Raw genomic sequence first — 257,634 nt, 5'->3', positions numbered from 1 at the left:
GGGAAGGGGAGCTAAGAGGGTAGTAGAGGCAGAGAGAGGCAGAGAGAGGGAAAGAGTAGAGAAGAAGAGGCTGGCCATGAGCACATGGAGAGAGAGAGTGAGGAAGGGACTACAGAGAGGGAGAGCAAGAGGGGGAGAAAGAGGCAAGAGTAAGAGAGGGAGGAGGGGGCAAGCAGCCCCTTTTATAATGGGCCAGGCCTACCTGGCTGTTGCCAGATAACTGTGAGGGTGGAGTCCAGACAAAATACCAGGGGCTTGGGGCTTGGGGCATTGCCCTAAGTGACTGATGGCCACAGAGTTATGGAGAGCTGAGGCCTTGTATCAGAAGCCTAGTGTCTGGGAGCTTGACAAATGCCTTCCATCCTTGCAGAAACACTTGGGTCTCCAGGGTTTAAACCTAACTCAACCAGAAAATGGGCTGCCTTTCAGGTCCCACCCACTATCTCTCACCAGGAAGTAACATCACTTACTTCTTCAAGGTTCCATTACCTAGTCAGTCTCCTTCCTTTTGTGAGACCTACAAAGCTCCTCACCTTCTTCCAGGGTCACTCCTTTAACTATACCTGGTCACTGTCATTGTGAAGATCTGGATGCTTCCGTGGCTGCAGGGTTGGGGGCTCCAGAATCTTAACAGTTCGTTGAGCCTCTCCCATCTCCAGACCGGCACAATGGGGTTTGTTCTAGAGTCTGCTTCCAAGGGCTAGCGCTAGGTGAATGTGAGTTGATAGAGAAGCTGTGGGGCGGAGTCATAAGCTGCACATGCGCAGACTCAGACTCAGAATGAGAGGCATAGTGAGAGTACGCCTCAAAACCTGCCCGGCTCCCACCCTGTGATACCGACGAGCCACTTCGCCTGTGGGTCTTGTTTTCCGTTCTGTGCTACGAGGGCATGGGAATGAAAGTTCGTATATTGCCATCCCGTGGCCCAGAGCCTTTTGATGGCTTCCCACTGTGCTCAGGATCAGACCATGTGCCCTTTCCAGACCGTGTGGGAAGCAGCAGCACACCATGGCTTCCTGTTCCTGGTGGGCTGGTCCTCACGTAACCACTGAGTGATCAGTGGTTCACTTCTGACCAATGTAATACGGCAAGATCAGCGGTATGCTATCCTGTCTCTCTGGGCACGAGCTCTCGAGCACATGGCTGTGCCCTATAGAACAGACCTTTGTTTCTCTCCGAGCTGGTGGCTGCAGGTCTGATATCAGGGTGTCAACACAGACCAGCTTTGATAAGGTCTGGCTACAATGTTTTAGAGCACCAACTTCTTGCTATTATGTCTCACGGGACTGAAAGAAGAGGAGAGCTCTCTGGGCTGTCTTTTAAAAGAGCACTTGTTCCTCTCCTGAAGACTCTACCCTCATAACTTAGTGACTTCCTTGAGGTTCCACCTCCCAGCGCCATCACTGTGGGGACTAGGGTTCGACTTACGACTCTGAGGTACCATAAACATTCATCATATTATAACTTCCAGGATCTAGCTAGTAAAGGCTCTGCTTTCTCACCTTCCCATGTGGGTCTTCCCTCCTTTCCCATCTCTCCCATCTGCCCTCTTCCTTTCCCTTCCCGAATTTAGCCTTGCCTCCCCCAACCTCCCAGAATCCTCTACTGGGAATTCAGGGGCACATATTCAGAATCACTCTATGTGAAAGGCCCAGGTTGAAAGAGCCAAGGAGAGAGCTCAGACCCAGCTGGCAGAGCCAGGGAGACCTCAGGCCACTGTCAGGAACTTGAACTTTCTGACACCCACAGACTCTCCCAACTCTAGCCTCGCCAGAGAGTGCATCACCAGCATCCAGAAGGACCTGAGGCTCCCAGAGAAGCCATATGCAGATTCCTGGTCCACAGAAGCTGTGAGAGATGAACTGTTAGCATGTTAACAGTGCCCGTGTGATGAGAAGAGCAGATAGCCAGGCCTCACAGGAGCTGACCCCTTACAGCCCCCTTAGGCACCCTTCCTGTATCCTGGCTGTCCTAACTTCCTATGCCTGGCTTGTTCCTGTCTGCACCTCTGTCTCAGCAGAGCTCTTTTGCTGGCACACAGCTCCCAGACTTGAGCTGCTCACAGTGTAAATGTCACTTCAGGGAGACCCCTGCCCCCTGCCCTGTTTATCCTCAGGCCTATCCTGTTTCCTCCATTTTCCCTCTTTTCCACCATGTGCATTTTCCAGCTCTGGGTTATGCATCGGTTCCACACTCTAGCCAAGGAGCCAGGACCCACTGGTGATTTTCTGCAACCTATGTTGAGCCTACCAGTGTGCCTGGTGTGGGTCTGTCCCAAGGGCATGGCTGTCAAACAAAAGGGAAGGCTGTGGAACCCTCCCTGCTTCCCATTCTGATCAGCTCAGACTCTTGGTGTGGCGATGGTAAGGATGGTGTGAAGATGCAAGGTTTACCTGAGGCAGGAGGATGGCCAGAATGATAGATGACAGCTGCAAGACTCTTCATGGCTTCATCATGACCCAGGACATCAATGATGCAGGAAAATGCCCACCCATGTTGGCCAATCCCACCTTTTCAGCCAGGTAGCTAGGCGGCCCATAACACATATCTCATGCTTTGTTTGTGTGATCTCAAGGGAATGGTTCTCCAAGGTCTCAAGACAGCAATGGAGGGACCATAGGAACCTCCCTTATCTACTTTTGCCAAACTCCCCCACCTCCTGCTTGGTGATCCAGTTCACGCACAAAGGCTTCCCAATTCAGCAGAGAGACATCGATTCACCCCACTGGCAAAGAAGTTTCCCTGGGATCCAACAAAAGCTGGCTTTGTTTCAGAACCAGGGTACGGTGCTCTGGAACCTTCTCTTCTAGTGAGAGCCCAAGACTCTCTCCACACTAAATAACCTGCATGGGGACAAAAGCATTCCCCTGAGCCCAGAGCACAGTGACTCACTGATGAAGAACTTAGGTTGAGCAATAACTCCTGAACATGTGGAACTACGGGGGTCACAATCTCTGAACCCACCAATTCATAAAGGAGAAAGCAGGGGCTTTCTTCCTTGAAGTGTCTACTCGTATTAACAGATACTATAGGGAAGGCTTATGGTAGTTCAGGACCACGGGGCTGTCTTCTTTTTGTTTGTTTGTTTGTTTTGTTTTGTTTCTGGTTTTTGTTTTTTGAGACAGGATTTCTCTGTACAGCCCTGGCTGCCCTGGAACTCACTTTGTAGACCAGGCTGGCCTTGAACTCAGAAATCTGCCTGCCTCTGCCTCCCAAGTGCTGGAATTAAAGGCGTGCGCCACCACTGCCCAGCTTGGGGCTGTCTTCTTGAGGCTTTCTAGAGACATTAAGGAGTCCTAGGTTTCCCGGTGCCCATGCTGTGGGCCCCACACGTTTCTAGAGGACCGGATGCCACTGCCATGTAGAGGAGGTACCTTCAACCTCTTCTTCCTGGGGCTGTGGAGCAGAACAGTGAATCATCCTCCAGATCTGCCCACCTCCTGTGATCTTGGAGAGTCTTGTCTTTCTGGGACTCAGTTTCCTAATTGTCCCATGTCAGGCTGGCTGCCAAGTAGCTGTGCCACCCACATCAGGATGGGTTGCTGGGGTGGAGAGGGTCAGGCGCACCTCAGTGCAAAGCGTTGCCAACTCAGGCAGATGCTAGGGGACATTAGTAGCCACTGCCAGGCTTAATTCCATAGCCAGTCATGCCCAAGGAGCTCTGTGCCAGGACTAGGAAGTGGTCATGCTGCTGAGTTCCTGCCCCGGTTTGCTTGTGAGAGCAGCAGCTCAAGGTGGAAGCTGATTCCCACGTCTGCTGATCCTGGTCAAATTCATATTGGAGCCATGAACGATGCTTTCTGGCTCAAGCACGACAATGGAAGACAGAGGAGGAATAGTTCCCCAAAGAAAACCTGAGGTGTTGTTCCCAACAGAAGAGAGCTTGGTCCTGGCCTGGCAAAGGTTCTAGATCTTGGGTCATACACACAGACTCATCTGCCACTAAGCACACGTGAATGTCCTAGAGAAGGAATGGTGCCTTGGCCAAGGCCACACTAACAAATCTCAGACTCTGGTTAGCCTTCACTGTGGCTGTACAGAGATGTATCACTGGACAGTGGGGACATGCTATCTCTTAGTGTTCGATTGCTGTGAAGAGACACCACGAGCATGGCAACTCTTATGAAAGAAAGCATTTCATCAGAGTTGACTTACAGATTCAGAGGTTCAGTCCTTTATCATGGTGGGGAGCATGGTGGCATGCAGGCAGACATGGTGCTGGAGAAGGAGCTGAGAGTTCTACATCCGGATCTGCAGGCTGTGGAAGAGAGAGCCACTAGGCCAGCTTAGGCTTTTGAAATCTCAAAGCCCATCTACTGTGACATACCTCCAGCAAGGCCACACCTCCTGATCCTTCTCAAGTAGTGCCACTCCCTGATGGCTAAATATAGGCTTAGATTTTTCAAACCCTACTTATTAAGGGTTCTCAAGCACTTTGACCCCCTTCTAGCTCACCATTCAAAGGTAGGAGGAAAATGATTGTAAATAGGACAAGCCGATGTGGGCCTGTTTAGAAGCAGTTCTTTGGAGGCAATTCCGATCTCTGTTGTCAGGGAACCAGCAGTCCAGCTCAGTAGTGTCAGGACACCAAACAGAAATCTGTAGCGGTGGCTGTAACCTCCCCCAGCCTGAAGCAAGATAAGCCAGACCTTGACCTTTTCTGCCACTAAGGAGATTACCTAAGATGGAGCCTTCCTAGATCACTCTATTGTTCAGCCACTGTCGCGGTTCCTCTTGAAGATACTGCTACCTACTAGGAGGCCACCAAGCTATTCCAGAGACTACACCCTATCCTGCACGTCATCACCTGCAGCTGGGCTCCAAGAATGAATTGGTGGGAATAGGCCTCCACTCCCCGCCCCTCTTTATAAGCGCATTTGCCATTAAACATTTGAGCCTTGATTAGGAACCTTGTCTTGGCTCCATTTTCCTCTCGACCGCCTAGTTCCCCTCTCTTTTCAGCCCCAGTTTGCCTCCCAGGTGAAACCCAGTTCATGTGAGCTGCAGGTCGGTTTCCAACAGGTGGAACAATCCAGAAGAAAGATTCTGTCTCTGCAGAATCAGCACAAGACAGTAGAAGTGACCAGAACCAGCAGCGACACCAGAAGTTCTCGGCTGTGCCTCTCTCAATGAAGTGAAGACCAAGGAAGACTCAAGACCAATGGAGCATTGCACAGCTAGCTATGCAAGGACACCATCACTGTCCATGTGAGTCCATTTACACTCTCTCCAAACGTCACATGTCCATCCTGGGGTCTTGCCTCAGCAATACAGCACATGAGTCTGCATCACATGACACAACCAGAAACTTCCACTTCAACTAAGCATTCAAATGTATTTGCCTATGGAGGACAATCTTATTCAAACCACTGCACATATTTTGAGACACATATCATGACTTTGTCATGTGAATACCAGGATGCAGACATGGTATAGGCAAGTCACTTGACATGACTTCTTGGCACAAACAGGAAGTTAAAAGAAACACAAAATGTAAGAGGTTGCTGTCTGCTACCACAGTTTTACAGTGAGTTTGCTTGCTTGCGTGTTTGTTTTTATAAGTGTATACTTCAAAATGATACAAGGTACAGTTCAATAAATGCATAAGCCAGTAGTAGTCATTTTGTATTAATATTAACCACTGTAGATAATTGCTCCTTTAAAATAGTTTATACCAGCAGCAGGGTGAGCAGGCTGAGCATGGGAGGAAGCATGACATGAGGGCAGTAATTATAACAGCTGTGCCATCCCTAGGAGACAGGACTCTTTCAGCTCCATATAAGCTTAAGGGACCTTATAGTCATATGTATGGTCCCTTACTGACCTAAACATCCTTACTCAGTGTGTGATTTTACTACAGTCCTTAAAACAGCAGTGACATAAAAGAGATTTCTTTCTCGGATTTAAAATAAATGTGAAGGCAGACAGTACATACCAATCTTGGACTGATGACTGTCTGAGTTCCCAGATCACCTGTCTTTCAGTCCTGACATGGAATGGGTTGGAGTTCCTTCAATGATGGAGAGTTATAAGACGAAATAAATTCTTTGCTCCCCAAGTTGCTTTTGGTCATGGTGTAACATCACAGCAATAGAAACCCTAACTAAGACATGCTAAGACTGTGTTTAGTTTTATTAAAAATTGCTCCTTCCAATCAATATAGTAAAAATGGCTATCTTGCCAAAAGCAATCTACAGATTCAATGCAACCCCCATCAAAATCCCAACTCAATTCTTCAACGAATTAGAAAGGGCAATCGGCAGATTCATCTGGAATAACAAAAAACCTAGGATAGCAAAAACTCTTCTCAAGGATAAAAGAACCTCTGGTGGAATCACCATGCCTGACCTAAAGCTGTACTACAGAGCAATTGTGATAAAAACTGCATGGTACTGGTATAGCGACAGACAAGTAGACCAATGGAATAGAATTGAAGACCCAGAGATGAACCCACACATCTATGGTCACTTGATCTTTGACAAGGGAGCTAAAACCATCCAGTGGAAAAAAGACAGCATTTTCAACAAATGGTGCTGGCACAACTGGCGGTTATCATGTAGAAGAATGCGAATTGATCCATTCCTATCTCCTTGTACTAAGGTCAAATCTAAGTGGATTAAGGAACTCCACATAAAACCAGAGACACTGAAACTTATAGAGGAGAAAGTAGGGAAAAGCCTCGAAGATATGGGTACAGGGGGAAAATTCCTGAATAGAACAGCAATGGCTTGTGATCGAGGATCAATAAATGGGACCTCATAAAGTTGCAAAGCTTCTGCAAGGCAAAAGATACCGTCAACAAGACAAAAAGACCACTAACAGATTGGGAAAGGATCCTTACCTATCCTAAATCAGATAGGGAACTAATATCCAATATATATAAAGAACTCAAGAAGGTGGACTCCAGAAAATCTAATAACCCCATTAAAAATGGGGCTCAGAACTGAACAAAGAATTCTCACCTGAGGAATATGAATAGCAGAGAAGCACCTGAAAAAATGTTCAACATCCTTAATCATCAGGGAAATGCAAATCAAAATAACCCTGAGATTCCACCTCACACCAGTCAGAATGGCTAAGATCAAAAATTCAGGTGACAGTAGATGCTGGCAAGGATGTGGAGAAAGAGGAACACTCCTCCATTGTTGGTGGGATTGCAAGCTTGTACAACCACTCTGGAAGTAAGTCTGGCGGTTCCTCAGAAAATTGGACATAGTACTACCAGAGGATCCTGCAATTCCTCTCCTGGGCATATATCCAGAGGATGTCCCAACCGGTAAGAAGGACACATGCTCCACTATGTTCATAGCAGCCTTATTTATAATAGCCAGAAGCTGGAAAGAACTCAGATGCCCCTCAACAGAGGAACGGATACAGAAAATGTGGTACATTTACACAATGGAGTACTACTCAGCTATTAAAAAGAACGGATTTATGAAATTCCTAGGCAAATGGATGGACCTGGAGGGCATCATCCTGAGTGAGGTAACCCAATCACAAAGGAACTCACACAATATGTACTCACTGATAAGTGGATATTAGCCCAGAAACTTAGGATACCCAAGATATAAGATACAATTTGCTAAATGCATGAAACTCAAGAAGAACGAAGACCAAAGTGTGGACACTTTGTCCCTTCTTAGAATTGGGAACAAAACACCCATGGAAGGAGTTACAGAGACAAAGTTTGGAGCTGTGACAAAAGGATGGACCATCTAGAGACTGCCATATCCGGGGATTCATCCCATAATCAGCTTCCAAACGTTGACACCATTGCATACACTAGCAAGATTTTGCTGAAAGGACCCAGATAGAGCTGTCTCTTGTGAGACTACATCGGGGCCTAGCAAACACAGAAGTGGATGCTCACAGTCAGCTATTGGATGGACCACAGGGCCCCCAATGGAGGAGCTAGAGAAGTACCCAAGGAGCTAAAGGGATCTGCAATCCTATAGGTGGAACAACAATATGAACTAACCAGTACTCCCCTGGAGCTTGTGTCTCTAGCTGCATATGTATCAGAAAATGGCCTAGTCGGCCATCAGTGGAAAGAGAGGCCCATTAGTCGTGCAAACTTTATATGCCTCAGTAAAGGGGAACGACAGGGCCAAGAAGTGGGAGTGGGTGGGTGGGGGAATGGGTGGGGGAGTGTGTGGGGGACTTTTGGGATAGCATTGGAAATGTAAATGAAATAAATTAAAAAAAAGTAAAAAAAAAAAAAGTTGCTCCTTCTGTCTTCTAAGATACCTACCAGTTTGTACTCCCAGCGGCAGTGTGGTCCACACAGTTGTCATTTTGTGGGACTCTCATTGTTATGTAAGTGGAGATGCCCCAACTACTTATGCTGTTGGACATCTCACATGTTTACTTGTCATCCATGTATCTCCTGTGACAGTCTCGGTGAAACACATGTTAGTGGGAGTCTGTTGAGCTTTTTCAGGTTTGTAGATTAATTTCATTCATTTGGAAAGTTTCCTGTTATTATTTCTTCTAATATCCTTTCTTTCTCTTCCTCTTGTCTTTCTGGAGTTCTCATAATGCATATGTTGGTCCACTTGCTATTTCAGAGTATCCTTAATCCCTGTTCACTTCTTCCCATTCCTTTTTCTCTCAGCTTGTCAGACTGGATAATATTGATTTTCTTCCCCCACTCCCCGAGTAACTCTTACTTATTCTCTGATTATTCCACAATTGCCATCATTAATTCTCTACAGCTGTGGCAAAACACCATGACCAAAGCAATTTATAAAAGAAATCATTTAATTTGAGAGCTCATGGATCCAGAGGATTAGAATTCATGACCAACATGGTGAGATGCATAGCAGCAGCAGGCATGTATGGTGCCAGAGCAGTGGGTGAGAGTTTACAGGCTAAGACAACAGTCACAAAGCAGAGAGAGAGAGAGAGAGAGAGAGAGAGAGAGAGAGAGAGAGAGAGAGAGAGAGACAGAGACAGAGACAGAGACAGAGACAGAGAGTCAGAGAGACAGAGAGACAGAGAGAGACAGAGACAGAGAAGAACAAGTATATACTAACTGGGAATAATATGGAACCTCAAAGCCTACTCACTCCCAGTAACACATCTTCTTCAACACGGTCATCACACCCCCTAATCCTTCACAAACAATTCCATTAGTCGTAGTTCTAGGCATTCAAATATATGAGCTGATGGGTGCCATTCTCATTTGAACTACCACAACAATGTATCTTGATCATTGAAGTGACCTCCAACTCTCTCACCCATCTTCCAAAATGTCCTCCTCCACTTTCTTTCTCCTCTTCCTTCACCTCTTCTTCCTCCTCTTCTTTTCCTCCTCCTCCTCCTCCTTCTTCCTCGCCTCCTCCTCTTGCTTCTCCTTCTGCTACTCCTCATCTTCTTCTTGATCCTAGTCAGTGTTACCTGCTAGAGTGTGGATGGGTCTTGTTGGCTTTGTACAGGTTTTGTGCAGGTAACGATAGCTGCACTGAGTTAAAGGGTGTTCATTGCTGTGCCGTGTCCAGAAACATTTCACAGAGCTTCTCTCTAGTCTCCCCTATCCACCCCTTGCTCTGTGATGTTCCCTGAGCCTTGGAGGATCTAATGCAAACATCTCATTTAGGGTTGTACACTCATTTGTCAGTTTTTTCTCAGCATTCTGACCAGTTATGAATTTCTATATGGCTGCCTAATTTCAATCTTCTTGTCTCTGTGTTCACAGATCTCTCCCATTTGCTCAAGTCTGCTGTTGAATGTCTCCAGGGAAATTTCCATTCCAGTAACTGTAGTTTTCAGGTTAGATTTTTCCATTTGGTTTTATGTGTTTCTACCTTTTTTATTGATGTCCTGATCTATTTGGTTGCACGCTATTTCAAGGTACTCCTTTAGTTCTAATTAATTACTAATTAATTTTAGTAATTGAGATTGGAGAAAACACAAAACAAAACAAAACAAAACAAAACAAAACAAAACAAAACAAAACAAAACAAACGAAGCAATGATTGCCAGAGCTAGCTCTTGAGGGATTTCAAGGAGGCTTGCTAAACTGAAGTCTATGGAACTGACATAGCTTGTGAAATGATTGTTATTCTATTAATTTTGATGCTGTGAAAACACAAAATCTGTCTGTCCATGTTTGGGCATGGTGGTAGTTACAACAAACACATAACTCCTTATTTGGAAGACAAAGTCCTTATTTCTTATTCTGCCTTCAGAAAGTCATGCTAGGGATGTGAGATGCTGCCCTGAGACTGCCAGCCCAGAACAGGAATAAAGGTAGGATAAAGGGTTGAGGCCATAGTGTGCAAAAGGCCCAGACTCACCAAAATATTTTTCATCAAGTCTCCCTATCCCCCCAGGATGCTGTAAACGTTGATTTAGGCTCCGGAAGTTGAAGGTGACTGTTTTGGATACTTGCTGTCAGTTCAATAGTTATTTAGGCCACCCTCTTCCATGATGCCATTAACAGTTTTTAAAAGATTTACTTTATTGTTCATGTGCATGTGTGTGAGCATGCACGTGTGTGTGTGTGTGTGTGTGTGTATGTGTATGTGTGTGTGTGTATGTATCCAGAAGGCCAGAAAAATATGTCAGATCCTCTAGAGCTGGAGTTATACATGGTTGTTAGCCATTGAGGTGGGTATTGTGAGCTGAACTCAGGTCTTCTGCAAGGGCAGCAAGAGCCCTTAACCACTGAGCCATCCAGCCAGCCCCTGTATTACCTTTACCACCAGCCTCATCATTACCTCCAAGGGCTGAGAATGAGTCCGTTGTATGGATATACTTTAGTTCATTCATCCACTCATCACTTGATGGACAGCTGATTGTTTATATTTTACATTGTTTACATCATGCTGCTATGAGCGTCCATATGCGAGTTTCAATGTGAAGATTTGGCTTGTCTCTAGCATAATATTACTTAAATACATACTCAAAATCCTACTGCTAATAGTCCATATACAAGCTTCAAGAATAAATTCACAAATTAAAAGTATGATTTTAGCCGGGCGTGGTGGCGCACGCCTTTAATCCCAGCACTCGGGAGGCAGAGGCAGGCGGATTTCTGAGTTCGAGGCCAGCCTGGTGAGCTCCAGGACAGCCAGAGCTATAAAGAGAAACCCTGTCTCGAAAAACCAAAAAAAAAAAAAAAAAAAAAAAAAAAAAAAAGTATGATTTTACTCATTGTGTGCTATCTAGTCCAAGTTCTCTGTTCCAGAGATTTCCCCATAATGCAAGGAATAGATGAGGAGTGTGGGTTCTCCTGGCTTGCCTCCCAGGGGTGATGTATGGAACAGAGAGAAAACGGTGGGTGAGAAGCTTTCGATGGTGATAAGCTAAGAGAAAACAAGTGAAATGTGGCAAAGACAGACGGGTGTGCATGTGAACATGGTGATACTCAAGGCTGAGGCTGAACCAGGATACTGAACTCCAGCAGCAGAGATAGGACTTGGTGTATTCCCCAAACCCAGACGGACTTACAAACCCAGAAAACTCAGATGTGTTTTACTTACCATCACCTGACTTGGCTTTGACTTTTCTGTACCATCCTGAGTTCCTGTTATTACAGCTGAGTGTTCTCCTTCAGCAATGCAAGCCTTTTAAACAAATAATTCATTTTTCTTAAAGGGTAAACAATGCCCAAACACATCACTGAGATGCTGCTAAATATTCTTTACTTATAAATGGTAGAGGACAGAATCTGTGTTACACAGTCACTTACAAGGATGAGAGTGGATTTACCACCACCTAGAATTTGAACTAGAATAGTCAGTGAACCATAGTATCAAAAGGTCACATGATTGCTTAATTTCTCACCATTTATCTTTATTCCAGGGACCTCACATTTTCATTTGCATCATAGGCCAGGCTATTATTTGAGTTCCACTTGGTGAAAATTTCATATTAATATATTAATATATTTTTAACAAGCAGGATTTGGGACTTAGCTCAGTAAAGGGGGAAAAAAGATAAAATGACAGAGAGAAAGACAGAAAGAGAGATAGAGACAGACAGACAGACAGACACACAGAGAGAGAGAGAGAGAGAGAGAGAGAGAGAGAGAGAGAGAGAGAGAGAGAGCATGCACTAAACAAACAGAAACAATAAAAACAAATTTTGAGCTGTCCTTGCCACTGAGCCTGAAAACTCAAGCTGGATTCCCAGACCCACATGGCGGATGAAGAAGCCAACTCCCACAAGTTGTCTTCTTATCTTCACACACGTTATAGCAGATGTGTGCGCATACACACAAAATAAATGCACAAATAAAATGTAATAAAAATGTTTGAGACAGGGTTTTTCTATCCTGGAATTTGCTATAAAGACCCAGCTGGCCTCAAACTCACAGAGATCTACCTATCTCTGCCTCCTGAGTGCTGGGGTTAAAAACATGCCATTCTGATCAACTTCACCAGTTTTTTTTTAAACTTTAAAAAAATATCTGCCAGTGTACATTTTAAATCTGAGCACTTGAAAAGCAGAGGTAGGTAGATCTCTGTGAGTTCCAGGATAGCTTGGTCTACATAGGGAGTTCCAGATTAGCTAGGGCTGTGTAGAGAAACTTTGTCTCAAAAACAATAACAACAAAATTTTGTGTGTGTGTGTGTCTTTGCGAGTTTATGCATGAGTGTGTGTGTGTGCATGAGAGAGAGAGAGAGAGAGAGAGAGAGAGAGAGAGAGAGAGAGAGAGAGAGAGAGAGAGAGAGTTCTGTGTTCTGCCTCTTCTAGGATGTTGGGTTATGCCTGCTCCAAAAGGGCTAGATGAAGTCTAGAACAGGTGGGGTCTGGGGAGGATAAAGCAGAGTCTATGATGAGCAGGATACTGGTCTGGTTGGGAGTGAGTGTCAGGGAGGTTAAGGGTGAAGACCTTCTCTGAGGATCTTAGTGTTATGGCCCTTTTAGATGAAGGCTTTCTCTGACAAACTTTAGTAAAGCAGCCCTCTGAGCCGGTCTTAGCTTGTTTGTATGTCTTAATTAGGTTTGAACGCATACCCTTTATTTGGGGTGAACCAAGGGTTTTATATATATAGTTTTGAGGAGAGATGTGAGAATATCCAGGGAGGAAAAAGATCATTGGCTGAAGGCTAAGGCTACTAAGATGCCTCATTTGCATGGGGAAGGATTCTAGGTGCTGTGCTATGTGACTGACCACTTGTGACCACCTGGTTGGGGGCGGGGGGGGGGTCTCTGGGTTATGTGTTCCTAGGCAGGCACAAAAACAGGGAGGCAGTTAGCCCTACTCCCACAGGTCTCAGAATGAGACTCTAATCTCAATTTTTGAGCTATCCAGGATTTGTGCATGTTCCACCTCACCAGTTCCATGCCAGTTCTGTACCCCACATGTGTGTGTGTGTGCGCGCACGCGCGCGTGTGTGTGTGCGCACGCACACATGTGTGTGTCTGTGTATAAATGTTATCTTTGTCATAAAGAATTACTGTATCATCTCCTTGTAGGTATCATTTGCTCATTTGTGGTATCTATAGTATTTAATAGATTAAATTGTTTAGATTTTCCCCCTGTGGATATGCCCCTTGATTATCAATATGAAGGGGAAATAGTCTCTTCATTCACAATCACAAACACTGATGCTAAGAGACTGTCATAATCCTAACATTAGGATGCAGTGAGCCTAGTGTATTAAAAGTGTAGTGTTAGCATTTCAGGGCAAAAGTAGTAATCTCACTATCAAAACTAGAAAAGCAAATTCGATGTGTTGATACTTTTTTATTATGTGGTCTTGGAGAAAATGCAAAATGTTTTTACTTACTCAGATACATTTACAATCCCATTGAGAACTCTAGGAGTCCTCAAACCAAGTCCCAGGGCTTCATGTGACTCCCAGAGGCCTGGCTTTCATATTGTTGGGACGGTACTCCTGACTAGCGCTGAGGGATGTGTGGACACGGCACGTGGATGGTAAAATCACCACTGATTTGTAATGATTGTCCGTGGGGCACACCAAAGCCTCTACCCACGCGTCTCAGGGTCTCCATGAAATGCAGTCTGGCCTTCTCCGACTCAGTATGGGGTCAGAATTGAGAAAGAGTGACTGAGTGCCACCGACAGTCATGTTCCTTTAGTCCTAAGGAAAGACCCCCAACAAAGCGTTACCAGTTTCTGTTTTGAACATCCAGCCATTGCCCAACGAGGAAATGAGGAGCTCTGAGTGTCATGCTCAAATAAACTGGGTAATCTGAGTTTGCAAGACCTTGTGCCCAAAGAAAACAGGAAGATTTGGAGGCATGCTCCAAACACTAAGTGACCTCCCTCCTCAAAGGGAGAGTTATATTTCTCCTCTAGCCTCTGAGTTAGGATCCAAAGAATATACTCTAAACAGGGGGGTTTTGTATAAATGGGACTGTGACATTCAGAGGTGCCTTTCCTGCAAGCACGGACTCACATGGGGACATTTTTGGCCACAGGCCAGATAGACTTCCTGGTTGACTCGGTTGACAACTGAGGCATCTAGAGTGGTCACATTCCTCAGTGATAAGTCACATTCCTCTGGTCTTGTTCTCTACCTCCACCTCACCATCTAGGATGTTCTGAGTGGCGATATGGACAGAGTGCCTGTCAGCTTCCCAAGGAAGAAGCAGCTCTGGAAGAAGCTGACAGACAGTCGGGAGACTTTCAGAAATCTAAAGAGAGAAACGGTGCAGCTATCGAGTGACAGAGTCAAGATCGAGGCCGTGTAAGAACAACTGTCCATTTCATGGGCTCTCTGTGTCCCTTCACCACAGTGAACAGGTTGGAATCCCACCCCTCAGTGTGATGCTGTTAGGAGGTGAGGCCTTTGGCAGTTGATGTAGGTCATGAGGGTGGAGTCTTCATGGATGGGTCCACTGCCTTTATAAAAAGAGATCTCCGTGAGGTGTGTCACACTTGTCGCTATGTGAGGAGGAGAGAGGAAGCCACTCGTGGATAAGATGAGGAGCCAGCAGTCTACAACACAGAGGAGGGTCCTCAGCAGAACCGGACCAAGCTGGCACCCGGATCCTGGACTTTCAGCCTCCAGAACCGTGAGAAATAAATTTCTGTCATTTGTAAGCCACTCAGTCTGTAGTGCTTTGTCATAGCAGCCCCAAATGGCTGAGGTGTCATCAGTCTGCCACTGGTACCCAGATTCGATACAAGATGTTTGCTAACTTGCAAGTGTGCAGCTCTTTGCAGATGTTTTTATAGTAGATAAAGGTTTGCTGTTTTGATGCTTTTAATGTATTGCCCTTTGTTTGAGGAGCACCCCCACCCCCCATTTAGAGTACAAAGAGATCAGGTCCCATAGCAGCACAGAAAGTGTTGGACTTGAGTCCTTCACTAATTCATTCATTGCAAATATTTGCTGTCAGCCTGTGTGTGCCAGGTGCTAGAGCATGCTGTTATCAATCGTGATCCCGGAACCACCTCTAATACACAAAAGGCTCTGTAAGGAGCAAGCTCCGGGGCGTTTACAAGCAGGTTTAGAGTCCAAGTTCTGGAGCATGCGCTGTAGGAGAAGGAGCGAACTTGGCAGTGCTGAGTAACAGCCAGCTTCCTGCAAGAGTCTCCCCTGAGTCCTACCCTGGCCTAAGCCCTGACCCCACCCCGGGTGTTAGAATGTTATAGCCTCAAATTACAAAGCATCCTGTTTTAAGGAAACTGCCATGGAGATTAAGGGCTCAGGCATTAAATGAATGAGGAAGTTGAAGGGAGAATTGGGAGATAAAATACTGGGTTACTAGACCTCTGGGGAGTCCCTTGAAAGGAATGGTTTCTTTACTACAAGTCCTCAAGTGGTTTAAGCTGTCCTGTAGTGGGTGATGGAGAAGTCCAATAACAGCATGCCTGTGAGTCCCGGGTCTATTGCTGTAACCAGAAATTTCTTGCCGTCCATGTTTCTGGGTGGGGTTGATTGTCAGGGAATTTCTAGTAGTATTTAAACCTTCAGGGCCCAGGAAACAGCTCCCAAACTTTATTTTATGATAATCATTTTAAAGCTTCCTCTACTCATTTACTTCTGACATAGAAGTCACAGCTCCCCCACTCCTGCCTCTGAAAAAAAAATCACCATAATATTCATCATAAAATTGTGGGGAAAGAAATCCATGCTCATACAGAAAAGAGGCCTTTTGTTATCTACACAAATAGCCGGCCAGACATTCATTCACACTTTAGTTGGAACAAGGGACATTTCTCGATAAGTGCACGAGACAACGAGCACCTAGGTAGGTACTGGCCCAGACTAAACTCCCCTGTCATTGTGACAACTAAAATTACCCTCCTGAGAATCTAGAATGCCCTGGGAGGGGGGCAGCTTCTCCACGGATGGACCACTGATTAATAGGAGTTGATCCGATGGCCCCGAGAGAAGCTCTTCTGCCTCTTAACTGGATTAGCTTTGTTGTGGAAAGGGGTTCAAGCTAGAACTGGAGCCAAAGGGCTTTGGAATTCAGTTCAGTGTAGCCCTGGACTTTGACTGTGGACACATCAACAAGTCAGGACTGTGCACTGCTGCCTAGGAGGCTCATTTCCTGAATCCTGGCTGTTCTTCCATTTCAGTCTGTGAGCCGTTGCCGAGTGTCCCACCCCTCAGGTTCCTGTGCCGTTTCTTGTCACTGCTGTCCCCTTTCTTCCCTCCCAGCAACTATTACAGCCTAATTTTTGTATCAGTAGGTTTATCCATGATTTCAGTGCCTTGTTTGAAGCACCAGTTAGCTAATCTCATGCCTTGCTAAATAGCTGCGCCTCTTTTCTCAGCTTCCTGATAGTGCTTAGTAGACACCATCTGTATTGCAAGTCCTGCCTAAGCTGTATGAATGATGCACAGTTTGAAGCAGGAAAGTGAAGATGGTCTCTTAGACAGCTGGCTCTACCCTATTGGTTCTCTACGCAGTGTTCAAGCAGTGGTTCTCAACTTATGGGTTCTCCACCCCTTTGTGGGGTCAAACAATCCTTTTCACAGGAGTCAGATATCCTGCATAACAGATATTTACATTATGACTAATAGTAGTAGCAAAATCACAGTTATGAAGTAGCAAGAAAAAAATAATTTTATGTCTGGGGGGTCACTACAACATGAGGAACTGTGTTAAAGCGGTTAAGCTTTAGGAAGGTTGAGAGACACTGTGTTAAAGCTTGCATTATCTCCTCTTTTCCACTGTTGGTGGCTCTGTGGCCTCTGAGGCGTCCCTGATCACCCTCCCGGGGATTAGGGCCTTTCAGCTGACTCACCTTGGAGGCCTTTGTGGAAAGCTTAGGGGGTTTTGCTTGCTCAGCATGCCCTGAGCTCCACCAGCCTAGGATTTCACCAGGGCTCTGGCCATCCCTCCCTTTTGTTTTGTGTTCTGATTTTGCTGCCCTCTCCCCCGCCCCCCTTTTTTTCCTTACTCAGTTAAAACAAGCATAGTTGTCTAGAAATTTCTCTCCATTTGTTCATGGAAGGGGGTAGCAGGATCGGGAGTGACCATGTCACTAATGATTAATCAGAGATCTCTCCAGAGATTCCTTTTGTCACGGATCTAATTCTCCTGACCTTGTGGAAGCAACCAGTGCCTGAGAAGCTGGGTTCCACCTGGATGCAAAAACAGCTCAGCACAATAGCTGAGTGGCAGGCAGGAATGCTGCAAAAGCCACTTGCAGCTTAGCAACTAGGAGAATAGGGACTCAGTTAAGCAGTACACGAGGGGGGGTTGGGGGGATGGAAAGCTTCACCCTCCTCGCACTGCTATTCTGTGAGAATCGTCAGAGGAACAAAGCACCATCTTGAAACTCAATTAAGAGAGCAATAGGTTTGGGGGGAGGGCTGTGAGGGAGGTTTCCAGAGAAGTACCACCCATGACACTGAATAATGTCACAAGCCAGTCCCTGAAGTTCACTGATGGGATGGAAAGTGACAGAAATCAGAGTCCTGTGGATGTGTTTGGGGTTTTCTTTTTGGAGACAATATAAAGAAGCGACAGATGTTCTGGATAGAAGGTGAGATAGCAGCGCTTGAAGTGTCTCCAAATGCCACTTGAGATGTGGAAGGGGGGATTTGCAACCCTTCCCAGTATTTGTGAGGTGGATAATGAAGAACGTGTGGATCTTGGGTTGTGTTATAGACCTGTCAGATAAGAGGGAAAGGGCTATAGACACATGCTTGAAACCAGGCCCTTCCTGGATCCTCCCCCCTTGGCCAAGTGTCCTGGGGCCTCCTGTATGGCTCTGTTTAAACAAGTAGGCTGGCAGGATGAACAACAGCAACAACAACAAAAATGCATGGAGGGCTTTTAATGGAGGGTGTTTGTTTGTTTGTTTTTAAGACAGAGCCTCTCTAGGTAGCCCTGGTTGCCCTGAAACTTGCTATGTAGACTAAGCTGGCTTGTGAACTCACAGAGATTTACCTGCCTCTGCCTCCTAAGTACTGAGTTAAAAGGTGTGTACAACCACACTTAACTTGGTGGAGGTTTTTATTGCTCCATCCTTTTAGCCTTGGCTGAGATGGCAGTGGGGTCATCTTTCTCCCTACACTTGGTCCTAGCTTTGTACCTTCTTTCCACGATAAATTCCCTCTGGTGAAGTCTCCAAAGGCCCAAATGATCTACCAGGAGGCTGTCCCTTTGCAAAAGCCACGTATTCAGGACTCTGGGTACCTCTCTGCAGCCTTGGAAATGAGAGATGTGTGTGCTTTTTTCTTGCATAGCAAGAGACCTGCCCATCTGCCTCTGCTCCTGGTGACCTAGGATGAGTTTGGTCTTTCGGTGGGGGAAGAATACCTTTGGACTGCATTCTATCTATTTTGAAATACTGATCTTTGACTCTGAGGTTCCCCCTAAGGGGATTTTTAATGTGTGGAACTTGACTCTGTAAAATCCTGTGTCTCTATGTTGCTCTCATATGTTCTGTCTTACTGTTCCATAAAAGGATAAGAACCCCGAGTCTAAAGCATAGCCAGTTTGAGCTGGGCATGGCAGCCAGTAATTCCAGCACTTGGGACAGTTCAATGTCAGTCTCAGCCACAAGACAGGCTCCTGTCTCAAAACAAAACAAAACAAACAAACAAACCCCTTCATTTTCCTGAATTCCAGCTATAAATCGAGCAACAAAACAAGATCATACAACTTCCTTGCTACAGTTCAGCTCCTGAGGAATCCTCCTGATACACCTCAGTGAAATCCACCTACAGAACAGGAGTTTTGTCCATTTCAGCTCCTGAGGAATCCTCCTGATACACCTCAGTGAAATCCACATACAGAACAGGAGTTTTGTCCATTGTTCGAGAACAAATACAAAAGCCACTGTGTACAGGAAAAGATGCTCCACGCCATCATGGAGAATGGCGAGTTAAAGCCTCAATATGAGACCCCTCAGTGCCACAGTGGCAATGTTCCACCCGTCCAGGGTCAAGCTCCATTTAAAAAGACTGGTGATGCCGCGTACTGAGAATGAGTGGACTCATGCTTTACAGGGGGCGGAGTCGTGGATAAAAATGGGAGTACAAAGAGATGTGGCCACTTAAGATTGCACTTTGACATTCACATGTAATTATGCATATAATTATACATTATCTATGGTTAAGTACACATACGCATATACTCATATCCATAAATATATACAATCAACTATACATTTCTCCTACATCCTGACATTAATTCTACTCTCTGGTATGTATGTGAGAAAACGATTTGACTTCACAATGGTTATTTATAGGTGCTTGGACCAGAACAGCCCCCAGACTAGAAACAACAAAAATGCACACTAAATTCTAGGAATAAACTAGTTGTGACATAGCCATACAGTGACAGCCATCAACAGGAAGTGATTATTGATAAGCTCAACAGGAATGAGTCACGAACACACTGCACTAAGTGAAAATCCAGGCACAAAGGCTACACATCCTGTGGTCCCCTACATATGGTACTCCTGAGAAAACAAGGCTCAGGGGACTGAACTCTCACCCAGCTGCCAGGAGTGATGGGAAGAGGGAGGGAACAGGGCTAGGTAGAAGGCTCAGGGGAACTTCTACAAATAAAACAGTTATGCATCTTGATTGTGATGGTTGTTGCGCAGCTGGATACATTTGTTAAAACTCATCAGACTGACGTACTTGAAAATATTTGCTTGTGGCAACTATTCGTAAATAAAGGTGGTTATGGAAAACTAGCTGCAGCACATGACTTTTCTTTGTGCATAGGATACTGCAAAAAGGGGGGCATATTTATAAGCATAAAGGACCTCAGACTTAGGGTTCATGCACATTGTTTCATGATTTATTTTATATACAGAATTCAGTATTGCCTACTTCCCTACCCCCACAGCCATCCTCTGAGTTCACTGATGCTGTTTTTACCCTTACCTCCATCAGAATGTGGAGCCAGGGCATGTCAGAGTATTACTACAGGGTCCAAATAGAGAGCTGGCTTTATTCTAGGTCTGTGGAAGTCACTGTCATGTTTAGTCTAGCGGACAGGGCAGGGAGAAAGACATCTGAAACAGACTGAAATAGAATCAAGGCAATGTAGAGAATTCTGTTTCAGAGACACTTCGGCAGCTTTAGGCAGGGACCAGATGTGAGATTATGAAAGAGAACAGTGTTCAAAGAACACCCCTGGTCAAAGCCTTAGGACAGAACCTACTGAGTACAGGATATCCGGCTTTTCACGCTCTCCTTCCAGTCTATTCATCCATCGCCTACTGCAGCTTCCCAATGAACGCAAAGCTCCTTAAGCACAAGGCTTATAGCCCCTCGGGACACTGTTGCTGTTTGACAGCAGGTATTGAGTCTGTAACAGTTAATTGTCTGCTCACCCACTGAAGGATGTTTATGCTATCTCTGTGTCTTTAAGTATTGCAAGCAAGGCTGATTTAAACATCCTTGTACGGGTCTGTGATGAATAAACCCTTTCCTTTCTCTTGGGTCAATACCTGGGAGTGGAAACTCAGGGAGCCAAGGTTATAAAGTACTAGTGTATGCAACTACACAGAAAAGTCTCAATAGAGTTCTGATGAGTGAAGAAAGCCAGACCCTCCCCCTTAATGACAATACATAGGAAATAATTATATTTATATAAAACTCCAGAAAAAGCAAGAGCTCTATAGTAAGTAAGTGGGCACTTACAGGACTAAACGGTAGGGCATGAGGCAAACATTATAGAAAGAGAGAGAACTTTGAGGGTGTGGCTATGTTCGTTATGTTACTATCTGTGATTGTTTCTCTGTTGTATGCATACCAAACACATGAAATTGTACATTTGAATCATGCAGCTTATAGTATGGCAAGTGTACCTCAAACTGTAAAAAAAAAAAAAAAAAATTGCTGGTTGAGTAAGCAGCAGGCTTTCAGCAAAAATATACAGAATGATGCCAAGTTTTCAAAACGGGTTAAAGCAATCCAGCATTAAATAAATGTTAGTGGAATTACCGTGGAGTGAATAAATAGCAGCTATTCAACATGTTTAGAATGAATTAAAGAATTTGATAAGTATTTATTTTATGCTTATTATATACTGGGCAGTGTTCTAGGATCTCTGCCCTCAAACAGCTTTAGTTTTAGAGCAGTGGATGAAAGCAGCGTTGCTATACAAGCGTGAAGGGTATGTGGCAAAGCATTTTAATATAGTCCCCCTCCTCCAAAGAGTGACTTAGAAGACAGTTAAAGACAGACTGTCTAGGAGAATGAAAAGAAGTATTGAGATGCTGAAGAGAACGAACTTTGTGGAAAGAGATAAATCCACACCCCGAGCGTCAGGACGGCGTGCGCACGCGCAGAAACCGCTAGGCGGCGTCGGTTTCCCCTCTCACACGCGGATCTCGAAGTGGGCAGCCGTGGCCGGAGCGCCTGCGTCTGCGCAGAGCTAAGCCGGCCGGCGAAGGGGCGGGGCGTGGTGCGACGGGGCGTGGCCCAGAGGGCGGAGCTTTAGGTGATTCCCAAGCCACGGCTCAGGCCGTGCGGGGAAACCGAAAGTGGGCGGCGGCCGCCCTGGCGGAGAGAGCGGAGGGAGCCGGGCCCAGAGGCGCGGGCGTGGGCCGCGGGCCCCCGGGACGAGGTGAGCTCGGTCGGGGCGCGACAGGTGCGGGCGACGCGGGGCGGGCTGCGGGACGGCAGGGCACGGGCAGGACAGCGGCTGGGCGCGGCGCCTCAGGCTGGGGCCTGGTCCCCGCCGCGGCGGGGTTCCAGAGCGTCGTGCGTGACGCCCCGGGACGTCCACCCAGCCGGCGGCGGTGCAGCAGGAGCTGCAGAGGGGGGCGTGGGCGGCGCGCAGCTCTGAGCAGGAAGTAGCTCCCGGTCAGGAGCAACCGGCCTCGGCCGCCCGTGCTGGGCAGCGGTACCCGAGCTCTGCGCAGTTGTGCCAGCCCCGCGGGCCACACTGCGGCGGCCTCCGCCCTCGAGACCGGCCGGTGCAGGCCGCGCACATCACACAGGACCTACACGTAGCCGTTCCTGTCAACCGTGAGCGCTGGGGAGGAAACAAGCATTCACGGAGAAGTTGTCTTGGAAGTCAAGTGGGAGCTGACAGCTTTTCTGCTCCTGTCCGCTTGAGGGTACATTTCTGTCAATATCTAGGGCTACCACTACCCAGTCATTTTGGGGAGCAGGGAAGAGAGGTGTGTATAGATGTTAAAGCCCAACCCCAAAGGATTCTGATGCCACCACCACAGACCAACCGAGAAAACCACGATACGTGTTGGTGGTGCCCACCTTTGCTCTGCAGGTGGACGTTTGCAGAGAAGTGTTCTTGGAACTAGAAACGCCTTTGGTGGCAGAAATGTAATTTAGAACTAAATCCCTGTCTTTTCCCGACTTCCATGATGTGGATGAAAATGTGGCATTCTACAGTGCGGCCTTTGCAGATAATGTATTGGAATCTGAGCTTCTAAAGCTTAAATGTGAGGTCGGGAATCAATTGCACCCCTGGTTCCTAAGTCTGCTCAGGAATAGGAATAGCTAACTGACCCTTCGAAGTATTCTCAAGACAAGATAAGTCTTTGGCTCATAATAATAATCTTCAAAAGAGGCTTTCTATTTCCCCAAACTGCCCATATTTTACAGGTTGGGATTTCAAGGTTTTTGATGACAGGGACACGCAAATTTTTAGGATAAGTTAGCACATAGTGTAGACTCAGCTGACATAGGCGAGCTTCAGTTACATGCAAAGGACTGTGCTGGCCATAGAGCCCGCAGCTCCTCAGCCCTTCTCTTTGGTAGATTTTCTCTTTGCTAAGACAGCGAGGCAGCACTTGGCAGTGCCCTAAGATTTTAGTCCCTGTGGATTGGAAGTGGAATGTAATCCCTGCTAATACCCTTTTAAATGCGCCACATGAGACTTGCTGGGTGAGCTATTGTGTTGCATCTGGAGTTTAAAGCTCCTAGAAGGATGGCTCTTTTTAAGTTTTCTAATATTTGTTGGGTGTTTAATAGAAATGTAAAGAAAATGCACTTTATAACTCAATTCTGGGTGCCTGTTTTATGTTTGTTGAAGTATAAATAGCAAAAACTAAGCTTTGATGTAGAGGAAAATATCTGGATGTTTTCATGAATCAGGAGTTTATCGTTGCTTGGAGTGAGTTTGACTTTCTTATTTCTATGAATTTGCTTTCTTTCTTTGTGCCAAACTTGCTGTGTCTTCTCTTCATCCCATCTTCAGAGTTCCCCCATGAGGCCAAAGATGTCTTTTCAAACAAACAAAAAGTTAATTTTGTCTTTTTTCTTTTTTTTTCTTTTTCTTTTTTTTTTTTTTCTTTTAGTTGAAGTATGTGTCAGTCAGATAACCCAGTGTGATTTCCAGGCAGACGTAGTATTTTAGTCTGTGCAGCTTTGTCACGAGCAAGCAAACCTATAATGTCCATCAGAACTTTGGAGCTCATTACCTCTTCAAAGGATTAGAAGAAAGCAGAGAATCAGTGTGTAGTGAGAATCTTGGTTTCTCTGGGGAAAAAAATACAAAAAACAACCAAACCAAACCAAACAAACAAACAAAACCCAACCAACACCCTCCCCTATCCACAGAAATATTATAGGAATAGGTTTTTGTTTTAATCCCAGGTGTGGCATGGGGGACTGCTTTAGATTGTCAGCAGCAGCTCATTTGTCTCATGCTCTAGCAGGGGTGTGATTTTGCCAGCCGCGGATAGTTTCTGCAAACATGTGACATTTGGAATTCTGGGGACTCTTGAAAGGGTATATAACTGTTAGAACCTGGAGGTAGGCAGGCATGGTTGCAGTGGCTGCTGTGGCTGCTGCTCCTCTTCTTCCTCCCATCCCTGCTGCTCCTCCTCCCCCCCTCCTCCTCCTCCTGCTCCTCCTTTCTCCTCCTGCTGCTGCTTGCTACTACTGGTTGGTGGTGGTTGTTGTTGCTCGTTGTTGCAGTTTGTCAAGTGGTCCTGTGCAAAGAGACCAGAAGAAGACATTAGAGATCCTGACAGCAAAGATTAATGCCCCAATCAGCAAGAAGTCTAATGACATCACCACCCCCTTTCCCCTCTAGCCTTCTTTCTCTCCTACCTGTTGTTGGGGAGTTGGGAGGGTGGAATAGGGGTGGAGAAGGGTGGAAGGAAAAGAAACCCACATATTAGTAGACGTGCAGCTACACCAGTGGCTCTTCCCTTATTCATTATCCTGCACATAAAAAAGGAGACCAAAATGAATTGCTCAAAGAGGCAAGGGTGCTCAGTAGTTAGAGGTAGGGTTGAGACCCAGATCCTTGACCAAACTACTTAATCATCATGATTTGTAGATTCATAAAACTAGTTAATGAGATACTATGTAGTGACCAAAATAAATAATATGAAATAACAAAAAAGAAAAAGAAAAACTGCTTCCTAAGTACTTGGAAGATGCTACTCTTCCTGTTAAAACTGGCTAGAGGTAGACTTATTTAGGTTTAACAAGTAGACTGTAATTAGAAGGAAAACACAGCACCATACGCTTTCGCACAGTGGGTGTGGTGGTGCATACCTATAATCCCAGCACTCTGGAGGCCAATGGAAGGCTGCATAGGGAGACTCTGTCTCTAAAATTAAACACTGAAAGCAACCCCACACACCTTGTAATATGGGAAATTGCTGGGTAAGGATCTTGGATAAATTCCTCTCCTCTCTGAGGCTGTTTATTGCTTTGTAAGATGAAAGGCTTGAGCTGGCCTAAGTGATGTCTAAAATTTTCAGCACACATCCTGAGGCTTTTAGATCCCGACTTGTAAAGCCCCAGAATGTGTCTTTCAAAGAGCGCAGCAGTCACCCGAAGTATACACTTAAAGCCGTGGTTCTCAGCCTTTCTAATGCAGTCCCTCATATTGTGCTGACCCCCAACCATAAAGTAACTTCCATTGCTACTTCATAATTGTCATTTTGTGACTGTTACGGAGTCAGGATGCACAGGCTGAGAGCCATGGCGGTAAGACAATGCTCAGATGTTTCAGCATTGATGGAGTAGCTGAGAAGCTAGGAGAGTTTACCCTAGTAACCTGCTGTGTTTATTTGGGAAATTCGAATTCATGCTGGGAAAACCTGAGTTGTGGGAAAGACAAGACAAGTGGTACAGTTAGAAATAGTTTAAAAAGAGAAACTTAACAGGAGAAAACCTACAGATGAGAGCCAGACTAATGTCACTGTGGTTAGCCGGTAGACCCCAGTCACCATAGGACACAAGAGGCATACAGATGCCTGCCTGTGGGATACTCAGTCCATGGTGGACAGCATCAGAAAACATCTGTTTCAGATGCCTCAAACTTCGGGCTGTGTGGTGGTGCCCATCTCAGCACTGAGAATGCAGAGGCCAGAGACTCTGAAGTTGGAGACCAGCCTGAACATCATAATGTGAGCTAGTCTCAAGCAAACAACAAAAAGTCCACAAATTCTTCAAAATAAGAATTTCTGAGTCATTTTCTAGTATATTAAAGAAAAGGGGCAATTTTATAGAATATAGTTTTGAAACATAGTGAGGATTGTTTTAAATCATGTAAATTGTTTAAATTTGTGTATGGCAATGTAGCTCAATGGTAGAAGGCCATGGACTCTGTGTCTGTCACCAGACACACACTTAAATTTGATTTCCTATACTTCTTACGCAGCATTAGTATCATGGGGGCTTGGCAGTGAAGTGTGCGGCAGAGAGGAAGAGAGAAGGATGATGGATCTGAGAGGCAGTCGGGCTCACCACTCAGGATCTGTAGCATGGAACATTCTCTTGGGTTTGTCACTAGGCATGTATCTAGATTGGTAGTGTTCTCAGAAAGAAAGGTCTAGACTGGAAGGCAGGAGCAGGAGAGTTTTATTCTGGCCGTGAGCTAGGTAAGAGGTAAAGACTTCACCGTGGGCCTCACTTTCCTCACTTTTCAGAGTCACACTTTTAGAGATTTATTTATTTTTATTTTATGTGTATGAGTGTTTTACTTGCATAATGTATGTATGTATGCATACCCGGTGCCTATGGAAGTGAAAAGACCATTAGTTTACCTGGAACTGGAGTTATAGGCAGGTATAAGTTGTCATGTGGGTGCTGAGAAAAAAAAATCCAGGTCCTCTGCAAGAGCAGAAAGTCCTCCTGACCTCTGAGCCATCTCTCTACTCCCAGTTTCTTCTTTTTTGATACGTGGTAGAAGATGTAGTGCTCATTTGTGTTAGTGCACAAATGTGCACGCAGGCATGAATGGGTATGGAGGCCAGAAGTCAACATTGGTCGTCTTTACTCAGTCGCTATCTTATTCTTTGAGACAGCCTCTCACACTGGTCCTGGAACATGCTGAGTTTGCTAGACTGGCTGTTCACTGAGCCCCAGGTCTCCACCCTCCTCCTCCATTGGGAATACAGAGGAAGCCAGTGCGCCCAGCTTTTACAGGGTGCTGGAGTTCTGAACTCTGGTGTTCATGTGCAGCAAGCACTTTACCAACTAAGCCACCTCCAAAGCTCCAGATTCATGTTTAAGCTTAATCGTTTGAAGGAGGTGATATTAAGGTGCCTTTGTTGTATGATAAACTTTTCCTGGGGAGATGCTACACACGTCTCCTCACCCCAGATAGGGGGCCAACGACAGACCAAAGTCCAGCTCTCACCAAAGTCCAGCTTGATGAACCAGTGAGTTTTATTGGGGTTACTTAGCAGGAGATACTGAACAGGAGCATAGAGCACTCACACAGCTGCGCACCAAGGCCTACCGGAGCAGTGACAGCTCACAAAACCTGGAAACCTGGAGCACACTGCACAGCTTGCAGGCAGCTCAACAACTTGAAGAGCATCCATCCCTTCTAGGTGGCTCAGTTGGTCTCTTCCTCTTGTAGGCAGCTTGGTTATCTGAGAGTCTACTTTGCTCATCTGAGAGGGACTTTCAGCTTTTATTGTGTACTGGGGTGGGAGGACTGAATGAATCTGTTCAGTTTTGGGGACTTCCTGAAGCTATATTGAATTGTTTACCTTCTTGCTTTAAGGAGCTTCCCTGTAGGATGAAATGCTTCAGTCTTGGAGAAACTGTTACAGAATGGCCTGCTACCATTCTGTGCTATTCCCAGGTCCTTTTTCTATGGTCAGGTCCATGGCCTCCACTGTCCTAAGACAGGTGGCTCTGGGGATATTGCATCTTGCTCCTAGACCATTTGCTGAAGCAGTTAGTGACCATTGCCTACTTGTAGGAGAGAAATCATGCCGATCCACTGGCTTGCTCACCAAACCTTTCAATTGATACATGTGTTTATTAGGCTCGTAAGAGAATCAAGATGACTCCTGATACTTTGAATTAAAAACAAAACTAGAAATTTCTCCAACTTGTTTCCTGTTTTCAACCAGTATATTTATCCATGGTCATTTCTCATACATAGCATTGAAGTGGAAACTTAAGGGTTCTTTGGAAAGTCAGTTGTATTGGATGCTGTTTTGCTGGGGCAGGCAGGTAAAGGAACATTTCACTGAAGCAGACCCAGGAGAAGGATGTTCTGCTAAAGCACGCGTGTAAACTGACATGTGATGAAGTTTTCTTCACAGCACACGTGTATTGGTCTACCTTACATTGCATACTTGAGCTCCATTTGTCGAGTTTCCATAGAGAGAAACTGGCCAAAAAATTTCTTGTGGTGTGCCAAGGCTTCTTGCTGATTGGCACAGTGATGTCAGCTGAGACAGACACACATGCTAAGGCAAGACCCATGGAGGAAACGTGATATTTGGCCTTTGCCAGCTGGCTCAATGACTAATAACTCCCATACCAATTCCTATTTTGCTTTTCTACTTAGGAGCCTTACTTAGCTCAGGTAGCCCATGTGTTGGTCAGGCAGCCCTCAAGAGTGTGGTGGCCCTCTGAGGGTCTGCCAACTCATCTCTCTCTGCCTAGTTTCATGGTACCTGGTCTTGTAGGATACTTAAGACTCACAAGGTAAAAGCCTTAAATTTCACTTAAAATTCAGTGAAACTCAAATTTGCATCTGCTACAACATTTTTAGAGACTGAAAATAAGGGACGGGCTTGAGACAGAATACCTAAAACTTTGCCTTTGGACTCTCAAAAGTTGAAATTTCCATGATAAATTTTAATGTTTTGCTTGCAATGGATGTCTCTCAAGATTTAAAAAACAAACAAACAAAAACATTTCATTTTTTTAGAGGAAGATATACATACCTGAAGAGTATACTTGCCATCTGTAAAAATTCTAAGCAGATAAATAAAAATGTCATGATAATCAAAGTCTCATGAATTGCAGCATCTTAAAGCACTATATACTGAAAATTACTATTTTAAAGTGTGCCTCTGTTTTTGATCAATACCTTAAGCAATTGAGATTTGCAACAGAGACTAGAAAAATTGTCATGCACAAGAACAGATACACAGGTGAGAAGCCTTTCTGCCTTCTCAGTATTGTAGTACTTAACTGTCTCTCAGGTCTTCCCATGATGATGGGGTGGGGGAGACACAAACACATCTTAATTTACAGACAGCAGCCATCTGCATAGGCATGACTTTCTACTCTTCCCAAATCTGAGCTGCTTTTTGTAGCTTAAAAAAAACAACAACAACTTTGTGTACTTATTGTACTTCCGGTATTTGTTAGTTGATTAAATAGATAACAATCAAAAGCTTAGGAAGAGTGCCAGTTTGTGTTGGTGAATCCCAGCACTCTGCATTGTTTGAAAACAGAACCATCTAAGTTTGCAGCATTTGAGCTCTGAAGCAACACTTACTAAGAGTGTGGAAGTCAGACAGTAATGCCATGGCAGTGGCCCTGACCAGTGCCTGCCTATTGTGAACTCAGTGTGGAATGCTCAGAAATAATCTAACCAAATGCTTTTCAGCTGGTGACAGAGTAGTTGTCTCCTTTAGTTTATAGCAATCAGTGTAACTTGAGGACAGTTTTATTAACAAATTGGCTTCATGCTTATTTATGCAGTAGCTCACATATGTTATATTTTATTTTACATGTGAGTAGAAGGAAGAAGGGGTGGATAGTTAGATGGAGATTTCTCCTTCATTCGACATAGTATTTATTGAGCTCTTGTGTACTAGATACTAGAGCATCTGTAGGGAACAGACACAAATCCTGCAGTAAGGAGAGAGCAACATAACGAATATTGGGGAACACACTAAGGTGACAGTAAGGCAGAGTAGTGGAAAGAAGTCACCATGCAGCTGGCATACTGGCTCTGACCTTGAGTATTGTGGTGGCCAGGGAAGGCATTGCTGAGAATGACATGTGAGGTATTTACCTGAAGAGAGCAGTATTGACCCTTGGGGCAAGGAGTTTACAGTTCTGGGACTAGCAAGCACAAAGGCCTCGAGGTGGGGATGTCCCAAACACAGTCCCGGAAAGCCAGGGATCCCAGGATGAGTGTGGAGGAAAACAGAATAGTGGAGGCCAGGGAAGTGGGGTAGCAAGTACAGTTGTGGTTTCTCGTCTGAATAAGACAGGGGGAGAAGAAGGTTGTGACTAGAAGAATGGCATGGTGGGATTTGATGTGGAACATCTGCTGTTTAATAGCTGTGGTCCTCCACATCAGATGAAATCAGAATATATAATCTGTTTGCTAGCAGCTTTGCTGTGGGAATAAAAACTAAAATATGTACTTTTTAAAAATAACCTGTATGTTAAAGAGAGAGGGCCAATAGCAGGTGTGTGTGTAGCATGAGACTTTACCAAAGCAACTTGGAAAAATTACACTTAGCTAAAATAGTTTCCCGGGAAGAGAATTTGACCATGCAGGTAGACAGGGTGGAAAAGGGAAAACTGAGGGTGTGATCTCTAGTCCACACAGATGGGCACTGTCATTGAAGCCTCAGCATGTCTGCATGAGTGATGCCTAAGTGTCCTAGTAGGAGGGCAGGCAGTGACTGTGTGGCACCTGCTGGGTCTGGGAAGTCAGTGGCTTGAGAACAGGGAGAACCTTGAAAAGGGTGGGATTTAGAGAAGGACACCTTGGACCCAGCTTTCCAGTGACAGTTAAGTCCTGAGTGGGGTGTGTAGCTTCCCTTCCCTCTTTTCTTCCCCCTTCCCTTCCCTCTTTTCTTTCCTCTTCCCTTACCCCTTCCCTTCCCTTCCCCAGGCCCTGGTTGGGAAACTGCAGAAAGAAAGGAAGGTGAAGAGGGCACCTTTCCTAGGAGAAAGGGGAAGCAGGTTTGTTTGGGGCAGCCACAAAACTCACTTCTGATGAGCTTGCAGAATCAAGGAGGCCTGGTCTTTCAAACTGTTTGCATCTGTGTTGGTAAAAGTCTTTCTGGTGGTGTTGAAATAGCTCTGTCAGAGGTTGCCCCATAAGGAAGGCTACCGTATACACGGATGTACATGCTGTATGCCATTTTTCTTGGTCAGTTACTTGTGAGATTGCTGAGTTCTGTGGCAAGTGCATGACTCCTGAGAAATTGCTAAACTATTTTCAGAGAATTGTTTTGAACACCCACCAAAAATGCATGTGAGTTCTGGTTTCAAAGTTCTAAGCATTTTGTGTGTCAGTTTTTAAAGAGTGTGTGTAGTGTATGTAATTGTAATTATCTGTGTATATGTGTATATTTGAGGTATGCATGCTTGTGTGGGTGTGCTCACCTGTGTGTGTATGTGTGTTGGAGGCCAGGGCTTGATGTTGGGTGTTTAGTGCTCTACACACACATATACCACACACACACACACTACATACTTTTTTGAGACCAAGTCTCACTAAGTTTGCTGTTCTTTTTGTACACTATCTGCTCCCTCCAGTGATGGTGTTATAAATATTTATTGTCTTAGCTTTTCATGTGGAAGATAGGAATCCAAATTCATGTCTTTATGTCTGTTTAGGAAGCTGTCTTAGTTAGGGTTTCACTGCTGTGAACAGACAACATGACCAAGTCAAGTCTTATAAGGACAACATTTAATTGGGGCTGGCTTACAGGTTCAGAGGGTCAGTCCATTATCATCAAGGCAGGAGCATGGCAGCATCCAGGCAGGCATGGCACAGGAGGAGCTGAAAGTTCTACATCTTGTTCTGAAGGTAAACAGGCTGCAGATCCTAATAGTGCCACTCCCTGGGCCAAGCATATACAAACCATCGAATCAGGATGTTACCCACTGAGTCTTCTCTCCAGTCCGTCAAGTAATTGTTGGGGTGGGGTATGTGCATGTATGCAGGCATCCATATGTTGTGCACACTTGGAGGAGGCAGAAGACAGCTCTGACTGTTGGTACTCACCTTCCACTTTGTTTGAGACAAACTCTCTTGTTTTTTCTGCTAAATATGTCAAGCTAGCTGGCCTGGGAACTCACAGGCATCCTTCTATCTTTTACCTCCTCTTTGACAATAGGACTGCTAGCGTTACAGGCCTTTTGAAGGTTCTGGAGGTTTGAACTAAGGTCTTCACATGACAAGTGTTTTGGTTTGGTTTTGGCTCTGTCTGCCATTTAAACTTTATTATTGATTTTGTTGCCTCTATGTTGGGAAGGTTTAGAGGAAGGGAGGGAAAAGAGGAATGATGTAATTATAATTTTAGAAAAGAAATGGTTTTTACAAAGTGTTTGTTTTTAATGAGCATCTCTACTGAAGTATGTTATCAGGTTGTTTGCATATTTCTTTCTTTTTTTTCCGATGCAAAAAGCAAGAGGAATTTATTGTTCCAGTCACTGGGGTCATCCCAGACCTGAAGGAGAGGCAGAGACCCCCTGCAGCCCAGTTGGCCCAAGTTTTTATATGGTTTCCAGGGGCGGAGCAGAGCATCAGCAACTAGGCACAATATGATTGGTGGAACAGTGCGCCCTTTAAACTGATTGCTCTTTAGGCAATGAGGTAGTAGGTGCTTACTCAGCCTCTCCCTTCTGGCCTACATGCTCTCTGACCTGTCTCTTCCAGGTGAGGTGAGGAGGGTGCAAGGGATAGTAGGGGGTGTCTAGTGGAATTTTCTAGCAGCTGAGCTGACCTCTTCACCAGGATTCCAGGAATGCTAGAATAGAGAATATGATGAGGTTTTAAGATGGGATGTTTGCATATTTCAAATGGATTCTTCATTGAGCTTTGAGTCTTTATATAAAATATCAGCTCACTTTTCTGTTTGTTGTATTGTTTTGTTTTGTTTTTCGAGACAGGGTTTCTCTGTATAGCCCTGGCTGTCCTGGAACTCACCCTGTAGACCAGGCTGGCCTCGAACTCAGAAATCCGCCTGCCTCTGCCTCCGGAGTGCTGGGATTAAAGGCATGCGCCACCATGCCCGGCTGTTTTGCTTTTGATTCAGGTTCTTTATATGAAACCCTGGATGTTCTGTAACTCACTATGTAGACTAGACTACTCATGAACTGACAGAGATCCTCTTGCTTCTACCTCCTGAGCACTGGGATTAAAGGTGTGGGCCACCACATTCAGCTGAGTACCTGCTTGTCTCTGGTTGCATTAAGAAAATATTTTCTTTTAGCCTGACATTGTCTTTTGGAAGAGCAGAAATTTATGTTTTTAATGTAATTCAATTTGTCAACTTATTCTACAGTCAAAAATAATAATCTTAGCAATATCCAAGGTCATAGATTTACTCTGGCGTTTGCCTTGTTCTGTTTTGTTTTCTGAATGTTTTATGACTTTTTCATTTCAGATGTAAATAATCTATTTCGAGTTAGTCTTCTCATGTGGTGTGAGCGTCCTCTTCTGTTTCACAGGATGACTGTTTCGTTTTCTCCATTGAATTTCCCTAACACCTTTGTTGAAGAACACTTGGCATGGGTGGATTATGTATTCTTGTGACAGTCTCAGGAGGTCATGTTGTACAGAGGAAAGTGTGTAAGGAAAACATAGGTGTCCATTTGCTGTGTAAGTTTAAGAGGCAAACACAATTGTAAGACCCACCCCAGGAGCTGACTTTTTTTAATGGTCAAATGAGGAAATTACTATTGAGTTTTGCTCTTCTGTTTTCTAAGCCAGAGAAAGGAAAAGGCTGCTTATGTAGAACTCTATCCAATGTGGTAACCACATTTAAATCAAATATTTACTTCCTCAGTCATCCTAGTACATTTTGGATGTATAAAGCTATATGTGGCTAGTGGCTCCCTTGTGGACAGCACATACATAAAATTTTTTTCCTCAGTGGAATGTGGTGGCACAGACCCTTAATCTCAGCTCTGAGGAGTCTAAGGCAGGCAGACCACAAGTTCAGGTATACTATGGACTATAATATGGTGAGTTCCAGAATAGCCTGGGATACATGATTGAAACCCTACCTTTTAAAAAAGTTAGTATTATTATTCATTACTTTTAGTTTTTACAGTCCAGTCTTTATCCCTCTCCCCGTCCATCCTCCAACAGTTCCTCATCCCCTTCCTCCTTCCCCCTGTCTCCGAGAGGATGCTCCCAAGCCCCCTACTTCACCTCCCTGCCAGGCCTCCCCATTCCCTGAGGCCTCAAGTCTCTCCAGGGTTAGGCGTGTCTTCTCTCACTGAGGCCAGACCAGGCAGTCCTCTGCTATATATGGTCGGGGCCTCAGACCAGCTCTTGTTTGCTGCCTGGTTGGTGGCTCAATGTCTGAGAGATCTTGGAGGTCCCGGTCTGTTGAGACTGCTGGTCTTCCTATGGGGTCACCCTCCTCTCTTCAGCTTCTTTTAGGCTTTCCCTAATTAAACCACAGGGGTCCCCAACTTCAGTATATTAGTTGGGTATAAGTATCTGTGTCTATCCAAGTCTGCTGCTTGTTGGGCCTCTCAGAGGGCAGCCATGCTAGGCTCCTGTTTGCAAGCACAGCATAGCATCAGTACTAGCGACAGTCCTTTGAGCCTCCCCTTAAGATGGATCCCAAGTTGGGCCAGTCACTGAACCTCCCTTCCCTCAGGCTCTTCCCTGCAGATCTTTTAGATAGGAACAATTCTGGATCAGAGCTTTTGACTGAGGGATGGCTTCATGCTTGGACCTGACCTAGAATGAATGCTTTTCCTTGATCACAGATCCGTCCCAAGTCTGTTTCTCTTATTAGTGTAATTTATGAAATCTCATTGTATTTCTTCTTATGCAGCCTTTTCTTAAATACTCTTCGAGGAGGAGGCGGCACATTCTATTCTTGGCTCTAACTTTATCACCTCTTTCTGGCAAGACAACTAAAACTATCTCCTTAAACTTTTCTTTTTCTAAAATCATTTGAATCAAATTAGGAATTCTGTAAGGCCTTTAGTTCACCTAAACAGCATTAATTCATGAAAGCTTATCTTCATGTTAATCTGCAGGAAATTTATACCATAGGCTATTACCCAATCACACCAGGTTATAGGCAGTGAGGGTCTCCTGGTGTCCACTCACGCCACAGCAAATAAATGAGGAGCATGGTAATGGCAAGCATGAGAAAGTACATCCATAGCAAGAAGCAGTTCTGGGACAACGTCTCTGGGCCGTAACTGGAAGCTGAACAAGACAGTGGGGCTGTCTCCAGGGAGCTCACTTGCTCACTGCAGCTCTTCCTGTGTGGCATCTGCTATACATAGGTATTTTTATATAGCTAGTTAATAGTGTGACTCCTTAGGACCTTTACAGACATCCTTACTGTGATTTCATCCTCTCCCCCTTCTGTAGCTCATTCCCTTTCTTAGAGCTCCCCATCCCCCATTCCCCCTCAGATCACTTGCACCGTGCTAAGCTAATGCTCCACTAATCACCTTTCCCAGCAGTGGCCCCTTCTTGCTTTCCTGGTTTCTGCAGTTGTTCCTGGATTTGCACTCACAGCTGATGTGGAGCTGGGAGTCTGAGATGAAAGAACGTTTGCTGTTCATCGTTCTGCGTCTGTGTTGCCTCTCTCAATGTGAACTTTTCCAGTTCTGACCATTTATTTCCTTGCAGAGGTCAGGGTTTTATTTTTCTTTACAACTCAGTACCATTCTATTATATGTATATGTACAACATTTTCATTATCTGTTCGTTGGTTGAAAGACATTTAGGGTGTTTCCATTTCTTGGCTATCATGGAATCGAGTGGCAGTGAACACGGCAGAGCCAGTACCTGTGGCGTAGGATGTCAAGTCCTTTGGGCATATCCAGGGGGTACTATAGCTGGGTATGGCAGATTTGCTTTAGTTCTCTAAGAGTTCTCCACCCTGATCTCCAGAGTGGCCGAACCAGTTCGTAGCCCCACCAGTAATAAGAGAAGGCTCCTTTTCCTCATGTCCTTTCAGCATTTGTTGCTGGCTGCTTTGTTGACCATGGCCATTCTGACTGGGGTGAGATGGAATCTCAAAGTTGTTTTGAGTAACGTTTCTCTCTTGCAGCAGTAGTGGGCTTTTCTGAGATAATTCTTAGCCATTTTTATTTCTCCTCTTGAGAACTTCCTGTTTAAATCCCAAACCCTTTTTTTTTTTTAAATGGGTTGTTTTTTAGACTTTTTTTTTTAAGTTCTTTATCTATTCTAGATGTGAATCTTCTGTGAGACTTATAGCTGGCAGATTCCCTCCATCCAATTGTGTTTTTAACCATGCAGCTCTTTACTTTTATGAAGTCACACTCATCCATTGTTGGTCCCAATTCTTGGGCAAAGGGTTCTGTTCACCCAGTCCTTTCTTGTACCTGTGTCTTGTTCAAACTGTGTAGGCTTTCTTGTAGTAGTTTCAGGGTTTTAGGCTTCAATCCATGTGGATTTATTCATTCATTCATTCATTTATGAGTACACTGTAGCCATCTTCAGACACACCAGAAGAGGGCATCAGATCCCATTACAGATGGTTGTGAGCCACCATGTGGTTGCTGGGAATTGAACTCAGGACCTCTGGAAGAGCAGTCAGTGCTCTTAATGCTGAGCCATCTCTCCAGCCTCTGGATCTAATTTCTTTCTTCTACATATGGACATCCAATCTTCCCAGCACCATTTGTTGGAAATGCTGTCTTGGTACAGTGTATTCTTTGGACATGTTTGTTGAATATTAGACAGCTGTAGTTCTGTGTGCTCACGTTTGGGCCTTTTTTGTTACTGCTTGTACCAGTCATGACACTTTTGAACATTCTGTTGATTCTCTTTTAGTCTGAAGGACATTGGGATACATCCCTCCTTTCCCCTTCTCTCTCCTTCCCCCTTCCTCACTTTTGTATCAGCCTTTTGTAGTTCTTTTTCTTACGCCTATCTCTTGTATGCCTACCTTCTACAGAAATCCACCTTTATCCTTGTTTTTTTCTACCTAGATCCTGAAGACCAGTGATTCTCTTACTAGCCTCTAATCTGCATTCTTAGTGACTATATCTGTGTGACTGGCCTGTGGACATCCAGCTTCCACCTGTCTAGAATGGATACAACTTCCTCCTCTCTTGTAAGCCTGCCTCTAACCCGTGACTGTGAGTGGTTACTACCCAGAATGCCTTAGCCAGACATTAGGAGCCCTCATCACTTGTGGTTTCTGCAGCTGACTACTTTAAGCTTGCTTTTTTATTTTTCATTTATTTTCAGGTTCTCCACATTTCCAAGCATTCTCACATCTGTGAAAGTCCTTCCAATTTAGCTTTCCCAAGGCTGCTGGGTAGTCTGCATCCTCTCTAACTTCAGAGCTGGACACTTTGTTTCCCTCATTTGTGATCTCCCTTCAGTGGTGCATTACTTTTGGCAGATGAAGTCATTAGCATACTGTGGTCATCTCAAAGTCTGCAGTCCTGTCAGTCACACGGCCCCCTAAAGTTCTCAGAGCACCCCCATCCCCATGCCCCTCTCCCCACCTCTGCCTCTGAATTCTCCCTAGCCCCACAGCCCCATCTTCCTCCTATTGTGTCCACCAGAAATCCACACAGGCTCTTCCTGCACCTTTCTGACTTCCCCACAGTCCCATAGTAGTCCCTACTTTGATGTCATGGTAGATAGTCCCTTGCATTGTTATCCCACAGGAGATCTCCAGCACTCATTTGTGGAATAATCTAAAAAGCTTCAGCTCTGAAATATATTCGTATTCACAGGCTGATGAGCCATAATAATGACCTTCTTTTGTGTTTTAATAGGCAAAGATGCTGGAGGCAGATCTGGTTTCAAAGATGCTAAGGGCTGTCCTGCAGTCTCATAAGAACGGGATCGTATTACCCCGCCTCCAAGGAGAGTATCGATCTTTGACTGGAGACTGGATTCCCTTCAAGCAGCTGGGCTACCCTACTCTGGAAGCCTACCTGAGAAGCGTGCCAGCAGTTGTCAGGATAGAGGCTAGTAGATCTGGAGAGGTAAGATGGCATCTGGTCTGTCAGAATTCTGACACTGAGTCAGAGTCACCTGCCTGGTGCTTCTGATCTCATACCTCTGGTGTAAGAAAAGCACGCACTGAATAGCTTAGATCCACAGTGACAGCACACCCAAGGTTCAGCCCACTCTCATGTCTTGTGTAATATATCCCCCAGAGTATTTGGGATATTTACCTAATGCCAGTGTCTGTGTATGTGGGGTAGGAGGGCTTGGTAGAGAAGAAAGGGGAGCAGATCAAGAGAACAGTCAGAGGACAAGCTCTTTTGTAAGAACATGTGTAAGGGAAGACGGTAGTTAATTACACGTGGGTGTCAGTCATAAGCATGTGCTGGCACCCCACAGCCTCCCAGGTCTAAGCCTTCAGCTCCTGCTCCTTACAGCACTCATCACAGAGTTTTCAACTTCTTTTCTCTCTTAAAAAAAGATTCTGAGGGGCTGGTGAGATGGTTCAGTGGGTAAGTGCACCGACTGCTCTTCCAAAGGTACTGAGTTCAAATCCCAGCAACCACATGGTGACTCACAACCACCCATAATGAGATCTGATACCCTCTTCTGGTGTGTTTGAAGACAGCTACAGTGAACTTATACTAATAAATAAATCTTTGGCCGGAGCAAGTGGGGTTGGCTAGAGCAAGCAGAGGTCCTAAGTTCAATTCCCAACAATCACATGAAGGATCACAACTATCTGTACAACTAAAGTGTGTACTCATATACATAAAATAAATAAATTAAAAAAAAAGATTCTGAGAATGAGAGATTTGCCTTTTCTCTCTTCATAATGAGCACCTCATAAATGTGCTGAATGCCTGAAAGATGATGTATGCAAATGAATGAATGAACTAATAGTGCTTCATACAGTTTTGAATTATGTTTTACTTTGAACTTTTTCCCACTAGTTTGAGCATTTAGAAATGTAGTTTTGACTATTACAATATCCCCTACTGAACATCCTGAGGCATGTAGCTTTTTTCTTTGAATTCTGAAGAATAGAAGCACTGGCCAAGAGTACTGTAAACTGTGGGTGTTGCATAAAGCTGTATTGTTCTTAATTTTAACTTAGAGTAACACATGCACAAACAAATGTAATTTTAAAAAACAACGTCCTTTAGCCTCAGAGAGACAGCCTCAGTGTGTGAGCCTGGAGCTTAGCTTTCTGAGCACTCGCTGTTTTTCCTGGGTAAGTGGCAGAAGGATGTACCACTCGCGCACGTGTGCGTGCGTGCATGTGTGTGCTTCTGAGCTAGTACACGTGCATGCACCTTTGAGCCGGTGTGTGCAGAGCACAGGATGCCTTTGGCTCGGTTGCTCATTCCCCAGTACCTACTTTACTGTAAATGCTTAATAAGTATCTGTTTAAAAAATAAATGAAACTCTCAACTTGAAGAAAGAGTACTGGACCACGCATGATTCCTTCTGTGTTAAATATAACTTTAGTTCTGGAAATTGGGAGAGAGGCACTGGGAGTTGTGTACCCCGTGCTCTGGGATGCGTTGGCTCACTGGGACCCAGCCCTTACAAACTGGCTCTCCAAATGTCCTGCTCTCACTCTGCTGCTCACAGATCATCTGCTATGCGGTAGCCTGCACAGAAACTGCAAGGATCGCTCAGCTTGTGGCTCGTCAGAGGACCTCTAAAAGGAAAATAGGGCGACAAATTAATTGTCAGATGAGAGTGAAGAAAGCCATGCCGTTCTTTCTAGAAGGTAAGTCTGTTCCTGAGTAGATTATCATAAGGACTTATGGAATTATTGCCCATGTTCCTTATAAACTGTTCATTGAGTACTTACTGATATCCACATGTCAGGAGAATATTCCTGCAACTGGGATTTCCATTGAAATGATGAAGATGAATGTGATTTACAAAATCCAGTGGTGACAGTGCAGAATAATGCAACTGATGGTGACTGTGGTGACAGCTAGGTGCAGTCTTACCATTTTAGGTTATTTGTCAAGAATCCTCATCCAGAATGTCGGATGAACCAAGAACCTGTGGTAGGCTTTTGTACTTAGCAGATTATGTCTTTTGGTTAAGACATTTATTTTTCAGAGAAATATGAATTACATGTCCTGACAACATGATAAACAGCTGTATTTCCTGAATGGGAAGTTATAATAGATTCTAAAACGAGATTCTCAAGCAGTGGTGTGGCAGTGATATGCAGTGTTAGGTGATTCATGGCAGAAGCATTTTGGCCAAGGCAGCCATCACTGTGAATGATGATGGGAGACTTGGGTGCAGGCAGAATGTGTGCACTGAGAAAGCAAGAGGGTCCTGCTGGCTTCACACCACCTGGTGGTGGCTTGGGAAGTGCTCCACAGTAGTGAGAGAGGGAAGAGAAGCACTGGCTAATGAGGCAGGCAAGACCCATCCATAGAACTCCCCAGTCTCTAGTGTCCCCTACTCACATCTCCTTGTGCTCTTTCGATTGTTCTGGGAAGTATGACCGGCAGAAACATCTGGAGCAACATAATGAAACTACAGTCTGAGGAAGCCAGCTGATTGTGTTGTATCTGCCTAATTTATAGGGAAGCCAAAGGCAACTCTCAGACAACCAGGATTTGCCTCGGATTATTCCATCAGCAGGAAACCTAATTCAGCGCTGTTAAGAGACAGAGGAAGCACCTTGGGAGTTAAGGCTGACATGGACATGCCGCCGTACCCAGACACTCCAGTGCAGAGGCACACGAGCATGTCTGCCAACAGCAGGTACCCTGGGCGCCATCTGGCTTAAAGGAGCCTTGCGGAGAGCTGGGTAACCGCTATTAGAAGTGTGTGTTCATAGGAGAAGCATTTTCTTCATGTTACCTGCATCACATGCATAACTGTTAATCCTCTTACTGCCTGGCGGCATCCCCTGAGTGACCCCCGTACTGTTTCCTCCTGCTGTTGCGATCTCTCCTTGTCCAGTCAGCTGTACACACTCTAATAATTTCTTCTAAGATGCTATTTTGTGTAATTTTCAAATTTTTCTACAAAATTGTTCTTACAGTTAGTAAGTTTCAGGTACAGTCTCATTTAGCTGTATATTCATTCACCTAATTGCCACAGTCAGGCAGTAGCATTTGATCTTGGTGCACTGGCACTCCTAGCCTCTGCTTGGGTGTGGCCATGCCTGCGCAGCCAACTGTAAGCTCATTGTTTTATGTTTTGTGGACCATTCCGCACTTGTCCAGTGAAAGCATGCAGGAAGCTGATCAAATGGATTCTTTCTATTTCTAAATGTTATGGTTCTGAGAAGTCACCCAGAGGTCAGCAAGCTACAATCAAAAACTCACTGTCTGCTTTTGTAAATAGAGTTTTATAGGAGCATGGCCACACTCTGTTCATGTATGGCCTGTGTTGTTTTCTACTGCAGTGGCAGAGTTGTGTGGTTGTGCAGAGCCTGAAGTCCGTCCTGTTGGCCTCCTGACAGGAAATACGTGCTGAGCCCTGATGGAGATAAATCAGTATCCATCTCCCTTCCAAGTTGAAAGTTGTGCCTTTCTGTAAATTTGTGATATCATATTCCTTTAAAGCTGTGTCTGCTTGGGGTAAAGATGAGTTTTTCCTCAGAAGCTTTCCATCCAGATGCTAAATAGTTAGGAAAAATTAATTTAAAAACAGCTTGGCAGACAGGTGTGCTTTGGCATTTTCTGTTGAGCACTTATATAGCTTAGTGCAGAGCAGTGGCATGTGCTAAGTAAATCCATTATTAGTAGTTGACAACCTGATTGCTTCTTTTAGAATTAAAATACCATTAGGAAATATGCTTCATTTGAAAGTTTAGGTTTTAAATCTTTTGTGCTGCTCAGAATTGTGACTGCTTCCCCTAATGAGAAAAATACGGTCACTGTCTCCTTTGATCATGGTTCTTTCAGCAAGTCTTATAACACTCACTCTCCCGTGCTAGTACTAAACAGTACTCAGGAGCCTGGGACACTACTGAAGGGAAAATGCACACACACGCACGCGCGCGCACACACACACACACACAGCGAGCGAGCGAGACAGACAGACAGACAGAGGAGTGAGAATGTGGGGAGTTGATGTGGGGTGCATGTGGAGGAGCATGTGGATGTGTGATGGGTGTATGTGTGCATGCATGTGTGTGGGTGTGGTTTGTTCATACTTATATCTGGAAACATCTTCCTGTGTGAGTCCAACAGTTGATAGTAAATTATGTTGGAAAGGATGTGAGGTAGGCAGGGGCCTATGTCTCTTTTCTCCATGTGGTTATTCGAGCAGCCTGTCTGCTGACTTTGAAACTTCACTTCCCCTACAGCCAAGCTAAAGCTAATGTTTGTACGGTCTGCTCCTGCTCTCCAGCACCTGGGTTAAAGGCCGTGACTGCAGCATGTCCCACTCTGTGCTGCAGCTAATCTTGTGCATGTGGTTATGTTCCAAAATAGTCCGTGTTTTAAGTGTTTATTCTTCATGTGCTTTTATGTATTAACCCTTTAAAGGTGATTAGTTGAAACTCTTACTCCAGGTTCTACGAGAGACTTCCAAAAACCTACTTTCAATTTAGCTTTTAATATACCTCTGAGTAAATATGAAATATGATGCCAAATTTATTTTCATATTTTGGGATATTAAGTTATTTTGTTGGTCAGTGACATGGGGATTTTAAATGAAAATTAGTGTCTAAAACTTGCTGTTTTCACACCTTAGGTTCAGTCCAAAGTCACCCTTGCCAGCATCTTTGCAGACACACATCTCAAGGACCTGCCCTAAGGAAGTAAATGGTATGTTTTCCAGATGTGCATGAGTCTTGGGCCCAACAGAAATCATCTAATGGTGGCTTTTGACATGCGCTCTCACTTCTCCTGCATGAGATTTATCTCCCTCACTCCATTTCTAACTGCAAACTCATGGATTGAAGTGATCTTTAGAGAAAATAATGCTTCCAGTGATAACGTCAGTGTGCATTGAGGCCTCCATCACACCAGACCCATTCTGCTCCATGGCCACGTGTCCCTGGAGTTACCTGTTTTCCTCACCCACTCCATAATTAGAGGGTGAACCCTCAAGATTTGACATGCAGAGGCCTCACTTTAAGGAAATACCCGCTCTGTTTCAAGGTCTAAGTGTGGGGCTTAAATTCATAAGAGATACTCGAGTTTCTGTACTAGTAAAAGTCGGCACTATGAACTGTGAGGTATGGGGCCTGGAGAAATAACTCACAAGTTAAGAGTAGTGGCTGCTCTTCCAAAGGATCTAGGTTTGATTCCCAAAGCCAACGTGGCTCCTGCCCCAGAGCCCTCTTCTTACTTCTGCATATATGTGGAGGTGCACAGACATACACGCAGTCAAAACATCCACTCACATAAAATGAAAACAATAAAGATTAAAATGATTTTAAATGGTGAGGTGACAGCTGGGTATAAGTAACTATTGATTATGAAGTGAAAAGGGCCTTTAAGAAACAATAGGCTAGTAAATGAAGCCAAGGAAGCTGCTGGTTAGACATGCACCACTCCTGGACTTGCCTTGTGCGAGCAGCGTGTGACTCCACTGAGTACTCTCACCAAGAGCAGCTTTCCGGAGGGCTGGCTCTGCTCCGTGAAATGACTGGGCAGGATTTGTTGCTTGCATTATGTCTCTTATTGAGTATAGATTCCTTTTACATAGGAGTATTCTTACAGTACTATGAAAATGAATAGTATGATTTTTGTACATAAGAACTATTTTTACATAGGATTTTCTAAATCATGACTACTCAGTGAAGTTGTATGCCTCTTTAGGAGTTTAAAATAGAATATGTTATTTCCTTAATAGGGAACAGTTATGGGTATCCTGGACCCTTCTCCTCTCTGTGCCAGTCTAAGGGTGGCAGAGGCACATCATTGTGTCTTCTAGTGAGAAGAGAGGAGTAATCTCTAAGGATCCTCAAGGAAAGCTCTTTTTGGTACCTGGTATCCTTAGATATCAGTATCCCCAGACTAGGCTATATATCTCTTATTAGTTAATGAAGAAGAAAATAAAAATGACTTTACTTAGCAGAAAAGGTATCTGATTAAATTGTAAATAAATTTTTCATGCAGGTGTTAGATTTTAATATGTTGATATATATCCTGATAGAATTCTATTTGGTTTGACATTATTTCCATAGTTAAAATACCAGAATGGTCACAGTAACACACAGGTTTCTCTTGATTAGTATGTAAACTCAGGCATTCTGAGTTTAAATAAAGAAATAAACAGGAGTGAAAGAAGCCAGCTAAAACTTTATGAAAGATAAATGTTGAAGAAGTAGAAACCAGACCTGTGGTTGATGTCCATAAACTAGCTGGAATCATTTTTTGTAGATGTCAGGCTCCTGTGGATTATTAAATTGTTTTTCTTAGTTCAAGAGAAAGTTCATCATAGTCAGAAAACCTGGACATCTTTTTATCTTTTATTAAAGCCCTCTTCCTACTTTTTGTGCCTCATAGATTATAGCTTCAGTTGAGCACTACACACATATTATCTAAAATGTTGTCTCCCTTCATTGCCATTAAATAGTAAAACACTATTTTTTACTCAGAACGATTGTCAGAATGTTCAAAGCAAACTGTAAAGTATCCTTGCAAAATGAAGGGATAAGTCCTCTCATTGAAGGTGTCTTAGCTCTGCTGCTAGAATTCAGGGATAGTAGATGAGGCGATGCTCAGTTTAGTCCACAGGTTTCTAAGTTCAGGATCCCAGAGCCCACAGCATAGCAGAGTCAGAGACACAGGTGCTAGGTAATGGAATAATCTATTAATTCTATCATTCTTTTAATTTAAAGATAATTTAAATCAGACTGTTGAGAAACCAAATATCACGCCTCCTGCCTCTTACACTAATAAGATGGATGAGGTTCAAAACCGCATAAAGGAAATATTAGACAAGCATAACAATGGCATTTGGATATCTAAGCTTCCACATTTTTACAAAGAGTTTTATAAAGAAGACCTTAACCAAGGAGTTTTACAGCAGTTTGAACACTGGCCTCACATTTGCACGGTACGTGTTTCCTTCTTCTTCCCCTCTACGCCCCCTCCCTGCCCAGCTTGCAGGTCCCAAGTTAGTAGTCAGAGAGCAGAGTGCTCCCATGGGCTTCTGACTGACTGTCTCTAAGATTAACACACGTGGCTTCTAACAAACGGCAAGGTTGGCAGTGCTGTTACCTATTTTGCTGAGTTTTAAGATGCGTTTAATATTTGGTAATATATGTACTGTGTACCATTTTGTGTTGATTGAACTTCTGCCGATAAACACTGGCTGCTGTGCCATTTTAGTGTATTGGTCACAGTTTGTATTAGTCCTAGTTTGTATATCCTTATCCTTATTTCAGCTGGAACATATTTATTTCATTTGTGCTAATTGTAATTGTTTTTACATGGAACCTGATTTGTTCTAGAACTGATACTATAATCATATAGTCATATTTGAGATCTGTGCAGGCTGTCCTCATGATAGAAGCTTTAGATTGAAAGCTCTTTGTAGCTGCCTCTGCTCAGAGTTCATGATTATAAGATGGGGGATCAGAATACTTTGTTAGAAGTTTTAGTCCGGCCAGAGGTAGAGACAGTGGGGTTCTTACACCCAAGTACTTTCCAGATGTTTCTTAACTATCAGTATAGAATCTATTTTTAAAATGTAGTTAGCCGGGCGTGGTGGTGCACACCTTTAATCCCAGCACTCGGGAGGCAGAGGCAGGCAGATTTCTGAGTTTGAGGCCAGCCTGGTCTACAAAGTGAGTTCCAGGACCGCCAGGGCTACACAGAGAAACCCTGTCTCTAAAAACCAAAACCAAACCAAACCAAAACAAAACAAAAACCCCAAAAAACTGTAGTTGTCCTAAATGACAGCATTAACACCTGCTTGGTGCTTCTGCATTTGTAGAATCAATTTCTTGGAGTCCGTGTGTTTTGAAAGAGGGCATTCTGTATCATACATTTTGCTTTCTATACCTATTGGGCAAAAGGACAGGTAGTCTCATCTTCTGGGCTCCTGGCCTAAGACAAGCATGTGTTTTGGCACTATTGCCCCATAGGCTAGAGTTCCCTCTGAGTCTCATGCTCAGTTCCAGGCAGAAGTCATCCTCCCACACTTCCATTCACATGACACTGCTCCTGCTCATCACTGCTCTGAGCACTGAAAGCATAGGAAATGAAGTCTAGTAAGGTAAAGAGCTATGAAAAAAAAAAAAAAGGGTTAGGGCAGTGTGGCCAGTGTTGGAATACTCTATATGAAGTAGGCAGACAAGAACTGCCAAACTCTGGAGACACTGCTCTGTTTCTGTAAGTGCAGAATAACAAATGTTCTGGAAAACGTTGTCTGTAGTGTTGAAAGTGTAAAGCCTTGTTCCTAAAGTGGGAATTCTGTCTCCCTTTATTTGGGGAAGAGTCCCTCCCGGATACAGTATGTTGATACTCCCTCTGACACCTTACTTCTAAGGAGCTTGTTAGGAGTTTGTTGGCCTGAGTTTCAGCTCATATTGGATGTATACCATCCTTTGATTTTAAAATTCCATTGACAATTGCAAACTTTAAAGTTTTAATGGCCCTGGAGCTTTTTATGGTGATGATACAAAGATAACAGGCTGCCAGGTTTGGATAAGAAATTCTTTAGCACCTAAGTTTAAAGAATAAACAGTGTGTTGTGTTTTTGTTGCTTTATATATACTTCATGATAATTACTAGCATTTGTGTAGCTCAATTTATTACTTCTAGAGGAATTTTCATCTTTGCTGCTCTAGATGGCTATAGGGTCCCAGAATACTTTATTGGCAAGAGTTAGCTATTCTGTTGATATTAGAATGTTACCTAAAATGGATGGTTTTCTCTTAAATTTTAGGTACTGAAGCAACCACCTTTTTTGTTACACTTTTAGCACTTCACTCCATCTACAACTCATGATTGTTGTCAGGAATGCTGAGCATGAGGCAGAACCACAGAAGTCACTCCTTACCAGTGTCCCTCTGGGCTTTGGGTAGGACCATCTAGACTGATTAGGACTGTTAGTGAGAGGTGCTGATGGGAGGCAGGGTGCCTAGGATACCACAAACTGCCAGTCATTTGGGTGTCTGTTGATAGTTCCCATACCTATTTTCTGACTTCTGAGTATTCTTAATAGTTTGAGTTTTTCCTTGGTCATTTCTCACTGGCTTTAAACAGCTGTGCCATGGTTATTGTCCTTCTTCCCCGTGTTCTCACCTCCATGAAGAGAAGAACTCTGATAGCATGCCTGGGGCTGTGTTAGCACAGCCAGCATCAGGCAGAGGGAAAGGTGGCACAGAGAATGTGGTATTAGAAATGGGCCCTTGTTCTGTGGCCTATCACAACAGAAGAAGAAATCTAAGGGCATTCTATTTATTTAAAAAAAATTCTCCAACTGTATATTCTATATACAGTTAAAAATTAAAAATCAAGTCATAAAAATTCAAATATCCTGTAGTCCTACCATTCAAAGACATGTGCTTGTAGAGCTCTCCCTTTGCCTGTCAGAAGGGCAGCTTCAGCTTCAGGGACAAAATAGCAGCTCTGAAGTTTTACCTTGATGGAGCTTCAGATCAATGGTGTGCAGTAAGCCATGTCACAAAATGCTAGATGACATTGTGAGGTTTTATTTGTAGACAGGATATTGCCATCATTTTGTAACCCAGGTTAACCTTGAGCTCACAGTAGTCCTTCTGCCTCAGCTCCTTGAGTGCTCGGATTACAGGTGTAACTCTGACACTGGGCTGCATGACATTTAACCTTTTGGATCACTCAGGCAGCAGAGGGTGTGCTAGAAAGCTGGGGAGACTGTCAGTCACAATAATGGCTAAGTTCATAGTTTTAGGCAGCTGTAAGAGAAATAGAAATGGTGGGGAACCTTGTTTTACCTATGGAGAGTCCCTGCTAGGGTCTAGTAGAAGGGCAGTAACTGTTTCTGGCTGTGATGATAGGAAGGATGCCCTCTTTAACAGCTGGACTTGACTGGGAGTTAAAAAATACTTGTGTGACAGGGCTGGAGAAATGGCTCAGTGGTTAAGAGCACTGACTGCTCTTTCAGAGATCCTGAGTTAAATTCCCAGCAACCACATGGTGGCTCACAACCATCTGTAATGGGATCTGATCCCCTCTTCTGGTGTGTCTGAAGATAGTGACAGTGTACTCATATACATAAAAATAAATAATAAAAAAAATTGTGTGCCAGCCACTGACCTAGGTGCTAAGGATAGAACAGAAAACAAGACAGACATGGTCTTGCCCTTGGGTAGAGAAAATCATCATTTGAACAACTGCTGCTAGGCCTCCAACTGTGCTGAGGGCCTTGCAGGTGGGAGATGAACAGGGCACCTTTGGGGCAGTAAGTGACTGTTAAATGGGAAGCTAACACTGCATGATATAGACCAGAGGAGCTGCTCATGCCCAAGTCAGGAACAAGAGACATTTCATGTTTAGGAAGTGTCAGGAGTGAAGGGTTCAGAAGGAAGCTAGCTTCATAAAGAGTCATCACTAGTGGACGTGCTGTGTCCCTGCTCTGAGGTTGCCATGATCCTGACCTCTGACTGACTTGCAGATCTTTCAGCAGGGACTGTTGAGTAGTGGATTGAACTGAAGCCTGCTGTGAGACCTGGGTGGAGAGAACAGTGGCTTCATTCATGTGTCAGCCGGCATGTCTGTCTCAGGGTCCTGCCCAAAGCTGTTTGGAGAGCAGAGAGCCTAAGCTTTTGAGCCAGGTCAGATGCATTTACAGCCACAAGATCTGCTGAAAGACAGCTATGGGACCACCAGAGAAGTATTCCATGTTTGTGGCCCAACAGGCCTGTGTTATAGAAAGTGATCCATTATGAATGGCAATACAATATTGCTGTATGTAAGATGCTCTTGGAAATGCCTGATGACATTAATTATTAATATTTTCCACAAAGATGATTTGCTGTTACATGCGTTTCTGTTGGGTATCATTTTGTAACCCATAGAAGTCACTGAGTTTTAAGTTGGTGTTGTAGTACCCAGACCCATTCCTACAATATGCACAACATCAGTAGAGCCCATCTGAAAAGGCAGAGGTACCAGCAGTTCCCTCATGTATATACAGCACCCTGGTCCCCAGCTTCTCATCATCAGAGTAAAGCCTGGTGAGCACATTGGTACAACATCGTCTCAGCAGACAGCTGAGTAGATGACAGACGAGCTGGTGCATGGCAGAATCAAGAGGAGGCGAGAGATAGTATGCCATCTGTGTGAGCTACCCACAACCTGGTGGATGCCGGACAGCTTAGATCACAATTGAGTTGGAATTTGATTTGAAGCCTCAATATAAAACTGCTATTCCATGGAAACAGCCCATACAGATGCTTTGGAAAGTCTCTTGATTTGATTGGATACTACTTTCTTACAGAATTTTAGAGAAAATTCTAACTCCATAGAGACAGTAAACTTAATCGCTGAGGCCTCCGCAGTGCCTTTAGGGGTGTCATTTATTAGCTGTGTAACTTTCAGCCTACACACCACTCTTTTAGAGCCCTAATCTACTCTATCAGATAACTAATCCTGCACATGTCATAGGGTTGTTGGGAGAATTAAATGAGATAATATACATAAAGCAGCTGCTAGCAGAACATCAGAAACCACAGCCCAGCCTTACAGCAGACAAAGTCTTTGCTCAAGTTGGGGTGCCTAAGTGAGTCCTCCAGAGGAAGTTACTTCAATGGAAACAGGAGATGCTACTAAGAGGAGAAGGTTCTAGGCAAAGAAGCAGTGACCTGCAGGGACTACAGCTCTAATATGCGCATAGGTGCCACCTGGGAAGATATCTCTCCTTTCCTCACCCCTGCTACAGGTAATGAGGACAAGGGGGAAGCCTAGTGCACAGTGCAAGCCCCAGCTCCCAGCCAGAAGTATCCCAGGAAGTTCTATAGATGTAACTGGAAGACAACATTATCTTCCAAATTTGTGAGCAAGTGGCTTCAGTTTGGGCAAAGATATGAAGTTTATCCGTGTTGAGGTGGTGTCAGTGTGTTTCTAGAGACAGCATCAGTGAGAAGGAAGGCATCAGGTAGACCAGCAGGTGAGTTGGTAGTGAAGGAGGCCCTGCACCTACAGCTACCTTCAGAGCCATGGAGAAAGATTCTCTGAGTAGATGACTTGTGAGTGGCCAGGGGTTACAGTAACAGAGAACTTCTTGCTTCATCTTTTAAGTCACTGTGGGATGTGTCACAAACCATGCTTCTTAAACAGAACCCACTGCAAAGGTGCTCCTTTGAGCACCTTGGTGGTGGCCATTAGTGTGGAGCGCTGCTGCAGAGCTGTGTGAGGTGGATGGTGTGTGGCTGCACTGTGCTGCTTTAGCTTCTTTGTCTTCCCGTGAACACAGTACGTCTGTCATTCTACAGCATGATGTGCCGCCAATTATACCAGGCTGGCTGTCTAACTGTGCATCTGTCTTCATCTCTCCCAGTTCTGACTTCCAGCCAGTCTCACCTTTAGCATGGAGTGGCTGTCTGTTAAGGAGCCGACTGACCAGTGTGAGCATAGCATACAGGCTGGAAACAGCGATAGACAGTGTCATTGCTGAGAGGCAGTATCTGGAGGTCTTTCCTCCACTGCTAAGGTTAAAGGTTAAGTTTTTAACATAGGTTTCTTTCTGTTAGTGTTGATTCATTTTGAGCCCATAACTGCCCATAACCATTGTTTGGAGGGCTAGGATGTATGTAGATCTGTAGGTGAATAAAGACATTTATTATACCATTTTGAATTTCAATTTAATGATAGCCATGTAAAATAAGATTTAAAACATTATTTAAAACCTTAACATAAAATTGCTACTCCATGGAAATAGAGCTGTGCTCCTATAGATAGTTTGGGAAGCCTCAATTTAATTGGATGTTACTGGATTCTTCTAGAACCCTAAAGAAAATTCTAATTCCATAGAAACAGTAAACATAACTTCAGAGGCCTCTGCTGTGCTCTTGGCAGGTGAGCAGTCAGAGCCCAAGTTCACAGGCAAAACTAGAACGAGAGAAGACCTCTCCTGGCTAAGGAGAAAACGGTGCAAAGGATGAATCCTTACGTGTATGAACACAGAGCTGTCCAAAGAAGTTGATGGTTTTTTCTTTGGACCTGTACCTACCAAACCTGATGTGTCTCCTGGAAGCTTACAGAAACCTGGTGAGGTGTGAGATTCCAAATGAGGCAGAGTCAATCCAAATCAAGCTAATTAGAGGAAATTTGTGAGCATAGCAAATTTAAGGTGTGTTTAACATAGAATCTGCTGATGGTCACTGTAGAAGGTGGGTTATGTCCATGGTATGCAGTGCTAATGGCGTACATTACTGGTCTCCAGTAGGAGGTGCAGGTTAGGCCATGACTGTGTCTGCCACTAGACTGATGATTTGAAGAGTAGATATCCAGATCTAAGCTACAAAGATGATGGGAGCATGGTTAGGATGCCGAGTCTGCCCACACTGCATGGGCAGCGGCAGGGGAGGGGTGCTGATCCTTTCCCACTGTGTGCATGAGTCAGGTGGGCTAGAGGAACTAGAAGTCATAAAAGTCTTCTCCTGGGAGATCTGGCAGAAGTGGCTTTCTGGCCGTCATGTGCAGGAAATATAAGAGCCTTGTTTCTGTGTTGGGAACTGAAACAGGAGCCCATGCATAAATCCTAAACCCTGTGAGATGGGCCAGAGCACAGAAAAGAGCAGAAGTCAGATACCCAATAATTTGAGCATGGTTCCTTAGCTTTGAGGAGACCTGGAGTGTAGCGGGAGAGAGAGAACTAGAGATGTCATGGTTTGTGGGAGCCAGCAGCCATGGGAGAGTTTTGGGAAAAGTGAGTTTCCATCCATAGGAAAATTTAAAACAAATGAGCTAAAAATTATATTTGTTTTAATTTTTAGGTCTAAATTATGCCTCCCATGTATATTTCCCTTTTGAACTAAGAAACCCTTAAGCCAGTAGTCCTCAACATATTGGTCTCTGCCCCTTTGCGGGTGGAGCAACCCTTTCACAGGGATCATTTAACACCATCAGAAAACAAGTATTTACATTATGGTTCATAACAGTAGAAAATTACAGTTATGAATAAGCAACAAAATTGCTTTTATGGTTGGGGTCACCACAACATGAGGAAGTGTATTAAAGGGTCATAGCATTAGGAAGGCTGAGAACCACTTCCTTAAATCATTCTCCACAGGTGAGTTAATGAAATATTTAGTCCAAACCTGTTTTCCATGTCACTAAACTTACCAGGGAATAAATTTGCCTGAAGTTTTGAATGCTTTCTGAATTAACTGCAGCTAGGCCAGGATCTGTTCCTAAAGTTAGGTGAGTGTTTAATTTTAGTCAGCAGGCAGAACTGACAAGTTCAGGCAGGCATTCAACCTCCATTTTGAAATATGGAAGCAGTCTACAGGCATAGCCCTGACACATCCAGTCTTATCTAAAATATAGAAGGAGCCACTACAGTTTCACTGGAGTTTACAGTTCAGAGAAGTTGTGGAGAAAGGAAGGATTGCCTTAAACAAAAGCCTAGTGCTGCTAAGGGAAGCCACCTTCTAGTTTAGGGCTTTGCGTGACTGTTGCTTGGACTTTGGGGAAATTCTTGCTGTTTATAGGCAAAGTTTGGCTTAGGTGCTGCAGCCAGATTTGTAAACACACTACTTCTGGATGACCATTAAGCTTATTCTAGAAGTAGCTGCACATAGAGGTGCACACCCGCGTCTCATCACCTGAGGAGGAGAGTTAGGAGTTCTAGATCCTCAGTCAGATGGATAAGTCTGAGGCCAGCCTGGGCTACACAAGGTCTTGTCTGAAAAGCAGAGATTATTGAATAAAGATTAGAAAAAAAATAGGATTATGCTTTTGCCTTAGACCAACTTCTACTAAGTGGACAAGTTGTCCATAACTCTGTTGAAAGCAGAGCTTCCTGCTCAAAAGAGCTCACTGCACTGCGTGGAGAGGAAGAGCTTTGCGGGAGCTAATGTGGCCAGCATGTCTCGTCATACTGACAAGCAGGAAGAAATGGCAGCTGGACACTGGGGTGGGTGGGACAAATAAACACTGAAGTACCCTATATTTTCAGGTAACTTCTTTAGAAAGGTATCAAAATCCTTTTGGGGTTAAAGGATGCATGCGGTTATGGCCCAAGGCTTATGGCCTCTTCTCTGCTGTGCTCCTGAGAAGAGGTTGAGAAAGGTTAGTAGGTGAAGGTGGAGAGAGTTTGAAGGTAAGCCCTACAGCCTCCTCTGGCTCTGGATGTGGAAGGCTGCCATGTCTCAGTATGAAGTTACTTCAGCTGGAGTCATACACACGGGAGCCACTCACAGCACTGGCTTTTATTTTTCCATTTTTCTGGGAAATATATTTTCCAGCCCTACTTGGAAGCCTGGCCTAAATTCTGAGGCCTTGTCCAGTATGCTAAAGCACAGCACAGGCTGGCATTTTAAATGGCAGATGTAAAGCCAGGCGTGACATGATCCTTACTTCAGAGGCTGAAGCAGGAAGATGGCTAATGAAAGACCAGCTCAGGCTACATAGCAAGCCCGACCTCAGACTAGAGAGGGGCTAGAAATGTGGCTTAGTGATAGAATCCTTGCTTTGAATCCTGTCCTAGCATTGGAGAGAAACTTTGAAAAATTAAAAATTTGGATTTGAGAAGCTGATGAGCCATGGAGAGAAGGAATAGCCAGATATTTATGTCACTGTGACTTAGCTGTGCTCTACATAGCACTTCCAAGTGATCGCAGGCTCTTCAGAGTCTGAAATGTTTCCTGAAACATTTCATTCCTTGAAACTTAAGACACATTCAGTAGTGGAAGAAGAAAGAAGAAAACCAAGGAAGATCCGTGTCTCCCGGTTCTTAAGTATCATGAAGAGTAAAAGGATTCTTGTTTTTGTTGTTGTTGTTGTTTGTTTGTTTGTTTTTGCTTTTGTTTTTTGAGATAAGATCTCCTGTAGCCTAGGCTGTCTTTATAAAGTATGTAGCTTAAGGTAACATTGGACTCTTGATCTTCCCACCACCACCTCCAAAGTGCTTGAGATTAGAAATGTATGCTCCAATGCCCAGCTCCAAATGGGACCTTTAGTGTCACAGTGATCTTTTCTTTCAATTTATTATTAATAAATTGAATAGTCTTCCCTTGAACATTTGCACCTGTGGTCTGTCTACCTGCATACTGTGTAAACAGTGAGGTAAATGAAGTGATGTTCTTTATTCGTCAGCCAGCCAATCAACAGAAGTATTCTGGTTGTGCCTGGCACTTGCCTGTGATACCAACTCATAAGAGACAGAGGGCCAGGAATGTGTGGTGGCTCACACCTTTAATCCCAGCACTAGAGAGGCAGAGGCAGGTAGATCTCTGTGAGTTTGAGGCCAGCCTGGTACAGAGTTCCAGTATAGCTGGAGAGACCCTGTCTCAAAAGAGAGGGTTGGGGAGATCAGGAGTTCAAAGCCAGTTTGTGTTAAATAGTGAGTTTAAGGCCAGCCTGGGCTACAGGCAACCCTGCCTAAAAACAAAATGCATGACTCAAACAGCAACAAAACAGGAAGCAGTCTGTTGTCTTTGGTAATTTCCTATTAAGCTTACCATCCTAGTAGATTCTCCTAAGAATTAAAATTGTAGCTGAGTAATAGCTGAATGGGACTAATAAAGGGGACCATTCCTGAAGGCAGACCGTGAAGTCTGACTCGGGCTAAGGGTGAAGCATCTGGTTTTGTAAAGACTGAATAGTGAAGGTCTAGGCTTTGGGAGTTCAGTAGTGTTGCAGAGCTGCATGACGGTCACCTGTCCTGTCCTGACTCACAGAGCAAAGCAGCCTTGGGTTGCTTATGCCAGGGAGGCTGGATGCACACCTAATCCCATAGGATGTTCACTGTGAAATGACTCTGCTGATTGGTCAGCCATTTAAGCTGTGAAAGTCAGTCTTAGCTCATAAGTATAAACTGCAGAGGGCCAGTCCTCTTCTGTCAGTAGAAAGGCTTAGCAATGGAGGACAGCAGTGTCACCAGTTCTCCGGGTTCCTCTCAGGCATGTACAGTCAGAGACTGGTTGCCATCTGACTCGGGTTATTTTCCCCACTAGCTCGTTAAGATGGCAGTGTTTTCGGTTATGTGTGTGCTGTGGTGATTGCTCACACTGCCTTACCTCTGGGGCATCATTTCTGAAGACTCCCACACTGAGAGCTGAGAGTTTCTCAGGACGCTGTAGGAAGGAAGGTGGCACCCCTATCCTACCTGTGGGTAACCACTCCACCGTTCCTCTCCGTGGTGTGTGTGCTCCTGACATAGATAGCTTCATCTCACCCTGGGTCCTGTGTATTTTGCAAACTTTGCTCTGGATTTAGCAGAGAAACATTGACAGGGCAGAAGCCTCATGATCCCCTGGGCTCTATGTTAACTATCTTCTAAGTGAAATGAATGCTTTTTCTTCCCTGATTGTCTCTGGACTCTTGCTCATGGCATCTGTCAGGTGATACACCTTTGTAGTTAAGAAGAATAACATGTACACGTTTTCACATTATGAAATTAAAAACAGTCCTCTGTCAAATATAAAATAATTTGTGTTTTTTAAGGTTTTCTTACCCACTGAAATGTTTGTCATTGGCTCTCTTTAAATATTTCAGGTGGAAAAACCTTGTGGTGGTGGTCAAGATTCACTTCTTTATCCTGCCAAGAGAGAGCAGCCCTTGAGAAGTGACCAGGACCCTGAGAAGGAGCTCCCACCTCCACCTCCTGCTCCCAAGCAGGAGGTTCCATCCCAAGGGAGCCCAGCAGTGATGCCAGATGTCAAGGAGAAAGTGGCAGAACTGCTGGGCAAGTACTCAAGTGGCCTTTGGGCAAGTGCGCTCCCCAAAGCATTTGAGGACATGTACAAAGTCAAGTTCCCTGAGGATGCCTTAAAAAATCTCACCTCACTCTCTGATGTGTGCACCATAAACTACATTTCTGGAAACACCCAGAAGGCAATTCTCTATGCGAAACTCCCATTGCCCACTGACAAGATCTTAAAGGATGAAGGGCAGGCACAAGGAGATTTTGACATCAAGTCGATGATTGAACAAGAGTATTTGCAGATAGAAAAAAACATGGCTGAAAGTGCTGATGAGTTTATGGAGGACATAACTGTGCCACCTCTGGTAATTCCTACCGAGGCCTCACCGTCTGTGTTGGTGGTTGAGCTGAGCAACACAAATGATGTGGTTATCAGGCAAGTTGGCCTTTCTAGTTGTTCTGAGCTGTGCAGTGTTGTCACGTGACCACTCCTGGCATGGATGCTGTGGAGGGAAGGAAGAGCAGCATCCTCAGGAGTGTGCTCACGTTTATAAAAGGCCCAGCGTTCTTAGGAGAAATAATGGCTAATAGTTTTAAATGGGAATGATAATATGAACTTGTTGAAAGTTGTGTCATAAGCATCATGGCAACTGTGTCAGAAACATCAGCCTGGCCCCTTCAGGCCAGGTGATGCCGTCAGATCTAGGACTGTGTGGCAGCCCTAAAAGGTCAGGGTAGCGAATTTCATCGTACACTCAGATTAGCCAGTGGACCTAGAGCTGCCCTGCTGCCCTGAGCCTTTGGATGCCATTCTAAGAGATGTGTAGCTGTCACCGATGTGGCTAATGACAGCCTGAATTGACACTGAAGCACTGGATTACCATCCAGTGTGGAGCTGTGGCTGGGGAGAGGGAGAGAACATTAAAACAGAAAGCATCCAGGTCCCTTCACCCCAAATGGCCCTCTGGTTTGTGCAGCCCAAGGCCTATAGATAAACTAGAAAAGCCCAGAGAATGCCCAAATTAGATCCTTCCAGAAGGAAGAGCTTGAGAGCATTAAAGCAAGTGGTGGCCCAGCTGACACTGAAGGGACTGTGAAGCCTGCCTAGTCTCCTGCTCTGCCACTAAGAAGGATCTTTAGAGGGACTTTGACTTACATGGGGTTTTAGATGCAGCTTTGTATCGGTCACATACTGAGCTGGTCTGTGCAAATTCTCGGTCCCTGTGCTCAGGTAATTTGGAGACAGTGTATGAGCCCATCCTGGGTACTGCCCACTCTCACCTAGCTGTAGCACCAGCCCTTGTCCTCACTTGTGAGTGGAGCCATCCTTCTCTACTGGCTGCTGCAACTCCTGGATGCCTCTCCACATTTACTCAGTTGTCACCTAAGTTCAAGCCCCCAAGCCCCATGTCTCAAAGACTGGAGCCCAATGCAAGAGTGACTCCAGCCTCTCCTGAACACTTGCAACACACAGCAAGTGTAGACGATGGATCTTGACAAAGTCTAACCCATTCAGGGATGAGGACTACACATCTTAAGTTAGCTAGTTTCCAAAGAGTCATTCTTTGCATTGTGTGTGAAACGTCTTCGTAGCTTCCCTTCCTCTCTAGTAACAGGTAGGCTGGCTGGGCCATCCTCTGTCCTGCAGATAGTCACCAAGACCATGTGGAGCAATTTCTTAGAGTCTTCTCAAATCACCAGAGGCTCTGAGTAAAAACTGGAGAAATGTAAGAACAAGGGCTCCTCTGCCTCCTCCCTCACCTTGGCCAGGTGATTTGAGGACTCTTCGAGCTGCAAGCTTCATCCTGTAGCAGAAGTGTTGTCATTTCATGAGATGCAGCCTCGCCAGGATAAAGCCATCTGCCAGATCAAAGCAGCCTCATTCAAACCTGGAAGGGCTCACGGGAGCCCCTGTGGTGTCTCCACACACCTTCAATCTCCTGTCCTGGGCTCTCTTGCACCCTGCTTCTTCCTGGGGCCTCCAATGCCTGTTTCACCTCTGCTGTTCTCAGGGCTGTCACACTGGGCAGTGGGCACCATAGTCCTATCTCCCTGTACTGAGAATGGTGTTCCCTGAGCACAGTTCCTTCCCCTGCTGGGGTGGGTTCACTCACCCTGACTGTTGCTCTTCTCACCATTACAGGTATGTAGGCAAAGACTACTCAGCTGCTCAGGAACTGATGGAGGACGAGATGAAGGAGTATTACAGTAAGAACCCCAGAGTCACACCAATCCAGACTGTGCGCGTGGGGCAGCTGCTGGCAGTCAATGCAGAGGAGGATGCCTGGTTGCGAGCACAGATCATTTCCACGGATGAGAACAAGATAAAGGCAAGCTCAGTTTTGTTAGCATGAGGTAGATACGTTACAAGTTTTCAGACGTGATTGTTGTTTATTGTTCTTTCAAATCCAGTGTGACTTTCACCAGAAATTCCAAGTAGTGCCTGTGAAAGACTATCCCTGTTAGCTCTTATATCAGTGGTAGTTAGTTCTCTGTGAGGGGCAGACTCAGATCTTATCAGAAGGGTGTTTCCCCACTCCTGGCACTGAGCAGCTCCATAAGCAGCTTCAAGCAGGCCTTCTCTGAAGAAGCAGCCACAGCAGAGAGCTGCCATTCTTCCTCCCTGTCTTAGCCTGAGCTGGGCTCATGCATCAGCAGGCTTTAGTACTTTTGGCAACATCCTGTCTTGGTGATCAGCCTCTGCCCCTTTGCGTTGTACCTTCCATGAGGAGCCCAAGGATCAAGACTGTCCACAGGCTCAGTTTCCTTGAGAGTTATGTCCTTTTAAGCCTTAGAGCTCCCCAGACAGGGAGAAAAGTTGCTGAGCCATGGTGGGCTGCTGGCTTGGTGGCCACCTGAATATGTCACTTCTGCCTTCCTTGTTGCAAGCATGCTGTGAATGACAGTCCTGTGTCTGGTGTCTCCCAGGCAGAGGGCTGCTGTTTTTTGACATGAAGGCAAAGGAGCATAGGCCAATCACCAGGACAGGATGTGGCCGGAAGTCTTGGGGCCTACAGATGGGGCAGGACCTAAGAGGATTGAGAGTAACCCTGGGCGCAGCCCAACTCAAGCTAAGACAATGAGAGGAAGAACGGCAGCTCTCTGCTGAGACTGCTTCCTCAGGGAAGGCCTGCTTGAAGCAGCTCAAGTCTTCTTAGTCTCTTATGATATCTCTGGCAGCTAGGAGAAGTATGCAGGCACTCAGGTGGCACAGAGACCTGTGGTCACTTCATGGTGCCAGAGAACCAGAAATGGAAGCCCCAAGTGCCTGTTCACCGATTGCTATGGTTGCCTGAGATGCTTGCTCTGCTCTCCTGCAGCAAGGCACACAGGGTGAGGTGGCTGAGGCATACAGGCACATCCAAGGATGAGGGGTTTGTGAATTGTAATTGTCATATGTATTATTAGCTGGGCCTGGTGTTACAGCTCTGTAATCCAGCTACTTGGGAGGCAGAGGCAGGAGAAGCACAATTTCAAGGCCAGCTTAGGCAACAACTTAGTAGGAACCTGTCTTAGAAAGTTACAGGATATAACTCAGTGGTTAAAGCACTTGTCTAGCATACATTTGGCCTTACGTCCAACCTCCAGTACCACAGAAGAAACAAAAATTTACCACTACTACCATAGCAATAGATGCAGCAGGCAAGTCAGTAAAGAAGCCAGCTGCAGACATAAACCCTATGAAGACTTCGGAGTGGTCCTGCCGTAGCCTCTTGCTGGGCTAACAGTATGGCCTCACCTGCTCTGGAGTCTGGGTCTTACACTGCTTCTCATCATCAGCATATATAACGTGGGTCCAGGAGGAGCACACCCGAGATTCAGGTGTAGGCTGCTGTTCATGAAATTGAAACGTTTGCCTGAGTCTTGAGGCCTGTGAGAGGGGAAGAAATTGTGTGGACATGATGGACTAGAACTCTGGCATGGCCAGTGGTCTGGGTCCAGGCAGCAGAGTCCAGTATTGTCTCCTAAGGTGAGTCTTTGCCTCAGCAACCAGGCACACGCACCACATAGTCAGGGGAGTTGGAGGGCTCTCTGCCTTTCTTCTTCCTCAGACTCTGCCATGGAGGAATTGATCTTTATTTCCTGCCTCTGTTGCCTGGTATTTTCCAGGCAGCGCTGCCTGTCTTCTGTTGTTTGTGTTGTATTTTAGGTTCCAATAGTACCCGATTCTTAGTTACTCTAAATCTAGGATAATAAAACGTAATGTTTCTAGTTACCAGGAAAATCAAGCTTTCATAGCTTGGGAGACAGGCAGGCAGATCTCCAACCTGCCTACATAAAGAGCCCCAGGCAAGGCAGGACTGCGTAGTGAGCCCTGTCTTAAGGAGAGGTGGGAGCGTTTGTGGTCTTTAGGTCTCGGTGTGCTGCAAAAGCCATCTCTGTGTTAATGGTGTGTGTTCAAGTCTCATTTCTGTAGCTATACTAAAGTATCCTGAAAAGAGGCGACTCAGGAGAAAGGGCTTACTCGGGATGCAGTTCTTCACTGCATGAGATTTAAGTCTGGAACTAAGAGCAGTCAGTCCCATCTGCAGCAAGAGCAGGGAGAGATGAATACACCGGTGCTTGGTGCTCAGTTTACAGTTTACAGTACTCGACTTTATAGCCCAGGGCCCCAAACCAGGACATGTTGTTGCCCACTTGGAGCCTAGGTCTTCCTGTATCAGTTGAGGCAGTTAAGCTGGTCCTCCACAGATATTATACAGCTGTAGCACTGATGCTGATCTAAACTCACTGTGACTTCCCAGATGATTCTGGGTTATGTCCAGCTAACAGACTAACCGTCACAGTTAAGAGTATACCTCAGAGCTGGGGCCTCGGCCAAACTGAATGAAGATATAATCTAGCTTTGTGAACTTGAAGAAAAAATTGGGTTTCTCCTCTTTTTTAAACAATAGAATGTATGTTGTCCAGACTGATGTCACTGTTGTCCCCGACCAAAGCATCTCATCCCCTAGTACCACAGTGGCCAAGAGAGCAGGCTGTCATAGGTGCTGTTTGGGGTTCTAACATCTGGCCAGTATCACAGGACTGATGAGCTCCTGGAAACAGCTGCTGCCCCTCAGAACAGGGAAGACTCCTAGCAGGAAGGATAAAGACCGGGAGAGGCCAGACAGCAGCAGAGGTGACCTTGGCAAGGCCTCAGAGCCTATTCTGCCTTGGTCTTATTATCTGGTTGACTAAGGTAGCAGACAAGGGCCTGAAATACGGGACCCTGAGGCGCCCAGCCTTTTGTCATCTTCTGGGGTGCACTGGGAACCTTTTCTTTAGCTGTGGGAGAGCTGAGGTGCCGCTTGATGACTATGGAACAAGACGAATCCAGTTGGATATATTAAGGTTTTAAACTAAGGCTAAGGACTTTGGAGTGTAGATGTGATAGGCTTTGCTCTCCCCTTAGGTGTGCTATGTTGACTATGGCTTTTGTGAAAACATTGAGAAGAGTAAAGCGTACCGACTGAACCCACGGTTCTGCTCGCTGTCCTTTCAAGCCACCAAGTGCAAGCTGGCAGGTAAGGGGCCGTCTTAGAAACCCTTTCAACACTGTACTCTTCGCTGTTGAATTTGGAAATGCTCTTGGTGCCTCAGGTGTTACACTTTCTTTCCCTCTGCCCTTCCGTTTGTTTCTTTGTTTGTCTGTTAGTTTTGTTCCATTTTGTTTTGCTTTAGGTGAAGTCATACTATGTAGAGCAGCCTGTCCTTGAACTTAAACTCCTCCTACCTCACTTCCTCAGTGCTGACTTCCAGGTGTGGGCTGTCACACCCAGCTCATAATGTGTTTTTCTTGAAAGGTTCTGTGAATAAATTCACACAGTGTTCTTCATAAAATGTAGTAATAATGAAAGTGTTTATTGTCACATTTATTATGTAAAACATAGCTCATTTTATTTTATTATAAAAAGTTTATCTAGCCATTTGAATGGCTTCAGTTTGTTTTGTTTTGTTGTAGTAAGAGCCTAAATGACTCTATAGCATGGGATTCACCCTGCTAGGTCCTGTCACTTCAGAGGTAGGACCCTCAGCCCTCTCCACGGAAACAGGTGTGCAGATACACTCTGGTAGCAAACCCTTGTGCACCCAGATGAGCTGCGCTGTGGGTTGTCTAGTTCTTGTGCCTTTCCTCTTTACAGAAGCATAGGAATATGTCCCTGTGCATGGCAGTAGGGGGAAGCTAACAGTGAGCCTGTGAGATGGATGGAAAAGGCTTACACTTAACTCTAAAGGGATCACACTTTTTCTAAATTTTATGTCTCTTTTATGTACACACACACACACACACACAATGTATGTATGCCCATGAATACATGCTCCTGTGGAGATCAGAGGCATCAGATACTCTGTAGCTGGAGTTTCAGGTGGTTGTGAGCCTCCTAAAGTGGGTTCTAGGAAGCAAACTCAGGTTCCCTGGAAGGGTGGAGAACATTGGTAACCACTAAGCCATCTCTCTAGCCCTGAGATTGTTACATGAAAATGAGCCCTCTGCAGAAATTCCCCTTAAGCTGAGTATGGCAAGCCACACCTGTGATGTGTCAGCATTTCAGAGTAGAAGATGACAAATTGGAGGCAAGCCTGGGCTACATAGTCAGTTCCAGGTCAATGTGGTTTATAGAATGAGCCTTTATCTCAATGAATGAAAGGGGGGGAGGAAAAGGAGGGGAGAGGGAGGGGAGAGGGAGACAGGCAGAGACAGACAGACAGAGAGACAGAGACAGAGACTAGTGTCCCCACCAGCAAGAATGAATCTTTGTCTCTGAAGGGCTTGACTCTGAAATAAGCCCAACAAGCTCTTAAGAACCAATCATAGATTGTGGAATTGGTTTGAAAGGAATATATCACAATTGCAGAACAGGAGTCCAGATGCTGAGGTAAAAGGTACGAGCAGAGTCCCAGCACTAATCTTGAGAATGGACAGGGCAGAGGTCTGCCTTATAGCTTACACTCAAAGAGAAAAGTAGACAGAGGCACTGAAGTCCCGTACAGAAATGGTGTTCTCATTTTAATTAGTGGATGGACTTAAGAGTTGCCATATGTGTAAAATATTGAATTCCAATTGTCAGAGAACTGAAAGAAAATAATAATACTGCGCCTGACACCTGTGGTGGCTGAAGCATCAGTCTCTTGGTGAATCTATCTGTGGTGTCCTCAGGGTCAGGGATGAATAAGGAGGAGAAGGCGGAGGAAAGGGAGTGTTTTGGTTTTCAGTTATATACAATAACATTATAAGAGAAAGCTGTACATGTTTAATTGAAAACAGAAACCCAGCATAGGAAAGGAATTGTAAGTGCATGATTTGTAAGAACAGGTTCTTGTTCGTGTCAGCCTCTTGGTTTACGTATGGATTTGCATATATCTCAAAGGCTGCCCCTTTTGTGGTAAAGCATCAGTCTCATTATGTTAAGAGTACCTGCTCTAATATGTCTTATATTTTTTGGTTGTGAGCAGCCTTTAATGGCTGAGCCATCTCTCCAGCTCTCTAATGTGTCTCTTAAAGAGGTACACATCATGCCATTCATCTACAGATGTGTAAGGTAAATATTTCAAAACAAAACTTCCATTAAAAGTGTTATAATGCTGAGATAGTATAACTCTGTGGTCTAAATAGACTGTGAACTCATGCATCCATGGTGCTTCTGAGTAAGTAGAAATGAAGGCAGTTGCTGCTTTTCAGGGTTAGAGGTTCTGAATGACGACCCTGACCTTGTGAAGGTGGTGGAATCACTAACATGTGGGAAGATCTTTGCTGTGGAGATCCTGGACAAGTCAGATGTCCCACTAGTGGTGCTGTACGACACGTCAGGAGAGGACGATATCAACATCAATGCCACCTGCCTCAAGGCCATATGTGACAGATCTCTACAAGTTCATCTCCAGGTAAGTGTGTGTGTGTGTGTGTGTGTGTGTGTGTGTGTGTTGGGTGGCCAGCAGAGTGTCCAGGGAGGCAAGAAAGAAATTCAGTTCAACACAACTAAGTAGCTCATATTGGTTCAAACTTCGAGATTTTGATATCATGTAGTTGATTTTTAGGCATATTTAAGCACAACACAATTTGGCAAAGTTTCCTGGTGATCCTTAACTCAGCCTCAGGTGTATGACAAAGCTTCCGACAAGATTACATTGAAACTCTTATAAAGTATAAGTGGTATCTTTCATAGGATGCGTTCTGTAGAATAACAAGGAAGCAGGCTCAAAGGAAGATACTCCTGATAAGGGTCTGGTGGAGGATAGCTCTATGGATTGACTGAGATAAATGGGCTCAAGATAAAGGTCTAAGGAAGCCCGTGTGGCCATACAGGTAGCTCGGAGTTCACCAAGCTATTATCCACCTCTGCTCCAAGCATTCTGAGCAGAAACTGGCTACATACATCTCTTCCTTTGAAGAGGCATCCTGTATGCTTAACACTCCTGTTTTCCCTAGTTCTCCTTTGTGAGCACAAGGGCCTATATGCCTCTTACAAAAGTAAATTGTCAGGGGCTGGAGACATGGCTCCTCAGTTAACATGTTTCCCATACAAGCAGGAGGACCTGATCCCATCCTGCCACCTACATACTACAAAATATAAAACAAAACAAAACCTCGGCTCCAGTGGCATGCATCTAGAATCCCAGCTCTTGGGGAGCAAAGACAAGAGTGGTGCCTAGGACTCAGCAGGCAAGTTGTGTGGGCAAGATAGTGACTTCTTTCAACAAGAGCCCTTGTCTCAACAGATACAACGCAAAGTGGTTAAGGAAAATACCTGTCATCAACCTCTGATCTCCATATGAATACATACATGCAGGAACCCATGTGTACACATGTGCACAGAAAAGAGGAAAAAGACGAGAATGAGAAGAAAATCATATGAAAAGAAAGTTATAGATTTTAGGCAAATAATTGTTATCACCTGACTCAGGAGAAACAAGGAGGGGATGCAGAGGGGAAATGGTGTCACCTTACTGTGGAAAAGCAAGCGAGCAAGTAAATGGGCAGTGACAAGCTAGTATTTATTTCTCAGGAATTAAATTTCTTTGCTTTCCATTTTCTTAACCACTGAGCCATCTCACTCATCCAGCCCACTGTTTTCCAGTTTCTTCAGTGAAAGTTTTTATATGAAATTTTCTTACAAAGATTAAAAAAACATGAGAAAAATTTCATCCATGAAAATATTGCTAGTCTGAACATTCTTTAAATCTTTAGGATATAACAAATTAAATTATAAAATATTCAACTGAAACAATTGGGTAAATGCTAAAGAACAGGCTTACCATTTTAAAAACTTGATAAAATCATTTAGGGAAAGAGGCTGTTAACAAATGGAACTATGATTTTTTTAAAAAAAAATACTGTAATTTGGCCCCCCAAAATGGCTGAGATTAAAATCTTTTATGTTGGTTAAAGTTTTTGAAAAGCATTAATACTCATGTAACATGCCCCCCCCCCTTGCCCCTACTGCCTTTAACAGGCAGGAGAGCTGGCCCAGCCACTCCTCTGCTCAAAAGATGGCATGAGCAGGGGGTGATGTTCTACCCCTTGCCACCTACAGTAGTTGAGAGAGCTGACCTGAGGTCATGAGAGTGGAATAGCCGGCCCTGCCTCTCACTGGCCGGAGCACTCAGGAGAGGGAATCTTTGACCCCACCTAGGCAGCACAGTAGAGTAGAGATGGCCCTAATGGTGAAGGCACAGGTGAGCCAGGCCCCAAGGATGTGAGAGCAAGGGAGCTGGCCCTCTACCAGCTGCAGCACTCAGGAGAGTGAAGCCCACACCTTGATTGGGCAGCACAGTAATAGTAGAGCTGGCTCTGGTGGTGTGGGTGAAGGTAAGCTGGCCCCAAGGGCTTGAGAGTAGAAGAGCTGATCCTGCCCCCTGTTGGCTGCAGCATTGGGTGAGCTAGCTGTGGCAAGGCTAGAAAGTTCACCCTGGTAGTGAGGGTATTGGAGAGCTGTTAGGTTGACCAACTCAGCTACCACCCAAGGCCAGATCCAGAACTTTGAATTGGCCCACCCTGAAATCTACCTCATCCGTGAACCACTGAAGCATGTGAAAGGCCTGGTCCTGCAGATCCAAAGCTGCATGATCTCCATGATACAGTGCAACAATAGGAGAACCCAGAGGAGTCCCAGTGAGGTTCCAGTATTAATGATGTAGCCGAAGCCAGAGGCCTGGAACCAGATCAATGACTCAGTGCAATGAACATTTGCAAGTAAAGCTGTGTGGACAAAGAGTATGTTGGGGGACACACCACAGCTTCCACAATGAGAATGCTTTGTTTGTTTTCTTTTGGAGGGTTTCCAGGGCAGAGGGTGGATATGAAGGGATTCGGAGATTAGTGCAACTTGGAGTATGATGCGGAACTCAAAAAGAATCAATAAAATGTTCAAAAATATTATCACCACCACTCCCCACTACGACTTACCACCAGCCCCCACCCACCACCACTTGCACATCACACCACAGACTGGCATTTAGTCTTGCAGTAGTTAGATTTTTCTGATGTGTTACTCCAAAGTTAAGTGCTTTGCAATTTTGCAAACTGCTACTCTGCCCTTACATGTATATCAACTGTACTACTCTTCTGGTAGAATTAATAGGGGCACTGATGCATACTATCATACAATCTGCAAATAAAGATACTTTGAATTTTAAAAAATCATGTAGTCCATAGTGCAGGACTCCAGCCCATTGGATGATATCAGCCGCATTGAGGCTAGGTAGTCATTCAGTTAAATCTTTCTAGAAACATCCTCCTACATACATGCCAAGGTATTGGATTCTCAAAGTCGTCAAGCTGCCAACATTAACCGTCACAAATGTGTAAGTGTGATGGGCTATTAGGGAAAGAGAAACATTTGGCGTCAAATGTCTCCATGTGCCTTTGCTTGTTCCAGGTGGATGCCATGTACACAAATGTCAAAGTGACCAACATTTGCTCTGATGGAACACTCTACTGTCAGGTGCCCTGCAAGGGTCTGAATAAACTCAGTGACCTTCTGCATAAAACAGAGGACTACTTCCACTGCAAGGTATGGGGGAGCACTGCCTCCTGAGATCAGCCTCAGACTACACGCAAGGGGCTCAGAGTGTGTTAGGGTAAATATTTGTTTAATACAGGTTGATTTTTCAAAATGGTGGGTAGAAAACCCATATTTTAGAGCTTTGGGGGAAAACTCGCACTTCTGCTTTATAAAATGAAGGTGTAGCAATTTGTTCCAGTGAAATATCACAGATAGTCTCAGTGTTCCTAGAGCAGTGCTTGGCATGGAGGAAGCACTCAGCAATGGAGTAGTTGGCTACTTAGGGCAGGCAACAGATGCGCCTTAAACAGGTGTCCACAGGAGCCAGCCTGTCAGGCATCACCCTCTAGCTCCCTTCTGAGGAGAGACAGCCCATAGACGTATTCCATGGTCAGCGGTGTGAGCTCCGTCCCTCCTGCTTTCCTTCCGCGCCCCCCCCCTTCCTTTCGTCTTGAGTCAGGACATGCAGAGGTGTGAAGTCACTAGTAATGACTTCCTAACCTCCAATGTGACATAATTATAATCCAGAATGTGCTGTGGTTTCCAGGTAAACAATCCTCTGCTTCAGCCCTGAGCTCTCAGCCCTGGAAGGAAACCCTTCCTTTACCTGCGAGGGATGTCTAGCACCTCAGGTTACTTGGTTCGGCTGTATAATATTTTGGCTACTTGACTACTCTCCTGCCTTAGGGTAGAGACAATTACTTTATTAGTTTTTATGTTCCTAACTTAGTTTCATTTGTAGAATATGTAGTCTAAAATATGTGTTGAATCTCTTATTCATATTGTCTGGAGTGGAAACATCAAATATATAGCTTTACTCCTTTTGGTTGCAGGTGTGTGTATATAATATATGTGTGTAAAGTCCCATTTGCTAGTTGAGTTTGGGGTAATAGACTCCCAGAGAGTCTAACTTGATGAGGATTCGTTTGCCTAATAACTAAGGATGCTGAAGAATACTCAACATTTCCTAGTGCTGTGCCTCCTAAGGGGAGTCATTGTGCATAGACACTAGCAACAGTCAGCAGAACAGCATGCCCTGGGCAGACCCTCAGTGCTGGCTGGGAAAAGGAGGGTCAGAGAAGAACACTGTCTTTGGTTAACATCTCACTGGTACTTCTGTCTTTGTTTGGAATTAAACCGTTAAATGCTAAAAGGTGGAAGAGGCCTTCATGGCTGACACAGCCTCCTGCCTTCTTCCATCTGCTCTCTGGTCTCATCAAACCCAGCAGCCTTGTCCTCTGGAACTGATAGAGTCAGAGCCCACTGAACCCCACTGACCCTGCTAACACTGTAGACATTGTAACAGGGTGGGTCTGTGCTGTATGTGCTGGGTGAGTGGATAAACTGGTTCTAGCCAGCATGACAGCAGAAGCACCATGGTAAGTAAGCTTGCTGTGTCTGCTGCAGCTGTTTCTGGGGAGGAAGGGTGAACAGTCCACGCCTCCATGTTGTTCCCAGTGCTGTATTAATGTTTGCCATTTCTTGCTTTTCTGTTTCATAGCACATGACCTCCGAGTACTTCATCTCGCTACCCTTTTGTGGGAAGATCTGCCTCTTCCATTGCAAAGGGAAATGGTTACGAGTGGAGGTAAAAACCAGCCTCTTGGCTTGTAGAGATAATTGCTAAGTATTTCATCTATATGAACAGATTTCTCAAAAGTACTGTAAGCATGCTTGGCCTCATCGCCAGTGTCTGACAGCCAAGCTCCCATTCTTATCTCCCTTCCTCTGCTCTGAGGAAACTAACAGCTACATTTCTTCATGGTCTTGGTATATTTATGACTATATGTATAGCTTTGCTATGTATTGTATATAAAAGAATCTTTAATCTAGAATTATAGAGATGAATATGATTTTAATATGCATAGTAGTTAAAAACACAGGACTAGGGAGATAGCTCAGTAACTAAAGTGCTTGCTACATACACAAGCATCAAGACCTAAAGATGAGTCCCCAGCACCACAAAAAGAGCCAGGCCCGGCAGCAGATGCTGTAAACTGAGCTCTGAGAGGAAGAGAAACTCTAGGTAGCCTTGCTGAGCTGATAGACTTGAATTGGTGAGCTTTGGGTTCATTGAAAGATCCTGTTTGAAAAATAAGGTAGAGAGTGATTGAAGAATATTCTCTTTGGCCTCTGGCCTCTACATGTATGTATGTATGTGTGTGTGTATGTGTGTAAAGTTTCATTTGCTAGGTGAGGTTAACTGGTGAGGATTCATTTGTCCTAATAACCCAGGATACTTAAGGGGACTCAACAGTCAAGTTTAATGTTAAGAGACAGAGTGTGTATTCATGTGCTCTTGGTCATATACATGTATACACACGAATGATTAAATGAGCAACTTCTTTACATTTTTATGTAAGTAAGTGTCAGTGCATTCTTGACAGAGAATGTCAAGGCAGCGGAAGCACACCTTCCACTCGTTGTGTGAGACTCGGCTCTGTTGCTGTGGCGTCTGTTTTTCACTGCTGTGTAATATGGCAGCCTAACACTGCACTCTTGTGATGAGTGGTCACAGGTTTTGTTGCCACTGTGACCCTTCCTGTGTCCAGTATTCCTAAGAACCGCAAGGAAACCAACCCTAGAAGACAAGAAACATCATTTGATTGCTTTCTGAAATGCTTTTACATATTAACTGTACTTACTTTTAGTAAGTCTCAGCTGTCCCTAACCAAATGAGAGCAGCAGTTGTGGAGTTGTCCTTCAATAGGACAGTTCTCAGAGGGCTGAGGGCTAGAGTGTGCCACATGCTCAGATGGTATTACTGAGCTCTTAATGCTCTGTTGTTTAGTTGATAGTATTTCAATGTACAGAACGGTTTTTAATTTAAAATGTAACTCAAGACTCTGAAAAGTTAAAGTAATATGAAGAGCCCCCATTTAGTATTTGTGTAACCAGTCTCTAATTACCAACCAGGAGATCAACATTAACACATGTAACTAATGTGCAGGGTTCTCTGTTGTTTCTCGGATTGTCCCACCATGGTCTTTTCTGCCCTGTGATCCAGTCTGGATGCCTCATTGGGTACCTGGACCTGACATGTCTCCTCTAAACCTTCCAAAATACTGCTAGTTGGCCTTCCTTTTTAAGACTCTAAAGTATAGGGCCATTTTGTAAATTTTCACTCAGTTTAAATCCAGATTTAAATTTCTGCTATGCGTTTTGGACAAAAGTGCTTCTTATTCTTAGTACATGTATAAATACTTAGAATAAGTGTATGATTTTATTTTATTGCTATTAAATTGTCTAAGTGATGTCTTTGTTCTTGACAGTTATACAAGCGTTGCTCATACAGTTCACCCATTGCTGAACATTACTCCAGACTTTATTTTACCCTGCTGACTTTTTGAGCTTCAGATTTTTTTCATTTGGCAGTAATAATAAAAGCGACTGGGTTTTATAGTAAAACTGTAAAGTATGTTATGATTTCAAAAAAGTTTATCTTGAATTATTGATGTTCTTTATTTTCTTACTAGGACATAAGAATTTTTTCCACATTTTAATATTTTAAAAAGCACACTATCTAATTAGCATATTTTGAGAATTAGAGAACTAGTAGCCACTGCTGTTCTCACAGTGGGCAGGCTTGCCGCATAGTGCTTGTTTTCTCACTGTCGAGTGACAGGAGAAAGGTCCGTGTTGTAGTCCAGAAGTGTTTGATAAATACCTTTACACAGAAAAGCCAGTAGCTGACTGTGCTGCAGGCAGTGTGTCTGTCTCCTGCTGTGACAGGAAGCCACTGCTCATCTCCTTGCAGATCACGAACGTTCACAGCAGCCGTGCACTCGACGTTCAGTTCCTGGACTCTGGCAATTCAACATCCGTGAAAGTGTCAGAACTCCGAGAAATCCCACCGCGGTTCCTGCAGGAAATGCTTGCCATACCCCCTCAGGTACGACCTGCCCAGGCCTGGAGATCTCAGTTCATAAGGAGACTGGAGAGTGTCCAAGTGTCGCTGTTGACTGGTTTTCAGAAGTCAGTTTGGCTGACTTACACAAGAAGTAGTCACATTTGCAGAGAACTGTTTAGTGAATGTTTGTTTTCAAGTACAGTGAGTCATTAGACTGTCACCTAAGTAGAAGCTCCATTATAGTAATCACAGCGCTGACACTGACTAGCCAGCTTCCACACTCTTCCAAGATGTTTCACATACATACGTGTTTCTTTCCAGGATCTGTGTTATTCGGCTCACCATTCTTTTGGGAATGTGTGTACATGTACTCATCCTTCTGTAGTACTTTCTCCCATATATGAAATGGGAGTGATAACATTAACCATAACTGTCCTCTTAAGGAGGATTCAGATGACAGTTGGGAGTCACTATAAACCTTTTGGTATTGTTGTTAAAAGCACTTACTACCTTTAAAGGAAATAGAGGATTATTTTTACAGGAATATATATATGTGTATGTATATATATATATGTGTGTATATATATACATACATATATACATATAGATATATATGTGTGTATATGTATATACACATATAATTTAATTGGTATACTCTATTAAATATTTATATCTAAATAATGTATACTATTTAGACAATATATCATTATTATATTCTATTAAATATGTATACTATTTTATTAACATATAAGGAATATATAATTAATTATTATGTTCTATTAAATAGTCATTTATACCAGGCATGGTGGCATATTTCTATAACACCAGTACTGGGTGGGTAGAGGCAGAAGTCTCAAGGGTTCATGGTCATCCTTTGCTCTGTAGTGAGTTTAAGGTTAGCCTGGATTCCATGAGACCTGGTCTCAAAAACATAGCACACAAAAATGGATTGCATGATGTCCCTTGACTGTTTTCCAGAAGACACCTGTCACCAACAGGGCTAACATATAAAGCATGGGTTGCTGTGACTAGCATGGCTTTCAACATTTCTCTCCATTGCTTTATTCTGACAGACAATTATAGGAAGAATTTAGCTCTCATGTAAGCCTGCTTTCATAATGTCTCTTACCCTGTTGATATGCATCCATAATACTGGAAGCCCATGGCCCTTTAAGTGCTACAGTTCTGTGACTCTGCTCTGGCCTCCATGTCTCCTCATGGCCATGGCCATAGGGCCTGTATCATATTAACAAGGTTCCCTGGCTGGGAAAAGGGGCTTCGGGACTACTGTTACCTCTCTGAAAGTCACATAGTAGTCCCTTTATGCTGCAGTGTTGTATGTAACAGACATTAAACACCTTTTATTTCCTGTTAACCTTGACTAGATTCCTTATTGGATAAGTGTGATCACTATTTACTATAGGCCCCTAAAGGCCAGCCTGCCCACCTCTAGTTCACATCTCCCCAAGAGCTCTAAGTAACAGAAGCAAACCCATAAAGGTTGACTATGGCAGCTCTTGATTTTAAGTTATTTTAAACATGTGAATCGACTGCCAGGATTTAAAAACAAAAAGAAAAACAAGCAGTATTTGTCTCTCACTAAAGTGCTTATTTTAGCATTTCTTTTAATCATTTAGAAAATCTGATTATATTAAATGCTCTCTTTTGGTAGAAGAGCTGTTGAGCAGTCTATGGCCTTTCCTGCTATCAGGGCCTGTACTTACCTGTGTACCAGCTCATAGGGCTGCCTACTGCCATCTTGTCTCTGCCCATGGGTCCTGCAAAGTGTTCTCTCCGCTCTGAGTGGCCTAGCCATCACCTGCAGCTTTTCCAGGGAAAGAGAGACTCCAAGCCTAGGGGGAGGGGGAGCATGACAGGGCCCTTAGCACAGAGAAGGATGTGGGGAAGCTTTCACGAAGGTCACAAATGTCCTCCCTTAGTTCAAGACTCACACATGGCTGAAGGAATGGCAGACGACACTGTCCCTCTTGTGGCATTCTGCAGCAGCTTGGGCGTAAGAGAGCACTGGGTGGGGGAGGGGGCAGGCATTTGGGTACCCGAGGATTTGAGGGGTTTTGCCCTTGCTAGTTCTTCTCATCAGGAGGTGAGCACAATTGCTCCGCACCCTTGGTTTCTTGGGAGATGTTGGGTGAAGTAGATAAGCTTCCTTTGAGGCTCGAAGCAAAGCCAGGTTGTCCCAGGTGTCCCATCTGTTCAGTTCTGTGACCTGTCACAGGCTGCTCTCTCAACTCCTTTCACCATCTATAAAATGGTGCACAGCGTATGTTGGACCTGTGAGGTGATAATAGTGTCTGGTATAAACCCCTTGGCTCCTGGGAGGATTAAAAAAAAAAAAAAGTAGTGACATAAATAGATAACATACAGCAGACCCTCAGACCAAGGGCTGTGACTGCTGTTATCTGTTGCAGAATCTGGCTTTAGGGAAACAGATGTTAGACCTATCTTAAGACAGTGTGTTCGATCCATACCATGTTACGGTTTTTGTTTGTTTTTCCAGGCTATAAAGTGCTGTTTGGCTGATCTTCCGCAGTCCATTGGCATGTGGACACCCGACGCTGTTCTTTGGTTGAGAGATTCTGTTTTGAATTGCTCAGACTGTAGTATTAAGGTTAGTTATCTTGCTGGTCCTGAGATGTCTGCAAAGAGCTGGAACTCAGGGTTTACAGTGATGAATGTCACCTCACTATCATAAATGGACACGTTTTTACTTCTAAGAGATGAGTTATACATGTAGCTGTAGATATTTCATGGTTTATTTCTATTTAAAGAGTTAGCTTCCATCTCCTTCCTATATTATTCAAAACCCCTTTTCCTGTTATTAATAAAGTAGCAAGGAAGCTTAGCTCTCCAGTTTTGCTAAGAGATAAATTGTGATCATATCTCTGGATAAATATTTTAAGACAGTTTTTTTGCTAATTTGGAGTGGATTATGAACAAGTCATCCACTGCTAACCTGGTATTTGCCCGTGTTTTCCTGAAGTTCCTTAGCTTGTTGCTCACATTTCTAGAGTGAAGAACATTCAGACACCCCTGTTAGCTCTCATGAACAGTGTTATTACATCTAAACACAGAGGTGAAATCCCTCAAACAGTACCTTCCCAAAGCTATAAGTCATTTCCCCTGCCCTGCCTCCCCTGCAGTAATCCTCCTGCCTTGAGCTCTGAGGTGTTGCTATTACAGGCTCAGTTCATAGTTCTCAGCTTTAAAAGTATTTTTTAGTGGTTAATTTTAATGATACTCTGTATCATAAATCTCAAGACAATCACAGTATCTCAGTAGACACCAAAGAATGGATTTAAATGGTCACTGAGGGAGCATAGTTTTCAGAGTAAATTGTTCTCCACAGGCTGTCTTGCAGGTGTCCATCACTCTTCCTGCCCACGTCCCTGTCTCCCATTTGTGTCCCCGTTGATAGATGATAGATGGACACAGCCTGAAGTGTCTCATTCCTGTCATCCTTAAGACACACTGGAGGAGTTGATGAGAATCACCGAGTTGCCCGGCCCTCAGCCGTGCACCCACGCAGCCAGAATGACCCTGTTCCCCATGGATGGGGTGGGAGGTCAGAAGGGCTCTCTCTTGCTGGAGTTGCCCTCCCCTCTTCTTCCCGGGCTCCTCTGTGTAACTGGGGAAGGAGATTCAGACAAGGGCCAAGCAAAGAATTGGGCCCAGAGGTCCCACTAGCTACCATCCTGGGGTCCTCCGCTGCCTGCATTGGGTGCTTGTCATCATCCTGGCTGTTTGATTGTTGAGGCTGGGTGGCAGGTGTGTGCAGGCTTCCTGTGTTCCTCTTGCTCTGCATTGGGTGTCACTGAGACTTGATGATGCTACATTACGGCTCTTCTTCCCTCAGTGTCAGTAGCCACTTCTTACACAGTACAGCATTTTTTTTCCAGTTTTTGTTGGTGTTCTGGGACCTATTAGGCTGTGATAATCCATCTTACCACGAATAGTGTTTTTGCAAAATACTCTGCTTTGGTATTTAAGGTTAATATAGATTCTGCTTCTCAGAATTGTCAATGTGGATTTTGTAAGTTGCTTCTTTCCATCTCCCAAAGGTTACAAAAGTGGATGAGACCAAGGGGGTTGCCTATGTGTACTTATTCACTCCCAATAACTTCCCGGATCCCCATCGCAGTATTAACCGGCAGATCACAAACGCAGACCTGTGGAAACATCAGAAGGATGTGTTTCTGAGCGCGGTGTCTACTGCGGCCAGTTCCCCTGGCAACAGGAATGGTGGCACACCTGCTCCAGGCAGCCCTGCAGAGAGTCTCAGAAAGAGCCACCCAGAGGTTATCAAGAAGTCTGTCCTGGACCATACCAGCTCTTTCTCCTTGGAGGAACTGCCCCCTCCTGTCCACCTGTCAAGGTCAGGGGAACACATGGATGTGTATGTGCCTGTGGCCTGTCACCCAGGCCATTTTGTCATCCAGCCCTGGCAGGAGATCCATAAGCTAGAAGTGCTGATGGAAGAGATGATCCTGTACTACAGCGTGTCCGAGGAGCGCCACATAGCGGTGGAGCGAGACCAAGTGTACGCAGCCAAAGTGGAGAATAAGTATGTCCTGGGCAGAGCTTGTTCTTCTAAGAGTATAGAGCTCATGAGGATCCTTAATGTGTCCAGCGAGATTTGGCCTGAACAAATGAGAATTTTGAATGAAAAATGGATTTAGTAAATTGTGCAAATCTTCTGATGTTTAAAGTAATACATGTAAAAATGTACTAAACATTTTCATGTTAAAAGTTAGTGTTGCATTCATAAAATGAAGTTTTTTAAAATTAAATGTTTATTGTGGGAAACTTAGAGGAGAAAAAAAGCATTAGAAACTAAAACTAGCTCCCAAACATAGCATTCTTAGCCACTTCTGTAATCTTTCCAGGCTGGTCTGTGTCTCTGTATCATTGATCGCTGTTATAAAGTGGTACTTGCTTTTCCAAAACTCTAGTAGTCTGTGCTAAAAATTCCTCAGAAGCAGTTTGTGCTGAGTGATATCTGTCTTACGGGGAAAGCAAAATTAGCAAGTTCTTTACTTAGGTAGGTTCTCCCAGGTCTTTGAGCATTATAAATAATAATAGTCAATATTATAAATAATGAACCATTGCTTCCACCTCTGATTATTCAGTAAGAGGCTTTGGAAAGAAACTGTGAGTTGAAAGATGCAGATTCCCAGCACACACCGGGGTTGCTCCTGGCAATTGTGAGCACCATTTTAGGGAGTGGCGGCATGCATTGATTGTTTCCCACACCTGTGCCCTGGTACAGGATCTGCCCCAGTGGAGCACAAGCCCCCCACTTCACCCTACACATGCCACTGGGGCTTAGGAAATAAAGAGCCAGCCGAGAGAAGATGAGCTTCTTAATGCTGAACTCAAAACCCCCACCCTGTTTTCCCTCCATCACTCTCCCCCACACACACACGCAGAGTTTAAAAAAGGTCACAGTGTTAATTTTTTTTACCCAAAATACTTCTTTTCTTTCTTAAGATAGTCAACATATGCATATATAAAAATGTCATTTTTATGAGAGAAAAAAACAATTTTTAACTCTTAAAATGTGAAAAAGAATAATAGTGCTCATTTTGAAAATCATGAGCCTGTGTCATAAGCTTTTCACTGTAAAATTCATTGTGTCACTTCATTCATTACAAGTAAGCGTAAGCGGGGTTGGCACTCAGTTTGTATACGTCTGTCTTAATCAGTCTTCTCTGGTAACTTAGTTCTCAGTTACCAGATGTCATCAGAGGGTGGATGAGTGATGCTGGTGTTGGGCCGGCCAGCCAGGAGAGGAAGGGTTGCCCAGCCGGGGCAGCTCTGCACCCGCACCCCGGAGCTTTAACCAGCTAGCTGTTCATGGATATTGGATATTTTATAGATAAGATAATATTAATGATTTTTTTAATTTTTATGCGTTAACCAGTGTTAAGTGTTTAAAGAGCTTCTATCTTACTTAAGACTCTCAACTGTTGAACTTTATTCCCAGCTATGGCAAGCTAATACATAGGAATTCGATAGGGTTTTTAAATTGTCATGGTCTCCAAATCTCTTAATGAGAAGCACTTGGAAACACATTAAAGCCCCATCCTCCTTTCTTACCCAGCCCCTGAGTCTAACCCTCAGGAAAAGGCCCAACATCTGCGTTTTTTAACACTCTGGGTCATGATTGCTCTGGAGTTGATATCTAGTCCAGTCTGAGCCTCTGTGTAATAATCACTGGGCTTCAGAAGTTGAGCTGTGCAGAAATGCACCCGTTTTCTGCAGTACTCTTTTTATTCCTCTGCACTCAGCGGACTGGAGACAGCGCCATCACTGGCCCCCTGTAGCTCACTGATGATGCTGTGGGTAGAGACCAAGTGTATTTACTGTACCCCTTTGAGCAGCCTGCAGCCTGGCATCTCTACCAGGAAAACTCCCCTCCAGTCTGGCTGCAGCTTTCACTGAGTTACCTGCTAATGGTGGCTGGCACTCTCAAATGCCTATTGTAACGCCAAGTATCGAGCTAGACACTTGGAAACAAAAAGTAAACTGTTACACAGGAGACAGCTGAGGCTCAGGGCAGTGTGACACCACAGGGCTATGGGCCAGGGCGATTTCCGTTCCTGTGTGCTTGGCTCCCAACCCCCAGCTGTTTGTCCTGAATCCTTTCTGTGTCCCAGTTGTCTGTGAGACACATACGTTCTCGCTTACTGCATCTTAGACCAAGGTTCCTGTGTTCCCTTAGAAGCCCTCAGTCACATACAGGGATTAAAACTGGCCTCGTTGTAAGCTACTAGCTGTTTCACCCTGGGCTTGCTGCAGGTTTCTGGCTGATAAACTCATTGCAGAGAATGCTTGGTCCTGCCACCTGAGGTCCAGTCCATGTTAAACAGAGAGAAAACACATTTGTTAAGGAGAAGAGAGAACTGAGAATGGGAGGGGCTCCAAAGGAGGATACCCAAAAATAATGTTTTGTTCAGAACTTTTGATCTCTTCCCCAAACAGCCACCGAGTCCTCTGCCTTCACGAGTCCTCACTCTGGCCTCCCTGACATATCTGCCCCTGCAACCATCATGTCCCCTCAGCTTTTCCCTGCTCTTAAGCAACTCTCTGGCTTCCCCTCATCCTACCTGCGACTCTCTTTCCATATACCAGATGTGGCCATCTTGTATCTCCACAGGGTGAGGGATCCCTTGCCTTGTCCTGACCACCCCCATGGCATCTGTTTCAGCCTAAAGAGGGTGACAGTGCAAGAGCCACTGCCTTTTGCATAGCCCCATGAGGCCTGTAAAACTCCAGCCTGTATCAGAGAGGATCCAGGGCCACAGCAGGCAGTGGTAACCTCTGGGGAGAAGCAGCCACAGTTGCTTCCAAACTTCCATGGCTCATTTGTGTGTGTGCGTGTGTGTGTGTGTGTGTGTGTGTGTGTGTGTATGTGTGTGTGTGTGTGTGTGTAGCATATAGTGCGTGTTTCCCTTTGGAAAGGGTGCTGACTTGGCCTGTTTTTTCTCTTTGTAATCCAATGTGTCCATAGGTGGTACAGGGTACTTTTAAAAGGAATCCTGACCAATGGGCTGGTGTCTGTGTATGAGCTGGACTACGGCAAGCATGAGCTCGTCAACATAAGGAAAGTGCAGCCCCTAGTGGACGTGTTCCGAAAGCTGCCCTTCCAGGCTGTCACTGCTCAACTCGCAGGTAATTTCTGCAGCGGGGGCTCAGCTGCAGTGGGGCTTGCACTCTGCTTGGTGCTAGGTTTTTAGTGAGTGCGGGGTCACTAGTTAGCCTGCTGCATGTTGCTTCAGCTTTTTAATGCTAGCAGCATCCTGTCCTCGGTGATCATTTTCATGGCCAGTCGGTTCTCCCCTCTGCTTTTGACTTGGTTTGCATTGCCTGATAAATTCCTAAAGCTGCAATCCTGGGATAGATAGCGATGTTGCTTGGTTTTCCTCACTCACAGTCTCCCTGTTCGGAGGAAATATATTATCCTATGGGCTAGTTGTCATTTCCCCACCCCCACCCCCAGATCTGCAGATTGAACCGCACATCTCCGAATCGCATCTCCTTTGTGGGAATGCTAAGTACTGGCTGAGCTATACCCCTACCTCCTGCAGCTTATTTTGATGAACGTAAAGCATTCCATTGACCCAGTATTTCCCTGGTTTGAACAGTAATAAAAACAAGCAAAAGGTAACAGAAACTTTCAGCCTAAATAACCAATAAGCACAAATTAATTATTTTCAATTCTCAACTTAGTAACTGCTACACAATCACAAGCCCTTACAAGATTGTGTAAGGGCTAGTGAGTTTCTTGTTTGCATCACAGCACAGCTTATAAATGTGTAACTTCACCACGCATTGACATTTGGCATGCTTATTTAATGGCTCTACACTGGACACTGCTTTGTAGTGTTGCCTCATGAGGTCTTCCTCTGCCCTTTGAGAGACAGTTCAGATATGGCTCCCCTATGAGTGACCACTGGGTCCCCTCAGTTTGAACAGAAGGCATGGAGGCCAGCAGAACACCTGTGCTTCTGGGCCCTCAGTGTCCTGCCATGCTGGGACAGTGTGGCCTTGTAGCCTCCTTGAGTCACTTGACGCCTTCGCTGCTGCCTGAGGCCTTGGCCTTTTGTACTCCATACGTGGGACAGTTGGGGGACGAGGTGCAGACAAGGGCGGATATGAATTCTCTGCTGGTTGCCCAACCTCTAGTGGGAGATCATTCTGAGATCCTTGCCCTTCGCCCTGTGCCTGACTGCTAGGATTCAAAGCAGCTTTCCATGACGGTTGTACGTAAAACACAAACATGACTTACACAGCACTTTGTCTGTGCCATGGCCACTAGTCAGTCTGGGCTTGCAGTAGTTTCTTCAGATTCAATACTAGCTTTTCCTTCATTTCCACTTTGAATGCCCAAGTTTACCCAATATTCTGTCAAATATGGCATCTCACTGTCAAGAGGGTTCTCTGAGGGATGAGTGCCTAGTGTCCCTGCTGTTTGACAGGGCCTTCAGAGTGTGCACATGCACACACACACACACACAGAGCTTTCTTGTGTCCTAACCCACACTGCTGTAGATCTCCCCCTGAGCACCCTTTTGCAGTACACCACACTGTCTGATGTGCATGCTGTGTGTTCATTTTCATTCAGCTCAAATATTTTGAAATCCCTTTGGGGTCTCTTATTGGCCTGTGAGTTAGAATTGTGTTATTTCTTCTTGATGTCCTGTGATTTTTTCTGCTAGCTTTCTGTTAACCTCCAGTGTAACTCCATTGTGATTTGACCAGACATTGTGTGGTTTTTGTTGTTTTTGAATTTGTTCAGGTGCGTTTTATGTCCCAGAATATGAGTCCATGAAAACTTGAGAAAAATTATAATCTGCTGTTAGTGGATGAGACCTGTAGATGTAACAAGTGTTGAGTTTAGTGTGTCCTGCTGGAGCTATACCCCTACCCTGTGTGTGTGTGTGTGTGTGTGTGTGTGTGTAGCTATACCCCTACCCTCTGTGTGTGTGTGTGTAGCTATACCCCTACCCTGTGTGTGTGTGTGTGTGTGTGTGTGTGTGTGTGTAGCTATACCCCTACCCTCTGTGTGTGTGTGTGTGTGTGTGTGTGTGTGTGTACAGGTAGAGCCGCTGCTGGTGCCCATACCTGTTTTTGTTCCTGTTGAAAACAGAGTTCAATGCCAGGCATCCTCCTGTTTTGCTCTGGACCTGGTATCTGGAGACAAGGTCCTCTCACTGAATGTGTGTATTGTATGTGTTGATGAGAGGACAATGTCAGCTGTCTTCCTCAACCACTGCCCACCTTATTTTTCTTAAGATGAGCTCTCACTGAACCTGGGCCTGAGTTCCTAGGCTGGCTAGCCAGCAAGTTCCAGGGCTCCATCTACCTGCCTGTGCCTCCCCAGGGTGCAGTTGTGAGAGTACAGCACACCTGCCTTTCACTTGTGTGCTGGGAGTGCACACCCTGGTAGGTTCTTTACAACTAAGCTGGGTCCTAGCCCTCCAGGCTAATGGTAAGTAGTGTTATTCTCCGTTGCAGTTAGTGGCACTACCTCATGGACTTTATAAAACTACTTCATCCTTAGGGAAAACAGTTACGTCCTCCTCCCCTCCACAACGACTCTGACTGCAGCCATTGGTTTACTTATATATTACTAATTTGCATAATCAGCTACTTTGATGCTAATAATATGAATGCACTGTTTTCTACTGCTAGATCAGTTACAAATAAGAATGGCTGGGCACTTGCCTGTAACTCCAGCACTAGGGAGACTGAGGCAGGAACATTGTGAGTCTGAAGCCAACTTGGGCTACATAGTGAGACATAATCAAGCCTCAGAAGCGAACAGTGTGACTTGCCCTCATCACTCTGTCACTCTTTCTCTGATGCGTTCGCTCTCTTCCTCTCCTCAGACCCGGGTTTGCTTTTTCCTCTGAAGGTCTTCCTCATTCCTTCTGAGGCAGCCTATCCGCAGACTCCACCCAGTTTTCACTTATCCACAGTCTGTTCCTCCTCCTCCTCTTTTGTTTTTCTTTTCTTCTGCCCCTCCACATCCTGCCTCTCTAGATGAGCCCAGTGCCTGCAAAGAACTGGGCCCTGCACTGTGAGGGCTTCTTGGGCAGGGTAGAGTTTGAGCTGTGAGCCTGTTCCTTCTCCACTGCCACACTTTATTTCTGGGCTCTCCGGTGTGGTGCGGTGCGGTGCGGTTCGGCTGCAAGTCTTCTGAGAGTCTGTCCCACTGCACCCGAGCTGCTTCCCCTCCTTCGGCTTCTTCCCCAGCTTTCACTGATTTTAGGTTTTCTGACGTTGGGTGTGATGTGCAGAGCCGTGTGTGTGTGTGTGTGTGTGTGTGTGTGTGTGTGTAGTATGACTCGGACCTGAGGTCCCCAGCTCACTGGCAGTGTTTGTCCTCTTGCCTCCTTCCCCCTCTCCCTTCCCCATTCCCACTACACTGACCCTCACACTGTCCTAGTTGTCACAGTTCTGACTCCGTCCCACCACTCCAGCCTTCTCTCTGCTTCAGTCTTAGAAGCTTCTCCTGTCACATGCGATCAGAGACTCTTTTCTGGCCCCATCTGCCTGGCCAGTGAGCTTAGCAGACTTCTTTTTTCAGTGGCTTTGTTGGTTTTGTTCCCAGCGTTTTAATTTTTTTCTTTCCACTTTTCTAAAAATTTCCATATTTCTATTAATCATAATTTTCCTCTTTGGTGTGCCAAGCATGGGCACACAGGCTAAGCAAACCCTTTCCCACTGGATGGCACCCCACCCTCCCTCTGTTCTCATGTGCAGCCTGTCTCCTCCATTGAAGCCCTCAGTTGTCACTCAGGGTTACTTTAAATTCCTGCCTGGTCACTCCAGCATTCCTGCCTTATCTGCTGATTCCGATGGTTGCTCAGTCTCTTCAGACTGTGGGCGTGGCCTTTAGAGTCACTTGGTGGAGGTGAACATGATGCACTGGTAAAAGGCATTTCTGAACAGGCCCTCAGTGGTGAGCGTGTAAGGGGGTTGGGACTGGGGCGTCTATAGTCCCATAACCAGGTACCACCATGAGTCCTGGGTGAGCCTGTGCCCCCAGACTGTGAGCTTCACTTCCTCCCAGGAGCCCCTCTTATGGGGAGCAGGATAGCTGTAGGCAAGAGGGAGCCTGCGTAAGACCTGCCTGAGTATTCCTCAGATCCATGGGCTCAGATGAAACAGTGCGCTTTTCTCTATGGCTCTCTGTTGTTGTAAGAAATGACAGTGTGGGGCTGGAGACATGGCTCAGTGGGTAAGAGCACTGACTGCTCTTCTAGAGGTCCTGAGTTCAAATCCCAGCAACCATATGGTGGCTCACAACCATCTATAAGGGGATCTGATGCCCTCCTCTGGTGTGTCCGAGGTCAGGTACAGTGTACTCATATAGCTAAAATAAATAAAATTTTTTAAAAAGAAAAGAAAGAAATGACAGTGTACATAGATCATATAGCCAAGCTTTTCTGTTAATTCAGTGTTGGTTCTGACCTTTTCCCCTAGCTATCTCAGTTCTAAAACTTTACAATTTAGGTATAGGAAATGGGTGTGGTCATCACTGCCCTCCTTTATACACAGCATGGTCGTCTCAAAGGGAAGGTGTGTCTGCAGGTAGTCTCACCTTTATTCACGATAGACAAGCTGTGAGCCGAGGAGCATTGAGCTGCTATTCTCTGGCGTAGGCAGGTCTAACCTGGAATACTTGAAGTACTTTGTAACTCACTAAACAGTTCTCCCTCCCAGTGGCTCAGAGAAAGGCAGGAGTGGCCACTCACTGCCCCCCTCACTCCCTGTCTTTCTCCTAGGCGTGAAGTGCAGCCAGTGGTCGGAGGAGGCTTCAATGGTGTTCCGAAATCACGTGGAGAAGAAACCCCTGGTGGCGTTGGTACAGACAGTTATTGAGCACACTAACCCTTGGGACCGGAAAGTAGTGCTGTATCTAGTAGACACGTCGCTGCCCGACACTGACACCTGGATCCATGACTTTATGTCACAGTATCTGGTAGAGCTTTCAAAAATTAATTAATCACTGCTTGAGACTGTGACCGCTAATGCAGATTGTTCTCAAAGCAATAATACAAAATGTGCAGGAGGGTCTTAAAACATCTTATTTTTACTACATGGCTCTGACTGTTGTGGAGGATTGAAAAGAATATGCTTTGTTTGATGAAAGATATTTAACAAGTTTTGTTTAATGCAGTTGACTTTTCAAAGAAAAATTGCACTTGAATTATTAATATAATATTAGAATAAAATGTTTAGCAATATAAAACCTGACGTCTTAGTTTGCTTTCTATTCTGTTTTGTACACCGTGGCCAATAAGAAACTTCCCAGGAAAAACCCTCTCCAGAGGAAAGCAAGGCAGGAACCGAAGCACAGGCCACGGAGAATCGCTGCTTCCTGGCTGTTCCCCAGGGCTTGCTTAGCCTGCTTTCTTATAGAACCCAGGACCACAGACCGAGGGGTGTCCCTGCCCACAGTGGGCTGGGCCCGTCTGCATCAGGCAATACTCAAGATTACAGGCCAGTCTGATGCAGACATTTTTTAACTTGAGGCTCCTTCTCAGATGACCATAATTGTGCCAAGTTGATGTGTTAGCTTTGTAGTCTCGAGGCATTCTGATCCTAAGTTGAAAGCATTCATTTTCACTGATGTCTGTGTTGCAATGTTGGGGTCATTTCCAACAAATCGAGAATGTAATGATTTCACTTTGATCCACTCTGGTGTAGTGATGTAGCAAATGTCCCCAAAGGAGAATATTTATTCTTAGTGTCTGGTACCTCAGTGTTGCTAAAGGAGGAGCCACTCATAGCACTGGGCTCCTTGTCTCAAATTTAAAAAAAAAAAAAAAATTGTTAGTGTGTATGTGTGTTTCTTATTTCATGTCAAATGGATCAATGTAGAAGTCAGGGAAACATTGGGAGCTAATTGGTTCTTGATCCTTTCATCGTCTTCAAGAATTGAACCCAAGCCATCAGTTTGGCAACAAGTGCTTTTATCTGCTCAGTCGTCTCATCCACCCTCACCCCAAACCTTGTGTGGCTTATCATTGTCCAGACTCGAGAGCCAGGTGTTCTACACCCTCCCTCCCCGGCCCTGTCTTCTCCACTTGTGTCCTTTACCTGGACTTTACCGGTGTCCTTTACCGGGCCCTTCCCCTGGAGCCTGGACCCGCTTGCCACCATCCAGAACTACTGACATTGCAATAGTTGCAGTGATGTGATTGTTCCCCTCTGAGCTGGTCCTGGTCCTTTTTTTTAAAGGTCTTGCTATATAGTCCAGACTGGAGATCCTCCTGCTTCCAGAGTGCTGGGATTATCCCAGGCGTAGCTCTCCAGTGCAATGTGAGCATGCCTCTCCAGGTCCTGGTGTCACTGCACCTTAAGAGTAGACAGCCAGCTAGTTGTCTGTCTTAGTCATCTCAAGTATGACGGCCCCTTGGGACAACTCCTAGCCATCTCTTTATCCAGTAGCACACCATGGATACCTGCTCATGGACAGATGACTCTTGAATTGTACTGCCTAACAGCATGTATACAGTCTATACTCCCACCCTTGCCAATTGCTGGCTAACCGGTTATGGGACGTCACTGCATCATGGAACCAGGAAGAGGACGGACCATTTTAGCTTCTGTAACTGTTACATGATCACTTCCTGTGTCATCCACATAGACAGAACGACATTGTGGACAGTGCAGCATGTGCTGGCTTACTGGTGGACAGACAGGCGAGTGGGTGGATTGTAAGCTTTAGCTGTGGTTAGGATGAGGTGGAGGAACCCCCAGACTAAGGGCAGAGCACTGGAATAATAAACACATGGAAGACATCCTGAAGTTCTTAATTAGAATCTTAGCATAGACAGCATAAATACAGGAGGCATGGGAGCAAAGCAAAGTCAGGCCTTACCCAGGCTGGTGCCTTACCCAGGCCTGAGTGGAAGGTGAATGTCTGGGTTGAGCACATTGTATTTGAGCTAGTAGACTGCTGGGAAGATGCTCAGAGGCTTTTGGGAATTGGAAGTGAGTGGACTTCAAGGAGAAAACCAGACTGGAGACAAACTTTCTTAAAGTCATCTTTTTATCTGAGAAAAACTAGGGAAAACAATACTAGAAAAGAAACGACCAGGACTTTTAAACCTTTCCATCTTAAATGTATAAAAAGTATTCTGGCCAGCTGGGCGTGGTGGCGCACATCTTTAATCCCAGCACTTGGGAGGCAGAGGCAGGCCAGATCTCTGAGTTCGAGGACAGCCTGGTCTACAGAGTGAGTTCCAGGACAGCCAAGGCTACACAGAGAAACCCTGTCTTGAAAAAAAACAAAACAAACAAACAAAGTATTCTGGCTTTTAAAAAATGTATTTTAAAATACTCATGAACACTTATGCCACTAACTAAAATAATTGTTTATTATGAAATAAAAACTCTTCCAAAACAGCAAGATTTAAGAATACTTATGCCAGTGATTAAAATAATTATTTATGATGAAATAAAAATTTTTCCAGAACATAAATGTTTGAGTTAAGGCAAAGTCATGATTTTTTAAAATATTTTTATTAGGTGTTTTCTTCATTTACATTTCAAATGCTATCCCAAAAGTCCCCCATACCCTCCCCCACCCACTCCCACTTCTTGGCCCGGGTGTTCCACTGTACTGAGGCATATAAAGTTTGCAAGACCAAGGGGCCTCTCTTTCCAATGATGGCTGACTAGGCCATCTTCTGCTACATATGCAGCTAGAGACACAAGCTCTGGGGGTACCGGTTAGTTCATATTGTTGTTCCACCTATAGGGTTGCAGACTCCTTTAGCTCCTTGGGTACTTTCTCTAGCTCCTCCATTGCGGGCCCTGTGTTCCATCCAATAGCTGCAAAGTCATGATTTTTATAGCGATGTCTTTCAACAACAGAAAAGAACACAGATCCTTGGATTGTACACAACCAAAGGAAGCCTTTCCTATTTCACTGACTTAAACATTTCCATTCTTAAAGCATTTATGTTTTTTGATGTAAGGATAAAATTAGTGTGATGTGAGGTCGCTTGACACACACATGAATTTAGCCACTAGTCTGTATTGAAGTCCGGAGTCCATTCCCAGCGGACCAGAGACCTGCCTGTGAGAGACTAAGGTAGCAAAGTACCAGACACAGCTGGCAGAGCAACTGGGAGCCAGACACAGCTGTCTTTAAAAGGCTGGAGGAGGAGGAAGAGCAAAGTGGAAGGATACATTGTATATTACATATGTGGTATATGGTATGTGTCCATATTGTGTTGATATATTAGGTATGTTCGGTAAAAATAAGGAACACTTCACAAAAAAGAAAATCCAGCTGGCCAACAAACAAAAAGTTGTCAGCAAATGTGGACACAGGGCATTGGCATTGTGGATCAAAACCTCAATGGATGTGGTTACTTTCTACCAGTGTAGCTACAATGTAGCAATTCTTGTTAAACCGAAGTGGTTTAACCCAAGTGGGAACCACTCGCAAGAAGCATTAATCCTTTACTCATCTCTCCTAGAGACTCAACTCTCCAACTCAACTTCCTGCAGACCAGGAGAAAGAATGATCTGAGCCACACTAATATTCTGAATTTCCACTACTAGCAAAGTAGACTTTTAAAATAGGATGCATTCATAGAGAAATACCATATTATGTTCATATGGTAAATTCGCTCAGGATGAAACCTATAAATTGAACAGTAGGAAAGAATGGTGCGTCACAAATTAGCCTCAGCAGCGAGCAAGAGGCACCAACCCGACAATAAGGGCAAGACTTCTGGAAGGGTCCAGAAAGCAGTGTCTTAGGAAGGGAGAGGTACCCACCTCTCCCTTAAAATAATCGGAAATTAACTGGGGGGCGGGGGCAGGCTGGTGGTTGGCTTGCACAGGTATTCTTACTGTAAAATTCAGGAAGCTACACACTAATATGTGCCCTGAAAGTATTTACACCCACAACAAAACGCTTAAAAATAAGTCGTTGGGAATAGTAAGTCCCTGCTTTGTTTAAAAATACACCCCACTTCTCCCTTGAAAAGGACATTCTTAATAGGGTGAGGGTTTTATAATACAGTAATGCATTTGGAAAATACTTTCGAGCGTTTCTCCTTAGGCATCTAGGAATTAAGATTTCCCTCACCAAAAAAAATACGGTAGGATAATCCAACTGAGATGTTCCCCTGCGCCTGTTTGGATTCTTTGGTAGGAGCCGTTTGTTTATTGAAACACTTAAGGGCTTCGGTTTGGGTTTAAGTGGTTTGTTCTGGAGAGAACACATTAGCCTTTTAAGAAGGAGGAACTTTCATTCCGATTATTTTAAGTGGTGATTTCAGACGCTCCAGTCTCTCAATGCTGTGTAGGGAGAAGGCGTTCAATTCTGCGTTGGAATTGCGCGTCCACAGATGGTTATTAAGCCCTGGGCCCGTGCCAGTACTGGCCTAGGGGACAGGTTGCCTCTTCAAAGGAAGCTAGGTGTAGCTGTGCTGACTTTACTGGAACATTTTAGAGGAGAGTAAAGATCTGCGCGTCTTTGTCCAAATACCTCCAACGTAGCTTAAAATCTTCCTGAGACAAGTTGGAGAAACCGAGAACAAGGCAGGGAACCACACATTCACCTGGCTCCGGGGCTGGGGTGGCCCAAGATCCTAATAGCGAGTGTTGCTCCCAGGCCAGGACCGTGCAGCACCCCGGCGCCCCTGGTAGAGCAGGAGGGCGGGGAGGACGGCGGGGTGGGGCGGGGCGCGGTGACAGCCGAGCAGGGCCCGCCCCCGGCTTCCCACCCGCGGCCGCCAGGGAACTCGCCAAGCCCCGCGTTCCGCTCGTTGCCGCCGCCCGCGCTCACGCCGCCCCGCATCCCGGTAAGACCCCCCGCCCGCCATCCCTAGGTCTCCCTCGGCCTCGCGGGGCTCCCTGCCGCCGCGCCGGGGGCGCAGCCATATCTGGGCAAAATATTCAGCTGTCGCCGCCGCCGAGAAGGGACTGAGCACGGTTCCCTCTATAAATAACCGCCGCCTCGGGTGGCCTTCGGGGATCCGGGTCCGGTTCCCCAGCCTGATGATCCGGTCGCTGGCGCTAAGCGTCCCCGCAGCCTGATGCGCCCAACCCTAGTCAGGGCGCCCGGGGCACTAGACCTGGTCTCCCAGGGACCTTGGGAGCCGCCCGGGGTGCCTTGGGCATTGGCACATTGTGAGCTGGTCACGAGCCCTCCTGGGAGTCTGGGGAGGAAGGGGATACACGCTCGGGGGAGCTGAGTCCGCTGAGCAAATCTGGCGGGCGCCTGAAAAGTTTCCCAAACTGCTAGAACTAGCTGAGGTTTAAAGCACCAGCTGCAGTTGCCTCGCTGTGCGCAACCAGGTAGAGGCAGGAGGCCACTGGTTGTCTCCAATTCGGGCGGGGGGGGGGGGGGGAGCGGCCTAGGCAACCCTCCTTTCTTTTCTGGATCTCGGTTTCCTGTTTGTAAGGTGAAGTTAGTCTTTCAAGGGGATGGTACCCGGGGCCACGAGAGTGGCCAGAGCGTGCTCTGAACTGCCCACACTCCCCTGCACCTGTTCTCCAGTTTCAGGGTAGGGATGCTGAGGACACAGCTGCAAAAGTCAGAGACTTTGGTGGCTCTTGGAACTCAAATCCTGGCCTAGGACCCACTGGGGCCCTCGGAATAGCCTGGGAAGTGTGCCTGGGGTGTTTTGGGGCATCTCTAGGCTGAGTTGCTAGCAGCACCTCAGCAAAACAAGTGACCAAATGAACTGGGCAGGCTGGGGCAGTTCAGTTCCTTGTGTGGCACCTGTGATAACTCCCTTAACCACGAACCTTCCCAGCTCTCTGCTTAGTTACCTCTCTCAGCTTTCCCTATGAGATCCCTGAAGACCTGGCAGAGCCAGACTCTAAACCCAGATTCTGGGTTCTTTCTTAGTGGGGGCTCCCTCCCATAGGATTGATCTTTCTCCCTGGGTCCCACTGTTGCCCCTGTAAGGGCGTCAGAACCCTTTGCTCAAGGTCATGCCAACCCCCACTGCAGTCTGCCTGCCTTTCCTGTCTCTACCGACCTTTCCTTGCAGGTCTGGGGACTCTGCGCCCCTCTTTTGTGATCTGCTAATGTCTGGGACTTTCCCAGGCTGGAGTAATAGTGTGGAGTCTAGTAATAGATCCTGAAGATCGCTCCATTTTCTCTAAAGCTGCTATCTCCAGGCTTCGCAGATAAATGAGTGAAAGGGGAATCACCCAATAGGGTGAATTCTCACCGACTTCAAACCTCACAACAAACAGGCAGAGTGAAGACAGGGAGCCTGTCACTCTGGCATCTTCTCTCTAATGAGCTAGCCTCGCAGTCCACGGTTTAGACAGCCACTGGCTCTTGGGTGCCTCACATCCTAAGTGGGAAGTTAGAGCCCTCTAAAAATAGCCCAGCCCACCTTATCAGAGTCTCACACCTTCTCTCCCTTCTTGGGCAGGGCTCTTGGCTGCAGCTTAACTACAGAACACAGGGACTAGGTGGTGTCAACTCTAAGCAATAAAGGAAATGGCCAGGAGTTCAGGCCCCTAGCTCCAGCCCCGGCTCTGTTACCCACTCAGTGCGACCTTGAGAAATGACCTTAGTGGACAGGATGGTCTTTAGTGGCTCTGGAGTGCAGAAGAGGGCTGGAAGTCTTCTGGGAAACCCTCTAGCTGGAGAAAAAGGAAGTGCAGGGGAGATCTGGGGCACCAGATCTGGGATGAGGACCCCAGGAGTCCAGGTGTGTGTGTGGGGGGGGGAGGGGTGAGGGTAGAGGGGGCTGCAGCCTTTCAAGAGCCTAGTGGAGAGGTGGGCACAGTTACCACACAGGGATAGAATGCTGAGAAGTGGGGAGACTCCGTCAGAATCCAGGGTGGGCACTGGGGACTTGGTTGCAGCACAGCAGAGCATTAGAAATTAGGATTGGCTGGAGACCAAGCTGGTGCCCTCAGTTTCCTCCTGTGTACAACAAGGCTAACAATAGTGGACACTTCATTCAGGCTGTGATAGGAAGTGACAATGGGCAAGCCCTGAGCTTCGTTAGACCCTGCCCGGTACCTTGTGAGGATGTGGTTAGGGAGGCAGAGACTGGAGCTTAAGTAGAGACAGCTCCCAACTCTCTCAGAGTGTAAATGAGAAAGGCAGTCGGAGCTGGGGCAGAGGGCAGCCCTCTGTGTTTGTGACATGGCCAGCATAAGTGGTAGAGGCAAATCAAGGGGCAACCACAGAGTGTAAGAGAATCTGAGGGGTGTGCCCATGGCAGGATTGAGGTCCTTCCTTAAGAACATGCCATATGTCACCAGCTTTGCAAGTGGCTTTCAACCCTCTAGACTTTGCTGAGCAAAAATAAAGGGGGAGGCTTGGGGCGGGGGTTAGAATGAAGCAGGCTCTGGTCTGGGCCCCTGTGTCCCCTGACTGACTCAGTATCTGTGAGCCGTGAAGGGTGAGCTGACCCTGCTCTGGGGGCCTCATGACCTTGGCTTGCTAACTTCTGAGATGATGTCATCTATTGATGACTTCTGCTGAGCCCAGTCATATGGCTTCTTCCGGACAGTGTTTTGATTTTTCAGTCTTACTAATGGGCCAGCCCAGGCTGCCAACATTTCTAAAGAGGCCAGTTCACTTTCCCTTAAAGCCAGAACACCAGCTAGATCAATTATTTGGCTGCTAGGAGTCATTATCAGTTTAAAGCCAGGGGCCTGCTTCCTGGGATTAACGGGAGTCACTCCCACAGTGCTGTGGGGGCCTGGCTCCCTTTTGTTCTGTACAGTCTTCTGGTTTATTAGATGGCAACAGCCTCTGAAAAATGAGCTCACTGGAATCAACCTAGGATGTGGTCTGGAGCCTCCTGGGCCGAGGCACTGGGTCCTTGTCTGATAGAAATGCTAAACACTCAAGCATGTCCCTTGTGCCTTCCTGGAGAGGACAAGCTCCATATCACAGTGCCTGAGACGGTGGGAAGTGGGGGAGAAGACAGGTCCCACCCCTCTGCCCCTCTCCTTTTTATACTCCGGGTTCCCTTTACCAGGCTGCCTTTTACTCTAGGATATTAGAGTAGCGCCACAGGGCTGTTGCTAAAGACGTCTGTAGTGGACGATGGCAGTAACCATTGGACATTTCCTCCAGTGCCCAGACAAGCCAAGGAAAGCAGAGACGCCTCTTAGCCTCACTCTGACTTCTTCATGGGCTTATCTACTGCCCAGCCTTTCTGTGCAGCTGCTTTTAGTTCTCCTGGCCTCTTGCCCCCTCTCTCATTTCTGTTAGCCCCAGGACCCTGTATACTGCACAACGCCAGTAATAGCTCCCCAAAGATGTTTCAACCTCAGCAGACCTAGCCTTGGTCTCTCCTGTCCATCTTCTTGTGTTCTCATCTTAGTCAACAAAGCCACGGTCCACCCAGGCACCAAGGCAGAGCCTCCCTTCCACACGGCCATTCAGTAGATGCTACCTTCCTTTATAGCTCCTATCCATTCGAAGATCCACATTCATCACTGCAGTCAAGGACTTAGGCATCTCTACCCCAGGCTATTGTCAGAGTTTCTTAAAAGGGGGGGAGGGATTATGCTGCTGTTCAAAGAGCTTCCCAAAGCAGGGCCATGGTTCTTTCAATGTACTTTTGGGGGGAATTCCCCATTTCTTAGTAAAGACCTGAGATTTCTTAGCATCTCACAGGATCTGGTCCCACGGTACTTTGAAATCCTTGCTATGCCTGTCCCAGATTCTTTGAACCTTCTCAAGGCTCAGACATGTTTCCCTGCCTCTACCTGGATGCTTCCTCTGCCTGGAATGCTGCTCCCCTTGAACCCCCAGAGCACCAAGCTCAACCTGACCTATCTGCTGCCTCTCCGTCTGGGCAGACAGGAGGCTGTTGGAGGGCAGGGTTGGTAGCTCCTGTGGCATCACGTAGTGGCATCAACATCACCGTTCAGTGCTTGCTGCAGCACAGGTTCTAATAAATGGTTGACAGAGGAATGAATGGGTGAACGACCAAGGCATCGCAACGAGCACACGGTACACAGCCCCCGGCCTTTACATGTTTCCCATCCACCAGGCAGTTGGCTCCATGAGTGAGGAAGCAGACTTGGCCTGCCTCCTGTCAAGTCCCCAGCCCCTGTCAGCCCTGTCACGGTGAGCAGCTGATGACATCAATCATGCCATTTGAAACCCACAACGATCTTGTGAAGGAGAGACAGCAGGTGCCATACCTGTGTTTTATAATTAGACAGTGGGCCCCAGCAGGAATCGGGGTGCATATTCCAGGGTCCCGAAGTGCTGACCAGGGTTATAAACTCGAGGAACGAGAGTCTTCATATTCTATGTCAATGGTTCTTTACTGGGCATCTCAACCATATAGAATCTTTCTGTAAATATGCAGATTCTAGCTTGATGGGTACAAGACAGTGCTCAATAGTGTGAATTTCCAGAGGGCACTTTATTTCTAATAAGCTGGACTATGCCGTCAGTAATAAGCCTAATTGCCTCTAACATGTAGCCGCAATAAAGCGGTGCTGACCTTCGTCTGCCTATGCACACATGCACTTTCTCCCGATGCTGACCCCTTTTTTTTGGGGGGGGGGTGTTTCAAGACAGGGTTTCTCTGTGTAGCCCTGGCTGTCCTGGAACTCACTCTGTAGACCAGACTGGCCTCGAACTCAGAAATCTGCCTGCCTCTGCCTCCCGAGTGCTGCGATTAAAGGCGTGTGCCACCACGCCTGGCACTGTTTTGTTTTTCCGATGCTGGCTCCAAGTGCAGGGCTCTCTCTGGTCAGCACACTGTTTACAAGCTCGGTGTCTATGAGCTTTTGGTTAGTGTTGGGTGGGAACCTGAGACGGCTGAGATGCTGAAACATCAGACACCGGGGTGCAGATTGAAAAGCGATAGAGAGGAAGACATGAAGAGAGACTTCCCCCGTGCAAACTCGGGTCGGTTCCAGAACTCTGGACAGCCGTGCTGTGTGCACTTGTGTGTGAGCGTTGTGAATCGAGTTCTGCTTGCTTGCTTAAAAGTGTCTGAGCTGGCTCAAAATAAGCCTAGAGGGGCAAGTAAATTAATAACAACAGACCTTCTTAAAGACGAAGGAAACCTGGGAAATTACAAATATGAGACTTTGGGAGTCTTATCAATGCTATGGTTCCTTGCTATAGCAAAATAAGTATATTCATCCACATGGCGATTTACATAGCGTTTAGACGTGCAGAGGCCCCCTGAAGCCCATTCAGAGGCATGAATGCCCGACACAGGAGAAAGGACCATGTGAGGGGCCGAGCTGGAGATGTCAGCTATTCCTGGATGCTCAGCTCTGGCTGCTTAGCTCCACCCAGGTTGGTGCTGGCAGCCGAGGAGGTAAGAGCAGCCCCTTCACACCTGACCCAAGGAAGGGCACGGGTCTTTCTAGAGACAAAAACGCTTCATAAGCCCTGTTTCTCAGCATGTTGTCATGACAGCACACCATCAAGCGTCTTGTAAAAGCCGCACATTAACCAGCAGTTTAAGAAGTTTACTGCAGTGGCTAAGAACGTGGACTCTGGAGAGCAACTCGTTGGCTTCATATCTCAAGTCTAACAACCACAGACTATGTAACCTTGGGTAACTTTCACCCTGTCTGTGTCTTGGTTTCCTCATCTATAAAGCAGGTTATTGTCTGGATTAAATTGCTTACATTTAATGTAGCAGGGTGATGGTGGTGGCACACAATTTTAATCCCTGCACTCGGGAGGCAGAGGCAGAGGCAGGAGGATCTCTTGAGTTTGAGGCCAGCCTGGTCTACAGAGGGAGTTCCAGGACAGACAGAGCTATGCAGAGAAACTCTGTCTTGAAAAAGAGAAAGAAAAAGAAAGAGAAAAGGAAAAAGAAAATCCAGCAAAGAAGTCAGCTATATATAAAATGCTAAGGGCAGCACCTGAGACACGTAAGTGTGAGCTCCCACGCTATGGGAAGACAGTGCCCAGCAAGGATGGTAAGTATAGCCTGATTGCTTGCTGCATCTGAGCCTCAGCTCCATGTCCTTGCTCAGTGTGCTGGCCTAGTGCACCCTCCCCATCTATGCCACCCAGACCTCCAGGGTGGTACCTTACTTGGGAATGGGGTCCTTGCAAATGCGGTTAGTTAAAGTGAGGTTATACCAGATAGAGAGGTCCTAAGGCCAATGTCTGGTGTCCTTATAAGGAGCCACATGGCAAGGTGGGTGGACACTGGGAAAAGCAGTGACAGGCTAAGTCTACCAGGGACTGCCCACAGTCACCACAGTGAAGGGAGAGTCTGGGGCAACCTGCATCCTGCCCACTGCCATAGTCTCCCAGCAGGAACCAACCTCACTGGCAAACCCTGATTTAGGATGTCTGCCCTCCGAACTGTGTCAGAATTGATCCTTTGTTGTGGCAGCACTTAAAAGCTGGCAGAGTCATGTTACTTCACTTTTCTGCATCCAAGTCTCTTTGTCTGTAAAATGGGAATAATAAATGTACCTGCCTCCGCATTAGCAAGACTGCAGGGAATAAAGCCACACGGGAGACCTGGGTGTGGCATGGACTGCTGTGCACTGACTGTGAAGCAAGGTACTGCTGGGAAAACGCCTGTCTAGCATCCTCTGGGCCCTGAACTTCATCTCCAACCCCAAAAGGATGAAAGACGGGAAACTACTCTATCTGGCTCAGGCTTGCCATCTCAGCTACTGGAGAAGCTGAGGCAGGAGAATTACAAGTTCAAACGCTTCCTGGGCAACAGCGTGAGTTCAGAGCCCTATCCCAAAAGACAGTCAGGAGGAGCTTGGGAAGATGGTTTGCAGATCAGAGCGCTTGCTGCTCTTTCCAAGTACTCAAGTTTGGTTCCCAGTATGGACATGTGGTGGTTCACAACCATGGTAACTCCAGCTCCAGGGGATCCCCCCCATACCCCGTCCTGGCTGTATGAACTGGCATGTGTGTGTGTGTGTGTGTGTGTATGTGCATGCACACACACACATGTATGCACACATGTGCGCGCACACAGAGACACACACACACATGCGCGTGTGGTCACCTCCTCTTCCTCCTTCCCCCTCCCCCCTCCTCCCTCCTCCTCCCCCTCCTCTCCCTCCTCCCTCCTCCCCCTCCTTTCTGTGACAAGCCATGGTGATATGAGGTCATAACCGTCTCAGTGAGATGCCATAGGTGTTCCATTATGTTTCAATACAACTTCTTTACCCAGAGTCCCACCTGTGATGAGCTCTCGTGGTGTTTGCAGGATAGGCTTGTGGGTTAGAGCAAGGCAGTCTATATACATAGATCTTTGTAAAATTCCATGAGTCGGTGCCTAAAAATGGAACTGCTGTCAAAGGCTGTGGTACACTGATGGCGGGGCTTACATAGCTTTAGAAGACCCCTGACAATGTCTCCTCCTGTCCATGAGGGTGCCACCACCCCTTGGGTCATTCCCATAGGTGGTTCTTGGGCTTTCGGCCCTGTCCCTCTACAGGTGAGCCCTGACCAGCGTGGAGTTTTGTCATTTATGCAGCTGCTGATAAGCTACCCATTTCATCGTATGGAGCTGCTTATTCCTTCCTTAGCCACCCCGTTTCCCCCTGAGCTGTTCTGTTTGCATTATTTGTTGCTGTAAGAGCTCTCGGTTAAGAAAATTAACTTTGTGCTCAAGGCATCGTGGATCTATTCCATGCTGCACCCCACCCCCTATTTGACTCTTCAAAAAAAGTATAAAGTGTGCCCCATATTTTATATGGCTGCATTTCCATGATTGCCCACTGTGAGGCCAGATGGCACAGGAGGAGCCCAGAGCTTCTCTTCAAGTTCGCTTGCATTTTTCAGAGACTGGTAGTCATCAAATTAACAGGCACATCCCCCCACTGGTTCTCATGGAACCTGGGCTAGCCTTGAACTTGCTACATGTCTGAGGAAGACTTGGAACTTCTGATCCTCCTCCTGAGTGCTGGGATGGCAGATGTGAGTGCGACCTCACTCTGTGTTAATGACATGCTGGGGATAAAACCAAGGCTTGCGGCATGCTAGGCAAATGACCAGCTCAGTCTCATCCCAGGCTGTTGCCTGTTTTCCTGCAACATGTCCCCCTCCCCCTCTGCAGCACTAAAACTACAAGCCTCAGTCTAGGCCTCTGGGAGAGTTGCCTTTGTGTGAACAGGGCCATAAACCTGTGCAGTTATTCCCACAAACTCTGACAGCCTTTCCTGTTTGTGTTACAAGATTTGGCTTCTGGAACCCTCCTGAACAGGCACACAGAGCCTGGTCAGAGCCAAGGCAGCCAGAACCAGGGAAGCTGTACAAAGACAAGGAAGGAGGCACTCCAAGGGCTGTGTGTGTGTGGTGGTGGTGGTGGTGGTGGGGTCAAGGGTTGAGGGGACTTCAGAACCCTGCCCCAGAGCCCTGATAACATTGCAAAGATCCCGAGAGATGTAAAATGAGATTGTCTGTGTGTTCCTTTTTCTCTCTGTGTGTGCATATGTGTGTACCTCTCTTTGTGTGTACCTTTCTTTCTGTGTGTGCATATGTGTGTGTACCTCTTTGCATGTGTGCACCTTTCTCTGTGTCTCTGTCTCTGTCTCTGTCTCTGTGTCTCTGCCTCTCTCTCTCTCTCTCTCTCTCTCTCTCTCTCTCTCTCTCTCTCTCTCTCTCTCTCTCTCTCTCTCTCCGTGCACATTTCTGATGTAAACCACCTAGCACTTTTGGCTGCATGGACCCTCAAAGCTCAGTGTACTCTGGGCTGGGATTCACAGCCACAGCAGCTGCAGAGAGTGACAGGCAAGCCCTGTGTTTCATGTCCCTGCTGGTTTAGAAGGTGCTTTCCCACATGACTAACAGAAGGAGCTCAGCCCAAGAAAAGCACATGAACCACCAGACAAGACTCTAACGATGGCTGCGTCTCCTCCAGTCATTGCTGCAAACATAGCTTTCCTAACAGAACCAGACTGCAAAGGGCCTCGGACTGTATCAACCCCACAGCAGCCCCAGGAACTGTGATGCCAGGCCCCTCTGGAAGGCCTCTTCTAGAGCTGTCACCTCCACTCACATGCCTTCAGTAACAGGTGCTCCGAACTTCATGGATCGGCCCAGTGACTTCTCGGGCATCATATAGTCTTGAGGTGTTGCTTGTGTTGGTCAGAGATCCATACCTTGGTGAGTTCAGTAAAACCTCAGCCTCTTCACTCTGGGAAGCTATCAGGCCATGCTGTTTTCTCTTTGCCAATTGGCAAAGTGCCAACTGTGCCTAAAGAATGGCATCTGAGGCTGTCCCATGACCTTGCTCCTCCTGGTCCATTGGCTGTTCTACACACATGACACCAACCCATCTTTTCTGGACTCAGTGACACACGAGAGAAGACTCAGTATAGAGGGGAGGTTACCTGCATGGCCAATGGGCTTTTAAATAAATCTGTATTTTAGTGTGTGTTAGTGTGTGAGTGCGTGTGTGTTTATATGTGTTTGTGTGTGCCAGAAAGCAGGGTGGATCCCTTGGAACTGAAGTTATAGGTCATGAGCCATCAAACATTGATGCTGGGTTCCAAACTCAAGTGTCTTGGAGTCACAGTGAGTTCCCTTAGCAGCTGTGCTACCTCTACAGCCCCACGGTGGGCTTTTCGCTACTGCCACCCCTCCTGAATGGCTAAACGGTTAAGTACCAACAATGAGCTGTTTGCAAAGATCTGAAGCAAAGTGAAGACTGATGCATTGCTGGTGGGGATGGAGAAATGTATAATCACTTCAGAAAACTGCACCCATTGCAGCTTGGCTGCGTCTGTTGAAACTTGACTCCATACCCAGCTGTCCAAAAAGTAAGTGGTTCTTTCCCCCAGAAGACATATTCCCAAGTAATGGAAACAATTGAGACGGTCTTTAAGAATAAATCCATCTATCATGGTGTGCTTTGTGTAGTGGAATACCACACAACACAGAAAAGAACAAACTGTTACTACAGGCCACAACACTAATGAGCTCATAGACAGGACACTCCGTTTGAAAGAAACCAGTTCTGGGACTGAGGAGATGACTCAGTTGATAAAGTGCTCGAATTGCAAACACGAGGATGGAGTCTGATTGCCAGGACCCAAGTGTGGTGGTGCGTTCTTGTGCTCTCGGAGGGAGGAGGTGCAGGCAATCAAATGCCTGGGCCTCACTGGCCGGCCGGCCTAGCTAACTTGGCAAGTTCCAGAGCAGTGGAGACCCTGTCTCACTGCATCAGTGCACAGTGCCCATGGAATGACACCTGAGGCTGTACTCTGGGCCCCACACATGCACACTGTGCATACCTGCACACCAGGTGGACATGCATACACACAAAAGAAACCAAACCCAAGAACCTTTCCACTGCATATTTCAGTGTATGTGACATTCAAAATACTGCCATGGCTAGTTGGTAGTTTTGAAGGTCAGAAGAATATTGCTAGGTTTTAGGGAGACTGGGAAGGGTTGAGGAATAAACCTTCAGGGCCAGCTTGGTGTTTGGGTACATTCAGCGAGTTCTACACTTAAGACTTGTTACTGCATTGCATGTAGCCCGTGCCTTGTTGAAAAAGAAAAAAATAATATTTCCACTGAAACAATAGTGGCTCAGACTTCTCCATCACAGAGCTGAGATGTCACCGCCCTCCCTACATCCTGGTTTGGGGTTTAGCTCCCCACACTGCTGACTTTTGTTGGGTGTGTGGTCACTGGAGAGCCCCTCACACTCCTCCTGGTTGTTCAGCCGTCATTATCCAGGGCTGGCAGAGTTGGCTGTTGAGCTTTCAAGAAGTGGAGGGGAGGAGAAATAAAGGAGCCACTTGAGCTGCATCATCACGATCTAATGTCCCCATCAAGGAACAGTACACGTCCTGTTCTCACTCTGCACAGGACCTGCTGGTCTCAGGTGCTCAATGCTGTACACCTGAGGCTGCCAGCTCTCCCGGGCCAGGGCAGGGCCAGTCCATCTTCTCTTCTCCAAGGGACGACCTGAGACCAGGCTTCATCTGTTAAGGTCTGGTGGCTTAATCCATCATTTCCCCCCACAAGGGTGGTGGATAAAGAACTGCCATGTGTGTCCTCAGCCCAGGGACCTCTATATGAGTCTCACCCTAGCTTTTAGTTGTCTCTCCCGCAAAGCCCAGAATGTCTTGCATGTGATAAGTGATCTGTTACTGCTTACCCTGGGAGTTGGCCTATGGATCCAGAGGAGTGCAGCAGCTGGCTCAGGGGCACACTGAACACCTGCAACTCAAGTTGGGACCTGTAACCAGGCCCTTGACTCCTGGTACAGTGCACCTTTCTGCCACAGCACAATAGCCCCTATAGGTGGGTTGCAATGGGCCATCATCACAAGTGGGAAAAAGTCAAGCTTGTCCTGGAACCTTCAGGGTATGTGACCTGGGAAAGCGGATGGGTGAGGGTGCTATACACTTGCTGGTGCACAGAACCTCGCTCTGTAAAGACCTTGTGTTTGGTCAAATGCTGTGAAGTCACCGTCCAAAGATTTTTAATCCATTTATCGTTGAACTTGTGTGTGTATGTGTATGTGTGTGCATGTATGTGTCCATGCACTTGTGTACATGAGCATCTTGGAAACCTGAGGTCAACTTCAGGTGTTGTTCTCAGGAGCCCTCCACCTTGATTTTGAGACAGGGTCTCTCACTGGAACATGGAATTTTCCCATTATATTAGGCTGGCTGGCTGGCCAACATCCCCAGGGATCTATTTGTCTTCACATCCCCAACCTAGGACTGCCAGTGACTCTACCTTACCTGTCTTTTTACATAAATCTTAAACGTCAAACCCAGGTCCTCACGCTTGCGTGGTAGACACCATTGGCAAGGGCGTCTCTTCCACCCACTGAACTTGCATTTTTTTTTTTTTTTTTTTTTTTTTTTTTGGTTTTTCGAGACAGGGTTTCTCTGTGTAGCCCTGGCTGTCCTGGCACTCACTTTGTAGACCAGGCTGGCCTCGAACTCAGAAATCCGCCTGCCTCTGCCTCCCGAGTGCTGGGATTAAAGGCGTGCGCCACCACGCCCAGCTGAACTTGCATTTTTACATTCAACTGGGATCTCAGCTCTCAGGGATCCCCCTCCCTCCTTTCTGCTTCCTGGTGGGATTCTTGGAGTCTAACTGTCCCATCCTTGCAACACATCCCCAGCCTCTGTCATCCTGTCCAGATGCCACGGGACCCTCTGCCCAGCCCAGTGCATTCAGCTGGGAAGGCTGGAGGAAAAAAATCTACTTCACCACCATTAGCTCCCAGTGTCTTGGTCTAGCCAAGAAGTAAAATACCCATAGGTATTTACTTCCATTGCATGGAAGCCTATGGGTCAAGACAGTAGGAGCTTAGATGAGGGTATAGGGTAGAGAATTACATTGTTACAGTGGTCAGAGGGACTGACTTCCCTCCCTGTAGAACAGTGTATCAGTCCTATGTGTGACAGGAGAGGGGACTTAGAGGCCATCGGCCTTCTCACGCATGCTCTGAGTTGAAGAACAAGAGTACCTGTGTTGGTTATGGCCTAACACAGAGAAACAAGGACAGATCAAGAGAGAAAATGAAAGACATCAGTACCTTTATTGAGACATTTTTCCTACCTTTAAGAAAGGATTTATTTTATTGTTAATTCTCCATCTCTGTCTCTCTCTGTCTCTCTGTCTGTCGTGTGTGTGTGTGTGTGTGTGTGTGTGTGTGTGTGTGTGTGGTGGGTATGTGCACATGTGTGCAGGTGCCCACACATGCCAGAAGAGGATATTGGATCCCCTGGAGCTGGAGTTACAGGTGGCTGTGAGCCCCCCAATGGGAGCGTTTGGAAAGGAGCTCAGGTTCTATACAAGAGAAATACGTGTCCTAACTGCTGAGCCATCTCTCCAGCCCTCTTTCCTGCCTTTCAAAGGGCCGTATGGTTTTATCCCACAATGAGTCCATTAAATTCTGCGAAGAGAAGCCACGCCCATGACAACTTTTATAAAAGAAAGCACTTAATTGGGGGCTTGCCTCCATTTTCAGAGAGTAAGTCCATTATCATCATGGCAGAGAGTGTGAAGGCAAGAATGGCACTGGAGTAAAAAGCTGAGAGTTGTATCCAGAGCCATAAAACCTCAAGGCCCACCCCCCAGTGACACACTTCCTCCAACTAAGCCACACCTTTTAATCCTTCTAATCCTTTCCAACAGTTCCACTCCCTGCTAACTAAGCATTCAAGAAGAGGAGCCTATGGTGGGTGGGGGGGCATTTTTATTCAAACCACCACAGCAGTTATACTTGTCTCACTGCTGTCGCAAATTACAAGACAAAAGCAACTTAAGGAAAGGCGGGGTTCTCCAGGCTTAAGGTTTGAAGGTATTATGGTCTGTCATCATAGTGGTGGAGGAGCCACGGGGGAGCATGAGGTAGATAGATGTCACATTGCGTCTGCAGTCAGGAAGCAGGGAGCGATGAATGCTGGTGCCCAGCTCACCGTCTCCTTCAGGACCTACGTTCAGGGTGGCTCGTCCAACCTCAGTTCATCCAGTCTAGAAAGTCCCTCCTAGACATACCCAGAGCTTTCTCTAGGTGGTCCTAGATCCTGTCACGGTGACTGTCAGGATTAGCTGTCAATCACAGCAGTCCTGCCTAGGAGACTCTTGCAACAGCAATGGTGGGTGGAACTGGGCTGTTTATGTGGGGTGGAAGGGAAGGAAGGGAAGCTCCTGCAAACGTGAGAAGGCCAGAGATTTGTACCTCCATCACTCTGAGAACTTCACCTGCTTCCTGCTTCTTCCCCTTTTCTCTCCGGATAGGTCACAAGTGACACCCCTAGGAACAGGAAACTCATGCCTAAGGGTGGTTGTTTCTTAGATGCCACAGAGGTCTCTGGGGAATGGGGGAGTAGCTGTTGTTAGAAGCCTCCTCTCACTTTATGACCTTGAACTTGTCCCCAAGCATTCATGACCTCGTCTTCCCCCTCCACACTCAGCTGAGTGTTGGTTGACTTGACTTCCTTCCCTGGCTGGCTGCTGGCCTGAGGTGGGACTCAATTGTGCACTGTGTGTCCCTTGATGACAACCCACCGGCAGCTGCTGTGTTCGTCCTCTGAGCCGGGCTGGGGCTGAGCACTGAGAAGCGATGTCAGATGAGATCACGCTTCTCTCTGGCCCCACCTGGGATGCAATGTCTTCTGTTAGTATTGGGGGGAAGGGTGGAGAATTACATAACCACCCTCCCCAAGTTGTGCACTTGGAAGGTATCAGGGACACCATGTCTTGATGACATCAATCCCTAGATGTGGGTTTTGTTCTGTCTCAATGCGGAGCTATTAGGGATAATTAGAGGCTTACTGGCTGCAGGAGAATGGTTTTCGTAGGTGTCTGGATGTAGCCTGAGGAAGGAGAGCTGAGGCAGAGGGATGGGCCAAGCTCTTGGGATGACAGAGTTATTAAAGGGTAAAGACCCTGAGAAGAGAAAGGAGGACAGATACATGAATGGTTGAAGACACAGGATTCCAGTCACACTGAGACAATAGTGTCCGGTTCCACCCATGTGAGCTACAAAGTGTAGCCAAAAATCTCAGACCAGGCAGGGCCCCTGAGAACAGTCACAAACCAGCAGGACCAGGGCAGAGGGAAGAGAGGGCTAGTATTATGTTGCCGAGTTTCGGCTGTGGTGGATGAGAGCATTCCAGAGGTGGTTGGTGGTGACGGCTGCATAAGAAAGCACTGGATTGTCCTGAGTGCCTTAGAACTGGACACCTCAAGATGGAGAAGGCCTGGGGTGTGGGGAAGGCAGGGAAGGTGTACCTAGCAAGCATGGAGCCCTAGGTGCCATCCTCCAAAACAGTGAAGATTGCATGTCATGTGTGTTTTTTGCCATAATGTAAAGAGATGAGTGTCAGGTATGGGGGTTGACAGAGCTGGAGGAGCCAGGAATAAGTGGTTGGACTAGCCCCCTGGTGTCCGGCCCCTGGAGGCTGACAAACACCACCAGGAGCTCCCACCCCTCCCCATCTCTTCTCCTCCTTCATCCTATTCCATGTCACGGGTCATTGACTCCGCAGTTCCCTACTCTAGGCTTTCAGTTGGGAGTGGAGATGGATCAGATAATATAAATATGGCTGCCTCAGGTTCTCCCTGGAGAAGGGCACTGGGGAGACAGCTCTCTCCGGAGGTGCAAGGGACCCTTCAGACACTCTTGTGTCCCTGAAGCTAGGGGAGAGAGAGAGGAGGGAGAGATATTCAGGAGGAGAAGACAGAGCACAGAGTCTGGGATGCAGGATTTTGTCATGAAGAGCCATGGCATAGACTCCTTCCGGTGATGTGTCTCCCAAAAGAAAGACCTGCATGTCAAAGATCAAGAGAGGATACCATGTCAATTTATCTTTGACTGTTCCCTGGCGCAGCCTTTCTGGAACTTGGGGAGATGCTGTTACAAACCAAGGTGGTGCCACCTAGTGCCTCCTCCCCAAATGTCCCCACAGAGCAGATACTGGAGGAGCCATCGCCAGAATGGCCAGCCCCTCCATCGTGATAGGGGCAAAGGAGCATTACTGTCCTTGGGAGCTCCTTCTTTCTGCAGCTTTCCTGGTGGATAGCATTAGCCTTAACCCACTGATTTCTACTATGCAGCCTGCAGAGCTTTGTTCCCTGACACAGCTTGTAAACCCTATTGCTTTACGTTTAGCCAAGCCTGCTTGAGGTTTGTGCTGTACAGAACCAGGGTGGCTTAGCTAGATCTGCTCTGAGCCTAACCTACATACCAGATGGTAAAGGCTGGAGCAGGCAAGTGTATTTTCAAGTTGCTGCAGCTCCTCTTTTCTTCTTCACACTGACACTTGAGTCCGTCGGGACCCAGGTTATAAGGCAGGTAGAGCTGCAGAGCTGCTCTACTTCAGGAGAGCCATGGTGGGAGCTTGGCTGGAACTGAATCACAGCCTGCCATCACTCCCCTCCAGGATTCCACACTCATCTAACCCCGGGCCAGGCTTCCCATGTAAAGATGGATAAGCAGAGGCTTGAAGAAGACCGGACATTTGCCTGAGTTTTTAAGGATGCTAGATCAGATCTCAGATGTGCCCTCTCTTCACCTTGATGGTGCTTCTGCACCAGGCACAGCTGTGAGGGCACAGAGGCAAATAAGCACAGGCCTCCTGGGAGGGACTCTATGGTCTGATGATAGTGTGAGGAGAAAGTAGAGATGGGACTCCAGCAGCAGCATCTGTTACATTACAGCACCTGGCACTGCGAGTCTGAGTGGGCTGTGCCCCATCCCCAGACTGCACCCTTATCTGCCTGACAATACTCACTCTTACAACACCCTACAGGGTGAGTCCTGACACTCTGACTCAGTCCCGTGAGTCTCAGCTTTGCGTTTGGTCTCTTATTACAAGGAGCTCTTCCGTGACCCAAAGCAAGCATATGGAGCAAGGTCAGGGTGAGCCCTCTCACCCTTCGGTCCTCTCCACACATCTGGAGACAACTTCTCAGAGATCTCTGGGCACAGTTTGAAAGCCACCTATTCGATCCAATTCTGCCGTTGATGACAGCTCAGTAAACAGAGGCCTTAAGAATTTAATAATGGTCACCCTGGCAATTGACATCAAAACTGACTCTCCAGCCAGGTGGGGGTTGCTCCATCCCAACACCTCTTCTGCTAGGAAGCATAGGTCTTGCATTAACAGTTATAAACACAATCTCTTGAAAGCCCCGTTTTAAAATTGACCCTGCAGTGGGATCTGTCAGCACACCAAGTTCATTCTTCCAAACACACACACACTCTACCCCATTCCCCACCTCAGGTCCCATACTCAGAGGAGAATCCTTCTTTGCAGAAATCATCCTGTGAGCTAGCCAGATGAGTGAGGCTTGAAGCTGACAGCTTCTTTATTCTCTGTCATTCTTGGCCTATTTAAAGTTAATACCTCATCCCTCTGTAATATTCACAAGATGCTTGGCATTCAAAAGGGCTTTTAAGCCCCTGTGAAATAGAGATTTTGAACTCAGCAGTGACTTGGGTGAATATGCAGTATAACTTTTTTGGATACAATAAGAGGAGACCTCCTCAGGAAGTTTGAAGATGTCTGCTCTTCAAGTGACATCGTGTGGGTGGCCTGTTGCCAGGCCCCAAATCTCTCTCAGCAGGCCCCAGAGTTGCCACCTATCGCTCTCATCTGGCTCTTCCCCCTCCCCCCCGCAACTTCTGCCCAAGCTCCTTTTCCTGTGAATGCCTCTCTCCTGTTCTCAAGTTCTGGCTCATAGATTCTCTAGAGCCCATCGGTGTGTGATTCTTCTCCTAAGTCTTACAGCAAAGCATCTAGAAAGTGAGTCAGCCAGAAAAAAGGAAAACAACAACAACAAGCATGGGAAGATCCCGGGTTTCCGAGTACTCTCAAGTTGTGTCCTCATGGGCTCTGTCCCTGTGACGTATCTTCTTATGTGACAGCTCCCAGCATGACCTAGAAGTGACTCTAAGACAGTGCTTTTCCAAAATTTGGTTTACAAAATTGACAAAAGAATTGTGATATTCCATTGCACCCGATTTCTGGAGATACCCCTTGTGTAGCTGTATAAGAAGCCTTTTGAGAAGTCCCGTAGTCCACAGCTTGTGGCTCTTGGTACAATCTAGGACCTTTGAGGACTGTCTTATGCTCACTTTTAATTGCTAAGACAAAATACCCAAGACTGGGTACTTTTGAAAGTAAAAAGCATTATTGCGCTCACAGTTTCAGAGGAGAAAATCCAAAGTCAGGCAGCCCTATCTGTTTCCCTGCAGGGAGAGCTCTCTTGGGTGTTATCAGCACATGGCCACGACAACATGGTGAGACAGTGCACCAGAAGTAGAAATCACATGGCAAGACCATGACCCAGAAAGCAGAGGGAGGGGATCCTGGCCATTTCCTTTGTCAGCTTGACAGGGTTAGAGTCTTCCCGGAAGAGAAACCTCAACTGAAGAAAATACCTCCATCAGATTGACCTGTAGGCAAACCTGTAGGGCATTTTCTTGGTTGACGATTGATGAGTCAGGACCCAGCCCACTGTTGGCAGTGCCATCTGTAGGCAGGTGGTCCTGAGTGGTTTAAAGAAAACAGGATGAGCAAGCCTTCAGGAGCAATCCAGTAAGCAGCACGGGTCCGTGGCCTCTGCTTCAGTTCCTGCCTCCAGGATTCTGCCCTGACCTCCCTCAGTGATGGAGTGTGACCTCAGAGTTGTTAAGATGAACTAAACCCCTTTCTCCCCAAGTTGCTTTTAGTCGCAAGATTTTATCAAAGTAATAGGAGCTCTTAGGAGAAGGAGCCAAACTTATTCTTTTTATGATGACTCCTTCAGGTAGTAAATAAACCATTCCGTAAGACCAGAATTAGTCCCTCCAGAGGGCAACGCCTGCTGCAAGGACCTTTTCTGCCTCATGTATGCCTCACTTATTTTTTAAATATATAGTATTTTATTAGTTCCTTGAGAACTTCATGCAATGTATTTTGATCATATTCACCTCTCTATTCCTCTCTGATATAAACCTACCTCCCTACCTGCTCCCAACTTCAAGGCATCTTTTTAAAAACCACCCACTGAGTCCAATTTGGGTTGCTTGTATACTCCTGGATGTGAGGCCATCCACTGAAATGTGCTCGCTACAGTGGGTCCTACTTCTTAAAGCCCCCAGTACAGCAGCAGTGCCACACTGGAGACTGGGTTCCAACACAAGAAACCAAACCACATGTACAGCACAGCAGACACCAGACTGGTGTTCTGAAGCCCGTCTCAGAGATCCAAGTTCGGAGGGAGGACTGGACATCCTTATGAGCTCGTTCTGGGAGTCATTATTTGGGTCCCTCTGGGCCCTTTCATGGAGACCATAGATCCTTGTGTTTCCTGGCCTTGCTTAGGACAAGCCCAATCAGGCTGCTGTGAGGGCCTTCAGTTGTTGTGCCTGTAGCAGGTCACCCGAGCGAAAGGAAATGAACAGGAGTGCACACTTATGGTCCAAACATTGTCTACATGAGGTCTGGTCACAGGAGGACTTCAGCCTAAGCTGAGGCTTTCTTGGAGAACAGGAGAGCACTGGTGTTCTGTGTTTGGGAAGCCCATCTGTCTTACTGAGGTGGCTGTCGCTCTGCCTTCTCCTGGAGCTGTACCCATGCATGATACAGATTTACATCAATGCTACGTGCCCCTGCTCTCCAAAGCCCGTGCTTTTTTCTGGTGGTTAGTCAACTCTGGCTTTACTTTGTTTTTAAAATCACTCTAACTTTCCTTAATTTGAAAATCCCATCTTTCCAATGGGTGGACTGTCTTCTCTCTGTTTTCATTTTTCACTTCTGTAGAAAATTCCATTTGTTATTTCACAGATGAACCACGGATTCTCTCTCTCTCTCATTCTCTTTCTCTCTCTCTCTCTCTCTCTCTCTCTCTCTCTCTCTCTCTCTCTCTCTCTCTCTCTCTCACTTTCTTTGCATGCAAGTGTGCTGGGGTGCTGAAACGGTGTACCCCAAACCAGGAAGGTGAACAGCTTAAATGAATGCACATCTGGAAATTGAAAGCTCAGATCAATGTGTCCACAGCTTAAGTTCTTCTGTAGACCAGGCTGGCCTTGAACTCACAGATACCCCTGCCTCTGAATCTTGGGTGCTCGGATTAAAGGCCTGCATGACCAACCCCAGATGCTTTGGTTCTTCTGAGATGAGAGCTAAATGGAAAAGTAGGCCTAGGGTGTCTCCCCTGGCTTCGGGAGTTTTCTGGCAAGCTTTGCCCTGCAAAAGCCTCAGCCTACTGTCTGTTGCATCTGTGTATGGTACTATGCTGTCTGCTGTCCCAGAATGTCTCCTTTCTGTAGGGACAGCAGTCACGTTCAGTAGCAGTCTGTCCGACTCCAGGATGACCTTGTCTAAACTTAAGTTATATCTCAGCAACCCTGTAAGGACCACTTTCAAGTGAGAGCTCATTTTAACCTGCAGGATGCTCCTGGGTGACTGAGGTGCTGGGGATTAGAACATCAACATAGGAAGCTTAACATAGACTGTATGCAGAGGACTAGATCCCACTCTGCCACATTTAAGGCATCCCTCGGCCTCTGAAAGGATGGAGGGTACAGAGGCTCAGGCAGTGGGGAGGCCTAGCACGGGGGGGGGGGCAGTCTCACAGACAGAGCATTCCACTAAAGAAGAGTTCAAAGCCTCCTCAGGGAGACCAGAGACAAGCAGAAAACCATCTGGGTTGCTTCTAGTGAGAAGCTATAAGCTGGGCCCTGGGGGTACCCAACAAGATTCTCATCAGGGAGAGGCACTCAAAGAGACATGGACCCAGTCCTGGGGCCTGGATGAGATCAGGTTCATGGGAAGTTGCCAGAACTTCTCAGAAAGGCAACAGATAGGCTGGGCTTGTCATGTTATTATTTTAGTCAGGCTAAAGGGCAGGAGGGTTCATGGCCTTGCTGTTCCCCTGCAGTGGAGGAACACCATAGCTATCAGAGATCCCGAGCTCTCAAGGCCATCTTTCAGTTTCTTCGTTGATAAAATGATCACTTATAATCCCAGCCAGAATGAGCCCACATATATGAGAGGTCATGTGAGGGGTGTTGGGTAGCATCCAACAGGAGAAGGCAGCCTGGAAGTGGCAGGCACTGATTGTTCCCTTGGTTCCCTTTTGAAGCAGCTTCCAGGAGAATAGAATGAGGGGTCCAACCCATGGTTCACTTGACCATGATACTCTGTGATTCTGTGGAAAAAGCTTCTACCACACAGACACTAGATCCCTGGAAGACCTGAGTTCAAACTGGGGACCTACCTAGTTCCTGGGGGTATGGGTTAACCTTCCTCAACCCAACCAAAGTCCTCACCTGAGAAAGGAAGATAACACTTAACACTTAAGCACAAGTTAAACTGGAGAGTCTGTGTGGGGTGCTTAATGCATGGCTCTGCGTTTGGTGTCAACAAACTGTATGAACGTCACTGTAGGGTGCTTTCTGTCAGGATTGACTGAGGTGTGGTAGGTGAGGTGCCTGCATGCAGCAGGTGTTCATTTAACCCTCTCCTTTTAAATGACAAACCTAATTTATGATTCCCACTGGGACATTGGGAAGATTGTCCAGAAAATATTTGAACAACCGAAGAATAAAATGGTCATCAAGTACTCTGAACTGTTTATAGACACCCATTTACCTACAGTTACTGGCAATGCCCGTTGCGACCAACGAACATGAAATTGCACTGAGGAAATGGTGCAGTGGCCGAAGCACCCTCGGGCAAGTGTGAGGACCTGAGTTCAAGTCCACAGATCCCTTGTAATGAGGGCATACCAGTAATCTCATAGTTCTTGTGATGAGAGGTGAGGCAGAAGCAAGAGAAACCCTGGGAGCTTGCAGGTCACCTAGTCTGGTGGTCCCAAGGATCTAGACAGGAGGCAAGGATGGACACCAGAGGTCACCCTGTGATCTTCACATACTCACACACACAGATGCAGCCATACATATCAAAGAAAGATAGCACACGCCACTTATTGGCAAGTGGGTAGAGAACTAATTCAAATTAGCCATTTATTAAACACATCCTACTATTGCAAGAGTAAATGTGAAAAGGGGTCTATCTCAAAGGGTTTTTCCTCTTTCTGACAGATCAGCAGCCAGCACAGAAGTTCAGCAGACAAAGACACAGCCTCGCACAATGTCCTACAGACGAGAGCTGGAGAAATATCGAGACCTGGATGAGGATGAAATCCTGGGGGCCCTCACAGAGGAGGAGCTGAGAACGCTGGAAAATGAGCTAGATGAACTAGATCCTGATGTGAGTATCAGGAAAGCAGAACAACGTTGGCCTGGGGTGGGGGTGGGGCAGTGCACCAGCACTTGATGGAGGGGACAGATCGGTGGCCACACGGGGGGGAGGGGCAGGTGGGCACTCCCCAAAGCCACCAATGTCTTTCTCCTTATATGACAGTGTGTTGGGATGCAACTCCACGGGGCTATTTTTAAAATGTTGTATTACTCATGATTCTCCAGAAAAACAACCAATAAGATGTGTGTGAGAGAAAAAGTAAACGTATATCCCACTGAGAGAGAGAGAGAGGTTTAGAAGCAATTGGCTCATATGGTTTTGGAGACCGACAAGCCCTGAGATCTGCGATTGGCAAGCTGGAAACCAGGCGGGCCGGTGATAGCAAACTGGTCTAAATGCTTGTAGGTTCAAGACTTAGGCACAGCTCATGTAGTTAAAAAAGATGGGGTGAGGGGTAGGAAAACCAACCAACCAACCAACCAAGAAACAAAAGCAAAAACCAGTGGTCCTGTCCAGGCAGTTAGGTGGGAGGCAGTCCTCCCTCTCAGTGGAGGGTCAGCTTTTCTGTTCTATTTAGGACTGTGACAGATGGGATGGGCCTTCCCACATCACAGAGACCATCTGCCTAACTCAGTCTACAGATGAGATGCCATGTTCATCTCCCCCAGAAACACCCTCCCAGAGACAACCAGAATAACATCCGACCAAACGCCTGGCAACCCAGGGCTCAGGCAAGCTGACTCATTACAGTTACCCATCACAAGTCCGCCTCTTCGTTAACGTGGCGCCTGGGCACATCTTTTCAAACCACAGGCAATTATTAGCAAACAAAGACAACAGCATGTCATCCCTGGAGATGTTACCCAACACCTCTGTGGAGAATTGATACCTCAGTAGTACCACCAAAAGTCAGTACAGCTTATGCTGTGTCCTAAGACTTGGGGCGGGGCAATGATCTCTGCTGTCCACGTACATGGTCAGGAAGCAGCAGGATATACTTAGGACAGCTATAACCCTGGTTTCTCTAGCCAGACAGATGGAGATAACCAGTATTTGTAACCACCTCCTTCCATCAACCAATCTGCACTGCCTCGGCCCTCAGCAAGCACCTCGGCTGGTTAGCTGTGCTTCTCCACCTGATGGGTTAACGGTTTTTTCTCAGGCTTCCCACCAGCTTTCAGCACAGCAGCCCCAGGAGCTACTCCAAGAATTTCCCCACCCTCCATACCCTCCATCAGAGAGTAGTTGGTAGTCAGCTTCAGTCACCTATGGATTCTGAAGCAAGAGGAACACTGGAGGCCAGGTAGCAGTGTGTTCACCTCCTGCTCGGTGGAACCGCTGTCCCTCCTGTGACAGGAGCCTTTGTTTCTTTGGAGCTGAGATGTCTAAGCAAGCAGAGCAGAAGGTCTGAGGAAATGGAAGCAAAACTATTGCTGATTAATGGCTCGCTAAGGGCGATGCTGTGTGCCGCCACTCCAGTGCCCAATTTTGAATCCTGGACCTGTGGATCTTGGCTCCGAGGGAGACAGGACCGCCTGAGGTCCCTGATTCAGAGCATGCGCAGACCTCTAGAGAGCTTAGCCCCAGCCCTGCAAGGCCCTGCCTTTGAGCTAGTCCTGTGACAGACAAGCTTCCAAGGGCCACTGTGCCTCGCTAGCATAGCCTGATGCTTCTGGATGGTGGAGACCAGGGTGGAATGAATTGTCCAAGCAATAGAGAACACGGAGGGTCCTCTCATGTGTTTTAAGTTTCATTTTGCAGTTGGCATATTTAAGTTGTTCCTTCGGTGGTGATGTCTTGATTGGCAGGCCCCACTGGAGCTGTGAGCAAGGTCAAGGGAGACATTCCCACCAGCCTCCTGGACAGGTCTCCCGCCTGTACCTCCATGGCAGGCACCCAGCACAAGTGAAGGCAGAATAGTATTAAATGAATGGTCTTAAAGGTGGAACCTTTATGCCCCTCTTAAAAGCAGACATCACTCAACTCTGACCTAACAGTGGTCCATAAGGAACCCATCACCTGAGTGGTGTTTCGCTAACACACGGCCCATCACTCCTGAGGCACAGTGAGCAAGGCCACCCCAGGCCTCTCTTTGACACATGTGGTCTTGGGCAGGCTGTGGTCTATCCTGCCCACCCCCTGGCACCCCATGAAATGATCAAGTCAGTTGTTTCCTTAAGGACTGGTCCCTGCCCCACAGAATGACATCCATCTAAGTATGTCCTCATCTTGCTGCTCACAACTGTCTCAACCATGAGGTAGTTCCTTGGTGGGGGATGCTCAATTTAATTGGCAAGGGGCCTTGGTGGAGGGTCTTAGGTCCCTCCTTCCCCTGCCTCCTTCCTAGCTCTTCTAGATCACTATTCTGTAGAATTACAAGAGTGAGAAGACAAGCCGCCATGTGGCTGCCCAGAGTTAACTTAATGCGAGGTAGCATCACCAGAGCCTGGCACGGACACTGCCTCTGGTTAGCTCAAGGTAGGCCAGGTGGGCAGAACAGATTACATCCTAGGATCCGACGGAGCTTAGAGGGGCAGTTACTTCCTCCTGGTGGGACTTTCCACAGATTGGTTGAGGTTGGACCCACACCCAGTAGAGTGTGGTTCCTTGTGTCAGGGTTTGCTGAGGAGGAGGAGCCTCAGTGTGAGTTTTGTGGAGACTTGGATGGGAATAGAAAAGGGAAGGGGGTATATAATGGTGCTGAGATGGCAAGGCAGTTGGGACCTCTCGTGATGACCTGGCGAGCCTCTCAGTGGTGACTCTATGTGGCTGAGTGGTTTAGGAGCTAACCCTGGAGATGCCCACCAGAAGGAGGTGAAAGGGGTTCGTGTGGAAGCGTTGCATCCTGGGAGCTCACTCAGGCAGGTGCATTTCCTGAAGGTAAGGAAGGATGCTGCCCCTCTCCACAGGCCCACCCTCTAGAGTGTCGCTCCTGTACCATTGCCCTGGAGAAGTGTGAGCATCCACCCCGCCCCAGATCCCCGCATGCCTGCTGTGTCTGGCCCTCTGCTCTTTTGCCATTACCCCAAGCGGCAGTGTGGGGATGAGGTCAGATGAGGCAGCAGCCGCAAATAGGGCAGGTGATGACAGGGGTCAGAATCCAGTGTCAGCCCCAGGAGGGTGGAGCCTCTTGGAAACCAAGATTTTCGTTTCCAGGGACTGTCTGAGGCACTGGCTAGGTTCCTGCTTCACTCCTAAACCAACAAAGAGTTCACAGAGAGTTTCCTACTCAAATGGCAGGCTCTGTGGCTTCACAAGTCCCCAGGGACCTCTGTGTCATTTAGCCTGCTCTACCTCAAAGGTAACCGGGAAGAGGCCACTCTGTGGGTACCCTCAGGAGGGAGAAGACACAGGGGGTTCAGATCGCTGCCAGCTTGCCTGCTCAGAGAACAGAGTGCCAGGGGTCAGATTGCAAACATCCTGCAGAGAAGCATAGATCCTGGGGCGGGCACTCAGCCACCTGAGACCCACCATTCTCAAGGTCTGTGCTTTCAAAGGTGACATCGTTCAAAGGCTCCTTTCTCTTTTCCAGTTCAGGGAGAAGAAAAGAGAAATCAGAGAAGAGGGGGAGATAATGGGGTGGTAGGGTTAGTGTCCCCACCACACAATTGACCCCTTCACTGAGATGGGCTGGCTCCCTTACCTGATTTATACTGCAGTAGAGTTTTTGAAAGGCAAACGGGGCTCCCTCTATCCCAGAACAGAACATTCCAGCTCCAGTTTCACTGGGCTGGGAGCCCAGCTCTGTAATCAGGACTCTGGAGCTGGAGAGGCTGAAGGTATGCAGGCCCAGAGGAGGGGAACCCAACAGGTGTCCAATCCCCCTATTCCAGACCAGGATCAGAGTCCAGAGAGGGAAAGGAACCTGCCCCTAGGGCCAATGTCCAGACAGAGCCAGAGGAGATCCTGAGACCCCAGTGCCCAGGCACTGCCCTTTGGCAGACTCTACACTCCTGCATTTATTTTTGTGTCCCGGTGCTGGTGTACTTCTTCCTACGTGCACAGGCTGTTCTATGTACTTGGAAGACATCGCTTGCTTCACTTCACCGTGCTCCTGGGAGTCAGGTGTTCCTGCCATCCCAGCTTCACTGATGAGATAGCTGAGAAGCAAGGTACCTTGTCCAGCATCTTATGAGTAGGCGGTGGCAGAGCCCAAACATGGTCTTAGAGTTCATGCCCTAGCCAGAGGAAATGAGCTCCACCTGTTCCTAGGATGAAATCTGTTCTGCCTACCTGGTATACCTAAGGCATCATGGGAGTCTGGAGGAGGGGAGATGCGCTCTGGCTCTGCAGTTCTGGAGGTAGCACATGCAAATGGTCCCTTTCTTTCTGGAAGGTAGTGGAGATGGACAGTTACCAGCTCTGCTCTTCTCAGCCCTGTTTCTTGTCTTGTTTGCATCTCAGTCCCTCTCAGTAAAGCACACCCAGTTGGTCCAGATGGCTTGGAAGCCCCCCCTAGGGCTCTCTCTACCCACTTGTCATTTTCTGAGCCCCTCCTAGCTGTCTCGGCACCTGATGGCATCAGACACTTCAGAGGGCACTGTGTGCGATTATGCAACTCTTAAGCCTCAGTGTCATGTGACAGAATAGAGTGGAACACTTGAAAAGCAGCTTTGCCACTGAGGATTTCAAACATGTACACATTAGGAAAAAAAAAAAAGTCCTTGATCAAGACTTAGTATCTCTCATTCTGGAAAATCTCGAGCTTATCATGAGATCGCTGCCCTTGGACTCCCTCGGGAAAGGAATGCCTCATGTGCTAAAAGTGTCTGCTGTTGACTGACTCCCAGGCCTGCCCTTTCTCTCTCTGCAGTTAAGTGGGCTCTGCACTGAAGCACAGCCAACTCCTTGCTCAGTCGCCTTTGTGCTAGGCAGTAGGAGAAATGAACATGGGAAGAGCAAGCCATCCCAGGAATGTGTGCCAGCAGCAGTGGGCCGGCTCTTACAGCTGATGGGCCCCATGCGACATGGACTATCTAGTCCTCTGAGTGGGTTCAGCATGTGTCTTAGTCAGGGTTTCTATTCCTGCACAAAACATCATGACCAAGAAGCAAGTTGGGGAGGAAAGGGTTTATTTGGCTTACACTTCCACGTTGCTGTTCATCACCAAGGAAGTCAGGACTGGAACTCAAGCAGGTCAGGAAGCAGGAGCTGATGCAGAAGGCCATGGAGGGATGTTTCTTACTGGCTTGCTTCCCCCTTGCTTCAGCCTGCTCTCTTATAGAACCAAGACTACAGCCCAGGGATGGTCCCACTCACAAGGGGTCTTTCCCCCTTGATCACTAATTGAGAAAATGCCTTACAGTTGGATCTCATGGAGGCATTTCCTCAACTGAAGCTCCTTTCTCTGATAACTCCAGCCTGTGTCAGGTTGACACAAAACTAGCCAGGACAGGATGTAACTCCATCTTAAGATGCAGAAATTGAGCCTTGGAGGAATGAGCGTTGAGTGCCTCAGAAGAATGAGGACTTGATTTTGATTCCCAGAGGCCAATAAAAAAAAAATACCAGGAAGGGAGACTCTTTCTTGAATTCCTAGTCCTTGCGGGTGAGAAACGGGAGCCAGAGATGGATTCCTGGAGCTCGTTGGCCAGCCAACCTAACCGTGTTTAGGGAGAGACCCCAAGTCAATAAATAACTTTGGCTTCTACACATATAGGAACAGGCAGGCTAGGGTACCAGCACAGTCATGCTTACACACACACACACACACACACACACACACACATACACACAGTGAAAATATATGAAGGAAAAAATATTAATATTGCTTATTAATGAGACTTTGAGGGGAAAATGACTATCTTTTTGAAAGGCTGAACATGTTTGCAGGAGAGAAGGTAGATTAATCTCAACATTATAAAGACACTGGAGCCTAAGAGTTGATTTTTAAGTCAGCTGTTAGGAATTGGTGACACAGTATCAACACACAAACATGAGTGGAAGTGGGCTGTCCTCAAGGCCTGAGGTAATATGAGTCTACAGACAGGCTCTTGCATGCTGGGGGCTCAGCATTTCATGAAGATTGTCACATAAAACCTCCACAAAGATCCTGTGCTCGAGCATCATGGCGGCAGGAATCCATGCCCTTCTACAGATGGGGCTGGGGTAATGTGAGGAACCCTACTGTTATTAAACCGTAGACTGGGTTCAGCAGGTCCTGTCTGGGCTTATGTGTCAAGGGTTCTGAAAACAAGGGGCCTCAAATTGTAGAGAGAAATGATGGAGGAGCCACCCAGAGCTGCAAAGGCACTTGGAGCCATTAACACATACATACATGCAAACATCTACACGAACACACAAACGTACACATGCACACTCACGTGTAGGCACATGCATCCACCTATACATCACATACACATTTGCTCACATATTCATATGCACAGAGACATGCACACATGTGTACATACACACACACATACACACGAGTGTACAAAATGCAGGAGACCCTGACTGTCGCATCCTTCTGGACATATACTGTTTGGTTGGTGTTGTCTTTGACCAAGCCACCATCATACCAGTCCCATAAGTCACATGACCATTGCAGTGATGAAAAATTAGCACTGACAAGACCATGAACCCAAGAGAGGAGGAAAAAAAAAACCCTACCAAGGGTCACACCCCTAGGTCAGCAGCTGGGTTACTAGGAGGACCTGGGCCTTCTGGTCACACCTCAGGACTCCTTCTGAGTCTGACTCTACAGAATGACACACCCTCCCTCCCATGACCCAGATCAAATCCTATAGGGCATGGGGCTCGCTTGGCCATCCTGGGAGCAGCCAAGTTTGGTCCATGGGCTGTGGTGCTGTCTTGTAACACAAACGGGCAGAATTGCAAGCACGGGACAGAAGTAAACAGTTGGAATGGAAAGAAATAAATCTCTCCTCTAAAAATAGGCTCTCATCCTTAGAAACACTGCCCAGCAGTGTGTGCAGAATGGAGGGTGAGAGTCAGGCCAGGCTTCGGTGTCCCCACCCCACCCTTGTCTCCCGACACCTCTCCTCACCCATCTCCATTCTCCATGCTTCCTAGTGCCTCCTCTTCTCCACTGCTAGAACCAGAGCCCTTCCTTCACCCCTTAGGTTCAACATCCTCCCACTCTGCAGGCTGTCAGCCGCTCAACACCTGGAGCCTCGCTGCCCACCAGCATGGCACCTCCTGAGCAGGACACAGGACACTTGCTTTCTACTTCTGTGGCTTCTCTATTGGTGCAGAGGGAGAATGCACACAGTACCTACTTCCCCACATCAGTCAGATCTTTACATCTCGTCTCCTTTGACCCAGACTGTCTTTAAAAAGATAAAGATACCTCTCAGCCTCAAGCCTGGAGCCGACTTCTCAGCCTTAGTCTATTCTCCCCTGAGCACCTCCCACCCCTCCCCTCCGGCAGGCAACCCAGATACCCACGGCGGCAGCGCCAGGTGGGGGAAGCAGATGGTAGATGAAAGAAAGGAATCCCTGGCCACCATGGCGCATATTTTGTTTTTCCCACCTTTGAAAGGACTTGGATACAGTGGAATCCACAGTGTCTAAAGAGATTCACTGTACAGAAAAAGAAATGTCTTAGACCACAGTCTTGGAGGAGGGAACAGCATCTGCCGCTGATAACCTGCATCTCAGAGACAATAGGGAATGCTAGGGACTGAGGTCAGGGGGGATTTGTCTGAAGGACTCCTGCTGTTAGCTCTGTGGATTGACGCCATGCGCATCACTCAAGTTCAGCACTGCTGCGCCAGAAAACTTTTGTTTTTCTTTTCTTTTTTTTTTTTTGGTTTTTTGAGACAGGGTTTCTCTGTATATCCTTGCCTGTCCTGGAACTCACTTTGTAGACCAGGCTGGCCTTGAACTCAGAAATCTGCCTGCCTCTGCCTCCCGAGTGCTGGGATTAAAGGCGTGCGCCACCCCCCCCCCCCACCCCCGGCACGCCAGAAAACTTTTTGAGAGGTCCAGGAAATCTGTTTTTTTTTTCCTGTACAGGCCCTGGTTTTAAAACATTGGCAATTTATTGAGACACTTAAAACCAAATAAAAAAATTCCAAGTTTCTGTATTTCTTTGAGCCATAGAGTCCTTAATTTTTTTAGTTTTGTTTTGTTTTGTTTTTTGTTTCACATACATACATACATACATACATACATACATACATACATACATATGGTTATGTCAAAAGGACCTTAGGTGCCGGGAAGCTGACTCATCAGATAAAGTGCTTCCAGTGCAAGCAGAAGGACCTGAGATTAGGTCCCTAGCACCCACCCATCTGACCACGGATGCTTGTTATCCTGGTACTGTGGGCTGGGGAGCAGATATTGGTGGATCCAGGGGCCTTGCTCGAAGCTAGTCTGAATGGCCACATGAGCTCTAAGTTGAATGAGTGAGAAGCTCTGTCTCAAAAAGTAGGCTGAAGTGACTGAAGACGACATCCAGAATCAGCCTCTGGTCTCTTACACACGCATACGCACTCACATACACAGATATAGATGCATGCTAGTACATACGCACACTTACACACCCGTCATACAGTGATACATGCATACACAAGAAAAAGAAACAACAGAGAGACAAAGAACCCTGAAAACTGCCTGGCACACAGTTTAGTGCACCTGAATATTTTTGATTTGTTAAATCGCTAAAATCTGAAACTCAGAGCCACAGGGTAACATGGCCTAGCACCTGGCTCTCCTGCTGGGCCCACCTGGCTAGTCCTAAGGCACAATGAAGATGACAATGACGGATGGTCCTTTTGTCAAGGGAGGCTTGGACTGACCAGCATGTGACCTCAGCGAGGTCCTCCCCTCCCAGCTCTCAGTGCTCCCCAGCACCCATCCTGGAGGCTAGACTGCCTGCCCTATCCTCTAATGTGGGAGGTTCTAGGACTTAGTCATAGAACAGCAGTACCCAGCCCAATGAAGGCATGCTATGCACATCACACACTCACCCCCACCGCCCCTTTAAGACATAACTGATTTCTTTGGCAAAAGTAATTCAATAGTTTATTTTCGTTACCGTGGAGAATCAAGTTAAGGACCATTCTGTGCATGGCTAACCATCCATTGGCAGAGGTCTGCAGAGCACACTCCTTATAAACAGTGTCATTTGTATGCAAGCTTGGGCCTCCTGCCCTGTGGCTTTTAAGCCTGAAATCGTTAGTGGAAAAGATCTTTTGAGACTTCGTAACAGAGTTTTCAGGAGTCTTCGTCCTTTGTTTTAGTGCATTGTGTGCCTGGACAGGTTTGCACATGCTCACATCTTAAGTGATCTAGCCTGGGAGGCTTCTGACTGCATATAGAAATGACGGCTGCAAGGCTCGAGGATGCCAGTTTGCAGGGCGTGAGAACCACTAGCATCCCAGAAAAGACTCTGTGGATCTCTGCTGTCCTTTGGATGCCTAGACTCCAGCATGCAGATGTGAAGGTCAGACTAAGGCGCTGCACATCTGAGGCCGGTATTTGACAGGAAGTTGATGGTTAAAGAGCCCAAAATGTTGTGGTACACACCTGGAATCCCAGGAACTTGGGGTGGGAGTGGGGGGCTGCAGCAGGAAGAATGCTTGTTTGAGGCTAGCCTGGGCTAAATAGTAAGTTTAAGACTTTGTATTAAAAATAAATATTTAAAAAGTACCATAGGAAATGTAGTTAGTTTTCTATAATTTTTCCAAAAATATATTAAACTTTTGCTTTTTTTTTTTTTTTTTTTTTTTTTGGTTTTTCGGGACAGGGTTTTTCTGTGCAGTCCTGGCTGTCCTGGAACTCACTCTATAGACCAGGCTGGCCTTGAACTCAGAAATCCATCTGGCTCTGCCTCCCAAGTGCTGGGATTACAGGAGTAATTACTTGCTTCTATAATTTAAAAACCATTTATCTGCACTACCACTCATAGCTTAAAAGCATCTTTAATTAAAAACGAATGTGTACCTCTTTCCCTAACCGAGTGCCAGGAGTGAGCAGACACCTACACTAAATGATGCAATGACTTCCTCTGTGTGGAGTTTTAGTCTGGTGGCAAACTTAGATCAAACCTGGCAACCTGGTGGCCAAGGCTGAAGCCTTTTTTAAATGTGTTTTATTTGCCCTCGAGATTTTAGATTACATGTCCATATTTTAAAATCAAAAGAGTTCCCATTATAATAAGCAGGTTTAATCAGACCATCCATATCTGTGGATGCCATTAGTTTGCTGAAGTTGGGTGCACAGTCAGCACCATCCACAGGGGTCCCACAGCTGCCATTCTAAGTGGCTATCAGAGAGGGCCTATCTATCCATTCCTTAAATCCACACACACTTTCCCGTCTAATACAGAAGGCTGGCCCCTGTGGTGAGGCCAGTGTGCTCATGCAGCCAGCTTACTTTAGGCACTTGCAGAAGGCTGGGCTTCCTTGGAGACAAATGGCTCCCCTTTGCCTGCAGACATCATAGAATCTACCACTACAGGTGACATACAGACTGGTAACAGGTTGTGCTTCACTGCTCGGTGACATGACCCCTTCAGGGCCTTGACCAAGTTGTCATGAGGGAAGGACCATGAGTGGCTGAGATTTCTGTTCAATGTTGGCTCCACCCCTGTCACCTCCCAATGTCTTTGCTCCACTTGCCTGGGTCATGATGCTTTCTCTTTAAGCACTGTCTGAGCACACTAGTAACGGTCACTCAGTAGATGTTTGTCGAGTCCGTTTCTTAAAAGGCAATGAAAGATAAGTTCTACATATACATGGTCATGACATTCTACTTGCCACCAAGATGTTGATGGGGGCGCTTCCCCACACTGGCTGGCCTGTGTCTGAGAGCCAGGCTTGAACCCTAAGCATTGAAGGTGATCCAAAACAGTAATTTCTCTCTCTCTCTCTCTCTCTCTCTCTCTCTCTCTCTCTCTCTCTCTCTCTCTCACTCGCTCTCTTATCTCCTTTGTGGTCCATTTCTATCCCACGGCACATCACACTGTGGGATACGGCAGCATTTTCGATCCAGCTGGCTCTGACCTAGCCAGTCCCAGCATCACTGCTGGTGACTAGCCTGAGACCAGCCTCACTTCTCAGCATCCCCAGACTGCGTGAGTTAGTTGCGTTGCTTTGGGTGTTTTGATAATATTTTCCTATTGGGGGTGGGGGTGGGTGGGTGGGAATAGCATTCTTTAGATGTAATTCACACACCATCCAATTTACCCATTTAAAGTAGACCATTCGGTGTTTAAATCCATCCAACCTTCAATGTAGTCAATCTGAAAACACTTTCATCACCTCAGAAAGGAGCCTCTTCCTCACTTGCTGTTGCTGCTCAGCCCACCCTTCTGAGCTGAGGCCAGGCTGCTGTCATGAAGCACTGCAGACTGTGGGACGTATGCACTAGAACCATATTTTCTGAGTCCCGGGGGCTCGGAAGGCCCAGTCTGGGGTCTGGCAAGGTGGATTTCTTATGGGGGACCTCGTTCTGGCTTGGGATCAGCTGCCTCTCGCTATGTCCTCTTGTGACAGGTGGCTGGGGAGGGGCACACAGCAATCTGTGATGTCTCTCCTTGGAAGGACCCTAATCCTGTTCTACCTCATGACCTCATGTAACCTCTATCACTTCCACACAGATCCTATCTCCAAATACAGTCATATTGGGAGTTGGGGCTTCAGAGTGTGGCTTGGGGGTTGGGAACACGGTCAGCCTCTTAGCTCCAGCCCTGGAGCTACCATTTAAGCAATTTTTTTTTGTCTTATAGACTGGACTATTTTGCACATCACATTGTGGGGGATCATGGAGCTGGCCTGTTCTAGCTGCCTGGAGAGGCATACATACGTCAATGGTTTTTCAGCTTAGAGTACATGACTCTTGGGGCACAGTGTGCCTTCCAATTCCTGAGAAACTGAGGCACTCCCTCAGGTAATGAAGCATCCAGGCAGCCTGTGTTCCCTAGAAATCAGCAAAGCATATAGAGGCTTGCCAGAACAATTAGTCTTTATCATTCGTTTTATATTATCTGTATAGCTTGCAAACACCATTGTATCCTGACATCTACCATTGCATTGATCTTGGCAGCCGCCATTATATTCTGTTTCTGATAAGAGAATAAGAAGACTGATAGCTTGCAATAAACTTGCCTCAGCCTCAGTCTTGCTGAGACCCCTTGAAGCAGGCCTGGTTGTCATTCCCACCAACCACATTAGGAGGCCCTGGCTCTGTAGGTGCTGAGGCTTCCATCCCAGGAATCATACATATAATCATGGCTTTTGTTCCTGGCTTCTTTCACTTAGCATCTTCTCTGGCTTGCTCATGTTGTGGTACTCTATTCCTTTTCATGGCTCACTAGTGTTCAGTAGCATAGATCTACCACATTTTACTTATCCATCCATCAGTTAATGGAATTTAACATGTATTGGTCCATCCTTTGGACCATTATTAGTCATGTTTTTATGGATATCTGTGTACACATTTTGGGGCTAGCCTATGGCTCGGATGCTTTTCCATCCCTAAGTGAGGTTTCTGGGTCATATGGCAATTCTATGTATAGCTTTTTTCAGAAACTGCCAGACTGCTCTCCAAGGAGACCATAGCATCTCACATTCTTGGCCAGCAGCCCAGCTCCGGTTTCACCACATTCTCGCTGACACTTGTGCTTTTGACTGTGCCTGCCCAGTGTGAGCTGCATTTCCCTGGTGGCTAGTGGTGCTGAGTATCTAATGAACTTACTGGATGTCTGTGAGATAGGCTTTCCGTTTGATTGGGGACAGGGTCTTGTTACATAGTCCCGAGTGCTTCAGACTCTCTATCCTCCAACATCAGCTGGGATTGAAGGCATGCATTGTGACACCCAACTGACCAGAAATGTCCTATAATTAAAATTTTTAATCTATTTATTTTGCATGTAGGCAGTATATGTGTATACACGTTCATACGTGTGCGTGTGGCAACCAGAGGTCAATGTCTGAGGTCTTCCTCATTTGCTTTCCACCTTATTTTTTAGCAATATATTTAGTTCTATGGATGGTCCATACATTTATACAAAGTGTATTCAGCACATTAATCCATCACCCCCTTCCTCTAACTCCTCTTAGTGCCCCCTCACTCCATCTCTTTCTTTTTATTTCTGTATTAACAACGCCCCCCAGTCTAATAAATGCTGCTCATAAGCACATCCACCCTATCTTTTTGCAGCAGGGTCTCCAGTGAACCTGGCACTCTCCAGTTAGGCTAGGTGGCTGGCCAGCAAGCTCCAGGAACCATTCTGTCTCTGCCTCCCAGTCACTGGGGACCGCAGATGCTCAAGGACTCATTGTACCCTAGGGATCAAACTCAAAGCTCCTCCCCCTTACAGAGGAGCGAGTGTTTTACTGACTGAGCCGACTCTCCAGCCCCTCATCAGGATTGTTGTATGTTCTTTAAAAACAATTCAGCTTCTTTGACCATTCTTTAAATTGCTTGTTTGTTTGTTTGTTTGGTTGGTTGGTTGGTTGGTTGGTTTTGGTCCTCTATTATCGAGTCCCAAGAGAAGTGCATGCACTCTGGATATTGTGGATATCAGATATGTGATTTACAAGCATTTCTCCCAGCATGCCTCTTTGCCAGTGTCCTTTGAAGCACAAATGTTTTTAATTTTGGTGAAGTCCATCTAGGACATCTATTTTTTTCCTTCTGTTGCTCATTGTTTTGTGTCATATCTAAGAAACCACTGCCTAACGCGGAGTCAGGAGATTTATGTCCGCGCTGTGTCTGCAGCACCTTCTGGGTTTTTATAGCTTCAGCCTTTACATTGAGGTCTTTGATCTACTTTGGGTTAATATTTACATACACTGTGAGGTCATGTGCTGTTTTTGAGAACAAGATAAAGTGATAAATAACTAAGACTTTTAAAAGATGTGACTCTCTTTGATTTTAACTGAAGATGCTGTGATATTTGGTCAATGTGGCCTTTAATGGAAAGAAAATAAGCTTTGAGCCCTAGTAAGGCAGGCATGGTCATAGTGTACTTTAGGAAGTCGATGAGCTAGGAATCATTAGAAAATACTTTTGAAATCTGGGGCTTTAAAATTTAGCTTCTTGCGGGGTGTGGTGGCACACGCCTTTAATCCCAGCACTTGGGAGGCAGAGGCAGTCAGATTACTGACTCTAATGGGGTAGAAACCATAACAACTACAACCAGAGCATTAGGACACTTTCCGTGACTCTGTTGTCCAGCTTCACACACCATGATACCAAGGTGGAGACACGGCCCTGGCTAAGCCAGGGTTATCTGGCTGCAAGATCTAGTTTGAAACCCCTTTCCAACCTCACGGGTTTCTTTCATCTCAATAGAACCCCAACCCATTCCTGCCATTAAAATCCTCTGTGGTACCCTGGTGGGGTGACACACATCTGTAATTACAACACTGAGGATGCTGAAGGGGGACAAACTGAACACAGCTCTTGGCTACAGAATGAGACTCTGCTTTAAATAGTAATAAAAATAGTAGGAGTAGGAATAGTCGCAGTAGTAGTAATAATAATAATAATAAATAAGGAGGAGGGGAAGAAGGAGAGGAGGAGGAGAAAGAGAAAGGCAAAACAATAATAAAGTAAATAAACCATTATGGAGAGAAAAATCCCTTTGTGCCCTTGAAGGGACGACCATCAGGCACTTAGCTTCAGAAATTAACTCATTTCATATTTGGTGTCTGGATTTCTTGGATTCTAAAACATATCTGAATAACTTATTTTCTGTTACCCATCTTGGATGACTGGCCTCCTGCTGAATTGTATCTTACCTGGTGACAAAACAAGAGTGGGAAGCTATCATGTGGGGACATTTAATAGATCAGTGCAGGGCAACATTTCACATTGTCTAATTTTAACTTCACCCAAATTTGTGTGAGACAATCACCCTTATCATTTGTCACATTCTGTCACCATAGAAACCATTGTACATGAAGGTCAGGGTGGCTTGGTTAATGCACCATTCAGTTGCACCACCATTAGTCCATGGCAGGCCTTAGGCCTGATGTAGCCTCAACCGAGGAACGCAGACCTGTCACAAAGTAGGTGTGTCACCCACTAATGGTTGGCGTGGGTCACCCACTATGAATAGCCATAGACAGACATGGCAGGCAGTTAAGTGTCCCCTGCCATGGGATAGAAGGAATGACTCCCACATCTCGCTTTAGAAAGTGTCATGTGACCTATACCTGCAGCAGAAGTGGCTCATCTGGGAGAGCCACCTGCCCTGCTCACCACAGTGAGTGCTGTCTGTGAACTGCTGCCGTAGGAGAGCAGTGACTCTTGTGGCATCATTTATATCCTGTCCTTGACCTCAAATCACCCCAAGTTTGGTTCTCTGCATACTGGTCCTCTTCACACAAAATACCCCAGTTCCCAGTGTCTCTGTGGCCTCTGGTCTACATCCCTTTGCATGTATCTCAGCTCCTATTGAGGAACTTACTTACTTCCCAGCCTTGCAATGTGTAGATCCTTGTGACCTAATGGAGGGGCCCACCCCACTATTACTGAGACCACAGCAGGTGTTACACAGTAAGGAAGTACATCATAAATAACCTGTGGCTCTCTTCCAAGTCTCAGCCCTGTGAGCATGCCTGCCCCATGTATCTCTCATCCTCTCCTCAAGGGGTCTTCAGGAAAGAATTTGGAGAGTAAAAAAGGTATAAGCTCTTCAGGGGAACCCATATTTGAGTTAAGAGTGACACAAATCTAGGCAATTTTGGGGTGCAGCAAAGATTGCACACCTCCTCTGAGGCATCCCCCTTCTAGCTCTCTGAATGCCAGGGGCCACAGAGTGCAAGAGGATTAGCAATCTAGTCTGCCTCTTCCCTACACCTGAGGGAATACCCTGGGGTTGTTCATGACCAATCCCCAAAACCCCTTGGGCAATCTGTGCTCTGGGCCTCAGTTTCCCCTTGGAGGAAGGGTTGTATAGTCTCTAAGCATCCTTGGAACTCTCGTTGTCTTTGATTCTTGAAATGCTAAGGACTGACTTAGGGTGAAACCAATTCAAATGGTCAAAATCCCCCTAACGAGGAATCTGTTTTGACAGTGAGCTGCCCATGTCTGAAGAGGAGAACATAGCAACTGGGTTAATACTATCATGCTTGAGAAATCCATCTCCAGAGGCAACGTTCAAAATATTTAACAATCAGTTCTCATGAGCACACCCCACCAGACGCACAAGGCTTCTTAGGCCACAGAGCCTGGGGACTGAGTGTGTCTGGCCTACGTTGTACTGCTGTTGAGCTGATTTTCTCAGGCTTGTTGGGGGTCTCCCTTCTTCATAAGTCATTTTCCATCCAAGACCCTCCCAAGCTCCCTTCAGCCTCTCTTGGATCACTAACCACATTGTAGCAAATATAATTTTGTACTCAAATACCCAATTCCAAGAATCTATGCTCAGCCTGTGTTGGCTGCCCTGTCAGTTAACCCCACATGTTTAAAAAGTGCTGTAGGTAGGGAGCACTGGAGGACTGAGCCCCACAGTTTCTCTCTGCTCCTTAAGTGCCCTGTGACCGGGAACAAGTCCCATCCCTTCTCTAGCTTTCAGGTTCCTTGCATAGAAAAGGAAAGGACTTGGCTGGATTCTCCAGTTCTGAGGCCCTGCTGGTCTGTGTTGTGTTTCTGGAGAATTGCGTGCCTATAGCTGCTGACTGCTCTCTCTTTCTCTCTCTTTCTCCTTCTCTCTCTCTCTCTCTTTCTCACCCACCACCCCCATCTTAGAATGCACTGCTCCCTGCAGGCCTGAGGCAGAAGGATCAGACCACCAAAGCACCCACAGGCCCCTTTAAAAGAGAGGAGCTTTTGGACCACTTGGAAAAGCAAGCGAAGGAATTTAAGGACCGAGAAGATCTGGTTCCCTACACAGGGGAGAAACGAGGTACTAAACAGCACGGCTCTCATGAGCATGTCCTTCCTGGGGCATCACACAGGGCTACTTGTGTGTCCCACCCTGTGTTGGGCCAAATGTGCCCGGGCCTCTCTTGTGTCCTTCCCGTCTAAACAGCAAACCATCCCTGTTCCCAAAACATCATCTGTGATGTGTGTTCAATCAGTTGGGGTTAATCTGAGGAAAAAGACTTACTCAGACAACCAAAGTGTCTCCCCAAATTCCCTTTACTTAGGTTGCATTGGCTATTTTTCACTGAAACCTAGATACTTTTGAGGGAAAGAGGAAGCTGTTACTAATAACGTCAAACCAGGAGGCCTAAACAAGGACCAGTCTGTGTAAATGAGGATGAAGGTGCATAGTCCAAATCCCTCTGTCCTAACTCTGCCTCCTCTAAAGTCTCTCTTTTTCTGGCAATGGTAACATCCATCCTTCATCTCTTCTCTCAAAATCCTCTGCTCTTGACAGAAACAAGCCATCTAGAAGTCTCCAGGGCAGGGGGAGGGATGCATAGAAGCTCTCCATGACACTCTACCCTTCAGGTCTTCCCTTTCCCTTTAGATCATCTACTTGCATGTTATGGCTCCTACTCTCTGCCCTGTCGCCTGCAGACCCTGTGGAGCAGAAGGGCAATGAATAGGGTAGACCAGAAGTCTGAGTTCTGATCTTCAGAACGTACAGGCATTTTTACTACAGGGATGTTATACTCTCCCTGATGTCCATCTCCTTGCCCTTAGGGCTGTGTCTGACTGTCTAGCAGGAGATGCAGTAGTTGGAAACAGCCTAGAGCCCAGGTCCTGCTAGCAGTGAGAGCTCAGTGAATGAATTCTATTCCTCTTCTAGCAAATCAGGGTGAAGAAAATAGCATCCCAGTCTCCCAGGCTACCAGAGGGTCAGAGATGCATATAAAGCTCTTACACCCCACCCTGGTGCACAGCAAGTGCACAGCAAGCATTAGCCATGACTAATCTGTTCTGTACATACTGACCTCTTTAAGGAACATTGCCTCCATCTCCTCTGATAAGATGTACCATCACCCTCCACTCCCCTCTTGGATATTTCCTATCTCAGAGACCTGAGTGTGTCTTTATCTGCACCTTCCCCGTTATCATCTTTTCCTCTCAAGCTAATCTTCTTGAGAGTAGAGACATGGGCTACCTAGTGGCCCCAGCTAGCACAGGGGCTAGCATTCAGTAGGGCTGAGCAGAGAATGGATTGAGTATAAGGCAAAGGTGATGAATGTATACCACTCCACTGCCTTAGCACAGGATCCACAAATGCCCTGTATCTTGTCACACCTCCAGCACCTGACTAACGCCTTGCACATAAAAGGTGCCTAGTGAATATTTATTGAATCGAAGCATTTGTTTTAATTAACGGTGCAGCTGATTCCCTTTTCAGTCCTTCCCACCGTCCCACCCACAAGAACATAAGCATACTGAAGCAGGTTCTGTGTCTAGAACTCTCTCCTCTGTAACCCTCTGGCTGTCAGCACAGCACCTGTTGCTGTGTGACTGCCTGATAAATGGTAGAATGTGCACGCACAAAGAGGCAGACACTGAGGAGGGATTCCATCCATCACAGGCCCTGGGTCCCTATGGATCCCAACCATTTCAGGCTCTCCGGAAAACTGGGAGATCAAGGAGGCAAGCAGACCATGAAACTTGGAAGAGTGCTGGGCCGAGACTATGGAGAGGGTGGGCAGTGATGATGGGCAGGAGGTTTGCTGAATGGACCCAACAAAAAATGTGAGCTCTAGCGGTGTTTTCACCCAAGGACTTACTTGTGCCATATACAGAGCTCTCTGGCTCCCATAGTCTCGCCTACCATTTGAAAGCTAGGGAAACTGAGGCTGTGAGCGAGTCAGCAGCAGACCTAAGGGAGCAGCAGAGGGGCTAGGATGTTTTCATATGGCAACAAGCTTAAAAGGTCCATCAGCATCATCAAGAACGATGTAACTGGGGTTGGAGAGATGACTCAGAGGTTGAGTCCTGGCTCTCCTCCCATACGACCCAGGTTCAATTCCCAGCACCCACACAGTGACTCACACCTGTCAGTAACGCCATTTCCCGAGGATCCAATGCCCTCTTCTGGCCTCCAGGGGCACCAAGCATACACGTGGTGTACAGACACCCATTCAGCCAAAACAAAGTAATTCAACCAAAATAATATTTTTTAGAAGAATGTAATTAATGTTAGTTGAAATTCCTATGGGTTAAATAAGTAATGATTTTTTTTTTTACAGAGGGGCCAGGGCCAGAGTTCCTCCATTTCTAACTGGTATCTCACAGTGTTAGCCCAGGCTTTACTGAGAATTTAATCCTTCAGAGCTAGCTTAGGCTGGTGCAATGTCTACTTGAATAATTTGCCTATTTTTAAGTTGGGCCATTTGGCTTTTTGTTGATGAGTTGTCAAAGTTATTTCTGTATTCTTCAATTTTATTCCATGTATTTATTTGTGTGATCATCTGCATGCCTCTGTGTGTGTGTGTGTGTGTGTGTGTGTGTGTGTGTGTGTGTGTGTGTGTGTGTGTATGCATGCATGCATGCCTAAGTCAGAGGACAGCAGTTGTTTCTTTCCTTCTACGGTGTGAATTCCAAGGACTATACTCAGGTTGTCAGGCTTGGGGGAACAACGGCCCTTACGAGTCAAGTTACCTCACCAGCCCATTTATCCATTCTTGATACCAGACTTTTATCAAATATATGACCCATGAACACTTTACTCACTCCGAAAATTGGCTTTGCCCTTTCTTCATCATATCCTTTGAGACTTTCAACTGTGGACAAAGCCCAAGATGATCTCTTTCAGTGCCTGTGGCTATCACAAGATTCAGTTGCTGATTCTAACTGTGTTCTTGTTTTCTTTAAAATGTCTCAGTTCTAGTTCTGATAGGTTGCTGGTCCATTTGGGTTTCGTTTTTGCATATAGTGTGAGGTAGGCGTCCGCCAGACTCCGTTCCTCGACATGAGAGCATCTAGTGGCCCAACACTTGCTGAACAGACATGCAGTGTTTGTTGATGAGCTGACAAAAGTTTGGCATATGTGTTTGATTTCATTTCTAGCCTCTCGACTCTGTTGATTGCTGTGCCCACTCTTCCATACCGGCATGTCCTTAGCTTAGTGGTGAGGCTTTGAAACCGGTGAGCATGAGGCTCCTCTTCCTGCTCTTTTGGGGAATCATTGTGGTTGTTTGTGTGCCTTTGCTTTTCTGTGTCTGTGAAGAAGACTTCTGGGGCTTTGATGGGGGTCGTGTTGAATCTACAGGCTGCTTTTTGTGGTGTTGATGCCTTAATACGACAAAGCTTTCCAATCCATTAAGTCAGGTTTGTTTTTTCAGTTATTCTTTGTTTTCAGTTTTTAAATCAATACTTTGTAGTTTTGGTGTGTATGTATTTCAACTTTATTCCCAAGTGTTTTATTCTTTGATTATTATTGTGAACTGCTTTCCTAATTGCATTTGCATATTTCTGTTGCTGGTGTATAGAAACACCACTGCCTTTAGCCTCTGCCTCAACTGTTACTGGGTTTATTACTTGTAACAGGTTTTTGGAGGTAGGGGAATGGGGTTTTTGGTTGGTTGGTTGGTTGAATAGGGTTTTTTTTTCCTTTCCTTTTGGAATATGGAAGTTTAGACTTTCCCCCATATAAGAGCATGTTGTCTGTAAACTGAAACATTTTCTTCTGTTTACATTCCACCTATCTCTCTCTCATTTGTGACCGTTCCCTCTTATTAGAACTTCCAACAGCAGTGATAAAGCTGGGTACCCTTGTCTCGCTCTTCATCTTGGAGGCTAGTTTCCATACTTCTGTGAGGCCCTAGAGCATAAGCAGCCATTTCTCTGGCTCCCCCTCTGATTGCCCTTCCCCCAAACAGTACACACACACACACATACACACACACACACACACACACACACACACACATACACACACACACACACATACACACACACACACACACATACACACACACATACACACACACATACACACACACACACACCACACACACACACACACATACACACACACACACACATACACACACACAGACACACACATACACACACATGTAATCATAAACTATGTGAACCAAATACTGCAGACCAGTTAATTTATAAAGAAAAAAAAATCTAATAGCCGAGAAGTTCAAAAGCTGGCAGCAGAGCGGCGGTGGAGAGTGATGTCTCTTGCTGCGTGCTAACGTGGAGTGGTGGAGGGGCTCACTCAGTGACACAGCAAGCATGGAAGCTCATGTTTCTCTTTTCCTTATAAAGTCACTCGTGCCATGCCAGGAGCCCAACCTCACGACTTCAACTAATCCTAATGACCTCGCCCAAAGCCCCAAAGCCCCACCTCCACATATCCTCAACCTATGAATCTGGGGACTAGGCTCCCCATGCACAAGCATGGGGGACACGGCCAAACCATGTGCAGTTTCCCAGAAATGAAATTAAAGTGTTCATAATGACTTTGAAACTTGATTTTTTTTTTTTTAACGAAAAATTTCCCTAGGACGTTTTCCCTCTTAATGAGCCCTATGATATTTTTTTTTATTTAAGATTTCTTTGATTTTGAATGGTGTGTTTGTAAGTGAGAATGGGAGTGTGAATTTGGGTGTCCACAGAAGCTGGAAGAGGGCGTTGGGTCCCCCGGGTGGTTTTGATTTGCGGGACGTGGGTGCTGAGAATGAACATGGGTCCTCTGCAATAGCAGTGGGCACTCTTCGCCAGGGAGCAATCTTTTGTAATAACTTCTGGAATTCCTTGGTACAGTCTCTACTTGTGGACACACAGTGACCACTCTCATAGCTGCCCTGCGCTGTGCCTCCCTTGCCCACATTTAAGCATGGCCCTTTAAGAATAGAAGGTTCCACGAAGCTAGGTTGCACTCGGGTCACTTCTATCCCTTAATAATCTGGGTGCATTTTATCTGATTTATTCGCTCTCAGATCGGAACCTTTGGTGAAAGGGATTGCAGGCCCCACAGTGGCCACACACCCTGATGGGCACCCTGTGTGTTTGCAGGAAAGATCTGGGTCCCCAAGCAGAAGCCAATGGATCCCGTGCTGGAGAGTGTGACACTGGAGCCTGAACTGGAGGAGGCCCTAGCAAATGCCTCTGATGCAGAACTGTGTGACATCGCAGGTAAGAGACATCAGGGGAGAATATATATCTATGTATATATATATATATATATATATATGTATATATATATATATATATATATATGTGTGCATGCACATGTACATATACATACATACATACATATAAAACCATTCAAACACACCTGGTCACAAAACCATCCATTGTTACCGTGAGACCACTCCCCCAGAGGAATGGGACTGTAGCCCAGGGAGGGACAGGGTGAGAGCCCTGTCCTAGACATTCCCACCAAATTCTACCCGAGTCACCTCATATAAGGCTTGGAGCACACACAGCTGTGCCTGTAGAGTGACACGCCCACGCCTCTTATTTGTCCTCTCCACACTCATGAGCGCTTCCTTCCCGAATCTTCCCAGGCAAGCCTGAGTGTAGTCTGCTACTGCAGACTCTCTGCCACCACGGCTGAGGCCCTGCTCCATGCACCCTGCACCCCATCTCTCTGAGGTTCACTACAGGCTGTAGCTGTCACCCTACCTCCCTTTGCCTGCACTGTGCCCTGACTCAGTAAGTGGGTGGTATGTGGGAATTACTGCAGACCAGTGGCATAGGAGAGGGGAGGGATGACAGAGATGAGCTGGGAGTTGTATACTGTAGGGAGAAAGGCAGGTTGTCCCCAGAGACCCAGTGGGTTCCATGTCTTCAATAAAGGAGAAGGGCAGTGGAGGAAATACTGTTTTCCGTTTGGGACCCATACCATCTGAGTTTCCATGGGCCACCCAGATGGAAGTAGCCATGCATGATAGCCTAGCTTTCTGTAGGAGGTCTCACCTGGACATGGTCAGAGAGGCCAGGCCTCAGGAAGAACACGAGGCAAGCAGAGTCTGGGTTCAGGAATGGAGTGAGGCAGGCCTAGCATGGAGCCCATCAGCCAGTCACATGTGGGAAAAGGAACAAAGGACTGTGAGAAGCCAGGCAGACTGACTGTAAGAGAGCCAAGAAGGCAGAAAGGGTTTCAGGCTGCCCGAGACCGCAGAGCTAAAGCCCAGGCCAGACAAAGCTGCACCCAGTCTGCCAGCCTCTCAGGGTGCTATGCGTGGCTCTCAGTGGCATGGACGTGAGAGGAGGGGCTTTCCTCTGTGGGCAGCACTGCTGGGCAGTGATTTAAACTGTGTACGGGTGATCGGGTGATTGTGGGTGGTGGCAGTGAAAGCCAGATCACAGGGACCCGAGGAGAGATCAGACAGAGCAGGCAGGTAGCCTCTTAGTCCAGACAGCCCTTTCCTCAACAGAAAGAAACTGTGAAGGACAAAGGTGGCAGGATCCAGAGAATGGTTGTCACTCTTAAGCAGCAGTGAAGGGACAACTGGTCACAACAGGAACCCAGCCATGCCTCTCAGAAGCCAGGTTTGCCTCACAAGGCTCAGTGGGTCATGGAAGATGCCAACAGAGCCATACCAGATCCTTTGGTGTGCCTGTTATATTTCAACCACCTACCTTCCCCAACATGTCCCTTGACTTCTGGTTAATCTATGCAACTGAGAGAGTAGATACCTTGCCCTGCCAGTCTCTATTTACTCTCCAGGAGCTGTATTTATCTGGGGCCTCCTCTGAGTCCCTGCATAACAACATTATCCTCATTAGGGCATGCGAGATTAGTAAATGACCGCTGTCAGAGCAGGCTCCTGCCCCAGCATGAGCCACAGCAGAGCAGCCCTCGGAGCTGAGCTGAGCTGAGCGTCTGCGCCCACTCTTGAAAACATTTTCCTTGTTGTTCTTGGCAGACTGTTAGGATCTGTCTAAGATCCCAGGCCCCTGCAATGGCGGGGAAGGATCGGGAGGCTGTGTGTCCACCCGCGTTAACTGACTGTCCTTTGGTGCCTATCATTCTGCTTCAGCCATTACAAGGTAGCAGTGGAACATTTGCTAAGTGACAAATGTGTCCCAGGTGCTGTGTAAGCAGCTCTCCACCACAGCACTGGATTTGTTGACCGTGACAAATCCTATGAAGTAAATTCTATTATTGTCCCCATTTTACACCAAGACACCAGCTGTCCCCAGTGCTGGGAGAGAGTCAAGGGGCTGAGATGATGCCAGGCTTTTGGCCTTGGGTAAAAAAGCAGAACCAGGCAGTTGGAAGCAAGCTGTCCTGAATCGACAGAGGTGTTGGTGTGGCCGGCCCACCAGAAGGTGACAGTTTGCCCAGGAAGGGATAGATAGACTCTAAAGCCCAGAGAGAGAGGTGAGGGGTCTGCAGGCTGCCTCTGGTCTCCATGTTCTTTCCATAAGATGTTTCCACGAACCAAGTCTTCACTAGGTCCCTCACATACGGTCCCAGTTACCCAGCTTTCCTACCCGCTGTGCACCCAGCTGTGGACTTGGTGCTCATGAAAACAAAATTAAGGTGCTGAGGAAACCACTCTGTCCTCACGGAGCAGCGCTACACAGGCCAGTGAGACATGGAATGAGTGAGTAAGAGTGCCACTGTGAGTGGGACAGGAAGAGGGCAAGAGAGGCACTTGGATTAAATGATAGGGTCACAGGAAATAAAGACATGGAAGACACAGTCAAACAAGTGAGGGTGATCTAGGGACAGCATGTTAGGGGAGAGGAAGCTTCAGGTGGGACATTCCGGCACAGTGAGAGCTTCCATCCAGGTCAGGGAGGTGCTTACATAGGAGCCTCAGTACCTGGAGATGTCAGGAGCCTGTCGGAAGCCACAGAACGTGTGATGCACTGACCAAGAGGTCACACAAGAGAGGTACATGGTTGACAGTCCACGCACTAACTCATTGAGTTGATATACATTATGGAACACCCATCTGCTAGGACGAATGGATTCCGTTCTCTGCCCTTGGGGGCTCAAGAGGAGGACAGGTCAGAAATATGTGACTTCTGAAATGTGAGTTCTGCTATGCAGAGCAGGCTCTGGCAATGCAAAGGTCTTGACCTGTGGCCTATGTATGACGGACGCTGGGAGTCAGCTTCAAACTCTTTGAGATTAGCAATGTCTCCTAGACTCACTCAAGGATTTTGTCCCAGCTGGGTTTTAGAAACCCTTGCATTGTGACAGGAATGAGGAAAGGAGACCCACCCTTCCCACCCTTTGGAGGGAGCACCCACCTCCCAAAGGCAATGGGCCAGGCCTCAATGGGCTGCCCTCAGGTCGTCGGTGGCTTCCATGCCTCTAAGCACCCATGCTCTGATTCTGAGACTGTCGAGGAATGCTCCTCACCTTGGAACAGTTTGCCAGCTCCCGGGTTCCGGGCCAGAGCCAGCTTCAGTGCCGGTACCTAGGATGTGAGAACACCGCTCTCAGCCCCCACTCCACCCAGGGTGGCTCGAGCCCCCACAGCTGGAGAAGCCGAGGGTGTGTACTGTGATCACACTGCATTCTGAGTGGACTCACAAACGGAAGGAGCCCTGCCAAGACAGAGAGGAAACTGAACTCAATGTTCTTTTTTAAGAGTTCAAAAATAGTCCTTTTCGAGTTTTGAGGAAGATCTACATTTAAAAAAAAAAAATGGAAAAAAGGAGAAAAAAAAAAGCCAAGTTCCTTGGTGCTAACAATCAGCTGAGACCAAAAAGAAGGAAGCAACAGAAGACATCAGGGTTTCCTTTGCATCGAGCGCTCCTGGGGACACAAAAACAAGCCAGAGAGAAAGCCACGCTGTGTTCGTAGGGCCACTAGGCTGGTAGTGACGATTTTGAGCCCTGCTCTCCCTGCCCCCACTTTTCCTTCCTTTCAGGAACCCAAATTTCCTCTGATCTGCCAAGTTGTGCCCTTCCTTCTTCAGCGCGCTATCAGCACAACAATCTCTTCAAATACGCTCTTAGTCCCAGAATTCTCCAGATGAGGGGCTCTTTTAGACGTTAGAGCTCTTGGTGGCCCAGTAGACACAGTACTTATTGCCTTCTATACTAGGAGCATCTCTGGAGTCACCTGTCAAACCATGTGCCCGGTAGGTGTGGGAGGGTGGTTGACAGCCCGCAGAATGCTTATTCTAGAACTCAGAAGAAGGCTAAAAATGTAAGAATCACTGAGCCACTGCTGAGTCCCTCGGGAAGGTGAGAGTTAGGCGTTCAAGCACACACTGTTTTGCAGATTCGAAACCCAGGGATCCCAAAGAGGAAATGACCTCTATAAGGTCACCCAAAAAAAGTAGTAACAACTCACGCCTCTTTGCTCCTAGTCCCCTCACACACTTCTGTGCCTCTGTCTAATCCCTTCACAGGATACTGGAGCCCAAGCACCAACTATATTTTGCATTCTTACTTTTATTTATTTATTCCCTTACCTCTCTGTGTGTGCTCTCAGTCAAAAACAGACATTAAAAAAAAGTAATATATTTCATATGATCCCAACCTTGGCAAACCTGAGCGCTCTGCTGTGGGGGTGGGGTAGGCAGGAGCACCTCCCTGGAAGACTGCCTCGAAGAGGAGCTATGACTCACCTGCTGACTCAGCCCCCGCTGCTCCCTCAGCCCACAGGGACAAAGCCTAAATTAAAACCTCGAGAGCTGGAAAGGCACCAGCTGCCTCTCTCTTTCTCTCTCTCTCTCTCTCTCTCTCTCTCTCTCTCTCTCTCTCTCTCTCTCTCTCTCTCTCTCTCTCTCTCTCCCCAGCCCTCCGCGGTGATGAGCCGGGGAGGCTAATTTTAGCTGAGAAGATTCCTAGGGGAGAGAAGCAGAAGGGACTTTGAGATCATCTCGTCTTCTGGTTCTCAGTTCCCATTGGGGCACCAAAATCACCTCAAGGAACCAGACATAGTTGGGCATGGCTGTAATCCCAACACTTGAGAGGTTGAGGCAGGAGGATCGTGAGTTCAAAGTCAGCCTGGGCTATATAGCAACACTGTGTGTGTGTGTGTGTGTGTGTGTGTGTGTGTGTGTGTGAAAGAGAGAGAGAGAGAAAGAAGAAGAAGAAGAAGAAGAAGAAGAAGAAGAAGAAGAAGAAGAAGAAGAAGAAGAAGAAGAAGAAGAAGAAGAAGAAGGCAATCCAAAGAAGTTGTAACCCTCAGTCCGTAACAGTGACACTGTTTTAGAGCCCCCCAGATGGTCTGCATATGTAGCTGTGATTGGGGTCTTAAATCACGCTGGCTGGACACAGGAGGTCAGACAGAGGATGGCACAGAGGAGGACATGATGAGGACCAGAACTTGAACACCTATGTCTTCTTTAAGGCCTGTCCTATTATCCCTCTACCTAAAAAACTTATCTACTGAAATGGAAATTAGAAAGCAAATCACCAACTATTTACCAAATGCCTACCACAGTCCAGGAGAGACTGAAGGGTAGTAATATCCGTCCCCGACCTCTGGAAGCCCACAGCCCAGCAGAGAAAGCATTAAAAAAAAAGGTTCGTATTGAGGTTCACTGTGGCATAGAAAGAATACTGGGAGCTGGGCGTGGTGGCGCACGCCTTTAATCCCAGCACTCGGGAGGCAGAGGCAGGCGGATTTCTGAGTTCGAGGCCAGCCTGGTCTATAGAGTGAGTTCCAAGACAGCCAGGGCTACACAAAGAAACCCTGTCTCAAAAAAAAAAAAAAAAAAAAAAAAAAAAAAAAACAACAAACAAACAAAGAGAATACTGGGTACTGAGAGAAAGGGGGAGGAATCTAAGAGGCTCCCTAGAGGAGGAAGAGTTGCATCAAGTCTTGACGTAGTAGAGATAGGATGGTTAAACAAAATATAGATTATCCAGTTGAGTTTGAGTTTTAAATAAACAGGCTTTGTAAGGTCAGCTCTTTAGGAGGCTGAGCCAGGAACATCAAAGTTCAAAGGCAGCCTTAGCTACATAAAGGCAGCCTGGGCAATAGAGTGAGATCTTATCTGAAAATAAAATGTAAAAAGAGGGTTGGGAATATATCTCAGCAGTAGAGCCCTTGCCAAGCATGGTATAAGCTCCCAGGCTCAATTTCCAGACCTGGAAAAAGGCCCACAAGTTTGGAATCGTTTATCTCAAATATTGAACAGGGCATATTTATGCTAAGGGATTATCACGGACCCAAAGGTCTTTTCTGGCCCAGCGTATGTCCTACTGGGAGTGGGGGGGGGGGTCATCCTTGTCCCACCATCTGTCCAGCCCAACCTGTTCCTCTCCCTGTCTCTCCTGACCTCCAACTCTACTGGTCTGCGTCTGTGCTTCACCACCCACCATCTGTACCGCCTGCAATCTTCTTCCTGCCTTCCTCTGACTTGGCCAACAATCGATCATCCTTCCCTTCCCAAGCCCCCAGCTGTGCCCCCAGGATGTTCTTTCAGACACTTGACCCCTCCTGAGCTCATTAGGGTTTTAACGGTTGGCCCTTGCTCAGGTCTGCTTGCGCCCACTAGGTCGTAAACTACATGGGCAGACCTCCTGCCTTTCATAGTTCAGTTCCTCTGAGCTGGCACACAATGAAGGTGCTCAGCAAATGCCAAAGAAATGGATGAGCGAAAGAATTAGAGTGTAGTGATGAAGCTGTGTTGGCATCTCCAGAAAGATCTTTCTGGATGTTCTATGCTGAGTGTTGGGAAGTAGAGAGCAGGAAGAAACTAAAGTCATGGTAACAGGGCTCTGTTAATGCAGATGTCTCTCCAGGAACAATGGGGTAATGGCCTGATGGGTTCCACCCTAAGTTGGAAATATCATAAATCAAGATGCACTTACTGCCTGGCTGAACACAACAGCACTCCTGACTGAGGGTGCTGCCATGTTGGGTTTTTTCTCCTGGTGATGGTAGATTGACTGAGCTCAGGTTCACTGACCTGATCTAGAATCTTGAGTATCTTATCAGATGCCTCCAGCCCAGAAAAGATAAAGATGTAAGTCACAGTGCAGCTCCTACTGACGTGTAACACTTTTGATAACATCACAAGGCTGAAAGATTATAATGGAACCATTGTAAGTTGACGGCAGTGAGAAAAGAACAGATTTTCAACCAGGACAGAGGTACTGGCAAGGGAGATGGGACAACCTGAGAGACCTCAGGAGGTCAAAAGGGTCTGAGGGACAGGGTAGAAGACAGAAACGCCCTCCTTGGAAAAGACACTTGCTGGAAAGACTCATTCTGTTGGTTTGTGTTGGGTGGGTGCGCCCATTGGACCTCAAGGAGATCTGGAAATTTGTGGCCACAACCAAAGAGAGGTCCAGGGAGGTTGGGTGTCTGAGAATCACATGAACGAAAGCTAGGATGATGATAACCCACAGTTTTACATTTTCCTGTACATGTTTCTTACCATTTCTGTGAGCAAAGCTCCCAGCATGTGGAAGATGGGTCCCCGGGAGGTATCTCTGACCGCAGGAGCAGAGTCACAGACCTCCCTTTGTCCCCACAGCTATCCTGGGCATGCACACACTCATGAGCAACCAGCAGTACTACCAAGCCTTGGGCAGCAGCTCCATCGTGAACAAGGAGGGGCTCAACAGTGAGTATCCACAGCCCCACTCGGCTGCCATCCCCTTCCCTTGCAGGGCCCCGAGACTGGCTCACAGAGGGCACCTTGGAAAAGAGGCGCCTCCTCCTGCATCTCAGTGCGGTGCCCCTGATACTCTGGCTTACTGCACATCTTACCTAGGAAAATCTCTTCATCTTGTCCTTTAAGTCTGCTGGGTTTTTATGTCTTGTTATCAAAGCCTTCTTCATCTCAATGCCACGTTTCCTTCTAAAGGTTTTAGAGATTCGCTTCTTATATTTGGTGTCTTATTCCTCCCAAAATTGATATTTTCTGTGCAACGTGATGAGATTTGACGTCATTTGGTGTGTGTGTGTGTGTGTGTGTGTGTGTGTGTGTGTGTGTGTGTGTGTACTTGTGGAAGCCAAAGGCCAGTGTCTGTTGGTTGCTCTCCACCTTATTTCTTGAGATAGTCTCTCAGTCAGCCTAGAACTCACTGACTTGGCTAGACTGGCTGCCCAGTGAGCTCCTGGGATCTCCCTGTCCCCAACTCCCCAGTACTGTAACTACAGGCACAGGCTGCTGCACCAAGGTTCCTTTTCCTTTTTAAACATGGCTTCTGAGAGTGGAACTTAGGTCCTCATGCTTGTGAGACAAACACTTAGTTAAAATTTTTGATAGCTATCTATTCCCCCCCGCCCAACAATATTCTTTGAAAAATGTGTTCTTGAGTACTCTGTGGAACTCTGTCTTTCTCTTCAGTTTCTCTCTCTTCTGTCCCCCTGAGACCCTCTGGCCTTTCCTGGGCCGATGTCACAGTGTCTCAGTTATTCAATTGCATTGTTCTAAGATGACGGTTTGGAACCAGAGGGAAATGAGGGTGACAAAGGAATACGGATCCTTCCTCTTGGAAGGGAACTACATTTCTTCCCAGCCCGACCCTCAGCTTACCCCCCTGGGAGCCCACTGGAGATAATGAGCTGGTGGTAATACCATCCCCCCTGGACAGACAAATGCCTGAGAGTCAGGCTCTCCAGGTCTTGTAAGAACTGCAGCATCCTGGGATATCTCAACCTCTTGGATTCCTCCCCGACTTCTCCCAACACATTGCAGCCCTTGGTACCCCCTGGTACCCCCTGTAATGCGCTGTCTCCCTTATACCCTGAGTTCAACCAATGCTTCTCCCCAGGGAGTCCTTTTGTTGGGAGAAAGTGACGCCTGTGTTTCTGTGAGCCAGCTCCTTTTAATCCCTTACCGTAGGTGTGATCAAACCCACACAATACAAGCCTGTGCCTGATGAAGAACCAAATTCAACAGACGTAGAGGAAACGCTGGAGCGAATAAAGAACAATGACCCAGAACTAGAAGAGGTTAATCTTAACAACATCCGGGTAAAGTCCTGCCATTTTACTTCATGGGTATTGGGGGTAAGGGTTTGGGGGAGGGAGGGTTGTCTAGGCATGCTGATGCCAGCAGTCCAGGCAATATAGATCGTCAAGTCCAAATGCATCTTTAGATCTGGGTATTTCTAGATCAGGAGAGCATGTCAGGGATGACTAGTGTCAACAGGCAAATCTCTCAGTCCTGGTTTCTTTCAGAGGACAATGCCAGGCTCAGAAGTCTACCACAGGCCAAGCCAGCCTTGATCTGGACACCTGCCACATTGTTCAAAAACACAGAGATTCTCTGTGATAAAATTATGAGTCAGAACCACACTGCAGCACGGGACTTCAAGGCTGGCAAAGCCCTGTACTACAAAGACTCAGGGATCACAAACCCCGCTACCCCATGAGACATCACAGTTCCCTCTGGATCTTGCTTATATTCAAACTTATTTTACAGTCGGGGAAGGGAGATGTTGGCGCAGGTGCCCCCAGGAAAGACCCAAGCTGTGTGCTGTAGCTCTGTGGCTGCTTTCCTCTGTGGCCACCAGGGCAGGGTGCGGGAGGAATGTGGAAGCAGGCATAGCTGCTTGCTCTTCCCTGCCCCTCTGCTCTGCTTGAGGCCCTGGGATTAGCCATGAGAGGGGTAAGACAAGAAGCCAGCCCCCTCCTTTCTTCTCAGCTTTCCTTAGTGGCTGCCAGTTCCAAACACAATCAGATTGGAAACCTGCACCCCAGTTTTCTCCTCCACCTGGCTCCTTGTTCTGCTCCCACGGGGGCTTAGGTGACACTTTGAAATGAGAGCTCTGGGAAGTATAGCCATGGCTTCTCTGTCTCCATCTCTTTCTCTCTGTGCTTCCATTGTCTGCCATGTGAGAGATGCTGACACAATCCTTGTATGTCCTGGACTGTTAATACTGCCTCAAGACAGGCAGGCACAAGTAGTGAAAGCCCAATGAGAGGTCTCGGCCAAGGGCTTGAACTCCTGGGGCCTCAGTTTCCCTTCTGTACCAAGAGACAGTTGGACACAGATAAGGTTTTCACCCAAGAGAGTAAAAAGCATACACCAGAGCCCAGGCCTCTGAGGTTCTGTGTGTGATGGTCTGGGGCTGGTCCGCACATACGCAGGATAAACTGCCCCTGGGACCCACAGACATGTAGCCAGTGCTGAGACCCTCTGGGACAGATGTCTCAGAGAGAAGTCAGTGTATCTTTCCATTCTTTCCAAAGAAGGGAAGAGGGTCCCCCCCTCCCCAGTGTCACACAGCACGTCAGATTCTGCTAGTCACTAAGTGGAAGCCAGGGTCCAGCCCCGCCCCTCTCCCAGTCCACAACATTTATACATCATCCCTCCCAGCCCCAGGCCTTGAGTGCTGCCTCTTCTCCAGCCTCCCCTTGCACGGAAGAGAGTGGGTTTTGTCTGAACATTTCAGGGGTGCTTTTATCAATCCATGTACTAGAGGATCCTCTGAGCCTCATCCTCTGGCACATGGCCCATTCAGAGACTGCAAGGACCCAGCAGGGAGCCAGCCAGCATTTGGGACAGAGCTACTGTCCCCTCTCTCCTGCAGTCACTACCCACCCCCACACCCGGCCCGTGCAGGGCTGCTGTTCACTTTTCTGCCTTTTTCTTTGCAGAATATTCCCATACCCACCCTCAAGGCATATGCAGAAGCCCTGAAAGAGAACTCCTACGTGAAGAAGTTCAGCATCGTGGGGACCCGCAGCAATGACCCTGTGGCGTTTGTATGTTCTGACCTCTCTGCTCTGCTGTGTAGTCAGTCACTGGGGACTCGGGCCTGGTCCCACTGATGAGGAGATCTGTGTGGAGAGGGAAGAGACTCAGCTAGGAGCCAGGAGGGGGTACAGACAGATGGGACAGCCCCCCCCCCACAATGCCCTGTGTTCACTCCAGAGCTAATCCTTGCAACCACCTGCTCCCGGTAAGGTGGGTCTACTGGGGAGGTTAGGCAACTGGCCTTGTCCAAAGTCATACACAAAAAGAGAAAAGCAGACCTGGCATTGAGCAAAGTCACTCTGACCTCCACAGCTGGTCCTCCTCCACCCAACATTCTCATTCAGGCAAAGCTCAGACCCTTCTCAGGGACTCAGTTTCCCCATCTCTCAATCACTGGCCTCATTAATGAATCCAAGGGACCAATTTTACCTTTACCAGTGTCTCTAAAAATAACTGCCAGTCAGCCAGGTATGGTGATGTGCATGTCTGTGATCACAGCATTTGGGAGGTGGAGGCAGGAGAATCAGAAGCTTGGGGCCAGCTTGGGTTACATGAGGCTCTAGACAAACAAACAAATGAAGAAACCATGTTACAAAGTAAATTGTACTCATTATAAAATAACCATTCATTTTTGAAATGCCCAGTAAAAATTTCTTAACAATCTATGCATAATCCTGAATTAGACTCTGGAAATCTGACTGTAGCCAGCCTCCTGTCCCACATTCATGACCATACCCATCTGTCTGGCCTTGAAGACAGCAGAATGGTATAGCACAGTGTGGCTGCTTTCCCTCTGGGAGCAGGGTGAGATGCAGGAATTAACTTTCCCAGGGGGATGGGGAATGGAGTAACAATCAGATCTCTTCCCTATTTAAAAAAAGTAAGACTGTTTCATTTAGTCGTTTTGAAATAACTGAGTGGGCTCACAGTGGGGGACAAAGGCAGCCCACAGACTGCCAGAGTGGGAGTGTCTAGACCTATGTCCTCTGTCTGTCCTCAATGGATCCTGCGTCTGTCTGTAGTGACATAGCTGGCAAAACCCCATGTACTACTTGTTCATGGTTCAGAAACCAGGCTCGGAGTGCTGGCACTCAGCTCCATGCCACGGAAGGTTTGGGGGCACGGACTCCATGCCAGGCCGACAGCTGGTGGCAGGCCCTTCATACCTGCATACTTATTACCAAGTGCTGAAATGTGTCTGGCCTGTTGTTAGCCCAGGTGCCAGAGCCATCACTGACTGCCTTGGTGCATGTCTCCTTCCCTCTGTTCCTCTACTGTCACCCAACACACAGGATCTGACACATGGCCTGTCCAGTTAGCAGCCTGCCTGTGGCCTTGTACACCTGTCCACTGACTGTCAAATAGGGTCAATGAGCTGGCCAGGCTTTTCCTGGGAGAGGGGGTATTTCTGGTGAGGCTCAGAGAGGCCACTTACACCGATTGGGGGGCAACCATTAGTCAGAGAGAAGCTGACACACCACCTCTGGCCATGCTTGAGTGAAGGAGCCAAAGAAGGAGAGAGAGTGTCAGCATGAAGGCTTCCTGGGAGTGGAGCCTCTGGCAGGGCTCAGCAAGCTGGGGGAGCACAATGGGGCAACCATTCCTGGCATCACTTCTGACCCTGGCACAATGATCACCGTGTCCCAGGCCTCTCAGCTGCTGGTATCATTTTTCCCCATGACACATCATTTCCACCAGCTGCTAATTACCTCATTTCCTTCAGAGGCTCCGATTGTCATCTACACACCCCCAGCCCCCACTCTCCGCCAGCCAGATCCCTCTCAAACGTGCTGAGGGTCATCTGAGCCCTACTCTGCAAGCTGGCCCTGTACTCTCTGGGGCTCAGAGGAAGACCATGTGACATTTCAACAGGGCCATAGATGAGACAAGCTGAGCTTACACAAAGGGAGATGGAGACTCCCCAGGGGCTACAGTGATCACCACTTGATGACCTACTATGTGCTGGCCACTGTGTGGTAAAAAAACAGACATTAAGGTACATTTTCAGCCCACAAGGGTAGATAGTCTAGTGGTGAAGACATGCTAATGAGAAACATGGGAGGGCATGGGGACACTGCAGAGATAGCTCAGTCGGTAAGGGGCTTGCCTTACAAACACAAGAACCTGAGGCAGATGCCAAGCACCATGTAAAAAGCTGATCACGGTGGCTCATATGTAATCTCAATGCTGGAGAGGTGGGCACAGGACAATCCCTGAGGCCCTCTCAGCAGCCAATCTAGATTAGCGGATGAGCCCCAGGCCAATGAGAGAGACTGTCTTAAGGGGAGAAGATGACATTTATGAAGATGACATTGGAGTTGTCTCCTGACTGCCATATGCACATGCACACACATGTACCTGCACATTAGTGAACACACAAACACATGAATATGATGAATACATACACATGCCGGCATATCAGTGATCATGCATGCACACACAACAACAGCAACAACAACAACTGGATTTGAAGAATGTAGGTTCCATGAAGGAATTGTGGGTGAGTTCTGCAAGATTCCAGAGAGCAGGCCCTGGGTAGCTGGAGATATCAGCGAAGCTCTTGGGAGCCAGAGGCATTGAGAAAGGCCTTGAAGGATGAACAAGACTTGACAGGTGAAACAGAGCATTCCAAGTGGTCAAATGAAGCAGAGGAAGGCTCCGGGCAGGGAAGGCACTAGGTCTATGCAGTACACCCAAAGAGCCAAGGCTGCACAGGATAGGAGAAGCAGGGCCAAAGGCTAGACGTGCTGATGAGTATACGCCAGCAGGGGTGTTCAGGAGCCAGGGCAGGTTGCAGGAGAGCAGAGGCAGAGATATGCTTAGAAAGGTAGTGCCTGAGACTCTCCGGCCGAGCCCCTTGCTGCGTTTGTGGATCTGCTCAACCCTTGCCCAGGGTAACTCACAAGGTCCTGCTTTTCTCTCACCATCAAGGCCCTTGCTGAAATGCTGAAGGTGAACAAGGTGCTGAAGACCCTGAACGTGGAGTCCAACTTCATCTCTGGAGCTGGGATCCTGCGCCTGGTGGAAGCTCTCCCCCATAACACTTCTCTGGTTGAGCTGAAAATCGATAACCAGGTGAGTGAGGCGGTGGTCTGCTCATGCTGTTCCCCACACAGGGTAGTCAGCACCTGCCCACATGTGGTTAGGCAGAGCAGAGGACACTGATGGTAGATGCCCCAGAGTCTACTGTGTTCCTCCTTCTTTCTAGCCATGTGCTCTGCCAACTTCTGTATGTGTCCCCTAGTGATGGGGCTCTCCTCAGCACCACCCTTACGCCTTGGCTTTGAGAGTGTCCTTTCTTAGACCCAGGACGAGCGAACTTCCTTCCCAGCCCTGCGTGTTGCCTCAGCTGTGCTGCTGAGGAACCTGAGACACGGAGTGTACAGATCCCACAAACCGTGGGGCTCACCATCAGGAGCATCCCACAGTCTTTCCAATTGATGTGTCTTTTAAGTCCCCTCCCTGCTGCACCTCCTCTCCGGGTAGCTCTGTCTTTATCCTGTGGCACTTGCTCCTGCTTCTCTGAGTTCTGTGGTTTAGTCATTTCTTCTGGGCCAACTCTTTTGGTCTTGGTTGTCTAAGAGAAAGTTAACAACCAGACTTGCTCGTAGCAATAGCTTGGATGTTAGGCAGCCGTGGGTTGTTGTGGAGGTGGGTGGCTCAGTGCTACAGTGCACCCCTAAGCTCTGATCTTCAATGGTGCCACCCTGTAAGGGGGGGGTCTCAGTGCTACTGTGTGCCCATCTCTGGTCTTCACACCATTCCCCAGGAGGATGTGGGTGTGGTCAACCTCTGCTGAAAGAGGCTGGGAAACAGTGACTCAGCACTTAGGAGGCAAGACTGGAATTCACATCTCCCAACTCCAGAGTCCACTCTATCCACTACCACACATTGCTTCCTAGACTAAGTCACTATCTTCTTTATAGATGGGGAACTCAGGGATTTTTTTTCTGCAGGAGAAAATGTGGCTGAGTGGTTGCATATGTATGCCAGGAGAGATTGGAAGGTGTCTTAGAGTCTTACTGCTGTGAACAGACACCATGACCAAGGCAACTCTCATACGGACAACATTTAATTGGAGCTGGCTTACAGGTTCAGAGGTTCAATCCATTATAATCATCATCAAGGCGGGAACATGGCAGTATCCAGGCAGGCATGGTGCAGGAGGAGCTGAGCGTTCTACCTCTTCATCTGAAGGCTGCTAGCAGAATACTGGCTCCCAGGCACCTAGGATGAGGGTCTTAAAGTCCACACCCACAGTGACACACTTACTCCAACGAGGCCACACCTTCTGATAGTGCCACTCCCTGAGCCAAGCATACACAAACCATAACAGAAGGGGACACTGTGAAATTATTGGGCCTAAACAAGACTATAAGTAACTCTCTTATCATAAAATGTGGCAGAAAGAAAGTGCTTAGAACATAAATGTATAGATCAGTCACAACAGACTCGTGACCCTGTCTCAGGCAGAACTAAGCATCACCAGCCTCCAGAGCCCTGAGGCCTCAGGCCGCCTCATCTTAGCTATGGCTTTTGGAAACTTCCCAGTTTGCTCTTGCTCTTGCTTGCTCCTGCTCCTGCTCCTGCTCCTGCTCCTGCTCCTGCTCCTGCTCCTGCTCCTGCTCCTGCTCCTGCTCCTGCTCCTGCTCCTGCTCCTGCTCCTGCTCCTGCTCCTGCTCCTGCTCCTGCTCCTGCTCCTGCTCCTGCTCCTGCTCCTGCTCCTGCTCCGGCTCCGGCTCCTGCTCCCTGCTCCCTGCTTCCTGCTCCTGCTCCTGCTCCTGCTCCTGCTCCTGCTCCTGCTCCAGCTCCAGCTCCAGCTCCAGCTCCAGCTCCAGCTCCAGCTCCTGCTCCTGCTCCTGCTCCTGCTCCTGCTCCTGCTCCTGCTCCTGCTCCTGCTCCTGCTCCTGCTCCTGCTCCTGCTCCTGCTCCTGCTCCTGCTCCTGCTCCTGCTCCTGCTCCTGCTCCTGCTCCTGCTCCTGCTCCCAGGCCATTAGACTTCTGGAACATCCTATGCTCATGTACCCGTTCCCTGCCTAGAAAGACCTCTTGCTTCAAGTGATTTTGTGCCTTGCAGAGTGTGCTAAAGCATCCTGGACCAGAATAAAGGGCAATCTGTTCATCCCTGCCTGGCTGCACCTCGGCAGTGTATTTGGCCGGTCAGCCTTGACTCGCCCTGGCAAGCAGGAGTGTGGAAGACTCTAAGAAGTGATAGGCACTACATATACCTTCCCTCCCTCCCTCCCTTCTTTCTTTCTTCTCTCCCCTTTTTTTTTCTTTTTTTTAAAGAGCCATTACACCTTATGAATGGCTCTTATGAAGAGAATGTCAGGAGAAGATAGTGGCCTTCTCCTCTTAGCCTCTATAACTCCTCTAAGCCTTTCTACCCAGAGAGAAATAGATGCCCCCTCTATGGTTCCCCTGCCCTGCAGCTTCCCCAGGAGCTTCTCAGGAGATGGTGCTGTGTCCAGGTCATCTCCTTATCCTAGTGCTCAGCCTGGGACCTGGGCTTCAGGGTACTTGGTAAGCAAACGTGTCCTGGATGTCATGTATTCTGTGCCCTGCACAGTGAGAGGGGCCCGGAGAAAAGCTCTGCAAGTGTGGACTAGAGGGAGCGACCACATCGCTAATTTATATAAAGAGGCTGCATGAGTCAGCAGTCTTCTGGTCATGTGAGCTTGCTGCTGGGTTACACCGGGCATCTCTCATATACTGGTATCCTTGAAGTTACATTGACCCTGCCCATCTCTGCCTTGTCCCTTGGCCGTTGCTGATTCTGATCTCCTGCAGGTGAGAAAGGCAGAGCAGATAGATCACAGCCTGCATCAGCACCACCACCCCTGGTTTGGCTATTCATGTGACTTCTGTCCTGGCCAAGGAGGAGTCAGGGTCTACATAGCATCAGCTGAAACCTGACTCTCAGGGCAGACCATTAGCCAAAGATGGTTGGAACAACAGACTTGGTCACTGAAGTGGTAGCTGACATCAAGATGCCCACCTTTCCTGTTCAGCTACATTCCACCTTTGCTCCAGGACCCAAGAGAGAGCTTGTTCTGATCACTGGCTTCACTCTGGCCAAATGCCCTAGCATAAGAACATTAGTGAACATCAGCCTCAGTTTCCCTTATTGTAAATGAAGAAGATTAACAGCTCTCCCCCTAAGGGGATCTGACCTCATTGGTAACTTAGAATTGCTAGGCAGGTTGTCTAGGAGTTTCACTCACTACCCAGAGGGTGAGTGCTGACAGGGAGCTCACTGGCTGCTCTATGTCCCTGTTCTCATTCGATGCTCACCCTGTAAGTGACTCTAACTGCCATAAGGACTGTGTCACTTGCCTAAGGTCACACACAGACAGAGGAAGCTCCTACCTCAGCTTCTGTATGACTTTAAAGCCCACACACGGTGCCTGGGGCATCCTCGAAATAACTGTGGTCTTTGTGAACCTACCCTGGCCGTTCTCTTCCATTCTGTCTCCCTGGGCATGCTGGACTCTGTGAAGATGAGGCTCTGGTTGAGCCCTTCTAGGAAGCCACACTGAGTAGGAGCAGAGTCAGGTGCAGAAATGACCTTTGTAAAGGGCGCTGCTCCTCTACCAGATGGGGGTAGGTGAGAGGCAGCTGGGGGAGCAGCCATAGTCAAAAACCGGTCAGAAAGAAGAAAGCATCAGAATAAACCCACAGTGAAAAATGTCTCAAAGGGGGAAAAAAAAGAAGTGGAGGCACCCAGAGGAAAAGGAAGTAGAGCTTGGATCCCATCCAGGTAGGACTTTGGGGGCCCAGAAGAAGCCCGTGGGGATTAAGAGGCAAAGGGCCTTGTGGGTAAGGCTGTAAGCTCTGCTCTGGCAAGGCCACTGGCTGGACAGGAAAGGCCAGGAATGAAGAGAAGGCTAAGGATAGGAGTCCAGCAGAAGTTGCAACCAAGCCTTCTGGCCCTTGGGTGGCACGCCTGCCTAACTGGACTTCTCAGGCTGGAATAGGACCTGCTGAAGAAGGGATGAGAGGAGGAAGGCTGGCTTCAGGTTGGAGGCAGCACTGGTTCAGGTTCAGGGAAGGGCCATGTGTGTGTTACAGTGTGTCCCAGGAGCACTGGACAAATGATTGTCTTCTCATGGTGGCCCGGGTAAGAGGGAGGGACCGGGGGAGGTGACAAGTGACACTAATTTATCCCTCCTCCTTGGTTCATCACCGAGGTCCTTGAAGGCCAGAGCGTTTGCCTCAGTCCTTGGAACTGTAACCTGTGTTAAGAGACTCTCCTTCTTTCTCCTTTTACGGCCAAAGAAAGGGACTTGGGGCATTCTTCCCCGGGGTGACATGGATTCTGAGGCAACCGGTTTGTTTACTCAGCGCCTCCCCTTATCTCCAGGCAGTGTTCTGCTTCTGCCCAAAACTGCCCAAGGCCCAGCAAGGGTGGGGAGCAGCCTCTGGAGGCCTTGACTGGGCTGAAAAGCCCCAAGTATCTCACCAGCTCTCCTTTATAGGTGGGGAGATTGAGGATCTGAGGAGTGGGGCTTGCTGGAGTCACAGGCCATTGTCCAAGACGGAGCTGGTTTGAATGTCAGCATGCAGGCTGTATGTTGGAGAGAAAAAGCCTTACCCAGCCAGTGAGGTAGACTCTAAACACAGGGTGCCTGGAGACCCCCATCTCAAGCTGTACCACCCCCCAGCGCTGGCCTGTTCCTGATTCTCCCCTTGCCCCACAACAGCTATGTCCCTCCCCAGTCCGTCAGAGTTCCTCAGAACAGATGAGCCCTGGAAACACAACCCCTCCGAGTGAGGATGTGTCCGCCATCTGGACGTATTGATTACAGGTCCCGCTCTCCCCCCGCCCCCAACTAGGTGACAGGGAGGCTGCTTGCTTTTTGAACAGAAGCCATAGGAAATGGACTGTGCATTCATGCATGTTGTTTTTTCCAAGTTAATTTATTTGTGTCTGGTTTTTCTCTAATCCAACACTGTCTAGGAGTACATCTGTTATCTATAGCTATATAACAAATGACCCCAAAGCTTAGCCTCAGAGCTCTGGGATAAACCAACACTCAACAAATGTGCTCAGTTTCCAAGGCACAGGAATCCAGGGCAGCTGAGCTGGCGAACATGCAATTCGAGGCAAAGAAGAAAGTCCCAACTGTTTTGATGGCCCAGCCTTGGAATGTGAACCAAGTCTATTCTTATACTTTCATCCAGAAGGGAGTTGGTGAGGCACAGCACACACTCAGGAGGAGGTGGGCTAGGCCCTCTACCTTTTGAGGGAGGCAGACCAAGGAATTTTTCAGGCCTATTTTTTTTAAATTCTTTGGTAATTTCATATAACGTATTTTGATCATATTCACGCCTAACTCCTCCCAGGTCCATTCTCTGCACACACTTAGTAGAACCCTGTCTCAATATATATATAAAACCTACCAGTTTGTGCTGCCTATACACTCATGGATAGGGCCATCTCCTGGATGGAGTGTGCTCTGCCTGTCAGGACAGCACCGATAAAGAAAACTGACTCTCTCTTCCCTCAGACATCAACCACCAATAGCCCCTTAGCTAGCGTTGAGCTCAGTCCCTCCTCCTCCATGCCGGATGCTGACCGGCTTGATCTTGCGTGGGTCTTGTGCAGGCAGCCAGGGCCGCTGTGTGTCCAGATGACAGTGCTTTGCTCCAGTCCCCCTGACCTTGGGCTCTCACCATCTTTCTGCTCCCTCTTCCATGACGATCACTGAGCCTTGAGGCAGGATACAGATGTCCTATCTGTGGCTGAGCACGCCATGACACTTATTCTCCATACTTTGGCTGGTTCTAAGTTTCTGCATCCCCCACCATCTACTGCACAAAGAAGCGTCTCTAATGTGGTATGGAAACTACTAATACATGGGTAGAAAGATACGAGCGTAGAGGGCAGTGCAACACTGTGCCCGTTTAGCAGACTGAGAGCAGTAGATTCACCTTTGGGTTCTGGGGGCTTCACCAACCATGGGTTCTTGGCCAGATTTACAGCACCAGGCATGTGTTTCCTCCCGTGGAGTGGGCATTAAATCCGATCAGACAGCAGCTGGTTACCCGCAGCATTGGTGGCCGTTATTGGACCTATCTTGCCAGGACAGGCCTCACAGCTGCGTCGTAACACGGTTGATGGCTCCCCTGCCCTCCAGCAGCCTTCGAAGCACTTCCAAGTACTATACATGCTAGCCCATGCGAAAGAATCTCCCTGGTCAGTACCAACTCAATATCCCCATGCCTGCTCGCCTCTGTCTCCCAGGTGCTGGGATTATTGTATTTTCAAGTGCTCCAGTTACAAATGTCCCCTACGTCACAATAAAATGAGTGAAGAGAATAGAGAATGGTCTGACATCCAGGGTCTCAGCCCCCAGTTCCTCATCATAGACCCCAACACCTGAGGCACTTGTCATATTCTCATCAGACTGAAAACCCTCAGTCACCATAAGCAGGCGAGGACATAAGCTACTACAGCCAGTGTGCCTCGCTCTCTCAACCCGACTATAGCCGACTGTAGAATAACCTCTCTTCTTCTGCAGAGTCCATCGCACTGCCCTGAGTGGCACGAGGTGTGGACACAGACAGCCGTTTATACTGCGGCATCTCAGGGGCATCACAGGAAGCAGTTAAGAAACAAGGTGCTGCTTCTCCAGTACTAGCTTGGGAAGAGTCTGCAGAATAGTAAACAGAACAGGAAGTTGCAGAAAATAAATATGATATAAATCTATTCAAGGGGAAAAGGGCAACAAAACAGCTCAGCCCTGTCTATTTCTGCCCTGTATCTTATGCCCAGAAGCATAGCCATGGGCCATGGTGGCACGGGGGGGGGTGAAGGGGGGTTACATCCATGGACAGGGGAGTGATAGGAATGGCGGGGCGGGGGAGGTGCTGTGAAGAAGGACTACACTTCTCTCCATCCAATCATTTGAATGTTAAAAATGAGATTAATTTATGAACAAGTGATTTATTTAATCCTCCAGTAAATCTGAAAGAAGGCCAGAGCTCTTCACTGCCCAAACTCTGCCAGCTTAGTCCCAGCCTGGCAGCCCAGCCCAGCCCTCTCCCTTGGGGCTTCTTAGTGCCTTTTGCCCACTGTCAAAGTCTGAGGTCACTCCTGATCTTTTGACTCCACCCAAGCAAGTTATTCATAGGGTCACAGCCACAGCCCCATGGGGTTTTAGAGGTCATGAAGCCCCAGCCTTCCCCACTAATGATGCTGAAGAAGACTCTAGAAAGAGGCAGCTACCTTCTACTTAGATGCCTCAGGAGACAAGGGGTCTCCTCCCTCACTGGACAGTCCCTTCACTGCATGGATTCTCAATGTCTATGTCTATAAATGTACATATGCATACCTGATGCCCATGGAGGTCAGAGGGCACTGGATCCCCTAGGACTGGACTTCCAGAGTTGTGTTCAAATACTTTGTCTACTTCTAATTTATTTATTTGCATCTTCTTTATATATTCTAGATGCTAGACCTTACCAGATATACTATACATTTACAACTTTTTCCATTCCATGTTATCTTTTCCATTCTGGTGCATGCATGCATGTGTGTGTGTGTGTGTGTGTGTGTAATGTATGTGTGAGGATGTGTATTTAAGAGCACATCTGCCCATGTGTGCATGTGTGAACCCAGATGTCAACATCAGCTGTCTCTCTATTGCTCTGTATCTTTTGAGACAGGGTTTCTTGTTGAATCTGTAGACATCACTTTGGTTAGAGTGGCTGGCCTGTGAGCTTTCAGGATCTGCCGGTTTCTGCTCCTCAGCACTGGGGTTCTGAGCCTGCTCCTTGCTCTGTGTGGCCTTTACATCAGGGCCTGGCATCTGAACTCATGCTTATGCAGCAAAAACTTTACACCCAGGGCCATCTTCCTAGCCGGCCTTTTTAATACCACCATCCATTTTTTAATTATTTGACAGCCTTCTATGTTTATAATGAATAGTTCTTCTCATGTCTTCCTGCTCGCTCAGTTCCCTCTGTCTTCCACTGGAATCTTTCTTTCCAACATGTCACCTTCCTGCCTTCATGTCTTCTTTCAGAGTGTGACCCACTGGGTTTAATTAGAGTAGCTTGCTTGAGTGTAGATGGGAACTTCTTTGATAGTGTTCTATGAGCATAAACAATCTACATGTTGATGAAAACTAATTTATTAATTTTCACCTTCTGATGTTTGTGCTATAGGTTTGTGCTAAAGGACCATGACTAAGATCACAAACGGTTACATCAGTGTTTTAAGAGAATCATAAGCCAGGCAGTGGTGGTGCATGCCTGTAATCCCAGCACTTGGGAGGCAGAGGCAGGTGGATTTCTGAGTTCAAGGCCAGCCTGGGCTACACCATGAGTTCCAGGACTGCACAGAGAAACCCTGTCTCGAAAGACCAAAAAAAAAAGTAAATAAATAAAAGAGAATCATAGTGTTGGTTCTTATCATTAGGTCTTTGATCCGCAGGCCAGAGGAGGCCTTTGGGTGTCCTCTGTCACTCTTCCGGTCTCCACTCAGCACTCAGTGCTGGAGTTACAGACACACATGGTCATGGCTGGCTGTTTACATGGCGCTGGGGATCAGCTCAGCCCCCTGTGCTTGTAGAGCAAGCACGCTATCCACTGAGTCACTCCTCAGCCCTCTTGGAGCCATTGTGAATTAATATTGATGTATGCAGTGAATCAAGGATCTAAATTCCTTCTTTTGCTTGTGCCACCACACAGCTTCACTGCAGTTTCTTGGGGCCCCTCTGTAAAGCAGTCCTAGTGGACCCACAGGTTTACATCTGGACTCCCTTCTGTTTCCTTCAGTGTCATGTCTGCCTTACACCAGCACCACAAAGTCTTCACTACCATTTGGAGTCACTTTGATATCGGAAGAGTTTGAGTCCTCTAACATTGTTTTGACTATTCTGAGACCACTTGCATTGACATGTGACTTCTAGATCACTTTGTCCATTTCTGGGGTGGGGGTGGACAAAAAAAAGAAAGGAAGTTGAAATTTTGATAAGGATCCCACTGATGCCATGGGTCGGTTTGGTGGCATCACTTCCTTAGCAGTAGCAGACTTCTGGTCTGTGAACATGGGCTGCTGTTGGTTTTATACTTCATAGGTTTCTTTATGGTTTCCTTTGATGGCACTCAATGCTGTCTTATAGTTTCAGTGTCTTTTTTTTTTTTTTTTGGTCAACATAATCCTATGTATTTTGTTCTTTTTGACATTAGTACAAAGGGACTGTTCCGGGTGCTCATCCCTACTTTGTAGACATGCAGGTGTATTTTGTTTGTTGTGCTTATTTTCTATATGCTTGATGAAACAGGGTGTGCGTGTGCATGTTTGTGTGTGTGTGTGTGCGTGTGTGTGTGTTCTCCTTGGGATTCTCTAGATCTAAGATTATATGATCCTAATATGCACCCTCCTCTTTAGCTTAGATGTCTTTCTTTTCTTGCTCAGTTCTCTTGGCCAGGACATCAGAACAGTTCTGTTAAAAGTAGACATGGTGGCGCTTTCCTGATCCTGGGGAAAACTTTCTGCCTTTAAGCATGCTGAGTAACAGCAGCTTTCTTTCTATGTCAGCTTCTGTGCCCAGCTTCACTCTTAGAGAGCGGGTGACACTCTCCACACAGCACCCAGGCCTTCCATGTGAAGAGGTAGGTGGTTTAGGCAAAGCACATGTGTAATTATTGATTTGTTTTTCCTTTTTTTTTTAAAAAAACCAAAGAGCCAGCCTTTGGGCAACAAAGTGGAAATGGAGATCGTGAACATGTTGGAGAAAAACACAACGCTCCTCAAATTTGGCTACCACTTTACCCAGCAGGGGCCCCGGCTGCGGGCATCCAACGCCATGATGAGCAACAACGACCTTGGTGAGTGTGTGCCTGTATTCTGCCTTCTTATCTACCCGGTCTATGACCCCCCACCCCAACTCCAAGAGAGGCTTACAGGGTCAAACTCCTGACTTTCAGGGGTAACACATCCTGTTCTGTGTTTATGCATGTCACCCCCTCCTTCCCTTCAAGTCTGTGAGCTGCCTGCCTTCAGAACCAAGGGCAAAGGCCTCTCCATCCTAGCCCAGCTTGGCACTGACTGGGCCCAGAGCTCAGCATGCCAGCTAGAGGAAATGAAATGTTGGGGTGTCCAGGCTTATCTCGGGTCTGTCCTCTTCAGAAGACCCTTCTCTAGGTCACACTGATTTCTGAAAGCTCTCAGCCAACACCATCATCAAAATCCACAGCCCAGGAGATTCTGGGTGGCTCCCAAGGAAAGTTAGAAATGTGCAGTTCATAGAAAGGTAAATGCAGGGCAAGCAAGATGGCTCAATGAGTGAGTGCAGTCACTGAGTAGGCACTGGTGAACTGAGTTCAATCCCTAGAGCCTACAAAGCTGCCCTTTGATCTCCATATGCACATTGAGGTTTTATGTGCACACATAACACTAATAACAAAAATAAAACATAAAAGTAAGTTTTACATTCCCTCAGTGTTTGTTGAGGGGCTTTCCTAAACAGAAAGAGGAAAAAATATCTGTCTTGACAGTGAGCTCCATCAAGCACAGGCACGAGGCACTGCGATGAAAGGCAGCATCAATCACCCACTTGCTCCCCCCTCACCCCCGCAGGCTGATTGTTCACGAGCCCTGGGTGGAGTTGCTTACTGTAGGTTACTAATGATGATAAGGAGAACAGGACACGGTGTGAGATGAAGGCAGTGTGACTGACAAAGCTGTGGGGGAGCCAGAAGGAAAAGCGAGGCATGCAGCAGCTATATTGTTAACTTGACTAACAGTGACATTGACCCCTAGTGTCATCAACCAAGGCAAACACTGTTTTCCTCAAATCCTCAGAGGCTCTACCCAGGGTTCTCTGTAACTCCCAACCTTCTGCAAAACGAAAAGAGCTTAAGCATGGCTCAGGTGATGATCGGGCACTGTCAGATGCCCGTGGGAAATCAAGTTTACATGTACACACCATACTGATTTCCCAAAGCACACATGAAATGCAGGCATTTGCGGACCTCATTGCACAACTCATACTTACACATACTTCCAATTGAGTGCTTCAGCTTCAGGAACCATCGGCCTAAGTGCTAAGGATGCTGGGGATACGGGCTCCTGCTCTCAAGCAGAGCATCATAGCCTGAAGAGCTCTTTGTCTACTGCTCATGCCATAGGCCACTTTTTCCAGAGCTTAGAAAAACAGATCTCTGTCTTGGATTATCCGAGATGCCATTATTTGAAACAAAGTAAGATCAAACATAAATATGATGCAAACTTACCACAACCCAGAAGTGATGGTTCAACTGAATCACTGGATGAGGCCAACTATCAGAGTATTATTGCAGGCTCAGCTGTGAGCTGGGTGTGAACCAACATTTAAAAACCCCGAGTATTACTCGGAGATGCGATAATCTCACATTTCCCCCTAGTTATAGATTAAGCATTTGGCATGATACTCAGTGCCCACTGTCACTTGTCTTCTCTGAATCACATCCTTCTTTGGCAGAAAGAGTTCCCAGATGACTAGCCAGGAGCACTGCTGGGGTATACCAGATGACTAGTCAGGGGTGCTGCAGGGGTATACTGGAATCTTTCTGAATGAGACAGACAAGTTCTGAGACTCAGAGTCCAGGCCAAAGACCCCAACTCACATTGCAAGGACGCCCCTAGGCTGCTGAGGGAGTTTCAAAGCTAGAGCTGACTGGATAGCAAGCTCACTCTCCACTTCCCTACTCAAGACTAAAGTCTGAGGAGGTTGGGGACCATGGCTTGGGTCACAGCCATTGTTAGTCACTTTTCTGAGAAACCTTGGTGTGACTAGGCTGTGCTGGGTGGCCTGGCATAATAGAAAGTCTAAGCTCTTGTCTGTACGAAGGCTTGCCACCTTTTAGGGGAAAAGACTCAAAGGCATGCTTAAAAACTCAAGAATGCCAGCAAGCTCTGTCCAAACAGCATGAGGAAGTGACTTATGGGAGCAGAAGCCAGTTGAGCAAAGCATCCTGGTGAGGAGGGTCTTTGGCCAGCCTTGAAAGAGAAAGAGAGGCTGACAGAGATAGTCAGGTGACCCTGCAGTAGCTCTAGGAAGGACTAGGGTTCAAGCCTTAATAGGGGGCCTGGCCTACAGGATGGTTGTACTTTTTAGTTTTAATGCCAACTTGACACAAGCTAAAGTTGTCTGGTGACAGGGAATGTCAACCAAGGAATTGCCTCCATCAGACTGGCCTCCAGACAAGCCTGTGGAGCATTTTCTAATATGAGAGGGTCATCATCACCCTGGGCAGAGGGTCCTGGGTTGTATAGGAAAGGTAGCTAAGTAAGCCAGGGAGAGCAAGCCAGTATGCAGTGTTCCTCCATGGCCTCTGCTTCAGTTCCTGCCTATAGGTATCCTGCCCTGAGTTCCTTCCCTGACTTCCCTCAGTGATGGACTGTGATTGGACTTGGGACAAGGAAGCCCAAGAAACCTCAGTGAAGGCATGTGGGGAGCAGGAACCATGGCTGTTTGTTGAACAGGGATGCCAAGATGAAATGATGACAGCGGCCTCTAGGCACCCCGGGGGCCTGTCTGTGTACCCTAGCTGTCCCCTTGATGTTTCTCACTGGAGGATAGTCTCAGTGACACAGGCCACATTCATAGTGTTAGGTAGTGATGCATGACTTTCAGTTTGAAATGCAAATGTGTATCCATTTGCTAATTATCATTATGAGAACGACGTAGGATTCTAACCTGTACAATTGGCTTCTTCCAGCAAAAGAAAAAACATCTACCATCTTCCTGGGGGCTCCGTCCTGCTGCCATGCTGTGGGAAAGCAGGCTCCCATGCCGCCCAGCTGGCTGTTTTATCATGACATCCTCCTGCTGGTCTCCTTGGTATGGTGGTTGTCAGCAACGCTGTGCTAGAGCACGCATGGGAAGCAAGCAGGCCTCTCCAATGTCCCTCCTGCTTCCCTCAGGGCTGGTCAGTGGCTTGGTGCTTGGGCCTCTGCAGTACTTGGGCCAGCAGGTTGGCTCTTCCTTGGGAGCGCTGAGCCAGTACCTGCGATGGTCTATCCGGTTGCATCTTTTGATCTTTCCCACCCTGAGCTCAGAGCAAACTGTTCTTCAGATGCTTATAGAACCCCAGAGTATGGTTAAAGGACAGAGCTGAGTTGTCACCTCTTGTTCATCCTATCGTAGAGCCTCGGATGACTCCTGTCTCCATGCTATTTATAGCCTGGGCCAAGCTAAGGGTGACTCTCAGGTCCTCCGAATCTGCCATCAGCACCCTTAACAAAATCTAGACCATAGCCTCCAAGTTAGGAGTAGTGGAGGGAGGTGTGCAGAAAAGAACACATTTACAAGCAGTACATCTCTCCTTTCCCATGGTCTCAACGCCTTTCTAATGGGCACTTCAAGAGCAAACCTCAAATCATCTTTTAATTTTTAACAATAAACTAACAAGTTATAATTGTATCTATTTATGAGGTACATGTTTTAATTCAAGATTAGAAATTAGAATAATTATTATCATTATTGTTAGTTAGCATATTTAACACCTCCATATTTTTCTGTGGTAAAATCAGTTGAAATGTACTCTCAATTTTAAAATGTTCAAAGCACCATTAGCAACCACGTTCCATATTCTGTGAAGGTCTCAAAGGAAACCAAAATGTCACCTGCTTCCTCCTGAGATTTTGACTTTTGACTTCCCCCTTCCTCACTGCCCCCCCCCCCCAACTATCCAGCTTCCGTACCCAGTATGCTACTGGTCTGCTGCCAGGATTTCTTCAGATGCCACTTGTATGTGAGGGTGTGGGGGATCTGTTTTTCTGCATGTGGCTGTTTCACTCGGCATGACAATCCTCACACTGTGGCTGGCAGACAGCAGAGGTTTGGTGTTAAGGTCAGACAGTGTCATGCACAGATCCCATATTTTCTTTATCTGTTCATCTATAGTTGGATTCCTTATCTTGGCAACTGTGAGTCATGCTGCGCACACCTCTATGATACAGATTTTGGATCTTTGGGGGTAATCATTATGCCTAACTGGATCCCAAATAACTTTCTTCTTATCCTGAAACCATTAGGGCAAGTGTCCTTAAGGACAGCTATCCCAAGTATAAATCTAGGTATCTCCTGGATGGTGACCAGGTTCCTGTCAGCCAATCACCTCTGCAACTCCCACCTCCCGCCTCCAGTCCAACCGGCCACATTCCCCCGAAGCTTCCCTGACTTCAGGCCATCTGCAGATGGGCATCTCCCGGTAGCACCGTTCCCAAAGCTGACCCCTCCACTCTGCTACTCAGTGGCCTTGCCAGCTGCCATGGCCCAGGCTCAACTCCCCCATGTGGCTCCCATTTCCCTTGACAGAAACAGCTGGCACGCACTGTGATGCACCAGGCTCTCTTCTGAACATTTTCCCTATTATTAACCATATTAACCCATACTACTAACAACTGACCATGGCCTTCTAGTATTATCCCCACTTTTTAGTAAAAATGCAGGTCTGTGGTAGGAAGAACTGAGGATTGAACAGAAAGAAGTCTCTTTTCAGAGCCCTGCTCTGTATGTCATCTAGGGAGGGCTGGCTCCTCAGGACATCCTGACAAGCCATCTTCTTGCCAGGCTAAGCATCCATTCCGGGTACCCTGAGTGCCCCCAGAAGTGCCACCAACAAACTTATTTACAGACAAGGCATTCGTGCCTTACCATTCTCCACCCTTTCTTCTTTCACAACCTAGTGAACCTAGTGACCTACTTTCTGTCCATTTAGGAGGACTGGGCTACTTCATCCACATGCCTTACACCTCAGAGGTCTGCCAGGACACCTGTAATCTTCTGCCAAGGTTATTTATCATTTGTATCTTCATCCTGGACTCTTGTGCATGTCACAGAGCACCAGGCAAGTGCTGTCTTACATAAATGAGCACAGAGTGCTTCCTAAGACGTGGGAGAGTCATCTGCCCACAAGCAGTAAAGGGAGGTCAGACAATGAATGGAGATGGGTCCTGGTGACTAGAGATCTCCTCTGGCTCTGCTAATAAACAAGGGAGCCCGTGGCTATTGCCATGGTGAACAAGGGGATATATATATATATATATATATATATATATATATACATATATATGTGTGTGTGTGTGTACATACATATATGTATGTACACACACACACACACATATGTATGTTGAGTTAGAGACCTGGCTTCTACTCCAAGTCACTTGCTAGAACTTTTATGGTGGGCGGCTTCCCTTTCTTGGTCCATCATCAAAATGGAAACATAATACCTTAGTGCATGGGTGCCCCTTCCTGTGAACGCCAGTCCTTAAGAACCATGCACTCGGATCTAGCCTCAGATTTACAAGGAGGAAGAGTAATGGGAGTCCATCCCTCCCACCTTATGCCTCCCCAACCTGGTCTCCTTCTGCACTTTCCATCAAAGGTCAGTTTCTAAGGTTGCAGTCAGTCTGCAAATAGGCCTATGGCTTCCTTCTCTAACAGAGGAGATCCTGTGAGCATCAGATGAGACATGGACATGTAACCAAACTACTGAGAGAGGCACTAGGCTGAAACTCAAGTAACAAGTCCTAGCCTAGTCTGGTTCTACCCTTGTTGTTGTTGTTTCTGAGACAGTTTCATGTAGCCGAGGCTGGTCTTGAACTTGCTATGTTGCAGAGACTAGCCTTGAACTCTTGATGCTCTTACCTCCACCTCCCAAGTGCTAGGGTTACGGGGGTGTATGACCCCACTGTTTATCACTAGTTTTCTAGCTTTTAGCAAACATCATGTTCCTGCAACCATTTCCTTCTCTGTGACATGCAAATGACAACATGGAGAGTCCAGAGCCTTTAGAGGGGCTTCTGTTCAAATCCTGGTTCTACATGTAAGTGGATGACTCTATGTCATAGGTAGAGAGAGGTAAGGGTAGCCCGCAGCCACGCTTGCACAGTTAATGTTGGGTGATGGGCTCAGACGTGGAACTGCACATCTGTACAAGACTCTTCTGTTCTTTGGATTTTGGTTTTTGCTCCTGTACAGATTCTCAAGCTGTGTGACACTGTTCGTCACCTTCAGGAATGGTGTCTTCCTTCCAGATTGCCTATCTATCCTGGTTTGCATGCCTCCTTCTGACCTAGGATGAGGGAAGAGGGTAGGGCCCCACACTAGGCATCTGTGAGTCTGTGATCCACCTCCAGCTCTCAGCCACACCTTCACAACACACCTGCCCCATCTGAGTCATGTACAAGTTGACTGGGGCACTGCAACTCATGGGCTCCGAGCCGTGCAGCCACCTTGGCTTTGCAAGTGGAAACCATTTTACACTGACTAAACAGGTAGCAATGGTTACCTGCCTCTGCCTCTGCCTGTCTCTGCCACATGAGCAGGCCCCTTGAGTGTACTCTATCTCATCTATGGTCTTCCCTGACCTTGTGTTCTCTTGCAGTGAATATAGCCTGCTTCTTAGTCTTCATCAGACAATACAAGACTCCCTCTCATTGTACCAAAGGGGTCATCCTAGCCATTCACTAAGCTTTCATCTCCTGTCTGCAACCTCCTGGCTCTGGCTCCTATTTCCCTGTCTACAGGCTTCACTGTCATATGAACAGCATCTGAGCATGAACTGTGTTGCTCCTGAGGAAATGTCACTGTTAAAATATGAGGGGGCATGACAAGTGCAGGCAATTTTCAGTTATTAACATAAGCAGGAGGCAGGCCAGGCATTCCCAGAAGGAGCAAGGGGAAACAGTTTTAGCTGGCGAAGACCCCAGTCTTAAGACTAGCTAAAGTTAACTTTGCTCGGATCCAGTCTTCAATTGTGGAGCTCCTGTAGGAACTGGCAAAGGCGAATAGGGGAGGAGGGTAGGGGAGAGGGACTGTGTGGTCAGACATTTAGAAGAGATGTGAGGAGACTATGTGCACCTTACCACAGACTCATTAGTAACCAAGGACAAACCAGGTGGCCTTCTCTGAAAAGCAGACTCTGACCTTGTGAAGCCAGTGTCATTTGTGACTGACAAGGGACAGCTGGCTCACATCTCTTTCTCATTTCTTTGTAGTGAGGAAGAGGAGGCTCGCAGACCTGACGGGGCCTATTATTCCCAAGTGCCGCAGTGGTGTCTAGCATGCAAAGGGAAGCCCACGCCTAGGAACTGGACATGTTCTACCGATGATGTGTGTGCCCCAGTGGAGACCAGGATGAATGCTGGCGTGGAACTCTTGTGGTTCAGTTCTTTGTGCACTAAGGTTTAGGTTAACTAGACTGTAGTCGGACCTTTTATAAAACATGGTTAATGTGAAGTTTTTCTTTAGGCACAGAAGTTCAGTCTGGTAATTATTTAAACATGCAGAAGCCCTCAAGCTAGCGGGCCTTGCTGCAGACAGTGTGACACTGGCAGAGACGGCCCAGGAGCCCCCTGGCGGCCCTGCGTTGGGGCTTAGGTGCACTTACAACATGGGACGCATCAGCACAGAGCACTCTCCCCACCTAGTTTGGAAGCGTGGCGAAACAATCTTTTATTTCCAATTTGATCGTAGCAACTCGGTAAAAAAGAACACATAATCATGATTTGTCAACCCCACTTGAAACTTTGACATCGAGATTAAAGCTGCCAAAGTGATTCCAGGATCAATCCCCACCCCTAGGAATGAGAGACAAGCCGCAGAGTTTTCTAAGAGTCAGAAAGACACAGGAGTCCTTTGGCAGGTAAGACAAAGAGGGAGGAAAAGGCAATGGTGAGTTTTCACCGCACCAGGCCACAGACAGACATCCTTCTGAGTGCTGTGGGAACACCTGCGGGGCACTCATCTGCAGTCAGAAATCATTTCTTCTTTATTGAATTCCAACTTCATGATGGATGAAAACTTACAGCCCCTGGGCAGTGGTGGTGCACGCCTTTAATCCCAGCACTTGGGAGGCAGAGGCAGGCGGATTTCTGAGTTCGAGGCCAGCCTGGTCTACAGAGTGAGTTCCAGGACAGCTAGGGCTACACAGAGAAACCCTGTCTTGAAAAACCAAAAAAGAAAAAAGAAAAAAAAAAAAAAAAAAGAAAACTTACAGCCACATAAAAACATCTTCCTATACCACAGCAGGCAATGGCTTATGTGAGATTAACACCATTGGGTGAATTTCTAGTCCACCATGCCTGTGGTATTTAACATGGCCCTGCTTACAGACACCAAGTGCCTGCCTGGTCATTTATGAGACAAATCAAGTCACAAAGACCTCTTGCCTACAAAGGAAGCCTCTAGAGGACAGCAGAGTACAACATCTTAATGGTAAGGAATTAGGAGATCCTGGCCAAACAACACAAGGGATTACTCTGAAACCTAATCTTGGCATTCCTACTGGATCTCCTTTTTTAACACCATGGGAGCCAGTAAAAATGTTTGAATACACTGTTCTTGTGCCTTTTAATAGACCACAGTGCCAGTTAAACTAGTATTTTTGTTGTTTTGGGGAGTTATTTTCCTTAGGGATTCAGCCAATATTACAGTAATGATAAGGCTCAAAAGCTGTTGAGCATAGCCAGGGGGCTTCTGACTTAAGAGAAAGCCTGCACACCGAACTGTAACGCTATGGACAGTACAGGGTAACTAGAGGTGCCATCGGGGCCTCAGCACTGAGTGTCCACTGAGGCTGTACATGGGCCCAGGAGTGGCACCAAGCTGCAGGGACAGCCAGCCCCACTCAGCTTCTCCTTGAAACACAACTGCAGCTGCATTCTGCATCACTGGAAACTGCAAAATAATATTAAAGCCATTTGGTCTATGTTGGCTCTGTGTGCTTCTTAAGAATTGTGGGATAAGAACATGTGCCCAAAGGCCAGGAGGGCTAGGCAGCTACCATGCTGAGTGAGCTCACCAACCAAGTGTCTTGTGTGCCAGATGCTGACCTAAGCCTGCTGCTCGTCTAGATCCCTGAGAACACTTGCAAGCTGAGAGAGGGATGCTGGGTAATGAAAAGCTGCTAGAGGAACATCTTTAAAGAAACTGCATCAACAAAAGCATGGGCCACCTCTTTCAGAGGACCTCTGTGAAGGGACAGAATATACTCTAGAATCTGAAGCCGCATGGTCTCTGGCCAACTACTCAGTAGTGCCATGATCACATAGAAAAATGGGTTTGCAAATTTAGTAAATGCTTCAAGGCACAAGGTGATCAGAGCCACAGAGCCTTCAGGCAGTTAGGGAAGAGCTGGCCTGGTTTAAGAGTCTACACCCAGGGCCCAACTTTTATAATTTTGCTGTCAGGGTAAAAAGGTTTGCTGACGAGCAATGCCTACCACCCTGCAGCATGGCAGAGAAGCCGCCAAGCTCAAGATAATCCCTCAACATCGTTGGGACTCCTCAGGGTTTGCCTTTGTTCCAGGCTGTAGCATCCTCTGGATCAAACGGAAAATCAGGCAGCTGACACCGACTCCCTGTCCCTTGTCCCTGTGGCCATCTGCTGTGCTGGCAGTGACCAACATGGATGCTCCCCATTTGTCTCTATACTGTCTCAAGCTGCACATGGCAACTTAAGTCTGCATGTGTCAGTGAGTGCTGAGCACCAGGCCCAGGTCCAGGCTCACAGGGACTGAACTCGTGACTATGCCTGCGGTTCCTGTGGGATTCGTGGCCTCCGGGCGGTACACTCACATTCTTCTTTAAAACTGTCCTGGGAGGGGACTGAAGCCTGCTTGCCCCCTTTGTCTTGACACATGACACAACAGGCTGTGAATCCTTGTCCTTGACAGGCAGAACAGGTCAACACAAGCTGGCGGCATTGGGGAGTAGAGCAGAGTTTGTATTGGTCCCATGGGGCTCCGCAGTATGAACATTCTAAGGAAGAAAGGATTTTATTATTCTCTCTTTCCCTTGCCTGTACACACACACACACACACACACACACACACACACCCCACAAAGACAGAGAGACAGAGTGACAGAGAGAGAGGCAGGGGGTTATAGGGGGAGGGAAGGCATAGATAAATTCCAATTCCTAAAATAACCCTTAGTTCACTAGAATCTAATATACTCTTTTGGTCCAAGGGAATGTTTCCAAGTCAGGCAGAGTGGTACTGACTATGACCTAAACACTTGCTGGGCTGAGACAGGAAGACTGTAAATTCAAGGATAGCCTGGGCTATGTGTACAGTGAGACCCTGTCTCAAACATATAGATTAAAAGAAAAATACTATTCCTGTCATCTAAGAATGAAGAAGGCCTTTGCGGGGGTGAGGGGTGTGGTGTGGAGGGGCTGGTTCTGGGAACTGTGTTCTGATTCCTCTTCCTCCATCCATGGCTCTTTCTTCCATTGAGAAAGGGCTTCTGAAACCAGCGTATCACCCCCTATTCTCTCCCTCAGATAACCTCCCTTCCCAGGGTAGGGAACATACCAAAAGACAGTTGACCCCACATTACAACCAACTTATAGAATGCACAATGCCCCACCACAGGCCACCATCAAAGGCCATTGCCAGGACACCTGACCACCCAACTCCTCCTGGCCAATGCTGGTCACCTTTGAGAACAGCAGTCTCCCTTCTGTGCTGCTTTGGCCTTTCGCACACTACAGTCGCATGCAGGTGTTCCCTCTACGGATCCTTCACTTGTTTTCTACTTATGATCTATACTATACCTTGCTATAAAGCAGATCTGAGGTTTAAATCAAATAAATATTAGACAAGAGAAGATCAGAAAAGTGGGGATGCAAGAGGGCTCAGTGAGTACAGGCAACTGCTGCCAAGAGTGATGAGCTGGGTTCTATCCGCACAACCTCCATGGTGGAAGGAGAGAGCTGACGCCTTCCTGTAGGGTGTCCTCTGACCTCCACACACACTTTGTGGAATGTGCATTAGCACGTAGATAAGGAAACATAATTTTTTACAAAGATCAGAAGGGAAGAAAAGAAGACGAACAACTCTTACTAAGAGGTTTGTAATCAGAAGGTTCTAGAAACCATAGCAGCCGTTAAGGTTGCCAACCTATGACTTTGATTCAGATACTACTGAGCTATAGTATCCAGGGCAATTCATGCTCAGGGGATCGTCTCTCCTTTCCTAACTATCTCTATCAAACAAGGCCCCGAGTGTGACCAGCTGTCTGCAGCTGCCACCCTCGTGGCCCTGCCCTGCCTGTCCATTCCCACCTCCAGATGTGCACTCTGGGATGGGAGTGCGATCTGGCTGCGGCATGTCACACTACTGATCACCAGGGTTGATTTGGCTGACCTGTCTAAGCACATGTCCCCTTCCTCCCTCCTGAAGCTGCAGCCCAACTCACGAGGGCTTTCCCCATAAAACAGGGCCAGCCTTTGGTCAAGGGAATGCTAGCACTCTGTGTTTTCCTGTTCAGACCTCCAGACAAGCCCTCAGGTGTACAACATGTCCACAGGCCACCCACTGCTTACTCTTTGCCATGGATATCTGCAGCCTGATAATGTCTCAATGAATGATATCAAAAGCATCATGTTATCAAGGAAACAAATTGTATAGAAATACAAAATGGCAAAATAACTTTCAAAGGTGTGATATAACAAAAGCTATGTTGTATGTTGACACATTAAATACAAGAGTCAGTAGGAGGCCGACCTGTGCCCACTGTGAGGCTGTGATGACCATGATGCCATGCTGAGTACCCACAGCAGCAGCAATGGATGTGGCAGACTGGGAATCCTACTGGAGACAAGGGCCCAGGACACCTGGCACCACTGGTCTGCTTCGTGTTGGAGGGGTTTCATTTTTGTCATGAGTTATGGAGAATGAAAATTTAAGTATTTTCTCACTCCAGTTCTCAGACCCCCTGAATTCTACACACTGTCTCTAGGCTAAGTCCATGATTTAGCCTGTCTGTCCAGCTCTAGGCAAGGCAAGTGGGGTTAAGACCATTTTAAAGGACTTGCCCACACAGTATACAACATGACCATCACCACCTGAAGCCTGTTTCATCCCAGCATCTCTAGCTGCTGGGAAACAAGATGGCAGCACAGTGCCCTTCACATCTCCACGTGATGCTCAGGTGTCCTGGCCTGCCTTTCCCGGGCAATGGCTCTAGAATAATGACTGATTCTGACCTGTAATAATGTGGCTCTGGACCTGGGCTGACCTACCTGATACCACAGAACTGTTGTAGGCCAGGGCAAACCGCTCATCAAAAACAAACAGCTTCCCTTTGTAAAAGCCATCAGGAAACTCTTCCAAGTACTTGTGGATGCCACCCTTGAGCTGAAACACTTCCTTACACACTCCCTGGTATAGAAGAAAACAGAGACTTAGAAGCAGTTCCATGGTGGCGAGTGTCTAAGCAGAGCATCCACCGCCTGTGCCCATCAGCCAGGGGCTCCCAGGGGCCCCTGCAGGGTGTGGAAAATGCTGACCAAGGGGTCAAGGAACCACCTGGCCAGACCTTGCCTACTGGAGGCTGAGTGATGACAGCGGGCAGGCCCTTCCCCCTCTGAGACCCAGGAAGCCTAACTATTTTTGCTGTCCCCTAAATATAGGGAGGCATCTGTTGGGACATGTACCGTGACTGAATACGCTCTTCTCGGGATCAAGCTCAGGGACTAGGAAAGGGGTGGTGAGCAGGGGTGAGGGGTGGAGTGAGGGGTGGGGAGCCCCACACAGGCTGGTGGGTGGTGGTCTTCACCTGTGTGCTGGGCCTGCGGTGGCTCACCTTGGCTCTGAGGTATGCGGAACCCCGCTCACAGCGAATGCCCCCAGTGCAGTACATCAGCACCCTCTTCTGCCTGAAAATGTCAAGGTTTTTGTCAACGTAGCTAGGGAAGTAACTGAATTTCCTGATGTCTGGTGCTAAGCAGCCCTGGAATCGTCCCTACAACACGGGGACAGAAGGAAATGATTAGAAAAATGTACCTGCGGGGAGCCAAGTTCTTTCCAGTAACAACCCCCACCTGGGCAAAGAGCATCTGCTACCCAAAATTCACATCCCACACTCTCACCCTTTAACCTCAAGAGCTGGGGTTGTGGGTCCCCTTCTTACAGGTCCCTCAGGGCAATGGTGGAGGTTATGCTGGGAGCTCTCACAATGCCACTGGCACACCACAAGGGTCGGTTCATGGGAAACAAAATCCTTTTATGTGCCAAGATACCTCATTTTTTTTTTTAAGTTTTCTCAGCAGACCTGGAGCTCAGGACTTAGGTTTTTCCTGATGACGCTGGTACAGGAAGGAGGGTGAAGTGGCCAAGGGTTCCACACGGGATACACGGTGCTGTGTAAGGCGCACCCACCACTCTGTGCCACTTGGTTCTGCATCTTACTTACTATTTTGCTTTCATAGAAGTTCCTGCAGTCCAGTATGATAGTGTCACCTTGTTCCTCACTTGACTGTGATAAAACCTTTTCTATTTCTTTATGAAATTCACCAGGGGATAAATGGATTCCTAAAACCAAGCCAAACATTATATTAAAACAAAATGAGAAATGAAATTAAACATTAAAACAAAATGAGAATTGAAAATCTAACCCGAGCTGTCCTAATCTGACTGAAGTGCTGGCTCTGCCCCTCTCCATCAAAGCCTCTTTTCATAATCGCAGCAGAAGAGGAAGGGCAGCAGCTCATTGATGGTCAGGCTGAGATATCTCAGCAGCCCAGTTACTGCCATCTCCTTACTTCAACCGGAGACCAGAGAGTTCCAGCAGTTTGGAAATAAGAGATTTTCCTTAACCCAGATCCTTGGGGGTTCATTTGGCGTACCCGCCCACTGTGTGCTGTGTGGAAACTAGTGAGTCAGGAAACGGACAGTGTCCACAGAGGAGCTTCAACATCTTCAGTTTTCACTACAGCCTTCTAAGTGTCAAGTGAAAAAGCTGAGCACAAATTGAAGGCTAAGACCTTGGGTGAGACCAAGGTAGTTGAGAGCGCGACGTTACAGGAAAGTCTGGGCATATGTGGGTTTGATACAGGGGTAAGAAGATGTGTCTGCATTTGTGCATGCAGAAGAGAAGAGGATGGGCAGAGGACAATATGAACGGACATGAACAGAAGTTGTGGAGAAGAAGAAAAGCTATCTGACTGTAGAGAAGAGAGACGAAGATGAGTGTGAGCGTGAACGAGGCAGAGAGAAAGGGTCTAGGCCAAGGAGTCTCTCCCTGTGACTCTCAGAATATAAACATCCCTAGACAGCTCACTAATTGTGAAGACCTTAGAGTGAACTTGGCACTGTGGGATAATTACACATCAGGGTGGGGGCCTCTGGCGACACTCATGACAGAGCTGTATGGCATCACAGGAGACTCACTCCATTGGGCATAAACCCCGACCACCACTCGATAGTTCTCCAAACCTGGAGAAAAGGGGGCCCTGAGCAGTTTAGGTCTCCAGTTCTGAAGGCTAAAGTTATAGACGGTAACCAGGCCTTAAGTTATTCAGGTCAGTGTCATAGAATTACATGAGTCCCAAAACAGTGACATACAAACTGAGGTTCAAAACTATGAGAAGCATGGCGATGCTCTTTGCCTTCTCCCTGCAGGGAGCTTCAGGGGGCCAAATGTGTCCCCTGCTGCTTCTCTGCTGGTAGACAGACCCAGACGGATGTGTCTACAAGAGGTCCCTTTAAAATCACAGGCTTCAGGTGAAGACAGCCGGGTACTGCCTGCAGGCCAGCCTCCCCTCAGCGCCCAAGCAGTGCCCTGCCACACCAAGTAGCGCTCCTGTCACTGCTCTACTAAATGGGGACAGCAAGTAGACACAACCCTGCCTGGGTTCTACCTCTTCATGCATGAGTCTATCTCCAAGCTGCTTGTACTAACCTCTTTCCTTCTAGCTTAACTCCTGGCCTTCATCTTCATATTTACCTATGGAAAATGAATGCCTTAGAAGCAGATGGCCCTTTGTTCTTTGAGAGAAGACAATCCTACCTAGGAAGTAGTCATGGGAGTAGAGGCAAAGACAGGGACTGCACCTGACCTGATCATGACTCTGGCCCAGAGCTGGTAGCATAGATGCTGCTAGCTGCCTGCGGCTGACAACTACCTGATAATGCTTTAAGACGGTAACAGTAAGTGACATATATACTGCATTTCAAGGCCTAAGTGTGAAAAAGTAATAGTGTTTATATTCATTACTCCGTAACATGTTTTGGACACACTTCACTTATTAATGTTATATAAGCAAATTTTACCTATTTCTGTTTCTATTAGAAACTGAAAAATAATGCTCTGTGGCTCCCATATTTCTTCTAGACAGCAATCTCTGTGAGCAAACTCTCAGCCTAGACAGCAATCTAGGGGAGACAAGTGGACACAAGACCACCCTTTTGGGGTGTAACTAGCACTAATCCAAGACTGAGGACTCTCTACACAAATGATGGGTGCCCACAAACCTAGTCTGCAAGGCCAGCGAGGTGGGCCAGCAGGGAAAGGAGCGTTCCTTCAAGCCTCATGATCTGAGTCTGACCCCCAGAACCCCATGAAGGAAGGGAAGAGCTGAGCCTCATGACTCCCACATACGTGCTGCAGATCCCAAGCCCATACACATAGACACAAGTAAGTGGGTACATGTTGACTCCAGGACACAGTCAACCGAGGACTACCCCAGGGATGCACTTAGCACTATCCAGATTCTGAGAAACTCTACAAGCCAAATGACCGAGATCTCTGACAGCCAATCTGCAATGGGGGAGAGCTGAATGTGCAAGCTCAAAAACATTGTTTTTCTTGTTAAAGGATCTTATTTAAATTTGTTTTTCTTTATTTGTGTGGAAATCAGTAAACAAGCTCAGGTTTCAGTGCTCACCTTGCATCTTATTTGCAAGGGTCCTGTGGACTAGTTGGCCTGTGAGCCTCTGCAGAGCCTCCTGTCTCTGCTTCCACCACACAGCATGGCACTGGGATTGCAGCTTTGCATGGGTCTGGGGACTGGAACTGGAACTCAGGCCCCCATACTTGAGTGACAAGTGCTTTACCCATCTTCCCAGATACTCTTACTTAATCTTTTTTTTTTAAAGATTTATTTATCTATTTAATGTATATATGAGTACACTGTAAGCTGTCTTCAGACACACCAGAAGAAAGCATCAGATCCCATTTCAAACAGTTGTGAGCCACCATGTGATTACTGGGAATTGAACTCAGGACCTCTGGAAGAGCAGTCAGTGCTCTTCACCACTGAGCCATCTCTCCAGCCCCCTCTTATTTAATCTTAATAGAAACTTAAATCATTAACAGCAGGAAATTCAATGACAAGATACTTATTAATCAATTGTTGCTAAAATGTTTTAGAGATGGTAACGGTTACACTTAAATGTTACTCTTTCTTTTAAAAGTGTTTATTAAAGGATTTATGAATACAATAACAGGATCTCGGATGAGAGAGAGGGTTGGGGTACAGAGGCCATGAATGAGCAGCTGCTGCGGCTGTGTGTAAGCATACGGAAGGTCACTCTATTATTCTCAGCACTCTAGTTAATGTTTGCAAATGTAAAAAGTAAAACAAAACCAAAAATCCCTGCCAAACAAATGTCTTTCAGTCCTCTATAGTAACCGCAGGGAAGCAGGGATTGGATGTTCGAAAGTTCTAGAATGCTACTTTGCTTTTGAAAGCCATTTGCTCACTGTGGCAAAAGCCCATGCATTCTTTCTGCTGATGAACTATTTGCAAATAACCACACAGCTTTCAGATTGCTCTCTCTAGAAAGAGGAAACAACTTCTTGCCAAACCATCACCAAGAAAAATGTGCTTTGGGTCTATAGGTGAGCTTTTAGTTACCATAAGCACCACAGAAGCCAGCCTAAGTGCTGGATGGACAAAGAGTTAGCCTCCCATGGCTATTTTAAAGAGAAGACTGACACAGTTTTTGCTAATCAGGACTTAACTTTCTTATTTGTCTATTACAGTTTATATCTATGACAGAAAGTAACAATTCTTTAGAACATTAGCATACCGGGGTTCTTGTAGGAGACCTGACTGGGGCTGATCCCCATAGGCACGATCTCTTCAAACACACCGACTCGCAATTCCGGGAAGCAGTGAGACCCTCCTTTGCTGCTCTAACCAAGGAGAAACAAGACAGAGTTTACTTGTCCCACTGCCAGGTAAAGACAAATGCCAAATGTAAGAATTATGGTATGTTTTACAGTGAGACAGCTGAGATTTTAAACCTTGAATTGGGAGCAGGAAGGAACTTTCAATGAAGATAAAGTTTTGGTCCAAAACGTTCCAGATAATTCAGCATCCTAATAAATGTTCCCTGTGCCTCTTCCATATGCAGGACCACTGTGTTTGTATGGCTGTGTACATGTGACTCAGCACCACTGAGAGTGGCAACACTGTGTTTGTATGGCTGTGTGCATGTGACTCAGCACCACTGAGAGTGGCAACACTGTGTTTGTATGGCTGTGTACATGTGACTCAGCACCACTGAGAGTGGCAACACTGTGTTTGTATGGCTGTGTACATGTGACTCAGCACCACTGGGAGTGGCAACACTGTGTTTGTATGGCTATGTGCATGTGACTCAGCACCACTGGGAGTGGCAACACTGTGTTTGTATGGCTATGTGCATGTGACTCAGCACCACTGAGAGTGGCAACACTGTGTTTGTATGGCTGTGTGCATGTGACTCAGCACCACTGAGAGTGGCATGTGATCACACACCAACTTTTGTTCTGGAGCAGTGACCACAAGTGTCTTGCTGTGGCCAGCATGAGAATTAATTAGTAAAGTGTTCCCACCAGCTTACCACATACTGTGACAAAGCACACAGTACTTAGACTCAGCACCTCAGCTGAAAGAACCACAACTTGATTCTGATGTGGTGGCAACTTTAATTTCAGGTTTACTAAAACCACAGTCCACCACAGAGATCTGTAAAGCAGCCTTTCCAGGATTTAGATGCCAGCTTGTGTAACTGTGCCGTCCTTATAGGAAGGGAGATGAGATCTGAAGAGGATTCCGACATGCCAAGAGACATGGCCCTCGACGGAAACAGTGACGAGCCTGCCTGTTTTCCTGCCCTGGCTTGGAGCTCAGGGGAAAGGGGCTTGTCTGGCTCTGAGTGTGCTCTTCAATGACCCACAAGCAGACTGCTCTAGCTTTAGTTCTTTTACCTTAAAATCATCCTCGCTCAGGTAATCCTTAAATAATGGGCAGGAAAGCATGACTTCAACGTAGAGTCTGGTGGCCACTTTGCTTCCACCAACAGTTCCATTGATTCCTTCAGTAGCGATCCGAATCTGAGACACAAAAGAGGAGAGGGGTGCTGTCTTGGCTTGGGTGTCTTCCCATGATAAACTAAAGATCCCTTTCATGTCAGTGAGTGTAACAGGAAAAGCAGAGGCTCTGCTGTGGCCACCACAGTATCACAATATAGAGCACAGATGTCCCTCTGAGGCAGCGGGGCCTATTCAGCCTGTGCCAAACAAGCTCTGAAAACCCCGTTTGCTCCAGAGCTCCAACAGTCCAGTAGCCAAAAGGGATCCTGAGATGAGTTTAACACCAGGCTGTAGATAGAAGCTTCTAGAGGCTTAGGAAGAGATTGAGCTCCAGCCCTTCCTCATGGGAGGCCCAATACGCTTACATAGGTAGAACGACGCCAAAAGTGGAATTAAAAAAAAAAAAAAAAAGCAAAGCCCACTGAGAAAACTTTACCCCAGTCCTAAATAGGGACCTTACCTGACAGTGTGAGTGCACACATCACCTCTGCTTGGAGGCCAAGGGAAAGCCTCCATCCCAAAACCATAGGCTGAATTCAAGCTCTCTTTTGCTCACTGAAGTGCCCCATGTCTGCATTCATGCCTGCTACGTGGTGGGTGCTCATGTGTAAGAGCACGTGTACCCACATCTGCAGCTCTCTGGCTTCTCTAATCTGACATGCTTCACTGGGAATGGCACGTGAGAGCTGGGCCAGGGCAATCTGGGGGCTTGCACAGTGGGTTGTCCTAGTAGAGGAGATCCCATACGTGAGTTTAAGATGGAACAGCTTTATAAGGCGTCATCCCCAGAGTAAGGCGCTAGAGCACACCAGCTGAGGACTCACACAGTCTCCGAAGAGAAGAGATCTGATCAAAGACCCTGAACTGTTACCATTGTTCAAACATGGAATGCAGCCAGATTGTAAAGTTGTATGTGGCCATTCATTTTCAGTGTCTCATGTGATCCAACTTTTTAGGCTATGGATAAACAACAGGATTCATCCTACAAGCCAATGCCAGTTAACTGGTAGCTGCCCAGAGACGAAGTACCCTAATTACCACTGACTCCTTGAGAAAGAGGGCTGCAGTAGGGTGAGGTGGGGTGTAGGTGCTGCGTTCCTTTAATCCCAGCACTTGGGGAACAGAGGCAGGACAGTCTCTGAGTTCAAGGCCAGCCTGGTCTACAGAGTGAGTTCTAGGAAAGCCAGGGATACACAGAGAAACTGTCTCAGAAAACATACAAAATAAAATAAAATAAGAGACTGCAGTTCAGGGGAGACTGCTGTGGGTATGAGGCAGGGAACACAGACCATCTCTGTTCTACAGGCTATGCACCTATCTATCACTAATAGGGACGACAACAACAAAAATAGCCTGAGACCAGCAATGTCAGGAAATTTGTCTGAAAACAGTCTGACTGGTGATGGTGAATGTACATTTTTATGTGATTATTTCTAGGTAGACAGGTAAATTCTTTCCTATTTCATTTTAATCTCAGAAGCCAAATGCATGCCATACACCCATTCCCTACAGAGCCATCTCTAAACTCACTCACTCTCTAGCAGTACCTAAATTCTCAAAAAGTTCTTCAGACTTTGATGGAAAGGTCCTGTAACTAGGAAAGACAAGGAACAGCTAGCACGGTGGAGACAGCACTCGTAACTGTTCTGCCATCTCTACATCTCACTCACAAATTTCTTGAGGTCATATGATGTACATCGAGGGGCATTCAGGTTCTCCTTTTCCTTGCCTAAGAACCAAGAATGTCAAAACCCAGCACTAAAATATCTCCCTAACCTGGCCACGGCGCTGATGTCTGAGAGGCAGGAAGATGCTGCCACCTGGTGGGCAGGACTGCTCACTGCTCGTGTGCCAGGAGAGGCTGGTCCTCCTTGACAAGACATCCCTTTTCTCTGTGTATGTAGCCTAGTCTGCTCTTGGAGTTGCAGCAATCCTCCTGCCTCAGCCTCCTAAGTGCTGAGATTACAAGAGTGTACCATCACACCTAGCTTTAAAAAGCTCACCAAATAGAGATGGTGATATATAAATAAATAAACTAACTAATTAAAAAAAACAGCACAAATAGTTACTGGTTTTGAAAACTATGTGCTAGGAGTTAGGGATATAGTTGTTGAAGAGTCCCCCACATCTCAGGCTAGAGGAGGTTAAGATGCTAAGAGATACAAGACAAGAGCTATAGAAGGCACACTGAGGAACATGAATTTGGATGGGAGGTTATAATAGAGAACTGAAGCTTCAGAAGAGTTAGACTAGACAGAGTGGGAGTGGGTGTGAACTTTCAAGAGAATTTGCCTTGAAAAAAGACAAACAAAACAAGAGTTGGTGGGTCCCAGAAACCAAAGGACATGAGTGGTAAATTTCAGCCAAGGGCCCTGCTCTTGCAGCAGCCTAGGCTGTGTCAAGGGCGTCACCCACCTGTCGCTGCTGGACAAGTGCTGAACAAGATCATTCTGGCTGCTGCAGTGGAGAGCAGATTAAGGTGAGAATCGGGGAAGTTTCCACATAGACGAGATAGAGCATGGTCAGGGCGATGAAGTGAAAAAGAGAAGAAAACGGATACTTTCAGGACAGGGTGTGGGGATGAGCTGCACTGGTGGGTGATACCAGCACTTGTCAAACAATGTGGGCGTGGAAAACAGCACTGTCCATCAGTTTACTAGTACCTGGGGCATAGGAGAACCACAACCACCAGGTTCTCAGAAGGTCACTAATTCTGTGATGGTTCATATATGCTTGGCCCAGGGAGTGGCACTATTAGAAGATGTGGGCTTGGAGTAGATGTGTCACTGGGTGTGGGCTTTAATACCATGGTCCTAGCTGCCTGGAAGTCAGTATTCTGCTGGCAGCCTTCAGATGAAGGTGTAGAGCTCTCAGTTTCTCTTGTACCAAGTCTGCCCGGATACTACCATGTTCCTGTCTTTATAATGGACTGAACATCTGAACGTGTAAGTCAGCCCCAATTAAATGTAGTCCTTATAAGAGTTGCCTTGGTCATCGTGTCTGTTCACAGCAGTAAAACCCTAAGATAACTTCCTTTTGATTTAAAATTTAAAAGTATTTAATATGCATAAGCATAGAGCTGGAATATAAGCCACAGAGGGCATTTTACAAAAGTAAACGCCATCCTGTCCTGCAGAGGTGTGACCATCTGGGAACATGCTTCCTCTCATAGCACACACTCATAGATACCGGACAAACATGCAGTTTTAATTTCCCTTATTCTACAGTTTCCAATCCTTACAGAGCCTGCTAAGTGCTGAACCTTGTTCCAGCACTGAGAATGCCCCAGTGAAGACAAAGCTCCTGACCTTACGAGGCCCCATATGCTACAAGTGAGATAGGCTCTCCTCTCAGATTGCAGAAGTCTTTAAGCAGCAGCAAAGGCAGGGCATGGTGAGGACCCTGCACACTGTATTGCTGAGGGAGCAGCACTGGAGTGGTGCTCGCTCAGAGTACAGGAGGCCTGACAAGGAGGGGAGGGCCGCACAGGAGGGAAGGAGTAAATGTCGCACCTGATGAGATCATCAGAGACCTGATTCTAGGAAAACCAAGGTTTGACTTGTAATCAAACATGCAGAATCTACAAAAGGCTTTGGAGTTCAGTACATTTCCCTGTCTCAGCTGACAGATGTATCAGAACCTAGCTATGCCCACGAATGTTTCCAATCTATAACAGCAATGAATAAAAAAAATGTAACAAAGCCTGAAACATTTACTATTTGACCCCTTAGGTATAGGCTGACTGAGGCCTGGTCTATAAGTAACATACCAAGAGCTGGTTTATACTTTACCCTGCAAGCAGGGTTTCCCTCCTTTCAAGAACCCCCATGTGAAGACTTCTCTAAGAGCACAGCTCCTACAGTCCAAGGTTAAGGAGACAAGAAGAGGCTTGCAGGGCACATCTGGAGCAGGGCTTACCTTGCCTGTAAGGTGCAGGTGATGGCACAGAGCTGTCTGCCAGGCACAGACCCAGTGGGGATCCTCCAAGTCACAGTAGCAGTAATACAGGAGCACCTCTCCTTCCTCATCACCCTGGCCACTACACAAGGGAAGTCAGAGGAAAGAGCACGTGAGCCATGGGGAGCCTCAGTTCCCAGTGCACCCGGGCAGAGCAGGAGAGCACGGCCACAGGGAGCTACAGTTCCCAGTGCACCCAGGCAGAACTGGAGCCACAAGGAGCCCCAGTTCCCAGTGCACCCGGGCAGAGCAGGAGAGCAGGGCTACAGGGAGCTACAGTTCCCAGTGCACCCAGGCAGAACTGGAGAGCAGGGCCACAAGGAGCCTCAGTTCCCAGTGCACCCGCGCAGAGCAGGAGAGCACGGCCACAGGGAGCTACAGTTCCCAGTGCACCCAGGCAGAAATGGAGCCACAAGGAGCCCCAGTTCCCAGTGCACCTGGGCAGAGCAGGAGAACAGGGCCACAGGGAGCTACAGTTCCCAGTGCACCCAGGCAGAACTGGAGCCACAAGGAGCCCCAGTTCCCAGTGCACCCGGGCAGAGCAGGAGAGCACGGCCACAGGGAGCTACAGTTCCCAGTGCACCCGGGCAGAACTGGAGAGCAGGGCCACAGGGAGCCCCAGTTCCCAGTGCACCCAGGCAGAAATGGAGCCACAGGGAGCTACAGTTCCCAGTGCACCCGGGCAGAGCAGGAGAGCAGGGCCACAGGGAGCCCCAGTTCCCAGTGCACCCGGGCAGAGCAGGAGAGCACGGCCACAGGGAGCTACAGTTCCCAGTGCACCCAGGCAGAGCAGGAGAACAGGGCCACAGGGAGCCCCAGTTCCCAGTGCACCCGGGCAGAGCAGGAGAGCATGAAGCTGGAACAACCCCTGCCTCCCTTCCATCTTATTAGTCTCCTAACATAAGAGCACTTCTCTTCATATTTTCTCTACATAGGACAGTATCTGCACCAGACTTCTTACAAAAAGCAAACTCGCTTCACTGTCCTCACTTAGCTCTCACACCAGGAGACAGGTATTATTAACCCTGCTTTACAGGCAAGCTGGGAATTTGAGCCCACTGTGGCCTATCCTCAATCACAAGGCAGTATCTGGTTTGACTGGCTCACCATGAAAAACATTTTACTTCCATTTTTCCATGTAGTACACTTATCTATAGACGTGTTATTATTGGCCACGTAAGACAAACTTTTCTATGTCAGCTTGCTCACAGAGTAGCACTAAACCACTGAGAAGACATCACTACTTTAGGAGACCAGAAAAGAGTATAAAAATTCAGTATATAGAATATTGTATTCCCCCTAATTTTTTAAACATTTTATGCATTTAGTATTTTTATGTGTATGGGTGTTTTGCCTTCATGCTTGTCTGTACTTGCAGTGCCCATGGTGGTCAGAAGGTGGCATCAGATCCCCTGGAATCACAGACAGTAGTTATCCAGGAAGTGGATGCTGGGAATGGAACCTGCATCCACTGGAAATGTAGCCTGCGTTCTTAACCATGAGCCATCTCTCTAGCCTTTCCCAATAATCTTGATGGACAATTTGTCTGTCTAGATGCATATTTGTAAATTCATCAGTGTCTGGACCAAACAAGTGTGATTCTTACCTATTCTACTTATTTAGACTTATGTTCTCATTCAAACGCATTGTGACCCCCGTGTGCCTTCGTTCATACAAGAACACATTCCTACCATATACATACATCATACACATAGGCATAAAGATTTAAAAAAATAATGACTTAAAAAGACAAACTGGAAACAACTGTAAGTAGCCATAGCAGGAGAGTGAAAGGATAGGTGGAGTCATGACAGAACACTGCTGCCTAGAGTGGTGGAGCACGGCCTTAATCCCAGCACTCGGAAGGCAGAGGTTTTCTATCATTGCAGATGGGCCTTGCCCTCCAGTCATACAACCACAAAGTAGACTCTTCTCCGTGGCTTCTGTTTTCTCAGCATAAAGGTTCCATTCTCACGCAGCCCTGTATTATCACCTGTCTGTGGATCTTATGCTAAGTGTTCCTTTTTATTTGTTTGTTTGTTTGTTTGTTTTGTTTCTCTGTGTAGCCTTGGCTGCCCTGGAATTCCTTCCATAGACCAAACTGGCCTTGAACTCAGAGCTCCCCCTGCCTCTGCCTCCCGAGTGCTGGGATTAAGGCCGTGCTCCACCACTCTAGGCAGCAGTGTTCTGTCATGACTCCACCTATCCTTTCACTCTCCTGCTATGGCTACTTACAGTTGTTTCCAGTTTGTCTTTTTAAGTCATTATTTTTTTAAATCTTTATGCCTGTGTGTATGATGTATGTATATGGTAGGAATGTGTTCTTGTATGAACGAAGACACATGGGGGTCACAATGTGTATGTGGGAGTCCAAGGATAATCTTGGGTGTTGGTCCTCATCTTCCACCGTGTTTGTTCTTCACTGCTGAGTACCCAACACTTGCTGGCCTGTGAGCTTCTGGGGATTCTTGTCCCTGCCTCCCATTTTGCTGTAGAACTGGGATGACCCCCAAGCACTCCCATGGCTGGCTTTAAATGGGTCCTGGGGACTGAAACTTAGGTTCTCACATTTATGTGGCAAGCATTTATCCCAATGGACCATTCCTCAGCATTTATCCCAATGGACCATTCCTCCAGCCGCTATCATTGGGAAATACACCTAGTTTATTTTTAGTTAGCATACAAAATAATGTGTTGTTTCCAACATTTTGTTATTACATATAAAACTGCCACAAGCATTTGAGTTTAGGCTTTTATGGGTGTGTGTCTTATTTCTGCTGGCCACACACCCAGGAGTGGATCGCTGGGAAGGAGAATGCTGCACTCTCCCTAGCAACGCCTGGGCCCTTCAGTTGTATCTCCCAAGGCTGCTATTTCTCATTTTCCTATTTCAGTGGGCTATCTGTAGTATCTCATTGTAGTTGAAAATATTTTAAAAGTAAACCAAACTACAGAGTGCAAAACTTACCTCCTCAGCTCCTGGGGGCTAACATGGCTCACATCAGGGAGCCAAGCAGATACCTCCTGACTAGGAGTGAGACAGTCTTTGGGGGAGCTCCTTTTGTCTGTGGGCGTAAGGCTCTGTGAGGCACTCAATGCTGCAGTCAGCTGCTTCAGAAGAGAAGCAGTCTGCTGGTACACGTCTTCAGCATGCTGTGTGGCCACATGTCTGTGGATGCTGGTCTGGTCTGCAAACAGCTGCTGACAACATCGCCACCGTTTTTCCTTAAATTCATAAGAAGGTGCTGGGACTTGTTTGGTTTTGACCAAAAGGGCAAAGGCCTGCAAATAACATTTCAAATACCATCGTTATTTAACGGCCTTAGGTTTAGGGGTAACAAAAGCTCCATTCAAATCACCTTTTATGGGGGTAGGGTTTCTAGCTTGGCATCCTGCCAGTCTATAAAGCACTCCAAGAGCAATAGCATGGGCTGCACTGCTTCCAGCAACCTACACACCGACACTGGCTTCATACCCTGGCCTTCCAAACTCAAGCCTCCTACATCCGTGTTCTTCTGCACGTGTCAGAGACATGGACAAATTGGGCACCTCACTGCTCCCACCTCCCTGTCCTCCCTGTGCACGCTGCTCCCTGAGGCGGGATGATGCTACTCTGTTTTCTCTATTGGAGTGGCTCTCAACCTTCCTAATGCTGCGACTTTAATACAGTTCCTCATGCTGTGGTGAACCTCAACTATAAAAGTATTGTTGCTTCTTCATAACTGTAATTTTGCTACTGTTATGAATCATAATATAAATTCTGGAATACAGGATATCTGATATCACAAGCCACATGTCGAGAACTGCTACTCAGTCAAATAGAAACACTCAAGAGTTCAATGCAGCCGGGCGTGGTGGCGCACGCCTTTAATCCCAGCACTCGGGAGGCAGAGGCAGGCGAATTTCTGAGTTCGAGGCCAGCCTGGTCTACAGAGTGAGTTCCAGGACAGCCAAGGCTATACAGAGAAACCCTGTCTCGAAAAACAAAAAAAAAAAAAAAAAAAAAAGAGTTCAATGCAGAGGCCTCCTCTGACATCAGTCTGTACAACTCCCACTAAATGCTATTTTCCTACTTTCTAGATATAAAATCTTAGATTTTTTACTCTTCCACAGTTGTAAATATTGGCTCTGCTATTTACCTTTGAAAACAAATTAGGAAGTTATTCAGTCTGTAGGTGCCAAATTTATACTTGGAAAAAGTAAATCAAAGAGTTCGTAGATGTTAAACAGCATACTTAGAATTACATCCTCGTCTGATCAGAAGTCATCATGCACTCCCTCTTCCCCGCCCTGTTTCCAGCTCAGCTAAATGACCCAGTCCATTCACTGCTCCCTGATGCCATCTGAACACTCACCGCTGCCCCGCTGCTTTGCTTATGCTCAGCTTAGTGTCTGGAACACTTTTTAAAATCACGAACATCGTATCTAAGTGAAAGGATGCCAGTTCTTGAAAGTACACATTTATAAGGCAATTACAGTGCAGATCGGATAGGGACCTTGAGGAAACTGACAAGACTGCTCTAAGGTAACGGCCTCCTCCTGTGCATACACCAAATCCATTTCCCTTCTTCCTGGGATGCTGTATTTCCCAGCCTTTGCAGTTAGTGCTGTCCAACTGTTTTCCAGTGGCGTGACAGGTGGCAGTTCCACTTCTGGTTCATAAAAGACTGCCATGTGAGTGCATCCGTGCTCTCTTCCTCTTTAGTTGCAGTGGGAACTCTGGAAATGTGCTGAGTCCTGTGGAGGTAACATCAGCCTGGGGCCTTGCAGCCTGTGTGTTCATGAAGATGCCTTACTTCTCATATCCCAAGTCCAAACACCTAATGCGCTCTATCCACTGCAGGTGTGAGGCCACTTGTTACAGTAGCCTTGACCCCACAATTAATACATTAGGAACTTCTATACGGCTAATACGGAAGAACACAGAGCAAAGATATCAATACTATGTAACTATGATAAGCAAAGGGTGGTGTACACCTTTAATCCCAGCAGAGGCAAATGGATCTCTGTGACTTCAAGACCAGCCTGGTCTACAGACCATCTGTAGTAACCAAGCCACTGAAGTGGGTGCTGGCAGTAGCTGTTTCTGTGTAACCAGGTGAGCCTCCTGCACTTGAGACAAGGTAAGTGTTGTAGGATATTTGATCACACTGTGAATCCCAAGACTGTTATTTACTGGAAAAAAAATGTTTTTACTTATGGTGTGGCACAGCCTTAAAATACACCTTTAATCTGAGAGCTTTCTGTTTGAATACTGAAAACAGGATTAAATTAAATCAACCACAGGTCAAGAAGTGGGACAACCAACCAGAATAAGAAAAAAACCACAGAGAGTAAGAGGGACGGATAGAGAGACATTGGGGAATACAAGGATGGGATATCAGGTTGAAGGAGGTTTTTTTGGGATGGCATGAGAGAGGGGCATTGCTTCTGGAACATCAGCTGAGGAGGAAGCGGGTGCTTTCTCTGAACTAGCAGGCTGTCACCCTAGCATCTGGCTCCTGAGTCTTCATTGGTAAAATCAAATGATTGAGATTTTGTTAAAAAACAACAGGGACGTATGAACAGAACCTCTAGACAAAGCCAGTAAATGAGCTACTTATAAAATTCTTCTAACTTTCTGTAAGTTTGAAATTATTGCAAAATAATACTGGTAAAGAACTTTTTTTTTTTTTTTTTTTTTTTGGTTTTTCGAGACAGGGTTTCCTGGCTGTCCTGAAACTCACTTTGTAGACCAGGCTGGCCTCGAACTCAGAAATCCGCCTGCCTCTGCCTCCCGAGTGCTGGGATTAAAGGCGTGCGCCACCACGCCCGGCTCCATAAAGAACTTTTGTAACCTCTGAATTTAATTTTCAAGGAAATCCATATAGGATGACTGGAAGTGGCAGCTGGGAAATTACAGAGACATTTATTCTTCACTAACATGGACCAAGAAGAGGCTCTCCAAGCTGTGAGAAAGCCATATCCAAGCTATATCCTCAGTCAGCCATTTTCCTACTGATGAGCCTCCAGTTCCCTGCTTTTAAGAAGAGAGTTTTAGCCAATAGTTTCAACAACAACAAACAACAACAACCACAATAGGGATCCATGGCTCTGAAGAGGGGCATCATCATCACCGTTTTTATAGCACAATTACAACAGGATTCTTAGGAACCCTGTAGCATACTGCAGTGCTCTGTCCTTTCTTCAAAGCACTGAGCTAGCTGGAGGAGACCAAATTTCCCTGGCCAGCACGGTTCATAACAGCATCTCTAGATGTCTGCTGCCCTGTTACCTGTCATCCTCCTTACACTACAGTTCAGAGTTCCTGGGACTCTTTCTACACTAGAAGAAAGATGTCCAACCTTCTTCTCTAGGACCTAGTCTTTTTTTCTTTTCTTTTTTTTTTTAAATGTATGTAAGTACACTGTCACTGTCTTCAGACACACCAGAAGAGGGCACTGGTTGTGAGCCATCATGTGGTTGCTGGGAATTGAACTCAGGACCATCTCTTTAGCCCCCGGACCTAGTCTCTTCAAATACACGACCATAACTGTTCCGAGACTATATGATTCGAGACCAGACTACACTGTGAGGTAGAGGCAAGCTCAGTAACCTGCTTTTACATGCACTTCAGTAATTTTACATGCATGATCATGAGAACACCGACAGCAATTTTACCTTTTTCTTTGCAAACGAGTATTTCTTCTTTGTACTGCCATCTAACTCTGCTTTGAGACTGTTGCTGGGATTAACAAGATTTGATTCTTTTAAATCCAGATCAAAAACCTTTAAAACACAGGTCTCCAGGCCATCCTCTTCGTCTGGTGAAGTGGAAGAAGGCATCTGGTTTTATCAGTGGGACAGGTTCCTTGCAGACAAGTATCTTCTGAGACGCAAGCAAAAGAGAATACAGCAATCAGCTCTTTGGTTACTTCTTGAAGCAGACAGAAGCTAATGGACTCATGCAAATGACCAGCAGCCTCCCACCCCAAGCTCTCCGTTCGTCCACTCGCTCACTCCAGAGTGTACTTATGAGGCAACTATGCTCCACCAGGCTCTCTTCTACACACCGGGAATAGAGCAGTAAATGCTAAGCAGAAAAAGTCTTATCCTCTTAAGTTTACAATCTACTAGGAAAGGTAAGCCGATACATTGATTTGAGTTGACTTTTCTTTTTTTTTTTTTTTTTTTTTTTTTTAATATTTCAAAGAAAAATGAGTGGAGTAAGGAGGCAAATGGAAGGGCTCCTCATACACAGGAAGAGCCGTTCTGAGGCAATAGCACTCATCTTCAAAGAAACATGAACTAGGAAGTAAGCCAGGGGAAAACAAAACACAGTGCAGCACTCAAGAGCAGAAAAGCACTATGGACCTCCCAAATCAACCAACCCCAGTGTTTCTGTAACTTTGTTTCTTTTGTTCTCAAATCTCAGAGCCAAATTTTCCAAATTGCTACTGTGGCCAAATCTTACCAAAAGGGATACACTATAACCAATGCAGTCTTCTTTGTTACATTGTATTTACTTCTGTGACTACTTGTGCAGAGATGCCTGCCAGTTCCATATCTGCAAAGGCTCCAGGGATCAAACATTCGTTGTATTGTCAGGCTTGAGTGGCAGGGGTTTGCCCACAGAGCCATCTTGCCAACCCCTATTTTTTTTTTCAACAAAATTAAGAAAATTTTATTCTTGAATCTTTTTTTACAGTCTAGTCTTTATCCCCCTTCCAGTCCGCCCTCTGTTCCTCATCTCACACCTTCTCCGTCCCCTGCCCAAGAGAATGCCCCTACTCCCTGGGGCCTCAAGTTTCTTGAGGGTTAGGTGTATCTTCCCTCACTAAGGCCAGACCAGGCAGTCCTCTGCTATATATGTGTCTGGGGCCTCCTATCAGCTGGTGTATGCTGCCTGGGCCAACCCCTATTTTTTAAATTAATTTTTCTGAGTCTGGGTCTTGCTTTGTAGTAGGGGCTGGCCTTGAGTTCCTAGCAATCTTAAATTTTAGATTCCCCTTGCCTCTACTTCTAGAATTCGGGGCCACTATACCAGGCCCAATGCTTTGCCATCCTTTGAACTACACTCACTTCTTGTCTGATTTAGTGATGGTTAGTTAATGTTTGGTTTCTAACCTTGGACCAAGGCGCATATTTTACATATCAAAGCAGACCTGGTCTTCAGGTTCTCCCAGTATCCCTTAGTCCCTATCTGGTAAACCCTGCCCCAACCTTGAACTTTCCAGCCCAGGGGCTGGGCTGCCCTTACCCCAGAGGCTCCTCTCTATACAATCCAGACCTTTTGGCCTCCTTCCCTTCTTTCTTTGCTCCTGTGTTCTTCCCTCCTCCACCCCCATCCTCATAGTGACTTCCCTGGTCTCAATCCTGGTAGCGGTCAGTGAACTCACCTGAGAGCAGATTCCCAATAAACCCATTTTTAATATATTCTCATCTGGCTCCAATTGGCTCATTTCAGGCAATTGGAGCCAGATGAGAATATATTAAAATCCCTTCTTGGAGGACTCTTCCAAAGTCTCAACCTACTCTGGATAATCTGTCCTTAATAGCAAAGGACGAGTGATAATTTGTACCACTCGTCCTTTGCTATTAAGTCCATCAGACTGCAGTGCCCGTGGCCATTCCTGAGAGGCTCATTTAAGGGCTTCAGCTACAAAAGAGCGGAAGCTTCGGTATCCTGAACACCGTCTCGTCGTCCCGTGTACAGATGGTGACAAATGTTAATAAATACAATATAGTACTTGCTGAATGAAATAACGCAAGAGTTGAAGAGTCAGAGAAATAACTCTGTAGGCCCCTGACAGTTAGCCATGTAAGTTTCAGAGCAGAGACCAACAGGTAAAGAAAATAAGTCTTGATTCCTAAAATGTGAACAAGCTGGACTTTAGCAGAAGAACATGGTGGTTTACACACAGTGATGGGAACAGAATCCAAGAAGCCATAGTTTGGAATTTGCAGTGGAAATTCCTGGAAAGATGGATTGCTTGCATGTATGAATAAATAAATGAAGAGAATTGAAAAACGATAATCTTTAAAATAAACAAAGAGAAGTAGAGCCGGAAAGATGGCAAGATGGCTCACTGGTTAAGAGGGCTTACTGCTCTTGCAGCAGAAGACCGCGGATTCAGCACCCCGACCCCGCTCCCGCGCACTCTTCTTGCTCACAGAGTCTGAAACTCCAGTTCCAGGATGGTGTACAGACTTACAAATACATAAAATATTGCTTTCAGTCTGTGAAGAGTTTTAAGCATAGTAAATAAGTTTGACTATAGACTTGCTCTCAGAGTACAGCAGGCAGTGTTAGTGGATAAACTGTAACACAGGAAGTGAAGGAGCTAATGACTCCTCCCTTAAATTCTTGGATTTAAGCAAACTACCGAAACGGCCATTTACTGTAACAGGTAAGACTGAAGGAAAAGTTTTGGCTAGACCATGGACAAGACAGTTTGGTGTCCATCACATGGCAGAGGACGTCCACATACTGTACACGTGCAGAGGGACAGAACAATTGGAACCACACCGATCAGTAGCTGGGGCGTCCGTCAGCTGGGAGAGGTAGGCAGTAGGACTACAGTGAGCAGGTTCAGCCGGGCGGGCCTGGCTTCCCTATTGCTGAAAGTGGCTTGCCCTCCTCCCCGCTCAGGTCTCCCGAGGCGTCTACAGCGGGATGGCGAGAGAGAAAGAGAAAACACGTACCCGCAAACCCTAGGCCTTTCCTGGGTCTCCCTTCACCAACTTGGCGCTGCTCCCCGCCCTCGAGCCCACGCCCCCCGGAGCGCGCGTGCGCAGAGAGGCCCTGAGACGTCACCTCTCTCCGGAAGTCTCCCAAGTCGTCGGCGCAGGGGCCGCCGGGAAAATCCCGCCGGGCCTGTGCAAAGCTGAGGCGAGATCGCTGCGGCCGGAATAATTTAGCTCGCTGTCCAGAAGGACCCGGGGTGGAAAGCCGGAGGAGGCGGCCGCGCTTGGACTTGCAGACGCCGGCCTTCCACCGCGGAACCCATCCGGTGCCCCTCAGCTCGCGCTTCCGGCAGGCGTCGTGAGCGAGTGCGCCTGCGCGCCGCTCAGTCCGCGCGCCTCGCCGCTGACCGCGCACCGGCCGGCCGGCAGCCCGACGGTTCTGGGGTTGCAGGCGGCTCACAACTCAGATCGGCTGCGCACCAGCAAGCAGCATGTCGCGGAGGCGGCACAGCTACGAGAACGATGGTAAGTACTCTCGGCCTGGCCACTGCGCCCGGGTGAGAGCCGAGGCCGGGCTCGCCTTCGGTCTCCAGGGAACGGATAGGAATCCTTTCTCCCCGGGAGGGCTCGGGGAGCCCCAAAGGGAGGCTGCTGGCTCGGGTGTGGATAGTGGCTTCGGGAAAGCGACGGCCTCCTTGCTGCCCCATCTCCTTCAGTCATGGGAAAGGAAGGCCTGGTGAATCCCGTGAGCAAATCCGACCTGGGGTCCCGCGACACTGAGGACTTAATCCCTCACTACGGATCATGGAAACTGCACGTGTGTCTGTCTGCTGCTGCCTCTTAGGGTCACTTAGTGGCGGGGATCTAGTGGACCAGTGTTTTCGTTTTAGCCCTTCAGGGTGTACTTGGAAAGGACCCTGGGAAGACAGGAAAAGAACAAAGCTATGACAGAGGTCGGATGTATTGCAATCTGAACCCTTCTCCTCCACCTGCCACCCGCTGATTCCCCTTCAAGAAAAGAATACCAACACCCCAGAGGTCACTAATAAACAGACACGGGGTGTTTTGTTGGATTGGCTTTAAGCATATTTCCCTTATAAGAAAGTGCAGAAAAACTAACCCGAGCAGATTAGTAATTCTCATGTCAGTTTTGATAGTCGCCGGCAAGGACGTCGTTGTGTTGCCATAAATTTTGATGCCAAGCTCAGATTTGTTGCACCATTATTGCCTTTCAAGAACACACTTGGAGCTGTTAGTGTTAGATCCAAAGGGTTAAGACAAGAAAAGACTTTAGAACCTAAGAGTTTAGGTTCGAAGCTCGACATCTTTATTATTTACTATGTGATCTTGTCAGGGTCATATGACTTCTTAAACCTAAGCGTGGACTGTGGATAATACTAAGCCATTTGGTTTCTACGGGGGCTAAATGAGATATTGTGCTCACCAGTAGTTCATGATGATGTTTATTTTGTCAACTGCTAATGTCTCAGAGGTGATACACACGGATAAATGCTGACATCATTAAGAAAAAAGCCTCCCTCCCCCAAGTTTAATTGAGTTAGCTTCCTCCCTTGTAATGTTAAGACAACCAAGAGAATCCCATATAGTGGACCACCAGGTTTCTGCCAGTAGTACCTGAGAGAATGTCCTAATACATCAGGAGTGCCGACTTGCTAAACAATTTCCTAGCTTCTGTACTTGCAGTACAGTAGGAGGCAGTAAAACAGTGGAGGTTCCCTCCCCTGTGTTAAGACAAACCCCACAGCAGTATAATGCAGTTCGTTATGTGGTCACAGGGTTGTGGAGAATAATGTGAGGTAAAGGGTGTAGAGACCAAAGTGAGAGAGAAGCTGGTTAGGTAAGGCCTCCTTGCAGATGGCCTATGACTTCAGTGATGTGAGGATAAGCCATGTGGATGCTTGGAGGAAGCAGAGGTCCAAAGGAAACCATGAGTTAAGGTTAGAACATTTCTGTAGTGTTAGAGAACAGACAGCAAGGAGGTCATTGTTGGTAGAAGAGAGAAAGTGAGGGTAGAAGTTATGAGACCAGGGAGTTTAGATGAGGCTCTTACCTTACTGGGCCACTTGAACATTTCTGTTAGGACTATATGATTGGGGATTCACAGAGATACTCCGAGGTTGCTAATCAATAAAGTTACCATAGTTTATTTAGAGTTACAGAAAGGGCTATTGTAAATGGAAAGTATCAAATCTAACTCAGTCATAACTCTTTTGTTTGTTTGTTTGTTTGTTTGTTTGTTTTTGAGACAGGGTCTTTATGTGACTGTCTATGTATGTAGTCCTGGCTGTCTAGAACTATGCAATTCAGGCTGGAACGCCTATTCCTATGTCCTGGCTAGATAGATCCCACTGACTGCCCCCCCTACCTACCCCTGCCTTACCCCAAGGGGAATACTGTACCTGGCAGGCTTAGATTCCTTAACAGTATCTCTGAACTTCTTCAGTAATGTTGGATATACATTTTATCAGTGGTAAGTATATTGTCTTATTGTTAAGAAGGCATTTAGATTGTTCAGAATCTTAGTCAAAAGTCCAGATAGCCTATTCTACTTCCACTTAGGTCTTTATATTTTATTGTGGCTGATGTTTTTACACTTAACTGTATAAAAAGTTTGTTATACATAGGGACAATATACTTTGTTTCAGAGGTGATATTCTTCTACCATTTTAAATTCTAGTTTTAAGTTTGTAGAGTCAAAGTTACTTTTTTCTTTTATGGTGGTGTTTTTTGTCTACTTTGTTGATCTGAATTACAGTCTGATTCTAACAAGGGAATAGGAAATAGTACAATGTATCTTTGTAACATTCGGTTCCTATTGCAGGGAGAAAATGATCTGGTGTCTTGATTGTTTGTTCTGTTCTGTTCTGTTCTATTGTCTGTTTTCCACCTACCCACCACCTCTGGTTTCTCTGTGTAGCCCTGGCTGTGTACACCAGGCTGGCTTCAAACTCAAAAGATTTGCCTGCCTCTGCTGGCATTAAAGGCCTGCACCACCATGCCTGGTGTCTTAAGAGCCTTTAGAGTGGTTTTAATATAAAGGCCTCTTCTCTGCACTACCAAGTGTTTGTAGCAATATGTAACTTTTACATATAATATAAAACTTACATAGCAAGTAAGCCTCTTCTCTGCACTACCAAGTGTTTGTAGCAATATGTAACTTTTACATATATTATAAAACTTACATAGCAAGTAAGCCTCTTCTCTGCACTACCAAGTGTTTGTAGCAATATGTAACTTTTACATATATTATAAAACTTACATAGCAAGTAAGCCTCTTCTCTGCACTACCAAGTGTTTGTAGCAATATGTAACTTTTACATATATTATAAAACTTACATAGCAAGTAAGCCTATTCTGGATTATGGTGTCAACATAAACTGTTTCTCTTTTATTGTTTAGGGTATGAAAACATTCAGCTAGCTCTCCAAAAGGTGTCTAAAATATCCAACAAAGTGGTTTTCAACCTTCCTGGTGCTGTGACCCTTTAGTACCTCATGGTGTGGTAACCCTAATCATAAAATTACCTCATTGCCACTTCATAACTGTAATTTTGCTGTTGTTGTGAATCATAGTGTAAATATCTGATATGCAGGCCATCTGATATGCAACCCCTGTGAAGGGTCATTTGACTCCCAAAGGGGTTGCAACCCATAGGTTGAGGACTCTATCTCTAAAGATATCTTTTTCTTTCTCCAGCTGATTTTTTTTTTTTTTTGAAAAAAGGTCTAAAAAATAAACAACAATAAAAACCCCCTATACTTGATGAATTTAGGCTAGTTGACCAAGGAGCTCCAGGGATCTGCCTGTTTCCATGTTCTCTAAGTTACAGGCAGGTGTTACTAAGGCAGATTCTCATGGTTGTTCAGCAAGGACTTTACCCAGTGAGCCACCCCCACTCCCTAAAGTGTATGGATGTTGTCTGTGTCTGTGCACATGGTGTGTGCGGGCCCGGCAGAGGCATTGGGTGTCTTTCTGTCACTCTCTGCCATATTAGACTGAACATGTTAACCAGCAAGTCCCAACAGTCCTCATGTCTTACCTCCCATAGTAATGGGGTTGGGAGTACCTTGTATGGTTGTCCTGGCTTTTTTCTTTTTTTTTTTTAAGACGGTGTCCTAGTTAAGGTTATTATTGCTGTGATAAAATGCCACAACCAAAGCAATTTGGGGAGAAAAGAGTTTATTTCAGCTTCAACTTCTAGGTCCGTCATTGAGGGAAGTTAGGGCAGGAGCCTGGAGGCAGGAACTGATGCAGAGGCCATGGAAGAGTAATGCTTACTGGCTTGCTCCCTGAGTTGCCCAACTTGCTTTCTTTTTTTTTTTTTTTTTTTTTTTTTTTGGTTTTTCGAGACAGGGTTTCTCTGTATAGCCCTGGCTGTCCTGGAACTCACTTTGTAGACCAGGCTGGCCTCGAACTCAGAAATCCGCCTGCCTCTGCCTCCCAAGTGCTGGGATTAAAGGCGTGCGCCACCTCCGCCCGGCCCAACTTGCTTTCTGTCTAGAACCCAGGAGCACTCACCCAAGGGTGGCACCACCCACAATGGGCTGGGCCCTCTCCCATCAATCATGAATTTACAGGCTTGCCTACATACAGCCCTATCTTACTGGGGCTCAATCGGTGTTCCCTTCTTTCAAATGACTAACGTGTCAAGTTGACATAAGATTAGCCAGTCCAGTGTCTTAGTATTTTGCCCTGGCTGTCCTATATGTGATCTAACTCACAGTGATTCATCTTCCTGTGCGTCCCTGGTACCAAGCAGTGTTAGCTTTTTGGTGTGGGTGCTAGGGATTGAACTTAGGTCTTCATGCTTGGGCAGCAAAGTATTTTTTTTTTTTTTTTCTTTTTAGGTTTTTCGAGACAGGGTTTCTCTGTGCAGCCCTGGCTGTCCTGGCACTCACTTTGTAGACCAGGCTGGCCTCGAACTCAGAAATCTGCCTGCCTCTGCCTCCCGAGTGCTGGGATTAAAGGCGTGCACCACCACGCCCGGCTCAGCAAAGTATTCTTAATGAAGATACTGTATTCTGCCTCTGTGCTCTCACCAGGCTCTCTGCTCAGTTCAGGGTCTGTGACTGTCCGGGTGTTCCGATTGTAATCTGTAGCACTGGTATGTATACTTCATCTTCTCTCAAGTAGCAAGTACTTTCTGCAACTACATTTCTCCAAATAAATCTTTGCTGGATGGCCACAGTGACACGGAGGTTTACAGTTCAGAGATGTGACTATGTGTCTGCGTTTTGTCATGTTCTTTAGTCAGCCTGCTTGTCTCCCTGAAACAGTGTTTTCCATGTGTCAGGCTTACAAGAGAACCTGGAGGGATTGATCGTTTTGAAGACAGGGACAGTTGTAAACCGGGACAGGTTAACCATATAATTAGGAGATGGAGATTGGATGAAGGGTTAGTATAGTAGATGAACCAGAAGGAAGGGAATAATTTGGTAAAATTTGGAAAAACTACTGCTCTCATTGCCAAATGAGGGTTTTCACTCTGTCGTCTCTGACCTTCACCTAAATCTGGTTCTGAATAATAATAATGAACATGGTTGATGCATTATGCATTCTGGAGCAGTTTCTCAGCATCAGTACTGTTGATGTTTAGGGTCATATTTTAAATAAAGAGTTTCCAAAGGATTCAACTTGGTTTTGCATCCCTATTTCACCGGTTTACATAGGAGTTCAGTTACATCATCAGATTAGCAAGTGCCTTTGACACCCTCAGGTTTAGGAAGCAGCAACTGAGGCTCAGTAACAGGCTGCAGGTGCAGTAGCAGCAGCATTCAGATCACGGCCATTTTGTATGTTGGTGCCATTGCAGTGTGTTCACAGAAATGGACATAGCTACCTGGACACTGTTTAAACAAAATTTAACTGAGATCTTTTTCCCAGCATTGTTGTTTATAGTGATCTTAATGATAGAGACGGGGGGGGGGGGGGAGTTGGGAAGGTGGCTTAGCAGTTAAGAGCACTGGCTGGGGGCTGGTAAGTTGGCTGCTCTTCCGAAGGTTGTGAGTTCAAATCCCAGCAACCACATGGTGGCTCACAACCATCCATAGTGAGATCTGATGCCCTCTTCTGGAGTGTCTGAAGACAACTACAGTGTACTTACATATAATAAATAAATAAATCTTAAAAATAAAATTAAAAAAAGCACTAGCTGTTCTCTAGAACCCAGGTTTAATTCCCAGCTCTCAGACTGTGTCTCACAGATGTCCGTAACTTTAGTTACAGGGCATCTGGTGTCCTCTTCTGGCCTCCATGTGCTCCAGACATACAAATGGTAAATAGTCATACATGTAGACAAAACATCCATACACATAAATAAAAAATTATATATGTTTGTGTTTTTACATATATAGAGGCAGGGAGAGAGACAGGGTCTGGAGAGATGGCTCAACAGTTAAAAGCATTTGAGAACTGGAATTGGGTCTCAGCATGTTCAGAAGCTGGGCGTGCAGTACATGCCTGTAACCCCAGCTACAAGGCAGGAATTATCACTAGTACTTGCTGGCTTCCAACCTAGCTAAGAAGAGTTAAGCCCCAGGTTCAGGGAGAGACCTTGCCTTGAAGGAATAGTGTGGTGGAAGAGGATACTCAGTGCCCACTGCTGGCTTTAGTGTGAGTGAACAGGCACAGGGACCCGCACACACGTGTACACAAACAGATCTTTAAAGGATGTGGGATAGAAGTTCTCCAGGTACCTAGCTTAGTTAAAACAGGATTGGTTAAGAACTACTCTAAAAAATACAACCTAAAAAAAAAAGATTAAAGGCTAAAAAAGGTGCAAAGACATGGATAGTAGATTCATCATGTAATGTTGCTTTTTTTTTTAATGTTGTAAAATAGGTGGACAACCTCACAAAAGGAGGAAGACGTCTGATGCAAATGAAACTGAAGATCATTTGGAATCTTTAATATGCAAAGTAGGGGAAAAGGTATGCACCAAGCCCAGGGGTTAGAGTTGTAATTGACACTTTGATTAATTTCTGAAGTTGTCCTGGGTAACGTAGGTTTTAGACAAAGCTTGCTATTACTGCACATCTTTATCTTAAAGTGAAAGTGTTTTGGAACTCCTGGGATTCCTTCCAATCATTAAGTTTTTTCAGTAAGTAATTTTCATTAGCTAAGTCTTAAACAGACCTGGGGAATAGTCCTTCCTCCAGCTGACCTGAAGCAGACTGACGCCTTTAGTGAGAGACAGAACGCAGCCCACAGCCCACGCTGTCTTCCCGCTTGGAAGATTTCGTTGACTTTTTGTAGAACAGTAACTACTGGGATTGATTGATGCAGAGGGAATTGTCCACGAAATTGTCATGGGTTCTTGTTTCTTCCCTGAGGAATTACAGTGCCTTTAGGAGACCTTACTGTCTTTATGGTCATCCAAGAGTTTTAATTCACCGATTGCTTGAGTGCTAACCGATGATAATGGTGTCTTCTGCAGAGTGCCTGCTCTTTAGAGAGCAATCTCGAAGGCCTGGCTGGTGTTTTAGAAGCTGATCTTCCTAACTACAAGAGCAAGATCTTAAGGCTCCTTTGTACAGTGTATGTATGTAAACGATTTGTGGATCCAGGTGATGATGTATTACCTACTCTTGTGTGCTTTGGGGAATGTTCGGTGGACGTCCTCATGTTAATTAGTCCTGAAACCCGTGCTCAGGAATGTTCATCTTTGCCCTTTGTTGAACTTAGTTTTTTAAAGGGATAAATAGGACTAAAATGAAGTGTTTTCCTTATGTTTTATTTCTTAGAATTTTAAAATAATTGAAGTGAATTTTTTAGCTCAGAAAATAGATGAGAAAGTGGGTATCTTATTTAGAGATCCTTTTCCCCACCAAGGAATGCATCACATTTAGATGTTTAAAGTAGAGTTTAGCTCGTGCGTGTGTGTGTGTGTGTGTGTGTGTGTGTGTGATTAGTAGGACCAAATATATTGGAAAACTTCTAAGTCAGGTGGGTGGCCTCTCTTGAGGGCTGACAATGCTCTAGAAGCTTTTAATGACATAATTGTCCTTGATGCTTAGTTACCATTTCAGGAATTTTTAAATAATGGCTAATTTTAAAGCTTTATATTTTGTATATGGGCATTTTACTCCTCTGCCTGTGGAAGTCAGAAGAGGGCATTAGATGCCCTGGAACTGGAGTTATGGGCAGTTATGAGCCACCATGTGGGTGATGGGAACCCAACTTGAGTCCTCAGCAAGAACAGGTGCTCTTAACAGTCGGGCTCTCTAGACCCATGGATAAATTCTGTCTGCATAGAATCCAGTCAGTTCAGAGAAATGTATATCTAGACTAAGAAACTGTGAAAACAGACATTTATACTTATCCATACGATACCCTCGGTTTTGATAGTGTGTATTACAGAATTGTTATGCTGGGTGAAGTTGTTGGAAGCCATGCTTACTTGTGTACGGCTGAGCTTGGTATTGATTGGCAGTGCCCTTTAAAATCTTTGTACTTGGGTAAAGCTTTAGGGACCATGGTGTACTTTCAGTACAAGTAGTTTTTGAGCTCCTGCATCCTCGCCTGTGCCCAGCAAGACACCTTAGAAGAACAATGTAAGAGAATTCTCCTCAGAATTATCATTAGGACTGACTTGCTTTCCCTTTGTGCTGTATCTAAAGGCTTCATTTAGTGTGTGTGTGCATGCGTATGTGTGTGTGTGCACGTATGCATGTGTGTGTGTGTGTACACGTGTGCATGCATGTGTGTGTGTGTGGGTGCACTGTGCTGCAGCATGTGTGGAGGTCAGAGAACGACTTGGAAGAATCCGTTCTCTCAAACTCAGGTTGGCCAGGAAGAGTTGTAACGCTCTCAGCCATCAGCCATCTACCCGTCCTCCGCATGCTCTCAACTTGATTAGCAGGCTCTGTTTTAAGCATTTCTTATACGAGCTTGGTTTAAACTCATTTTAGTTCTTTATTTTGTATAAGCAATCCAATAATGATTCTCCAAGAGGAAGTCTAGTCCCGTGGTGTTTGGCTAAGTGTAGAAGCTCTGAATGCTCTGTTCCCTACTGATTCTGCATTAAAGGATCTCATCTCATGGAACACTTCAGAGATTACCATAGAAACCATCTTCTGTGAGGTTGTTACACACTTCACTCCACACATTTGAAGGAAAACTGCTCTAGCATGAATTGCAGTAATTTGGGTGTGATAACTTCACAAGTAACTGTTAACTCTTGCATTAACTATAATGAAAAAGAGTAGAGTCTGTACCTGCATACTGCTCAGTGATGCTATGTCATTTTCAGAGCATAGTTTAAAAAATTTTGTTCCAGAGTTATTTAATGTTAAGAGCTTCATGTACTATTCAACAGCTTAATATAAAACCTTTGTTTTGGGGTTGTTTTGTACGGGTTCTCAAATCAGTGCACGTCTGTTACCTGAGAAGCTAACAATTTATACAACATTAGTTGGACTGCTGAATGCCAGAAATTACAACTTTGGAGGAGAATTTGTAGAAGCTATGATTCGTCAACTTAAAGAATCACTAAAAGCAAATAACTATAATGAAGCTGTATATTTGGTAAGTTTAATATGTATGTATGTGTGCATAATATATATAAATTATATATGTATAATTTATAATATATTATAAATTAGTATTGAAATGAAGGAAAGAAACTACTGCAAGTCCTGAAATTCCTGCTATTTACACCCCTCTTTTGTAAGCTCATTCCTAGGGCTACTGTCTACTGGGTAAGCCATCCAGAGAGCTGAAATTAAGTTTCAGCTTTTCTTTGCTTCTTTTTTTCTGTCTCTATTTTCTCTGAATCCTGTCTCCTAAATCCTCTTTGTTCCCATGGCTTCTAGCACAGTTTGTAATTTTTTGTGTGTTCTTCGCTGCCTCTGTACTTGCCGGTTTGCATCTACTCTGCCTTTGAGTCTGTCTTCAATAATAGCAGTAGTATAGCCTTTGTATGATTAGGCTTGGCTCATGTTGGCTACTAAAAGCTTCATTTCTTTCCCGTGTTTTATAGTACGTGGTTTTAAAATTCTGATACACGAAATGATTCATTGGGCCACACAGAGTAAATATTAGAATGTTTAGAACTTTTTTTAAAACAGTTTCATGTTTGTATGTAAGATATTCTGGTCACATTGTCCCCGTTATCTCTTCCCCACTCCTCTTGCTGTGCCCATTCTAGCTGCCTTGATGTCCTTTTTGCACATGGGTGACTTACTGAGTTTAATTAGGGTTGCTTGCATACAGGTGTGGGAAGTCATTTACTGGAACATGGGCACCTTAGTAGTGACTACACAACTGAAGGAGATCCCTTCTTCCCCAGAAACTGTTAACTGTTGTGGTAAATATTTAATATTAATTGGGGGTTTCTATGCTGCCTTAAGTCATTCAGTTCCAGATAAAAGACACATTTGAAATAAGCCTTAACGGCACTAGAGCTGGGCAGATACCAATCCTGTATAACTATTTTGTCTACTTTCCTGTCAATAACCACGAGTTATAATTTGCCCTGTTCTGCCTGGGCCATTCTTATTCTAATTGGCCAGCTCTGTGGCCCCCTGACACCTTCTCCCTTCTCTTCACTTCTCTCTCTCCCTGTGGTCTCTGCCTCCGACCCCGAACCCCACCTACTTCTCTTCTGCCCAGCTATAGGCATCTTTATTGAGCAACCAGTCAGGGATAACTTGTGGGGCAAGGTTACATAACATCACTTGGTTAAGTGAAGATCTCCTTGTTCCTGAGGCAACCAGGCCTGGTATTTAGCATTACAGTATGTAACTACAGACCAAACCTCACTGGTTAACTGCCAATAGCTCCTCAAGAAAGGATGAGGCCTGGTGAGCGCCATCCTTATCTGTGAAGGAAAGGTGACCTGCCCAGTCTTGTGTAGGTTTTGTGTAACTACTGTAAGATTATAAGTGTTGTGGCCATGTCCAGAAGACAGCATGTCACAGCCTCCTCCCAACCTCTGGCTCTTAGATTATTCTTGCAGTATAGAACTTTTATGTGTCTTTTATGGAAGGAAATGGAATTAAGCCTTACTAAAACCTAATACATAGATTGCTAATAGTCCAGTGTTTACCATTGTAAATACATACCAGCTGGAGATCATGTGATCAAGTTAGGACCCATATTAGGATATAGGATTAAAGCCTTGGTCTTTTGTGATTGCCTCAGTAGGATTGCATTCTCTTGTCCCCTGTAACCCTGTAGCTATATAAATTTATTTGCACAGCCATCTGCCAAGATTGCCTTCTCTGTTCCTCCTGAGAGCTTTCCTCACCCTTTATATCTTTGCCCATTTTTTCCTTATTATTCTTTTTCTTTGTCCCTGGTGTCTCCCCAGGGCACTTTTTAATTTACCTTTTAGTACAGGAGTTAGTTGTTCCTTTCTGTTTAGAGTATGTTTGTCCCAAGTAGGCTGAGTTCCCTAAAACAGTACCTGAGTACTGTTTACTTACACTAGTACACACTGGACACCCAACAAATCTTTTACTTAAAGCTTCCATTTCTACATTTCAGCAAAAATTATTCCTAGCCAAATAGAAAGACCAATCTACTTCAGTAGAATGGAGTTAGTAGAATATTTGGATGTCTGGGTGCTTACTGTAGCGTGACCAGGTATACTAAATGGGCATGAGCTGTCCTCCACTGCAAGTGTGATTATGGGCACTGAAATCTGAATTCATGTCATTTTGTGTAAATATTGTCTTAAGCCTTAAATTTAAAGACTTCTTAGCTGACGGGTTACAGAAACAAAAAGATAGTAAGCTAAATACATGTCTAGGTTGTAGTTTTGTAGGCTGATAATGGCTGTTTACTTTGTAACTGTTATTAAAGACTCTTAGGTGTAATGCAGATATCCTTTACCCTCACAGGTCCGTTTTCTGTCTGATCTTGTGAATTGTCATGTGATCGCTGCCCCGTCTATGGTTGCTATGTTTGAGAATTTTGTAAGTGTAACTCAGGAAGAAGATGTGCCTCAAGTAAGCACCTTTGTATTGACTCTTCTCTGCAGCGCTGCTGCTGGCCTTTTTGTTTTTGTTTTCCCCACTGATAACAGCAGTAAATGAAATGCAATAACATTATCGCACTGTAATGCTTAATATCTTAAGGGCAAGGCATCTGTCTTACTTGATATCTTTGTGTTAATTCAAATGATTTTAATAAGATTAGAAATATATATTTGGCCAACCAAAGAATACACTCGGAGGGACCCATGGCTCCAGCCGCATATGTGGCAGAGGATGGCCTTGTTGGGCATCAGTGGGAGGAGAGGCCCTTGGGCCTGAGGGTGTTTGATGCCCCAGTGTAGGGGAATGCCAGGGAGGGAAAGGTGGGTGAGTGGGGAACACCCTCATAGAGGCAGGGGAGAGGATGGGACAGAGGAGTTCCGAAGGGGAGACCTGGAAAGAGGAAAACATTTGAAATATAAAGAAAATCATACATATATATGTGTGTGTATGTGTGTGTGTGTGTGTGTATAAAATTCGTGTTAGCCAGATATTTTATTTAAGCCCTATTAAAAAGTCTCCCCAGTATTGCATTTATGAATAAAAAAGATGGGGGGAGCTGTGTGGCTCAGTTATAGAATGCTTGCCTACCATCTAACCATGGAAAGAATAGTTAATAAATAAAATTGACTAGCATGTATTTTTTTTTAATTACCCTTTTAAACTTGTTCAGGTGCGACGGGATTGGTATGTGTATGCATTTCTGTCATCCTTGCCCTGGGTTGGAAAAGAGTTGTATGAAAAAAAAGATGCAGAAATGGACCGCATCTTCTCCACCACTGAAAGCTATCTCAAGTAAGGCCTTCGCTCGCGTGCGCTTCCTTGTCTGCCTGAAGATATCCTGTTGATGCAGTAAATGCCTTACGTTCTCTGTTAGCAGTAACAGCACGTCATTTCCACTTCTAAAAACAAAACAGAACCATAAAGCTATAGAAAATGTTCATTTAATCTCATTCTCCTGCTGCCATAACTCACTAAGACCTCAGTACTTTGTTAGTGCAGCAAGTTGGTAACGAGTATTTTAAGCTGTTTCATATGGTCATGATAGAACACTGCAATATAACAACTCCTCTAGCTAGAGTTCTAGTGTTCGAAAGCTCAGAGTCACCTGTGGCTTAAAGTTACCCCTCTGCTCAGGCTACTGAGTTGACTGGCAGAAGTTCAGACATGTTACTGATGTGTTCTGAATAGGAGCACTGCCCTGGCACAGTTTTATTTCATACATGTTCATTCTAAGCCAAGCCCTTCCCCAGGCCAGTGTGAAAAACAAGCTTTATTTTATTAGATCCAATCAAACAATGGGCCTTATTAGTGAGCATCCCTAATTAGTTCACACCAATTATGTCATTAGACAGTGAATGGCCCTGTGCTCCTTCAGCTTCCACAGACGGACTTCTGTCATACTTCTTTGAATACCGTTAACATTGCTTTGTTTGGTACAAATGAACATGACATCTAAAGACTTTTTTTACATATCTGTGTGCATGCAAATGTGACTGTGGAAACACATGCTGATCTTACACAGATGTCAGTAAGTGTGTGAACATTCACTTGCATGCATATGCACTTATTTCCATGCTTTTTTCTTTACAGTTATATAAAAGCACATGGTTCCATCTGATTGGGTTTATTAACAGTATTATTTTTTTTTGAAATAGGACATAATTTCTCTTTATTAGTCCACACTATGTGGATATTTAGTCTGTGCAGGTTCCTGGTACGATAAACCAGATGGGAATATTCTTGTGTATATGTGTGCACATATATTTGCAGCTGTATCTATGGGGATATGAATTCATGGAAATGACATTGTTGGGTAAACATTCAGAACAGTTGAGAATTTTGACAGACATCGTCAGATTTGCCATCAGTGTTTGAGATACAGAAATGCCTATATCCTAATGATCTGTAAGCCATTATCAAAAATGTTAATCTGCTGATCTGATGGACAGAAATGTTTTTCATTGTTTTAGTTAATCACGAGAACCATTGAATGCCTTTTACGTTTTAAATCCTAAGTGTAGACTTTCCTTTTATCTTTAGAAGACGCCAGAAGACTCACGTGCCCATGTTACAAGTCTGGACTGCCGATAAACCACATCCACAAGAAGAGGTGAATTGATTTCCATCTTGTAATGTAAACCTGGCTCTTGAGTAGATTCTTACCTCTGTAACATGCTTAAACTGAGTCAGTGAGATGGCTTGGTGGGTCAAGGTGCTGCCGCTAACTCAACCCAGCATTGGGTTCCCAGGACCCACACTGTGGAAGAAGGAACCTGATTCCTAAAGGTTTTCCTCTGAGCTCGTATGTGCTCTGTGGATTGTGTGCTACAAATGAGTAAAACTACAACCTCAGACAGCATTCAGCCTGTTGCACTTGTACGTCTTAGCTGGGTTTCTAAATACTTGAGCAAGGAGTTCATTTCCTCAGAGTCTGAAGCATAGAGGGGCTAGTTAGTAGATGTTAGAATGTAATTGAAACAGTCCCTTGCTTTTTAGAATGCCAGTTTCCAAAGACTCGACAAGTTTTATATCGGAATACGCAAGTAACAACTCCAAATGTGCTTCTGAAAACACACTGCTTCAGAGAAATGGACAGTGAGCCTGCTCAGTAGTTGAGGGTGGCCTGAGAGAGAGCTGGGGGCTACAGGAGAGTGAGCCTGCTCAGTAGGTTGAGGGCGGCCTCAGATAGAGCTGGGGGCTACAGGAGAGTGGGCCTGCTCAGTAGGTTGAGGGCGGCCTCAGATAGAGCTGGGGGCTACAGAGGGAGAGCAGCACCTCACAGGAGCTGTCCTCTGACCTACATGTGACTCTGTAGCAAGTGTGTGCACATTAATGTAATTTTAAGATTTTAAATAAAAACAAAAACTTTATGCCATTCCTTACTACTGTATGGAATACTAAACTAGTTCACTTTGTTGTGCATTAGATGGTAGGCTTTTCTGTATTGTTTAGCCAAAATGTATCTATTAAACATTAAAATCTCTTTTTAGTATTTAGATTGCCTGTGGGCCCAGATTCAGAAATTGAAAAAAGACCGGTGGCAGGAGAGGCACATCCTAAGACCCTACCTTGCCTTTGACAGCATCCTCTGTGAAGCTCTGCAGCACAACCTGCCTCCTTTCACACCGCCGCCCCACACAGAGGACTCCGTGTACCCGATGCCCAGGGTCATCTTCAGGATGTTTGACTACACAGATGACCCAGAAGTACGTGAGTGGCTGAGACCTCCAGGGAAGGCCTGGCTTGGAGCTGTACTTGTGACTTCGTTTCCTTTGACTAGTATTTTGAGACAGGGTTCTTTCTCTGGAATCCAGATTGACTTTGAGTTTACAAATTCTCGTATCTCAGCCTTTCAGGTGCTGGGATTGCAGACTTGTACCAGCTCTGAAGTAACCTTTGAAATTTCAGGGTTTTTTTTTTTTTTTTTTTTTTTTTTTTTGTAACATAAGAAGATTGAAAATCAATTTAGTGTTTTAATTCAGCAAACTTATATCACATTGTTTAACAGTCTAGAGGATTAAGTTGAGAGTCAAGGTAGCTGTAGGATAGGGGTGTGTTGTGTGCATGGGGTAGCCAGAGGTTGGCTCCAGCTGCCAGTCATTGCTATTCACCTTTGCGGGATGGGTTGGCAAGGTCTCTCAAAGAACCTGGAGCCCACCATTGTAGCTACACTGGGTGACTCCTAAGCCCTACAAATCTCCCTGTGTTGAGGTTCCCACAATGCTGGGGATAGAGGTACATGCCACCTGGTCTAGCTTTTAATGTGGATTCTGGGGGTGCTTCCACTGAGCCATCTCCTGGGCACCATGTTTAGCCAATGTTTAGTGTATGTCTCTCTGCAGCCCATTCCGTCTTCATTGTGACTATCCTCCTGCCTTGGCCTCTTGAATTCTGAGATAGTACTTGTGAACCACTGTGCTGCCTGTTTCAGCTTTTCCCCTGAGAAAGGGTCCCTCATAGCATTGTATTTGCTATTGCACTTGAGGATGGATGGCCTTTAACTTGTGACCTTCCTGCCTCTGCCTCTGCCTCTGCCTCTGCCTCTGCCTCTGCCTCTGCCTCTGCCTCTGCCTCTGCCTCTGCCTCTGCCTCTGCCTTGGTTGTGATTACAAACTTTCCCCACCACACCCAGTCTTATTTGTTGCTAAGAATTGAACCCAGGGCTTCGTGCATGCTAAGCAAGCTACTGACTAAGATACATCGCAGTCCTATTTAGCTATTGTTAATATTAAAAAAAGAAAAAAGCTTCCTTTTCTAAATTGTCAATATTTTTAAACAACTCAGTTTACGCTATTCAAATTGTTCAATTTTTAAAAGTATTTTCATCAGCCTCCAAGTTAACATTCTAGTTTTACAATACTTTTTATGTTTTTTATTATGACACTAAATTGTTAGCAACTCTTTAATAGAAAAACAAGATTTTTTTGTGATATTTGATTTAAAAATTAATATTTAAGCACATACTCATTATTTGTATCTCAGTGTGTGTGTCTGCCTTGGGAGCAGGCAGCAGGTGACTACTAGATTGTTTCTGGAGAGAAGCTTAAGGTAGCAGAACTGCTGCGTGCTCTGCCCTGCTCGAATGTGGCAGTTCAGCCCCAGCACAGTAGGCTTGTCAGGGTGCTGGTTTGTGAACTAGCACCCTGTGTACCATAAGGTGCTGGGCCTGGCTCTGCTTTTCTGGTGACCTGTGGTGTCACATGAGTTTCATGCACCAAATTCTTGGAGAACAAAGGTATTCCAAGAGGGGGACTTTCAAGTCTGTGTTGTTGGCACAAGTGAAATATCAAGTATATGTAATCAAAACCAGCTGTCTTTGTATGACGTGCCACTACACAGGATCTTTGGTTTGGTTTGGTTTTGATTTTGTTGTTGTTTATTTTTCTTAATTTTTTTTTAAAGAAAAGAATACAAACAAAAATAAAGCCGAGATTCCAAATGCCTCCTTCCCAAGCTCACAGCCAACTTCTCCCTGGATCAGCCTCTGGAGCAGTAGCAGGAAGGGCTGGGTCAGGATCATTTGACCTCACACAGATCAGTTTATTGCCTCCCCTGAATGCTGGGGGACTTGATTGCCAAGTCTGCTATATTAAATAATAAGAAAGCACTTTGATTCAAAATTATATGATGACCTAATTAGGTTTATCAACTGAAAATCTAGTTTATATCATGCCATTTAGTCTTTGAGATCAGTTAATTACTAGTTGTGGTGCAGGAAACAAGAATTTGACCTCAGTATATATTTCTCCTGTGCTAATTACATTTCCTTCTGTTGCTGTACACTGCCTGTCCTTCCTCTGTCACAGAGTATAAATACTCCAAAACAGTTACCTCAAAATAACATACTCTTGTTACTTTGATAGTGTCTTTTACAAGTGTTTATTAAATTTAGAGAGTGGGTGATGCTTCAGTGGATAAAAGCATGGGCCATGAAACCTGAGTTCCATCATTGTTGCCAGACCCCCATAGTAAAGAGATCCAGTTCCCCACAAGTGTTCTCTGCTCTCCACCAGAGCACCATGGCACACACCCATACACAATGCATGGATAGATGATAGATGGACATACAGACAGTGATGGAGTTTTTAAAATAAAATTGTAAAATGGTTCTGGTGTCATTACAGATATCTCAGGAGCACTATACACTCGATCTGTGGTAGTTATTTAGCACAACAGTCGCAAGTGTTTATTGAATAAATGAAAGAAATCTGTTTTGTGGTTGTGCGTATGAGTACACTTGATCTTTTTTCCAGGGCCCTGTTATGCCAGGGAGCCATTCGGTGGAGAGGTTTGTCATCGAGGAGAATCTTCACTGCATCATCAAGTCCTACTGGAAGGAAAGGAAGACTTGGTAAGACCCCCCTGCAGTACTCTAAAGGGGGTAGGAAGGCACTGTGGTTCTTTTATAAGAATAGACTATATGTTGAGATAGCCTAGCAAGCATGAGGCCCAGCATTGAGGTACCCCTGTAACAGTCAGGTGCTGGCACTCAGCCTTAGCTCAGTTCTGGAAACACTGAAGCAGGAGTATCCCCAGGGGCTGCTGTCCCACCAGTCAGGCCAACCCGCGTACACCAGGTATTTTGTTTGAAATATTTTTTTATGTGTATGGCTATTTTTCATGCATGTATAGTTATATACCAGATGTGCATCCGGTGCTCTCAAAGGCCGTAAGAGAGCTTTGAATCATCTGGAAATGGGGTTACACAGACCGTTGTGAGCTGCCAAGTGGGTGCTGGAATGGAGCCTGGGTCCTCTGGAAGAGCAGCCAGTCCTCTTAACTGCTGAGCCATCTCTCCAGTCTCTGAAGCCCAGATGTCATGAGAAGCACTTGCAGAAGACAGTCAGCACTGACCTCTTGACCTCTGAACAGTCCTACACACACACCCACACACACCAAATAAGCTAAAATTGAAGAGTAGGCTGGTTTTATTTGGATGTGTGGAAATTAAAGCATACTATATCTGTTTTGTTTTTGTTTTTGTTTTTCTGTTTTCTAGCATTTAGAAACCTAAGTGTTAATAAATTTTCATAGGGCTGGAAAGTTTTGGCTTAGACTTTGAGGAGAAATGTATTTAGGAGTGGAGCACCTAGGTTAGTAGATCGGAAGGTGCTGGTATTCTTACTTTGTTTCCATTTTGTGTGTAAGACAATTCACGCCATGTTAATAAATAACTAGAACATTACAGCGGAGAATTTTCTCAGCTCAGTTTATATTTAGGCCTGTTGGGTTTCATGTACCTTTGTAGACTTACTAACTTACATCACTTTTTACAGCGCTGCCCAGCTGGTGAGCTATCCAGGGAAGAACAAGATCCCCTTGAACTACCACATAGTGGAGGTACGCATGCCATGGGGTGCTGAGCCTCACCTTCCCGGTATTCATCAGGCTCTGAGAATAAACAGAGTGGGTAAGGAAATGGCCAGCAGCTTTGGTTCTCAGTCAGCCTTGCTAAGAAAGGAAGAAAGGAGAGTGGGACTCAGAGCCATTACCTGTTGGGTCATCTTGCTAGCCTCAGCTGCCTCCTCTTTCTCTCTTTCTCTCTTTTTTAAGTGCCACACGCCTTTACTCCAAGCACCTGGGTGGCAGAGGCAGGGGGATCTCTTGATTTTTTTGACCAGCCTGGTCTACAAAGGAAGTACAGGACAGCAAGGGTACACAGAAAAAACCCTGTCTCAAAATACAAAAGACTGGGTGTCACCATATCACCCAACCTGATCCGGGACTCATGGCCCTCCTGCGTTATTCTCCTGAGTTGCTGGGACTCAGGCATGTGCCACCACACTATTTTTAAATCTGAAAATTTGTAGAATTCATCATGCACTAAGTGGGAAGAGTGCAGACTAGGGTGTTAGGAAGAAGGGGTAGGAAATAACCTCCCCAAAAGATCTGAGGTCTGGTGTGAGTAGCCGCATAGACACTCAGCTGTCTCCATCTCTGGTCCACCAAGAGTTTGCATTACCCACAGGTATGCAGCTCCACTGATTGAGCCCCTCGATGTAGCGCCTCCCTCAGTCAACTCTGAGACTTCAAGGATAGACTCTTGTGCATTTGTCTCAGCACTGTAGGTCACAGCAGCCTTCCTCTAGCAGACTCTTGGTGTAGAAAGGGGGATGTTCATGTTATTCAGTTGTAGGTCTCGGAATGAAAGGTAGTTCCTTTTCCCTTGTAGGTGTCGTGGTTGGATTGTAATGTGTAGGTCTTTCTAATGTAGAAATGCAAAGATAACTGAGCTGTAGGTTTCTGACTCTGGGTTGTTTCCCAGGTGATCTTTGCAGAGCTGTTTCAGCTTCCAGCGCCTCCTCACATTGACGTGATGTACACTACACTGCTAATCGAACTGTGCAAACTTCAGCCGGGCTCTCTGCCCCAAGTGGTATCCTTTTATGGTTTTAAGTGTACCTGCTTTGGCTGTGCTTTTAAAACATTGCAGTATGGAGCTATTTTTTCTCAGGTTCTCAGGTTCACCTTCATGTTCCTGTGCTTTGGGTTTTAGGGATAATGGTTTCATTTGCTTTGTTTTTAAGTAAATAACACGTTGAACAAAATGAATGTTTGTGACGTTAACATATAGCATCTCTCTCTGCTTCACACAGAATGTGGTGTTGGGACTTAAAAGCTGCTTTCTTCTCCTCAGTAGGATCCTGTTACTCTCAGGACACACTAATAATGCTGGTGTTACCTTTTGCTTGTTTTCTGAGGCAGGCAGGGCCTTACTCTAGCCCAGGACGGCCTCAGACTCCAGGCGCTGGGAAAGTGTATATTCTGCACTTTCAGGACCTCAGGCCTTCTATAAGCTCATTAGATAAGTTGCATAATTTGAATAAGTAGTTCCGTGTCTGTAACAGTGTGTGTCTGTGTGTGTGTGTCTCTGTGTGTCCCTTACAGCCTCCACCTCCGCTCCCACGTGTGTCCGTGATGCTGTTGACCTTCAAGAGCTTCCTTGTGCTTAGGGTCGTTTTCCTTACAGCTTTCTTGTGGGCCTCGTTAACCATTGTTCTTACCTCCAGTCTGACACTCATTTCACAGCACCCTGTTGGCCATACCCCTTTTAATTTGTTTTACTGTCTCCCTCTTAGGTTATGAAAAGGTTTTTTCACTACTTTTTTTTTTTTTTTGTCTTATAACTTCATCCTACCTGCCTCTCAGTCTTAATTTCTGACCTTCCTTTCAGATAATAAAAAGATCAGAAAATACTCCAATTTCAAGGTTTTTTTTTTTTTTTTTTTTATCTTTTTGGCATTTGAAAGAAAAATATTCTGTCCATGAGACCATTTAGATGCATATATACCTACCACCCCAGGTGTCTGTTTCTTTTTGTACATCTTGAACGTCCATCGCCAGTTATTTCATGTGGAATTTTTGTTTTCAGAGAGAGTTTGTTGCTAGTGATCACTACAGATTTTAGAAGAATTTTTGTTTGTTTTTGTTGTGATAGTGGTTTTCAGTCTTAAGGATGGGATGAATTTTTAGAGATAAAATTGGGCATGGTACTTATAGAAATTGTATTTGTGATATTTCCGAATCAGAAATAACTTGAGTGTCCAACAATACATGAATGGATAAACAAGTTTTGTTTCCTCGCAATGGTAATATTCAGTTCAGCAACAAAAAAGACTTGTTTTTAACATAGTGAACAGTGTAGGTTAAAGGAAAGAACGGATTTACAGAACATGGTACTATTTTTGGAAAATTTTGGAAAAATATAAGATTCATTCATAACAAAAGATGGGTGTATGCTTGGGGAGGGGTCTCAAATGGCTGAGGGGTGCATACAAAGGAACAACAGTCAGGGATACTGTCCATCATCGACAGCTGAAGTCGGGGATGCTGTCCATCAGCTGAAGTCAGAGATACTATGCTGTCCATCATGGACAGCTGAAACCTGAAAACTAAAATGAGTTATGTGGAAGGGTGAAAGACACTTACTGTCCTTAGGAGAGACCCAGAGGCTGGGTTTCATTTCTCATCTCTCCCATCACATTTTCTTAAAGGAGAGTGGGAAGTCGTTTTCCTTACCTCCCTATCACAGCTTGCACAGGCAACTGAGATGCTGTACATGCGTCTTGACACGATGAGTACCACGTGTGTTGACAGGTACGGATGGCTATGTTAGCGCCTGCAGGAATCTTCGGAAGACTGCCAAGGATTTCCAAGTTGTTCCTTCCCTGCTTTCTGAGACCCCGTGTGTAGTAGCAGCTCCTGTTAGGGCACCACAGTCACCTTGGTGTCAGGCTGGTGGCACCATGCTTGCTTTTCTTTCATAATTGCATTAACTTTTTCTGCTTAATTGTATATGCAGGTCCTTAAGATAAGCTTACTTTGGATGATAAATCTTACAATGCATTTATTGTAGATAAACATTTATAGATAGTCTATTTTAAAAGTACAGAGAAGTATCTTCAAACCTGAGACTGTAAAATCTCATTTTAAATTAAATCAATGAATAAAACCTGTCTTGGGATTGTTAGAGCGAGGTCGTTCCATGATCATTATTTCCTTTTGGGGAAAGTCTCTGTGACTGCCTTTACTGGTTTTTTTCTTCTGTCCATTTCCCAAGTCTGGTCAGAGCAAAAACTAAACATTTATCTAATATCTGTATCTCTTATCAAATCTTTTATCTAAAAATTATTAGTGAGAACCATCTCCATCCATGACCTTGAAACATTTCAAATGATTGAAATCAGAGTTTTGAGGGAAGTGCTTTAAGAATGTGTCTTCCAGTGTCTCTACTTTAAATACCAATTCTGTAAACATTTTGAGTACTTAGATGGTCTTCATATTTAACACACTAAGATGTTTCCTGTCTTGAGAGCTCAGTGTATTTTTAAGTGGGGAGCTTCAGGCATATAAGCTGTTGTGAAAAGGTTGGAGTAGGCTCTGAGAGGCTTAGCAATTAAGGTGCTTGCTGCTCTTCCAGAGGACCTGAATTTGGTTCTCAGCACCCACATCCCAAAGCTTACAACCCCTGTAGCTCCAGCTCCAGACGATCCCATACCCATCTGGCCGCTGGCACTGCATGCACACCATCCATCCATCCATACATACATCCATACATACATACATACATCTGTCCACACACACACACACAATGTAAACACAGAATGAAGAAGTAGTTACACTTCTATAAGTCGTGGTTTAAGTATGAGAGACTAAGAGCTGGTGAAAAGGCTCAGTGGTTAAGAGCACTGGCTGCTCGCCCGGGGACCCAGGCTCGAGTCCCAGCAAAACATGAGACGCTTACTCTGATTCTGCCATTTGGAAATTATTTGTAAACATTTAACTACAATTTATTTTTTTAACTACTTCCGTTTCATCAACAGTTACATGGGAAAAAATATTCTCCTTCATAGCTGTGAAAATTATGTATTTTGCACAAAACATGAGCTTAAATCATAGCTGTTCTCTAACAAGAATAAAAGGGAGCCCCATTGTGAGAGATGAGATATCTGGGACACAGGGCAGGGAGTCAGAGGCTTTGCTGAGAAAACAGTTAAAGAAGCTATGGGTAATGGGGTATGCACCTAGACAATTGAGCTGTATAATGGATTTTATAAACTATGGTCTAAATTGCACTCTTCACTCCCCATTGTAGGTTTATTAATTGGTTTTCTCATCATCTAAGTAATTTTCAATTCCGTTGGAGCTGGGAAGATTGGTAAGTGTAATGTTTTATCCTTCCTTAGTCAAAACAACCGGAGATTGCTCAGTCAGTAAAGTGCTTGCTACTCAAACATAAAGACCCAACCTTTGATCACCAGAGCCCATGTTAAAAAAACGATGTTGAGCCCTGTGTGGTTGCACACACCTTTAATTCCTGCACTCAGGAAGCAGAGGCACGCCCATCTCTCCATCTCCATGAGTGGGAAGCTGGCCAAATACATAGTAAGTTCCAGACTAGCAGAACTACCCAGTGAGACGTGGGTTCTAATCCCAGATACACTGACAGGTCCCTGAAGCTCACTGGCCAGCCACCCTAACCTAATGGGTAAGTTCTGGGCCTAGTGGGTGCCCAGGGGAGCAGCACCCAAGGCTGTCCTCTGCTCCCTGCCTGTGCATGTCACAGTCATGTGTGCAGCTTATGAACCTTAGTATTTGAAATTCTATGAGTGCTCTGTCTGCATGTACACATGCATACCAGAAGAGAGCATCAGATCGCTTTATAGATGGTTAATTTCCAGAACCCACATTGGCCACAATTGTGGGTTCTGGGAATTGAACTCAGGACCTCTGGAAGACAGCCAGTACTAATCACTGAGCCATCTCACCAGCCTGTAAAACTCACTTTTAAGTAAAATAGTCTGTTGACTCAAGTATTTATTTCATTGATATTTAGTTATGATTTTTGGATGAGATAAAAGGTAAAAAGACGCTAGTGTAAGCCAGGAAATGAAGATATGTCTACAAAAGATTATGTATATTAACTTAATAAATCCAGATTTCCTCCCTAGGTCAGATTGTCTTACTCAGGATCTTGAAAGTCCCAAACCAAAGTTTGTAAGGGAAGTTCTAGAGAAGTGCATGAGGTAAGCTCTTGGCACTTTTCTTCTTGGTTTAGCTCTCGGCCTTTCCTGAAGGAGACTGCTTGAACTGCTATTATCAGACAGGATTTCTCTCTCCTCTGTTTTGCACTTGTTTGTGGTGCATGTCCACATATTTTTTCTTAAGTCCTGGTGTTTGTCCATCTCCCACCTCACTTTTGAATCAAGATTTAGGCTGCAGTTAGTCAGCTGTACCATCTGGATTTTATGTGAATTAGGCCAATGAGATTCTTTGCTATGTCCCCCAACATTGATGAGCATCTTCCTACTTTCTAAACTTAGTTTTTATCTAATTTGTGTTTTCCTAGCCTTCTCCTAAAGCCACCTATTTACAGAGCCCTTAGTTTGTAATTAATTGAGTGTTTTGGGGAACTGTGACCTAAGCTCTCAATGTGTATTTTTTAAGGGGTAGTTGGGTTGAGGCCTTTGGGAAGACACTGTGTGTATGCTTGTGTGGTATATCCCTCTTTTCACATCCAACCCAACATAGGAAATTCTGTGTAATGCTCCGTCAGGCAGGACAATCTCCCATTTATGCTTTGCTATGTCACATCCATCCTCCCAGCCATGCCATCTGACCTGCACCCAACCCGCTCTCACTTCTGTCTCTCCCCGGTCCCAGAGCCCATACTGCAGAGCCAGTGTCTGAACAGGCTGAGCTCAGCTATACTCACTTACTCAAAGGCATGGCGGACGGACTGTCCCCACTTGCTTCTTGGTTGTTGACTGAGTTTGGGAGCTTGGATTCTGGCTTTCTGGGCAAGTTGAGTATTACCAAAGACTGAAACATGAGACTTTTCTGAGGCTCTTATTTGTGTTGTAGGTTGTCTTACCATCAACATATATTAGATATTGTTCCTCCCACCTTCTCAGCTCTGTGTCCTGCAAACCCAACCTGCATTTACAAGTATGGAGATGAAAGTAGCAGTAAGTAATGAATCGACAAGTCTCTCTTCTTAAAAAGTACTGACCTGTGCATGCTCTAGAGCTGGATGTTTGTAGGAAGAGAAACTGACTTATTTCTGTATTTGAAAAGTGACCCATATTAGCCACTAGATTAAGGATTTTGTTATTATTACTAGCTTTTAGGTTTTTTCTATTTTATATTGTTCACAGTGTTTTTACATGACATTTTTAATACCGTACAAAGAGTAGTAAGAGGACCTCTTTCCTGGGATGTACTAAAACTGAAAGTGTGCATTGGTTATGATGGAGACTTCTTGAATTGTTCTCATTCTTGTCCTGGCTAGCATTGCTGTTGCTGTGATGGAGCACCGTGGCCACAGCATGCTGAGGGAAGGGTTTATTTGGTTTATACTCCATGTGTTCATCACCAAAGGAAATGAGTACTCAGGCAGGCCAGAGGCCATGGAGGGCTGCTGCTTACTGGCTGGCTTCCTCCCCTGGCTTGCTGACCCTATTTTCATGTAGAACCCAGGACCACCATCCCAGGGGTTGGGGTACCCACAGTGGGCTGGTCTCTCCCACATCAATCACTAATTAAAAAAATCCCCAACGGCTGAGCTTTTTTATTTTTTTAGTATAGAATGGAGTTTATTTAGGGCATGGGGAGGGGAGTTAAGAGGGTAGCAGAGGCAGAGAAAGGCAGAAAGAGAGAGTAGATAAGTGAGGTCGGCCATGGCCATGTGGAAGGGGGGGGGGGTGGGAAGAGAGGGGGAGCAAGGGGATAAGAGGCAAGAGAGAGAGAGAGAAAGGGAGGAGAACAAGAGCTACAACTGAGCCTTAAGGAGCCTATTCTCAATGGGGGTTCCCTCCTTTCAGATAAGTAGGTTGTGTCAAGTTGACATGAGACCCTCCCCCCCCCCCCCCCAGCACACCTTATGCTGGGACCCCCTGGTCTAGAAGCAGTCTGCTTCTAGAAGTAAATTTGTCATTATGGCTTTCACCGTTTGGCCCCATGGGTTGAGGGATTGTACCATGAATCAGACGTGCTGGAATTGCTGTGGTCTTTTTGTGTTGGACCACTTAAGCTTCCTGGAGGCGGGGTATGCAGTGGTGACGGGTACAGAGGTAGAGGGCAGGTTTCCGCCCTGCTCTTGTGGTTGCACTGAATGTTGTCACCATTCATGAGCCTCACATTCTGTGCTGCAAGGAAGGTCTGTGTCTGAGAACTGCTCTTCCTTCCACACTACAGAAAGCTCTTTTTATCTCTAGTTCCTCTTTTCCTCCTTGGTCTGGCCCAAGTTTGTTATTTGTTAACCTTTAACAAACCATAAAAATGCTTTCTGTGTACTTCTGAAGTAAATTTCTTGGTTCTTAGCTAGTGTGTAAATCCTCGACAGCGGGTTCTTATTTTCTTATGGGCGGGCGAGAGAGAGAGAGAGAGAGAGAGAGAGAGAGAGAGAGAGAGAGAGAGAGAGAGAGAGAGAGAGAGAGAGAGTTTTTTAATTTTTGTTTGGTTTGCATAGAATTTCCTTCTACTTTAGGAGACAGGCTCACAGTATTAGTTATATGATTATCCTGGTGTGGCCTATTGTGACAGACGTTAGTTATGACAGGTCTTATTATGATCCTATGTCGAAATTGCCCTTCATGTTACCATTGTCTGAATTACATTGAAAGTACATTTCTTTTCGCTTTGATACCTTTATATTAACATAAATTCTATACCATAAGCACTTACTCACAAAGTCCTAACCAGCAGTAAGCATGCAGGGTTTAAGCACAGAGCCCTCATCTTGGCGATGCTCACTTTGTTTGAACTCATTTGCTCTAAAAGAAAGTGTTGTTGGCAAAAGTGAGCAAGACGCTTTTGGATTTAAAATGTCTGGAAGACCTGAGGACTGGTGCGCTCATGAGTACTGACACTGAGCGTAACTAACCTTTCAGTCTAGATGAAAAAGCACTGAAGTAGGTGAAGCTTTTGTCGTATCATACGTGGTTTAAATACTGATCTTGGGCTGAAGTATGCTGTTTTAAAAGGAAATAACAAACTTGGTTTAGCTGATCATAGAAGAGTCTGAGCTTAATCTACCTTCCCTTCTGTTCTGTGCTTAGATTCTCTTCCTGGACATTCCGTGGCACTCTGTTTATCTGTTGCTTTTAAAAGTAAGGCAACCAACGATGAGATCTTCAGCATTCTGAAGGACGTACCAAACCCTAACCAGGTTGATGATGACGGTGAGAGAATGACTTCTTCAGCTGAGCCTCAGGCCAAGTTAAAGCATAGACACAGCTCTGGTGACATGAGCTCTGTGGTGACCTATTGGTGGTCACACAGTCTGTCAGCTGTTCTGAGCACCTGCATATTTCACCCCTCACCTAAGAGACCCTAAAATTCCTGGGAAGAGCTTATATTAATAAAACCCATCCTGAGTATGATATGCACAGCTTTAATTTAGACTTGGAAGGCAGAGGTAGGCGGTCTCTGAGTTAGAAGCCAGCTTAGATTACATAATAGATTTCAAGTTAGGCAGAACTACACAGTGAGACCTTGTCTCAAAAGCAACACAGTTACCAAAAAAGGACATAAACCATACAAATAAATTCACACATTCTTCATTGAGGGGCTCCAGCTATTTCTACCTTATACCTGTCTATATTAAGAGGCTTCCTGAATGGGGGGGCTTAGTGGGTTGGACATTTGGGGTATGGCTGACATTTTCTCCAAGTCCGTAAGCGATTATGATAGATACCACTGCCTAGTCTTTACTTAGTATGTATTGTGTAATTTCAGCCAACATCTTAGCTTTGTTTTATTTTCCTGGTATGAATAGGAAAATTGACAGAATGAAATAAAGGCTTACCTGAATGGTGATTGGATAGAGAAGTACTGAGAGAGTTGCATCAGTACCTGAGAAGGCATACTGTGAGATATTAGTTAAGTAAATCTGTGTGGCACAAAAAGAGCAGATGACAAGTCTGCAGAGACAGCCATTTGTTTGGGAGTGCACTGAAGGCGTGTTAGTCAGCTGTGGTAACAGGAGGTTTAGACTTGGCGGAAGTTGTAAGATGTAGGTTTAAAGGTTTTGCTAGTTTTGCTTTAACATTTTGACATCTTGTAATCAGAATATAGAAGAGGGATGTGTGATGGTTTTAAGCAAATGGGTCATAAGCCAGGAGTGGTAGTGCAAGCCTGTTAATCCAACCAAGTTTGAGGTTCCAGGCCAACAACAGTGCATAGTGAGAGCCTGCCATAAAAACAACCCTGAGCTATATAGAAGAACTGAAAGTACTCCCATGAGAGAGAGTTAAGGGGTCTGCTTTCTCACGAGGGATTGACATGAGGTCTTGCTATGGAGCCTTGGCTGGCCCAACTTAGTTTTATGTTTTCAGTGTGTGAAATCAGGAGTGTGGTGTTTGCTTTTACTAGAACATTATTGTATGTTCATATGTTATTAGCATTACAAGGTTTAGCACCAAAGAATTACTATAGTTAACTTTGGGGGGGGCGCGTTTTTTCGAGACAGGGTTTCTCTGTGTAGCTCTGGCTGTCCTGGAACTCACTCTATAGACCAGGCTGGCCTCGAACTCAGAAATCTGCTTGTCTCTGCTTCCCAAGTGCTGGGATTATAGACATGCACCACCACTACCTGACAGTTTTTAAAATCTTACTATAAAATATTTTTCAGATGAAGGGTTCAGATTTAACCCCTTGAAAATAGAGGTCTTTGTCCAGACTCTGCTGCACTTAGCTGCCAAGTCCTTCAGTCACTCCTTCAGTGCTCTTGCGAAGTAAGTATATACATTTGAGCACCATTGCTGCACTAACTTGCCTAAAGTTGTTAAATATGAAGATCTTCTTACATAGTTTGCTAGAGTGGGGTTTGGTTTGTGGTGGCTTCCTTAAGTGTGTGCAGTGTAGCTGTGCATGCGGTGGGTAAAGCAGTGCCAGCCTAGGTCCCGGGAACAGTCGTCTACACAGGCTGAGGGTCCGGCCTGTCTTGACACCTTTCCCAAGAGAGGAAGCAGCAACGAGAGCCTGCCCGAGGGTTGGCATGTAAAGACAGCAAATCTGGTAAGAGCCAGGAGGAAAGAGCACTCTCCTAAGCTGATGAAGCTTCTGCAGGTGCAATTCCAACACATGTGTGGGCTTAGTGATGACTCTTTGGCTTTTATTATGTGTTATATTTTAAATTCAGTGACACTGACGGGGCTTCTGAGTAACTCTGTGGTCCTTTGCACCTTTGTCTAAAGGTTTCATGAAGTCTTCAAAACTCTAGCGGAGAGTGATAAGGGGAAGCTGCACGTGCTGAGAGTCATGTTTGAAGTGTGGAGGAACCATCCACAGGTAACGCTGCTCACTGAGACGTGGGCCTGGCTATGGAGATGCACACATATGGCATTAGGTAGATTGGAGTCTGCCAGTAGTAGAATGTTTTGTAAGTCTGTACACTGGGTGTTATGGAAATAATTAACTGATACATTCTTCTTGGTATATTTTTAAATTACACTGAGCTGTTGCTTAGGGGGGGGTGGTGCATGGGAGGGTCCCGGGGCCTATGTGAAGTCAGAGGACAAATTTCAGGTCTGTTCTCTCCTTCAACCATGGTGAGTCCTGGGTATTGAACCTGGCTTGTCCAGCTTGCCATCGAGTGTCTTAGCCATTGAGTCATCTCACCAGACCTCGGTAACATTCTTCAGGTGGCATTGTGATTGGTTTTGTGCTAAAGCAATTCCACACATATTAGATGCTGAGGAAGAAAATTGTTTGACCACAATATTTGGGTAGGAAATAATTATGATTATCCATTTCTACAAACAAAACCCATAACATTTTTAAGTAGGGCCAGACATATATATTTTTTTTTCTTTTGTTTTTGTTTTTGGTTTTTGAGACAGGGTTTCTCTGTATAGCCCTGGCTATCCTGGAGCTCACTTTGTAGACCAGACTGGCCTCAAACTCAGAAATCCGCCTGCCTCTGCCTCCCGAGTGCTGGGATTAAAGGCGTGTGCCACCACGCCCGGCTTATATATTTTTAAAGAGGTATTATCAATGAAAGTTTTCTTAAAGAGTGTGTGCTACCATTCAAGAGTTGTCTTTTCATGCAATCTTTATTATTAATATAGTTTTTCTTATAATATTAGAGCATAGCAGAAGGCAGAATAAACCTAAAGGCTGACTAGTCTAATCAAGACTAATGGCAGCACTTGGGAAGTAATGGCAGGAAAATCAGGAGTTCAAGGCCAGCCTTAGCTATATGAAACCGTGTCTAGAAGAAAAAAAAGACGAGCTATGGCTTAAACTGGTCAATCCTGTTGCCATTGAAATCACATTTTATAGCCGCACTATTTCATTTCCTAGCATTGTTTATCACTGTGCCTGCCTGTCTCTTCCTTGTTGTAGATGATTGCTGTGCTGGTTGATAAGATGATTCGTACACAGATTGTCGACTGTGCTGCAGTAGCAAACTGGATCTTCTCATCGGAGCTGTCTCGGGACTTTACGAGGTCTGAACCAGAACTGCATCACCTAGTAACATTGTGATGTTACACAGGCTGTATAGTGATCAGGACCAAGGAGCAAGGGTTAACATATTGTGAAAGCAAATGAAATAAAATTAAAATCTGTGACAGTCTTAACTTTTCCACTACACCCACTATTTGCAGAGCACACTTATCAGAAATATACCGAGTCCTCAAGTGTCATATGATCAAAAGTTTTTATAGGGCCAACAAGATGGCTCAGTGGGTCAGGGGGCTTGCTGTCAAGCCTAATGGTCTGAGATCCCTGGGTTTGATCCTCAGAGCTCACATGGTAGGAGAACCAACTCTAATGTTGGTGTTTTATTAAGGGGTAGACAAGTACAGGTTATGGTCCTGCCCCCTGGGAGCCGCCTGCCTGACTAATGTGTGGAGGCGGATGCTTCATAATTCACCGCAGTGCTGAACTAGTGTTGCTGGAAAAGACTGCTTCATTCCTCCCAGGGGACAGAAGGCTCCATCGGCCCCTAAGAATGAAAGGCTGAAACTGTAGATATTTCCTCTGTAGTAGCATATCATGCATTAACCAAATGCTGCTGTATTACCTTAAGGTTGTTTGTGTGGGAAATTTTGCACTCTACAATTCGTAAGATGAACAAACATGTTCTGAAGATCCAGAAAGAGCTAGAAGAAGCTAAAGAAAAACTGGCGAGGCAGCACAAACGAGTAAGTCACCTGCCGACCTGAGGGCTCACAGGTTGGGACAGAATCTGCAGGGTAGTCTGAGCCATTGCCATGACAGTAGGCTTTTTTTTTCCAAGTTACATAAAACTGCCACATGCTATGGCACTGATGTTGACCACAAACTGTTCCCTAGTTTACCACCTCTAAGTGGCTTCCTAGAAGAAACTTGTGTATCTCTAAGTCTGGCACAGAGGAGAAGAGACACAGTTGTAGAGGCTGAGGAGAGGTGGGACAAGTTAGTCTCTGTCCCGACCTAACAGATTATTCCCATGGTAATAGACTGTTTAGGGGGAAGCCAAGAGCTGGCGGATCCCCACATGTACAGTAGTTAGTGTTCTTGCTTATGGGTGGAACATATCCACCCAGGGGAAAGGTGAGTTTAATGCCTGAGCTGGCCATGGTAGTGACACCTGGTAGGCCTCACCCCCTACAGCATTTACACCACCACGTTTCCCCAGAGCTCTCACTCCAGGAATAAAAGCCCTTTAGTACAAAATCCTCCCCAAGCCTAGGGCATGGCTCAGTGATAAAGTCCCTCCCTAGTGCACCACCCATCCATCCTCCCCAAAACCAGCTAGAGGGAGCTGGAGGCAGGCCAGCCTGGGCCACGGAGCAGAACCTGGGGCTGATGGTTTTAACCATGCCCCTTCTGTGGTAGACGACACACACTGGCTTGTTGTTTTGCAGCGCAGTGATGACGACGACAGAAGCAGTGACAGGAAGGACGGTGCCCTGGAGGAGCAAATAGAAAGGCTGCAGGAGAAGGTGGAGGCTGCTCAGAGCGAGCAGAAGAACCTCTTCCTTGTCATCTTCCAGGTGAGATGCAAAGGGCTCCCGGCTGTTAGTTTGCCACGCTGCCATTCGACAACGTGTCACAGCCTGAGGCCACAGAGTCTGAGCTGTTTGCTCTCCATCTCAGCATCTGTCTCCTGTAGGCCTTATGGTGGTGACTCAGGCGGCTGCTTTCTTCCCTGTGCATGGTCCCTATGGAGACTGACACTAACAGAGGCCAGGACACATTTCTACAAGAGGCTACGGGACTTAACGTTAAATCTCTCCCTTGCTAAGTTGACAGTTTTGGGGGAGTCCTGAAAGTCAGGAGTGCACACCACAGTCCAGTGGAGCAGCAAGACCTTTGAGAACTCTTGGTTTGGCTTTGTTGAGAAGTTAGCATTCCTCCCTAATTCTTCTTCAACTTGTACATCCTGTCCAGCGTTTCATCATGATCTTGACCGAGCACTTGGTACGATGTGAAACGGATGGGACCAGTATATTGACCCCGTGGTATAAGAACTGCATAGAGAGGCTGCAGCAGATCTTCCTACAGGTTTGTGAGGGGCCTGGAACAGATAGTTGGCACCACTTCTCTGTCACACAGGCTTTCCAGTTTAAAAAGTCAGTGGTAAAAATACTAGTCTGTCATGCTGGAGACCACAGATTGTGACTCTTACCACTGGTTTTTTGTTTATTTGTTTGGTTTGTTGGTTTTTGGTTTTTTGAGACAGGGTTTCTCTGTGTAGCCCTGGCTGTCCTAGAACTCACTTTGTAGACCAGGCTGGCCTCAAACTCAGAATTCTGCCTGCCTCTGTCTCCCAAGTGCTGGGATTAAAGGGTGGGCCACCACTGCCTGGCTTCTTACCACTGTTGTTTTTAAAAAAAAAAAAAAAAAAAAAAAAATTGGTCCTGGGCTGGAGAGATGGCTCAGTAGTTAAGAGTACTGACTGCTCTTCCAGAGGTCCTGAGTTCAACTCCCAGCAACCACATGGTGGCTCACAACCATCTGTAATGGAATCTGGTGCGCTCCCCTGGTGTGTCTGAAGACAGCTACAGTGTACTAATTATATAAATATTTGGGAAAAAACAGTGCTGATAAAGTTATGGAGGTTACGAAGCTCTTGTAGGCCTCTTACCTTAGTTCCTGTGCATTTGCTGCCACTGCTGCTCTTCAGAATACTTACCCACAGTGCTTTGTGGCGCTCACACCCTGGGCTGAGTATATAGGAATACTAGGGAGCCCTGCACAGAAGTGTAGTGAGGGAACAAAAGCCCGCTAACTTACCAGTAATTAGACTTATTATTTTAAAATCTACGTTCCCGTGGTAAAGTGTGCCCACAGGAACAAGGTAAACAAACTGCTTTCTGCTAGATTTACTGATGCGCAGGGACTGATGTTCATTTTTCCTCTTTAGCTCTTTAAGTTCACCTTCGTTTCAGAAAAGTGATTAATACAGAAGTAATTATCCTTAAAGTTCAATTCTGTAAGCCTCCAAATCTCCCAGATTAGCTCATTTAAGAGGTAACTGAGAGCCCCTAGTCCTATAGAAATTTCTTAGTGTGTTTTAGTCTGCAGAGAAAAGGTTCCCACTTTTTGACGCGTTGGCTCCCTAGACAAGCTGGTCTTGAAAATGTCATGTCCTGACTTTGCGGACACGCTCTGACATGCTCTGCAGCTGTCAGTAGTGTAGCTGTGGCCAGTAGCTGGCCCCTGCATCAAGGCTTTAAGAGCTGGGTTTGGGATTACATTATTGTGTGTCTCTCCACTCTTTGCCCTGCAGTGTTACAATGCTGAGCCTTCTCAGGAAATGTGTCGGCATGGGTGGTCTGTGAGGGGCACGTTCTGCAAGGTTGCTTATGTTTGCTTTCTGACTGAGGCCTCTTCTGTGTCCGCAGCATCACCAGACCATCCAGCAGTACATGGTGACCCTGGAGAACCTGCTCTTCACGGCCGAGTTAGACCCTCACATCCTGGCTGTGTTCCAGCAATTCTGTGCTCTGCAGGCCTAACACTCGCGTTTCTTCCCTTTTTATTATCTTGAAATACCTTGTCTTATTTTTGATGGTTTGAATGTTTAGTAGCCTTTCACTTCCTGATGGGAATGGGAGGAGAGTGAGGAGTATGACGTGACCCTTCGTTGCCCTGCAGGGCAAGTGTGGCTTGATAACAGCGATGTCATGGTGACCGTAGAGTTGTACATCTGTGAGCACAACTTTCCTGTGATAAATTTGATACTTTTTCTCCTTAGGACACAAAACAACAGATTTGAGGTGTATGAAATGCAAGGTCGGGCTTGCAAAATAGTAGATACAACCGAGGGGCTATCCCCAGGGAGCCAACTTTTCTCTGCTCCTGGGAACATGGCTGGAATAAACTGAAGTTATGATTTTTAAACTCTGGGAGTCATGGTTTATCATCTTAGTCTCTTCTTACTGAAGCTGTCTTTTGCAAACACTTTCCTTAAGTGGTATTCTATGATATCACTTGTTAGGCTAAAGGATTATTAGTACCAATCCCCAACTTTGTCTAAATATAAATCCACGCGGAAATCTTGAAAGTTACTTTAAACTGCGATCTCAAAGTATAAAAAGGCACCAGTTTTTCTACCTCTCAGATGACTGCAGGTGTGTCAGCCATTGCTGAAAGCATTGGTCAGGCCCTGCACCTCCAAGAAGGATTTGTCCAAGATCCTGTAGTGTCACCGACCGAGCTGACGTGGACTTGGAATTCAGTGTGGCTTGGGGCTTGTCTCCTTGGTCCTGGAGTCTGTTGAGGCTGAAGCACAACGCCTGTTGTGTAAATAATGCAGAAGCGGTTATCTGGCATTCCGGATTGCTAGGATTTTTAAACTTCTCATTAAACCTCAAAAACATCCACTAATAATGATACAATTACTGGTAGTAATTTTGTGCATTTGCTATCTTCTTGTACATGTTATACTCTAGAAGTATACATTGTGATTATTTGTTTGTATATGTGGGTATTTAGTTACCATACATTTCAATGGCCATAGAATATAATTTCTTAATAATGAGAATTCCTAGGCTTTTTAAAAACATTTAAAGTAGGAGTATCACTTAATCATTTAAATTCAGTAGCTCAGGGTCAGATGGGAGATACTTCAGGAAGACAAAATCTGATCCTTAGGTAAATATCCTATTTCTTTACCCTGTGTCTCCTTTCCATTTAACATAGTTCATGCTCTAACTGAAGGCACTGGTAACTGTAGCCTTTGCTGAGGCACAGTAGAGGTTGGTTATCCTTGATCTGCATGCTAGGAGTTTGTACTTTTCTTCCTTTCTTTTGCTCCTCTTGTGTAGTGGAGACTTCCAGAAACTGTTCGTTAATGTGCCCCTGCTCTATCCTGGTCAGCCATCTGGGAAAACAGAAGAGAGGATTGTATCCTACAGAAGACAAGATGCAGAATCAGGAAGCAGCTGCTCCCTTCTGTGGGGCTCCCTTAGACAGGTGGCACGCTGTGTGCCTCACGAGGTCTGTGAAGTCATGCTAACGCTCCTTAGCAGGCTTTTGTCAAAGTAGACATGCGTTGCTTCCGTGAGGACTATATCATGCCTAAAAGCAAAAGGTGGAATGTGCCTTGCTAGCCTGATAGCTGGATACCAGGATTAACCTAAAGTCAGCTAGCGAACAGAAGCACACAGCAAAACACATCTCCTGTGTTGGCCTTGACAGGAAGAGCTCACTAACTGCTGGCTGCCACCCTGTTGGACCTTAGTAAATCTTTCTAACGGAGTTCTGACAGGTGAGTGCGCTCACTTCACAGACAGACGCAGGCCCCAGGAAAACCTATCTGAAGTCTACAGGGAGGAACTTAGAGCCATGAACCTCAGGAGTGAACTGTCCAGCAGCGGCCTGAACCCCTTCTCTCTATAAGGAGGGCTGGCTGCCCATTCAGGATCAACTTTTACTGAGCTCTTCGAGTTAGCATGGCACATGTAAAACACAGACCATCTCTGCCGAGTGTTTCTAAAGATCAGTTAGTCATGAAGGCCCATGTTATCTGGGATTGACTTGTTTTGAGTTTGGCCTTTCTCCAGGTGCAGTGTACAGCAGCTGATAGGAAAAGTGAGCCTCACACGCTTCCCAGTTAGTGCATCTGAGGGGTGAAAATGACCACTGCATCTCAACCTGCGTGTTTGTCAGAGTCACGGGTGCCTCCTTGCCGCTGCCTAAACACAGCATGGGCTAGTTAGGAACGGCTCCTGTCCTCGTGCTAAAGCAACACGCTTTAGGGCATTGGTCTGCTTTTTGACCTCAGCTAGTTAGTTCTACTTGAGCTGCATTCTACAAAAACTTGTAGATAACTCTTTTCTTTCTCTCGGTTCCACCCTTACCCACCACGGTTTCTTTGTGTGGCCCTGGCTCTCCTGGAATTCTGTAAACCAGGCTGGCCTCGAACTCAGGAGATCCGCCTGCCTCTGCCTCCTGAGTGCCCAGCTCTTGATCCTTTGTTCATGTATAATAGTTGCTTCAAACAGCTGCTACTCATGGACTCTTTGGTAATACTTTTGGAAAGAGTAAAGAAGACTGAGGCAAATGTCTGTAGGGAAGGAAGACTGGCAACTGTAACATCCTACCTACCTCAGAGGTGTTAAGTAAGCATGGAAGCAAGCTGTTACCCTCCCTGCATTTGATGAGAATTTGTAAAGCAGATAGACCACTTAAATGATAAATGAATGCTTTTGAAAGTAGTCATTTTTCCCTTTTAATACAGCATTTCCAAATTGCTGTGTGAAGGCCCCGAAGAACGGGGCCTTGGGCAGACTCGAGTCCATTCTTGGCTCCCGCTGTGACTGGGTGCTTGTTTGTGTAGTAGCATCTTGTTCTTGCCATTGCCTGAAGACTTCACAGCAGTACACATCAGACCTGTTCACTCCATCAACCTTTCCCTGCAAGCTTTCCTTCTGTGCCAACCCAGGATTCCCCCACATCCCTTGTTCCCGTGGAGAAACTGTTCCTGTCGCTTTCACTGTTACTTCCCTGTGTACATGTATGTGCAGTTGTGCCTGTGTACCTTTTTAAAGCATATCTACCACCTTAGGTTTTTTTCTTTTAGTTAGTATATGAAATGACCTGTCATTTTCAGTCTTGCTACCACTGGGCTCCCACAGACCCAACACTGTGCCCTCGGGCAGACCTGAAACACAGCCATTCCAAAGCATTGCTATGTAAGTGTCGTTTCTGTGAAGACTGCATTGTGGAACTTTGAACAGGGCCTTTATTTGAATATAATTTTTTTTTAAAAGTCACATTTTTTCATATGTCAGTTCGTGGCCACACAAGGTACAAGTCTTGCGGTACATGTCATCTTCTAAGTTTTCCTCTGGTCCATATTCATGTTGGTGAGTGGTTGTCTCTCTTTTCCATACACTGCTTCTTATTGCTCGCCGCAATTCTAAGGGGAGAAGAGAGCTTTTCAGCCTTATACAGAATAAGTCCAATGAGGCGTCCATTGGTATCTGTATATAATGGTTTCCTTTTGTTCCAACCACTGGTTACGCACACTTGGCCAGCCTGCTCACTCTGCAGATTGCTTATTACATTATTAAGTATGAAGTTGCTATATGGATTAGAAGTGTAGTAACAAAACAACAGAATGGGGTGTGTTTGGAGCATCTGACAGAAAGCAGGATGCCAGAGCAGCAAAGCCACCTGAGGGAAGTAAGAAATGGGAGTGGCCCAGATCCAAAAGTTTTCAGTCAGGAGCATGTCAGACAAGTTCTGCCTATGAGGAATCCAGGAAGCCAAGAACCCTTTGCATCATGCTGATTGCAGTGATCTTACATCTGCTTAGTGAGAGGACAGCATTGGTTTAGCTTGTTGTGTTGAAAGTCCCGTGCTGGTCACTGAGCCTAAGTTCTTACCTCCACTCCCAACTCTTGAGTACTGAGACTGCAGGCATGCAGTACTGCATCTGTTTTGTGGGGTGCTGGGGATGAAGCCCTGGCCTTGAACGTGGCAGGCAAGCACTCTTATCACCTGAGCTACATTCTCATTCTAACAACTGTTTTTAAAAAGTAAAAATTGCAGGAGCTGGAGAGACAGATGGCTCAGTGGTTAGGAGCTCTTCCTGAGGACATGGGATTGGTTCCTAGCACTCAAGTCAGCTGCCCCACAACCAATAACTTCAGGGTTCCTCATTTTCCTTGCTATAATTAATGTCAAAGCTCGTCTTGAATCAGTTTCCAGATATAACATATCATGGGTTAAAGGAGGTCAGGACAGTCAATAGACTGGACAGTGGGCTAAGCACTTCAGATGCAGATGGGCGACCCAAGGCCAGTCAGCCAATAGGAAAAGGTCTAGTCTAGCCTAGGTCCCCAGGAATCAATCCGACCCTGGGTGGCATTCTTCACCACTGGGCCACATGGCCCTTTTCACCACTCTTAGGTTTATATGGCTCAGTGTCTGTGCCATCTACTAGGAAGGTCTGCCAATCCAAGCTCTCGTCTTGGTTGTTTCAGCTCAGAAAGAGCCCAGATTTCTGAAGTATATACAGAGTTCTGTCTGTGTTACCAGAGGGAGTCAGGGGGCAGCAGGGGTCTCCTTGACTTCCCTACTGTGAAACCCTCTCAAAATTCGGCTGCAGCAAATCATACTAAGCTACCATCTCTGCCAGATTTTATGGATGTTTATAGATTTTGAAGTATTTGTACACACAGAACATGGCTTGCTGTACCTTATATATGTCTAGTGCTTGGGCTACAGCTTATTGCATAGTTTCCTTATGGCATTATGTTGGCAATATTTCAGATTTTGGAGCACTCTGGAATTTTAGATTAGAGATGTTTAACCTGCTATGGTGATTGGTTTGGGTTTTCCTTGCCCTTGTCTCCTTTTCCAAGCAAGCAATCCAAAGCCTAAGGACAGGAATAGAGCAGACATGCACAGGAATGGGGCCACCGGGCAGGAAGAGGTGGGAAATGCATCACTCCCCACTGAGCAGCAAGGTCTAAAGGTCCCTCCCTGTATATCAGCCCTGAAGTGTAGAGGATTAAAACTAGATGAATCAGTATGTGCTCAGACGTTTTACGCTGAAGACAGACAGACAGACATGCTTGTTCTAGAAATGTTCAGTTTGTCAATGGCATAAGCAGCAGCCTATGACAAGATCCCACTAGACAGAATCTGAGACGATCTGAGCTCCAAAATAAAGACACATGAACACACAACTCTGGGAGTCCACACCACTAACAATGCTGTAGAACACTGGCTGCTGATGGAGTGAGTCCCGGGGCTGAAAGCTGCTCCATCCTATCACAGGAGTGCTGGTCCCAGCAAAGCCGCCCGTGCACAGCTGCTGAGCCAGGCTGGGAGGGGTGGTTATTTGTAGTCTGTTTTCTTTGGCTTACTGGATAAAAACCAAATTACTCTCAGTGAAAGCAGATGGGCACTGTGCACCTCCAGTTGTGAGACCCTGGACCAGGGGCCACCTGCCTGAGATGCTTAGCCCGCACCCCATCAGCAGAAAAGCCACAGAAGCCCTGGGTGAAAGCTTTACTTCCAAACACACTGCCCACAGCATGAAAGGCAGGGTGATGAGAAGAAGCCATTTAGGAAGGAAGACTTAATGCCTAAAACAGGAGGGAGCACACACCACGTCCATTCTAGAAGGGAACACTAACAGGTTCAGGACGCAGAAGCAGAACACAGACAGCAGCTTAGACTAAAATCCCCTGAATACTACATCTGCCAATGTCACACTGGTGAACACTTGGGAAACAGCACGTAAGAGCAGTGGTTACGGCTTCAGTGAGCGCCCACACATGGTGCAAATGGTTGCAGGAGCTCAGTCTGGGGAAGGCATGTGTGTGCTCCTTTCATCTCAGCAATTTCTCACAACTCTGAAATTCTTTCCAAATAAAAGGGGCGTTAGGAAAAGACATGAACCAGCCCAAAGGAGACTCCACCGCCCACTGGCCGAGCCTGGGAGTGTGCGCATCCAATGAAGAGTTCCAGAAGGAGCTTGCACTCCATGACCAAAGCAAAGGCCGGGCATGAGAGCCCACGCCTTTAGTCTCAGCACCTGACAGGCAGGTAGATCCCTGTGGGTTGGAGGTCAGCCTGGTCTATATAACATGTTCCAGCTATATAATTCCAATTTAAAAATAAAACAGGCATAGAGATGGACATCTATAATTCTAGCACTTTAGGGGGCAGGATCAAGAAGACTGTTACAAATCCTAGACTACATGAACCTTGTCCTGAGAAAACAAGAGTAAAGCCCAAAGAAAAGCTGTTTCAACACAAACATCCCCTATTTATATGCCACAAACAGCTCTCAGCTAAGACGTCTGCGTATACTAGAACCACTGAGTAAAACAGCCAGTGTTGTGTGTGTTAGGTACAGAAAGGAAGGACTTCAGTGGAGACTGTCAGCTCCCTCAAGGATGGGCAGCAGCTCTCATGTGTGTCCTTTATCTCCTAAGAAGTATTTTTCCCACAAGCAATCAGCCTGAGTCTCACGGAGCAGAAACAAGATGCTGAGCAGTCCAAGAGCAAAAGAGAAGAGCTGAGGGGCAACATTAAAGGTGATACCCCAGCGGATGGGATGAGGGGAGACTCAGGAACAACACATGAGAAACATTTTCATAATCCCTTTTTTTTTTTTTTTTTTGGTTTTTCAAGACAGGGTTTCTCTGTGTAGCCCTGGCTGTCCTGGAACTCACTTTGTAGACCAGGCTGGTCTCGAACTCAGAAATCCACTCGCCTCTGCCTCCCGAGTGCTGGGATTAAAGGCGTGCGCCACCACGCCGGGCTTTCATAGTCACCTTTTAAGAGTCTCAATTATGATCAGCTTTTAGTTACAGAGAAAAGTTCTCAGGCACACAGATTTGAAGGAATCACAGTGTTTGTAAATAACTCAGGGCTTAATAAAGTGCATGCAAGTGTGAAAGGTTAGAGATGGCCAACACTTGGGTAGGGGGGAGTGTGTATATACAGGAGTGTGTGTGTGTGTGGGGGGGGTATACATGTGTGTGCATGCGGATCACAATGGTGCACATGTATTGAAGTCAGGACATCTTAGCAGGAGTAAGCTCTCTCCTTCCACCAGTGGGTTCTTCTGGGGAAACTCAGGGAATTAGGATTGGCAGCAAGCACATTTACTCACTGAGCCATTTCACTGCCCACCCCCTAGCCCCCAATCTTTCAAAGGTTTGTTGGTTCCACAACACTCAGGAGAGTAGCAATCAACTGTCTTCTGTGGGGTCTGAGTAAAACTGTTAAGAGTATGCAAAAGTGGGCCAGGTCTAGCAGACCTGGAGCAAGGAACTGGGGTGCGTGTGCTGCACAAAACTGGAGCCTAAGAGAGGCTGGACAACAAAGTGGTGAGTGGCTTGCCCTCTTGCTGCCTCCTAGTCTTGTTGGCAGTAGACTACACCTCCTGGAAATGAGTAGCCAGTCTTGCTACTGAGAGCCTCAGGGACTGCTTACAATGTTCACCCAGAAAGATTTCCCAAAAATGCTTGTTGCAGTGAAAACTCAATACCACTTCAGAGCTTGTTTTTAGACTACACATTGCAAAAGAGACAGTCTGCAGTCAAAGGAAGGAACCCAGTGCTGCTGCTGCTTCTGAGGGAGACCTACTACAGAGCTACGTGAGGAGACCCAACACCTCTACGTGCTGGATGGAAAAGCAGGAGGGGCCCGTTCCCTGGAGGAAATAGATTACAAAGAAAGACAACACGAAGTTTTGATCTCAGCTCATGCTCCATAAACTAACAGGCTGGACTTACACACCTCAGGTTGCTCAGAGAAGGTCCTCAGTGTCACATGCATATCCAAGGGACAGGGCAGTGTCCACAAATTCACAAGGGACCTCAAAATGGGATGATGCCCTTCCTGCCCCTTGCAGAGGGGGGGACAGTCATACTAACGAAGCCCACTGACTAGCTTTTAGGAGGAAAACCTCTAGTACTAAGCGCATGTAACATGCAAGAAACACCCACATTCCCACCGTGAGGCAAAAAAGCCTGCAGACCAAAACTCCTGTGTAGGGCACCAGGTCGGGCTCTTGCCCGCTGCTGGGTGGTGCGCCCTTGGGAACACAGTTACCCTCCAGCTCGGAGATGTGGGACCTTGTCTGGGTGTACTTTGCAGTGTTCACACCTTTCTCTGTAGCAACCTCCACATTACAACGACTACCATAAAAATAAAAAATATACAAAACTGTTGAGAGCAGGTGAATGTAACTGCTTACCTTCCCATAAAGAAGAAAGCTTTAGGTCAGCTTCGCTGTGCATCAAGAGGAACCATGTTCCAATTCTTTCCAACTAAAAAGCCTTTAGACTTGCTTTGTCTCCTCTCTGTTCTGAGCTCCTCGTTTCTACTCTACAGTCTACTCCACTCAGCCCTCTGTGGCCTAGTCAGGACAGGAACAGATCCACCAAGTGCTAGAGTGAACGAATCAACAAGAACCACAGTTAAAGTTGGCGGCACACTGACTTCTGCACACCAGCACCCGACTCACGGGCTCAGCAGCAGGTAACGGCAGGCACTCACTCGCGCAGCCGCCTCTAACATTTTCTTTCTTTTCTTTTCTTTTCTTTTCTTTTTTTTTTTGAGACAGGATTTCTCTGTGTAGCCCTGGCTGTCCTGGAACTCACTCTGTAGACCAGGCTGGCCTCAAACTCAGAAATCCGCCTGCCTCTGCCTCCCAAGTGCTGGGATTACAGGCATGCGCCACCACTGCCCAGATCAAACATTTTCTTGAAAAGCATGTTTCACTCAAACAAGAAATGAACTCAAAAGACATCAATCTTCAAAAAGGCCTCCGTGTCACTGGGACTCTGGAATAAGGAAAATCCATGAAGCTTGTCTAATACAGTGATCAAAAAGTAAAAACGCCAACTCAGTTCGTATTTTGAAAATTGTAGAAAATTTGTACAAATCTTAATAGAGTCATATTAAAAAGGCAAGAAAATAAGTGTATCTCATAATGTTTTTCTAAACAAATACAGGAATTATATGACATGTTGACCCGACCACAGAACTGGTGTCTAAGGAAGTTACAGATAGCGTTCCTCCCCACTTTACAATACTAATTTCTAGTTAATGCTTGCTCTTTTGTCCATATTTCATCATCTACACCAGCAATTATCTGAGGAAAGGGTCCAGTTGATTTCTAGTAGTAGTTAAAACCCTGGACCTGCGCTCCTGAGATGGCTTGCACTACCATGACCTAAGAAAACCAGCTCAGAGGGCAGAAGTGCCAGGATGAGGAGCCAAGTCTGAATCCCTCCCCCGACCAAAAAAGAGGGGGCAGGGGGAACACCAAACAAAGCAGTATGTTGCTCAGCTGGCTTCGACCTCAGCACTGGGAGGTGGGAGGGGCACACAGGACACAGGAATCCTGGATGCTGGGAGCTCACAGGCCAGCCACCCAACGGCCAGCTTTAGGTTCCGATTACAAAGGCATTAACCTTAGCCTTATGGCCTCTGGCTTCCACATGCGCAACACAGATGTGTACACCTGCACCCAGAGCAGACAGCTAGTCAGGAGACCACCTTTCACACTCCTTCCTTAATATGCTTTTTTACGGCTCTATTCTGTAATAGCAGCTCTGCTGTTAGAGGGAGGGGCTCGTGCTAAACATTAGAAGAGGAGAACTCTTGTCAGTGGGTCTTTGCTGGCATCTGAATGCTGGGACACAGCTGTGGCTGGCTTGGACAACGTTAACAACATACTCTTCTATAGTAGTCTCCTGAGGGAAACCTCAGCTAAGCCTTCCACGTGGGCTTCCTACCTGCTCAGGAACTAGGTCGCTTGTGCAAAGGGGTCTCACTGAGATTGTCTTGATGCACGTCTGTGTCCAACATCGCTACCATTTTTGGTTTAGAATGTGTAAGAGTCTGCACAGGGGAAAGGACTTGGTTGTTTAGTTAGTTGAGTGCCTGGCTTTTTGCTATAACTGTGTAGTTAGGTTTGGGAGGCAGGTTTTGTTGTGGGGTTTTTGGTTTTATGTTTTGAGCCAAGGACTCATTCTACAGCCCATGCCGGCCTCCAACTCACAATCCTCCTGCCTCAGCTTCCTGAGTACTAGGACTACAAACATGTACAGCACCGCCCCCACTTTCTTTGTGTTTAAGCTTGTGGGCTGCCCCATTCAACCACAAAATCTCTTCTAAATTTTAAAATCATAAGAAAAATTAATATGGCTAGAATACTAATTTGAAATGGATCGAGTAAAGTATAACCCAAGCTACATTCAGGGCACATATTACCTAGTCACACGGCACCACACAGGGACTCACACAGCTGCCACATGAAAGGAGTGTGCTGGTTACTTCCTGATGACTCCTCTTTGGGGATTTTGTTTACAGCCCCGAGTGCTCCCGCCACACTCTGTGCTCATCCCTGGTGTCGCTCCATTCCCAGCACACTGGGTTAGTGTCTCAAGCTTCCTTCCCGACACTCAATCCAGCACCTTGGTTAAGCACAGTGCTTGGCATATGGCAAGACTAGGTGTGTGCATGGATGGACAGACTTATGGAAACATTCACACATAGATACACACGTGGACAACGTATGCAGAGACAGAACCACCAGGGAGTGGAGGGCTGCATGGAGACAGATTCACAGAGGACTGGCTGTGCATATGTATAATACATATGAAGACTCAGGAAGAGAACAGGACAACAGACCAACAATGGAACACCACTCATCTTTCTGGGTTTATTAGTCATATTAAAATAAAGACATTCGGACTGATACCCATTGTTCCTTCTAGCTACTAAATCCAATGACTACATAGTTCATGGTTTTGTTTCAAGCAATGAGAGGTGGTTATTGGGAGTCTTGTTTTATGTTACTGTTATCTTAAACACCGCAGCCACTCAGGATCTGAGTGATGCCTAATCCCACCGTCCCTACCCCGCCAGACACCACTGCTGTACAAAAATGACTCACATGAAAACGATGGCCTTTATTAATGAGGTACTGTGAGGGTTGACCCAAGCCTCATACACCAAAGCACGGAGGCCAGCGTTCAAGCCCCTCTCCTTACCTACAGAGACTGTGCTCTGTGATCTCCGTAACAGGAAATCCGGCCACTTACCTTTTACTTTTTTATCAAACTTCTTCTGCTTCATTTTTTCTCGGTTTTCCTGCCTCACTTCCTTTGCATCTTCCAGAGCTTCCTGGCTACCCCACACTTCAAGAGCCCGCTTTACCACCTACAACACAGGAAAGAGCCCAGTCAGCTGGGGTTCAGAGAGGTACAGTAGGAAGTCCTAACTGTCGAGCTCACAGATGTCATTAAGTCACATCAGGAGCAAAACCATGGAATGTAACAGTTGAAGGATCCCCTTTAGGTCCCACTTTTTCCAGAAGGAGTTGAAATATAAGTACAGAAAACAAAAATGAAGAAAAGACTCAACAAGAAAGAACATGTAAAATCCAATCATGAGGTCAAGAGAGAGACAGGCAATGCCAGCAGAGTCTGTGCCCTGGCATTTCCCTGTCTGTGCCACCTGAACCGGGTACGGGAAGCTGAAACAAAGCACAAAGTGCTAAGGGAGAAGAAACCCTGGGCTGCTTTCATTAGCACTGTGTTTTACTTATTTTGAATGGCACTGAAGATGAATGTGAGCTTCTGAATCAATAATCATATTTAATGAAATCCAGTGTATGTTTCTCAATGTGGCTTGATTTATGTGTAGTGAGGAGACTTCTAGCACATTTCTGTACAAACAGCTCTAAAGCAGTGTCTCTACACATTTTCATATAATGGTGCAAACACTGTCATAGCCAAGCCGTTCTGGAGCAGATACGGGAGGACACGTGTCTCTAAGCAGTAGGCCCAGGTGCCAGAGCACAAGGTCAGAGGGTCTCTGCCGCAGCACAGAGTAACCTGCTCACAGCAGGGGCCGAGATCTGCCCTGAGCTGCACCAGTTACTGGAACACTCCAGCATTCCAGCTTATATCCCTAACTGTCAGAGTACAGGCATCTGTGAAGGAACGGAAATGCCCACCCCCTTTCTTCTTGTTGTTTGGTAAAAGAAGACCGAGAGCCAGGTGAGGTCTGAGCTTTTCTAAACCTTTCAGAGTGCAGTTATACTCCCTGCAGCATCCACGAGCAGTGCACTTATGCCGGAGTTGCCACAGCAAAGGCCAGATGATGCTCTGAGCAGTCATCAGCTGTGCATGGATAGACACGTAAACAAGACAAGGATCCTCTTTAATGTGTGAGCAAAGCCAGCGTGAGTGACAACCAGCCGACTATGCCGGAAGTTCACCTCCAGTCAGACATCCCAGCCTCCAGCTTACTAGACACCTGTAGCTTTAGGTAGAGCTTCATATCGCCCCACTGTGAGTGGCGTGGGTTCTTCTTCACAAGGAACCTGAGCGCTGGCTCTCTTTTCTCCAGATCACAGTCCTTCAGAAGGTACTCTTGCTTGGCTTCTGTCTTGGTTATAAGCTTGTGTTTATCATCCGCATCTCTGGAAAGAGATTAAGAACATTATATACATGTTATATAATGTTCAGTTAAGCTGAGGTTTCAGACAGCCCAGTACCCACAAGGCCTGCACACCCAAAGATGCACACAGACTTCTCTGCCTTTGGTTCTCATGTTCAAAGTCATAAATTCAGACTCAAGTCACATCACAATTAAGAATCTTCTTAAAGTCCCTCTTATTTCAGAAAGAACTTGAAATAAGAGTAGGGAAGACACAATGAAAAAGGGGCTCACGGAGAAAGAAAATACAAATCAGTTACAAGGTCACCAGAAGTAGCGGCCCATGCCATCGTCCCAGGACTTGAGAGGCTAAAGAGAGAGAACCGACTGCAAGTTCAAGCCCAGCCTGGGGTACACAGACCCTGATCCAGAATGATGGGCAAAAAAATAAATATCTCAAGGTCCCATTTCCTAAACACAGCTGGGTTCTGGTGGCTCAAAAACATGGTAAAAACAGAGACCGTGAGAACCTGAAGCAACACCAAAGTTTACAGAAGGCTGTGAACTGGTTATTTCTTTTCCTTCATTTGTCACCTCGATGTCAGGCACTGTTCAAGGTGATAAGAAGACAGCCATGATTTAGTGGATAAAATAGGGCCTTGTTTAATGAAGTTCTGTCCCAGGAGCAGACGGGGAATGGCACACACGCCGGCAGCAAGTGAGGGAAAGCGTGCGAGGAGGTAGTCAGGGGCAACTGGGGACCTGCAGCTGTGGTAAAGGCGTATTTGAAATGGAACTAAAAACCACTTTAACATTTTAACCGAAATTCCCTGGAGAGAAGAGTCAAGAGGTACAAGCTTGGGAAGGTGCAGGGCAGGAACCCAGAAATCTCCATTGGGAGGCAGAGACAGGAGACTGCGGAGGCAGTGAGGCAGCTCAGTGTGGGCTGAGACCGTAGCTCAGTGGCTGGGTTACCTAGACGACCGCCTCAGTCTCCAGCACCACAAAAGCAAACAGCAGTTTAAGGCAAGCACCTGCAGCTGTCACATGTTGGCAGATCAAAGTGGTTCATAAGGTACGAGTCCATGAACTCTTTCCCGCATTCTTCACAGATGGTGTAATCAAACTCCATGACGGGCCCTGCAAGAGGAAGGGAGGTCTTTATTCTGACACAAATGCTTATTGGGGGGAGAAACTGATTAATCTTAGGTTTATGGAAAACAATTTTCTAAGAGGAAAAAGGTCTTTGGGGTTTTACTACTGTGAACAGACACCACGACCAAGGCAACTCTTACAAAGGACAACATCTAACTGGGGCTGGCTCGCAGCTGCAGAGGTTGCTGGGATAATCTTCTTGCACACTATGTAAAGGTTGTCTTTGTTTATTCAAATGTCGATTTCTATACCAACAGAGCTCTGAATACCTGGACTGTGGTATTGTTATTTTTATGAAGCATCACCTGTCTCAGTGCTTCTTTGGGTTTTTTTTTTTGTTGTTGGTGGTGGTTTTTTGAGACACGGTTTCTCTTTGTAGACCAGGCTGGCCTCGAACTCAGAAATCCGCCTGCCTCTGCCTCCCGAGTGCTGGGATTAAAGGCATGTGCCACCACGCCCAGCTTGTCTCAGTGCTTCTTAAAAAGTCTTCTCCACAACCCCACATGCCAGGCCATGTGGCAGGACACTGACTAGAATAAACAAGTTAATTAGGTTCTATGAGCTAGCTGGGAAGAAGCCTAAGCTAGAAGGCCTAAGCATTCATAAATAAATTGCTGGAAGGTTAAGGTAGTCCAGCAATAAAGTTTACTCCATTATCATCATGGCAGGAAGCATGGCAGTGTCCAGGCAAACATGGTGCTGCATCTTGATCCAAAGTCTCTCTGTGTCTGTCTCTCTCTCTCTCTCTCTCTCTCTCTCCGGCTGGTTCCACTCCCTGTCAGCAGCTTTCCTTGGCAGCTATTCCGTAACTCTGACATCTCTAACCTCCTGGGGTCTCCAAGGCCATCCAGCTTTCACCTTCACAGCTTCTGGAACACAGCTTCTGTAGCTGCTGCTTGTGGTGGTCATTCTGTGGCACTCCAAAACGCTGCTGTCTTCTGTGGCAACTGCACTGCACTTTCACCAATGGCCTCCCCAGGCCTCTCACAGAGCCAAGCCTCAGCTGCTCTCCATGACCCCTTCATGTCTTCAAAACCAGTACCACCTGGTGACTCTTATTCATGACCAAATCTGGCTGCCAGCACAAGGTACGACCTTGGCCACATTATACAATGGCCTTTCTGAGCCTTCCTGCAGGGACACCCCTTGCCACACACCTGCCCTCAGTGACTCTGCTTAGTCTGAGGTAAATTCCATCCTTATTCTAAAGCCAGAACCAAGTGGCTGAAGCTGCCGAGTTCTGCTTCTTGTTGGGGCTGGAACATGGCCCCCTCGCTGCATCTTCACCAGCTTTCTGTTTTCCATGGTTTCCTTCACTGCCTTAGCTTGGCTGACCTGGAACTTGCTCTATAGATTGATCTTGAACCTCTGTCTCCTGAGTGCTGGGATTAAAGGCTGGTACGTACCACCACGCCTGGACCTAAGCTTCTCTTTATTCCTTACCACGAGATCTTTATAAGCACTGCCACTATGCCTCAAGATCCAGATCAAAGGCCTGTGTCATCCTGCCTCAAGATCCAGATCAAAGGCATACTGTCTTCCTGCCTCAAGACCTGAATCAGGTGTGCCCTCCATTTCTGGAGTGTAGCGCATTCCACATATAGACAAGCTGACAATGGAGAACAGCCATCACAAATCCACCCCTTGTCAACTGGACACACAACCATATCTCTTTATGTCCAAATGAAGACAATAACCAGGTCATAATGAGAGCTAACATGATATAACTCTCCCTCATACAACTGCAAATACATTGTAAATTTAGAATAGGTGACAATGTTTCTTGGGGAACATCCTTCTCACAAGATGAACGGTCACTACTTCCTCAGTTCTATTTAATATCTTTAATGTCTTATCTCCCTGGACACAGGATTTACCTCCATTCCTGGTGCCCCTTACTCCTTGAAACATATATTTTGTATTTTTCCTTTCTCAGCTTACGTTACATCAAAATGCTCTTTATACGAGTGACCCACAGGGTAGAGCCTATGCTAGGCTATTTTGAGATTTTGTTGTCAATTCGATTAATCTAAATCTCTTCACTTTAGCCGTAGGCAGATACTTCGTACAAGGGTAAAAAGCAGCCACATTCTTATCAAAATATCTCAAGAATGATCTCCAGGCAACATACTAGATTCCTCTCCTCTGAAACCTCTTGAGCCAGGCCCCCACAGTTCAAATCACCCTAAGCACCAAGTTCCTCCAAACAAAAGCATGATCGAGCCTATCACAGCAACACCCCAGTCCCTGGTACCACCTTCTGTCTTAAGGTTTCATTGCTGTGAAGAGACACCATATCCAAGGCAGCTCTTACAAAGGAGAACATGTACTTGGGGCTGGCTTATAGTTTCAGAGGTTCAGTCCCTTATCATCATGGTGGGAAGGATGTCAGCATCCAGGCAGACAAGGTGCTGGAGAAGGAGCTGGGGGTTCTACATTTTGATCCCAAGGCAGCAGAAGGGGACTGGATTCTGCAGGAAGCCAGGGAGAGACTGGGTTTCCACAGTGGGCAGAACTGGACCATAGGAAACCTCAAAGTCTGTCCCCACAGTGGCTTACTTCCTCCAATAAGGTCACACCTCCAAATAGTGCCACTCCCTGTAGGCCACACATTCAAACACATGAGTCTATGGGAGTCAAGCCTATTCAAACCACCAGAGTAATTAAGCAGGAGAGAGTTAGTAATTCACTAAGTCCTTCTGAACCCGGCCATGAACAACACTGCTTCACTTACACTGCCATAAGGAATTCCTGTGTACTGGCCTACAGCATGAGTCTGTCTGCAGGCAGTCATGGAGTCACTGGTTTTTTTAGGTTAGAATCCATGGCTCATGGGTCACTGTGTGCCTTTCGGTTCCTGAGAAACCGAGGCACTCCCTCAGGCCGTGAAACATTCACAACACGTTGTGATTCTCTGTGTTCCCCGGAAGTCAACCGAACAGGGAAGGTTGATAGGACAAGTGGCCTTAGACATTAATCTTGTGTGTCCTTGTATTGGTCAGGGTTCTCTAGAGTCACAGAACTTATGGAATGTCTCTATATATTCTTGGAATGACTTACAGTCCAACTAACCTAACAATGGGCAGCTGTGAATGGGAAGTCCAACAATCTAGCCTCTGCTCAGAGTCCACGAGGCTGGGTGTTTTGCCTGGCTTTCTTTATAAGCTGGAATCCTGAAGAAGTAGGATCCAACAGATGTGCTGGCAAGTAAATGCAAGCAGGCGAAGAAGAAAGAAGTCTTCCTTCTTCCATTATCTTATGTGGGCCTCCAGCAGAAGGTGTGGCCCAGATTAAAGGTGTGACCACCACACCTGGACCTAACTATTCTTTACTTGGAACTTGCTCTGTCTCTGGCTGACCTGGAACTCAGAAATCTGCTTGCCTCTGTCTGCTGGGATTAAAGGTGTGTACCACCTGGCCTGGGCCTAAGCTTTTCATGGCCACTGTGCCTCAAGATCCAGATCAGGTGCTGAAGAGATGGCTCAGGGGCTAAGAGAAGTGACTGCTCTTTCAGAGGACCAGAGTCCAATTCTCAGCACTGACATGGCAACTCACAACTGTCCAAGATCTGACACTCTCACACAGACAAACATGCAGGCACAACACTAATGCAAGTAACAGAAATAAAAAAAAAAATGTTTTTAAAAATCCAGATCAAAAGCCTGTGTCTTCTAGCCTCAAGATCTGGATCACAGGTGTGCCCTCCATTTCTGGATTATAATTCATTCTGGATATAGTCAAGCTGACAACTGGGAATAGCCATCACATCCTGTATAGCTTACAAACATCACTGTATCCTGGAAACTACCGTCATATTGATCCTGGAAAATACCATCATATTGATCCTGGAAAATACCATCATATTGATCCTGGCAACTACCGCTATATTTCTGATAAAGGTATAAAAAGTCTGTTTGGAGTAAACTTGTCTGAGCCTCTGAGACCCCTTTTATCATAGTCTGGTTTAAGATTCATTTGTCAGTGGCCGTATCAGGTAACCAGTAAGTGATGCTGGCCTTACATCTGTTATCTCGCCAGTGAGACCCAGTATGTCAAATCCAAGCAGTCTGCAGGGCTGTGTTCATTCCAGGGGACTTTTCAAATTCCTAGAGGCTGCCCACACTCCTCCCTCAACTCCCACCTTCAGGACCAGGAACAGTTTTCTACATGCCTTCACTGGCTTCCTCTGCAGGCCCAGCTCCCCAGGAAGCCCTGATCACACTGGGGTCCCCGAGATGATGGCAATCTCCCCATTTCAAGGTCTTTAACTTTAATCCTGTCTGCAAAGTCTCCTCTAAGTAAAGTAATATAAACGCAGGCTCCAAGACAATTAGAACATGGACATCAGCCAATTACGGTCTTGTTGAAAGTACAAAGAAGACTGGCCCCGGACTGTGGCGGAGGGGTCTCTTTACAGAGAGAGGCCCTCAACACATTAAGCAGTTAAAGCAATACAGAGAACAAGGCAATGTTAGGAGAGTCAACACAAAACTCACTCAGATGAGGACATTACTCTTCTTTCATTCCAACATGTCACCAGAACAAGAGCCTCTGCTTACTGTGTCACCTCCTGGATTATAGACTTCTTAAGGGACAATCACTGAGCCCTGTACCCCCCCCCCCAGCACCCCACACAGAACTACCCCTGGCAAGGTGAAGCTGGCTTCTCTTAAATAGCTAAGAACCTTTAATCCTCTAATGGTCCCCGGGCAAGTGTAAGCCCCCGCTACCCCCCAGGAAGTCCTTAGGACGACTGTATGACTGTTACTGCCCAGCCTGGCTCAGGACTGCCACAGTGGGAAACACACTTCGGGCACTGCCTTCCTTAACGCCACTAATCTCCAAGCTCTTAAAAGAAATGGATCTGCATAAAACAGGGCAGAGCTATAAAAGAGAGAACAAGGTACTTTAGAGCAAGGCTGTTGAGATCTTCAAAATATGTGCTAGGATGAAGGGAAACTGACCACAAAGTGCCATTAGATGGCTATATCACATCGTTATTCAAAAAGCCCTTCTCCATCCTCCTGCTCACACTAGAGATCCCCTTCTCCATCCTCCTGCTCACACTAGAGATCCCCTTCTCCATCCTCCTGCTCACACTAGAGATCCCCTTCTCCATCCTCCTGCTCACACTAGAGACCCCCATCTCCATCCTCCTGCTCACACTAGAGACCCCCATCTCCATCCTCCTGCTCACACTAGAGATCCCCTTCTCCATCCTCCTGCTCACACTAGAGACCCCCATCTCCATCCTCCTGCTCACACTAGAGATCCCCTTCTCCATCCTCCTGCTCACACTAGAGATCCCCTTCTCCATCCTCCTGCTCACACTAGAGACCCCCATTTCCATCCTCCTGCTCACACTAGAGATCCCCTTCTCCATCCTCCTGCTCTCACTAGAGACCCCCATCTCCATCCTCCTGCTCACACTAGAGACCCCCATCTCCATCCTCCTGCTCACACTAGAGACCCCCTTCTCCATCCTCCTGCTCACACTAGAGATCCCCTTCTCCATCCTCCTGCTCACACTTGAGTTGGCTTCCTGTTGTCCTTAATGAGTATACTTAATAAATGCAATGCCATACCAATGACAAATACGGAAGTACCCGAGAAAATAAAGCCCTTAGGAATCTCAACAAGAAGCGCATCATTTAAAACTACATGTGAGCCGGGCGTGGTGGCGCACGCCTTTAATCCCAGCACTTGGGAGGCAGAGGCAGGCGGATTTCTGAGTTCGAGGCCAGCCTGGTCTACAGAGTGAGTTCCAGGACAGCCATGGCAATACAGAGTAACCCTGTCCCAAAAAAAACCCAAAAAATAAAAATAAAAAATAAAACTACATGTGGGGGCTGGAGAGAGAGCTCAGCAGTTAAGAGCACTGACTGCTCTTCCAGAGGACCTGAGTTCAATTCACAACCATCTGTAATGGGATCTGGTGCCTTCTGGTGTGTTTGAAGACAGTACAGTGTATTCATTCTTATATACAAAATAAATGAATAAATCCTTAAAATAAATAAATAAATCCTTAATATAAATAAATAAAATACATGTGAACATCCAGGAGTGGTGGCACACACCTTTAATCCTAGTGCTTGGGAGGCAGAAGCAAGCAGATCTCTGTGAGTTCAAGGACAGCCTGGTCTGCAGAGTCAGTTTCAAGACAGTCAGGGCTACACAGAGAAACCCTGTCTTGGAGGAAAAACAAAAAAACAAACTATATGCTAACGAGCCCAGAATAGAAATACATTCAGAGAATGGGAGTAACACTGTATATATCAAATAAGATATATTCTCTTATACGCCAGCAAGATATTGCTAAAAGGACCCTGGTATAGCTGTCTCTTGTGAGGCGATGCCAGTGCCCGGCAAACACAGAAGTGGATGCTCACAGTCAGCTATTGGATAGAACACAGGGCCCCTAATGGAGGAGCTAGAGAAAGCACTCAAGAAACTAAAGGGATCTGCAACCCTATAGATGGAACAACAATATGAACTAACCAGTACCCCCAGAGCTCGTGTCTCTAGCTGCATAGGTAGCAGAAGATGGCCTAGTCGGCCATCTTTGGAAAGAGAGGCCCCTTGGTATTGCAAACTTTATATGCCCTAGTAGAGGGGAACACTAGGGCCAAGAAGTGGGAGTGGGTGGGTAGGGGAGTGGTGGGGAAGGGTATGGGGGACTTTTGGGATAGCATTTGAAATGTAAATGAAGAAAATACCTAATTAAAAATATATTTTAAAAAAGATATATTCTCTGTTTTTCTTACAAAAGGAGAAGCATTTTAATTGGACATTGCTAAAATTAAAACAAAACAAAAAAAATTAAAACAAAACAAAAAAAATTCCTCTTCAAAGATACATCATCAAGCCAATGCAAAGATACCCTCAGCTAAGAGAACATGAATAGCAAACTATTCATTTGAAACTAACAGGAGGGCTGGAGAGATGGCTCAGCCATTAAGAGCACTGACTGCTCTTCCAAAGGTCCTGAGTTCAAATGCCAGCAACCACATGGTAGCTCACAGCCATCTGTAATGAGGTCTGATGCCCTCTTCTGTAGTGTCTGAAGACAGCTACAGTGTACTTACATATAATAAATAAATATTTAAGAAAAAAAGAAAGAAAGAGAGAGAAAGAAAGGAAAAAAGAAAGAAAGACAGAAAACCTGTACCTAAAATTTATACAGCTTTGTATCACCGTTACATAGTTTAATTTAAAATTATATGGAAATACTAATCCAAAATTTAAAATGGGCAACAAATACTCAAAAGAATGTTCAACATCATTAGTATCTCGTAGGGGCCGTTCAACTCCAGAGCACGCTACGACTCACATCAGGATGAGAAGATCAGCTACAGAAAGACTGCTAAGAAAACTGTTGCCAGGATGTGGAGACGGCAGCCCTCTCCTATATTACTGATGAGAGTTTGAAACTGGGAATCTGCCTGAAAATGTTTTGTAGTGCTTCCTAATATTAATCTTCATATTATCCTATGTCCAAGAAGTTACATGAGTAAGCATATTTGTTCTACCATGAAAAGGGAACATACATAAAAGTTATCACTGTAAACTGATAAACAAATAAATATGTATGTATATATGTATATACACACACACATATATACATATACACATATATATACATATATACACATATACACATACACACACACACACACACATATATGTATATATATATATATATATTTGTGTTTTCCCCCTTTTATTGAAGAGAGGCTTTTCTCATACAATATATCCTGATCAGCTTCCCCTCCCTCTACTCCTTCCAGCCCCTCCCCTCATCCCTGCGTCTTCTCATGGATCAAAGAGCAAAGAATTCTTCATGTCACTCCAAATTACCAATGTCCATACTTCTTTTGTGGAAACACTTAAATGCTTTACCTGGTTCATGAACAATGTTTCCAATCTCGTGTTTCTCTTCTTCCTCTTCTAAAATGAAGCCACCTTTGGTGTCAATCATTTTGGGAGCTGCTTTTACACTGGCCACGCCTACAGAAAGCAGAGAAAGGAGTCACCGACTGAACCCAGCAAGCCCATAGACTCTCCTGCGGGGAAACAGGAAAGGGTGACAATGTCACCGCTTCATTCAGACTGTCCTTAAGGTCCCAGCTGGTGCAGCACGGCACGAAAGCAAAACTAACAACAAGAAAAACAAACAAACAAAAACAAAACAAAACCAACTAGCCTACACCTTAGAAAGAAGTAAAAAGCCACTTCCTCACAGGCGGTGTGAGCATGTATACAAACAACCACAAGAACCTACCATACAGTAAAGAACAGCCTCCTGAGGCTGTCACACTGACTTCAGCACACAACAAAAACCAAAGACAATGCAGAACGCTGGGATGCACCTGGGGGAACGCACTTGGCTGTATATAAAGAAACAGGGCCTTCAAAGATCACTCCTATGGCTATAACAGACCTACACCAATCCCCAAAGCTCCCAGCACATCAGAGGTTTAGCTCCAGGACAAACCACTCAACGATATTCAACAAACACCACACCCCTAGCATTTCTCCAGTGTTTCTGGCCAGGTGCCCTCTACTTCCGATGTGATGCTATCTATCTACCGGGAGTCGGAGCCCATAGGTTGAGGGTTCAGTTCCCGACTGCCCAACTTCAGATGCTAACTGCAGACCAGGCTGCAGTTAGCCTGGCTATCGACTGGCTATAAATCAGGTTTCCAAAACTGCTTCCCTGGCTGTAATTAATCTTCTACAGCAATACACACAACTTGGGAACCTAACTCACTTACATTCGCTAATCATTTGTGAAGGATTTTAAATACAAATGAAAAGTCAAGTCAAAGGACACACCAGGCAAGTGCAGACCTAAAGGAGTTCCAATATAGGAGCTTCCTTCCCCATCCTCCAGCCCCAAAGGCCCGACTTCCAGAGAGCTACCCAGGTATACAGTACACATCACATTCTACTTACTATATAGCTACAGTAAACCACCAGGTCGGGAACAGTGGAAACACACCAAGTCCCAAGTTTCTAGATAGCAGCCAAAGGAGAACCTTAAGCCTTCTGAGGACAGTTCCAACCCTGCTGTGGTAACTCCTTTCTACACAAGGCTTGGGAGGTCAGGGGGACAACAGCCTCTAGCAGAAAGGATTGTGGTGATAAACTAGTATTTACTCCGAGGATTCTATACTAGACACTTGTCAAAAAAAAAAAAAAAAAAAAAAACAACACTTTAAGAGGATTAGAATAACTAGACCTGAAAGTGAGCAAACAGGATAAGCCTAGCTGGGAAGTGTCTTTAAGAAGCACCCTGAGGACCTAGCTGCAGAAGCAAGGAGCAGACGTGATTCCCTGTGACAAACAGCAAACAGCAAACTGAAGGGAAAACTGCCAAAGCCCAAGAGTTAAAACTCACACCAGGGTATAAACCTCTGAAGGAGAAAGCCCTTTCTCCCCAGGCTGGTGAGTGAAATGAGGGGCAGGACGTTCAAACAAGATACGGAACTCACTTGCTTTCAAGGGCAACAACACTTACCAGGTAGACTGACTAACCTTGCCTAACTTTGGCTACTTTTCTTTTTCCAACCCAGGGTCTTGAGCACACCAGGCAAGCACTTGACCACTGAGAAACATCCGCGGCTCTCTTTCTAGTTTTCAGAGTCCAGGCCTCCCTAACTTGCTCAGGCCAACCTGGAACTCTAGCCCTGGCAGTTCTTGAACTCAAGATCCTCCTGTCTCAGCCTCCCGAGCAGCTCTGGTCACAGGCCCAGCAATCAGGCTACTTCGGCTACTTCTAGCTTTCCTAGTGCTCTGGACTCCTCGTGTGGAACTGAACTATACTGTCTCTGCACTTGCCAGGCTGTCTGACGTTGTAGAAACTCTCATGACTCTAGATGTTGACAGCAGGTAGATGGACATTGGTAAGCCATTTATCCAACAGTGTCCATCCGCCTACAAGTAATGAGAAACTGAGGGTGCAATTTCGAACTTACAAGATCTGCACTATAACCAACAAAGATAATGAAAAGTACTTTTTACATTACAAAATGGTAAGTAAGGGCTTTCAAATTCTTTTGAAAGATTCAAATCTAAGCTAGTTAGTTACAAGCCAGCTCTGCTGGTCAGGAGCAACAAATCAAATTCAATGGCAAGTCTAAAGGTACAAACAGCCATAAAATATAGGCATTATTATTTATACATGCTGCCAAAACAAGTACTTAACACACACACATATATACATATATGTGTGTGTGTGTATATATGCATATATATACACATACATATGTGTGTGTATGTATATATGTATATACATACACACACATACGTATGTATGTGCATATATATATATATATATATATATATATATATAGTGGAGTTGTGAAAGAGGGATTGAAAGGAAGTAAATTACTTTTGTAGAAATAACTCGGGTGAATTACTCCAAAGAGCAATGCCAGCAGCCTAAAGCACAACGGACATTAAAACCGGAAAACAGCAAGACAGGGGCTACCCTAAAATGCCAAGTATAGCCAAAATGAACCCAGGGTAACATGCCACTCAGTAAAGCAGGGTTACCAAGCCCTGCCCTTTCCATTTCCCAAGGTGTCCATAAGAATACAATAGAGTAACTCCCAAGTGCTAGGCTCTGCGAGTGTTATTCTACTTTGAGCCCTGGAAGGCGCGGCCCATGTAAAAGACTGGGTCAGGGTCAGTTATGCTGGGTGCTGGACAGGGAGATGGCGCAGGCTGAAAGCTCTGCACCATAGACGTGCCGGGCAAAGGGCACGACAGGGAAGGCCTGGGACCACAGAGACGCGGGCGTGCTCGGCTGTTCCCGCACACCGAGCCGGAGCGGGCGGCCAAGACGCAGCGGGAAGGCCCGAGATGCGGTCACAAACCCGCGGGAGGGAGGCCCTACGCGCGCCCGTGAAGGGGACCCCACCTCCCGTGGCCGCCGCCGCCGCGGGGTACGGCCGCGCAGCCAGCCGAGCCTGGCGCAGCATCAGTGCCCGCTGCCGCTTCCGCTCCACGCTCGCGCGTACGGCGGCCGGCAGCTGCGCGGGCTCCTCCGCGGCCGCGGGCTCAGGTGACGTCTGCTTCTCCTCGGCCGTCGCCATCGCCAACACACTCCGTAGGAAGGGAACGCTTATTGTCGGTGAACAGCGGAGCCACAAGTACCTGGCCCTACTCCACCACCAGGCAGGGAGAAGAGCGACGCATGCGCAGTCGAGGAGTCCTGGCGGAAAAGCCTACGAAGGGCGAGGCAGTACGCCTGCGCAGCCGAGGAGTGGTGGCGGAAGAGATGATAGTGCACTTGTTGACAAACAATCCGGACTAAGCGATGGGGGAGAATCAGGACTTTAAAGTCATCCCTGTGTTCCAGACCAGCCTGAGCTACATGAGACCCTGTCTCCAAAAGTAAAGAGAGCATGGAAAAGAGCATCGGGAAAGAATGGCTGTGTGACAGCTAAAAAGCATGAGAAAACAGGAAGGCAACAGAGAAAAGTGGGACGTAGTATGCGCTCCAAACCCAGCTGCGGGGCAAGGGTAGAGAGCCAAAGCCATAGCCACATGGAGAGCCAGGCAGCCCCATGACAACAGACTGGCCATTCTATACACAAATGAAACCCCTGTTTTTAGAAAACCTTTCATCCAGTGGGGGAACGTGATGTGGCAGTGACTCCTCCTGTGTGAGCATCTTTCCAAAGATGGCTTTAGAAAAGAAATGCACATTGTTACTCCCCGTGTTTTGGACTGATGTGCCAGGGGGCTTGTTCATAGCATCGCTGCTCCCGAAAACCAAAAGCTGGAAACTACCCAAATGTCCATCAACTTTTGAATGGCTAAACAATGCATAGTATTCCCATACAATGAACTATTTTTCTTCAAACATGAGAAAAATGAAGCGCTGGTCCATGCTACGACATGACTGACCTTTGAAAATGTTACTGTAAGAGGAAAAAGCCATTCACAAATGGATATGTTCATGTGAAACTCACAGAATAAGCAAGCCCACCATAACAGAAAGCAGTCCAGAGGTTCCTAGAGTATGCAGCTAAGGAGTAACCAGGAGGAGATGCTACTCTGTAGCTATGAGGCCGCCTCCTGGGGGGATGAGAATTCTAGAACTAGACACTCTTGATGATTGTGCAACTTTGTGGATGTATTTTCTGGACGGGGGTGGGGGGGGGAGCCGAGCGCCAGAATTATAAAGAACCCCACCTCCAGCCCACCCCCGGGTAACACCAAACCTTAAGTGGCAGCACCTGTGATGACCACCACAGTCTCTGCACATTTCTGGCTTGGTGGCTGAGGGAATGAGGTAACAGTATCTCTCCCAAAATAACCTCTGAGAGTGGCCGGTGCTCAGAATCCTCTCCCTGACAAAGCACCGAATCTGACAGGTTGCAGGGTGCAGCTCAGATGCGTCCTGAGCCCCAGTGTTTTGAAACTCTTGGCAACTTGTTCTCCCTTTCCAGGTTAACTCCCTCTCCTTTGGCATGGGGACTTTTTGTGATAGAGTTTCAGGTAACCAGATCTGAACTGTGAGCTGGCGCCTCAGCTCAAAGCAGTCTCCCTCTTCAGAAAGGAAGAGTGCGCGCCCTCATCTGTACACTCCACTGGGTGACAAAGGCTACGGTTTTGCTCAGAGCAAAACACATGAGTCACTTGGTGGGGGTACAAAAGGAAAAAGGGCAGGGATAGCAAACCAGGGGCCCTGTCCTGGCCTCTTCCCATCCTGTCTTGAGGAAATCATGACTGTATCCACTTTCCCACATTATACCTCCTTTACCTCCCAGACTGACAGATCCTGACTAAACAAGGAAGCTGCGTAAAGGACAGAGAGCATTGAAACCCCAATGGAACTGAAGGAGAGTAGACTCTGAAAAAGGGAATCCAGGAAGATGGGGTGAGACACCCGCAGAGGCCATGCTTGGACCGTCTCTCTATGTGCACGACTAGGCTGTTTTTCCTCTGATTCCCTGAGGTTTTTTCCTCTTAAATGCAGTCACCTTGACCATCACCGGCACCCACTCACAACAGAAGCATGTCTTTGAACAGGTTTTCACATCACTGAGAGCTCCTGGGCTGAGGACCCAGCACACAGAAATGAATTAGTCCTAATCTTCCTTTCCTGGAGCTTCAGGTCTAATCTGGTCTGGTCACATGACCACCTGTCACACTCTTATCTGAAAAGACTCTTCTCCACACCTTGAAGCTCTTTCTTAATATTTCAACTGAATATTACTTCTTTGCTCTTCTGAAACTTATCCTTCGCCCTCAGCCCATCCCCCAACCAGCACCATCCATCTTTAATGACCGATGGAGCTCTGAATGGGTACCAAATGTACTTGGGCTTAAGGCAGCATCCTCTGGCATCCCGGAACCAGAAGGGCTGGCCCAGAGTGGACATCATCCGCCCAACTGTTGAACGTCCTTGCAGCCACCAACAAATCAATGAGGATACAACCCTGAGCAAATCGACAGATCCCTCCTCACACAGGCAATGCATCCTACCTAGCTTTGCTCGGACCCAGTTCACGTGCTCGCCAATGTACCCATTTAAAGCAGTCTAGTCATGTTCAATATGGCACAGGTTGTACAAATGTCACCACAGCCCACTCTAGAACATTCTTTCTTGTCAGTCTAGAAACAAACCCCACAACCTCTAACAGTCGCCTCACCCCTGCTGTGAGCATCCAGGTACTAGCATATGCTGTCTCTGTTGGATCCAGACATGGGCATGCATTGCTGAAGCATGCGGAGACTCCGTGTCTAACATTCTAAAGAACTGCCGTGGGCTGGAGAGATGGCTCAGCAGTTAAGAGCACTGACTGCTCTTCCGAAGGTCCTGAGTTCAAATCCCAGCAACCACATGGTGGCTCACAACAATGAATAAAGAGATCTGGTGCCCTCTTCTGGTGTGTCTGAAGACAGATACAGTGTACTTAGATATAATAATAAATAAATTTTTAGACCAAAGCAAGCGGGGTTGAGGCAGAGTGAGCAGAGGTCCTGAATTCAAATCTCCAGCAACCACATGATAGCCCACAACCATCAGTACAGCTACAGTGTACTCATATACGTAAAATAAATAAATCTTTTAAAACAAACAAACAAACACCTGCCGTGCCTTCCAAAGCAACTGTTGAGAATCCTTATGGAGTCTGCAGCAGTTCTAGAGAATTCCCGTAGGGAGTGAGAAAGCCATTTGTGTTGCCAGAGTGCAGAGGAGAGAGCTAAGTAACCCGTATCTACCAAGAAAGTCTGGACGAGCCAATCCAAAAGATTACTGCTTAGGGTGTGACATCCGTGGAGCAAAGGCACAGGGTGGGCTGGGGGGTCATTTTGTTCCCATTTGTCTAAACATTCATCTCACTTCAATAGCTACCAGACCCAGGGATACAGGACAGGAGGGACAGATAGGGACACTTTCATAGTCCATGCTAGAAAGACACATTTGTACTCTGCCAGGTGGCAGAGAAGTCTAGACATGTACTTATTAATACGTTAGCGTGAACACTCTGTTAGCGCTTTGCTTGTTTGGGGCTCACACCTCTTCCTATCAACCCAGATGCCCCTGGAGAAGCTCAAAGTTCACACTGCCAGATACTAACTAAACCCCATGTTTCAAGAAGTGTCTGAGCCCAGACATTCATAGGATGGAATTTCATAGAAAGCAAGCAAGGGATACAAAGGATGATAATGAGAGTCACGGACACCGCCTTCGGAGTGTGAATCCAGAGGGGCAAGATGGAGCTTTGGAATGATTGACAGACTTTTCCTCCCACCCCTTCCCTATAAAGCTTCCTAGATGGAGATGAGATGGAAGGCAGGTGTTTGTCTGTTTGTTTGCTTGCTTTTTAAATTGGTAACCGGGGACCAAGGAGGTGGCTCAGCAGGGAAAGGTGCCTGTTGCCAAGCTTGACAATCTGAATTCAATCCTTGTGACCCATGTGGTAGCGGAAAGTCACATGCGCCGTGGCACACGCATGCACAAATAAATGAGTAAATGCAATAAAGTTTAAGATGTAAATCTGCTACCCTCAGGAATTATCTGTTATCTGTTCTCTGGATAAGCCATAACATCCTGTTAGAGTTCTTGTCTCTGCTTGACCTTTGTGGCCACAGGCAGTGTGAGCTCCCAGACTCCCAGCCGTGACCACATTCAGAGTTGCCTCCAGCCGCCACGATTCTCAGATGTTAGAGACAGGAGTGTCTATAGGGTGAGGGTCTGATCCACACGGACAAGAAGACATTAGAGCTCCACTAGACTCCTATGCAGGGAGCTCTGCTCAAGCTGGAAGGAGCCTCTGTTAGACTTTCTGTCACCGTGACAAAATACCTGGTATGGATAATAAGGGGTAAGGGGCTTGGAATTACTTCTTTGGCTCCCAGTGTGGAAGGTTGCAGCCCGTCATGGTGGGAATGGCACGGTGGAGTGGAGCTGTACGGTGGAGATGTACTTTTAAAGGCACATCCCTGGTGACAAGCTTCCTTCAGCTGGGCCCTGTTTTGTCAAGTTCCCTCCCTCTGGGGATGAAGTGTTGAATGCATCCATCTATCTGAGACATTTCAGATTCAAACCATAGCAGACAGCTTAGGGAGGTTGGGCATTTATCTTTCAATCATTTAGAAATTCTTCGCTTCCTCACAAACTTGTATTCTGTTCTGTTTTGTTTTGTTTTTCTTTTTATGTATCCTAGGCTGGCTTCAGATTTAACATCTAGCCAAGGATAGCCTCGAACTTTAGCTCCTCCTACATCAACCTCCCAAGTCATGCGCCACCATGTCTGTTTTATGTGGTGCTAAGACTCAAATGTAGGGCTTCGGGCATTTGTGACAAGCACTCTACGAACAGCCACATCCCCTGCCCCTCCCTTCACATTTTTTTTTTATTTAAAAATATTTCTAACTCGGCACGATGACTAACCACTGTAATCCCAGCACTTGGGAGGCTGAAGTAGGAGGATTACCATGCATTCCAGGTTAGCCTGGGTGACCTAGCAAGACCCTGTACATTATGGAATGGCTAAATCAATTAACATGCATGTGATCCACATACTTATTCATGGTCAGAATACTAGACTTCTACTCTAAATACCCAGTGGGATTGCTGTATGACACTGCAGTTCTTTCAGCTTTGTTTACTATTTTATTATTATTATTATTATTATTATTATTATTATTATTATTATTATGTTTGTGCACACACATGTGGGAGCCAGAGGACAATTTCGGGGACTTGGTTTTCCACCATAAGTTCTAGGGATCAAACTCAGGTTGCCAGTTTGCACACTGCATATTTACCAGCTAGGCCACCTCCCTAGCCTTCCGAACTTAGTTTTTGATGAAACGTCCTATTTTCCTCAAATCATACGGGTCATGTCTCTTGGGTTCTCTCTTTGATAAATACCTCATTTTCAAAAGTGAACTTGGCTTTGTTGATGCTGTGTGTTTGCGGCTTGGAGTGTGCTGGTTGGCGCATCTCCACCGAGCTCCATCCCTCCCCCCACCCCCTTTCAGAACGTTTTCCTTTGAGACAAGATCTCACTAAGTTGCTGAGACTGGCTTTGAACTTGCTGTCCTCCTGCCCCACCCTCCCAAGTAGCTAGGATTACAGGTGTGTGCCACCATGCCTGGCTATTGTTCTCGTTTCATAAAAAGAAATCTAGCATATGTTCAAGGTGAAATGGTACCTGCCAGTCACCCTCAGTCTAAGAGGGCAATAAAGAGGGAGGCAGGCTTCGGTGACAGGCTGGAGCAGGCCCAAAGAGGCCAGGGCCTGCACTTTGTTAAAGAGGAGCTAAAAACCCAGGGTTCTAATGTGAAACCTTCAGTCTCTAATGGTTGACACCAAAGATAGGAAACATGTGCTATCTTGTACTTCTTCCCCAGCATCTCCACCATGGTCCTCTTAGCCCTGCTCACCAGCCCTGACCTGCACTGCTCAGCGGTTGAGCCATGAGCATGGACTTGGCTGACCTTGTGGCCTGAACATATCACCCTTGCAGCAGCAGCCTCCCAGATACGCAGCATGGTAGTTGAAGTACTTATAGAGCCTTAAAGGGAAAGGGCTACTTACTAGGAGGCAGGGGCATGGAATCCCATTAAACTCTGAGTCTTAACCAATCTCAGTGAGTTAGACAGGTTATGTCTTCTCCATAAGCCTCAATTTCTTTACCTATAAAATGCAGATGAAATTACCCACAAGTGTGTTCAAGGTCCTGGCTGTATCTGCAATGGTTGTTGTCAGCAATAGCCAGTAGGGGGCACCAAACTAAACCAAACCAAACCCCACCTAGTGACCTCACTCCTAGTTGGCTGGGAAGTTATAAATTAAATTACACTTTGCACTGCACTTGGGAGCCACCATCTAACACAAGCAGATTGGGAATGATACAAATCGCATCGTCAACGAGGAAAGCTCTGTACTTGGTTGGGCACTTGTTCTGGATATGGGGGCTGTTTGACCTTGGTAATGACAATCTGTCTGAAATCGTTTCTTGGAGGCCAAGATGGTAAGGACAGGGTACCTCTACAGGAACCTTCTAGCTGTCTGTCACCTACGATCTGGTAGAAATCAGTGCGGGACAGCATCCAGGTGCGGAGGTCCGGGAGGAGCGGGATCTAGCTGTCTTCTGCACGCCCTGGCCCCAGGCTGCGTGGTGATTTGGTCCGGGTCCAGGGAAGGGCGCCTCGGTTCATCCCAATCTCACAAAGGAGTGCTCTCAGAGACCTGGGTGGCGGCGTGTTTTCCTGCAGAAGCACGATGCTTTTCCAAACCTTTTGTGCAGGTTGCCGCTGCAGCCACAGAGACCACCCAGTCTGACAAAGAAAGGAATTCTTGTGTGCAGTTGACAGCCCTCAGGTTGACGGCTCTGCTTTTGCCCGGGAGGCTGTCACTCGCAGAACAATGGCAGCGAGCAGGGTGGCTCTCACCTGAGACGGGAGCTGCCGCCAGCGGAGGGGGAAACGCAGGTCTATGAGCTGCCAGAGAACCCGCCTGGCTCCAGAGGCTGCTCAGGGCTGGGATGCTTTCAATCTGCTGATCAGAAAGCAGAGAGTTGAGATCTTAATCCCCACTCACAACACAGACACACATTATATATTAAATATGATGAATTATTGGTACTAAAACATAAATCTCTACAACATCGTTTTGGGTGAATGAAGTCTTTCATATTTAATAAGGTCTTAACTATATATATGTTCTCAATTGATGAATACATACAGCTTAATTCCCATTTCTGGAAATTTCTAAAGCTGTTGAAATTAAACTAGAATACCAAAGTTCAGGTGACCTGCTGTTGCCTGAGAAGCAGGGAAGGCTGGCTGCAAAGGGATGTGGGGGGACTTCCCGGGAAATGGAACTGTTCCGTGTCCTGATTGAGTGACCACCAGTGTGTACATGCCCTTGTAAGACGACTTTCGACTGTTAGCTTTGAATTTCCTCATTTTACACTGTGGCAAATTTCACCTCAATATTACTGATTTTTAAAACTGATTTACAAACAAACTACGACTTCTCTTATTCAAAAAGAAGTTCAGCCATATAGGAATTGTGGTGTTGTTGTTGTTTTTAAATACCTTGGGACCCAAGCCCTGGAAAGAAAAATCACAATGGAAGACAGCAAAAATGCAGATGGTTTACAAAAGGCAAGGGAAACTCAGCCATACTCTCATTGCCTGGAGGTTTAAACAGCTGTCGTTTTATATTAACACCACTGCCCTTCTGTTTTCACAAAATAAATTGTTTTGTAATCTAATTTATTTATGCATCAAGTTGAGAACATAGACACACAGTTAAGACCTCATGAGGTACAAAAAAAAAAAAAATCAAGTAAAAATTCTCTATGTCTCACCCCCGAGTCAGTCACTTTCATCAGTGACTTATACATTATCCTAAAGAGGCTATGGATGAAGGCACTATGCATATGGATGTCACACATAAACATGCTATGCATAAAGATGGCGTGCATATGCGTGTGAGGCTCCCTTCGAGCACAAAATGCAGACATTCTGTCCTCACCATCTGTGTCCATATCAGCCCACTTTCTATAACATGACAGCTTGTCTTCTCATGTCCTTAAAATATTTATCCAATGTCGTTTTTTACTGTCTTTCACCTGACACAGAGCATAAATGAAAATACTCCAGGTCTACAGATCAGGCCCCCAGCACAGTTGCACACTTCCTAGCCATCACTGATGGCGAAGGGAGGGTTTCCAGTGTCCCAGAACCTGCTTTGGACCGTCCCCGACTTATGGTAGCTCCTCCCACAAAGGCCTAACTTCTCATTCCTGTTCCTCCCTGTCAATGGAACATTATACAGTGGGTTGTACAACATTTGTGGGTTTTAAAGTTTATTGTTTTTAGTATGTGTGCATGCATATGTGTATGCGTGGTGTTTCGGTGAGTGTGTACTTGCCGTGGCACGTGTGTAGAAGACAAAAGAATTTTTGTGGAGTCCATTCGCTCCGTCCTCCTTTCAGTGGGCTCTGGATTAAATCCAGCTCATGGGCTTCCTGAGCAAGCACCACGTCGTGACTGCCCTCACCCCCGCCTTTATGTTTATATTCTTCTATTCATCAGTAAGTGAATGAAATCCATTAGTGGTACATATAATAACGTATTTGCTCTTGTTGCCATATAGAGTGTACCTCTGTATAAAGATGTCCCAATTTCTTTCTTCATTCTACTGTTGATGGACATGCAGGCTATTTCCAGACTTGGGCTATTTCAGCTGGCATAAACGTTCCTCCAATGTCATTGATGAATGCATCTGTATACCCTGTTAACCACATACCTAGGAACACAATTGCTAAGTCATACTCAATACATGTGTTTAGCTTTGACAGTAAAGGCCAATTATCTCCAAAAAAAAAAGAAAAGAAAAGAAAAGAAAAGAAAGGAAAAAGAAAAAACAACTGGCTCCCCCAATTTACCTCTCATCTCCAGTGTATGAGTTCTAATTGCTTGCATTCTAAACTACATCTATTTTAATAGCACATCATTGCATAGTTAGGAAGCCACATTCCTAGAGGCAGCAGTTCTTTGCCATCAACTTCTGGCCTTCTCATAAAGCCTGAGCACCCTTCCCAGAATATGACAGTAAATTCAAGCTTTATCATTAACATGCTAAATAACACCAGCTAGAGGGGGTCTAATACCACTCAAAATGAGCATAGACATGAAGGGACAGGCTGAGGGCGAGGCCCAGTATGAAGGGACAGGGCTGAGGGTGTGGCCCAGTAGTAGGATGCTCACCTACCATGCACCAGGCTGGGTTCAACCCCAAAATTTGTCCCAGAATGCATGTGCCAGCCTTTTGTACAGTTTCTTCTACGAAGGTACATTCTTGGCTTTCCCAACTGTTGCAATTATTTGTTATTTATTTTCATGATAAGAGGGGTTGAACCCAGGGTCTCATATACACTGTGAAAGTGCTCTACCACTGAGCTACATCCCCAGTCCTTTCTGTATGCTTTATTTTTGTATGTTTTATTTTGAGATGGTGGGGGCGGTTTCACTAAGTTGCCCAGGCTAGCCTTGAACTCATTTTGTAGCCCAGGCCTTGAATTCACTTTGTAGCCCAGGCTGGCCTTGAGTGTCCAGTCATCATGCCTCATCCTTCTCAGTAGCTGGGGATTACCTGGCATATTTTTTGTTAGAACTCCCCATATGAACATTAGCTGTCCGAAAATTTTTAAATCATCTTTGTCATTTTGTGGTTAGGAGGAATGGATACTATGTTTGGTGAAATGGCGCTACACCAGACATAAAGGCATAGGAGAAACCATTTTGTTCTACAGTTCTATGAAGTTAACCAAGACTTGGGGCTCACAGTCCCGAATTTGGAAGTAAAAAAAATAAGAAGTCTCAAAAGGGCAAAGCTGAACAAACTCCCAGGATGGGAAACTCACCAGGTAGGAATATGTGACCCCACCCCTACCCCCTACCCCCCACCCCCAGCAAAGGTCTCCAAATCCCCTGTTCCCCAGGGAGAGGGAGTCAAAGGTCCAAGGTGTGTACACAGACAGCCCTTAACAGGAATGTGGGTTTTGTAGCTTGGGATTTTCTTCTCCTTTCTAAGCACGTTTCGCATGCCAGCAAAGGGTGTGCATATAGGGGTGGGGGTGCGAGGGGGAGTTCAGGGTTACATGTCATTGCCATCCCTAAGCCACTTCAAAAGGAGAGCCAAGCCCAGAACCTTCCACGGAGCTGAAAAGTCCCTCCTGGTGTTTTGGTGCCTTAGTTCCTGCAAGGGAATGAATGGCTCAGGGTGAAGCAGCCCAAGGGTGGGAACCAGGCTTGGGTTCTGTGAAACGTGACTGGCTGAAACGGTTCCTTCCGTTCTGAGCATGTGCTTCACAATCATAAAATACTCCCTTTGTTACAACAGAGAGGTGAACTCTCTGCTTCACAGCTCAAAACTGAACATCCAAAGCTGGCAAAGGTCTCTGCGTGCCTATGACTGTGCACCTACCTGAGTCTCTGCACGGGAGAAAGAGTTTTCTGCTAACTGCTTCAAGCCGAGGCTCCAGACTGCACACCTCTCTTAGAGACTGACCATGACAAGTTTATTCGACACTCCGAGAAGTCACAAGGATGGGCGGGTTGACTCTTCCCTAGAGTTTACCAAGTCCATCTGACCACTGAACCTTTCTCAGGTAACATTCAAGACTTCTTATTGAACTTAGTTTGAGGTAGAAAATGCATTTATTCTAAGCTAGGTGTGGTGGCTTACATCTGTAATCCCTGATACTTGAAAGCTGAGGCACTCGGAGAACTGTGAGTTTCAATCCGGCTGAGGCTACACAGCGCGTTCCAGAGGACCTGGACCACAGAGGGAGAGCCTATCGCCAGGGGAGGGCGAAGAAAATAATTCTGTATCATATACACTTACTAATGACAACTGCAGTATCTTAAGTCATTAACATATTCTTCAAGATTTATTTTTATTTACACATACAAGTGTTTTGTCTCCATGTATGTCTGTGCAACATGTGCATGTAGTACCTGCAGAGGCCAGAAGAGGGCATCAGAACTCCTGGAACTCGAGTTACAGACAATTGCAACCAACCATGTGGGTGCTGGGAACCAAACCTGGGTCAGAGCAACCAGTGTGCTGAACTGCTGAGCCCTCTCTCCAGGCCCTGGGTTGTGCTTTTAAATGTATAAAATAGGTTGTGAGATGTCGTTATTGTACAAGAAAATTGTCGTTAATATACATTCTCTATAATGTATTCTTGGGTCACTCAGGCTTGAAATCATTCTTAATACATGCTAATATTCTCATATCCTTACGTCAACATTCTTATATATGTTATTATTATCAACTTATGACCTATTTTCAAACTTCTCAGCATCATCATTGTCAACCTTTATGACACTGTTAAGTGGAATTTTCACAAACACACATAAGTAGATTTTCTGTTTAGACCATTGAAAGGTTTCAGATTGGAGTTTTGTTCAGTATGGGCTCTTTCAAGTTTTTAGCAAAACATAGAAAAGCAGAAAGAGCTATAATCTGTTCCCCAAAACAAACCCAGCAATTTTTCTCATCAGTCTTTCTTTATATGTGCACAGTTTTTACAGAGTTAACATCGGACTTAGTAATTTTATGTATTTGCTGATCCAACATTTTAGCAGTAATTTACATTAATTTTTTATATGTGATGATTGTGTAAGCAAACATTTTTTAAAGATTTACTTCTTTCTTACACATGCACACGCACTTACACACACACACACACACACACACATACACACACACAATGTGCATGCAGGTGCCCAGGGAGGCCAGAAGAGGGCATCAGACACCTCGGAACTGAAGTTGCAGGTGGTTGTAAGATGCACGATGTGGATGCTGGGAACCAAATCTGCGTCCTCTGGAAGAGCAGCATGCTGTAACTTCCTTTTTTTCAAAACCTATGATAGTTTTGAAATGCTTTAACCTCCCTTCTAGGCCCACCACCCACCAGAGGCAATGGGAAAGAAAGGGTACAGGGGAAGTGGACTTGTTTAGAAATGGTTCTTTGGAGCAACTCCCATCTGTGTTGTCTGGAAATCGGCAGTTCAGTTCACAGGTCAGCAGTGGCAGCTCGATCCACTGGAGGACACTTCAGCAGTCCAGTTTGGTAGAGTCCGGATAGCAAATACGAATCAGTAGCGGTGGTACTGCCTAGCAGGAACAGCCAGGTCTCAGGCTCCACACAAGTCAGTAGGAGGGAGCAGGGCCAACAGGAGCACCAGGAAAAGTTCTCAGATGTACCTCAGCATGTGTCTTGGCTCAGCACTTGTGGCTGTCTCAGTTGACATCAGCTGGAGTTCACAGAAGCAGCAGGAGATGGCTGCACACCACCAGAAGGTTTTTTGTGTTTTTATGAAGGTTTTGGTGTGTTTCTCTCTATGGAGTCCTGACACATGGAGTTCAACTACACGATGTGAGGCAGACCAAGATATGCATGTCTTTAGCAAAGAATCCTTCATCGCATGCCCTTTTGTGAGCTTGCTTTAGAAGAACATCATTTCACTCATGTATGCTTCACCTAGACGTTCATTCACAAGCCTGCCTTAATCTTTCACCTGGGTCACCGTCCAACTGACTTTCCGAAGAATCCTTAAGTTCTCATGTGCTGTCCTTAGGGAGCCATCTCTGTAGCTCCTAAGCAAAGAAAATAATAAGATGAAGGACTACCTTTTAAGAGGT

General features: G+C 46.2%; 5 protein-coding genes across 14 annotated transcripts; 3 read left to right on the top strand and 2 right to left on the bottom strand.

The window, feature by feature from the left end:
• Positions 1–14,886: 14,886 nt before the first annotated feature.
• Positions 14,887–82,855, top strand: Tdrd7 (tudor domain containing 7). 3 transcript variants are annotated; one of them, XM_029476188.2, is made up of 17 exons: positions 14,887–14,994; positions 37,305–37,517; positions 39,097–39,238; positions 40,062–40,242; positions 42,187–42,260; positions 44,285–44,502; positions 55,095–55,678; positions 57,386–57,572; positions 60,638–60,749; positions 62,906–63,108; positions 66,102–66,236; positions 67,729–67,815; positions 69,985–70,119; positions 72,596–72,706; positions 74,157–74,659; positions 77,609–77,769; positions 82,392–82,855. In XM_029476188.2, exons 1-17 carry the CDS (start codon positions 14,902–14,904, stop codon positions 82,610–82,612), a joined length of 3,360 nt encoding a protein of 1,119 aa, XP_029332048.1. In that variant the 5' UTR covers positions 14,887–14,901; the 3' UTR covers positions 82,613–82,855. The 3 variants fall into 3 exon arrangements, with proteins under 3 accessions (XP_029332048.1, XP_021015894.1, XP_021015895.1); XM_021160235.3 differs by lacking the exon at positions 14,887–14,994 and adding an exon at positions 21,826–21,975 and having other exon boundaries at positions 82,392–82,854; XM_021160236.3 differs by lacking the exon at positions 14,887–14,994 and adding an exon at positions 22,213–22,471 and having other exon boundaries at positions 82,392–82,854.
• Positions 82,856–87,345: 4,490 nt separating this feature from the next.
• Tmod1 (tropomodulin 1) lies at positions 87,346–162,691 on the top strand. The gene is made up of 10 exons (XM_021160876.3): positions 87,346–87,437; positions 109,101–109,269; positions 125,932–126,088; positions 131,128–131,247; positions 138,522–138,611; positions 139,839–139,969; positions 141,599–141,706; positions 144,630–144,773; positions 154,394–154,538; positions 161,698–162,691. Exons 2-10 carry the CDS (start codon positions 109,150–109,152, stop codon positions 161,760–161,762), a joined length of 1,080 nt encoding a protein of 359 aa, XP_021016535.1. The 5' UTR covers positions 87,346–87,437; positions 109,101–109,149; the 3' UTR covers positions 161,763–162,691.
• On the bottom strand, positions 162,130–186,688 carry Tstd2 (thiosulfate sulfurtransferase like domain containing 2). 4 transcript variants are annotated; one of them, XM_021160875.3, is made up of 10 exons: positions 186,433–186,688; positions 183,409–183,613; positions 179,717–180,030; positions 176,710–176,830; positions 172,687–172,812; positions 171,522–171,627; positions 167,902–168,020; positions 167,293–167,451; positions 166,730–166,868; positions 162,130–164,460 (listed from the first exon to the last, which is right to left on the bottom strand). In XM_021160875.3, exons 2-10 carry the CDS (start codon positions 183,571–183,573, stop codon positions 164,228–164,230), a joined length of 1,482 nt encoding a protein of 493 aa, XP_021016534.1. In that variant the 5' UTR covers positions 183,574–183,613; positions 186,433–186,688; the 3' UTR covers positions 162,130–164,227. The 4 variants fall into 4 exon arrangements, with proteins under 4 accessions (XP_021016534.1, XP_029331550.1, XP_029331551.1 ...); XM_029475690.2 differs by having other exon boundaries at positions 183,409–183,616; positions 186,545–186,631; XM_029475691.2 differs by having other exon boundaries at positions 186,545–186,617.
• A 23-nt stretch (positions 186,689–186,711) lies between these two features.
• On the top strand, positions 186,712–220,754 carry Ncbp1 (nuclear cap binding protein subunit 1). 2 transcript variants are annotated; one of them, XM_021159564.3, is made up of 23 exons: positions 186,712–186,939; positions 193,276–193,364; positions 193,871–193,971; positions 195,804–195,960; positions 198,279–198,386; positions 199,087–199,208; positions 200,457–200,526; positions 201,407–201,622; positions 204,170–204,267; positions 205,193–205,256; positions 206,182–206,292; positions 207,949–208,013; positions 209,512–209,574; positions 210,368–210,442; positions 211,281–211,384; positions 213,476–213,598; positions 215,050–215,152; positions 215,615–215,708; positions 216,765–216,868; positions 217,453–217,567; positions 218,273–218,401; positions 218,799–218,912; positions 220,256–220,754. In XM_021159564.3, exons 1-23 carry the CDS (start codon positions 186,906–186,908, stop codon positions 220,367–220,369), a joined length of 2,373 nt encoding a protein of 790 aa, XP_021015223.1. In that variant the 5' UTR covers positions 186,712–186,905; the 3' UTR covers positions 220,370–220,754. The 2 variants fall into 2 exon arrangements, with proteins under 2 accessions (XP_021015223.1, XP_021015225.1); XM_021159566.3 differs by lacking the exons at positions 186,712–186,939; positions 193,276–193,364 and having other exon boundaries at positions 193,868–194,000.
• A 2,822-nt stretch (positions 220,755–223,576) lies between these two features.
• On the bottom strand, positions 223,577–246,356 carry Xpa (XPA, DNA damage recognition and repair factor). Of its 4 annotated transcripts, none has more exons than XM_085839319.1 (6): positions 246,170–246,356; positions 241,836–241,943; positions 233,816–233,921; positions 232,659–232,824; positions 231,440–231,557; positions 223,577–223,776 (listed from the first exon to the last, which is right to left on the bottom strand). In XM_085839319.1, the coding sequence occupies exons 2-6, from the start codon at positions 241,912–241,914 to the stop codon at positions 223,628–223,630; spliced, it is 618 nt and encodes a 205-aa protein (XP_085695445.1). In that variant the 5' UTR covers positions 241,915–241,943; positions 246,170–246,356; the 3' UTR covers positions 223,577–223,627. The 4 variants fall into 4 exon arrangements, with proteins under 4 accessions (XP_085695445.1, XP_085695446.1, XP_085695444.1 ...); XM_085839320.1 differs by having other exon boundaries at positions 246,185–246,333; XM_085839318.1 differs by lacking the exon at positions 246,170–246,356 and adding an exon at positions 245,097–245,170.
• Positions 246,357–257,634: the final 11,278 nt, after the last annotated feature.

Source organism: Mus caroli, unplaced genomic scaffold (assembly GCF_978045245.1).
Source record: "Mus caroli unplaced genomic scaffold, Mus_caroli_1 scaffold_6, whole genome shotgun sequence".
In the NCBI taxonomy this organism is placed as follows: domain Eukaryota; kingdom Metazoa; phylum Chordata; class Mammalia; order Rodentia; family Muridae; genus Mus; species Mus caroli.
The sequence above is the reverse complement of the archived record's forward strand: the minus strand, read 5'-3'. Positions and strand labels throughout refer to the sequence as shown.

Coding starts and splice junctions, on each gene's coding strand:
- Ncbp1 (XM_021159564.3), top strand. CDS start 186,906: ATGTCGCGGAGGCGGCACAGCTACGAGAACGATG. Junction 200,527..201,406: donor AACCACATCCACAAGAAGAG/GTGAATTGATTT, acceptor ATCTCTTTTTAG/TATTTAGATTGCCTGTGGGC. Junction 215,153..215,614: donor TCCTTCAGTGCTCTTGCGAA/GTAAGTATATAC, acceptor CTTTGTCTAAAG/GTTTCATGAAGTCTTCAAAA.
- Tmod1 (XM_021160876.3), top strand. CDS start 109,150: ATGTCCTACAGACGAGAGCTGGAGAAATATCGAGACCTGGATGAGGAT. Junction 126,089..131,127: donor CTACACAGGGGAGAAACGAG/GTACTAAACAGC, acceptor GTGTGTTTGCAG/GAAAGATCTGGGTCCCCAAG. Junction 131,248..138,521: donor AGAACTGTGTGACATCGCAG/GTAAGAGACATC, acceptor TTGTCCCCACAG/CTATCCTGGGCATGCACACA.
- Tstd2 (XM_021160875.3), bottom strand. CDS start 183,573: ATGCCTTCTTCCACTTCACCAGACGAAGAGGATGGCCTGGAGACCTGT. Junction 172,813..176,709: donor ACCTGCACCTTACAGGCAAG/GTAAGCCCTGCT, acceptor TTTGTGTCTCAG/ATTCGGATCGCTACTGAAGG. Junction 167,452..167,901: donor ACTTCTATGAAAGCAAAATA/GTAAGTAAGATG, acceptor CCCGTGTTGTAG/GGACGATTCCAGGGCTGCTT.
- Tdrd7 (XM_029476188.2), top strand. CDS start 14,902: ATGAGGAGCCAGCAGTCTACAACACAGAGGAGGGTCCTCAGCAGAACC. Junction 42,261..44,284: donor CTGCCCTAAGGAAGTAAATG/GTATGTTTTCCA, acceptor TTTAATTTAAAG/ATAATTTAAATCAGACTGTT. Junction 72,707..74,156: donor GCTCAGACTGTAGTATTAAG/GTTAGTTATCTT, acceptor CATCTCCCAAAG/GTTACAAAAGTGGATGAGAC.
- Xpa (XM_021159567.2), bottom strand. CDS start 245,035: ATGGCGACGGCCGAGGAGAAGCAGACGTCACCTGAGCCCGCGGCCGCG. Junction 241,944..244,860: donor GGCGGCGGCGGCCACGGGAG/GTGGGGTCCCCT, acceptor TGCTTTCTGTAG/GCGTGGCCAGTGTAAAAGCA. Junction 223,777..231,439: donor GTTTGATAAAAAAGTAAAAG/GTAAGTGGCCGG, acceptor TTCTCCCCTTAG/AATTGCGGCGAGCAATAAGA.